The sequence below is a fragment of the Phascolarctos cinereus genome, unplaced genomic scaffold (assembly GCF_003287225.1).
Source record: "Phascolarctos cinereus isolate Bilbo 61053 unplaced genomic scaffold, phaCin_HiC Scaffold_2;HRSCAF=192, whole genome shotgun sequence".
Classification (NCBI taxonomy): Eukaryota; Metazoa; Chordata; class Mammalia; order Diprotodontia; family Phascolarctidae; genus Phascolarctos; species Phascolarctos cinereus.
This window is the reverse complement of record NW_027555625.1, coordinates 114189771-114478128: the sequence shown is the minus strand read 5'-3', so window position 1 is coordinate 114478128 and position 288358 is coordinate 114189771. Positions and strand designations below refer to the sequence as shown.

General features: G+C 38.7%; 1 protein-coding gene across 4 annotated transcripts; it reads left to right on the top strand.

Moving 5' to 3' along the window:
• Nucleotides 1-78550: 78550 nt before the first annotated feature.
• SERTAD2 (SERTA domain containing 2) lies at nt 78551-224001 on the top strand. Of its 4 annotated transcripts, XM_078149547.1 has the most exons (3): nt 147707-147831; nt 164806-164972; nt 218547-224001. In XM_078149547.1, the coding sequence occupies exon 3, from the start codon at nt 218551-218553 to the stop codon at nt 219496-219498; it is 948 nt and encodes a 315-aa protein (XP_078005673.1). In that variant the 5' UTR covers nt 147707-147831; nt 164806-164972; nt 218547-218550; the 3' UTR covers nt 219499-224001. The 4 variants fall into 4 exon arrangements, with proteins under 4 accessions (XP_020841098.1, XP_078005673.1, XP_078005674.1 ...); XM_020985439.2 differs by lacking the exons at nt 147707-147831; nt 164806-164972 and adding an exon at nt 78551-79249; XM_078149548.1 differs by lacking the exon at nt 147707-147831 and having other exon boundaries at nt 164792-164972.
• Nucleotides 224002-288358: the final 64357 nt, after the last annotated feature.

Sequence of the window (288358 nt, the reverse complement as noted above, 5' to 3'; positions counted from 1 at the left end):
ATCCTGAAGGGAAGGAAGGAAAAGTGATTTCAGAGAGAAAGTAAATTTAAAATTCAAATTTATTTCTTATATGAATGGGATAGTTCTCATACTGACTTACTTCTTACTACAAGTAATGAGGTTTAAGCTTCATTTCCCCTCTTTCCATGCCCAGAAATGAAATTCTATCTCTGAACTAACATTGGGCTAACTAAAGAAATTGTCAGAGCTCCAGGTATGATTGCTGGACCAGGAACTAAAAAAAACAGTTGTGGTATAGACAGAGCCATCTTTGACTCTTTCTTCTCCTTCGTCCCCCACATCTAATCCATCAATAAACTCTGTCATGTTTTCCTCTGAAACATTTCTCAAATCCATTCCTTCCCCCCCTCCCCCATTCTCACTGCCACCACTCTTGTCTCAGGCCCTCATCCTCTCAGCCTGCTCATATTGAACTAGGATTTCCCAGGCTTGAATGAGGTAAGTTTTCATATTTATCTCAGCTGTCTAGGACAGGAAGGATGATGAGTTTGGTAGGCCTATCCAGGGTGGGGATGGTTATATGGAAACATGCTCCTGGATACAGCTAGCATGCAGGTATTACAGATCGTTCATTATCGTGAAGCTTTGGGAGATGCTTAGTTAGGTGAGCTAGAAGTCAATACCTAGAGATCTGAACTCAGGGCAGGGCTAGATCTGGTCAAAAGTTGGCAAGAAGTGAGACAGGGACAGAAACTCAGCATTAATACAGATGACAAGGATGGACAGAGATTTGGATGAATGACAGGAGTAACAGACAGACATGGTTAATAGGCTGGGTCAGAACAAGCCAAGCCAAAGCTGTATTGAGGCAAGAGCTCAGTTGGAATAGAGAAATGGGTACTATATCCTCAGGATGGGTAATGAGGACCTAGACTAGGACCAGGATGAGGATTCCTTCCTAAGTCTCAAGACCCTCAGATTCATCTTCTGGGGTTAAAGGCAGAGGGCCTTTGACAGACTATTGGTCTAGAAACCTGACAACTATTGAAAAGATGTTATGAACCCCCTCCTTAGTCTCACTAGATCAGCCAGGAGGCTGATCATAGGATTCGAGAATAGCTATAAGCAAGTATCTCATTCACCAATCTGTAGTATTAACTTCATCATGAGCTGCCTGTGATCTCTCCACCAAATCTTCCTCACCTCACTCACCTGCAATCCCCAGAGAGACACATAACAGGAGATCCAAAAGGGGCACTGATGTCACAACTTCAGTACCTAACTGAAGCAAGGGCTTTTACCTCTGTAGTTAGGCCATGTTTAGTTTAGTTTAGGTGGGGGATGGAAGGAGAGAGGAGATGGCTAGCTGGGCTGTTATACATATCAGGGTTCCTGATTTGATTCACAATGTATTCTTTATTGTTACCCCTCTCTCCTGCCTCTACCTTGAAATTTTTTTTTTTACATGGTAAGGCATAAGACCTTGCATGTATTTGTCTATAGTTGATTGGGCAGATAAGCCCCTGCTCCTGCCACCTAAGGCTGACACCCATTATCATCTCAAAGAGGATGAGATGGGCACCCAATTAGAATCCGAATACAGAGAAGGGTGGCAAAGGGGAAAAGCAAGAGGGAGTAAAACGGTATTACCTCTCCCTGCCTTCCAAACCCAAGTTGACAGATCACTCAGCCTAAAGATACCTAGTAAGCAAGAATAATTATTTAAAATAGGAAGCTGTTGGTCTATACTTCTTCTCCCTTTCACAGCCCAGTTTCCTAAAAAGGGCTTCTTATTCTCTTTGCCTCTGCTTCCTCTTCTCTCATTTCTTAACCCTTTGCAATTTGGCTTTGGACTTCACCACTTAATTAGAACTGCTCTCTTCAAGAATCTCTTAATTGATAAATCTGATAGCCTTTTCCCAGTCTTCCCTCTTCTTGACCTCTCTGCATCTTTGGACCTTGTTGGCCATCCCCTCCTCTTGGTCTTCTCCTTCCCTAGTTTTCTTACACTGTCTCTCCTACTTCTTTTTCTGTATTAACACTCCTTCTTGGTCTGCTTCGTTGGGTCATCATCCATGTATTATCCCCTAACCATGAGAGTCCCTCAAGGCTCTGTCCTGGGCCCTCTTTCCCTCTCTACAAACCCTCCACACTCCTGATGATCTCAACAAATCCTGTTGATGAATTCAACAAATTCAATTATCATCTCTTCTAAGATGAGCCCAAATCTCTCTCCTCTCTCTCTGTCTCTGTCTCTCTCTCTCTCTCCCCCCTTTCTCCTGAGCTCCAGTTCTCCTCTCCAGTACTGCATCACCATTTCCAGCTGGATGTCTTGAAAGCATCTCAAACTTAATATGTCTAACATAAATTCATCTTTCTTCTCCATCTTCTTCCCGCCCTCACCCTGACAGCTCACCCTATTTCTGTGGAGTCATCTTTCCATTCAGCTGAGGTTTAGGAACTCAGCACCATCCTTGAGTTCTCCTCCTTCACTTGGCATATCGAGTCTCATAAATCTGGCCCTTTCTCCCCACTCGCATGACTACCATCTTCATCACTTCTCTTCTGGACTATTGAAGTAGTTTTCTATTGAATTTCAGACTATTAGCCTTTCTTTTCTCCAGAAATCTGCTAAGATAATTTTCCTAAAGTATAAGTCTGACCATGTTACTTCCCTACTCAAGAACCTTCACCTTTTGCCTCTAGGATAAAATAAAATCTCCTCTCCTTGGTATTTAAAGTCTTTCATGGTCTGGCTTCAGTCTATCTTCCATCATTTCTGCCTCTTAGAATTGTAGCTTCCTTCAAGTTTCAGCTCATGTACTACCTCCTATAGAAAGTCTTTTGTGATCCTCTATTTGTAAATACTTCTTTCCTCCTCAAATTATATTTTATTTAGTCATTTGTTTAAATGAATACTCCAAGAGAATGTAAGTTCCTTGAGGGCAGGAACTTTTTCATTTTGTTTTTGCATTTCCCCTTGCACATAGTAGGCACTTAATATGTGATAATAAATGCTTTTTGAATTGGAAAAGAAGCTGCTAGGTCAAGGGTGGGGAACCTGTGGCCTCAAGACCACGTATGGCCCTCTAGGTCCTCAAGTACAGCCCTTTAACTGAATCCAAACTTTACAAAACACATCCTTTTGTTGTCAAAGCGCTGCACTTGAGGACCTAGAGGGTCACTTTGTTCTGTGAAATTTGGATTCAGTCAAAGGGCCACACTTGAGGACATAGAGGGCCACATATGGCCTCAAGGCCTCAGGTTTCCCACCTGCTGATCTTTAGGGGAGAGGTCCTCCCCTCACCTCATAAGCCCCTTAAATCAATTTCCTAGACTATCTAGCACCCACATCCACTCAGCTAAGAACATTTTCCTGCCTCTCATCTTAAGTACAAAATTTCTAGCAGCAAGAATGTCAGATTCAGCTAGGCAATGTAAACTCATTTGAGCAAGGACCTTGTCTTATAACCTAGACGTTGTGAAGTTCAAATGAGATAATGGATATGAAGCACTTCGCAAATCTTAAAGTGCTCCTTTGATGCCAGTTATCATCATTGTCATCATTGTGGTCATCATCATCATCATCATCATCATCATCATCATCATCATCATCCTCATCCTCATCGTCAGCTGCAATCTCGAGACCTCCAGTCTGAATGAAGTGATGTCATTCCCTAAGCCTTCCCTGCACTCCTGCTGAGCTCCAGCAGTGTTTATAGAGCAATACAAGGTGAGCCGGTAAACGTTTAACAACCTGGAAAAAATTGTAATCGCACACACTTTTAAGTTTAATCTGTATTATTAACACTTTCTTAAGTCGGGACAATTAATTTTTAAAAAATCAAATCCTGATTTATAGTGATTGCTGATTTCTGAGGTGTAAATGCTCACACTGAAAATTTAACAATCAACTCTTACAAGTAAGTTATAGTAGGCTCTAGAGAACCCTTGCTTATAACTCTGCATCCTCTTCAGCAATGATGAACACTAGTGGATCAGCAAATATCTCTTGAGTGATATTGAGACTAGAAAGAGCCAGCTTGCACAAGTCCTTGAATGCCAGACAAAGGAATATGCATCTAATTATATAGACAATGGGAAGCCATTAAAGATCTGAAGACCCATTAAAGTAACTCCTCCATCAGATTTCTCTGCTTTGCATTTAGTATATAATGGTTACATATTCTTATACAATGGTTATTTCTGTATGTTTCTTTCTATTTCCAAATCACACCCCCTCCCATTAAACCATAAGGAGTCTTGATAGAAATTTTGATTTGATTCATAATTATCTCTATACCCCAAGAGTCAAGTACACAGTATCTTGCACACTATTAGTGTTTATTGAATTGAATTGGATCAGTTTGAATCTGTGGATTCAATTTTCTGTGCTAACATGATCACCTGTTCTCATGGCTTGGTGGTAAAAATATAACCAGCACCAAAATGTTTCTCACCTTGCCACATACTTCTTTACATAACTCAAAGCAGTCCCCTGATATTTATGAGTCAGTTCTTCTTTGTGAATTAACAGAAAACTGTTCATGAGTCCATTGCCCTAATGTAGCTGCTTGGGTGCCATAGGAAGGTAGGCTATAGTTATAGATAAATAAAGAATATTGTAGTTTTGTGGTTGCCAAGGTAACTAGCTCTCAGTGTGTTTTCTAGTAAAATCTCAGTATGTACATGTATACCTTCACCATACGGTTGCTACCATGGAAAAAACCTGTCTTTAATTTTAGATGTTATCTTAAATATTAGTTTTTAATATGGATCACCCATGAAAAGATGCTTAATGAGTCTGACAAAAAAGTAATAATTTATAATATTTTGTCTTTTATTAAAAATCAGTAAAATCATCATTCTTTTCTCCTCTAGGGCAGATGGGGCTAGTGGCCATTAGTAAGACTACCCTTGGTCTTCTCTGGCCCATATCTATGCCAATCATTTATATTCTTAATTTAGATTGGGGAGAACACTGAAATATAGAATAGAAAAGAGAACCCTGGAAGCAAATAGTCTGGGCTTAATTTTACACTTTCATCATCTTTTTTTTTCAAATTAAGGTGATAAACAAAACCCTTTTTCTTGGTGATAGGGCATAAGACATAATCCTTGGTTGTGTTTATGAAAATGATTGGTCATAGGACCATTGAAAATTAGAGCAGGAAGGGACCTGAAAGATATCTAATGAAACCTTCTCAATGGTTGATTCAATCAATAAAGTAAAAAAAAAAATCTGTCAAGTAAGACTTGTCAGGCATCATTCAGACAATATAATCGGGAGAATGCTTTATTTTTCATAGTTGTTTCAGCCCTTGGTAGACAGTAGGGTACATAAAACACGTTGTTGTTTTTTAAATGAGTGAGTGAATATATGAATGCCTGAGTAGATATTGTGGATTATTTTGGTCTTTCCAAAGCAGAAGCGTTCTTATTCTGTAAGCAAGTGTAAACCAAATGATCAGTCCTATTTGCAACTGACAGAAGATTCAAGGGCTTGTAATTTTAAAAAATGGACATTTAGGAGTCATCACAGGGCAGGCACGGGTATGAAGCTAGAAATGAAACATCTGAGACAGGTCATCAGATTATTCAAGACTTATTAAAAGGAGATTCATTAAAGATGGGTGGGCTGTGAAATGCTCCAGTGGGAGGAGTAAACTCATTGATAAAATAATAAATCCATCAAAGTATAAAAGTTTGCTCCAGTATTTGGGGTTCAAAAAGTGACAAAGCAATAGACTACTTACTGTACAGTAGTTACTGGATCTCCTGATCTATAATAACAGCGAAAATAAACACCTTATACCAGTACATTGCCAGCAGTGTCTTCTAAATTAAAGAACAGAAGACATGATTTCATTAATTGATGCTCTGATTGCTAACTAAATATTTATAAACCTTACACACACTGTAGTCAAAATTTACAGTAGCAGAGCAGCCTAAAGCAACCAAAATATTGATTGGGTCATAAAAACTCAAGGTTATTAACCCAAATATGTTACTATTTTGTATAAAACTAATTGCTAGACCAGGCAATGCAATTTCTGAAACAATTACCAGGAATGAAGGCTGTAATGACTTTGTCTTATTGTTTTGCATAAATAAATGGCACCCACCTCACCCAGTAAACTGGTCAGGTTTCTTTTCTGTGCCTCAGAGTTAATCAAAATGCTTTTTTTTTTCTTACCATGGGCACTGGTGATCCTTCACCTGAAGTTAAACCTGTGAAGCATCCCAAATTCCAGATATGTGTTCCCAAAGCCTTGCGTATCCCTGGGCAACTGTCAGCACCTAATGACACATTATCAGCTATAACATTGTGTGAAGGAAAACAAATACATAAATGTGAACCATTCAGCAATGAGATGACTTTCCATTACCCAAGGCCCAGCTGCAGTCATTTACTACAAGCTCCACCTCAAGAGCAAAAATGATGGCAGACTTCCCATGTTAGCTAGGAAGAGGATGTGGGATGACACTTATTCCTTCTGTGATGGCTTTCCTAGCATGGGGATGAAATGGGGAAGATATTTAGTCTTCTTGGAAGCCAAAGATGTCACTAGAAATTATGGTACTTGAGACAAATTCAGTTAAATTGGGGGTGGGAGAGACCCCCAAGGCTGCTGCTGGGGAGGCTTAGTGCATACTATTGTCACAGCTGATCTCATGTGATGCAGGTTCTCCAGGTCTAGTGGTGGTACAGAGCCAGCGGAAGAATATGAAGTGTGAGGGATGAAATATGCCCCCAACCTATATGTTGATACTATGGAGCAAAGCCCTAGTCACCTCATGCTAGTTATGACTCTGTTAGACTCCAAGAAATTATTTAATGTGTGTGTATGCTTATTATATATGGATGTAAAAACCAAACCTGCCCCAATCTCACAAGGTCTAACCAAAACTAAACCAGTTTCAACACATACAAAGCTGAGTATCCATTTAACTTATTGTATATTGAACTCACCAAATGCATCCACCTAGCTTTGTTCCTTTGGGTCCAAACAATACTGAATTGAGTCTAGAATGTGAAAGGACTTACAGGACACCCTGTGGATTAAAGGAAATCCAGAAATCCATCATGACATAGATCAGAGTTTCCCGAACTTATTTTTTCAAAAAAAAAATTACTCAGTGTTCCTCCCTGGAAATCTACTTTCTTTAACCCTTTAATGGCTTTTAAAAATTTTTTGAATCATTCCAAAAAAATATAAATTTTTTTAAAATGATGCATCTTAAATTTAATAATTTATTGTAAATTTGTGGGGACTTTTCCTGCATTGAAATTTTAATGATGCAATATTGCATCATGTAATCATGTAGTATCATATTGTAAATAAGTCATTACATGCATCTATTCCTCCAATGTATGCTGGACTTTCCAACAATGCACAACACCTTTGGCTGCCAACACTTGCTTTTTAAGACCTGTTGGCAGACTTAACCACTTATTGGTTATAACTTGCATTTTGTGTGTTTATTTGGAAAATACCATAATAACTACAACTTTAACTCTGTTACACAGCAGATGAAACATGTATGAATGGACTTTTCGAAATTTTCTTCTCTTCTCTTCCCTCCCTGTGCTTCTGCAGCCCCATTATTTTTATTCAATGCCCTAGGCTACTACCATTCCCCCCCCCCATAGTTCCAGCACTCCCCAGAAAGTGATATGGCCCATTCTGGGAACCTAAGATTAAATGAAAAAGGGCACAGTAGTATTTTTTTCTTTAAAAAATTCCATTGTCTAACAAGAACCCCCCTTGTCCTTGTAGAACATCAGAGTGTCATCTTCAGTATATAGGTTCCTCAGTAAGGGCTTCCTTGAGTCCTAGACACTGAAAATATGAAGGAAGATTCTCCAGAGAAGATACATGAAACCACCACAAAGTGAAGACTGAGCATAGTAACGCCCCTACTAACAGAGACCTGACTTAGCAGCTGCTATCACCATCCAGAACACAATTCCAACTCAGAAGTAAGGAAAGGACATCTGAGCAACTAAAAGAGCTATAGAAAACTACTGGAATAATGGGATGAGTTTCTTGGGCTTTCACTGGAAATCTTATGAACTCAATTAGGATATAGTTCTTAAGTCTGGAAACTTGGCTTCCTAGCCCAACACAAATGAGAAGCAGAAAACTAGATAAGGAGTGGTGGGTTAGATACAGGAATGGTGACAGCAGAAATGATGCTTGACAGATTAACCCTAAAGAAGGAATCAAAAGCTAAAAAAAATAGACCTAGGATCATAATACCATACAGTGCAGTCATGAATGACATCAAGTCATTTAGGAAAAGTTAAATCATATTTAGGAAGCTTTGTGGAAGGCAGGGAAGTATATCAATTGATTTGAGATTTCCATCAAAAATTACTTTTAAAAATGTTTTCTTGTTTAAAAAAACTTAAACTTCTGCTATCTAGAAAATTTACTTCTAAGGAATAACCCCATTGTTAGGGTAGACATGATAGCCATCTTTAAGTATTTGAAGGCCTATGTTTTCATTTTCTTCTTTGGTGTGGCATAGTGAATAGAATGGTACTTGAAGTCAGGAGACCTGGTTTTGAATCTCTTTAGACACTCACTGTGTGATCCATGGTCAAGTCACTTATTTTCTCAGAGGACCCATTTCCTATAGAACATGAGGATAGTAATATGCACACTGCCTACCTCATAGAGTTGCAGGTATTTATAAGAGCTGTGATACTTGTGCCAGATGTGTTCAAAGAAAAGTGCTACTAGCTCACTCGACATACTTGGAGAGCTTTTTGTTGTTTGTCCTTAGTTTGGAAGAGGACCAATGATATCATGGGGTGGTGATTTGGATTTAAATAAGGCAGAGTTGCACAAAGTCATCAGACTCACTCTGCTTTCAAAGTCATCAAAGTCCAGTGGCAGGACAAAAGTTATGACAACCTGCAATGGCCTGGGATGCAGTGGATGACCTTGGCATCTTCAATATCTGACCAAGCTCTTAGCGTTCCACAGCACCTGCTTCAACTGCCTTCATCGTCTGTTGGAACAAATTGTTCTCATCTGCCCATATGTCCTAGAGAGAAGTCTTCACATGCTTGGGCTAGATATCTCACTAACTCATTAACAGGTTTGAGTCCCCTCTGTTACCCCCAATCTGGGTTAGCCTGTCTGCTGAAATGGTTTACTGGGGTATGGCTGCTGTGCATGCTACAGCTTCTTGGAGCAACAGGTGAGAGTTGGGTGACTGGTTGGACACCAAAAGTGGATGAGCAGCCCTAAAAAGGGGCACCCTCTCATCAGAGGTGCTAGTCTTACCTTAACGCCCCATACATCACACTTGGAGAGTTTAAGTACCAGCAAATCAGTGGAGACTTTTTTTGTTTCATCTCTGAAAGGAGACCAGGAAAATATAAGTAAAACCAAGTGATGTTATTACTAGGCCTATACCCCAAAGAGATCAAAGAAAGAAGAAAAGATTAAAAAAAAGAAGAAAAGACCTAATATGTACAAAAATATTTAGAGCAGCACTCTCTCTTTGCAAAGAACTAGAAACAAATGGGATGCTAATCAATTGATGGATGGCTAAATAAACTATGGTAATATGAATTTAATGAAATACTCTTGGGCCATGAGAAATAAGGAAAAGGGTAGTTTCAGAGAAACATGGGAAGATTTATATGAACTGATGTAGAGTGAAGTAAGCAGAACCAGGAAGACAATTTGTACTATGACAATAACATTGTAAAAATAAACATCTTTGAAAGATTTATTAACTCTGATCAGTGCAGTGACCAATCATAATTCTAGAAGACTGATGATGAAAAATGCTACCTAACTGCTACATGTGAGGCTATAGAGGTGATGGACTCCATATGCAGAAGTGTAGATTGAGACACACATTTTTGGATATGGCCGATGTGGGAATTTATTTTGCTTGACTCTGCATATTTGTTTTTTGTTTTGTTTTACTTTTATTTTTTGAATAACAATTTTTAAAAATTAATTTATCCTACTACTCCTTCAAATAGAGCAAATTTTTAAAAAAGAAACAACCCAAATCCCTCAGGCCAGTGGTGTCAAACACAAATAGGAACCCCACTAGTGACATATTGATTTAGTTTTAAAAAGTAATATTATCCATGTTTTACTATATTTTTATTTATATTGTTAAATATTTTTCTAAATTACATTCTGCCTGTTTGATACCTCTGCCTCGGCCTATGCATATATCTGTTAAAAGGTTTTTTGGTTTGTGTTTCCCCCACCTCACCCTAGGGGATAAAGGGAGGCAAGAGGGATGAAAAATATATGCTTGTTAATTGGGGGAAAAGTTTTAATTAAAAAAAGAAAAGTGTTAACAATATTCTGGTGATGGCAGACCATTTCACACTATATGCACAGACATATACAATCAAACAGAAAACTCCTACAGTTACTAAAATGTTTCTTTGTGTATGGCTTCCTTGCCAGGATCCACTCTGACCAAAGCAGAGACTTTAAAAGCAAACTACTACTTTAGGTGTTGGCCTTGGCAGGAATCAAGAAGTCCTGAACCACACCTTAGCACCCTCAAGGAGACCCACAGCCTGAACATTTCAACCACACCCTGTGGAAAATACCAAGGACCCTGAGGCTTCAGCAGAAAGCTCAGTGGAATCAGTGTGTGGCATTTTCTAGCACTCACATACAATGCGGCCAGGAATACTGAGTGTTGCAGGCTTTGTACCGTACCTGCCGATGTCTGGGCCAGGGCTGTGTTTTTCCCATTGCCATGTGATTTAGTGTCTTCAGGAGCTGGAAAAAAGGTAGAGATCTGCACCCAGTATGTCTCATAGTGGGGAGATGAGCTGAAAGAGACCTACTGTGCCTAGGTATGACTTTAGCTAAGAAGAGCTCTTTTAGAAACAAGGGATATTCTACTGTTTGAGCCCATGGTTAAGATATTAAGGAAGGTGGTAGAATTTTGCTGAGAAATTTAGGTGTACAGAAAACATACAAGATAATGTATAGATGGAAAGCCATCCCATATGAAGCAGTGGCAACTTGCCAGCCTATAATACAACACCAGAGTGTTTGCGCCCTGCCAAGAGAATGTATCACAACTACCTACTTGAAAGTCAGATTCCCTGATGAGCAGGTCAGTTAAGTAAGCAGACTTTGAGAAGAGTCCTTTCTTTACCAGTTGCAAAGAGACTGCCAGAACTAGATAATACCTCAGGGGATGATGATTCAAATGAGGAAGAAACTGAATGTCAGTACCCATAGTATGGTCAGGAAATCTGATCAAGTTTATTCTAGATGAAACCTCTGTTGAGACATCTAGAGAAAGAGAAGCTTAAGCACAACCCCTTTCTACCCCAATACTCCTTTGTGGTGACCCCTAGGAAAGAGAGGGAATCCACAAAGTATAGAGACTGTGACAGTCAACCTGGGCAATCTCCAAACTCAGGACTGGTACCTAAGGCCAGGAGGTCTACAGATGATGTTAATCATCCTGTGCCATCCACTGGTTCAGTGGATCCTGGCGTAAGTAATATTTTGATAGATCCCATATAACTTGCAGAGATGACAAATTTCTCAGGGAAGGGTTGGGGGAGGAGGAAGTAAGACAGCTTAAAGCCTGTCAGGCTTATGCTAGACACTTTTATATAACAAAGGCAGGAATGTGGAACAAGTAAGTGAAAAATAATGGTCGTGCTTCCTTCATATCTGTGTGTGTACGCGTGTACACATACACAATATATATCCCTAGATCTAATTGAGACAAGCCCACACACAAGCCCATATATATATGCATATACATATGTATATATACATGCATGCACACACACACATATGATATCTCCCTGCTTATTGATGTTCCTGTCCGTGGAAATGTATTTTTAGGGATATAGTATTAGTATTATTAATTATTAAATATTATAATTATTAATATTATTAGTATTATTAGTGTTCTATATCCTTACAGGATCAATGTCCGTTTTTCCAATCTTCCTTATGCTTCAGTTATGCTGAAGTAGCAGTGTAAGTGGAGCAAAACCTCTTCCAGAATCCCTACCTGTTGCTGTCATTAATCATACCAGACAGGGATTTGGTGGCTGCCTGATATTCTTTTACAGTTGGACTTAGAACATATATGACAATGAAAGGGAAGAAGAATACTGATTAGATGGGAAAAAGCATAAATGAGTACTAGCCAAGTGGACAGTGGCTGTCTTTTACTCCTCTAACTGAGTAGGAATCAAAATGAGGAGAGTAATGAGTATCCCATAGATTCTGAGTGCCACAGTCCTACCAGACTCCCACAGAAGGGGGAGAGGGAAACTGGTATCTAGAAATGTGCTTCAATCAATCAACTAACATTTATTAAGCACCTGTTATGTACCAGATACTGTGCTAAGCACTGGGGATACAAAGAGAGGCAAAAGATTGTAGTCCTTGCCCTCAAAGAGCTTACAATCTAATGGTGGAGACAACATACAAACAAATAAATATAATGCAAGCTTTTTATAGAATAAAAGGGAAATAATTAATAGAGGGAAGGCACTAGAATTAAGAGAGGTTGGGGAAGGCTTCCAGTAAAAGATGGGATTTTAGTTGAGACTTAAAGCCAGCTGGACTTTCTCCCACATGTTATACAATGGGTGATCTCATCCTTGTCTTCCAGCTTCCACTTCCCAGAATCTTCCACAGCCAAAGAGACATCAACAAACCAGTGAAAACTGGCATTTTGTCTGTTTAAATTTCCCGTCTCCACTGTATTACCACTATGGTGATGTGACATTGTGATCCTGAGTACTTAAGGACAGAACCAAGAGTAGTGGGTAAAAATTGCATAGAGACAGATTTAGGTTTAGCTCCCAAATTGCAGCCGCTGCAGGGTTAGGGGGTTCCCATTTACAGGAGGTCTTCAACCAATACATGAATGACTACTTGTCTAGTATGTCACACATGTAACATATATGTGTTACATGTATAACATATATGCCACATGCATGGCATGTGTGTTATATGTATGAAATTCTAGTTCAGCTCTACATTGAACTCAATGGACCCTGAGGTCCCTTCCAACCTTGAGATTCTGTGATTCTGCAATTCTGCTTAGCACAGCATCCAGCACATAGTAGGCTGTATATAAATGTAAGCCATAACTATTATTATAGCTTATCTATTTCATGTCATCTATTTCACTATTCACTATTCTGTTTAAAAATGCTCACTTTAATTCAACCTTATTTTGATTTAATAAACACCTATGAAACACTTAAGTATAAGGCATTTGCTATAGGTGCTGAAGATATAAAGAAGATGAGTGTCTATCCCTGCCCTCGAGCTGTTTACATTCTATTAAAGAAGACAGATAATAATACTACAAGGTGGAATATTATGGAAAGAGTCACACAAAGTTCATTATGCAAATTTGAAGACAGAAAAGACACTTTCAAACTGGGGAGATTAGGGAAGACTTTATAGAAGAGGTCACACCTGAGGTGACTCTTGAAGAAAGAGAAAGATTTTGACAGGTAGAGATGAGTGGAGACTGAATTTCAGGCTTGGAAGATGTCATGACAACACAGAAGCAGGAAATGGCTTGTTGGCTTTTACTAGAATGTAGGATGTGCAAAGGGGAGTACCATGAAATAAGGTTGAAAAGGTAGATTTGAACCAGATCATGTAAAGTCTTGGATGTCAGGCTAAATAGTTTATATTTTATCCTAGAGACAGTAGGAAGTCACTGAAAATTTTTGAACAGTAGGATAAAGTTGGACTTGTGCCTTAGGAAGATTATTTTGGCAGTAATGTAATGTATAAGAGAGGAAAGATACTGGAGGCAGGGAGACAAGTTAGGAAGTTACTGCAGTAGTCTGGGAAAGAAAAGGTGAGTGTGGACTAGGAAAACAGTTCTCTGAAACTGACTAGAGCAAGGTTATCCAAAGCTTTTTGGTTGTTCATGCCACCAGCAAAAACGTTTTGAGCATGCACATCTAATATATTTATGACAGACAGAGACAGAGACACAGGGAGAGAGACACACTCAGACACAGAGAGAAAGGAGAGAGAGACAGAGACAGAGACAGAAAGACATAGAGAGGAGAGGAGAAAAAGACAGAGACAGGGGAGAGAGGAGAAAAAGAGAGACAGAGAGAGAGACAGAAGGGAAAGAGAGATAGAGAGACACAGAGACAGAGGTTAATCTGTGTTAGGAATATGCAAGACAGCCCCTGCCCTCAAGGAGCCTACATTCTAGTTGAGGAAGATGGTAGAGGGAACCTAGAAAGGAGAGACACACCTCAGCATTATGTTGTAGAGACAGTTAGTAAGTGACTTGGGATCCCAGCAGCAGAATCCAAGGTACCAATGGGAGGGGGATGAGAATGAGGGCCAGGGTTCGGGTAGCACAGTGTGGAAATGAACAGGAAGTATATTTGTTGATTTATAAATCATGTTAATGTACTACTGTACTAATGATTATATACATTATTAAACATATAAATGTAAAAATTTTAAATATTGAGATAAAGATGAAATAATATTTAATCTTTAAGCCACAATAGGGAGCCGCCAGAGTTTATTGAGGAGGAGAGAAATGTGGTCAGACCTGAGCTTTAGGAAAATCACTTTGGCAACTATGAAAAATGAATTGGAGTGGAGAGAAGCTTGAGGCAGGAAAACAAAGAGGATGCTGTTTCAGCAGTCCAGACCAGTGGCATGGTTGCAGGGATGTCTTTAGGGATAGAAGACAAGATCTGGCAGGGGATTGGCTGGTTATATGAGGTGAGAGATAGTGAAGAACTGAAGATGACTCCAACGTTGTGAACTTGGGTGACCTGAACTGACAATATAGGGAAGTTCAGAGGAGGAGTGGGTTTGGAGGGAAAGGTAATGACTGAGATGCAGATTGCAATTCATCTACGCCCACTCATTCTGTGCAGCTCGCTCTGTGCCTCCCAAAATAAAAAGAGGGGAGGACTGGGTACCACTCTTCCTTACCAGTCACAGAGGGGCCCCATAAGGTAACCCAGGGAGCAGGTGGCTGTTATGCTTTAGAGGAGTGGAAATTCCTAATGGCACCTACCCATGTGGTACTATGGGTGCCCAGGTAGTGGTTAAGACAAGTCAAGTCAACAACCTTTACTACTCTATACTAGAGGCAAGCTGGCTGGCTCAGTGGATAAAGTGCTGGGCCTGGAGCCAGATAGACCTGAGTTCAAATCCAGCCTCAGACACTTACTAGCTGTGTGATCCTGGGCAAAGGAAAAGAGAGGGCAATGTGGTTTCTGGAAAGAATGTTGGACTAGGGAATGGAAAACATTGAGTTCTATCCCTGACTTTTCTACTAACTAAGTATGTTACCTTAGGCAAAACATGTGACTTTTTAAAGCCTCAGTTTCCTCATCTGTATAATACGAGGATTGGGCTAGATTATTTCTAAGGTCCATTTAAAGTAAAAAAAAAAAGTTTTGTATTCAATAGTTTTATTTCAAACTCGGAAGGGGTATAAGCCCTCTTCAGGGTGGCAGGTAAAGAGAAAAGTATGTGGGAGAGAGAATGAATAAATTAGGCAGAAAGCGTGAAAAAACTAAGAAACCAAAGAATATGTAGATAGAGAAAAAAAGAAAGAAAAAAGGTTCATAGATTTAAAGACAGAAGGTTTAACCGTGTAAAAGGTATAAAGGTACAAAAAGTATAAAGATTTAAAGATGTAATGACTTACAAATCATCTAATATAACTCTCTCATTTCACAGGTGAGGAAACAGAGGCGCAGAGAAGAAACTAGTCCAAGGCCCTGTTATTGTTTGTCCTTTGTTTTCAGAGGACCAATGACATCACTGGTGATTTTTGACTTGCAAATGAGTTGGATTTAAGTGAAGCAGAGTTGCACAAAGTCATCAGCCTCACTCTGTCTTCCAGAGTCATCAAAATCCAGTGGGCCAGGACAAAGGAAAGGACAATTGGTGATGGCCCCAGGATGCAGTGGATGTGGTGGTGTCTTCCATGTCTGACTAAGGTCTAAGCACTCCACAGCACCTACTTCAGCCACCTTCATGGTTGCTGGAACAAACTGTTCTCATCCGCCCATTACACTTGGGGAAGTCTTCACATGCTTGGAGTAGACATTCCCTAACTCATCAATGGGTTTGAGACCTATCAATTATCTTCAACCTGGTTTAGCCCCTCTACTGAGGTTTGACCTGGAAGCGGCTACTGCACATGCTACATTCTTAAAGCCACAGGCGAGAGTTGGGTGTAGGTGGACAGCAAAGGTGGATGAGCAGCCCTACAGGGGGCTCTGCAAGACCTCACACCAGAGGTGCTGGTGCACTGTTTAATACCCATATAGGTAGTAAATGATAGAGCCACGTCTTGAACGCAAATCCTCTGACTTCAAATCCTTTCCATTAAACTAGGTGGGGAAGAGGACTGCAAAGGAGAAACAGAGAGAGAGAGAGAGAGAGAGAGAGAGAGAGAGAGAGAAGAGAGAGAGAGAGAGAGAGAGAGAGGAGAGAGAGGGAGAGAGAGAGAAAGAGAGGAGAGAGAGAGAGAGAGAGAGAGAGAGAGAGAGAGAGAGAGAGTGAGAGTTTAATTTTAGAGACCAATAATGAAGAAAACACAAGGTTAGGTAGAAGAAGGACAGTCAGGTGGCCCAGTGGAAAGAATGAGAATCGGGAAGACTTGAGCAAGTCACTTAACTGCTGTTTGCCTCAGTTTCCTTGTCTATAAAATGGGGATAATGATAGCATCTCTCTCCCAGAATTGTTGTGAGGATCAAAAGAGACAATAATTTTAAAGTGCCTAGCACATAGCAAACACTATATAAATGTTAGCTATTATTAGTATTACTATATTTCTGAGAAAGAGTAGGCATCATTGAAATATGGAATGTGAATGTTTTGTCCTGCATTTACAATTCACCTGAAATAAAAACAAGGAAAAGAGAAAAACCACATCATTGATGTATAGCGGTCACTCCCCATCAGAGAGGACTTCTCTTCTTATAACCGATGTAACAATGCGCAGCACTATAGCCATTGTCTAAATAGAAGGGAATTCTTTCTATGTTATTTTTGGAGCCTGTTCTAATCAGTCCTCAATTATGACATGGATGCATTCTTTTAGTAACCTATCTAAAGTCATTGTAGCTTCTGGATCACAGAGAAAAGTAAGCCACTTGTAATGCCTGAGTATTTCAGCAGGGACCTTTTGCTTTTGGAAATTATGATACTCTTAAAACCTCTTATGCCAGCAAGCAAAGCCTCCAAGCAGCCTCAGGCTATAATGTTGGCCAAATTTTCTCTTTCACCAATGATATATCCGCCTCCAGACCAGTGGGTCTGACTTGGTCCGATGCCATCTTAGCCCTACAAATACCTTTTAATTCTGCCTTGCCAGTAGCATAACCAACTGTGAGTGGGACCTGTCAGTGGTAACTGTTATGAATTGGAATAGGTAGATAGTGGAGCCAGGGAAACCAGGGATAAGGGTCTAGTCTAGGATAAGAGTGGTAGAAATGAAAAGGAAGGCATGGATGAGAGAAGCATAAGAAAGAATGAATCAGTAGGATTTTGTGACTGATTAACTCATATATAAAGGTAAAGAATTTTTATGAGGAATATTCACATCAATGGGATCACAGATCCCTAAGAAAGTGTTTTTAGCAACTTAACTGAACAATGGACTGAGGGAGAATGTGAAGCTCAAAACAAACCAGTTTTACTACTGCATTTGCTAGCGCTAGGGTTTGGTTGCTAGGAGGTTGAACCAATAATATCTATTAAAACTGATTTCTTCATTATCTGGAGATTTCAATTATTGGTATTCACAATATCCCCATTAGTATAGATGATTAGGAATTAGCATTTATGAAGGGATATTAGGCATGGGAAGTTTTATTAGAATAGGATGTTTCCAAACTTATTTGGTCTACCTCCCCCTTTAAAAAAAAATTACTCAACACCTCCCCCCCAATCTATTTTCTTTAACCCTTTAACATTTTTAAAAAATTTGCATCATTTAAAAAAAATACCTGCGCCCCCATCGTTCCAGTTTCCCTCAGGGGGCATTATCACCCACTTTGGGAACCTATGGTTTCCAAAGTTTTTACTTTTAATTGGCATCATCATTCACATAGCGTTCATCTGGCTACAGATTTGGTGTGAAATTTCTATTTTAAAATCCAAGTGTCCTCAAATCTTGAAGAGTTATGTAATTGCTAGTTATTATTACTATGTATTTCCCATCAGATTCCTGGAATTTTATTTGTGTTGTGGGAAAACATTTTTATCGTATTATTAATTACTGTGTTGTTTGAACCTAGCTTTATGTGGCTAGAAAATTGTCTAACCTAAAGTTTATGGTAGAGGTGGGCTGACCTCAGAGATGCTCTGTGGAAGCTGGAAGGCTGCAGGGAACGCTTAGATTCCACCCGTCTTGTTTTGGGTCTGTTGAACTTGTTTCATGTGTTTTGGGTTCCCCAGGTTTAAAAGTTTATACTTACCTGCTGATATACATCTCAAACTGCCCTTCTCTGGAAACTGCCAACCGCCCATGTGTGGCCAATCAGGCAAACATCTTTACACCTTTGTTTGAACTCTATATAATGTAACCTCACAAAGACTTAAGGAGGAACCATACCTTTTCCCAGCTCTCTCCTTTGCCAAATGACCTAATAAAATTCTTTCAAAAAATTGTTCAGATTTTGGGGTTTGTTCTCAACTAAACAGTATCTATGCCGGTCAAAGTAAAAGGAAGGTTTTGCAATTATCTGATTTTTCTAGGTTATATAGGTGCTTGTGCTCAATAATTCAGAACAACAACAACAGCAACCACAAAAACCCCAACAACCCCAAAAACAAACCCTACAGTCCCCATCAATCAAAGCAGTCACATTTAACACTTTGACCTACTCAAACTTGTAAAAACTGTCTCTGCCATTAGGTTCCACGGCACTGAGCTATCCTGGCTGTCCCCCTACCTTTCTGACCATTGCCTGTTTCCTCTTTCTTCTTCCTCCTTCCCTCCAGATGTAAGCATCCTCTGAAAAAAATTTTTTCCCCTTCAACCTCCTTCTCTTTTTTCTCTGCACTTTCTCCCCTGGTGAGTCCAGTCTCTCCTAGGGTTTCAGCTGTGACTTCTACGTGGACAACTCTAATCAGTCTCTCTAGTGACTCCCTTGGTGACTCTCTCTACCTACAAAGTTCCATAGGTTCCACCTCCCAATGTCCCTCAATCCCTTCTCTTGATTCTACCTCTGCTTTTCCACCATAGTTCAGGCCCTCATTACTTTTTTTGGCCATTCTATTAAAATAATCTTCCTGTTTCTAATCTCTCTTTCTTTTACAAGATACTACACACTGTCACACTGTTAGCACCATCATTTTCTTAATCTGATCAATCACTCCACTGCTCAAATATCTTCACTGTCTCTCTACTGCTTACGGAGTTAACTTCAAATACTTTAGCTCAGTATTCAAAATGTTCTCTAATGTGACCCTAAACTACCTTCCCAGACTTATTTCCTCCTATTTCCTTAAATGTACTCTGTAAATATACTCCAACTAAATTAGACCACTTGCTCTTCCCCAAATATGTATTCTGATTTTGTTTGTGCTAAGCAGGAATGCCCTCTTCCTGAATCTCCACCTGTGAAATGTTATCTATCCTCAAAAGTGCAGCTCAGATGGTACTCTCTCTCTTCCAGTTCTCCTGGGACATCTTTCCCCAAGTGGAAATGCACTCTCCTGCTTCTGAAATAATATTTTATTTTATTTTTTGTATTTTCCTTAAAGTGTTTAGCATTAGTGTATCTTAGTGATAATGACCTTAACTTCTTGCAGTCAGGAAAACCTGTGTTCAAATATAACCTCTGATACAAACTGGCTACATTACCAAGGTGTGTCACTTAACTTCTCACTGCTTCAGCCAACTCAATAAATTATGATATTTTAGATTGCAGAAGAATCATTAATATGCATTGGTAGAAGAACTTTACCCACAAGTTCCCTGCACCAATAAGATCATAGGTTCAAGTTACCCCTTGCCCAGAATGGCACTTATCACATTCAGCCATATGTCATAAATATGCACTTACTTGTCTTCAATCCTAGAGTGCAGGGAACCAACATACGTAGCATCATGTACGTCTCATGTGCACTTAATAGATGGTTGTTAAATTAATATCAAGGGACAGACACACAGCTAAGTAATTGATCCAAAATCTTGTCATCAACTCAAATACCTTGTGGTCATTTTTTTTTAAATGAGGCCCTATTTCTATATAATGGGCCAAAGCACCCATGCTATCTTCCAGTTATTTGTCAAACAAACATATTCGAAGTCCAAGGAGATCTTTGAGTCTATAATATGCTTTCGTTCAATTCACTAATGAAACATACTGAAAAATCATGAAAGGCTCATAGATATAACTCCAAATTTAAATATGATTCATTATGTATCTTTATGTGCTCCCTTCTAGCTGTATTTGTATGAATATGTGTATATATGTGCGTGTATGTAATAGCTCATATTTATGTTATACTTTAAGACAATGGTGTCAAACTGAAATAGAAATAGGGGGCCACTAAAACATGTATAAGGATCCCTGTGGACACATTTTCTTAAAAAATCACATATTAACATTATCTATGTTTTGTTGTATTTTTATTTATTTTGTTAAATATTTCCCAAATACATTTTAATCTGGGTCAGGCTGCACTCTGGGGTCTTGCAGGCAGGCAGTACATTTGACCCCTCTGCTCTAAGAGACACAAAGTGCTTCATATAATCATCTTCTTTGTACAACAGTGTGAAATAGGGAATATATGTGTTATTATCACCATTTTATAGATGAAGAAACTAAGATTCACAGAGGTAACTTGAGAAAGGACACATAGATATTAAGCATTACAGCTGGGATTCAAATATAGGTCTCTGGGCAGCTAGGTGACATAGCGGATAAAACACCAGCCCTGAATTCAGGAGGACCTGAGTTCAAATGCAGCCTCAGACACATAACACTTACTAGCTGTGTGACCATGGGCAAGTTACTTCACCCCATTGCCTAGCCAAAAAAAACCCCCCAAAAAACAAAAAACAAAAAAACAAATATAGGTCACCTTAAGCTAATAAATGTTGAATATATATATATATATATATGTATATACACATACACACATACATACAGGTATGTATACACATATGTACATGCACATCGCAGAATTAATTTCATATTAATGAATGTACATCTATTTACCTTTATGTGCATGTATATATACATGTGTATATACACGTGGATAATTTTATATATGAGTATACATGCGCATATGTATACAGACATGTATACATTGTGCACACATTGAGATTTTTATATATAAGTGCATGTGTTTGTATGAATAATTTTATGTAGGAGGGTGTATATGCATACATGTTTATACACATGTGTATACATACATGCATGCATGTGCACACCAATACTTCTGTGAATGTGTGGGTATATTATGTTGTATGTGTATGTGCACATATATGGCTATTGTATACACATACTCACAAATGTATATACATATACACAAATATATATGTATGAGTATATGCATGTATATATGCATTTCCAAGCTCTGGGCCTACTTTCTATGAGTCTGTAAATGTCTGTGTACATATGTGTATGTTTAGCTATCACTCATGCGAAACACAAAAATAGGCCTTATCTTTCTAAGGTACAGTTTGAGAAGACAATATCTTTAGGTTATCCCCAACTTTAAGCTCCTCCCCTCCCCTAGTTCATGAAAGACATAGTAATTTAGGGAGAGAGGGAGGCAGAAAGGGTAGCTAGGTGTGGGATGGGGATGCAAATAATATGGGGGGAGCCAGCTGCTGCTGGAGGAGAGTTAAGGCCAATCACCTAACCATAACCTCCTATATTCCCCCTGACTGAGGGAAAGGAGAGACTAGGCTTCCCCCTTTCTGTGACTTATTTCTACTTTTGAGGCTCCCTTTAATGTTAATTTTAACTTTATTTCACTTTGTAAAAATGTATAGGAGGGAAGCTGTGGTTTTCCCCTTCCTGTTCTTCCTTAATTATGGCCTTGGGCCCCCGTATGAATGAATGAATGAATGAATGAATGAATGAATGAATGAATGAATGAATGAATGAACATTTATTATAGACTTCTGTGTGACAGGCTAAGTATTGTGATAAGTACTGGAGATGCTAATATAAGCAGGCAAAAGAGTTCCTACCCTCAAGGAACATTTATTCTAATAGAGGAAGGTAACACATATAGAGGAGTAGAGGCCAGAGAAGAGAAGCCAATGGTGTCAAACTCAAATAGAAACAGATTCCTGCCTGCAGCATATTGACTTGTTAAGTTGTGTTTGGCTCTGACTCAGTCATGACTGGACCTCTGTCCCTGGAGTTTTCTTGACAAGGATACTGCAGCAGTTTGTCATTTCCTTCTCTGGTGGATCACGATCCTTAGGCAAACAGAGGTTAAGTAACTTGCCCAAGGTCACACAACTAGGAAGTTTTTGAGGCTGGATTTGAACTGTTGAATATTGATTTAGAGAACCACAAATTAACATTATCTATGTTGCCTTGTGTTTTTATTTATTTTGTTAAATGTTTCCCAGTTATATTTTAATATGATTCCAGTTGCTCTAGAAGTTTCGTGGGCCACAAATTTGATACCTCTGATTTCAACAATGAAGTCACAAGGTAACTATAGAGAAATTGACAGGTCCTTTCCAGAATTGGTAGTCTTGATTTGATCTCTGCTCTCAGACTGAGAATTAGAGAGTAGAATATGAGAAGCTAAGAGAAGAGATAATACGGTATAAAGTTGGGAGGTGGATTTACAGAGTTTGAGTCTGGCCAAGATATACTGAATGCTCCCCATCGAGAAGCTGGGGGTGGGGGGACAGGGTAGAAGCAGAAGCCAGAGGTAGAGACTAGGAGGGCAGGAGCATACAGAGCAACTTGAAAATGAGAGGGGAGGGGCAGCTAGGTGGCACAGTGGATAGAGCACCGGCCCTGGATTCAGGAGGACCTGAGTTCAAATGCGGCCTTAGACACATAATGCTTACTAGCTGTGTGACCCTGGGCAAGTCACTTAACCCCATTGCCTAGCCAAAAAAACCAAACAAACGAAAATGAGAGGGGAGTGAGAACCATTTACCCTTAAGTATGACTTGGCTAAAATATATTGTTTCATCCCCCGCCCCCGCCACTTTCTCCCCACTCTCCAATATTTTAGCCCATACCAGGGCTAGGGAACCTGTAGCCTTGAGGCCACACGTGGCCCTCTAGGTCCAAACTTCACAGAATAGATCCCCTTAGTAAAAGGATTTGTTCTATAAAACTTCGACTCAGTCAAAGGGCCTCACTTGAGAACCTAGAGGACCACATGTGGCCTCAAGGCTGCAGGTTCCCCACCCCTGGCCCATACCATTTTACAAGCCTTTCTCATGCTGCATTTATCGGTGTGGGAATGTATGTAATGTCATTGATTACGAATAAAAGAGCTAAATCACAGTACTGAACTGGAGTTTTTATTTTTACCTCAATTCTTACTATTCTACTGCCTGGTTCTTTCTAGCCATATGTCTAGGACTATTTATACCGACCTGGGTGACTGAATGTTGTACTATATGTGCTTCAGACTAGACACTGTAGAACCAACGAGGACCAGATATGTGACAGGTGTATCACTGATGCTAAAAGTGTGGCAGAGTGTGTATCATAGGTTAATGAAGGATTCTGGTCTCCTGATCCTTCAGCATTGCGTAATCAACCAATCCAAAATTCACTTTAAAAGCAGGAGTGGAAGAGACACCAAGGGGTGGGAAATCTTTCTTTAGAGAAATTCCATAAAACTGATTTTCCCCCTGGTTTTCCTGACCATGTTTTGGTTATATCCTAGCAAAGAAGCAATAGAGATAGAACGAAGGTTTGTTTCTTCAGCTACTATGGTTTCATATGTAGTTATATAATGTAGATATATATGTAGATAGCATGAGTATATGCTACATAGCACCTTCAAGCACGAAATCTTGACAATCTCAGAGCCATGAAAATGATACTATAACAATATTCTCTGTGATAAATCCCATGAAACCCTCTTGGTTTTTCCTACATGCCTCCAAGGGTACAAACCTTAGAACACTAAAAGAAATAACAGGTAGAAGAGATTGCCTTTAAAGAGAGCAACAACAAAGAAATAAAAACTGAAAGAAGATGGTGCGAATAAAACCAGCACAAATACCAGAGAATAAAGGTCAAGGGAATATAGCAGAGATACAAGTTAGAAGAGAGAAGGAAGTCTAAGACCCAAAACATAAACTGTTCAAAAGATAGCTAGGAAAAGAAAAAAACAAATTAAGGATAGCTAGAAAAGTCAGAGCTTGGAAGAATGGAGACAGAAGATTGTGGAGGAGGGGCAGGGTGGAAATCCCAGAAACAATCTGTTTATAAGACAATCCTCTGAAAGTTTCAAATGAAACTTTAGGAATTCAGACTCAGAAAGGACAGAGGGAGAGAGAGAGACACACACACATACAGAGATAGAGACAGAGAGAAGCAGAGTGAGATAAAGACAGAGACACAGAGAGACAGAAACAAAGAGATAGAGGGAGAGAGAGAGAAAGGGATGAAAAGGAAGAGAGAGAGAGAGGGAGGGAGAAAAACCAAGATAGGGAAGGAGGCAGAGAGACAGTAAGAGAGGGAAAGAAGGCGGGAGAGAGATAGAGGGGGGAGGGAGGAAAACAGAGGGAAGGAGAGAGACAGAGAAAATAGAGATAGAGAGAAGATAGAGAGACAGAGGAGGGGAGAGAGACGGATAGAGAGGGAGACAGAGAGATGGAGAGACAGAGATAGAGAGATGGAGAAGGAGACAGGGAGAAGGAGGGAGAGAGGGAAGGAGAGAGAGAAAGAGAGAGAGAGAAAGAGAAAGAGAGAGAGAGAATAGAAAATTTCTTCCTCTGTGTATTATTACCAGGCACTCATTTTTAAAAGAATGGGAAAATTCTCCCGTAGCTCAAATATACACTTCAGACATTAGACTCTTTGGACATTAGTAAATCTAAGGCCCTCTCCAAAATGGTGTCAAATTGTGCTGACTGTGGCCCCACTGAGGCAGGCAGAGGTCACTCCTTGCACCAGCACTGAGCTCCTCCCTCCCCTCCCAGGGAACACTGGGGAACATGTTGTGCAGGGGAGGTCTGCTCCTGACAACTTCCCTCACATTGTTCACGGAGGATGCTTAGCTCCACAGCCAGTGCTCAGAGGTTATTGTTCTCCTTTCTCTATCAGGGAGGGGGGATGGAGTGTCGGTGGGGGTGGGGAGGAGCGGAGGTACCTTGAAATCAATGGGGAAGATGAATGTTTTCCCACTTCAGGGCAAGGGATGGATGCCATAAGAGCAAGAAAGACTTCGTACTTTCTGCTCTGCCTTTTTCCCTCAAGACAACACTCAGAACTGGGTTTAATACAATGAATGTGGCTCACACTATTCTTCATGATTGACTCGAGCAGTCAGTGGGGCCGGGCCAACCAACCTCCCCTGGGGCCTGTTCCCCTCCTCCTCTCCACATTTTCATCCTGATTGCAAGACAGAGTTGGGAACAGGAGGCCCCAGGCCACTGTGCCAACAGTAGCAGCAGCAGTGGCAGTTTGGGTCATGCAGAGCGGAAGAAGGAAGCAGCCTTTATCCTAGGTGCTGCTGTTGCTGCTGCTGCTGCTGCTGCTGCCGTTGCTGCTGTTGCTACCCGCAAGGCTCCTTGTTCCAACTCAGGCTGCTGCTTCTCAGGGAGGGACATTATGACGCACCCTATTGGTATTAGAACACTTCACCTTCTATTTATAGCCATTCCACAGACCGCAGAACTCTCTCCCTCCCTCCCTTCCTCAGTGCAGGAGGGAAAGAAAAATTCTACCCTTGAATGGAAAACCATCCTATGCAAATAACATAACAAAATCTAACTTTATGCTACTTTTAAAAAATTCCATATTATTTCTCCCCCAAATATTAGAGATTCAATGACATATCTTTTGTTTAGGGAATGCTCCAATTTTCTGAAGCTTTTTAACTACATGTTTTTAGATGCCACTTGAAAGCATGTTAGGTAAATTGGAACTGTCTTTAGAATTCAGGAAATATTTGCCAAGGACTTGCTGAAGCAAAGAGTATCTGGCCACCAGATTTGAGGAAGGGACATCAGTTGATGGTTTAGTATAGCTGCTGAAAAATCCATAACTTTAAACCTAAATCTTTTCCTTTTGCTATAGGAAGGCAAGATATTTTAATATTTCAAGCAAAAGCAAGAGTTGTCAATGTCTTTTACAATCATCACTTTGATTTCTTTATATTTTAAAAGTAATAGTGCCCACATCAAAATGACTAAAATGTTTCTCCTCTAGTTGTCATATTAATTTGGGAAGTAGTTAAGACATAAGGAATTTCCAAACTAGCATTTATTTCTCATTCGGTTGTTTGTAGTACAGTCAGCTAAAGAGAAAAACAGATCAGTATTTCTCAGCTTGATTTCCATTCAGTTTCACTTTCTAAACTTCTGTATCCAAAGCAATATTGCTGGTTGGATTTATTGAAAGAAAGGATTGTATTTTTTTTTAATGTACAGGAACATTTTCTTACAAAACATCTTACACATCTGGTTATATTGTAGCTCAAATCATACTCAACATAGGCAATGAGCCTCCAACAAGGAAAGCATAAAGTGAGTGTTTTCCTTATTCCACTATTCTTTCACAGTCTGCCTGGGTGTACTTAATGCATGCTGAAAAACACTGAGAAAAAAACTCTTCATTCCTGTTTAAATCTACCTCCATCTCACAGAATTGTACATTGTTGATACTATAAGGGATTTGTCATCTAATGTCCTCATTTTATAGATGAGGAAGCTGAGGACTTGAGAGGCTAGGTGACTTTATATTCAATCACATTTGCTGGTTTTCCATTCAGCTAGTAATAGTAAACAGCCGACACAGTGCTTTGCATACATAAACATTTACAAGAAGTACAGGGCAGGGGGAGTTGGTCACTTGCCCACATTGACGTATCAGAGGGGGCATTCAAATCCAAGTCTCTCCTCACTCCAAAGACAACAAGAGACATTTTTAAAAGAACTCGCTTTTATAGAACACCTGAAGAGTTATGCAGTACCTTCCTCACAATCCTTAAATGTAGTAGTAGTAGTATGAATATTATTAGTATTCCCATCACTAGCTGACATCCAGACGGCACCTTAGGCTTCCAAAGCGTTTTACATGTTATCTCATTCAATGAAGCAGTGATGTAGATATTACAGGCATGGACTTGTCCGTGGTCACATAACCAGGAAATGATGCAGCTGGCACTGAAATTGTAAGCTGCCTTGACTCCATGTCCATTACTCTTTCCACTATACTTAGCTACTCTTTTAAAAATAATTTTCAATTTACTCTTTTGTCTTTTTAGGAATTGTTTCATTTGAAATAATCTCACTGTTAAACCAAAAGGCTGAACTATTGTCCTTCATTACTCTTAGAATTACCTAATCTTAGTGCTAATTATCAGAGCCGTAGTTTAAACCAATGAGAAAACACTACTAATCTCATTATACATCACCCCTTGATGTACTCTCCCTTCCAGCCAAATTGACCTGCTGGTCTTTCTTGCACATGACATTCTGTCTCTCACTTGTGTGTCTTTGCGTAGGTGTGCTTCTATACCTGTAATTCACTCCTTCCTCATCTCTACTGTTTAGAATCCTTAGCTTCCTTCAAAAAACAGCTCCTGTGGTAAAAACTATGTCATATCTTTCTGATATCCTGGCTCTTAATGCTCTTCCCCTCTTGAAATTATTTTGTATGAATTGTATTTACTTATTTGTATACCTCTTGTATTATTCAGTAGAATGTAATGAGAGAAATAACATTTTAGTTGGGTTTTTTTGTCTTTTGTATCTTTAGCACCCAGCATAGTGCCTTATACATAGTAAGTGCTCAATAAGTAATTATTGAATTATTATTATTATTATTATATTCCCATTTCTATGGTTGTGGCATATAATAAATAGTTGTATGGACTACTGTCAAACTCTCTTGGGTTTCTGCTACAAAATATGTATTTCAAGAGATTTAAAAGGTATCCATTTTATTTTAAGCCAGAATTCTAAGGAAAAAGCAGAATCCAAGTTCTCCCACAATGCCTTTCTGCACTAAGAATCAATTGGCTAATTGATAAAACATTCCCATGAGAAATATGGGGAAAGTACTTCTATGTCCATTTTACAAATGAAGGTTTAGTGATAGAGGGTGAGTGGGTCCCATGTGTGTAGTAAGGCTCCATGTATGGCTGTGGGGGCGGGGTGTGTATCTTTGTGTGTGGCTCAAGGGGAGGTGGAATAAACATCTATAGCCTCATCTCCCTGCATCCTTCTTTGAGGGAGACTTTCATTTCTGCCGGGAGGGGAAGCAGGAGGTTGAGGCCCATGGCCACCTCTCTGATATTCTTGGAGAGAGGGGGTACCAGGCTAGAAGTATATCTATCTGCTCCCTTAAATACTGTTCATCTGAGCGGTATGATCAAATTCCAGCTAACTTTTGATCAATTTGTCTTTTGGAGAGCAAGGGCACCCTAGGCTCTATATCCTAGTCTTGACCCCTTCCCCACCTAATGTCAATTCCTCAATGAATACACATAGAGAATTGCAAAGAAATCCATTTACCCAAATCATAGCAAAATAGAAATCAGAGAAAGTGTACCTAGAAGAAATACCAGACAGTATAGAGTGAAGGAGCTCTCCCATTGGGATCCAGTTAACTCAGCTCAACCAAGAGAGAGGGTCCTAGATCTCACCCAAGGGAAAACTCCCTGAAGTCTCTAGAGTTGCAAGCTGGGCATAGGTGCATGATGATGACAGCCAACTCCTCTCATTCTTCAGCAGCCAGGATTGGGATTGACCTCTTCCACCTTCTCTAGTGAAAGGTCAAAACACTCTCACTTGGAGAGTCCCAATAGAGAAGACTGGCTGAGAACCAAAGATTTCACCTCTCAATAACTCCACCCTGCTCCTTATTCAGGGCAGGCCCTTCATCTCCACCAATGAGGAGAGAGTCTCATGCCAATGAGCTTTGGGACAGAGATGACAAAAAAATAAGTAAAGAAATTGAGGTAGAGAAGTAGATAAGGCACACTTCCTATGAATAAGCTACCAAAAGATAACTAGCCAAACAGGCATAATTAATTTTTCAAATTACTATACATGCATATCTTTTTTAGTGTTTTAGACTATAAGGATGTCCACATGCTCTTCTTTGAGGTACTTAGCACATTTTTGAAGAAGGAGAAGAAGGAGAAGGAGGAGTAAGAAAAGTGAACTCCACAAAATGTAGATTTAGTCATTGTGTTTGGAGGATAGTCACCTAGGTTGGGGGTTGCCTTCCTACTCCAAAGCTGCCCATATGGCACCTTTAGATCCAGGAGGTGTCAGTAACATGTGGAGTTTACAATGCAGATGCTTATTGATGATTACAACAGTGAAATTCTGATGAGGACTTTGTGAGACACTTCCAACATACTTTCACCTTTCAGATCTGGGGTGGCTACTGGGGCAACTGGAACAGCTTGGCATGTCACTGCTGCTGTTGCTAAAAAGCAGACACTTTTATAGGAGAAAGCTATTTCAGGCCTGCACCATATATGATTGTCTGACTCAGTTTAGTTATGTCTACTGGGAAAACATCTGGGAATTGTCTATACCCACTGTATTTCTCATATATATATATATGTGTGTGCGTGTGTGTGTGTGTGTGTGTGTGTATGTCAAAGTTATTTATACATATTCTTATATGTTTGCTTGTTATTGTACTCAGTTCAGTGTTAACACTTTCTGAGTAACTGAGACTAACTGAACTATTTCTAATATTGTTGAGATTTAATTATGTTAGCTGTGAAGGAAGCAGTGCATTTTCCAAGGAGGGTTCCCATCTCTGAAATGCTCTTTCCATCATGGTCTGGCAAAGGTTTAATTTCTAACCTGTTGATGTTGGAGTGGGGGAGGGAACCGTATCCTTTGAAATTGGTACAAATGCCAAAAGGCTATAAAACTGTGCATACTTGATCCAGCAATACCACTGCTAGCTCTACATCACAAAGACATCCGAAAAAAGGCAAAAGGACCTATTTGTACAAAAATATTTATAGTAGCTCTTTTTGTGGTGGCAAAGAATTGGAAATTGAGAGAATGCTCATCAACTGGGGAATGGCTGAACAAGTTGTGGTATATGAATGTGATGGAATATTATTGTCCTATAAGAAATGACAAGCAAGATGATTTCAGAAAAAACCTGGAAAGACTTACATGAACTGATGCAAAATGAAGTGAGCAGAACCAGGAAAATATTGTGCACAGTAACAGTAACATTGTGTGATAAAGAACTGTGATTGACTTGGCTATTCTCAGCAATACAATGATCCAAGACTATCCCAAGGGAGTAATGATGAAGCATACTACCTGACTCTAGAGAAATAACTGATATTGTCTGAATATAGATTGAAGCATGCTATTCATTTTCTTTCTTAAAATTTTTTTTTTACTTTTTGGAAATGTTTTACATAATTGTGCATGTATAACCTATATCTGATTGCTTCTTGTCTCAGGAAAGGGAAGGGGAGGGAGGAAAGGAGGGAAGAAGAAATAGAATTTAGAACTCAAAACTTTAAATTAAAGTGTTAAAAAAAAAAAGAAATTGGCACAAAGGAGAAGGGTGCCTTGGTTATCCTGATTAGAAAGCATGGTTGGTGCAGTGTACTTTCTTGATTTGGATTGCATACTTTTTGAAATAAATTTTTGTGCAAATGTGCAACAAAAGAGGTAAAAAAGGTTCAGATTCCTTAAGAACCTAGCCAAGGGCTCAGATTTTTATAATCTAGACAATAGCTCACAAATGTTCAGATTCCTTAAGAGTCTGGCAGATCTTTAATAAACCTTGTCTTTGGCTGAAAGAAGGCTTGGGTTGAATTTACTCGGACAGGACCCAGGTGTGTGATTTTGGGGTCCCAGCACACTTAAACGTCTAAACCTCAACATTTTGGTGGTACGTACAGGGAAGCTGTCTAACCCCAAGCTCTTCTCCAGCCAAGACTGGAAAGTATGTAATCTCCCCACTTCCTTGCCCTGCAGTTGGGGTGACTCTCCAAGCATCTAGGAAGGTTTGGAGGTGCTTTTCAGGCAGACAGTTATGAAACTGTCTTGTACTCAGCCTGATGCTCTCAGGCTCTTGGTCAACTGCTTTGGTTGGAGGCCATGGACCTGGGTACACCTTCTGCAGCATAGAGGATGAGGACAGATGCCCTATCTGGAAGCATATGTGCAATTTTGTCAATTCTTTTGGCATTGGGAAATTGGGAATTGGGAAAACTTCAGGTGTTTTTTGGTTTCCTGAGGCTTACTTACTCCCTTCTCTCTACACCCCTGGATCCTCCTTCATGGAGGACAGCTAAAAACATCTTAGATTCTGGAGGTTTTGTGATCGATCATTAAGGAGTTTTGAAACACCTCCTTACAACCCTAGTCACTCCCTTCTCCCACTCTCTTCTCTTGAGTCAAGAGGGTATCTTTGCTAACCCCTCACATAGGAGAAGAAAGTTTCACCCTTCCCGCCTCACCTTTGAATTCACCCTCCCCCACCTGGTGAAAGGAAGGAGGGGGGAGGGGCAGCTGCTACAGCATGGGTCCCACTAGCAATGGCCTTGGGCCTTTGGGCAACCTTTGCCTGGAAGCATCACCCAGGTTCAGCACATCCTGCTCAGCATGGGTAAATGTGCTTTTTCAAAATTGTAGTTTTAACTGTTAATGGTGAAATGTTGATTCTCTGTGTAAAGTAATTTGGAAATGAATTTAACAAAACTGAAGTCACCTGATTGGAATTGGGGATGTTTCAAGTTTCAAATTGGTGAACTTTATGTCATTATGTCAAGCAACTTTTCATAATTTGGTTACCACTAAAACAATTTGGCTTTTGTTGGTTATGGTTTTAATGTGTGGACTTGACAAAAAGCTTGTTTGGGTTATGCCTTGCTGAGAATTTGCAAGTATATAGGAATAATCTCTAACGATTGGCTTTTTATACCAGGACAAATTTAAACTTGAGATGTAAATCCTGGAAAAGTTTTTTGTAAGTTGTGATTAATGAAACTTGCTGTTTGAGGTAAAAGCTCATGGGACTGAATTATTTTATTTTGAGTTGTCTGATGGGATTATAATAATCCTTCAATAGTCAATAATCCACCATCTCTGACAGAAATGCCACAAGACATTACCAACTTGGCTATTCCTGAGTCTGGCTATGAGGTGGATTTGATACTGCATGGTTGGAAAACTGTGAATTATCTGAATCCAAACAGAGCTAAGGATATTTTATCCTGTAATATTTGGGCCCTAAATCTTGTCCCTGCATTATCCTTTTATAGCAAATTTCTATAATCAGAGCAAGTGGTCAGTAAAAGATCAATGCAAGTGTGTGAGATCTTGCTGTTTTGACCTGAATGTGTAGTCATTCAATACTCCTAAATAACTGAAATTAAATCAGAAACAGCTTCAGTTTGGTTTGGGGAAGAGAATTTCAGTCATAATTGAAGTGAAAGTCAGTCTCTTGGCTAATTCATTCGTGTAACTATTGAACCCAGGAGTAGAAAACTTCTTCCTGCAAAAGTGTTACTTAAACTTTTGAAAAAGTAACAAGATCAGATAATCCTGTAGGTCAAATGTAAATGATCTTAATGGGGCTCCTACACTTTTACTTCTGGCTATATCTGGGCCCTGCAGTCTTTTCTGTCAGATTTGTGTCTTCCAGATTATAGGCCATTCACCTGTAGTTGGTAGCAAACAGTGAGTACCAGCCAATGTCCCCCCATCATCCCCTGGATGCAGCCTGTGCTCAGTTCCAGTCAACCTCCTCTTTGGGACCCCCTCGAGGCAGGGAGAGCTCTACACCCCATGCCAGCAGGAAGCAGTTTCAGAAGCCAAGACCTTTGCCCCTTAGGCCAAAATAATTTGGTTCCCATTTGTTTGAGGGGGGAATGATGAGGATGAGATCTGAACACCTAAAAGGAAAAGACCATGTCTTTGGGATCTGGGCCCCCAAAAAAGAAATCCTTGGATTTTGCCCAAATCTCTGGCATTTTCCTGAGGCTGTAATCCACTCAACTGGCCTTTCATTGTGGTTACACACAATCTCCCAATTCTGTTCTGTTACCTCCTGATTGCCCCCCCCCCACCCTTAATCCTATCAAGACTTCATTCTCCCTTGGCCACATGGTCCAGGTCCCTGGAATTCTGTACAGCCCAGCCTGCTGGCCACTCCCATCAAGATCCTCCCTAGATCCCTCCCACAGTCTTTCTGTGTATAAGGTCCATCTTGTCTCCATTAAGGTGCTCAGATTCCTTAAGAACCTAGCCAAGGGCCAAGGTTTCAGATTTTTATAATCTAACCAATAGCTCACAAACATTCAGATTGCTTAAGAGTCTGGCCAATATGGTGGATCTTTAATAAACCTTGTCTTTGGCTGAAAAAAAAAGTTTAAAAAAATGTGATGATGCCATTCTATAAGTCAAGAAGAAAAATCTTTGAAAGCTCATGTGCAGAGTCACATCCTAATAGAATGCAGCTGGTGGTGCAGCAGATATTTTGCTAGGCCTAGAGTCGGGAAGACCTGATTTCAAATCTGGCACAAAACTCTCTGTTTGCCTCAGTTTCCTCAACTACAAACTGGGGATAATAATAGCACCTACCTCTCAGGGTTGTTGTGAAGATTAAATGAGGTAACATTTGCAAAATCCGATCCAATAAACATTTATTAAGTGTCTATGAAGGACCAGGCACTGTACTACGCACTGGGGATACAGTTAATATAAAGACAATCCCTACCCTCAACAGACTTATGATCCAAAAGGAGAGATAACACACAAAAGGAGGAGGGGTAGGGGGGGGAGGGGGGGAGAATAACAAGACAACAGAGATACTCAGCTATGGGGATATCTTGTTCCATGGAGTTGAAACCAGGCAAAATGGAGTAGTCTGAGAGTCCAATTTCTGCCCTCTGCAAAGGAAGGCATTGGAAGGAGTTTGATATTATACCCTCCAGCCTTCCAAACAGATGAGGAGTCAATGGAGGCTCTGAGTTAGCCATTTAGGGGTAAGTTTAGAAGTGATGAGCTTATCCTGGGAGGGGCATCTTGTTCTGTGGGGATGAAACCAAGCAGGGCAGCAGATACAAATATAAATAAATAAAAATAAATGATTAATCCTTTTCCAACCAATAGATAAGTTGTCAAGAGATATGAATAGGCAAATTATTTTTTTGTCTTCTTAAAAATGTTTTAATTGATATATTTCGCTCTAATATGCATCATTTTCATTTAAAAATTTATCTCCTCCCCCCCTTTCATCCAGAGAACTATCCTCTATAACAAAGAATTTTTATAATAGAGAGTAAAAAGCAGTTCAGCAAAAATAATGAACTTCAGGGCAGGTAGGTGGCACAGTGGATAGAGCGCCAGCCCAGAAGTCAGGAAGACCTGAGTTCAAATCTAGCCTCAGACCAAACATTTGACATTTACTAGCTGTGTGACCCTGGGCAAGTCACTTAAACCCAATTCCTCAAAAAAAAGAAAGAAAAATAATGAACACAGCAAGTGAGTTTGGTAGTATATGCAATGTTTTGCATTCATAGTCCAATCACTTCTGCAGAGGGAGGAAGGTACATCACATCTTTTCTTGGGACCAAGTTTGGTCATTATAATTATGCATCATTCAATTTTTTTTTCCATTTACATTTTGTAGTCATTGGTATATTTTTTTTCTGGCTTTGCGTACTTTACCTTTCATTAGTTATGTCTTCCCATGCTTCTCCACATTCCTCATATTATAATTTCTTATAGCAAAATAATATTATATTACATTTATGTAACACAGTTTGTTTCTCCAGTCCCCAATCAATAGGCATTTATTTTATTTCCTTTTCTTTGCTAGTACAAAAAGTAATGCTATGAGTATTTTGCTACATATCGGACCTGTTTTTCTATCTTTAACCCTTTTGGAATCTATGCCCAAGAACAGCATCTCTTGGTCAAGGAGTATGGACGCTTTCTTAGCATAAATGCAAATTGCTTTCCAGAAGAGTTGTACCAATGCATAGCTTCAGTAATGAGACAAGGCAACTGAACAGGAATTTAGTAAGCACCCCCTATGTGCCAGGCACTGTGCTAAGAGTGCACAAAGAAAGGCTTTCAGGGAGCTCACGGTCAGAAGAGGCAACAAGCAAACAGCTATGTACAAACAAGATATCTTCAGGACAAATTGGAGATCATCTCAGAGGTCAGCCACTAAAATTTAAAGCCATTTTGAAAGGCTTCTAGCAGAAGAAGAGAATTTACTTGAAACTTGAAGGAAGCCTAGGAAACTGGTTCACAAAAATGAGGAGGGAGAGAGAGCTCCAGGTATGGGGGATAGCCAGTTAAAATGTCTACAGTTGGGAGATGGAATATTGCATGTGAGAAACAGCATAACTGTGTATTTATGTGCCTGAAAGGCAGTTTCCCCACCAAAAAAAAATACAAAAAATAGCAAACATATTGGAGAATACTCCAAATCACATATAATAGGAGAAATGCAAATGAAAACAACTGAGGTTTTTCCTAATACCCATCAAATTGGAAAAGATGACCAAAAAATCACTGGGGATTCCACCTCCCCTTGCCTTTTCCTTCCCACTTTGCCCTTTCCCCAGAGCCCAGCTGCCCTATAGTCCACCCAAGTAGTTTCACTGCCCACATGGCGTAGAGAGATGAGTCACAAGTTTTATCCTTTCCAGTGAAAAGAAAGACTAACAGGCCTTACTGTCAGCCCTGTCTCTACTCTCTTCAGACGCCCAGCACTGCCATTTGACCTCTTGACATAACCTAAGGACTTTTCTCTGCCCCATTGCTGTTTCATTAGTATTTCCAGGCCTTTCTACAAGCACATAAACCTTCTTTTACATGTAATTTACCCTCTTAGAGTATAAACTCATTAAGAGTAAGGACTGTCTAGCTTTTTCTGTTTTATCCCCAAAGTTCATCACAGTTCTTGGTTCATGATAAGAATTTAATGCATACTTTTTTCATTCATTCATTCAAAGATGAAAATAGAAGCATTGTAGGGTCTTACAAGAAGATAGCGATACTAATGTACTGCTGGTGGAATTTTGAAAAGGTCCAACCATTCTGAAAAACAATGTGGAATTATTCTAGAAAAATCACTAAACTGCCACACCCTTTGACCTAGTAATACCACTACAGGATATCTAACCCAAGGAGATCAAGACAGAGGGAAAGGTCCCATATATGCAAAAAATATTTATAGTAGTACATTTATGGTAGCAAAGAACTGATAACAAAGTAAGTGCCATTGATTAGGAAATGGCTGAACAAGCTAATATGTGAATGTAATGTGATATGTGAATAATACAGTGCTTGGCATATAGTAAACACTCAAAGTGCTTTTTCATTCACTTTTCATTCATATACTTGAATATTATTTTACCACAACAGGCAACTAATATGAATTCAGAGAAACTTAAGAAAGCTTGTATAAATCAAAGAAGTAGTCACTAATCTTGACTTGAGAAGAGAGATGGCAAAGTAAATCTTCTACCTGTTGGCAGAGAGGTGAAGGCTTGTTAGTGCAGAATGAGGCATACTTTGTTAAATGTGACCATTGTGTTGGTTAATTTGCTTAACTATACTTTGTTACAAAAGAAGATTTTATGATGGTGGGGGGGGAGCCATTGGGAAATGATAATATATATAAAAAAACAACACTAAGACACATATTATCATAATATTTTTAAAGTACATGTAGCAGACAGGAATAGAGAATCCAGGTCACTTTTAGGGGATTCTACCTGTTTACCTACCTCATATGTGTTAGAAGAAAACCGTACAGTGCTATGAACAAGGGATACTGGAAGAGAAAGAAAGAGAACCACAAGGAAGAAAGAGACTTATTGCCTATAGTAGTTAGAGGAAAAGGAAGCAGAAAAGGTGAAAGCAGCTACTATGGAGCAAATTCTTGACCCTCAATGAATTGGTGGTCCCTTCCAGGGTCCTTTGGAACTGCAAAACGGAGAACTGAGAGAGTTAGGGTACAAATCATGTATGTGGCTGCCAGAACGATGAGGAAGTAGACCATGATCCCAAAGGGAAGCAGGCAAACAGAGAGATGCCAACATTGCTCTGTAATAAGGTTCTCAACTTCATTGTTGCTACTGGAACTTCATCTATCAATCTTCTATATTATTTGGGGCCCAGGAAGTGCTATTGAGTGGAGCTTTGACTGACCCTCTGTGGCAAGGAAGGAAGGAATAGCCCTAGAAGGTGGATTGTAACTAGTCCCTTGCTAACTCAGCTGAGGAAATAGTCCTTTCTATTTACATATATTTTAATAATGCCAAGTCTATATGAATTCCTTCATAGCCCCAGCTGCATACAGGGGAACTGAATGCCCTTCAGAAAGGGCCAAATTCAGATGATCTCAATGTTACACTGGGTAGGTGAAAAATAAGTCCAAGTGTTATTATCAGCAAGTCTTCAACATTAAACCTGGTGTCTATGAGCCCAGGGCTGTAGTAATGGGCCATAGGTAACACATACAAATTCCATGACAGTATATGCCTTATGCACATATAAATAAAAAATAAGTAAATATAAAGACTAATAGAATAAAATATAAGTAAAATAATTCAGTAGTGAATAGTGGGAAAAGACAAATTCAGTAGAGGTAACAACATAAATGCCTGTTCATCGAGTATTTCTGGAGGAAATAGATGCTCATTTATTTTTACCTTCCCTTTACCTGAACCAAGTCACCAATACATAACATAAAAGAAATTTGACCTCAGGTGTACCCCTGAGACTTACTGGAATAAAACTTATAACTAGATTATGGCTCTAGTTATGTGTATCTTATTCAAAAGAAACAGGACAGGTTAAGGGGGAAGGGAGAATAGGTGGGTTGCACTGTATATTAAGCATTTAAATTCTTGAGGAAATCTAGGAACCAGAGTGAGAGAAGTATGACAGAGAATATTGAAGGTTAAAGGATGGAAAAGAAAAGTGGCTTTGAAATTAGAGTATACTAAAGACCACCTGAATGGAAAAGAAAGTAGAGAAAGTTTGGGAAATAGATCACAAGTTTGGCATAAAGGTATGATATGGTAATGACAGGAGACTTCTATTATCTAGACATCTATGGGAGTACTCTGTCTGCTGAAAGCTGATCAGCTAATAAATTGGTGATAATTTTATTCTTCCAAAGGTAGAGGAACCAACATAAGGGAATTCTATTCTGGGTCTCATTCTCACTAACAGGGAGGAACTAATTATTAGTTTTTGTTTTTGTTTTGCTTTGTTTTGGTTTTTTTCGTTTGTTTGTTTTAGGCAATTGGGGTTAAGTGACTTGCCCAGAGTCACACAGCTAGTAAGTGTCAAGTGTTTGGTCTGAGGCCGGATTTGAACTCAGGTCCTCCTGACTTCAGGGCCGGTGCTCTATCCACTGCGCCACCTAGCTGCCCCAGGAACTAATTATTAGGATAAAAATGATAAGAACCTTAGAGGGACATGACCTTCCATCCTATAGTTTCTGATAGAGGAGACAAAATAGTTTGAGCACAGTTTGATATGCAGTCCTGAATTCTGGGAAACATTTTGAAGGTTCAAAGAAAGATAAATGAGGATACCATGGACTGAAATACTTCAGGGGAAGTTAGCCCAGGTGGGATAGGAAACTCTCACCGTCAAAATTCTGAAAACACAAAAAGAAACAATTCTAATAAAAAAGAAAAATGGAACTTATCTAAAGAGATGAGGTGGGAGGTACAGGTTAATTCATCAACAAGCTTAAATTTTAAAAAAGAAATATACAGAAGATGGAAGCAAGTTTAGGTAGCAGAAGATGAATAGGAGCATGGTATGGTCCTGTAAAAATAATGTCAGGAATACTAAAGCTCAGATAAACTAAAATTGATGTGGGAAACTAATGAGAACAAAATTTTGTTTTGTTTTGTTTTAATCTATATCAGTAGGAAAAGGATGACCAAAGGAAGGAGAGGACCTTTGCTTGGAGTGGATGGGATGATGATATCTGATAACAAAGAGAATGCAACACTGCTCAACTCTTATTATGTTTGTTTTCTCTGCAAAGGAGAATAACCTTGACTCTGAAGATGGCAGAACAAAAATTACTAACAAGGAGTTAATCTCTGAAACAAGAAAGGAGATAATAAGAGAGCACCCTGGAAGAATTAATGTTATCTAGTCCAGATAAACTACATCCTTGGTTCCTGAAAAAACTGGCAGGTTTAATGAATGAACCACTCAGTGCTGTTTGTTCTGTTTTTTAATTTTTTTTTAATTTTCAAGCAAAGATCAGCCTTCTCCCCCCCCCACTTCCCACTCCCCCCTCCAGGGAGAAAGTAAGAAAAACAAAACTATTGTTATAGTCAAGCAAAACACAATTTCCTTTTGGCTATTGCCCCCTCCCCCAAATATATCTAAGTCTGCTCTCTGAGTCCATCTCCTCTCTGTCAGGAATTGTGGTAGATCATTGTGTTGATCAAAGTTCCCAAGTTTATGTATGTGTGTGTGAATACATACATACATGCACATATGTAAATATACACACATATCATACATGTAGTTTTAATCAGCCAAGATACAGTTTCTCACCTTCCCACCCCTGTATATGTCCTGTCCCAACATACCCACACACACACATACACACACACACACACACACACACACACACACACACAGAGAAATAAAACCTATTATATACATATATAATCAATCAATACAAATTTCCTCCTATCCTAAAAATATTTAGTTCATTCTGCATTCTGAGTCCTTTACCTCTCTAGCAGGAGGTGAGTAGCATGTAATGACCAGCTAGGATTCCAGAGGAATAATGATGAAACATACTACCCACATAATATACTTGCCTTTCCCTCCCCCACAGTGTATTTTTCTTTTCTCTTTCCGTTCTTTTAAGATAATCAAGACATAACAGAACCACATCCAAATCTTGTCTAACTGAACTCCTCCGTGAACCCTTTATCTGTGTTAATTCATGTTAACCTTTTTAATGTTTCTCTATTCTTATGTTTATACTTCAGAGTTTCTCCACAGCTCTGGTCTTTTCATCAGGAATGCTTGGAAATTCTTTATGTCATTAAGTGTCCATTTCCCCCTCTATAGGGGGAATATGTTCAGTTTTGCTAAGTTATTCCTGGCTGTAAGCCCATATTCTTTGCCTTCTGGAATACTATATTCCAAGTTCTCTTCTTCTTTATAGTGGTGGCTACTAAGTTGTATGTGATCCTGACTGCAGCTCCTCAGTACTTACATTCTTTGTTTCTGGATGCTTAAAATATTTTTTCTTTGACCTGGAAGCTCTGGGTTTTGGCTATGATGTTCCTAGGAGTTTTCATTTTGGGGTTTCTTTCAGGAGGTGACCTGTAGATTTTTCTATTTCCACTTTGCCCTCTAGCTCTAAGAGAATTGGGCAGTTTTAAGATTTCTTGAAATATGATGTTTAGTCTCTTCTTTTGGTTATTGCATTCAGACTGTCTAGTGATTCTCCCAATTTTTTTGTTCTTAGTCTGTTTTCCAAGTCAGTTATTTTTGCTGTGAGTTATATTAAATTTTCTTCTATTTATTTCAGCCTTTTGACTTTGCTTTAATATTTCTTGTCTCATGGAGTCATGAGTTTCTATTTGGTCCATTTGAATTTTCAGAGACTTTGTTGCTTAGGCCGGGTTTTGTATCTCCTGTACCAAGCTATTAATCCCCTTTCCAATTCTTTCTGCTATGGTTCTCACTTCTTTTCCATTTTCCCCCCTCAAATGCTCTCATTCCATTTATTAAAATGTTTTTAAGCTCTTAAAAAAGCCCCAACTCTTGCTTGATCTCTTCTAGGAATGCTAATTGAGTTTGTGCCCAAGCTGTGTTTTTCTCTGAGGCTTTGCTTGTAGATATTTTGGAGTCATTTTCTTCTGCACGTGTGTCTTGAGTATTTCTGCCACCATAATAGCTCATTATAGTGTGGTTCTTTTTTTGTGTATGTCCATTCTTCCAGCCTACTTCCTGATGTCAGATTTTGTATTACAGTTGGACTCTGTAACACTTCTGAGTGTTACAGAGAGGTCTGAGCTGGTGCTATTGATGCTTTCTTGGAGTAGTGAGTGTTTTATTATTGTAGGACCTTGGGGACAGGCTAAGGACCCACAAGATTTCAGTGCTCCCAAATGGTCTGATCTAAGACAAAGTCTATTTGCTGCCTCCTGGTCTGAGTTCTACAAGTTCTTGACCTGGGTTTGGGTCTGAACAAGAGTAGACTCTACTCCTGTCAGCCAACTGAAAAGCTCTGTTGGCTCAGACCCGCAGAACTGTAGGCTCTCTTTTGGTCCGACATTCCCACCCTCATTATTCCTCTGCAGGCATGGCTAGACATTACAAGTGAGACTCTGCTTTGTACCTAAAGTCTGAGCCACACCACTGCTGCTGCTGGCTTCTGAACTTCCTCCTTTCTCTATATACCACCCAGGGCATCCATATAGAATATCACTGCCATGGCCAATTCCCCTTCTCGCTCCACCCTGGATCTGTGACCTGGGACTGGGCAGTCAGCAATAAAGCCGCCAGTTAGCATCTATCCCTACAGTGACCAGTGTGTATCTGGTGGAGTCCTGGTATGGGTTTGAAACTTCCTATTGCTCTGGTGCACAGGGTGCTTTGTGTTCCTTGCTGGATGCTGGAATGTTCCTTGTCTAGTGGGCATTTGACCCAGCCTGTCTCCATTGTCCCCAGATGTCCTGTCTGTCTGTCTCTCTGTCCCAAGTGGGCTGACCAAGAGCTCACTGTGGCTTCTTCTGGATTTCCCCATCAAGATTCCATCTGGTACATTTTTTAGATCTGTTAGGAGTTTATGGCGAGGTGTTCATTGCATTGCTTTCCATCATTCTGCCATCTTGGCTTCACCTCCCATTCAGTGATGTTTGAAAGATCATGGAAAACACATCATTAGAAAACAATGAATGTGCTAATTTCCAAAAAGGGAAGATAACCAAGTCTGCAAATTCTAGGCCAGTTCACTTGACTTCAGTCTGGGAAAATTCCAAAATTGATCCTTAAAGATAAAAACATCTAGAAAAGGAGGTGGTAATTACAAAGAACCAGTGTGGCTTCATCAAGAACAGGTCATGCTAGACTAGCCTCACTTTGTTTTCTGACAAGATTACTAGATTACTAGATGAGGGGATTTCTGTGGATATAGTATGCCTAGATTTTGACAAATGATAAAGTATTTCTTACTGTTCTTGTGGGGAAGATGGAGAGATATGAATTAGTTGATAATATAATCAGAAGGATCCAGAACTCATTAGATGGCCAGACTTAAAAAGAATAATTGTTATTGGTTCAATATCAACATGGCAGGAAGTTTCCAGTACTTTGTTCTAAGCATTTGTGCTTGACCCTAGGCTGTTAAACATTTTTTTTCAATGACTTGGATAAGATATTAAATGCATATCAAATTTGCAGACAACATAAAGCTGGGAGAAATAGTTAACACACTGGATGGCAAAATCAGGATCCAAAAGGATTTTCATAGACTAAGGCATTGGATTGAACCTAAAAAGATGAAATTCAATGATGATAAATGCATAGTCTTTTACTTAGGTACAAAAAAAGTCAACCTTTCAAGTATATAACGAAGGAGGCATAGATAGATAGCAGTTGTTCTGAAAAAGATCTAGGGGGCTTTCTAGTGCTTCTTAAAATGTGGATTGCAACCCCATATGGGGTCACAAAAAATTTGGCAATAGTATAAGGTTTCTGAAAGTGCAACGATCAGAAACTAATTCAAAATCAAATGTGTAATGAATCCAAGGTGTTTCTGGCAGCACTTGCCTATGTTACATCATACAACATCACTGTAGCCTTGGTTCTGAAGACACAGCATGCGAAGTTTTCACTGCGTATACTGTCACGCCACGCACCACCAACAAACACTGCCAAAATGCCAAAAGGGGTCATGAGCGGAAAAAGTTTAAGAAGCCTTGTACAAGACCATAATTTCAATATAAATAAGCAATGTGATATGGCAGCCAGTGCAATCTTGAACTGAATTAAATGGGTCATAGCTTCCAGGGATAGGGAGGTGATACTCCCACTATACTCTGCCATCATCAGATCTCGGCAGCAATAGCGTGTTTAGTGTGGGTACAATGATTTAAGAGGGACATTGATAAGTTTGAATTCATGACGTATGAGGATGAGTTGAAGGAACTGGTCATTTTTACTCTGGAGAAGAGAAGAGTTGAAAGGGACATGATAACTGTCTTCAAATAATGTAGGAACTGTTATGTGGAAGGGGGTTTGATTTGTTCTATTTGGTCCTAAAGAGCAAAACTAGGAACAACCAGCGGAGATTGCAAAGAGGCTATTTCACGCTTGATTTCAGGAAAAGCCTACTAACAACTCTGAGAGCTCTCTGAGAGTGAAATGGCCAAATTGAAGTGGTCGGTTCGGCCTTCTTGGAGGGTTTCAAGTAGAGGCTGGGTGATCACTCATCAAGAATGTGAGGTATGTAATAGTGAGGATTCCTTTTATGAATGAGGTGGACTAGATGGGAACTGAGGTCCTTTCCAAATCTCAAATTCTATCGTTCTGTGAAGTAAAGGCAGAAACCATAAACAGCATTAAAACTACTGCCTTTATTCTACCAGACCAATATCTAGATTTTTTAAAAGCCCTCTTTCCTCCAGTCATATTTTTTTCTTTTCCTTCTTTACTCATCTGATCTTTCTTCTTTTCCCCCTCTTTTTTATATCGTAGAATTCCAGTCAGCTTTCATCCTTCCTCTCACTGTAACTTCCCAGGCTAATTAACACGGCATAGGTCAAGAAAAAAGCCCCAAACCCAGCTGTTAACCAAAGGGGGAAATTCAGTAGATAATACAATGAATATGTTTATCTTACCCTCTTTTGGGCCTAGTAACTGCTTTTTACTAATGTAATGAATGATAAACAGGCAGCTAGGTGGTACAGTGGGTAGAGTACTGAGCCTGGAATCAGGAAGACCTGAGTTCAAATCCAGCCTCAGACACTTACTAGTTGTGTGACTCTGGGCAAGTCATTTAACTCTGTTTGCCTCAGTTTCCTCACCTGTAAAATGGGTTAGAGAAGGAAATGGCAAACCATTCCAGTATCTTTGCTAAGAAAACTCCAAGCAAGGTCATGAAGAGTTGGATATTACTGAAAACAACTCAACAACAAGAAGAAATGAATATAAAAGAGAATATAACTTTCACAGCCCCTTTAAATATCATACTGCAAGTACACTCCTAACACAGTGATAGGGAAAAGCTAGTTAATGGTACAACATGAACAACTTATTTTGTCAGAAATTTCCAGAGGAGAAATTACGCTGTTGAGGTTTATGATGGAATAAAATAGTAAAATATATCTAGTATGTCATTAATATTTGAAAAGATCCATGACTTTATTAGTATGTGTAGTACTCCATCCACTCATGCAGATTGTAACCCTTCCATGCCTTAGTAGATGCTCTTTGTGTGTTGTTGTGGCCAAAATAATTCATTATTTGATGACCAACTATCTGGTGATAAGACTCCTCATGTTTAGCCTAGCCCTTGCAAAAACAGCCCTCGCGTGTATGGGAAGCTTTCCTTGGATTCTGCTAATTTAACCTTCCAAAACTCCGAGGTTTCCTCCACACCACAGTAATGGTCTGATTTAGTTGTCTGTATTTGTGTCTTATTTCCTTAGCAGACTGTAAACTCTATGAGGGCAAGAACACTGTCTTATTTAATTTTGCATGTACACGAGATCACAGTGGGCTCATGTTTGTTAAATGTTTAATGAATGAATGAGGCATCAGAGCAGAATTTTAGTGAAGGATGGTATTGTTCAAGTTTTTTAAAAAAGTATTCCCATTTGGGGGCTGAAATAATATAATATATTGTTTTTTATATACTGTCTTGTTATAACCTCAAGGAACTGTGCAAATATTATAAGATCACCTATACTTTTCAAACTTGGTTGCTACTTTATTTTTCCTATTTTATAAATAGAGCTACTATGGCCCAGAGAGATTAAGGGATATGTATTAAGTCAATTAGCATATCTATAGTAAAGCTGAAAGTATAACCTAGATTATTGTTGCATAAGTCAGTAGGATGACCAGAAGTGATACTACATGCTTTAGAAGCCCTAGCTAAAAGTCAGTCATACAAACCAAGGAGGAAGGCAGAGTTGTCAGGGTTTTTATTTCTTTCCTGGTTGTTACACTAGGGAGTAATGAAAGAAGGTATCTCAAAGCTAATTTGTAAGGAAAAAGCTGACTTGGCTTAGTATATAACCAGGTTTCTTTAGGATAGACTTTACAATTTCTTCCTATTGCCTGTAGATAAAGATTAGCAAGTTGCCATCCAAATGATCCTGGTTCTCTTAGGAAGAAACAGACACAGCACAGGGTGCTGTGAAAGTCTAGGGTGTAGGGGGCATCTAGGTGGCACAGTGGATAGAGCAGTGGCCCTGGAATCAAGAGGACCTGAATTCAAATCCGGCCTCAGACACACAACATTTAATAGCTGTGTGACCCTGGGCAAGTCACTTAACCCTATTACCTAGCCAAAAAAAAAAAGTCTAGGGTGTGGGGTAGGTGGAAAGGCAGCAAATAATGTTGACCTATCTCAGGCATGTGTCTATAACACATACTTTCCATCCCCCTACTTCACATCTGTGCATCTATTATTTTTCTGTCCTAATCTGTTTTCTAACCCACTGTGTTATATATTCTTACATGAGAATGTGCAGCACAGTTGCACTGAGTGCTGCTAAAAAGTTTTCTGTCAAATGCTTATGGCTTTGACTTAAAACACAGAGGCTGACCTTTTGAGACAGGGTAGACTGGAGAACCAATTGTTAAATTTTTGTTGTGAACATTACGCCTTGGAAATCAGCAAATACTACAGATCAGGGCTTGAGTTATTGTTTTGTTGATTGTCTAGACTTAAGAAAGGGGTGGAGAAAAGTGTGTCATGTGTACATTTTTTATTTTTGGAGAGCTGGTTTTTAACCATTGACCATCACACCCTTGCTTAGAGACTCCATACAGTCTCATGAGTTCATAGAACAGAGAGAACAGGGGTCATAGTTTTATATCTGGAAGGGACGTTAGAGATCATCTTGTTCAACCCCCTTGTGTAACAAGTAACGAAACAGGCCCAGAGAAATTAAATGACTTCTACGTGTTCAAACAGGCACTGAGCAGCAGAAGTTGGATTCAGAGCTGTTCCTCTGCCTCTAAATCCAGTGCTCATTCGACCACATACTATGTCACCTTTCTGTAAACTTCCATAGAGAACCTTTCCAGACGACAAGAGTTCTAAGTCTTTTAATAGGCAGATATGTGCCAAGTATGCATCTCTATCTCTGATAGAGATTAGGGTGTAAGATATGTTCAGGAAAGACTAGTACCTCTGGTGTGAGGGCTGCTGAGCCCTTTTCAGATCCCCTTTTCACCTTTAGTGTCCACTTGATCCACTCAACTCTCTCCTATGGTTCCAAGAATCTGTAGCATGTGCGGTGGCCATTCTCTGGTAAACTGTTTTAGCAGATGGGCTAAACCAGGTTGAGGGTACCTGAGGCGTCTCAAACCTATTGGTGAACGAGAGGGGTGTCTACCCCAAGCATGTGAAGATTTCCCCTGGGGGAATGGGGGAATAAGAACAGTTTGTTCCAATGGTCCCAAAGGCAGCTGAAGCAGGTGCTGTGGAGCACTTAGAACTTAGACATTAAAGATGCCAAAGTCATCCACTGCATCTCGAGCCATCACCAGTCACCTTGATTCTGTCCTGCCACTGGACTGTGATGACTCTGGAAGACAGAGTGAGGCTGATGACTTCGTGCAGCTCTGCCTCACTTAAATTCAATTTACACACAAATCAAAAGACATCACCCATACCATTTTACCTTTTTTACCTATCTCAAAGTCCTATGGCAACAGACAAGTGATGAAGCAGCAGGTATGGATACACTGGGAGTTGCAGTCACAACCTTGCCCACAGGCTGCCCAGGTCATATAGTCAGTCATCTTCTCACTGGAAGCAGCAGTGGGATTCAGCAGCCCCCTGGGTGTCTGAGCAGCCTTTTAAGGATCACACTCTGGTATGAGGAAAGGGCTAGAAAACATGCCCTAAAAATTTTCTACTTACCCAACCCTTGTCTTATTACCACAGCAGGTGAGGATCTCACCCTGTAGTCAAAACAAAAAAAATGTACAAAACTTCTGCAAAAATGATTCCACTCACCATCAGTGCATGGAATTAGTGCGCACTTATAGAAAACACAAAATCCAGTAGACCTGAAAGGTGAATAGCTCTTGTTGCAAGAGAACTCAGCAGGTATCACATCCAACTAGCAGCCCTGAGTGAAACAAGGCTGGCAAATGAAGGCCAGCTTATTGAATTTGGAGCTGGATACAAGATTTTCTGGAGTGGCCAGAGTGAAGGAGAATGCTGTGAAGCTGGTATAGTTTTTGTAATCAAAACTAATCTAGTCAATAAGATTGTGTGTCTATCAAAAGGAGTGAACAACAGACTCATGACAATGTGATTGACACTTGCAAGAAAATGCCATGCCACCATCATCAGTGCCTATGCTACCACCATGACAAACTCTGATGAGATCACAGAAAAATTTTGTGAAGACCTGGATACCCTTATCATCAAAGTGCCAAAAAAGGACAAGCTTATACTTCTGGGAGACTTTAATGCTGGAGTAGCGTCAGACTACCAGACATGGCAAGGGGTCCTTGGGAGGAATGGAGTTGGAAACAGCAACAGCAATGGTCATTTACTACTGAAGACTTGTGCATCTCATGACCTCATCACCACACTGTCTTCTGTTTACCAAAACACAATAAAACTTTGCAGATGCACCCTTGCAGCAAACACTGGCATTTAATAAACTGTGTGATTGTAAGGAGAAGAGACAGACAGGATGTGAGAGTAACAAAGGCAATGTGTGATGCAGAATTCTGGACTGATCATAGACTTATCCTCTCCAAGCTAAATATTCACATTCAACAAAAGTGGCATTCCCAAGGCAAAATGACTACCACAAGAATTAATGTCAACAGTTTAGAGTGCTTCTCTGAGCTGGCATAGTTTGTTGCTGAGTTGGAAGGAAAGTTGAGCCAACAGACAGCTGGCAACAGTGGAGCAAAAAAGGAGTGGGCAGCTTTCAGAGATTTGGTGTACAGCATTGCATTTGCTCATCTGGGTCATACCATTTGCAAATATTAAGACTGGTTTGATGAAAAAGATGGGGAAATTCAGAAGCTGCTAAATGAAAAATGAGAACTCCACAGGATTTACCAGCAGGATAGTTCATCCATCTCTAATGCAGCATTTAATTACATCAAAAGTATAAAGTATAGACGAAGCTTACAGAGATGCAGGATTCTTGGCTCAGTAAGAAGGCAGATGAAATTCAGTTTTATGCTGATAGTAACAATCCAAAGTGCTTTTATGATGCCCTGAAAGCCATTTATGGGCCAAAGACTTATGGTGTGTCTCAACTACTCAGTGCTGATGGAGCCACATTGATTAGTGATCAGGACATTATCCTAGGGAGATGGGCTAAACACTTCCAAAGTGTTTTCAACAGATCAGCATTAATCAACGCTGAAGTCATTGACCGTTTACCTCAGGTTGAAGTAAACTGAAGAAAAGGTTTTGAATGCCATCAGGCTCCTTTCATGTGGCAAAGCACACTGATTTTATTCTAACAGATTTACAAGGTGGCCGGGGAGGGGTCCATTGCTCATATAAAAGCTGATTGAAATTTTTTGGGTTATATGGCAAGAGGAGGTTATCCCTCAGGAGTTCAAGGATGCCTCCATTGCCAATCTCTATAAAGGTAAAGGAAATAGATTGTCCTGTGATAATCTTGCTGGCAAGATTCTTACCAGAGTCCTCCTTAGCAGGCTGGTCCTTCACCTGGAAGATGGTCATCTACCTGAGAGCCAGTATGGCTTCAGAAAGAGCTGAGTAACAGTTGATATGGTGTTTGCTGCCCAACAACTCCAGGAGAAATGCCAAGAGCAGAACAAAAGGTCTGTACACAACATCTGTAGATCTGACCAAGGTCTTTGATACAGTCAGTCATGAGGGCTTAAGGAAAATTATGTCAAAATTTGGTTGCCCAGAGAAGCTCATCAGTATTGTATGTCAATTTCATGACAGCATGCTTGAAAGGGCTCTGGATAGTGGATAATGTTCCCGTGCTTTCCCAGTCACCAGTGGAGTGAAACAAAGCTGTGTGCTTGCTCCCACGCTTTTTTAGCATGATGTTTTTGGTCATGTCAAATGCCTTCAATGAGGACAAACATGGCATCAAAGTCAGCTACCGCACTAACGGTAAATTCTTCAACTTCAAAAGTTGACCAAAGTGACCAAAGTGAAGGGAGTGTTGGTGCATAATTTTTTTGTTTGCAGATGATTGTGCATTCAATGCAGCCCCTGAAGCTGAGATACAACAAAGCATGGATCATTTCTTTGCTGCTTGTGCTAATTTTGGCCTAACAATTAACATCAAGAAAACTCAGGTGCTCCATCAGCTGCTGCTACAATATCCATATGTGGAAACATGAATGCTATGGATAAGTTCACCTACCTTGGCAGTATACTTGCCAGGGATGTACACATTGATAGTGAGGTTGATGCACATATTGCCAGAGTGTTAACTGTGGGAGAGAAGAGGTATTAGACTGACTACCAAACTGAAGTTCTACAGAGCTGTTGTGCTGACCTCATTATTGTATGTATGCCTGTGAAACCTGAACAGTATACCAGCACCACACCAGGAAACTCAATCACTTCCATTTGAATTGCTTTAGGGAGATTCTGAAGATCGCCTGGCAGGGTAAGACACCAGCCACTGAGGTCCTTTCTCGAACTAAACAGCCACGCATTCCAACTCTATTGCAGAGAGCACAACTCTGATGGGCTGGCCGTGTTGTTTGAATGCCAAACATATGCTTGCCTAAAAGATTGTTTTGTGGAGAGCTCACATAGGGCAAGTGCTCATATGGTGGTCAGAAGAAGAGAAACAAAGACACTCTCAAGGTCTCTCTTAAGAACTTTGGAATTGATTGTGTGGACATGGGAGACACTGCCACCGGACTGCCCCGTATGGTATGCCCACATCAGAGAAGGTGCTGTGTTTTATGAGCAAAGCAGAATTGAAGTAGCTCAAAAGAAACGTGAGATGCACAGATTTAGAGAATCTACCTCAAATGTTTACATGGACTATTTGTGCCTGACCTGTGGTAGAGCACTCCTGGCTCATATTGGTCTGATCAGCCACAGTCTGATTATAACCTAACTCTAACATAGTGATGTCATTTTGGTCCCCTTAGAGAATGAAGGACAACCACCACCAACTAATCCCTCACCCTTCTCATAAACTCCAGGCCTACATGTCCAACATTTCCTCTTTGGTTTCCTCTCTATCACCTTAAATTCAACACATCTAAAACAAGATGTGTTTTAGAAGAAAGAAAATTGGACTGGTAGTTAGAAGACCTGAATTCTAGTTCTGCCACCTATTTGTGACTATGAAAAAAACATTTCATCTTCCCCCTATGTACTCTGATAAGGAAACTGAGGCAAAGAGGGTTAAATGACTTGCCTAGGGTCACACAGCTAGTGTCTGAGGCTAGATTTGAACTCGCAAAGATGAGTCTTCCTGACTTCAGGCCCAGGACTCTATCCACTGTGCCACCTCTGCCTATTGGCTTCCTTCAATTCACAGCTAAAATCCCATCTATAAGAAGTCTCCCCTGATGGCTAAGAATTGGAAATTGAGGGGATGCTCTTCAATTGGCAAATGGCTGAACAAGTTGTGCTAGGTGATTGTAATGGAATATTGTTGTGCTGTAAGAAATGACAAGCAAGATGATTTCAGAAAAACCTGGAAAGACTTACATGAACTAATGCAGAGTGAACAGAAGCAGAACATTGTACACACAGTAATAGCAATATTGTACCGTGAATAGCTGTGAGTAACTTATCTATTCTCTGCAATAAAATGATCCAAGATAATCCCAAAGGACTCATGATAAAAAAAAATGCTATCTGCCTCCAGCAAAAGAACTGATGTCATCTGAATACAGATAGACCAAAACATACTAATTCTCTCTCTCTGTGTCTCTGTCTCTCTCTTTCTCTGTCTCTCTTTCCTTTTCTCTTTCTTTCCTTTCTTGCTTTGTTTTACTTTCTGTTTCTTTCTTCGAGTTTTCTTGGGCAAAATGACATGCAGAAAGTTTTATATAATTGCACATGTATAAACTGTATCAGATTGCTTACCATCTTGAGGAGGGGCAGGGGAGGGAGGGAGGGAAGGAATTTGAAACTCAAAGCTTAAAAATAACAACAAATGTTTAAAAATATTTTTATACATAATTATGGAAAAAGAAAGTGCTATTTTTTAAAAAGAAAAATGTAAGTCAATAAACATTTATTAAATACTGATTTTAAAAAGTCTTCCCTGATCTCCCTTAACATTAGTACTTTCCTTCTGTTGATTATGGGCAACTATTCTGTACATATTTTGTTTATACATAGTTGTTTTCATGTTGTCTCCATTGAACTATAAGCTCCTCGAGAGTAGGGACTGTCTTTTGCTTTTCTTTGAATCCCTCACCATGCAGTGCTTAGTACAAAATAAGCACTTAATAAATGCTTATTGACTGGCTGACTGATCTGTAAAATGAGAAATTTGGACTAATTTCTAAAGCTCCTTTTAGCTACAAAATTCTATGTTTTATCCACTTTTCCAGAAAATCATCTCCTCTTAACTTTCCTTTTGCCATCAATGATATCATAACTATCCAAGTCACTTGAAATTTCAAGTTCCCTTCTGGTTCCAATGTCATTTTTGATTCCACCCTCTTGTTTATTCTCATATCTTATAAGTCACCAAGTACTGTTGATTTTTAACTTTGAAATGTCATTCAGATCTATGCCTTTCATTTTATGGGGGCAGCTTGGTGTATAGTGGGCAGACTCTGGATTTAGAGTCAGAGTACTTGGGTTCGTGCCTAGTCTTTCCATTTACTTTCTATGCGACTTTGGGCCCCTCTTGTGACTTTAGTTTCCTCATCTGTACAATTAGTGTTGAACCAGATGATCCATAAAGTCCCTCCCAGCTCTAAATCTTTGATCCTGCTCCTATTGCCAACTCCCCAGATCAGTTTATCATTTAAACACACTTGGATTATTCCAAACCTCCTAGCTGGCTCTTTAACCCCCAGCTTCTCTCCATTATGCACCCAGATTAATCTTCTAACATATCTTTCATTAGATAATTCAGACTTTTTAAATAGCTCCTTATTAACTATAAGATTAAGTCAAAACTTCTCAGCAGTCATCCAGTTTCTCACAATATTTCCTGAACCTTTTTCTAAACTCATCTTTCATAAATGTCAAGGGTTTTGCAGATATTTACTAAGCTGTTCAAGGAATGATGAAGCTCCTTTCTTCAAGAAGTGGATAATCTAGTTGTGATGAGCAAGATATCATTGAAACAATGGCAAATGGTGGGGACTTTTGGATAAAATAGCACTGTGAAAGGTTGTAGAGGAGCCCAGTTGTATCACACAACCCCAAGTGAATATCTGAAAAGAATCAGATAGAGGACTGAACAAAAAAATAGAATAAAAACAGAAGTCAGGTCCTCCATTCAGCAGAGAACTGCACAAAAATGGAGCCAGAAAGCCAGTAGAAGCTAGCAGGGAAGCCAATGTAACCTCCATTAAATGGGCATTAGCAATTCTGAACAAGGACACTGTGTGTAAGGGGGGGAAGGGTCCTAAGTTAGTGGGAGCTCCAATAACTGGGGTTTCAACAATGATAATAATAACAGCTACTATTGCTATAACCACTTAAAGTTTACAAGATGCTTTACATATGTTATCTCATTTAATCCTCACAACAACCCTGGGAACGTAGGTGATATTATTATCCCCATTTGACAGATCAGAAGACCAAGGCTGAGTGAGATGATTTGCCCAGGGTCAAATAGGAAGTGTATGGGGCAAGATTTTAGCTAAGGTTTTCCTGACTACAAGCTCAGTACTCATCCTCTTCAATCTAGTTTCCTCAGATGTCAGCTCTGGCTTGTCAAAACAGAAAGAGAGGATAGAACTTGACCCCACATATCACTATGTAGGGAGATGGGTATGCTGCGTGCTTCTCCATACACTGGGAACCGCATCAGGAAATAGGGCCATCTTTGAGATACAGTAGCCTTGCTTATAGCTCATAGATTTTCAATGGAATTTAAACTGGGTGAGTTCCCAGACCATTGAAATATGTTTTTCCACAACTCTTGGATAAATTGCTTATCCTTTCATGATATGTGGCATGATACAAGGCCATATTACAGTATCTCCATTTGGAAATTTCTGTAATCAAACTATAATTTGACTTATCAATATATTTATCAAAGTTCATCATTCACTCAATGAGGACAATACTTCTAAATCCACTAAAAGTAAAAAAATCCATCACCTCCCTCCAATTTGGAGGGTTGATATTTTACTGTCTGATGAAGATGCTCAGATCTAGTAAGCTCACCTGGATTTCTCCTGACAACAGTTTTGATACTGCCTTCAGTGGAAAAAGGAGGTTCAATAATGCCATTAGTAAAAATTACCTTTTCTCAAACAATCTAATCTTTGCATTGATTTGCCTATGACAAATAATTTTTGTAATCCGTTTCATTATTAGTTTGAATGATCTTTGAAACATTTGATTTTCCCACACCAACTACTATATCTACAAGTCTCTGAAACGTGCTTTTTGTAACTTTTAAACATTTTTGAAGTAATAGCCATTTTTAAAAATCATAGAATTTAAAACACAGTAAAAGAAAGCAATAAACTTGTCACTCAACTGACAGAGAACTAATCTTGGGTGAAAGTTCAGTCTGGTTTTATCTAGTGAAGGGTTATACTTTTGTGTTATCTTAGTTTCGATAGAAGCACACACACACATACACACACACACACACACACACACACACACACACACACACACACACACACACATGACCATTGCTATTACAAACTGAAACCATGTCAGAATGCTGGCTTGTCCTAAGTAATTTTCACATACCATAGACAAATACATTTGAGCAGTTATAAGAGGCTAAATAATGATAAAGTGCTTACATTCTAAAGGAATAGAGAAGAGTATGTCCCTTTAGAAATCCACTGCCTTCAAAGTCACAGGTGTTAAAAACACACACAAATATAGAGCCTGGTATTGTTTTGTTTGGTTGATTTTAAGAAAGTAAAGGAAAGGGAATACACTAGTGAAGAAAGAGGAAGAACTTACTAGTTAACATAACTAGGGTATATGAAAAGAAAACATAAACATGGAGAAAGGGGTGAGGAGATTGGCTATCTCATGAACTTTAATCTGAACTGGACAAGGAATTGAATACATCCACATGCAAAATTTGTCATAGAAATATCTTATACTCAACAGGGAAACAGGTGGGGACAGGGAGAGGGAGAGCAGGGTTTAAGATGGAGGGCAGAGGAGGGAACAGTCATTAGTAAAACAAATTTCAACTTTGGAACATGGTTCAGAGGCCTGGATTTGGTGAAGAAAGGAGGGACAATGGAATAGGAACAGATAATTTCAATTATAGATTAGTGGTGATAATCAGATGAAAAAGTACAAGAAAATATGGTGGCTGAAAATACACAACTAACTATCATAACCCTGAATGGTCTGAACTCATCCATAAAATGGAGGACTGTAATGAAGTGGATTTTAAAGCAGGATGAAACAATATATTGTGTACAAGGAACATACTTGAAACATAAAGGTTCACACAAAGTTAAAACAAGTTGAGGCAGAGTTTATAATGTTTCAGGAAAAAAATTAAAAAGCAGGCATCATGACATCAGAAAAAGCAATAATAAAAATTGGCATAGTTAAAAGAGGTAAGCAAAGATACTACATTATGCATTGTACATAATGAAACAATATCAATGCTTACTATATGCGTACTGAATGGCATAGCATCTAAATACTTAGGGGGAAAGTTAATTAAATTCTAGGGAGAAATAAATAACAAAACTACAGTAGTTGTGAACCTCAATGTGCCTCCTTTCACACCTATACAAATCTAAAAAAAAAGATAAATAGGAAAATAAATCTCAATAGAATTTTAGAAAAGATCTCTGGTAATTACTGAATAGAAACAGAAAGAAATTTGCATGTCTCTCAGAATTTACTAGGGTATAAAAACCTTATAAACAAATGAATAAAAGCAGAAATAATATGTTCTTTACTAATCACAACACAATAAATATTATAATTGATAAAAGACCTGTGAAGAAATGATTTAAACTTAAGTGGAGACTAAATAATTGAAGCCTAAGTAATATATGGACCAAAGAACAAATCAGAGAAACAATAGATTACTTCATTGACAAAACTGATGATGTATCAAACCTTTCGGTAAGTAGCCAAAATGGTCCGTAGGGGAAAATTTATATCTCTAAATACTTTCATCAGCAAAAGACAGAGACCAGATTAGTGAATCAGAAATGCAACTTAAAAAATACACTAGAAAATGACAAATTTTAAAAACCAACCAAACACTCAAAAATGAAAATTATGCAAAACAATAAATTTTTTAAAAATGGAAACAAAAACATTGAATTAATAAACATAACTAAACTGTTCTTAAGCTAATAAGATAAACTCTTAGCTAATATGATTTTTTAAATAGAGAAAAACAAATTCCCAAAATCAAAAATGAAAAGCAGAGAATTCACAACAAAAGAGAAGAAATAAAGAAAATTAATAGAAACTATTTTACCCAGTTATATGCAAACACAAGTGAAATAGATAAAAGATTTCAAAAATATAAAGTACCCAGATTAGCAGAACAAGAAATTGAAATTTTAAACAATACAGTTTCAGGAAAAGCAATTAACTAAATATAAAGTATATAAATAAAGTAACTCCCACAGGGAAAAAAAAATCCCAGGGCCATTTGAATTTAAAAGTGAATTCTATCAAACATTCAAAGAAAAATTCATTCTGATATTACATAAATTGTTTGCAAAAATAAGGAAAGAAGAAATTTCTTTGAGATAATTATGATCCTAACACTTAAAAGAAGCAAAAGAGAAAACAGAACAAAAAAACTACAGATAATTATCTGTAATGAATAAAATGCAAACATATTGAATAAAATATTAGTGAAGAGGCTACAAAAATCTATTTAAAAGATTGTATATTGTTAATGGGTTAGGAGTATACTAGAAATGCAGGGATGGTTCAACATTAGGGAAATTACAAATATCATAGGCCATATTAATAGCAAAAACAGTAACAATCACCTGATTATATTAAGACATGATGGAAAAACTTTTGATAAAACATGGCATCTCTTTATGTTAAAAAAAATAAAAAAGAATTGGAGTAAATGGATATTTTCTTTATATGATAAATAGCATCTTTCTAAAACAAAGAACCAGCATTTTCTGTAATGAAAAAAATGGTAAAGGTCTTTCAAATAAAATTTAGTGTAAAGCAAGGATATCCATTGTCACCATTTTTATTTGGTTAAGTTCTAGATATAACAATAAGGAAAACAAATTGACAGAATAAGCCTATGAGAAGATAAAACAAAATTATCACTTTTCTGCAGATGATAGTTGATCTTCTTGGAGTGCACTAGTGGTTAAACTAAAAATTTAATTGAAACAATAACTTCAGCAAAATATCAGGTTAAAAAATAAACCTACAAAAATCATTAGCCTTTCTGAATATGACCAATGAAAATTATCAGGAAGAGACTATGAGAATACGAAGTTTCTCTCAAAATTACTACAGAATATAAAAAATATCTAATAGTCTACCTACATAGACACACACACACACACACACACACACACACACACAGGAATTATGTGAATACAAATACAAAACACTCTACAAAAACAAAAACAGATTTAAATAATTAGATAGTTAATTGCTCATGGTTGGGCCATGCCAAGCTAATAAAAATGTCAATTCCATAGAAATGAACAAATAGATGCAGTGTAGTATCAAGCAAACTATAAAAAGGTACTTTATTGAACTAGAAAACATGATAATGAAAGTTATCTGGAAGAACAAAAGGTCAAGAATCTCAGAGGAAAAAGTGGGGGGGAAAGCTGTGAGGAAGGGGACCTAGCAGTGCTTGATCTCAAACTATAATACAAAGCAATGATCATCAAAACTATTTTGTAATCATTTAAGAAAAAGACAAATTGATCAGTGGAACAGATTAAGTACAGAAGACCCAGAATCAAACATAGTAGCATTGTCTTTGATATTTCCTAGGAATTTCATAAATGTAATAGTCCATTTATTGCTATACTTTTTATGCTGGAGTAAGGAATCACCATCCACAAAAACTGCTAGAAAAATTGGAAAACAGCCCTTCAGAAATTAATTTTAGACCAACGTCTCATACCAAATATCACAATAAGCTCCAAGTGGATACATGACCTAACTATAAAAGGTCATATCATAAGCAAATTAGAGGAGCATAGAGGGACACAATTTTCACAACTATGAGTACTTGTTTAAGCAAAAGATAGGGAGAATCACAGAAAATAAAATGGATAACTTCAATTATACAAAATTGAAAAATGCAGAAACAAAATCAACGCCATTGAAATTAGAAGAAAAGTGATTAACTGAGAAAAAAAATTTGTGATAAATTTCTCTGATCAAAGGTCTTAATATCCATATAAAAACAAAAGCCACTCCTCAATAGCCAAATGGTCAAAGAATATGAACAGAAATTATAAATGGATTAAGCTATCAAGAACCATACGAAAATATGCTCCATATCACTAATAATAAGAGAAACACAAAATAACTCTGAAGTCATGAAAACTAACACACTGCTGGTGGAGCTGTGAATTGATTCAACATTCTGGAAAGGAATTTGGAATGATACCCCAAAAGTCACTAAACTGTGCATACCCTTTTACCAAGCAATATCACTACTAGGCATATAGCCCAAAGAGATCAAAGAAAGAAGATAAAGGACCCATATGTACAAAAACTTTTATACCAGCACCTTTCATTGTAGCAAAGAAATAGAAATAAAAGAAGTGTCCATCAATTGGGGAATGTATAAACCAAATATGCCTTATGGATGTAATGATATATTATTACACTATAAGAAATCATTAAAGGAACAGATTCAGAGAAACCTAGTAGGCCTTGTAAGAACTGGTACAGGGTGGGGCAAGCAGAATTAGTAAAACAATTAATATATATTATAAAATTGTTAAGGAAAACAATTGTGAACTCTACTTTAGAACTCTAATCAATGCAATGAACAGTGATTATTAATCATGCTTCTTACCCTTTGGCAGAAAGGTGATAGATTACAAAAGTGGAGTTAGTTATACATGTACAAATACAGTCAATGTGTGTGGATTTGTTTTCTTTGATTATACTTATTTGTTATAAGGGAAGGCTTTGGGGTTAAGGAAAGAGTTACGGGGGACGATTTGGGGAGGTAGTGGTAGGGATTACCACCTTTCCCCATAAAAATCATGGCAGTAAAATTCTGAAAATGAATTAGAGGAGAAGACAAAGACATTCAGAAGGGGATACAAGCTATCAAGGCAGTGTTGGAAATATCTATATGCTTTTTTAAAGCATTAAACACTTAGTAGCTATGTGACCCTTGACAAATCATTTAACCTCTATGTGCCTTAGGTAACTCGCTAGTATTTACTATTTTATATGTGGTTACAGTTGCAATCTGCATTAGTGGAAGGAGTTCCCCATGCTGCTTAAATTACAGGTCCTTCATTATTTTTTTTTGTGTGTGTGTGTATGGAGATTGAGATTTTTTTCACTGGTACAGTGCTTTTCACAGTACCAAAGCAATCAGGCTTTGTTGCTAAACCAAAATAAAACAGAAATACTGCTAAATGAGTGAAGAACAATCACAGAATTTGAGTTGGAAGGGACCTCAGAGACTTTCTAGTCTAAACCATACATGAAAGAATCTTTACTATAACATAACCAACAAATAGATGAATGGTTTCTGCTTGAAGACCTCCAAAGAAGGGGAGCCCATCATCTCTCCAGATGGGTCATTCCATTTTGGGACAACTGTTATTAAGCCCAAATTGGTCTCTTTGTTTCTGGTTCTGCCCTCTGTGGCCAAACAGAACAAATCTGATTTTCCCTTACGTGACATTAATATATCCAGGGCCATACTCTGACGCAGATTTCATGAATCCAAAGCTGGTCTTGGAGTCTTGTAAATAGCTATTAGTAACTCAGGACCACAGGAAAGAGATGTGAACAAATGGCACCTTAGGTTACATGATAATGTACAAAGCTTTCTTCCTTTGCTTAGGTATGTATACGGACCATACAAATCAAAAAGTCATAAAAATTGTAGCCATTACCAATGGTCAGAATTTAGCCTACTAATAATGAACCATCAAGGAAAATACTTGGGCAGAAAGGTTTTTGAGGAAATATAATCAAAACAGTGGCTCTGTGTGTGTGTGTGTGTATGTGCGCATGTGTGTGTGTGCGTGCACACACATGCGCACCAGTATGTGAATGAAACAATTGTTTTCAACATGCTTACTCCTGTGAGAATCATAAAATGAAAGGGAAAGGAATAATCTAGAGAATCATCCAGTCCATCTCTATTGCCTTTAGGTTAAGATAAACCTGAATCATCCCTAACAGATGCACATATATACTATTGTTCAAGGGATTTTACAGACTTTTGGTAACCCATAACCCAATAATCCAACATTTATTTAAATTTCAAAGTTCTTTTTAGTTATCTTTAGAAAAGCCTTGGTGCCTGGTTCTTACACACATACACACACATACACACACACACACACACACTCATTTTTTTTTTATCATTATTGCATTACCTTCCTTTTTTTGATAGCATGCTAGGCAGTGCATACTTATATCACACAAAGAGATAGAGTTCCAAGTTAGCCATGCAAAAAAAATTTAAAAATAACAAATAGCAGCTCCTTGAGTCTTACCTGAATTGGAAATTAAAGTAGGTGAGAAAGTAAGCAGATTAAATGGTAAAATGGGAGAAAGAAGAGCTGGATCTCCTTACTGAAGGACATATACTGGTCCCCTGACCAACTTGAAGCCAATTGTGACTTGATTTGGAACTGGGAAAATGGAGGAGCTATGTATTGATAGAAGTCACATTGGCACAGAATTCAGGAAGACTCCCTCAGATAGCATACATGATGTTCACACCTGCTACACACATAGCTCTGAGCTAAAACTGAGCTCTAGCTGCAATTTCTTACTTCTTCAGCCCCCTCCTTATAGTGTGTCTACTCAAAAATGACAATGGAATTTTGGGACACAGGAACATGACCTGTTGGGAAGAAGCCCTGAAAACCTGAAGAGGATTTTCTGTAAGTTTTCATTTTCAAGTTTGCTATTTGAAATTCAAGTTCTACTACCTTGGCAAAATTACTTATTCTGTCCAGACCTCAATTTGATCATCTATAAAATGAGGGGATTGGGCTCAATGATCTTCTAGCTATGAAATTCCATTTCTTATATAATTAAACAGCTTTAAATTAAACTTCAGAGTTATAAAATGTGTTTATCTTTCTTTGGGGGTTTCTCCTTCACATGGGTTTGTTATACAAAAAAAGTAACACACCAGAAAATTTTAGAAAGGTCCCAAAGTCTGCGCTTTATATGGACCAAATATTATTATTGTTATCTTATCCAGCTGTCAAGACCCAATAGAAGTTCTAATTCCTCCATGAAGCCTTCCCCATTTAAGCTTAAATTGATTTTTCTTTCCTATGAAAATTCCTGTACTACACTCCATGATTCTGCTACTCATCTTGGCAATTTAATTATAAAATCTTGTACCATTATAAAAATGTTTTGTCTGAGTATGCCTTTTCATCTTAATTAGATTGGACATTCCTTGAGGGAAAGAAATGTATCTTATATAGTACTACTCTTTTATAGTTCCTGTGCCATCTAATTGTGTTATGCTCTATTTCAGTAGGTAGTTAATTATATCCTCAATAAATATCTGTTGAATGAGTGACTAGAAAATGGAAGGCACATAAACTCAATATATTATTTACATCTCAGAAAATGGAAGATGAACAGTAGAATCTGTCACAGAATCTTAAGGTAAAGAGGCACCTTAGGAGTCATCTAGTCCTACCAAATGCAGGAATGTTCTCTATAACATCTCTGACAAATGCTTATTTAACTCAGAGGTTCCAAAACTTATTTGGCCTACTGCCTCCTTTAAAAACAAAAATTACTCAGCACCCCTCCCCAGAAATCCTCTTTCTTTAACCCTTTAATGTTTTTTTAAAATTTGCATCATTTCAAAAAAATAAAATATTTTTAAATGATGCATCTTAAATTTAATAATTTATTGTAAATTTGTGGGTTTTTTCCTGCACTGAAATTTTGATGACACAATCTTGCATTGTGCAACTATACAGTATCATATTGTCAACAAGTCACTACCCACACATATTCCTGCCAATGAATACTGGACTTCCCAACAATGTGCAACATGCTTGCCTGCCAACACTTGCTTGTTAAGACCTGTCTGGGGGCAGCTAGGTGGTACAGTGGATAGAGCACTGGCCCTAGAATTAGGAGGACCTGAGTTCAAATTTGGCCTCAGATACTTAACACTTACTAGCTTTGTGACCCTGGGCAAGTCACTTAACCCCATCGCCTAGGCACCCCCCCCCAAAAAAAAAACCAGACCTGTCTGTAGACTTCACCACAGATGGGTTATAACTTGCATTTTGTGGGTTTATTTGGAAGATAATGTAATCACTATGACTTTAACTCTGCTACACAATAGATGAAACATGTACAAACAGTTTTTTCAAAATTTTCTCTTCTTTTCTTATGCTTCCACTGCCTGTTATTTTTATTCAATGTTCCCCAGTTGTGCCCAAGGCTACTACTGTCCCCCTGGATCATTCCAATGTCCCCCAAGGGGTGGTATCACCCACTTTGGAAACCTATGAATTAACTACTTATTGGATACTTCCAGTGATAGGGAAATCACTACTTTATAAGATACTCCATTCCATTTTTGAACCCCTTGGTCAGGATGTTATTTTTTTATGCTGAGTCTGTTGGTTACAACTAATTCTGCCTCCGGAGCTATACACAATAAGTATAACTCTTTTTCTATATTATTGTCCTTTGTATATAAGAAGACGATTATTCAACTAAAATATGAATCATCTACTGTATTCAGAGCATTGTGCCAGTCTCAGAGAAACATGATGTTTAGATAAGATATGATCTCTGGCCTCATGGAGCTTATAGGCCACTATCACATCTCTCCATCTACTTTTCTTCAGGCTAACCATCTCCATTTCCTTCCATTGTTCCTCACACAGCATAGTTTCCTGCAACATCACATCCTGGTTATTTTCCTCTGTATGTGTTTCAGTTTATCAATGACCCCAAAACTGTACTGCTCACAGATGAACACAACTGAATTGTGGTCTCACTGGTACCTAATACAGTGAGATTTGCCTCCTTTATTCTGAAGATTATATGTTATTTATTAAGATAGGATTAATTTTTTGGCAGCCACCTCAGCACTACTGACTTACATTGGACTTACAGTCAATATAGACTCCTAAGTACTTTTTTTTCACATAAAGTTAATCCATTTCTCCCTATTCAATAAGTATGCATTGACTTTTTGAACCTAATTGCACAAACTCTACATTTATTCCTAATTTCATCTTGTCAAATTTAAGCCATGATTAAAGCCTGTTGAGATTATGTTAGATATTGACTGATTCTGTCATCTAATATAGTAGTTCCAGTCCTATTAGTTTTATTTTATCTATATTATCCACATACCTCTATGTTTCCATCAAAGTCTTTGATAAAAACTTTGAATCTGACAAGTCTGAGGACTGAGCCCTGTAGTACTCACCCAAAACTGACATAAAATACATTGCAAAAACACTCTTTGGATATGGTCATCCAACCAGCCATGATTCTACCTAATTCTATTCATTATATTTACTATATTATCATCTATGTTTCAAAATATTGTCCTTAAGGATATCATGTTTTTGTCAAACACCTAGCTAAAACCTAGACATAATATGTCAACAGCATTTCCCTGATTTACTATCATAATAACTTAAATAAAAAAGAAAATGTAGTTAATTTAGAATGGCTTATTCTTTACGAATCCATGCTGGTTTATAGGGAGTGTCGTTTCTTTTTCTAAATGTTCACAAAGTATTCATTTAATACTACATTTAAAATTTTGCTTGGGGTTGGGGGGTGAATGTCAAGTTCACCAGTCAAAAATTTTCAGAACCTACCTTCCACTTTTATTTGAAAACTAGACAATATTTTGCTGACTCTAATTTTGATACTTCTCCTGGTCTTGATTATTTCTCAAAGATTAGGATCACAGATCTAGAACCGAAAAGGATCTCAGTCCATCTAGTCCAACCTTCTCATTTTACATATGAAGAAACTGAGGCCAGGGAGGTTAAGTTGCCCAAAGTCACACAGGCAGCTTACTAACAACTGTTCAAGAATCTTATTTACAAACAGTTTTATCATTCTCTTTCCACCAAAATGTTATTTTTTTAGTTTCAAGATCACTGGGGAACTCCCTTATAGATAAATATGTCTCCGTTATCATAATTCATGATGTATTGTAGGAATGTATGCTTTCAATACTGAGTGCAGATTAATTTCTCTTCTAGAAAAGAAAGCAAAGGAGCTTGAAGAATGTCTCTCCATACTTCCAGTTATCATGAAGAATGAAGTATTCTTGTTAAAGAATAGTAGAAGGATTTTAAGGAAGCAGGAGGAGGAGGAGGAAAGGAAGAAAAAGAAGAGGAGAAGGAGGAGAAGAGGAAGAGGAAGAAGAAGAAGAAGAAGAGGAAGAAGAAGAAGAAGAAGAAGATGATGATGATGATGATGATGATGATGATGATGATACGGAGAGGATGAGTGATGTCACTTTGGCCCTCATTGGTTGGCCAACAGTAAGTTCCAAGCCAAGCTTCACTTGGTCATTGTTTGGGCCCTGATTGGCTCAGAGTGAATGAAAAAACCAATTGTTTCTATTTTGGTTAGAAACTCTGAGGGTCTTCTCTTCCCAGACTGATTTTTTTAAACCAGGTAATAGAGGCCATTCTCTGCCTCATTTCTTACCTAGCCTTAATCACTGAATGGGCTCAAACTAACACCTGTTAAAGACCTTAGCTTAAAAAGGCCAAGGTCTCCCACTGCAGCCAGTGCCATCACCAGTCCTCCTGATCTATATCTTGCCACTAGACCCAGATGACTCTGAAGAAGAAAGAGGCTGGTGACTTTGTACAGCCCTCCCTCACTTAAATTCAATTCACTTGCATGTCATGGCATCACCTACCTGATGTCATGGTTCTCTTCCAGAATGAAAAACAAACAACAACAATCCCTGACCCATGTTAAGAGATTAAAAAGTAGGAGAATGTGACACAGAGGAAAAAGAGATGAAGGAACACTGAACATTTGGAGTTAAGTAATATATTATGAGGTTCTTACTGGCAAGAGAAAAGTTGAACCCTCTTTGGAAGAAGTGACTGCTTACTGTTAGGCAATGATGACAGATCTACAAGAGCTTTCAGAGAACATCCAAAAAGGACTAGAAGAGAGACTAATTGTAGCAGTTGGTGACTCCTGTTAAGAGTACGAAGGCAGTTATCTGTTGACATGACACTAAGAATAAAGAGGTCTACAGCTTTCATGGAAAATGTATAGAACATAATAGTTGAGAACTTCTCAAGACTTGTTAAACTTCATGACTATTAGGCACTTTTGATGATTTACATGGGCAAAAATTATATTGCCAGAAGAAATCTAGAAGGCAGTGCTAAAGATAACAAAGTCTTGGGCAAAAAACTAAAAGCCTTAGGGACACAAGTGTTTTCATTGTTGCTGGTGACTGAAACTCTTGAAAGCATGAGTTTCAGAGAAGAAAAATTGATTTGGGAAGTGGATAGCCAATTAGGAAAATGGTATTTGAAAATAGGATTTCAATTGCTAAATCATGGTTCAAAATATAAGAATGATGAACTCTTTTGGCCAGGAGTACACATAATGAGTGTTGCTAAAAGTGCCTCATATAGAAAAGTGGCTTTAGAGCTGAGTCTTGAAAGAAACCAGGGGTTTTAAGAAGTGAAGGTGAGCAACTAGTACAAATGGAAAGTCATGGGTAGGGAACAGTAAGAAGACCAGTGTGTGTGTGTGGTGTATAAAGAGCTTGGAGGAGAGTACTGTGTAAAAAGGCAGGGAAGGTAGGATGAGCTCAGGGTGTAAAGGGTTTTAAATGCCAAGAAGAACTTACATGCAAGTTCCTTATATGTAGGAATTGTACATTTACCACAGAGCCTGGCATGTAGCAAGTGTTTAATAAATGATTGTTAATTAATTTGATCCTAGAAGTCTTCTACAAGAAACCTTACCCAGTTCTCCTTAATCTTAATGCCTTCCCTCTGAGATTATCTCCAGTTTAGGCTATGTGTGTCTTGTTTGCACATAGTTAATTGCATGTTGTCCCCGTCATTAGACTGTGAGTTCCTTAAGAGCAGGGACTATCTTTTGTCTTTCTTTGTATCCCAGACACTTGGCACAGTACCTGGTACATAGTAGGTGTTTAATAAATGTTTGTTGATTGATTAAAAGTAATATGGAACTACTGGAGTTTATTGAGTAGGCAAAACATCGTCAAATTTATGCTTTAGGAAAATCACTTTGGCATCTATGTTGAAGATGCAGTGGTAATAATAATTGCAATAGGCCATGCAAGAGGTGATGAGGGCCTGATCTGGGTGGGTGACTGTGTGAATGGAGATAATCAGATACAGATGGGAGCTGTTATGGAAGAAGAAATGTAAAGATTTGGCAATAGACTTAATATATGGGGTGTCTAAAAGTGAATAATTGAGAATGACACCTAAGATGTGAAAAACAAGTGAAAGGATGGTTTTTCTTTGACAGAAATAGGGAAGTTTGGAAGAGGGGTAGATTTGGGGAATAAAGTGGATAAGTTATTTTTTTTTAATTTGAGACACCTAAGGAACATTAAATTCAATATATCCAAAGGCAAGTTGGTGATATGGTTGGTAGTGGAGCTCTGGACTGAAATGAGGGATGGATTTATAGATCTGGGAGTCATCTACATAGAGGTGATAATTCAATCCACGGTAACTGATAGAGTCACTAAGAACTGACAAATTGTTGCTAAAAGAAAAAAAACCACACCCTAATTAAGCCTCAGAAAATACACAAAGACCTTGCAAAGGATGTCAGCTGGCAGTTATGTATTTCTCTACAGGAGGAACACAGAATTCTTAAACTTTGAAGACTAGGTAGAAGAACAGTAAAACAGCTGCTAATTATTGCTCTGAAGGAAAAAATGTTTGTCATGGGTAATACAATATAAAGTTGTTAAATTGTTTCAGTGGTGTCCAACTCTTTGTGACCCCTTTTGGTTTTTTGGGGTTTTCTTTTTTTTTGGCAAAGATACTAGAGTGGTTTGCCATTTCCTTCTTCAGCTCATTTTACAGATGAGGAAATTGAGGCAAACAGGGTTAAATGACTTGCCCAGGGTCACACAGCTAGTAAGTGCCTGAAGTCACATTTGAACTCAAGTCTTCCTTACCCCAGGCCCTGAGATCTATCCACTTGGCCACCTGGCTGCTCAAATATGACTGTCACAGTACAAAGACTGGATTACTAAATTACTAATTGCTGGGTTACTAAAGTTTGGGAAAAGGTCATTTTTAAGGATGAAACTTTCTTTTTCATTCAAAGCTATATCTAAACTATTCTCAGAAGTCTTAGTGAACTTATAACAACAGCTGGGCAGGCTAGCCTCTTGCCTCAAACTCCTGCTTCCCCTCCTGGCAGAAGGTAAAATCTCCCTTGGAGAAGAATGGCGGGGAGAAGATGCTAGAGTTGTCTATTCTTGACTCTCTGTAAGCCATACATTACACCCCTCACTATAAATATTTTGGGGATTTTTTTTTTTACTTTTAGTGGGCTTAGAAGTCTTCCCTATTGATAGAACGATACTATGCACTTTCTAACAGAGAAATAATGGGAGAAAACCAAACAAATTAGATAGATAGATAGATAGATAGATATAGATAGATATGTGTGTGTGTGTATTCACACATATGTGTGTGGTGTATGTGTATGATATAATAAATACATATATAATACACATACACATACATAATATAAATATATATGTATACATTCATATATGCACATATATACACACGTATATATATGTAACAGAGTGTTGAAGCATTCTCAGATCATCTAAGATGGAGTGACCAACTTGTGGGAGAATATATTCTATATAATCCTATCACATAGTGGGGAGTAGCTTCTTTTGATTAGCTGTGTAGCCAGAAAAGACCACGTCATTAAAATTGCCACCCTAGAACAGTATTTTTCTCTTTCCCTTGCCATCTAGAAAGGACAAAGGGTCCAAGTTCACCAAGCTTCTCCAAGAAGCTATGAATTGACTGTGACTCTGAGACAAGTTTGAGAGTAGGCTTTTGTTTTGGTTTGTTCTGTTTGTTCTTTTTAGTTCTAGGTGCAAGTGGTGGAATCCCCTTCTGTATCGTGGAATTCAAGCCATGGCAAGCTTGGAAGCAGGATTCCAGGCTACCCAGCAGGAAAGGTACAAGAAGCCGTGTGTGCGTGTGTATACACACACATATATGTATACATACACACATACACATATATGTGTGCATATACACATACATGTGTATGTACTATAAATGTGTGTGTATTTACATATCCACATGCATATGTATGCATATTTATATACAGCCAATGAGGGAATTTGTTTTACTTGGCTATGCTTATTTGTCACAAGGAATTTGTTGCTCTTTTCTTATTTTTTAACAGAGCAGAAATGGAAAGAAGAGAAAAATATATCCCTATTAATTTTTTTAAAAACAAAAACAAGTTGGTAGGCCTACAGGTATGGAATGTTGCATGCACTTTCAGATGAAATGTTACTTTTGTTTAATCGTTTTTCTTTATTATAAGAGCTTTCACTGGTTAGGAATAATCTGGAAATGTTTGTAATGTAAAAACAAAATTCATCAATAAAACTTTAAAAAGAAAGAAAAAATAGCTCCAGCCACCAAAAAGACTATATTTTCTGGATGGCAGTATTAGATCATGTAAACAAGCAAATATATACCCGAAAATATGAGAAAAAAAGAACATTTAACAAGGGTATAAGGAAAAACTTCCTGTAGGAGATAGCACATGAGCTGAGCCTTAAAGAAAATTAGTTATTGTAAGAGGCAGAGGTAAAGAGGAAGTGGGCTTGAGGGTGGGGGTGAGGGATGAGGGGGTAACTTACACAAAGGCATAGAAGCAGGAAGGAGATGGAAAAACTAAGTTTGAGGATCAGCCAATAGACTGTAGTATGTAGAATACTCAAAGGGGAGTGATATAAAATTACCCTGGAAAGGTAGAGGTGTCAAACTGTGAAGAGTTTTATATGGTAAACAAATTTTGTATTTTATTCTAGAGACAATGGGGAGCGCTGAAAACTCTTGAGTAGAGGATTAAGGTGGTCAGATTTGTGCTTTTGGAAGACCATATAGGTTTGGAGAGGGCAAGAGCTCATTAGTCAGGTATCTAATCAGTAGACTATTGCAATACTTCAAGTGAGAGGTGATGAGGGCCTTAACTAAGGTAGTAGCTACATGAGTGTATAGAAGACGATAAAGGCAAGATACATTGTAGAGGTAGAACTGATAAATATTGGCAACTGATTGGAAATGGGAGGTTAAAGCACCATGGCACAGGGAAAAGAATATTAGATGTAGTCCTGCATGACCTTGGTCAGGTGACAACTTCTCTGGGCCTCAATTTTCTCAACTGTAAAATGAAGGGGTTTGTCCATATCGGTAATTCTTAAAAGGTGATCCAGAGATTCTTGGGGGTTCCTGAGATTCTTTCAGGGGGTCCACAAGGTCAAAACTATTTTTATAATAATACTAAGACATGTTAAATTTTAATATGATAAACAAAGATAGATGTAATCCACACAAAGAAAAGCTGTTTCAGGGGCCTAAATAATTTTTAAGAGTGTAAAAAGGGTCCTGTGACCAAAAAGTTTGAGAACTGCTGATCTAGATGACCTTTAAGGTCTGTTCAAGTTGTAAATTATGATACTATGACAAGTCTGCAAATCTTGGTGAGTGGGATGAAATAGAAAAGTGTAGAAGAGTGGATTTTGGGGAAAAGACAATGAGTTCTTTTTTGACATGTTGAGTTCCTGATCGCAACAGGACATCCAGGTAGAGTTGTCAAATAGGCAATGAGAGATTTGTTTTTTCTTTACGTTCCTCAGTGTTTAGCACAACGGCACATAGTAAGTGCTTAATAAAGGCTTGCTAATTGACTAATTTGGAGGGCAGGAGAAAGATCAAGGCTGGATATAGAGATCTGGAAGACCTCTGCATAGAGATGATAAGATGATAATTAAACCCCAGGGGAGCTTTTGGGGGTGGTTCAGATAGAAGAGAAGATGAACTTAGGTGGCTGAATACAGATGGTGATCCAGTAAAGGAAACTGAGAAGGAGGAGTCAGACAGGTAGACAGAAAACCAGGAAGAAGTAGTATGACAAAAACATGGGAAGAAAATAGTATTTAGGAGGCTGTGATTAACAGTGGCAAGTGCTTTGGAGAGGTTAAAAAGGAAGGAGACTAGTAAAGGCCATGGATTTAGCAAGTAAGAGATTCTTAGCAACTTTGGAGAAAGCAGTTTCGGTTGAATTGTAAGACTGGAAATCATATTGCAAAGGTTAAAAAGTAAATGGGTGGGAAGTCAAAATGACTGGGTAACTGGAGGCAGCACAGTGAGCTCCTCTCACTCTAAACAGACCTAGAAAATGTACCAGACAAAATCTTGATAGAAAAATCCAAGAAAAAGTCACAATGATTTTTTTTTCCAGCCCATGTCAACATAAGGGGACAGAGAGGTCTGCAGATTCTGGAGCAGGAACACTTTGTGTAGACTACTCCAGTGTGTAGGGAGAAGCTGTGCAGTGGGGCAAGAGAAGGTTCCAGACCCATACTAGGGCTTATTGAAGATGCAGATGCCAACTGGAAGCTTTGTTGTCTCCCACCCAATTCCAGGTCATAGATTCAGGGTGGAATGTGGAAACGAACCTGCACTCAGGGGTAGCATTCTGAGAAAAGGAGCTGCCAGAGGTTCTAGGCTAGGAGGAGCAAGGTCAAAAGCAAATAGTAATGGTGAGACTTGTACCCTAGAGGCAGAGAAGGGTTTCAGTTCCAGCTTCTAGCCCAGTCTGAAGGAAGCCTACAGAGCAATTTCTAAGGCAGGAATCCCAGACCAAAGGGAGTCTTGCAGTTCCACCACTCATAACCAGTGGTGCTTCCCAGATAGTTGATAGTAGCTGAGTCTAACAGCATTCTACTCTTACTGAAACCCAAATCTAGATCAGGAACTTGCAGAGATCAGACCAGGGGGGCAGCAATAAGACTTTACCCTGGATAAGACTGTTTTGGGAGCACTAAAAACTTGCTGGTCTCCAGCCTGAGTTGTCTCTGAAATCCTAGGAATGATACATCACTCAGTACCTCAAGAAAGCGGCACCAAGACCAGCCCAGACCTTTCCTCCAGAAATGTGGCAGAGCCTGGCCCTAACATCAAGTCTGAAGTCAGGAAGTAGGCTGGAAGAGTGAACAAACAAACAAACAAATAAAAAAAGAATTCTACCATAAAAAGCTGTTATGGTGACAGATGCTTAAGATACAAACCCAGAAGAGAACATCTCTAAAATATCTATAAGCAAAGCTTTAAAGTAAAACACAGCTTGGACACAAATTCAACTAGAAGTCCTAGGACAGATGAAGAGAGAACTTAAATAAAATAGATAAAAATGTTTTTTAATCAAAGAAATAAGAGTGCTAGAGGAAAAAAAACGGAAAAGAAATGTGAGCTATGGAAGAACTGGAAAGGAAATTAATAGCTTGGCACAAAAGATACAAAACTTGGCCCAAGCAATAAATTCCCTAAAAATTAGAATCGACCAAATAGAAGGCAATGACTCCACGACATGAGAAATATTAAAATGTACTCAAAAGGGTGAAAAAAAAATAGAAGAAAACCTGAAGTAGCTCACAGCAAAAACAACTGACTAGAAAAACAGACCAAGTAGAAAAAAATTGAAGAACCATTAGACTACCTGAATACAATGACAAAAACAAAAAATAACAAAAGAGCCCAAGACATTATTTATCTAGAAATCTTAAAAAATACTACCCAGATTTCTTAGAACTAGAGGTCAAAGTGGAAATAGAAAAAACTCACTGATCATCTCCTGAAAGAAATACCAGAATGAAAATTTCCAGGAATATCACAGCCAACATCCTGAGCTTCCAGGTCAAAGAAAAAATACTGTAAGCAGCCAGAAAGAATTCATGTTCCAAATGGTTAAAGTCAGGATCACACGTGGTTTGGCAGTTAACCACCATTATACAGTAGCAGAGAGTTTAGAACACAGTATTTCAGAAGGGAAAGGATATAAGCTTACACCTTACAATAACTTAACCAGCAAAACTGATTATCACACAGAGGAAAACATGGACCTCTAATGAAATAAGGAATTTCCAAGCATTCCTCATCAAAAGGCCAGAGCTGTGTACAAACATTGAAGTTCAAACACAAAAGTTAAAAAAAATTAAAAAGATTAACAATAATAACAATGATAAAGGACTAGACAAAGACAACATGCTTACATTCTAATATGGGGAGATAATATGTGTCCTTCTGAACCTTATCATCATCAGAAGTCATAGAGTAGATAGAAGACCTTGGAGTGGTTCTGTTATATTTTGATGATATTAAGAGTGGAAAGAGACAAAAAAAATTACATTAAATGAGGAAGGAAAGGAAAGTTAGGGAAATTTATCTCACATAACTCTCGTGGGTAAGTAGACAGCTATGCAAACAACAAGGTAGTGGAGAGTACAGCAGCTGCCATTCGAATATCACTCTCACCTGAACTGGTCAAAGAATAGAAAAATGCTTACGGAATAGGGTTTGGAAATACATTTCACTCAATAAGGAAATGAGGGAAAGGGGAAATGGAGGAAGAAAGAATTAGAGGGAGGATAGGTTAAAGGGGAATTAGTCCTAAGTAAAATAAATTCTAACTAAGGGTGTGTTAAATATAGTTCTTTTTGAGGGGTAAAGAATAGGAGTCTGAGAGGGTGTCCATAAACTGGAGAATGGCTAAACAACTTACAGCATATAAATGTGATGGAATAATATTGTACTGTAAGAAATGATGAAGGGGATGGTTTCAGAGAAACCTGGGAAGACTTGTGTGAACTGATGCAGAGTGGAGTGAAGTGAACAGAATGAGAACAATTAAATAATGACAATAATATAGTGAAGACAAGCAACTTTGAAAGAATTAGGAGCTCTGATCACTGTAATAATCAACCATGATTCCAGAGGACTAATGATAAAGCATGCTACCCATCTCCTAGCACATGAAAGACTCAGAGTATAGAAAGAGACATTTTTTTTGACATGTCCAATGCAGAAATTTGTTTTGCTTGGCCATACATACAGACATACCTTATTTTATTGTGCTTTGATTTATTGTACTTCACAGATACTGTATTTTTTACAAATTGAAGGTTTGTGGCAACCCTACATTGAGCAAATTGATCTATCAGTGCCATTTTTCAACAGCACATGTTCATATCATGAATCTGTGTCACATTTTGATAATTCTCACAATATTTCAAACTTCATTATTATCATATCCATTATGATGATCTGTGCTCAGTGATCTTTGATGTTACTATGGTAATTGTTTTGGGGTGCCAAGAACCACACTCATAATTGATGAATATTGTTTGTGTTCTGACTGCTCCACAGGCCAGCTGCTCCTGTCTCTCTCCCTCTTCTCAGGCCTCCCTATGCACTGAGATGCAACAATATTGAAATTAGTCCAATTAATAACCCTAAAATGGCCTCTAGGTGTTTAAGTGAAAGAAAGAGTCAATCCGAGCAGCAAACTTCACTGTGCTCTTATTTTAAGAAATTGCCACAGCCACTCCAACATTCAGCAATCACCACCCTGATCAGTCAGCAGCCATCAACATCGAGGCAAGACCTTCCACCAGCAAAAAGAATGCAACTTGCTGTAGGCTTATATGATGGTTAGCATTTTTTTTTTGTAGCAATGAAGTATTTTTTAATTAAGGTATATACATTTTTGTAGCCATAATACTATTGCACACACAATAGACTACAGTTTAGTATAAACATAACTTTTATATGCTCTGGGAAACCAAAAAATTCAGGTGACTTGCTTTATTGTGATATTTGCTTTATTGCAGTGGTCTGGAACCGAACCCACAATATCTCTGAGGTATGCCTGTATTTATAAAAGGGGTTTTGTTTTTCTTTTGTCCTCACCTGTTGGTGGGGGAGGTGGTTGGAGTAGGAGGATGAGAAGGCGGATTTTTGTTCATTAAAAAATAAACACAGGGCAGCTAGGGTGGTGCAGTGGATAGAGCTCTGGCCTTGGAGTCAGAAGGATGTGAGTTCAAATCCAGTCTCAGACACATGACACTTACTAGCTGTGTGACCATGGGCAAGTCACTTAACCTCGATTGCCTCACCAAAAAGTAAAAAAATAAAAAATAAATAAACACTTCCACAAATAAATGAATGATTGGTAAGAAAGTGAAGATAAGGAAAATGAAGATAAGGCAGTTTTTGGAGTTTAGCTATGACAAGGAAGAGAGATAATAGCTCAAGGAGATTACAGAGTCAAGTAAGGTTTTTTAAGGATGGGGAAGAACTAGATATCTTTGCAAGCAGCGAAGACAGAACTCTTAACAACAATAATAATAGCTAACATTTATGTAAGGTTTACATATGTGACCTCATTTGAACTTTATAAGATTCTGTGAGGTATTATGGTTCCCATTTTACAGATCAGGAAACAAACTGGTAGAGGTTGTAATTTGCTCTCAGTCACACAGCTGATGAGTGTCTGGGAAGGGATTTGAATAAAGGTATTTCTGACTCCAAGTCTAGCAAGCTATCCACTAGTGAGAGGTTGAAAGTTAGAGAGAAAGAAGGGATAATTTAAGGTATAAGTTACTAGATGATTCAGAAGTGGATAGAATCAAGGTCTCAGAGGCATTGGATTTGGCAAGGAGAAGGCCACTTCATCAAAAACAAACAAGGGAGAATGGAAGATGATGTCAAGAAATTTTGTGGTATAGAATTGACATACCATCTACATCCTACCCCCAAAATCTGATCCCCCCAACAGTACTCCAGGTCTGAGACATATTCTGGGTATAGGCCAATAACCTGTATCCAGTCTACCACTATAGGCCATGAAACCCCATTGATATGTTTCTTCGAGCAGTCAACCAGAGAGCACATGCATTAAATGCAAAAGACATAGAGTCAAATAGCATAGTAAGGTATTAATGAAAACTTGATTCCCTAAATATGGTAGTATCTTCTCTCACAGGTTAAGATACCATAAGTAGAAAGAGAATATATGCAGTAGACACATGTGAAAGGGCACACACAGAGATCCTTTGTGGCCAGGGCCCATGCTTGGTGGAGAAACTCACATTTCTGAAGCTAGAGAGACCCTGATATCCTCTGGTGAAATCATCATGTTAACTGCTTTCTCAGCTAAGCTGGGATTTTCTGTTACTCTGCTTTTTTTCTACTTCAGGGGCATTCCTTTGGACTCTTTCAGTTCAATTTTTATCTGAGTATGGTCATAAAGTTCCTTTTAATTCCTACTATGCAACTGGTCTGAGCAAATTCTTTTCCAGGGATGCACTTAGAAACTGCAAAGGAGCTGAATAAAGTTGTGGTAGAGAGATTGCTTTCAACCCTCCATCATGGCCCCCTCATGTTCCATACAGATTAGAGGAGCTGGGATGGGATTGAGAAGACTGAAAGAGGCTAGCAGCCTTTGCCCCACTCCCCATCCTCCCATTCTCCCAGCAACAGCATCACTGCGTTTGGTTCTGCTTTCCATCCAACACAAAAGTGCTGGCCTCACCACATATGGGAGAAGAGGGAGATCATGACAGATGGCCTCTCAATTTTCTCTTGACTTTAAGACCTCTATTCCTTTTGCATCTCTGACTAATCCCTTTCTGTTCATACCCCTTTCTCTTTGACTCCCTCTCTCACTCTCATCTTTCTTGCCGCCTGAACTGTCCCTCCTCGATTGCTCTCATTTTTTCCCTCAAACTAAAATCATATTTTGACTTCTATTTGTGTCTTACTGTACCTAAATATAGGAGGAAGGAGGATGGGAGAAAAGATATAAAAAAGGGAAGAAAGGGAGGCAACTGGTGTGAGGGGCATAAGACTAAAATGATCTATGCTATGCCATATGTCTCTAGTAAACTAAAATTTTGAGAATAATACTATACATGAAGTATTTTTATATTAAGTTTCATTTTAAAATAGAACTGTGGGAACACATCCAGGAAACAGAAGAAACATTTTGTCAACTTCACCATTTTGTCTAGAATTAACTGGTAGTTAGTTGCCACTGCTAGTCAAGAGGAAAGGAAAAATGGGGGTGGGGAGAGAGGGTAAAGGACAAAGAAAGTTGTTGATGGAAAGATTAAAAAAGAGGGAGGGAATAAGAGAGTAGAATATGAAAAAGATATGCAATGTTGAAGTAGGGAGAGCACTAGAATTGGAGTCAGCATTCAAATCCTGCCTCAGATATTTACTTTGCTATGTGATCTTGGACCTCTCTGGGCCTCAGTTTCTCTGTCTGTAAAATGTAGATAACAATAGCACATCTCTCGAAAGGTTGTGAAGATGAAAAGAGATGCTGTATGTAAAGTGTTTTACAAACCTCAAAGCATTATAGAAATGTTAGCTATTATTATATACTGGGAAATAGTAAGAGTGTCACCAAAAATTTGTCTTGTGGCCAACTGTGGTCACCTAACTCTAACAGAGATCTTTAGATAGAAGGCACTACTGTATATCTAAAGTCTATTTACTATGTATTACATGCACACTATATATTTTATGTACTAATACAACAGATACAATGTAGTATAGTGGATAGAGTGGCAATGTCAAAGACATAGGTTCAAGACTTGCTTTTGACACATAACTGGCTATGTGATCCCTGGCAAGTCACTTCGAAGCCTCTATAATTGTAAACTGCAAACAAACCAACCTGCATTGGAAAACGGAATTTGCTCTCCCAGGAGTTCCTTACTAATGAAATTACAGGACTAATTTCTTTTCTAGCCCCTATTAGTAAAACACTTCTATAGAAAACTTTGATGTCACATTTACCTAAGCTATAAAACAACTTTGGGGGAAGGAAAAAAAAAGGTTTTTGAACTTTAGATTTCTTTTCTCATAGGGCATTTTTTAATATATTCAATAACCATATTAGAAATTGAGTGATTTTTCTATGCACAAAAAATTAAGTTATTGGCCTTAATAACCTGGTTGATCTGTACCTAGAAAACTGATGTGAGGCCTTCTTCTGAAGGGCTCTTTTAAAACAACCCTTCCCTTTTGCAGCAGGTGTGACTTCTGATTTCTTTTTCTTTGCTTTATGAAGAACAAGTTTTAGTTAGCACCCAGCCAGAACCTCACCTGGCAGTTGGGGTGATGGGTGGTTGTAGGTTTATTTGCTTTCTTTTTTTCCCTTGTTGACCTAGAGCGGTTCCTTTCTTCCTCAGTTCAAAGGCATCGAAAGGGTTAAGGCCTGTGAGACGACTGCTGGATAGTAGCCAAGAAATGAAAAAAAAGCCATGGCTCCTGGGAATAGACAGCTAGCTAGCAGAGGATCCAACGGGTGTGCATCCTCTTTGCTGCCAGCATAGAAGGGCAAGGTAGAGAAGACAGAAGGGGAGGGAAGAGAGTAGGGGGTCAAGTGGGACCAGTGGGGAGATGGAGATTTAAAGGGTGGGGGGTAAGGTGAGGATCAGCCCTCACCGCTTTGGTCAATATCGTTAAAAGAGAAGAGATTTTTCAGAAATTAAATCAGGAATAAAGGGTATGTGCGTATATGTCTCTGAGTGTATATATAGACATATATAATGTGGTGCATGTGTATATATGTATATGTGTGTGTATGTTTGGAACTTGCCCTAAACCCGACTCCTAGTTAAAAAAAAAAACAAAAAACAGAGGGCAAAGGTGGCACAGCCCCCACCCCACCCCCTTGTCAAACCACCTCGAAGGTGCCCCGACAGTTGAGCAGGGCCGTCTACACCCTCTCGGGCTCATGTGGCTCGCACAACCCAGATCTGGACCAAAGTTTTGGGATTTTAAAAAATGTTTCTCTTCACATCTCGTAGCCCACAGAGTCCTGGGGCCACCTGAAGGGGTCTGTGGGACTTCTTTCTCCAATCAAGGGGAGGCCGAGGCGGCGGCAGCAGCAGCAGCTCAGCGCGCTGAGTAAGTTGCCTGCCGCCTCCTCTTCCTCCTCCTCCCTGCTCAGAGTCGGCAGCACAGTCAGTCCCTATCTCTGTCACGCAGCCAGCAGCCCCAGCTCTCTTCTTCTACTCCTCCCCGGTAGCCCCAACCCTCACACAGTTATTTGCGTGACCAACCCAAACGGAGAGGGAAAGGTAGGGGGGAGGGGCTTAGACCCGCCTACTCCTTCCTTTCTGGCTCCCAGTCCTACGCCTCCTCCTTTTCATTGGCCGCATCAGTACGCCCATCACCTCCCTGGCAACGCTCCGATTGGTGGAGGCAGCACATGGTCGGGGGGGGAAAGAGAGCCGCCCACTGGCGAGAATGGGGCTTCTTTTCTCTGTCTCTCCTTCACCCCTCCTCAGTCTCAACGTCCACCCACCTCTCCTCCCCCCTACTCTCATACTCTCCCTCCCCACCCCTAAATTCGCGGCAGTGTCCTTAGAAGACTCATTGGACCGGGGGTGACGGCGGCCGCTTAGGGAGCGGCACGCCCATTGGCCGCAGCTCGCGTCCGTCCCCAGGGCGGGCTCGGCCATTGGGCGTCTCCGTCCTGCTCCCCCCCGACCCCGCCCTCCAACGCCTCGCCCCTGGGTCGGGTCGATCGACCTCCTTCCCCTCCTCTCACAGATCTTCCTCAGCCTCTTCCCCCACCTCCTCCTCCTTCTTCTCCTCCTCCCCTCCCCTCCCAGCATCTTCCCTGTCCAGCTGGGCGGGGACTGCTGTACGACTCAGTAAAGTCTGTGAGTCACTGCACAACCCATCAATCCAATTAAATGTCTTGTGCTAGCCGAGCAGGCGGTGCTGCCGCCCGCCGCCGCCGCTGCTGCCGCCGCCAGCGCCGCTCGCTGCTGCTGCTGCTGCTGCCGCCGCCGCTGCTGCCTCGGCTGCCGCCGCTGCCTCGGCCGCCGCCGCTCCCAGCTCCCCTCTGATCCATGGCTGTCTGTCTGTACTTGTTACAGTGTAACCTCCTCCTCCTCATGAGCGGCAGCAACTTCCCCCTCAGCCAGCCTCCTCCTCTGCTCGGGGACTGCAAAGGGATGGGATAGAGCAAAAGCGTCTCCTCACTGCCTCCCTGCCAGCCCGGGCTTTCCATTAAAGTCTGGTCCTTGTTCCTTTCTCAGCCTTTTTTTTTTTTAAGAGAGTCACTGACCAACGCTTTTTCATTCCTTTATTATTTTATTGGCTCTCCCTCTCACCTCCTCCAGGGGTGGTGGCACTTGGTGGGTTTATTTTGGGGAAGGGGTTACTCTTTCCCCTTTTCACGCACCCCACCTTATCATCCCTTCACCTCTCAATCTATTTCTCCCTTAGACTTCATTTTCTTCTCCCTATTTCCTCCCCCCCCGCCTTCTCCACTAAGTACCTTTCCCTTCCCAAACTCCCAATCATCTACTCCACTGACGCACCGACACCCCCCACCGCACACATCCACCCCCTCCAGCCAGCCAGACACCCTCCCTTCCCTCCCTCCCAGTGTTGGAGCTAGACTGTGAGTAGAGTTCTTCAGAGAAGGGTGAGTACCAGACCGTATCTGTCCTCTGGGGTTTTGCAAAATGTAGCTGGTCCACTTTTTTTTTTAGTGGGGGGAGGGGAGAGATCACGTTGTGGGTTTAGAGGTTTCTTGCCCTACATGAATTTGAGGTGGTAACTCCCTCCCTCTTCTGTTTCCTCTCCCCCACCCCGTTCATCATTCTTAATGTATTCCTGGGTATTGCCAGGCGACTTCAGGGTAATAGGATATTTATAATAATCAACCCTAGTGGGATGCTTCATATCTTTAAGATGCCTTCGTGATCTGCGACAGTTAACCTGATGTTATGTGATAGTCCATGTTGATTACAAACAGGATAAAATAGCTAATGAATCTATTTTTCTTGAAATTAAAGTTAAACTTTTATTTAATGCAAGATGGAGCAAAAGAGGTTATTCCCCCCCTCCCCCATTTAAAACGTGGTTTGGCTGAGCGGGGAAAGGCAGGTTACTGCCTAAATGGCATATCTTAGTATCTTGCTATTGTTAACGCTGTTATTACTATTACAATTAGTAAATCATACAGCTGTAAAGAATAGAAAGTCTTTCATCTGAACCTGTTGGAAACGGTAGGGTGAAAAATCTGATTTGGCACTTCATCCTTCACTCACCCCTTTTGTGCCTAGCACATTGCAGAACATTCAGAATTTCAGTTCCTTAATTATTAGATACAGCGGAATGAATTGCATATGCTGAGAATTTTGTGCCTCTGCTATCTTTCCTTTTGTATATTTGATAGCCCGTCACATGAAGTGATGATACACAAGTTTGGTAGGAATTTAATTGGCTTTTTGCTATTAGTGGTCTCAGTGGTATGTGTCTGTAATATACCTTCATATCTAACTTTCAAGTATATCCTTAATACTTTAATGCATGATAAAAGTCACAGTTATTAAAAAAAACTCTGCAACTACTTCTGATGATGCTTTTGAGACTTCTAGCTTTTTTGGTTATTTTATCCTGGGTAGTGCTTTTTAACCAAATTCTGAACTAGCTACCTCTAAGATTCAAATTAGACTAAATAAAAATAGGTTTTGAAATGTTAAAGAACCGAAAAAGCATCCAAAACACCACAGTGGTTCAATTTCTTATTCATTTTCATGCTCGTCAAAATAAGTTTTTAATAAATGTAATTAAAAGAATAGATGGTCCTATATGGAAGTCTGCCAAATTCCATCAGGAGGATCTTTTCAGAAAGTATGCATCACTATGGAATTATACTAGTGTTTTTGATGATTATGTAAATAATATGATGGTGCTGTTTGAAAAGTTTTTAGAAATAAGGTGCTGATTTGTGGAAGTCTTGTAATATTACTGTGACAATTACTGTAAATAAACCATAAAGCCTTAGAACATTTTTTAAGCTTTTTAATGTAAAGAATTTAAAAGTTTGTTTTATTTTAGAATCTTTAATAACTAAAAAGTGTGTTTAGGGTAAACAGGCCAGAAGCTCTTAGATATTTTTTTTGTGGTAACTCCATAGTTTCTACCTGCCAAAAACACTTGATTCCGTAAAAGGATATAGATACCTTAACTAATGTCTTTAATTGGCTCCTGAAAATACAGATATTAGGTGAAACATGTTTTATGGGATGGTTGGTAAATTTTCAAGGGCAATGTCATAAGTGTTCCAACTAGGTGATCAGCTAAAATTATTTATGTTTGGTTTTGTACTGTTAATATGTGTTTTGGTATAATGAATTAAGCATGTTATTGTAAAATAACGTTAAACCTGGCAACCTTATGAATTGTGCCTGTACTGTCTTTTATGATGCTTATATGCCTGAAATAAATAACCATTGTTTTTTCACTGAAGGCTGTTGATAGAAAATTGCATATTTTTACCTTTAAAAATTTTTGCCTTTTAGAAATTTAATTTATGCCAATAAATTGAGCAAATGAGTTTTGTGAGTTTTTTTTTCTGCTTTGAACCTAATGAAAGATGGGTTGTGAGATTCAGTGCTTCTGTTCTCAACTTCTCATATGACCCTCAGAAGTATAGTCATCTAATAAGATGATAGAATAATGCTCTTAGATAGAATAAATCTAACAATTTATTTTCAACTAGCTGAATGAGCTGTAGTTCAAATGTAAGAAGATACTATTATTCAGGTATCTTCAATTTTGTTTTGAACTGCAACTTTTCTATGGAGAATACATTTTAGGGAAATGCTGTTATATAATATGTTGATACATCTGGAAATTGTCAATTACTACAAGAACCTGTACCTGGAAGCTCATCTTTGATATCTGATGTTTTCTATTTTTGGTATGACTTCTAAATTTACTATCACTCACTAAAGCGATATAATTACTTTTAATTGTATAAATTACATAAATAATTTGTAATTATTAAAAACAAATTGCATAAATCTTTTAGTGTCCAAAGTATTGATATCACTTTGCTATTACTACTAAGAGTGATAAAAAGAGCTCACCAGAACTATGTACATAACTTACGTAAGGATTTGTTTGAATGTAAAAACTAGTACTTTACTTACTTTTCCATTCATAAGAGAAACTTATTCATAATGAGCAAGCTAAATAAAATATGAATATATAGTAGACAAAGAAATGAATATAAAACTCAGTTAGTCATACTGCAAACTTCACGACATGCTTAAGAGGATACAGTTCTTTTAAGAGAAATAATTTTTTAGAACAATCAAAATTGAGGGGCACATGACCATATACTAATGAAATCTCAGTTGATTACTATGTATCTACAAATTATACAATTCAAAAAGTATATTTTAAGAAAGAGGAAAGTTATAGTGACAAATGGCTAATGGTAATTTGTATCAGAAGTGTTGGACATTAGAATTTATTGCAATATGCCTCAGATGGTGCATTTTAAACATAGATTTAAACATTTTATTATTTTACGTACGTGGAAAATGTGTTAATCATTTACTCTTTGAATATACACCAATTTGACTGGCTAAACTCTCCATTTAGAAAGATACTCTCTTTAGTAAAGGAGTTTTAAAAATTTCTCAAAATGAAAAGCTGTTAAAAATCACACAGGTAACCACGAAAGCTGTTTCAGTGTTATGTCCTGCAGTTGGATTTCTTGTGGCCCTGCTTATTTGCAGAACACAAAGTGTAGGTCACTTATTTTTCAGATGATAGCTATATCTTCGCATGACATTGTTTCCTATAGCAAAGATCTGTTCTTTCATTTTATCTCCTATGCAATTGTTCAAGTATGTGCTGGCTTCCCACAAACTTAGATCTGATGTGTTCAGATGAAAAATAATGTTTATTATCCCGAAGGATTTGATGGAGAGTTATAAATTATCTTTTTAGAGTTTGTGATTTGTCATTTTATTTTTTGCATATGAGAAATTTTCACTTTCTGATACTCAGTCAATTAGAGATTATAGGGAGGAAAATATACTACAGCAGTATCTGTCTGGATTACTAGTAGCAACTGAAAAGACTGAAAGTCAAGATACTTTGAGTTCTAACTCCATATCTACTTCCAAATGACCTTGAGTATGGCTCTATTCCCATTTGAAAATGGCGGAGGGAATAATGCTTCCCTCAGTGATAAGGAAAGATATGATATACTTACTATTTACTAAATGCATTTGAAAGAGGCACAATGCTAGGTAAACATAATTGGCTTCTAGAAATAGGTTTTTGGTTTTCACATTTATTAGTTTCCATATTATCTATTAGAAATTTTTTTTTTACTGAGTCAAAGAGGGTTTAAATAGTGTCAGAAGCTAGATTTGAACTCAGGGCTTTCTGACTCCAGGTCCAGTGCTGTAGACTAGTGTCCACTGTGCCCCAGCTGCCTGGATTAGTACAGTTTGTGCAAAGTCATGGAGATAGGAAGGAGCTGAAAAGAAATGCAATAAATTAGGAAACTGAGGACCAGAGAGGTTAAGCAATTCAGTCTCATATGATTATTATAAGTGGCAGGCAGAATTTGAACCCTGATCCACTGACTCTAAATTCATCACTCTTTCCCCTACATCACATTATACTAGCAAGCACAGTGAGTTTTGATTATGTAAAGGCTTATAAAGCTTTTGCTTGTATTTACATTGTAAGTATGGAGTGCTCAAATGATCTGACAGTACAGCAATAATTCTAAAGTTCACAAAAGTGAAAAATTAATCATATTCAACTTGAAATGGCCAAATAATACTTACTTGTGTGACTCTCCAATTTACTTAATTTTTCTGGCTCTAAAGTTCTAAGACTTCTTGAATGCAAGAAAAAAAAGTAAGGAAGGAAACAAGCATTTATTAAGAACCCGCTATATGCCAGGTACTGTGTCAAGAGCTTTACAAATATTACCTTATTTGAACCTCACAACAACCCTGGGAGGTAGCTGAAGAAACTAAGGCAGACAGAGTTTAAGTGATTTGCCCAGTGATTTTTGAGGTAGTGAGTGTCTGAAGCATAATGTGAACTTAAGTCTTCCAGACTCCAGGCCTTCCTGACTCCAGAACTCAATCTAGAACACTGTGCCACCTAGAAAACGTTGACAGCTTAGAAAGTATGACTCTAATCACTCTGAAGTTTATGTATTACAACTTTTGTTTTTGCTTTTTTGGTGAGGCAGTCAGGATTAAGTGACTTGCCCAGGGTCACACAGCTACTAAGTCTGAGACTGGATTTGAACTCAGGTCCTCCTGACTCCAAGGCAGGAGCTCTATCCACTACATCACCTAGCTGCCCCTATGTATTACAACTTTTAAGGCTTTAATGTTCTGTCTTATTTTACAAACTACTTTTTGTCTTCTAGTATGCAGTAGGTAGTCAAGGGGCTTTGAAAAGATCAAAAGGGAGGAGATTCTAGTTAAAATATTATTGTGATCCTTCATCTTCTGTCACTATCCTTTGTCACTGTGAAAATGAAAATGTAACTTATAATGGGAACCAGTCAGAAAGAAGAGAAATGAAGAATAGGGACCTAGCTAGAAACTAATACATAAATATTTAATGTATATAATTAATATATATATATGAAGAAAAAATAGTAGTTGCATAAACTCTGCTCTCTGCTTCAGAACCTCATATTTTGAGCTCCAAATATGAGGTTCTGAAGCAGAGAGCAGAGTTGATACAGTTACCATTTTTTCTTAAGCCATTGAACCATCAACAAGCCAAAATTCATTAATTCTGATATCATATTTCTTCCAAATTTCTGAATTTACGTGTTATCCAAATACATATTGATATATAGACTCTTTACATTATTGTAGTATTATGTACAACTTTTATTGTTTCATTTTTCTTTTTAACATGTTTTATATAATTACCTACATATTTGAAAGTGTTTGAAAATCTAATTTGTTCAAATTACTCAGTTCTACTCAGTCCCACCTCCATTTCCAGTTCTCTCTACTTTCTTTGAGTTTATGTTTCTTGTTGCATGTTCTCTGAATCTTTTTTGTGTTTTGGCTTCTGGACCCCCACCTCATCACACCTGTTTTCTAAATGTTTTATGTTTGGTTTTCTCTTATACCCAATATAGTAGTGGCATTTGAGTGTGTTTTGTGTAGTTGATTTGTAGTCCCTCTTCTATGTAAAAAATTTGCTTTGTCACAATTCGAAAGATCAGCTGTACATTGATTTTCCATATAATCTAAAAAGTGATTGGGCAAAAACAAAACAAAACTCATTTAAATTAATAACTATTCACAGTATACAAGTTCATGTTCTCTGTTTCCTATTAATCCAGCTCATTATTGAAAACTTCACTCATTTTTCTGAGTTTTATCTGAGAATGTTCATAATATCCAAGATTGTTTGCCATCACGCACAGTTCCATGAGCCATGTCTAGTGGTAGTCTTTAAAATAGAAAACTGAATCTGACCTCTTACAGGTGACTGTATTGATAATATGTCACTGGTAATAGGAATAAGAAGTAGAGTTGTGAATAGCAATTTTTTAAAGTCCCCTTCAACTAGGCAAAATTTCAGACCATGTCCACTGCGAGGTTTTCCACTATTTGACATTATTGGGATGATTCGTGGTCTTTGGTGGAAGCAAACAAGCAGTTTTATTGTTTTACACTGTTTCAGTTCAAACCCGAGTGAAATATATTGATTTCTTTAATATATTTCTCAAATATATTAATATTTGGGATTTAATACCTGGGATTCCTTTTACCTTCAAAGTGAAAAGAAATGAAATACACATGAATTGAAGCAAATAAGGTTTACATGAAAGTTCTCTGAGTCCTAATAAATATCATCCTGAATTTTACTGAGAAGCAGCATGGTATAGTGGAAAGAGAATCGTCCTCCAAGCCAGTAAGGCCTTGATTCAAGGCCACCCTCTGGCACATTCTGGTTCTGTGACCCCTGAGCAAGTCATTTAACCTCTTAATGCTCCAGGCAACTCTGACTAGAAGTTGAAGAGGGGCAGAGCTTTGAATTTGGAGGATTTATTTAACAAAATATATTTTCTGTTAATTTAGGAAATATACATTCCATGTTACCTGTTAATATAATGTTAGTTAAACTGCCTCTTAGTATCACAAATATCAGGTTTCCTGAGATACAATGCTTCATAAAACCTGACCTAAATGAAGATGTTTCCCCCTTTTTGTACCTCTCTTGCTATCTTCTTGACTTCTGAGAAGTTTAGTGTGTAGAAAGGGTTACTTTGAGGAGAAAAGATCCAGGAAGGACATTATAACTGTCTTTAGGTATTTGAGAGGCTATGATGTGGAAAAAAGAAATAGACTTGTTCTGTTTGGCCTCAGTGGGCATAACTTTGGAGCAATGGGTTTGCAAGGCAGGCAAATTTGGGTTTGATGTCAGGAAAACTTCCTATCAATTAGAGCCATCCAGGACTGGAATGGGCTGGTTGGAAAGTCGTCAGTTCCCCATCATCAGAGATCTTTAAGCAAAGGCTGATTGTGTTACAGTGAGGATCCTTTTTTGGTTATAGATTGTACTAGATAGCTACTGAGGTTACTTCCAGCTCTGAAATTCTGTAATTTTGAGTGGTCACATTTGAGCTTTGCGTTATGAGCTTTATTTATGATGTCTTGAAAAAATTCATATGTATGTACATGTCTATATGTATATATATGTGTGTGTGTGTCACACACACACATATCACATCTTGTGATCAGAGTAAAAGAAGTACCAGCTCTTCAAAGCAAAATGCCATTCAAATTCACAAACATTATTGTGGTTTGGGTTGAAAATCATGGAATACAATAAAACTGCCTATTGTTTCCACCAGAAAGCTTGAATCATCTCACATTCATGAACTCTGGAAAAACCTCATAGTGGACATGGACTGAAGTTTCTTAGTTTTCTTTGTACTTTATTCTTTAAAAGTTGTTTCCTCCTGCTGTTTTGTTTTCCTTGTGACAGGAGCTGAGAAAAGTACCAGTGTGAAAATTGCACAATGGGAATGTAGCCACCTCAGCATTATTGTGCAATTAAAAGAAAATCTAAAATTTGTGTTAGCCAGTATGCACAACAGGCCTAGCCCATGCTTTCAGTGGGTTCTATTATTGGAAATTCTATATACTTCTTTTAAAAAAAAGCTGAACTCATAGTGTTTCCCTTCAAAGTTTATCTTGTCAATGGAAATTGTAGCATTATATCAATTCAGCAAAAATTTGAGTGCCTGCTGTGCTGAAGTGTAAATTGGTCCTCACCCTCAGAATGTATAATCTAGTGGGAAACAAGATACATGTACATGAAAAACTAAAAGCGTAGAGTCTATATATGGGTTAGATTGTCATGCAGTTTTGAGGGGGTGGGTAGAATGAAACTTATGTTCTGACTACCCAGGTCAGCCTAGCTTTTAGGTCAGTCTGGTGAACTATCACCTACTCTTTAGTATTGAACATCTCGGCTATGGCTCTTGACATTTTCATTATTAGAGTTATTTCTTTGGGTTAAGAAACTGTCTCTAGAAGGATATTGCTAAAAAAGTACATCTAACACATTAGTGCCCATTTATAGAACATCGGCATAGGTTAGATATTTTTATTGCTTTAGGCTTTGGAAAGCAAAAAGCAGGACTTTAGGATTCAGAGCAATTATGTTTTGATAGAGGTCAGGAGGAAGGGGAAAAAAAGTAGAGCAGTCTTAGTGGGAAGATAAAATTCCTTAGAGATAAATTTTACCTGCTCAAGTATTAATACATTATATTAATTATATATTATAAATATAATATATTTATGTGTAATTACATATAATATAATTACACATAATTATATTATAAATATAATATATTTATGTGTAATTACATATAATATAATTACACATAATTATATTATATACAATTAATAAATATAATATATTAATAATAAAGTTATTAGTAGTTTTGTTTAGGGCCAGCCCTGATGGGCATCTGTACATAACTCTGTGTATAATCACATTAAATCAGTAAATACTGTATTTATCTTATCTCTAATATATATACATATATATATATATATATATATATACATACATGCATACATATATATAGAAGTTTCTGATTTTTGTTTTTGGAACAGTGAAAGAAGTTTCTGAATCATGTTAAAAATTTTTAGAATATGTGGTGTGACTATGGATTTTGTTCTCAATATCCTTAATCTTAAAAATATTTAGAATTCCTATGTGTCCCAGTAACATATGCTATAGTGGGTATTTAAAATGTTTATTTAAATATACCTAAAGGACCATATAGTTAGATTTAAATAATAGTAAACTTAAATAACAACAAAGACAAAATTTTGGCATTTATTTTCAATGTTTGTCACTCTACATGACAAGGCATCTAGGTAGAAATTTCTTCACTTTATCTGAGTGCAGCAGCCTCTCCTAAATTTTTTTTGAGAGGCATTCTTATGAGAGACAAAAATATATTGGGATTAAATGTCTATTTGGGATTTTATACATTCTATATTAAAGGCAACACTTAATTACAGATATTAAATAAATCTATTAGTATTGTTTCTTCTTGAATTTTCTCCTGTTTCCTCAGTTGTTATTGACCTAAATACCTTACATCAGGAATGTAAGACTTAGGCAGGAAAGAGATACAACATTGGGACATTTGAGAATAGAAATGTAGAGAATTTTTGCCTTATGAAACTTGTTGAAACAGTCCTTAGTGATAGGGCTCAGAACAGAATTTATGGAATTGGAGGTTTAGGTTCTCATTTGAAGACTCTTATGCCCAAGGCTTTCTTCCTTATGACTCTGTTAGCATCATTTTTCAGTAGGATTCCTTTCTTACTCAATAACAATCATCTAGCATAATGAACTTTTAAAGACATTTTTCTTTTTCTTCTTTATTTTGATGTATTGTTTTTATCTTGTGTTCATTTTAGGTATGTATTTTATCTTGATGTGTTGTTTAAAATTTAGTTGAATATTGCTTATTATTATATATTTAAGAATTTTTTTTTACTGTTGGAATCAATATTTGTGAAGTTTAAGATATCAAAAGTAATTCCAAATTTTATGAACCAAAAAATCTTTGGAAGTGTTTCATGATGAACTTTTTCTGAGCTCTCTTTGGTACTTAGACCACAGAGGAAAGGTATTCTGATACGGTGCTGTATGTGATGTGATTTGGGGGTCACTGAAAGTCTTGCCTTAAAACATTCTTGCTGCTCAACATACTATCTGAAATTCCAGATTATAGGATCATTTCCTTCAGTTAAGGTATTATGTCCAGAAAACCTCTGTCGAAATAGATCTCAGGGGAAAAATGCATCAGGACAGACTTGTTTGTCAAATTAGCTACTTGTCAACTATCAGCAAGCAAAGAAAACAAAACAAAAAAAGCTTTTAGAAATAAGTTTTATGGGAATTGGGAATGAGGAAAGTAGAATTGAGGAAAAAAATTCTGATTTATATTCACAAATGTTGCCTGGATCTGGCCCTGGATTCTAAAACTTAGATAGAGGATTTAGACTAAATAATTTCTAAAATTCACTTCTGTCTTATACTTACTATGAAAATATAAAGGACTTTCTGACTTTAGCAAGGCAGCATGGTACGGTGCTGAATTTGGAGTCATAGGTCTTTGGATTAAAATCTTGGCTCTACTGCTTACTATCTGTGTGACCCTGGACAAACCACTTAACCTCCCTGGGTCTCAGTTTCCTCAACTGTAAAATAAGCCAATCAGACTAGATGACCTCAAAGAACTCTTCTCTAAATCTTTGATCCTAAGGGAACAGACAAAATGTTGTTCCTAATCTAGGACTTTTGTTACTTAAATTATGCTTAGAAATAAATGATCATTTAGCAGTTATAATAAAAGTGTTCTCATATGGTTATGGGCATTGCCACGTTCACAGTTTAAAGAATGTAGGTATATTTTCATAGTACTTGATTATAATAATCATTTTATATTAATATTAATAGTATTTAATATACTTTGTACAGGTAAAATGGAAATAATTGACAGGGCAGTATATTTAATGTCAATTTATTGTTTTATTAGCTTAATTATTTAGATTATTTTAAAATATGGAAACCTGTGGCAAGGAAATGTAGAAAATCAACCAGATTGATAACAGCATAATGAAACATGATGTTGTCTTAGACCTATACAATATAGATAGAATTTGATAATAACTAATAAACAGAGATTATTGGAAACATCAAAATGAACAACAATAGCACAACTCAATTTTTTTTTGTTAAATTCTACCTAATAAAATTATGTGAGTTTTATATAATATTGTTTTATAGATGAAGAAACAATAAATGAAAAGTCTTATGGTAGAATATTAAGTCCTTAAAGTTATGAAAATTCTAAAATTAACAGATTTTATATGTGCTAAAAGGCAATGGATTCCTTGAGTTCAGGGACTATTTTGTTTTTGTCTCAAGTAGTACCTATGCCTAATATACTACCTTACACATAGTAGGCACGTATGTAATTGTTGCATTGAATTGTGTTTGTGATTCCAAAGTAAAGAGTTTATATTCCAATTTGTCAGTTTCATTTGGCCAACACTATGCTTTTGTTTTGTTTTGTGGAGTATTATACAAATAATATTGCTTTTCTTGTTTATGTTGAAGTCCTACTTAAAATTTCTGCCATATACTAATGAGAAGGAAATATTTTGCCAGGCTTCTTGGAAATTCTACAGTAAATTATTCCAGGCTTGGGTTAGGTGACAAATGAAATCAAATTACTTCCTTTTGAAATACATACATCTGTTGCTGTGCACATGGTATAGTGGTATGTATAAAGTGTAGCCCAGGGCCTGGACACACAGCACTATATAAATGCTTATTCTTGTCCTTTTTTTATTTCCTCTTCTATTTCTGTGATGTAACATTTTAATTGAGCTTGATTTGGACAAATTTACTTCATTGATCTCTACTGACCTGTTAAGTTATTCTTTCAGCACCATCTACTCTTATTTCAGAAAAATTTGCAGTATATTTTTATTTCTTATCTAGGCCTTGACTAATTGCAAACGTACAGTTTCCTAAAGTGTCTCTTCTATATTACTGTCTACAAACCAGTCAGAGTTACAGTGATTTTGACCATACTATAACCTTATAAATTTAGAGCTGAAAGGTACGCTAGAGGTCACCTAGTCCAATCCCCCATTCAAAATGTTCGTTCAGTTGTTGAGTCTTACTCATCCTACCGTGGTAGATCTCAAATGTACTCTCTTTTGTTCACTTACATGACCACTATGTTCAGGTCATTCTGGCATGGACTAATCTACCAACCTCCTACTTTGCTTCCTGACTTCTAGTTTTTCCCCTGTCATGTAGGTCTGTCTTCTATGCTGCTGCCAAAATAGTCTTCCTCCAGCACAAGCTTCACCATGTGAGTCCCATGCATAAGAACTTTCCATGACTTCCCATTACCCTGAAGATAAAATACAAATTCCCCTTGTCATCATTTAGAATCTTTCATAGTCTGACTCTATTCTCCCTTTCCCAGACTCATTTCAGGTTGTTTCCCCTCCCTACCTCTCCCTGTTCTACTTTCCAAGCAAATTGGCCAAACTTAGCCTTTCATCTCCTTCCTGCTTCTGTGACTTTGCACTGGCCTTTCTCTCCACTCCCCGCCCCCCCCACCTCCCCTTAGCCTCTACATACCTGGAATGAGTGCCTCTTAGACTCCTTGCCTTCCCTCTAGCCTTAGCATAGGTGCCAAGTCCTATGGAAAGGCTCTCTTGCTGCCCCCTCTCTGAGCTGTGTTACTAGCATTCTCTTCATGGATTTATCATGCTATGTTCCCCAGTAAACTATAGTCTCCTTGAGAACAAGCACTGCTTTGCATCTCTGGTGCCTAGCACAGTGCTTAAATGCAACAGACACTTAATGAATGTTTTTTTTCTTTCTTTCTTTCTTTTTTGCTTTAGATTGCTTAAGTGATTTTTCAAGTTTACGCAGGCTGTAAATAGCAAAGCAGAGGTTAGAGTAGAGGAGTGCTTCTCAAACTTGCCCTCAGGACTCCTTTATAGTCTTAGAAATTATTAGGGACTCCAAAGAGTCCCTAATAATTTTGTTATTGTCATTTGTATATATTATTAGGACTCCAAAGAGTCCTAATAATTTTGTTTATGTGGATTATACCTATCAATATTTATCATATTAGAAATTACAATTGATAAATTTAAAACATTTATTCATTTAAAAATAATAATAAACCCATTACATGTCAGCATAAATTATGTATTTTTTAATGAAAAATAACTTTCAAAACAAAAATTAGTAAGAGTGGTATTGTTTCATATATATTTATATATTATATACATATACATATTATATATATGTATATATACATTTTTGGGGGGTTGAGGCAATTGGGGTTAAGTGACTTGCCCAGGGTCGCACAGCTAGTGAGTATCTTGTGTCTGAGGCCAGATTTGAACTGAGGTCCTCCTGACTCCAAGGCCGGTGCTCTATCTACTGAACTACCTAGCTGCCCCTGTTTTATGTATTTTTGCAAATATTTTTAAATATCTAGCTTAATAGCAGACAACTAGATTCTCATATTTGCTTCTGCAGTCTGTTTTGACGTGTTGTTTTGATTGAAGTACATGAAGAAAATCCAGCCTCACACAGATAGGTAGGTGGAAAAGGGAGTGATATTTTAATAAGCAAATAACATAGTTGTTGACCTTGCAGCCCTTATGAAAGAGTCTTGGGGACTCCCAGGGATTCATGGATCACACGCTAAAATAATGGTTCCAACCAAGTCCTTTCAGTCCAGATATAGTACTTTCTTTCTATTGTATTATTGCTTTACAGCATGATGATCAGTGAAGGAGTTAACAAAGCAAAATATTATACTTAAAATTGTAACATTCTATTTAGCCAGGACAAACCAGGGCTTGGAAGCAGTCACCAAATTTTAAACATTTGATGCTTTGGGGAGGATCTAGGCTCACCACAGACAAATTTGATTGCTACAGTTTCAGTAATAGGAATGTTTGAAAATAATTGCTCCTTGTATGCTAGCAACCTTTTCTTGGTCTTGAACCCAGCCACACCTATTCTGAAAGAGTCCATCTTCCCTTGATACAAGTAAGCAGAGAAGGGTCTTTGTTGAGGCATGCCCTTTATAAAGTACTTGCCAGAGGATTGTCATATTTGTTTCCTACAGTATTTAAGTACTCTTGGAACACCTGCATTGCCTTGCAAAATACTCATAACCTGGTCAGAAAGGCAAGATCCACCATGCATTCTTCCAAGTTTGCCTCAGAAGGAGAACAACTACTGTTGAAAGAAAGGCACTTAGCCTCTTTGATCCCATACAATGAGATCTTCCACATTTTGCCAACCTAGACAGCAACAAACTGAAAGGTGTATGGTACCTTGCTGTGAAAGGAAGAAAGGTCAGTAGATAAAATCTCTATTCCCACAGATGACTTGGCAGAGGAGTTTGTTTGGTAGTTAAACCTTACCTTGTCCTTTTAAAAATTATACTTCTTTTTGCTGTCTTTTTTAGATTTAGTAATAATGAGAGCTACATCAGTCTGAATAATTTCTGCTTGAAGGTATTAAGCTCTATGAATATTGAAAGAATATCATACCCTCAGTTTTGAATGGTACCATTCATAATTCAGAGCTTCTGTTGGAATGATTTGTTTCAACTGGAGAACTATTTTTTAAATAGAACTATTTAAGCGTGTGTTGCTGTCTCTTCTCATACATAACAAAATGAAGTTGTATAAATGTTGAGTTATTATGGAGCACTGTTAGAATAGCACTCAGACTTCTGAAATTGCAATTTCATTAAAGAAGCTAGGGAAAGAATGTTTTGGCTACAGTCTTAATTGTAAGAATTGTGTTGTTGTGGAAAAACTTTTAAACTTACATTGAGCTCCCTGGATTTTTTAAAGAAAGGTAAAATATGATTATAAATTGTGAACTTGCTGGGCTTAGGAGAATTTTTGCTTTTAGGTACTTGCAGAGGTATATAACTTACTGGTCCTTGAATAAAAGAAAACGATTCCTTTTTTCCTTCTAGCACATATAATAATAACGTGTTTTTATAGCACCATAAAGTTTGCAAAGCATTTTCCTCCGCAGCAACCCTATGAGGTAGGTAATACAAGCATTAGATCTCTAGTTTACAGATTAGAGATTTTGTGTAGATTTTCTACCTGATGTTTGCTATGGCTGGCTTAGCGGCTGTCAGAAATCAAATGGTTATTGTTTTCCTTTTTATACAACACTTTATTATTTTTACCCTTCTCAGTTTTTTTAAGAAGGCCCAAAAACTCAAATTAAAATTAAATTTCCTAATTAGAATAAATTGTGGTTTTCCTGTAATGGAGAAAAATAATACATAGGAAACTTTTTTCCCTCATAGCTACAGTATGCTAGGTAGACTCAGTGGTCAGAATAGTGAGCTTCCTTTTCTTTGGCCAGTCATCAGGCAGATGAAACCAATGGGAATGAAGCAACTGGGGCTAATTTAATATTTTTTTCCCCTCTCCAGAGAACTTATTTTCCATTCTACCTCCAAGTAGTACTGTAGAAGTGACCTGAGAATATGGAACTGAAACCTAAGTGATAGTGGAATAGAGAGCAAAGAAGATCCACATTGCTTCTCTGCCAACTCTTTCTTGGCCTCTATTAGTAAGGACACTTACACCCCAATAACAGCTTAACAGCCGCAACCTCTTTCATTTGCTGTTCCTTAATGCTGCAGATGAGCGGAAGCCATGTTCCCTATTCTTTCTCTGATGCTCTAAGGAGCTAGTTTGGATTAGCAAACTGCATGTTTCTGTAAACCAGTTGTTTCACTTATGAACAGTTTCTTCTTATTTCTTCAGTTTTATCTATGCTTTGACTTTGGTAATATGTTTTGCTTAGGAAAATTTCCTCTGCTGAAAATTAACAGAAGGATGAATAAAGAACCATTGGCCCCTGGAAGGAAGACTGGCTAAGAAAAACTATTTAACAAGGTTCTAGATCCAGAAGTATAAGGGACCTTTGTTGTTATTATTCAGTTGTTTCTCTGTCACGTCCAACTCTTTGTGACTCCCCCTCCTTAGGATTTTCTTGGCAAAGATACTGGACTGCTTTGCCATTTCCTTCTCCACTCAATGTATAGATGAGGAAACTGAGGCAAACAGGGTTAAGTAACTTTCTCAGGGTCACACAGCTAGTAAGAGTCTGAGGCCAGATTTGAACTCAGGAAGATCAGTCCTGACTCCAGACCCAGTGTTATTATATCCATTGTTACCACATAGCTGCCCCATAAAGGACCTTAGAGGTCACCTAGTCCAGTTTCCCCCAGATGGGGAAATGGAGGCCGAGAGAGGGTAAGTGTCTTTCTCAAGGTGTATAGTAACAAAAAAAAGTTGAAAAATGCAGATTATAGCAGGAAAGAGTAATTTCTATCATTGCTGAAGGAATGCAAAAGTGAATTTAAAAATTTTCAGTCTTGGTCAGTCAGTAAACATTTTTTGAGTGTCTACTATATACCAAACATGGTGCTAATCATTGAAGATACAAATGAAAACAAAAGACATACCCAGCTCTTTCAGGGCACTCAGAGTCTAATGGGGGAGACAACATGCAAACTACTATGTGCAAAGAAGATATATAGGATAAATTGGGAATAAAAGAAGAAAGACACTAACATTAAAGAGATCAAGAAAGGCTACTTGTAGAAGGTAGGATTTTAGCTGGTTCTTTAAGGAAGGCAGAGAAGCCAAGAAGTGGGGATGAGGAAGGAGAGAATTCCAGGCATGGAAGACAGCCAGTGAAAATATCTGGAGTTGGGTGATGGGGTTTCCTATGTGAGGAATAGCAAAGAAGCAGATGTCATTAGAGTGTAGAGTGGGGGCTGAGTACGGTGTAAGAAGCCTGGAAAAGTAAGAGGAGGCCAGTTATAAAGGGCTTTGAATGCCAAATAGAGGGTTTTGTATTAGATTTTGGAAGTGATAGGGGGGCCACTGGAGTTTATCAAATAGGGATGATGGTGTAGTCAGACCTTTGCTTAAGGAAGATCAGTTCGACAGCTAGTGAAGGATAAAGAAATGGGGAGAAACTTGAGGCAGGGAAACCAACCAAAAGGCTATTGCAATAGTACAGATGTAAAGTGATGAAAGCCTACACCAGGGTAGTAGCAGTGTCAGAGGAGAGAAGGGGGCATATAAAAGAGATGAGGAGATGTGACAAAGGTAGTACTTGGCAGGTGGTTGGATATAGAGGATGAGAGACAATAAGAAGTTGAGAATGACACCTAGATTATAAGCCTGGGTGACTGGGAGGATGGTGGCAAAGCAAAGGAGACTGAGAAGGAGCAGTCAGAGAGGTAAGAGGAGAACCAGGATAGAGCCATGTCATGAAAATCTATAGGGAAAAGAGAGTGTCAAAAAGAAGAGGGCATCTGCAATGTTGAAAGCTGCCGAAAGGTCAAGAAGGATAAGGATTGAGGGGAAAAAACATTGGATTTGGTAATTAAGAGTTAATTTGTAACTTTGGAGAGAAGAGTTCTGGTTGAATGATGTGGCTGAAACCCACACTGCAGAGAGTTAAGGAGAGGATGAATGATAAGAAAGGAAGTGGAGGCATTGATTATAAATGGCCTTCTAAGGAGTTTAGCCACAAAAAGAAATAGAGGTATAGGATGATAACTAGGGAGATGGATGGTTTTACAAGCTGTAATTAATCCAGATTCCTTCCTCATGCTCCTGAAAACTTTTCTTCCTGGAAGATCACTTCAAGGGTAGAATTTACACCTAGGAAGTACATTAAATTCCTGTAGCCCCTCTCTGCTTGTTTAAATGGCTCTTCTCATAACTTCCATTTAAGTAGGCCTCCCAGGCCAACCATCTCTTCATTTCTCAACAGGCTACAGTCTAGACTTCTCTACCATACAGTCTTCCCCCCTCCCAACTTCTTTTTATGCATTGTTTTCTCCCATTATAATGTAAGCTTCTTGAGGGCAAGGACTGTCTTTCTTTCTTCTTGTGTTTGTATTCCTGGCTCTTAGCACAAGGCATGTAGTATGTGCTTAATAAATGTTGTTGACTGAGGATTGTTTAAAGATAAGGGAAATCTGAGCATATTTATAGTTATTAGGGAAGCAGCAAGTAGAGAGTGAAGAAATTGAAGATAAGTGAGAGTGGGGATGATAAAGGGGGCAATCTGCTAAAGAAGATGGGATAGAATGGGATTGGTTGTACATGTAGAGGAGTTCATGTATCACTCCCTAGTAAGGAACAATTCTTCAGGTAGATAACGGGGGATGGCATCTAAAAGATATGAGATGAGTTCTTGGTGAATGGCCTCTATTTTTTTAGTGAAATATGAGGCAGGATTCTCAGTTGGAGGGAGAGAGAGCTGTGGGAGATTTAAAGAGGGATGAAAAGATTTGGAAAAGTTGCTGTAGTGAATGGAATAGGAATTGATTAGGTAATGATAAAACAATTGCCTTACTGCAGTTAGGACCTGATCTAGATTACATAATATAAATTTGTTGTGGACCCATTCAGTACAGTTTTGTGTATTTATCTAGCTTCATTCAACATCACAGTAATATTAGTGAGGGCAGTGGGAATGGTGGGAAGACTAATCCAAGGCTGAGGCTTGGCAGGGTAAGATTGATGGTAAAATAAGGAGAAAAGGGAATCAAAAGAAGAGGATAGTGTAAAGTTACACTGGTTCATCAACAGGTCCAAATAAGAAGGGTAGAGAGTGTAACCACTATAATGTGATGGCTCTGAACTTGTTGAGGAAGGAAGGAGAATGTCTTGGAGATCTCTAGACAAGGGCTACCAGAATCTTGACTGACTGATAAGTAGGGATTGAATGAATCTCAAAGTAGAGGATGTTAACTGAGGAATGGTGGTAGAGGGACAGCCTGGAAGTGGCAATAAGGAGTTAGGAAAATTGCATTTCCCCCACCATGAGCGAGGAGTCAGTGGATAAGTGAGAGTGCTACCAGTCACCCAGAGAAAGAAATGTGGAATCTGAATGCAGATGGAAGCATACTATTTTCTCTCCTTTTCCTTTGTTGTTTTGTTTTATTGCTTCATTCTCATGGTTCCTCCCATTAGTTCCCCATTATTCTTTACATCATGACTAATGGGAGAATATGCTTAACGTGAATGTATGTGTAGAACATATATCAGATTTTATGCCATAGGGTGGGAGGGGGAGAAAATTTAAAACTCTAAATCTTATGTAAGTAAATGTTGAAAATTAAAAATAAATAAATTTTAAATTAAAATTTTTTTTTAAAAAAGACTACTACAGGTGCAGGAAAGGGTGTCCAGGGAAGCTTCAGAGGCAGTACTCGAACCCGTGTCTTTCATAGATGAAAGGATCATATATTTAGAGCTAGAAAGGATCTTAGAGGTCATCGGGGCCAACCTATCCATTCTGTAGTTGATGAAATGAAGGTTCATAGAGGTCAGGATACACAATACACACAATAATTTATATACAAATTTACACATACATTTCCTTTGGGAAAAATATTAATTTGTCACTGAATAGTTATAAAATGTGAAGGTGATTCTTTGTTGAATTTCCCAAGTATAGTCTTTACAAAAGAGGCCTTTACCCTTCTACACTTGTATCATGGCTCACATTTAAATAGAACCTTACAATTTGCAAAAAATTTTCCTCACAGCAGCCCTCTAAGTCAGTTAATATGAGAAGAAAATATCCTTGTTTTACAGATAAGAAAACTGAGACCCAGAGGTTTGTCCAAGGTCATACCTGGCAGTCAAGATTAAAACTGATGGCTTACATCCAGTTTTCTTACCACTGTATCATTTACTTTCTAGCTTAAGAGATCTATTTATAGTTTCTCACATATTATGGAAATAAATTTTTTCACTTTCAGATTATTCTCCACTCCGTATTAATGTGTTTCCATTTTAGGTAGACAAAATTTTTTTCCCTCTGGATAATATTTTATTGCTGACATGGAGGTGGCCTAGCTCCTTAAAGACCATACCAGCAGAACTCAATTAGTAGGTTCTACCAAGGCTTTGAGCACAGCTGAATTGACATACTATCTGCTTTCTAGGGACAAGCTTAGCTAGGAAGAGAGACTGTCACCTGTTGGCTTACCATGATGAATTCTGTGATTGTTGAAGTCCTGGAAACAAACAAAAAATACAAAATATCTCTCAGTTCTATGCACTCTCTTTATGCTTATATGATGAGGATTGCAAGATGGTAGAAACTGAGACAGAAGGTACTAAGAATCACACAGTTTTTCTGCTATCTATAAAAAATCAACTCAGCTATTGGTACAGTTTGTCCTCAATTTTTGAAGAGATGATAGTACTTACTGCAACATCAGAAAGTAATGAGAAAAACCAAGCATTGTTTGGATCTAGCCCAGTGAAGTGATGTAAGACCAAGTCTTGAAGTCAACTGGACTTGAGTCTTAATTCTGGCACTTAACTGGTGGTATGATATTGGGCAAGTCTTGACCTTTCTGGGTCTAAATTTCTTCATTTGTAAAAGGAAAGGATTGAGTTAGATCTAGCTTAGATCCCTTTTAGCTATACATTTAGGAAATTATTTCTTACTATAGCAAAGAATGCTTTTTCTGTCAATTACTAAAAATAGAACCAAATCACTATTGTGAATGCCTTTAAGAGTGGGGCAATATTGCTGAAACCTTTCTGGTTGCTTAATAGGGAAGAAATTTTGGAGTCAAGTCTCTAGCATGCAAGTGTATTTTTATTTTTTTTGCCTTTAAATAATGTATTATGTAGGTTCTGGAATGATATTTATGGTGGAAATTTAGGATCTTTCTCAGTGAAGTTAGGATCATAATATCATAGACCTATAGGTGAGGAAACTGAGGCCCAGAGAGTTTAAGTGACTTATTTATGGTCATACATGTATTAAGTGACAGGGCTGGGATTCAGACTTGGGTCCAGTGACTCCAAATTCAATATTCTTTCCATTCTACCACACTGCCTCCATGTTCACTTTACTTTCCAGTTTACATTACATTTCTTGTCTTTGTTTATTGATGTCCATCCATGTGACAAACAGAAAAAAATTGTAGCCATTTAAGTTACATACAGTTTAACCACACTCTCCTGTGTGATCACCTCTTCATTATTACAGAACTGAGTAATCAATTTTTGTATTTTCTAGGTATTTAGTGTCTCTTTTTTGTTACTTGACTCTGAGACATTTTACTGCTTGTTAATATCTACTTACTACTAGAAGATGAGTAGAGGAAAGTTAAAGAAATCAAACTTTTAGCTGCCCGATTTAAAAAAAAAGTTTGGGGAGATTGAAAGAGTGGAAAAAAATTAAGTTTGGGGATTAATATGCATTACTGTACCTTTTCATATTTATGCTTATTGCCATTGGTAATTATCTTGAATAAATGAAAGTTGACTGTATGGCTAATGCATATAATTCTTTGATAAGTGAAGTTGATGACCTTTTCTTTTGGCACAGAAATGAATAGTGTTCTGCCCTAACTATTGCTCAGTTCAGTTAATAGGAATTTCTACTCACTTAAATTACTGGCCTTAAAGCCATGGATTTTTTTAATGTACCTGTTGTGTTTTCTGCTATTAGTGCTAAACATCACTAATTAACTTTCGTATTGATATGTTGTTCATCAGATAAAGCTGATAACAGCTGCTTAGAAATTCAATCTGAATTTCTTCCATATCTTTCTACAAGTTTAGAGCAAACTTTTCCAGTAATTTTCAAATGTCACCATGATGGTTTTATAATATTTTGAAGTGGGGGCATGATGATTTTTGGGGTAGAGAGAAAAGGTATTTGAGAGGCAAACTGGCTTCATATTTTTAAAACTATATTTATTTTCTTTTTTTTTCTTTTTTTTCCTTTTTTTTTTTTAGTGAGGCAGTTGGGGTTAAATGACTTGCCCAGAGTCACACAGCTAGGAAGTATTATGTGTCTGAGGCTGGATTTGAACTCAGGTCCTCCTGAATCCAGGGCCTGTGCTCTATCCACTGTGCCACCTAGCTGCCCAAAACTATATTTATTTTCAAAAATATTTTATTACTAACAGCCCCAAATAAAAGTACAGCCCCCCCCAAAAAAGAACTTTCTTAGTGATATTTCCACGTAAATGAAGTATTGTAACTAATTTCAGTTACTTCCTCTTATTCCTTGTCAGAATTATTTGTCCATTCTTATTTCTCCTCCTCTTCCTCCTTCTCTTCTTCCTCCTCCTCCTCCTCCTCCATGACTTGCCCAGAATCATATAGCTAGTGAGTATTATGTGTCTGAGGTTGAATTTGAACTTGGGTTCTCCTGACTCCAGGGTCAGTGCTGTATCCACTGTGCCACCTAGCTGCTCTTTGTCCATTCTTAATTACTTTTCCTCTTATGATAGTAATTAGCATGTACTCTGTTCTTCAAGTTCTGCCCTATTTCATTTTGTATTATTTCATAAAAGTCTTTGCAGAGTTTTTTTATTTTTAATATTTTTACTTCTTAGTTGTGTTATATTTCATTACATCCATGTACCATAATTTGCTTAGTTGTTCCCAAATGTTTGACATTTGTATTTTCTAATTTTTTTGTGCAGTTACACATAATATTGTTATGAAAATCTTTAAACAGACGACATTTTTTCTCCTGTTTTTGATATTACTTTTAGGGTATATTCCCAATGATGCAATTATTGGGTCAGAGGGTAAGATTATTTTTGTAACCTTTACTTCATTCTTCCAAACTGCATTCCTACATTTACAATTCCATTAACAATGAATTAATATATTTGTTGTCTATAATACTTTATTTTATAATATTTTATATACAATATTTTATATATTTTAATTATTATTGATAATTTGACATATGTATGTGAGGCACTTCCTCAATGATATTTTAATTTGTATCTCATTAATGGTTAGAGAGGTAGTGTTTTTATTTAACAGCAAAATGAGGAAAGTGATACCTTTAGTCAGGTCTACGATCTTGGTGAAGTCATTTAACTGTTTAGGACCTCACTTTCTTTATTAGTAGAATGGGCAAGTGGGATGGCTTAGATGATTCCCTAAGGACCCTTCCAGCTCTGACATTTCATGGCTATTATTTTAACATACCTCCCTTAAAGTTAAAGTTCTTAATTTTCTTAACTTTCTTTTGTCATAGACCCCTTTGGCAGTCTGGTGAAGCCTATGGACTCCTCAGAATAATGTTTTTAAGTGCATAAAATAAAATACATAAAATTATAAAGGAAACCTATTATATTGAAATTCAGTTGTCAAAATATTTTTCAAAACTAGTTTAGAGACCTCACATTAAGAACCCCTGCTAAAAGATCTCAAAGATTTGATGGACACAGGGCCAGATTCTCAGTGCATGTAGTTCATTCATTCTTGTCTAGCCCATGTTAGTACTGTGCTAGCCTAAATATTTTCCTTCCAACCAAATCTGATTTATATAAAATCTATCTTCCTATTATCATTGTTATTTTTTCCCATGTATTACTGTATTTATCTTTTTACTTTTCAAAGAGCTCTCATTTTGGGTGTGTGACCAATAGTGGGAATTAAGAAAGTATATCTAATTTAAACATGTGGAAAATAAGATACAGTAAAGTGACCACTCTGCAGTCACCCAACTAGAACAGTGGCCCAGTGGAAACAGCACCAACTTGCTGATCAGAAGACCTGGGTTGAAATCCCACCTCTGATACCACCGCTGGTGCCTTGCACAAGTCATTTAATCTTCTTGGGCCTCATATCTAGAATGAGAGAATTGGATGAGATGGCCTGGGAAATCCCTTCCAGCGCTAGATCTGTGATCCTACATGAGTTCTGGCTTTCACTACTACTATGCCAAGGTTCTTCCCGTTGTTTCAGCCAGATTCATGACAGAATTAGAGAAATAATATTTTCACATAACAAAAATGATCTCTCAAGCCACATTTTCTTTTTGTTTACATAATTTATGTTAGTTTGTTGTCTTCAGTAAAATTTCAGTTCCAGTGAAAAACATGATCCATAACCATATTATTACTGCTTTAAATTCCATCATGGTAAACATCAGATAGTTGAAGAAAGCTTTTTTTCTTTCTAAATTTGATGTTTCCCAGAAAATTTCATAAATGAGTAAAAGTTAATAAAATATTTTTTTCTTTAGCAGTAATAGATTAGACAAAATATCCCCCATGGTAGATTTAGTTTGAGTATGTTAATCCTACAGTACTTCCTGTATGTATAAGAATAAGGAACTCCAACTGATATGAAAATTTAAGTAGGTCCTATAAAACCTGATTACTGTGTACAAACTTCTGACAGCTGGCATTTTATACACTGAAACTTATCTTTATAGTTTTTGGCTAATGACTATTCACAGACTTTTTGAAAAAAGGTTATTAAGATGATTAAAAAATAGACCAGACGACAGATTCCATTCTCAATGTGATATTTTTGTTACTATGAAAGAAAAAAAATGAAAATTGATTAAAAAAAACAGTTTTGTTTTCTGGTCTGTCCTAAAATTTTAAGACCTAAAGCATGTGCTATTCCCATGCCCAAATATAACTTTCTTAAACATTTTTATTTTTCCTTTCTCACATACAGATGTTAGCATACACATTTGCACATAAAGAGTTTATTCTAGATTGTGCACAACCCTAAGTTGCAGGACACTGCTGTCTTTAACTCCATGGAAATTGGCAGCATTTCATCTCCTGTAAACAACAGTCTGACGTCAGCTCATGCAATGGTGATCAGTAGCCCAACTCTAGAAATTTTCAATTGGCCAAGTTGTTGAAAATTTATCATAATGCTTGATAATCTTTGACTATACTTTATATGATTAAAAAAAGAACAAGTTAATGACAAAATAATAGAAAATTCTTAACTTCAGACAAAGTAGATAAAGGTTTTAAATGTAAAAGGTAATAAATTTGTGTTCTAATCTTCATATAGTAAGTCTATCTAATAAATTTTTTTTTGGTATCCATATTCAGATTTGGAGCTCAATTGAAATGCAAGGGAGTCTGGCATTTGATTTCATAATATAGTTGATCTTTTTTATATTTATGTACATTTGGTATGGTTTTAGTGATTGTTTTATCTTTGTGTTCCCAGAACAATGCCTTACACATAGTAGGCTTTTAATAAGTACTTGTTAGATTTGACCAGATTGTTAGTTTTTTGTATTTAACTCAAATAAAGTAAATTGAGCCTGAAGTTAGGACGCTTTTGTCTTATCTGTCTTTATTTTTGTCCCTAAAGAATATAGATGTCTTTTCATTTTAAGCATGGCATTATTATAATGATTTAATATTTGTTTCTAATCAAAACATGGATGTGAATAATCTTACGAATCTTATTTGTCTCTTATTGTATTAAATAGATGAGGAAGTTTCTGACAGTTATAGATAACATTTGAATTTTGTTTAAGGAATCATTCCTGCACTATGTGGTATTTATTTCCTAAAAAAACCACTTTTTCCTTAAGCCTTAAGAACAGCAACCATAGCATAAGTGTTATATTGAAATGAAGTTATCGCTGAAATACCTATTCTGATTCAAAGACAAAATCATTTTATTACATTTATTAACAATGTATTCCCATAATTATCCTGTAAAAGACTGTATTCTATTGTTCATTTTGCCACTGAAAGTGTATATAAACCCTGGAGAATTCTTTGCCAAAATCAATACTTAAAATTGAATGGTTTAATTCTATTATGTTGGTAATAGCGAGGAGGGCAAAACAAACATGAAAAGCCCCAGATTCCTAGGCTAAAATCTGAATATTAACCAGGAAAAAGTTGTATGGATTTTCACCATTAAAAAGTGCTCTTTTAATGTCTTTCTATAATACGTTAAAAGATTTCTTTCCTATTTTTAAAGAAAATTCTATTTTCAATTTATGTTTGAAATTATAATGACAATTAAAAGTGTAATTTTCACATGAGTGTGTAATGATAAATTAGTAGAGCTTGGGAACAACCCCTGATGAGGGAATAATCAAAACTTGCATTGTGCTTTAGGATTCATATTTTTCAAAGTTATATTTGTATGTACTTAAAGAATGCACATAGCATCATCTACCAATAAGTTGGTCCCTATCTTTGTTGTCACTAGAGATCTATTCTGAATTCCCTCTTCTCACTCTTGGTCTCTGAGTCTTTGACCTGCCACTCTCCCTTGCTTAGCCTGCACTCTCTTCTCATCTCCTCCTCCATAGAATCTCTTTCTTTGTTTTTGATGCAGCTCAAGAACCACCTTCTACCTAAATCCTTTCCTGATCCCCCCAGCTGGTGGTGACCTCCCTTCCAGGAACCTTATGTTAACTATTTTATATTTATTTGTGTTTTATCCTCATTATATTTACTCTGTATTTACTTAAATATGTACTTATTAGTTGAGATTGTTTGATTCATTATATTTGTGTCACCAAAACATGTATTTGCTATTCCCATGTATAGATAATTATGAATAATAAATAATTTACTACATTAGCATTTTCTATAGTGTAATACTTCCTATGTTAACACGTATGCAATATTTGATCAAAGTATCTTAACAAAACCAAAGGTAAGTTTGTAGTGAAAAACCATGTATTTTTGTGAAATAACTGAAAAATGAATAAGAAATTTGCTATGCTTTTTTTGGTTTCATTAAGAGCAGAAATTTTAAATTGACCAGGCTTTTCAAAATATGATATTTTTTTAAAAGCAAGCAATATGAAGGAAGAATAAGGGATGAGGTACACATATTCAGCCTCAACAAAGAAATCAAGTTGCTGTAATCTCAACATTTTTCTCCCCTTTCTCTGAGTGACAGAAAATAAGTAGCAGTAACAGCTGCTGGCCAAAGCCTTTCACTTCCTTTCTGCAGTAGGAATCTGAAAGATAGGAGTCCTGCTGAGGGAGCGTCAGACATGCAGTGTGCCAAGAAAAGGGGTGTGGCCTTACCACCAAAAACTCACGTAGAAGGAAAAGTGGGCACACCAGCATAATGTGCTGTTAGATTGTTTATTTTGTTGTCTGGACAGCAGACCTGCTGAATATCTTCTGGACCTAGTAATCATTTCTAACTTACAACAGTGTGCCTGTGTTTGTGTTTGTCAGCTTAAAGTGCTACAGCTTTTCATCACTGAATTGAGTTATCCCAACTGCAAACACATTAAGAGTAAGGAAAGAGGACCCATGTGGTAGCATACCTTCCCTTTGGCTTCAGATGATCTAATTCAGTTCACTGAGGCTAATTTGAAAAGCCAAGTGGAACTTCAGTTTGAATTCCCAAAGAAGCAAGTTACCTTGCTTTTCTACAGTTCATCATTGTCATGTGAACGTATTGCAAAATAGAATTTTGGCTCTTCCTGGAAGTATGTATAGCTTTTTGTTCTAACACTACTATTCTACTAGGAATATTCCATAAGAGTCACTTTTGTTGTTTAGCAAAGAGCAACCAGGTTTTCTTTGCCACACTATAGCCATTTAACCTTTTTCTCCCAAATACATTTGACTAGTGTATCCATATGAAACAATTCTTTTCTACATGGCTCATACTAGGAACAAAGTAATATAAATGTTTCATGAGTTGAGTAGATTTAGTTTCACTTAAGGCAAGATTCGGGGGAGAAAAGATCTGTTTTACTTCATTGTATTTTGAGGAACCTGATCCTGTGTTCTACTTTATAACTCAGATTTGGTGTTTTCCAATGGGTATGTGATGAACCTGTTAAGTGTCAAAAAAAAAAAGTTAGTTTCTTGATTGACTTAAATCTGATGCTAGAGGGAAAGTACAGCAATGTTGACTTTTTCATAGAAATGATATGCTGACTTCAAGAGCTGTTGTATGAGATATATACCTTGGCCACTGGAACTAATTGGACTTTAGAGCTAGACATTGGGAATATCCTGGTGAGTCTGTGGATAGCACAAATTAAATTTCAATACACAGAAAATGTTTATGAAGGAGTCCTTTCTTATGTGACTTCGTATTTGAGATGAATGCCAAACATGGTCACTTTGGAATTTTGAAAAATCACCCCAAACTTCTCCCAGAAACTGAAGTATAAAAATTAAAAATGAAGCATATTAATAATTATAGCATTAAGTTTCACCTTAGGCATCACAGTTAGAATTTTTAACAACTTTCTTACTGAGAAAATCTCATACAACTACTGCCTTTTGACTGTATAACCTTAATAATCATTTTGACTCCTTACAGTAGATTTTTCAACAGAACAGCATAGAGGACTATTCAGATGATTTCAGGTCTTCAATAGGAGTGGTACAGCTAAACTCTAAAAATCTTTAAGAATTTGTCCTTAATGATTTGTGCAGACTCCAAATTAAGTTGAATTAATAGGGAATGAAGAAATAATCTGAAATAATCCCAAATTCCATTTTGCAAAAGAGATCATTTTACCAACAGACACAAACAGAATGCTTTTATATCCCTGATTTTCGGAAAAATAAAAGTTTTCATTCCCAGGAACTGCTGCTGAAGCCAGTTGAGCTGTATTGTGTGCCTAACAGCCTTACGTGCATGAAATGTTCCTTCTTCAAGCTCATGTAAACAGGAGTAGAGTTGTGCTGTAAGTTTCAAGGGGGAAACGTAGCCTTTAGTAGAGCAGGTAGAGCCAGAAGCTGAGTGATTTTCCCAGAAGGAGAGATTTTTCTTTTTTCTCATCAATTTAGAATATGCATTCAAATCATTAGTCCTTAGATACTTGCACACACTTGTCCTGGTTCTTGCCTGACTCAGTACAGGTCCTGTTTAGCCCTCTAGCCCACCTTTTTCATCCTCCTACACTTTTGCTTCCAACCTCTTGAACTATTGAGCTGTATTTGGTTATAATTAGGTGACCTTGTCCCCAAACCAACTCCAGAGAGAGATATGTGTTGCAGCTTTGCGGAACCAGCAATGAATTGGGTCAGCTTTAAAAGAAAACAAATAGTTCATTGAGAAAGGTCTATACATTTCTCCCATCACAAAGTCTCATTGCCCCAAATCAGGCCAGAAATAGTGGTAAGTTGGAAATGATTCATGGGGACTTTATAGGAAAAGACGCTAAAGGGGCCTTCCCCTTCAACTAGCTATTTATTCTCCTATATGTTTACCATTACATGCTTTTTATTTTTATATCCAAAGCATGGAATACCAAAGTTAAATTTATGTCATTGTACTATTATAACCACTTTTATTTAATTTAATTTATACATTTCTAGATAGTGGCCAAATTCACTTTTTAAGAAGTAGGTGAGGGGTGAGTAGGAAATTTCATAGATTTCCATAGGCTCAGAACTGACCTCATATCCAACCCAATTACAATTTCCTACTTGTTAACCTCAGTCCGAAGACATAAAATAAAAAATGGACCATTGCATGCCATACATTTAAAATGTCAGGCAGATAATTTACTGTGTTAGTTGAAACTTGTTTTGGCATATACTCAGCATTGATGTATTTATCTTGATAATGTTAATACTGCATTAGCCATAGCTAAAATAATGAATTTGCTTTCTAGAAAAGTCCTAGGTGATAAGTTCTAGAAGACAGAAGCCTACTATTGATCTTTTGTTTTGTTTTTGGAAACTAGGTCTCTTGAACTTACCCAGGCTAGAAGTACAGTGTCCATTCATGGGCCTCATCCTAATGTGGATTGGTATGGAAGCGTTACCCTGCTCAATTTTTCCAGTCTGGGCCAATTTATCCCTCCTTAGGTAGTTTGATGTCCCTTTGCTCCTGAAAGCTCACCATGTTAGTGCCATACTTAGTGGAGATATCTGATCAGCTTTAGCCCTTTTGTAACTCAGAACTCCTAAACTCAAGTAATACACAAGCCTCTACCTCCCCCTGTAGCAGGGATTATGGTCATGGGCCATCACACCCAGCCTGTGAAGTCTACTTCATTTTGTACAAGATTCCTTTTTACTGAGAAATTTTGGAGTTTGGTGGATATAGAAAATTTCCTAAGCTGCTTTCAGTTCTTTATTAAAACAAAATACTAGCACACTATTTATGAAAGTTTTCATTAGATGTTCTTTAGCAACCTGAAGAGTCTGATTCACCATTCCTGATCATCTTACTGTTTACCATGTGAAGGAATATGTTAGGAAATTAAATTATCTTAGCCTTAGGTAAACATGATAGCTCACTGCAATGTATAAGTCAGGGAAAGACTAAGGTCTTTTTTTTTAATCTTACTAGTTAGCTGTCAACAGTCAAAGGAATGATTCCTGTTGAAACACTTGAATCTCCTGCCCCTATCTCAAATTACATTGAGAGATGACAGATGGATGCATAACAGCAGTGGCACAGAATGGCTGCTGAATGGGACATGAACAAAGCAGAGCCAAAAGTCTACTGAGACAGAGGAGTATATGTAATGACTCTGCAAACATTATTAGTATTGTCAGCCATGTTAAAATGTATTTAGAAGGGAAAAGCAATCCCCTGCTCAAGGCCTTAATTTCTCAACTTCAGAATGAGGGAGCTAGACTAGATGATCTCTAAAGTACCTTCCAGTTCTAAAGACTGTACATCTCCCCTCTGTTTTGTACATGTGTCTCATTCTTTGAGTATTCTCCATTTTTCGTGTACTAGGTCAGAAAGACAAATGCATTTCTGTATTAGCAACATCCAGTATGGTGACAGGATGATAATTATCCTAAAATTTTTAGACTTTGGAGCAAAATAATTGAAAAAGGACAAAATTGTACACATGTGGAACATTAAAATAACCTGACTGTACTTATAATTAATGACTCTTCTAGTCATCTGTGGTAGTAACTGAGCACACAGAGGTGTGTATCCTGTGCTACTAATTATGTCCTTCAGCATGTACTTAGGAACCACCTGAGAGGGCAGAATACATTTCTTCACCTTTTATCAGCTGATATAAATGACCAAAGGTGGTGAAGTTGGAATGCAGATAAAGCACATTACCTCTTAGCTGTACCTGATCTTTAAAACTAAGGAAACAGTGTGACTTCTGTAATTCCCTTGCCCCAGAGCCGCACAAAAAGATACCTGTGTTAGTATATACACTAAAAGAAAAGATATTCCAATATAGTTGCAATGTATTTAAATTATTATTACATAGTTCATGAAAATCTATATAATGACATGCTATTAAATACTTTTGAGTCAAATGGATGTACATTCTTGATAGCTAAAGAATGGTGGCATCTTAATGTCTGGCTACAGAAAAATACAGTTGTCAGATTCATTAAGAAGGATAATTTTTACACTTCCGTAAGGCTTCATCATTTGTTTTAAGTAAGATGTGTCTTGGTTGAAGATATTATTGTCCTATAGTAAATGAAACTATAAAATTGTACAACCTTTTTATTTTACAATAAGAATTCAGGTTCACTCAGTTCTTCTATGTACTGATACATTCTTAAACCAGAAAACAAAAGAAGCATTCAAATAGTCCATAAACTTTCCCTGGAAGGCAATTATATTTTAGGACTGCTAAACAAATCCTTCCTATCAGACCAGTAAGTACTATACAGATCATTCACTTTAAAGGAAGGGAGTAACAAGGGCCAGGTCTCCTGCTTCTCTAATTCACATGTCTTCTTCACTGCTCTTCCACCCATGTGGGCCTTATATGTAATCTTTCTCCAGGAAGGACACTGTTCAGGAAATCTTTTTTTTCTCTGGATATCAGGCCAAAGAAGTCTTGAAGTAAAGGTGATTCATGAGGCATCCCATCTACCCTGCCTCAAGGTATCATGATGCCTAGGAACTTTAAAATCTCCTCTTCTCTCTGGCTGAGTTGGCAAATATATGTATGCTTCTTCAGGAACTCTTATCAGTGCCTTGGCTGCTGCCATCTCATGGTCCAGGGATGCAAACTTTCAGGAATTCTCCTAGGTCACATGAGAAGCAAACCATGGGGACATCACATATTTATGCTGCCCCAAGGCAGCCAGTGTAGTTCTTAAGGGGTAGAGAAAATATATTTGCATAGAGCTCAGACTCCATTCCATCCTCCCCTAAGAAAATAGGTCTTCTGTGTCGCTTCTTTAGGAAGGGAAAGGCACCTAAAAATGACTGCAACCTGCCTGGTCTTATTGTCTATAGCAAAGTGGTAAATCCCTCTCAGAATCTTGTGGGGAGCCTCAGTCACTGGAAACAGATAACAATCACAGCATTGTAGATCTAGAACTGGAGGGAAACTCAGCTCAGATACTGTCTAATTCTATTCCCTGATTTTATAGATGAGGTCCAGGAAAGCCTTTACAACCTACAAAAACCACACAGTAAGCATCAGAAGCTGGGTCTGAAGCCAGGTCCTCTTGACTTGAGAATTAGTGCACTTTTCCTCATACCATACTGCATGTCAGAGATGTGGGGAACTGTGAGAGTATACAGAGGTGTTCTCTTGGTTACTTTTCTGTGTGTTTGTGTGTGTGTGTGTGTGTGTGTGTGTGTGTGTGTGTGTGTGTGTGTTTTAATAAGTGAGGATTGAATTGGGAGGTTATGTTGGGGGAGTAACTGTGGCATAAAAAATAAAAGGCATAAAAAATAAAATTATTTGTAAAAAATCCTTAGTCTGGCCCTATACCTATTAAAGAGGAAAGAAACCCTTTCAAGCCCTTCATAACAGGGCCTCTTCCTACCTTTTCAGTATTCTTAAGCTTAGTCCCCTCCGTGTACTCTACATTCCAGTGACACTGGCCTCCTTGCTGTTCTTCAAACAAGACATTCCATTTCCCACCTCCAGACATTTTCGCTGACTGTTCTTCATGCCTGGAATTCTCTCCTTCATTTCTACCTCTTGATTTGGCTGGCTTCCTTTAAGTCTTAATTCAAGTCCCACCTTCCGCAAAAACCCTTTTCTAGTCCTTACTCTCCGTGTCTTCCCTAACATGATCTCTAATTTATAATATATGTATATGTTTTATGTGTATGTAGTTGTCTGCTACTGTCTCTCCCATTAAACTGTGAGTGTTTTTTGCCTTTCTTTTATCACCAACACTTTGCACAGTGCCTGGCACATAATAGGTACTTTAAATTCTTGTTGACTGACTTTTTCTTGATCTCCTCTTAACTTCCTATACTTTGTCCTCCTGCTTACAGGAAAGTAGTTTTTTTTTAATTTCCAAATTTATTTATTTTAGGATATAATATCATAGAACCTCAGAGTTGCAACAGATCTCAGAAACCATCTGGTTCAACTTGTACCTGAACAAAAATCCCTTTTATATTATACCCAACAAATGACCATCTGTCCTTTCCTTGAAGGCCTCAAGTGAGGAGGAAACCAATTGCCTTCCAAGGTAGTTTGTTACACTTCTAGATAAGTGTAAGTGTTCCTTACATAAAACTTGAAATTGCTTCTCTGTAGCTTCCACCCATTGCTCCTAATTCTGCCTGGTGGGACCAAGTAGGATAAATCTAATCCATTTTCCATGTGACAACCCTTCAAATACTTGAAGACAGCTTTCATTCCTCCTCATCCCTTTTTCTTTTTTGTTCATGATACCACAGATCTTTCTTACATACATATATTTACATACATACATTCATTTTATATACATTTCATTTTTAAAAGATTATAATAAATCCAACATGTTATTTAATCACCATCCTCCTTATCTTTCTAAACTTGCCATTCTTTTCCATGCATTTTTAAATCCTCTTTTTTTCCTTTCCTTTTCTATCAAAAATCTCCCTCGTCTTCCCTTCTTGCCAAATACCACTCTCCCCCTCCAGTTTAAAAATGGAAACCTTTCACCGAAACAAACAGTCAAGAAAATCATCCACATATTGGCCATGTCCAGACTATTTATCTAAATTTGCCCCTTGAGTTCCCACCTCCCATTGTCTTCTCATGTCCAGTCTAAATATCCTCAGTGCTTTCAACACAAGTATAGGGCATGAGCTCAAGACCTTGAAATGAAACATCCTGGTTGTTTTCCTGTGGATATTCTCCAGCTTATCTATGTTATTTCTCATATGTAGACCCCAAACTTGAGTACAACAATCCAAATGTGGTCTGACCCAGGCAGAGTACAGTAGGACTATTACTTACTAGTCCTGAAGAATATGTTTATCTTAATATAGCCTAAGACTACAGTAGCTCTTTTCGTTACCAGTTCGCATTGTTTACTCATAGTGAGCTTGCAATTCACTTAAAAACTGCAGATCTTTTCCAGAAAAAGTGCTGTCTGGTCTTGCTTCCTTTGTACTTGTGAAGATTTTTTTAAGCCCAAGTGTCACGTTTTTCATTTGCCTCTATTACATTTCAAATTTCATTTTATTCTCTTTACCCCAATGTTCTGATAGCCTATCAGGGTCTTTTTTGAATCCTTACTGTCATCCATATGTTAACTCTCCCTCCTAGCTTTGTATCATCTGCAGATTTGATAAGCATTCTACTTCTCCCTTTAAGCCCTTGATAAAAAAATGTTAAAAAGCACAGAGTCACCCACTTACTCCTGGGCTATTCTGCTGAAGATCTCCTTTTAAGGTGACATCAGTTTGTTAATTAACTATTCTTTGAGTCTGGCCATTCCAACAATTCTGAAATCCCCCTAAATATACTATTCTTTTCTACTCCAATAATATGAAAGATTATCAAATACTTTTCTAAAATTCAAAGTAAACTATATCTAAAGAATTCCCTTGAGCTACCAGTTTATTAAACTTGTCAAAAAGGGAAATTAGGTTAGCCTGGCATTATTTGTTTTGATTATACCATGTTGGTCCTTTGTGATCACTACTTCTCCTTTCTGGATGTTTACTATCCCTTTAATTCTAATATATTGCCCAGAATCTAAGACAGCTCCCTTACTCCCTCAATTTACTTATTCATAAGTTGAGGATGATTACTTTATGCAAAGGATCCATAGATACATGTATGTGTTTGTTTCTTACCAACTGAAAAGAGAGAACAACATAACATCTAAATTGGGAGGCAACAGAGTATCGTGGGAAAAGTGCTGGAAAGGGTATAAGAAGACCTGATCTTGAGACTTTACCCTGCCTCTTCCTAACTTTTGCCAACTACTTAATTTCAGTGAGGCTATTTCCTCATTTTAGAAATGAAGACAATTATATTTATATTATCTGCCTCATATAGTTGTTGCTATAAGTTAAAAAGCTATCATTTTCACAGATATCTTCCCATATGAAAACAATCATAAATTCTTAGTAACCGAATTGGAAGATACTGCAGAAACCATTAACTGGAATCTTCTCTTCAGTATACCTGACAAGTAGTCATCTAACCTAGATACATTTCATCATCTTGTATTCTGCCAGTCTTCTATCCTGTTGAGATCTTTAGGTATCCTGCCTCTGTCATTTAATCCAGGAGTTGGCAAACTATGGGGCTTTAGGGCCAAAGCTAAGAATGGTTTTCACATTTTTAAATAAAAAAACTCTAAAAATGTAAAAATCATTCTGAGCTTACCAACCAGTAATAAAAGGGGTGGAGAGAATAGTTTACAAACTTTTGAAATGTGTTAGTAATTCTACCTTTCATCTGTAGATTTGATGACCATGTTATCATTAACTTCACCTAATATGATGATAAATGCCAGATAGAACAGAAGCAAGAAGAAATCTGAGGGATACCAAACTAAAGATATTCCTTGAGGTTGCCATTATTTTACTACTTTTTGTCTGGCCATTCAGTCAATTCCAAATCCACTTCACAGTACTGTCATCTGATTTGCACCTCACCATCTTATAAAGGTTTTATGAGAAATTTTGTCAAAAGCTTTACTTAAAGTCAGATTTGCAATGTCTATAATGTTCTTCTGATTTACCAGTTTAGTAACTATCAAATAAGAAATCTCATGACCTATTCTTGATGAACACATGCCAACCCTTAGTGATATCTGCTTCCGTTTATAAGTGCTCATAAGTCGTCCCTTCAATATTACGTTCTTGAATCGCGTTGAAGTGAGGTTAACTAGCCTGTAATTTTGAAAAAAATCACTGTCTTCCCCTTATAAAAAAAAACTGAACCAATATTTGCTGTTTATTTCTAGAGCACCTCTTCCACATAGAGGCAGCTAGGTGGCACAGTGGACCTGGGTTCAGGAAGACCTAACTTCAGATCTGGCCTCAGACACTTGCTAGCCATGTGACCCTGGGTAAATCATTTAACCTCTATTTACCTCAGTTTTCTCATCTGTAAAATGGAGATAATAGCACCTACCTCACTGTATTGTTTTAAGGATCAAATGAGATAATATTTGTAAAGTGCTTAGCATAGTACCTGGCACCAGCACACAGTAGGCATTTGATACATGCTTATTCCTTTCCTTCTTTCCCATTCTCTGTGATTTAAAAAAATGACCAACAGAGGCTAAGCAGTCACATCTGCCCATTCTTTCAGCGCCTTGAGATTCTATTCAATTCAAAAAGTGTTAATTAAGTTCCTTCTATGTGCTGGGCATTGTGCTAAGGGCTGGGAACAAAGACAAAAACAAAATAATCCCTGTGCTCAAGGAGTTTAAATTAGACAGGGGAGAAGATAGCAGGTTCACAGATTAAATAAATACAAAGTTTATGCAAAATAAATGCAGAGTAATTTTTTTTTAGGGGAAAGGGAGGGTGGAGAGAACTAACAATCAGAAGGATCAGGAAAAATCTCTCAGAGGGATTCCAAGAGATGGGAGAGAGGAAAGAAGATATCCCAGGCATAGGACAGAGGCACTGAATTGAGATATGGATTGCCATGTTTGGGGAACAGCAAGTAGGCAAGAGTAATAGGAATGCTTCTGGAATGGTAGTCCAGAGCCAACTTCCTAGAAGTAGGGAACCACTTGAACAGAGAAATGACATGGTCAGACTTATGCTTTAAGAAACTACTTTGGGGGCAGCTAGGTGGCACAGTGGATAGAGCACCGGCCCTGGAGTCAGGAGGACCTGAGTTCAAATCCAGCTTCAGACACTTGACACTTAACTAGCTTTGTGACCCTGGGCAAGTCACTTAACCCCATTGCCTAGGTAAAAAAAAACATATTTTGGAAGTTGAGTGAAAGTTAGATTGGAAAAGGGTAGAACTAAAGACAGGAACACCAAATAGGCCATTGTAGTGGTCCAAGTAAGAGGTGCTGAGGGGCCTGAACTGGAGTGTATAGAAGGGGATAAATGAAAAAGCTGCTATGTAGTTAACATTTATAAGACCTGGCAAATAATTGGATACAGAGGTTGAAGAAGAGGAAAGAGTCAAAGATATTTCTCCTATCCCTCCCCTTCCCATCCCAAGGTTGTGAACATGGGTCTTCTAGAAGGATGGTGGTGCTTTCAGCAAAATAGAGATGTTTGAAAAAGTGATGAGTTTGGGGAAAATAATAATAAAGTCTATTTTGAACATGTTGAGTTTGAGATACTGCTGGATTGGAGTTCAGGATATGAGGTCTGGATAGGTAGATTTGGGAGTCACCATTGTAATTGAATTCATGAGAGTTCATGACGTCACCAAAAGAGAGGCTGAAGCAAGGGAAGAGGAGATGACTTAGGACAGAGCCTTGGGAGCCAGCTACTCTACAGTTAGTGAGTGGGATCTGTATGGTGATCCTTCAAAGAAGACTAAGAAGAGTAGTCAGACCAGGTGGGAAAACCAGTAGAGAGCAGTATAACAACCCAGAGAGCAGAGAATGTCCAGGAAGAGGGGGTCAGTAGTATGAAGGGCAGCAGAGAGGTCAAGAGAGTTGAGGGCTAGGAAAAATCCACTGGATTTAGCAATCCGTACATTATCAATTACCTTGAAGTAAGCAGTTTCAGTTGAGTGATGAGGTTGGAAGCCAGAGTGCAGACTGAGAAGTGAGTGGGAGGAGAGAAGTATGGAGGAAAGGAGTATAAGCAACTTTCTAGGTAACTGGCCTGTGAAAGAGAAGCAAGATTATAGGGAAAGCAGTTGTTTCAGGGGATGGTGGGATAAAATAAAGTTCTTTTTTGTTAAAGGATTGAGGAGACCTTTGCATGTTTTTAGGTAATAGAGGGGGAGAAAACAGTGGATAAGTAGAGATTGAATATTAGAGAGAGGATTGTTGAAGAAGAATGCTCCAAGAGGAGACTAGAGGGGTTGAGATCAGGGTTACAAGTGGAGGCACTGAACATGATAAGAAGGAATACCTTTTCATCAGAGGCTGGAACAAAGGAGGAAAGAATAGATGATGTTGAGGGGCATTGAGGTGTAGAATAGAACAGAACAAGGATTTGATAATAAATTACCTTTATTTTCTCAGTAAATTAGGAAGCTTAATCCTCTGCCTAAGAGAGAAGGGGGGAAAGGAGTAGTATAGGTCTTAAAAGGAACAACTCATTTACCTTTGGACTCAAAGATAGAGGATAGTAAAATACCTCAATTTAATTCAATAAGCACATATTGCTAGATGCATTAATTTTATCTTCAGGCTGGCCACCTACCAGTCACTTTTTACTTCCCTTTACCATATGCAAATATGGTAAGACTGGCACATGGTTCTTTGTACTCAGTCATAAACATTTATTAAGTGTCTACTATGTGCCGAGTGCTGGGGATACAAATACAAAATAATAAAACAGTCCTTGCCTTCAAGGAGCTTACTGTGTAATGGGAAAGACAACACACAGAAAGAAGCTGAAAAGGGAAAGGGGCAGAGGTATCCTGGTCCAGAGCATAATAGGGAAATCCAAAGGGGTGTAGATGAGTGGGCAATAAAGAAGGTGGCTTGCCTGAGCTACTTAACATAATGGACTTGGATACTGTTTTCTTTCTTGAATCATATGAAACTACTGTTGTCCTTTCCAACTCCTAGAGAGTTTAGCTTTCTCCCTGTCTCAAATTGGGGTAATATAAACTGCTTATTTAACCTTTAACTTTGAAATCTTGTAGAACTTTTTCCCTTTGAGTTTGAAAAAGTTTTGCTTTGGTAATGAGAGGTTAAGTGCTTCATAGTCATGGTACTTTCTAGGGACTTTCTTTCACTCTAGTCTTCCAAGAGATAATTTGACCCCAATATGACTAAAGGTGAAATTCCAGACTAGGTAGTAGTTTTCATAGGGAAGGGTTTTCCAAAACCAAATCAACTTTTGTCTTTAATGCCATAGAAAAAAGATATCTTCAGTACCTGTGCATAAGTCAGTCTTCTGCATACAATTAGCTTCGAGGAGATTGTATTTATTTTCTCAATATTCAGAAATAACATATTATTTTAAAGGGGAGGTTCTGGGATAATTTCCCCTTGCTCACTTCTGACAAACCTGTATTTAATGCTCAAGGATTTAATATTCATTCCCTGTACATCCTTTTATCTCTGCTTCCCCAAATAAAGGATGTTGACTACATATTTTGTTTTTGTCAAACTCTAGACATATTGATATACTAAACAGAATTCCAAGCCTCTCCCAGAAATCTACAAGCATTTTGATCTACAGAATCGTTAGATCATAAAAACAAGGATATAGGGCTGGAAGGGACCTCATAGATCATCTAAGTTCAACGCTTCTATTTTAGAGATAAGGAAACTGAGGGCCAGGGAAGTAAAATAATCTGCCCAAGGTCACACAGGTAGTATCTGAGTAGACATATGAACCCAGGTCCTCTGACTCTAGAGCCAGTGTTCTTTCCATTGAAATTTGACCAAATTTTTCTTATTTACTTTGATTACCAGTTTTCTTAATATATTTAATTGAGTTTTTTAAAAAGGGAAATGAATGAAAATACTAGTGTATCTGATCATTCATTTCATGGATATGTAACTGAAGCAATTCTTGGGCTCTGGTTAGCCTTTTGTACCATGATTCTTATTAGAATCTTTCTCAAGATTATGAATAACTGTACAAAACAGCCTGACAACAGGTAGTGAGGTGATGCTTTCAAGTTGTTGGCCCTAACCCTGACATTTGAGTCTTTCTAGTGGAAATAAAGCTAGCTCTAGAAGGGACTGTGCCTTAACTATATATGGTGTACTTGATTCTCTATACCTCAGTTTTCCATGTTGTTGTTCCCCACCCCCCTCCACCCCTCCTAATTTACAGTAGCATTGTACCGGGCAACTCCTACTGATATAGCCCACTCTTCATAATTTCTTGACAGTAGTAAATCCTAGTTATTGGGTATGCAAATATAATATTATCTATCAAGATTGTAAATCTAGGTGATGAGAAAAATAATAGTGTCCTTAACAGAATTGAAAGGAGTTTAAAAGAAAAGTATCACTCTTCCAAAGGGTGGGAAATGTTAATAAGTTCCATTTTTAAAATCTAACTTTGAGATGCCTATAGGACTTTTAAGTGGAGATCCCCAATAGCCAGGCAGTGTAGTTTAGGAGAGAAATTAGGGCTAGATGTGTAGATTTAGGAATCAGCTGCGTAGAGATGATAATTAAATCTGTGGAATCTGATGTGATCACCAAAGGGAAGAGAATAGAGAAGAATTAGTTATTAGGCCAGAGGGGATGCTCCCACTTAATGGGAGAAGGATGGTGATCTAGCAGAGGAGACCAGGAAAGAGTGGTTGGACAAGTAGAAGGGGAACCAAGAGAAAGCAATATCATGGAAGTCAAAGGAGTATCCAATAGGAGGCTGTGGTTGACATTGATAAAAGTTCTTGCGACCAGCTTGGCAAACTACAGACTGAGGGCCAAATCTATTCTGCCACTTTTTTTTTAATATGGCCCTATGAGCTAAGAATTGTTTTTATATTTTTAAAATACAATAAAACTTTTTTTAATAAGTTTGTAAAGATTGTTCATAATCTTTGAGGTAGCAATTTTAGCTGAATGGTGAGATCAGAAGCCAGAGTGCACAGGATTGAGAAAACAGTGGGAGATGGGGAAATAGAAGTGATAATTAGAGGAAATCTTTTCTAGAAGTTTGACTTTGAAAGAGAGAAAAGATAGTGTAAAGGAATGGAAAGATTAGGGAAGGTATTTTAAGGATAACAGAAGATGGGGCATGTTTATATGCAAGAGGCAAGGAACCAGTGTATAAGGAGAGACTGAAATGAGGCAATGATATTAGAGACAAGCCCTTACAAGAGTTAAGATTGAGAGTACAGATGGAGGGTTTAGCCTTGATCTTGACAGCCTAGAATGATGAGCCATACAATAAGAAGACATTTAATAAGAAGTCAGTACAAAGTTCTACAGTTGAGTTCAAAAAAATTAACCTGACAAGTATAAAATATGGGGAACACATAGATAAACAATAGTTGGTGTCAAAAACTAAGATGGTAACCCTGTAAATAGAAGAAAATAGATGTGGGAGATTTTTATGGATTTAGGATAAGCAACTGGTTGAATATGGAAGTTGAGGAAGAGGTCAGGGTCAAGGACAACTCCAGCCTGTTTAACTGGAAGGATAGTGATAACCTCAACAACAATGGGTAAGTTTGAGTAAGAAAAAGGTTTTGGGGAAAATATGTTCCATTTTTGACATGTTTAGTTAGTATCCATTCTGAATACTTTCTCTTCCCTCATCTTTCATGACACTGTTCTCTCCTGGTTCTTTTCATTCTCAGTCTTGATTGACAGATCGTGATATAGGTCATGACACTGATAAAAGTTCTTGAGAACAGCTTGGCAAACTACAGACTGAGGGCCAAATCCATCCCACCACCTGTTTTTGTATGGCCCCATGAGCTAAAGTGGATGGCCTCCAAAACTCTAGAGACAAGAGGAAGAACAAAAGTGCTTTACAAATAGCAACTCATTAAATAACAACACCCCTGTTTTATTATTCATATTTCATAAGGGTTAGGGAGTTAAAGTGACTTGCTCATGGCGACTCATCTAGTCAGTAATAGAACTAGAATTTTGACCCAGGGCTTCCACTCCCAATTCAGTGATCCTGCCTCTATACCACAATTATCTCCTAAACACTTCTGGCTTTAGGTGCTTTATCTAATGAAATTATAATATTAACCTAAATAAGCCCATACTTATTATTTTCTTATTATAAAAAAGCATTTGATTTGGTAAAGCAAAATGCCTACTTAAAGCCTGTTTTCCAACAAGATGTCTCCCATATACAACAAAAGGATTCAAAATGCCTTGAAAGGTATAAGATTGTCATGGAAGTCAATGAACTTCCAACCATTAATAAGAGGCAAAGCACAAAACATATGCATACCAAAGGTGTTCACTGTTGATATTAGGAGATACAGTACAGCGTTCAAGTTGAGGAGACATACCCTATTAATGAGAAAGTCCTCAAGATGCTACACTTTTGGGGTAAAATATTGTGCTTGTTGTATCAAGCTATCAAGTTCTGCAGAACCTTCTGGGGGGAAAAAAAACTGTCCACATAGGAAACAATAAGCAGATGAGGAGGAACTGTTGTCCAGATCTGTACAGCTTATCCATCAAAATGGACAGACAATTCAAATGGGCAATGATTTGAGCTCAAAATTAAACATGTAATAAAGAGCAAGCTAATGCGCTGGATGATTTCAGAAAAACCTGGATTTACATGAACTGATGTAGAGTGAAGTGAGCAGATCAGAACATTGTACACAGTAACAGCCATATTGTATGATGAACAACTGTGAATGACTTAGCTTTTCTCAGCAATACACGACAATTCCAAAGGGCTCATAATGGAAAATGCTCTCTGTCTGCAGAGAAAGAATTGATGGCATCTGAATACAGATCAAAGCTTTTTTTCTCCTTTCTCTTTCTTTCATTTTTTCTTTTCTTTTCTTTTCTTTCTTTCTTTCTTCCTTTTTCTTTCTTCCTTCCTTCCTTCCTTCCTTCTTTCTTTCTCCTCCTCCTCCTTCTTCTCTCTCTTCTCCTCTCCCTTTCTTTTTTTCTTTGTATTTTCTTCTACAAAATGACTAATATGGAAATGTTTTACATGATTGCACATGTATAACCTATATCAGATTGTTTATCATTTCAGGGAGAGGGGAATGGAGGGGAGGAAAAGATAGAAATTAGAACCCAGAACTTTAAAAAATGTTTAAAATTGTTTTTATATGTAATTGAGGGAAAAATATTATTTGAGAGAGCGAGAGAGCACACATAGGCTGAATTGCTGATAGGAAATTGCAGGACTTCTTTAATGATCTCCAATTGCTTCTAGAAGCATAGGATGATTTTTTTTTCAATACCAGTATTCTTCTTCTTATATTGTATGGCTACAAGTCATAGAATGCTAGTTTCCAAAGAATTAATAAATGTCACTCAGAGGGAAATCAGGAAATGTGAGCTACATATTACAAATAAGGAACCATAAAGAATAATTCTATATAGTAAAAGAAGTCATCAAAATATTACCGAAAAAGAAAATAAGCTAGTTTTGTGGCCAGAGGGAGGGATAACCTAGTGGATAGCTTGTGTGCTTCACTGGTATACTTGCACATCAGGAGAAGGTAAGAAAGACCCCTAACTTGTTGGATTGACCTCCTGCAGCAAATATATGGGAGAATATGGACAAGATTTTGCACAAGAAGGATAGGCATGGGTGGGTTGTGATCTGCATTATTGGAGGGAACATATGCATCAATGAGATCACAGATTCATTTGAGTATTTTCCTAATAGCAAGGATCTAGACCGAATGACCCCTTGACATCTCTTCTCTTTTTAGTGCCTTGTGATTATATAATTCTCTGGCCCTTTGATCTATTCTTTATTTATCTTCTGTGTACTGATTTATTTATATATTGTCTCTCCCATTAGAATATAAGTTCCTAGAGGGAAACTGTTTTTTCTTTGCAACTGTTGCAACTTTCAAAAGTTGCTTCTTTACAACTTTCTTTGCCAGTATTGTATCTGTAATACTTTTGTCTTTGTCAGTTGTGCCTGACTCTTTGTGACTCTGTTGGGGGTTTTCTTGGCAAAGGTACTTGCCCAGTATTACACAAGCTAGTGTCTGAGGCCATTTTTGAACTCAGGTCTTGCTGACTCCAAGCCCTGCACTCTATCTACTGTACCACATAGCTGCCCCTGAAATGGTTAGAAAAAGCTTAATAAATGTTTGTTAATTGATTGCTTTGGTCTGACTAATGCAGGGATGAACAGTAATCCTGACAAAGTATAATATGTTAGCTATGATTTATTTTCTTTACATGTCCAAAATTAGATCCAATTTTTTAAAGAATATAAACCTATGCACCTGTGCCAATTTCTGAATATGAATTTCCTATTAGAATGCATCTTGAATTTTATTTTTGAACATTCAAGGAATAGAAAGATATAGCCTTTTCTAAAGCCCTTATAGCTTAGCCTTTTTATAATGTTTAAGTATGGAAACAGTTGAATATATGTAGGCCTTCCCTAGCCATGCTTCACTTTGTTCCCTGACCAGAGTCACCTACACTAGAAACCATGTTCATCCCAGATGACTTTATTCTTTCAACTCCAGAATGCCCACCCCAAGGACTCCATTGCCCTGATTGGTAAGTATCTCACATGGCCCATTATATACAGGTTGGCTCCTGCCATGGTTCACTTTACTTCCAACATATCTCTGTACTTTTCCTTTCCTCTTTCCTGTTCTAGAACCAAAATCAAAGCATTACTTATATCACTACAGGAAATAATGTGTCAATCTACTCTCCTATAGCTGTACTCACCAGCCCTGAATTTTTTCTGCCAAAGATACTACCTCCCTGGCCACCACTCCCTTGCATATGTTTTTTCCTTCTATTAGAATCAAACTTCTTGAAGGCAGGTCTGTCTTTGCTTTATATTTGTATCTGTAATTCAGGACACAATACTTGTGCCTAACCAGTGCTTTTGAATTCATTCATTCATTCACATTAGAGCCTGGTAGATCATCTATAGGCAATTATTTTATATTGTTAGCAAGAACAAGTTCTTTTGTTGTTTTTTTTAATTGACCTGCTTGAAAGGAGATATTCATAATAACCAAATTATGGTACTCATAAAAACTATAAGGCAGGTAACTGATTTTAAAATGTAGTTGAGTTCTAATGGATATAAATTTCATTTAGAACAAGGGCATTTCTTGCTTCCATTGAAGCTGGTAGTGATACATTTTATTTACAGGGTTGTTGTAGTTGCAGGCATATGATAAGAAGACCAGCTGGATTTGTTGATAATTGGCAACGGTGTGTTAAAGGGAATTTTAAGACAGAAACTATGCACACTGTGAGGAGTAGAATGGCATCTAAGGTGTTCATGAGGTATGAGAAGTGGATAAGAATGGAGTGGTCAGAAACTAAGGAAGCACAAGGAAAGAAGCTTAGTCTGTGTGTCAGTTTGGTATGGTGGAAAGAACACAAAGTGGAACTAGATAGCAGCATACCACTTCAACTCTTAGGATATTTGGTTTCTTCATCTTTAAAATGAGGGGGATGAGGTATATGGTTATTAAAGGTATTTTCTAATATTTTATGATCTTTGGAAACAGAATCTCATTAAAGTAGTAGGGAGATAGTACCATGCTACATATCCTTAGGCAGCAGCAAATTCTTCCTTTTTCTCCAGTTGTCTTTTTTATTTTTTTGTGAATTCTCATTCCTTCAATGATTAATAGTTATTAGAAACACATTGACTTTGTACAGCAACATATCATCCAATAAGCCACTAAAGTTTTATTTTAAAAAAAATGCTCTTTGCTTTTGATTTAAAACCATTATAAATTACTATTTTAAGCTTCAAAATGGCATTGATTAATACCTTAAGCACTTTGGAGGGCTAGTACTTTAAAAAGTAAACTTTATAAAGTATAATTAACATATGGTTAGATAAGTTTTCCATTCTACTTTTAAAAAATGAAATTCATTATTATTAGTATTTTAGTGTAGAGCTATGACTTCATTGAAACATGGCACTCCTCATGTGGGAATTCCATCTAACAATGCAGAGAGGTAACAATTAATTTAGAGCAGGTGTTGGCAAGCTTTTTTTCTGTAAAGGGCCAGATGGTAAATATTTTAGGTATGTGGGCCAAAAGGCAAAATTGGCTATATTATGTAGGATAGATTGCTGGGCTTGGAGTCATGAAGACCTGGGTTCAGATCTAGCCTCAGACACTAGCTTGTGTGACCCTGGACAAGTCACTTAACCATGTTTGTTGCAGTTTCCTCATCCATAAAATGAGCTGGAGGAGGAAATGACAAATCGCTGTAGTATCTTTGACAAGAAAACCCCAAATGGGGTCATGAAGAGTCAGATATTACTGAAAACAACTGAGTAACAAATGTATATAACAAGAGAGAAAACTAATTTCCATACATTTTTAACTGATAAAATTCAAAATATAATAATAATTGAATATAATTTTTTATGATACAGGTCTACTGAGAAGAATGAAATTTGGTTTTGGGGAATAATATTTTATTCAATTGGGGTTCAAAATTACTTTTCCCTATCATCAAAATTAATTGCAAATGTTTATTTGTTAATGCTCATCTGTAATGAGACTTTATACATTTTATCTTTGAAAAAGTATTTTCACACAGATAGGTATTGCTAAATACTGATATTAGTCCTTGAGCATATGATTTTAATTGAGCATATTCATCTCTTAGAAGGCATTTATGAAATTCTGTTGGATTTTTCTCTTTATATTTGCCTGTTTGTAGTTATTACATTGCAGATTAACCATTTCCAATTGAAGGTTGGGTGGAAGATCCTCAATTGCACAGATAAATGAATTTTGAAAAACTGAAAATTTCTTTTGCACTTGCAATGAGATTTGAAAAATACTTCTAGATCTGTAGTTTGAGTTTGGTAAATATATCTGCTGCAAATTTGTGGGGACAGAGATCCTGCTTCTTGTTTTAACTTTTGACAGCACAGCACAGGAAGTGTATAAAGCAGCTTGACAATATTTGTGACTCAAACAGCATTAGTTATCATCCAATTGACCTTACTCAAGTATGTATAAGCTTCCCATGCAAATGCTATTTTGCCTTGTAATTTTAGGTTGAATTCATTAAGAGACATCAATTCTATGGCAAAACAAACAAACAAAAAACTAAACTAAACTAATTTCCAAAGCTATTCAGTATAATAGTGGTTAAGGGCACTTATTTAGTGCCCTTTCTCATTCAGGAAATTTTCAGCCTTGGCCCTGAGCTCAAAAAATTGTAATAAAAATTTTTTCTCTCCTTGTTTTGACATGATGGGTATGCATTGATAAATTTTTTTAATGTTACAGCATGGAGATGTGAGTGGCACTCAACTACTGTCGAGTTATAACTGAGTCACTACAATTTGTGGTGAGTGCACTGAGTAGCAGTGTGAAGTGATGAGAGAATCACATAGTCTCTGTCACAACTATTCCACTCTGTTCTACAATGAAAGGAGCCATAGACAATATATAAATGAATGAGTGTGGCTGTGTTCTAGTAAAATTTTATTTATGGACAATGAAATTCAAATTTATATAATTTTCACATCACAAAACATTCTTTTTATTTTTTCAACCATTTAAAAATGTAAAAGCAATTCTTGCTCACAGGCTGTACAAAAACAGTTGACAGGACAGATTTTAAAGTCTTAAGAGTTGCTTGGAATACTGAGAAGACTTGCCCATGGTCATACAGCTAGTTTGCATGAGAAGTGTACTTGAACTGAGATCTTTCTCATTTTAAGACAAATTTTCTATCTTATGCATACTCACTGAAAAAATTGAAATATACTACTAATATTTTAACCTAATCCATAATGTATTGAATGGCAAATTCAAATAAGTTAAATTAGTTTTTTTATAGTAATAGGGAAAGAAATACAATGGTTTCTAAAGAATTAATGTTATATAGAGGACAGTGGAGAGGTCATTGTGTGTGAGCAGGTCCAAATAATCAGTGAAGAATTACGAAGAATAACAGGCAAGGAGAACCCAGAAAAGCAGGAACCTAGTGAACCTGAGGGTCAACCATTCCACCCAAAAGCATGGAGCCTGGTCCTGAAACAAAGCTCCAATTTGTGAACTAAAGCTGTAGAGACGTGGAAACCAAAGAAGACACTGACTAGTTTAAAATTTTTTTTTACATGTCTACAAATCCCTAAAAAGGAGAGCATAACCACATAACAACTGCAAGTAAAGACTCACAGGAAAAAAATGGATTTTCTTGAAGGACTACATAAATTGCTAGAAGAAATGAAGTAAGATATAAAGCAAAATATTAAGAATGAATTAAAAGCTCAAGAAGAAAAACTTGGAAAGAGAATAAATAGCTTAGAACAGAAAAAGGTCAAACTTACCCAAGTAATGGACTCCCCAAAAACTCAAGCCAAACAGAAAATAGTGATCCCATGAGAGGAAGAAATATTAGAATAAAATCAAAGATTGAATAATAGAAGAATATGTAAGATATTTGATATCAGAAACAACTAGTTGACTTGGAAAATAGGGCAAGAAGAGATAATTTCAGAATCATTGGACTTTCTGAAAACCATGATTTCTTTAAAAACTTGGAAATCATATTTTAAGAAATTGTAAATAAAAACTGCCAAGGTCTTTTAGAACTAGAGGGCAAAGTCTTCCCTTTGGCATCTTTAAGGAGGATGAATCCTCACTTAGAAAGAATATGCTGATCACTTCTTGGGGGAAAAAAACAAAGGAAAAAGTCCCAGCAGTATCATAGCCACAATAAAGAGGTACAACATTAAAGAAAGGGCACTTGGTGGAAGATGGAGTGTCACAAGTAAGGAACAGCAAGAAAACTAGTTTGGCTAGATCGTAGAGTGTAGGAAGGGAAGTATTGTCTCAGAAGGCTGGAAAGATAGATTGGGGCCTGTTTTTATGGGCTTTGAAAACCCAACTGAGTTTATGTCTTATCTCAGAGGCAAGAATGAGGGAGAAAATCATTTTGGTATCTGTGTGGAGGATGGATTGGAATGGAGGGAGAAGAGGCAAGGAAAATAATTAGGAACCTATTGTTATAGTCTAAATGGGAGGTGATGAGGCTTGAGCCCTATAAGGGTTAGCAGTTGTAGGAGTTGTAAGAAGGAAAGAATTTGGCAACCAATTGGGTGTATGGTCTGAGGAAAGGAGAGGAATTGAGGATAATACCTGTGGAAAGATGGTGGTGCCTTAAAAAAGATTGGGGAAGTTTGGAAGAGCAGTGGGCTTGGGGAGAAATATTAATTTTATTTTGTCTAAGTTGAGTTTGATATTTTATATGGAACATCCAGTTTGAAATGTTCATCAGGTAGTTTGTGATATGAGACAGGAGCTCAGAAAAGAGACTGTCTGGATATATATAAACCTGGAAGTCATCTGCAAGCCTGGATGTATAGATCTGAAAGTCATGATCATTTAACCTGTGGAAGCTGATGAAATTACCAAGTGAGAGAATGTAGATAGAGGAGGACCCAGGACAGAATTTGGGGGTACATCTTTAGTTGGGGGTATGATATAGGTCAGTAGCAGACACTGAATAGGAACAATCAGAGAGGTAGATGAAGAACCAGAAGAAAGTGGTGTTGCAAAAACCTAGAGAAGAGAGAGTAGCCAGAAGGAAAGGGTTAGCAATGTGAAATGTGACAGAGGGGTTGAGAAAGATAAGGATTGAAGAAAAAGGTTTTGGATATAGTAAATAGTTAAATATCAGTAACCTTGAAGAGAGCAACTTTAGTTGAGTGCTGAGGTTAAAAGCCAGATTGGAAAGGGTTGAGGAATGAGGGGAGGAATAGTGGCCATGATTGTAGACAGCTTTTTCTAGTATTTGTTTTTAAAAGGGAGGAGAATATAGAAGGATATGCTAGAGGGATTTTTTTTAAAAGAATGGGAGAGACTTGGACATATCTTCTTGCAAAAAGAACTTGTGTTTTTTGAGCTAATTATAACATACTGTCAAAGACTTTATTTTCAAGAAAAAAACTTTGCATATTTAAATAGTTTCTAAAATGTTTACCTTAATATACATGTATCAAATATGTTTGTACACAGTTTATTGGCAAGTGCAGGAACAGTTGTGCTAAACTATCAGGCTACATACTAGCTCTTCCTGATGTCAATCTTTGCCACATATTACATGCCCCTAATGAGTTTTTCTTTTTGTTAATTGGATATCCAGATGTCTAATAAATAGTGGACACATGTTTGAATTTGCAATGAATCAAGTAAGTAATCATTTTGCAAGTAGTAGGCACAAAAATTTTATTATATTTTTGTGATATTTTCAAATGTACCATCACTTTAATTTCTCAGAGTTGGAATCATGCCTCAACAGCCTCAGCTGCCTTTATTCCTTCCCTCATTTTTTTTTAAATGCAGAAAGGCACCATTTCAGTCTAATAAAGTAAAGCAGATCTTTTAACATCATTGATGTTTCAACCTAGGGAGTATCCTTGTTGAGAAGATTGTTCAACTCTTGGTCCTTTCTTTGGTTCCCTGATTTCTTTCAGGGTGAAAATTACACTTTATTTCTCTACCTGAGTAGTATTAGGTAGCTTTTAGGTTCACATAGCCCCAACAAATCATATTTTTCTCTGATTTGATATGCTTCCTTTGTGATTTAAGTAGTTTTGAAAACTATATTTGCCCATAGAATGTCATTTAGTAAATTATTGCTTCTGTAAATTTAATGGGAACTGGTTGTTGATTTAATTTCTTCTTTACTGTGAACCACTCTTGAGATCTCAAAAAAGGTCCCTAAGAGAGAGAAGAGGTTTCTTCTTTCCCTCATTGCATGTCAGTTTCTTTTTTCTTAGACATTAAATATTTAATGTTAAGTGAAAGCTCTATAAGGGGTAAAAAGTTGCTTCTCTTTCATTGCATATACAGAAACTAGTAACCTGCATTACTGTGCAAGATTTATATTCCTCGTAGAGGTGTACCTTGATTGAAAGCCTCTTAATTATCTTATTAAATCTCAATAAATATTATAAGTATCTTTAAAGGCTTACATTCTAGGAAATTTAAAAAAATAAAATTATAAGAACAATCACTTGGCATTAAAAAACATTTTTATATGTTACATAATTCAAAAAGCCTGAAAGTCATACAGTATTCAGCAAGATCATTTCCCAGTTACATGTGCATGTATAATATGCATTCTCCCACTGTTATCATATAGATCCTTGGAGCCAAGTAGAGAGATATTACACTTAGCAGTGAATTACTTGCTGCTGCTGTGGTTGTGATGGTGATGGTGGTGGTGGTTGTTTGTCTTAGATTTTCAAAGAGGACTAATGTATGTGTGAATTGGATTTAAGTGAGGCAGAATTGCACAAAGTCATCAGCCTCACATTCTCTTCCAGAGTCATCCAAGTCCAGTGACAGGACAAAATCCAAGATGACTGACTTTGGCCCAGGGTACAGTGGATGACCTTGGTGTCTTTGATGTCTGACCACACTTCAAGCATACCACAGAGCCTGCTTCAGGCACTGTCATGGCCTATTCCACCTGGGGGAAGTCTTCACATGCTTGGGGTAGATATCCCTCTAACTCACAGACAGATTTGAGGGCTGTTGGTTGCCCTCAACCTGGTTTACCCTGTCTGCTGAGACAGTTTACAGGGGATGGCTGCTGCACATGTTACAGCTTCTTGGAGCCACAGCTGAGAGTTGAGCGCCAGGTGGACACTAAAAGTAGATGAGCAACCCTGAAAAGGGCTGGGCAAGCCCTCCCACCAGAAGTGTTAGTCCTCCTTGGACAGCCCATACACTCCTTGCTTTTGGTGGTGATTGGAGAGGTCATTCTCTAGGAAATTAAGAGTAAACCCAATTTTAGTTTTCATTGAATTCATGCTGAGTCAAATGTGCAAAAGGAAGAAGCTTTGCTGTACTTGTAAATATATACCAAAGTTTTCTTTGATAGATGAAAGGAGTTTATTAAAATGAGAATAATTCAAATTTGAATTTAAACTACTTGAACTGGGATGGCCATGTTATGGGAGATGTTGTTAAAAAACTATACCAAGTGTTCATGTACCTGAGTATGTAAATAACTAACCTCCCTCCTCCCCACCCAAAAAAAAAATATTAAAGCAAATACTACAGAAGTTAGAAGCCCAGGGGTCCTTTCATTTCCCAAAACATTTCCTGTGAAAATGGAGATAGCCCAATACTACCTAGAAGCTTTTGAGCACTGGTATAGGATTTGAATTTAAGTAATGCTTTCACCTATTAGTGAGATTTGTTGTAGCTATTTGAAATTGAACAGTTTATAAAAGTTTTTTTCTGATGGACGTAACATTCATGTGGTATCTGGTTATAATTTTTGTCTCCAAGTAGCACTCATGGCAGAGGCAGCTGGGTGGTTCAGTGGATAGAGGGCTGGGCCTAGAGTCAGGAAGACCTGAGTTCAAATGAGGCCTCAGACACTTACTAGCTGTGTGACCCTGGACAAGTTATTTAACCTCAGTTTGCCTAAATCCACTGGAGAAGGGAATGGCAAACCACTCTAATATCTTTGCCAAGAAAACCCCGTGGACAGTATTGGTGTACTGTGGTCTATGGAGTCTTGAAGAGTTAGACAAGACTGAACAACTGAACGACAACAGCAACAACAGCACCCCTGGCACAAGTTATTTAGGGAATTTAGGAAAAAATCTAGTGGAATGTTTTTAGCCACACATCTTGGTTTTTAGTCACCCATTCTTTATGTAATCATCATTAGCAAATATCTCTAAAATCTTTTTTCTGTAGTGTTTAACAGTGTGTACTTCTTTATTTGCTGTTTTGAGCTTTGTATCTGTAACTATTGTGGAAGCATATTTAATACCTTTTAGTAAAACTGAAAGTATTTAGGAATAATATTTTCCTCTAAAACCCTTTCCAGATTCCTGGGGAAAGCCCTTCAGAAAAGGCAGTGATAAGTAAAGGACAAAAAGACTTCTTTTTAAGGAAATAGATTAAGGATAGTATATTAAGAATGAGTAGCTGTAGTCTGGTTCACATCTTTTGTCTTTCCATCCACCTAGTGCCATAATTAGCACTAGGATCCACCCTTTTCCATTGAGAAAGGATTAAGATATCTATGAAAAGAAAGAGATCCATTTATTTAACTCTAAGATCAAAGGGAATATTTCTGGAGAAATGAATTGTCACTAGGTTGATTGTTCAATTTCTAGAAAGTTAACCCAGAACTATGTTGTTACATATTGTGATGTTCTTGTTCAAGATTCTTATGAATGTTACCTATAATCTTCTTGAGACAGAGTCATGTTGGAGGGCATAGGGGATTATGCCAGCTTGGACATCTCTCTTTCCAAGCTAGAAATGGCTTAGATATAGATTAATCATGAATTAAATAGTTTCTGGGAGACCTAAAAGTACAGAGTGGATTAGTTTTAACATATTTTTTCTTGGATACTATGCAACACTCACCATATTTATAAAAGCATAAACTAAATGTTTAGAATGCTTTCCATATGCTTCATAATTATTGTCATGTAAATTTTAATCATTTACAAACTGAAATATTTTATAGACTTTTTGCTTATGTATAGCTTTCATTTTGGTGTTTCATCTTCATTGTACCCAAATAGTTATTAGTTTAGCTGATTTTCTCATTCCTTTTATGTACTTAAGTGTCATTATTTTCATTGAGAACTGCGAAACCAAAGAAGCAAATTGACAGGATTTTGATTAGCAGTTGTGCTTTAGTGCAAAGAAAAGCAGAATTTTTCAGATGCATTGCAATCTCTAGCATCTTTCAAACTAGTAGTTAGCCCCTGGTATTGCATAATTGTGTTATAACTTCTTAACTTCCTGGTAGATTCGGTTGTATGGTACTTTGGTAAGAAAAACATTTTATTCCCTTCACTCTTTTAAAATTTTTGGAGTACATAGAAAGGTAGTTGGACTTTTCCAAAAACCCATCCATGTTGGCAAATGTGTTCTGATCAGGATAGGACGAATTAAGTCCCTATGAAACATCCCATAGCAACCACTACTTATAATTTTAGATTTTTTAAAATTTTGAATAATTTGATTCCAACTTCTCCTTTTCACATATACCCAATTATCAGATTTCCCTCATTCCCAACACAGTATATAGCCTAACACACACTTATACATGTGTTCTTATGCACATATTCCATAGTGTTTCTCTCTCTTACATGCACAAAAGATTGGACACTTGTATGAAGAAAAAGAAAGTTAAAAAGACACAAGAAAAATAAGTTAAAGAATGTATGGGTTGATGAGTATTGTGGTGGATAGGTTGGGAGACAGTGGGAAAGCAGTTAGAAGAAAATCAGAATAAAAAAATAGCTGAGAGACAGTGATAGAGTGGTAAAGAGTGGCTAGATGGGGGAAAAACTGAGTAGTCAACATCCAAGACCATAGTTTGTTAGTATTTTATAGTTACATAAAGTTCTCTGATCCCTGAAGTTGTCTGCTGCTTAATTATAATAAAAGTTAACTTCATAGCTTGTTCCCTCAGTTTACACTCCAAATAAATGTATTCAGTCCAATGTGCATAAATATAAGACAGTACTAAACTGACTTTTTAAAACCAAAAGGCAGAGCAGAGCCTTTAACTCCCATTTGAAAGCTGAAATAAGTTTAACCTAAACAAGAGCCAGAAAGAAAATTTATTCTGTTCTAACTGTAGTTGGCTGAAAATTTCAGAAAGACTTGTTTGAAGGGAAAAGTCATTTAAAAAAATTTAGATTCATCTGGGGGGGTGGAGTGTTCATAAAAACTAATATTAAAAAACTATCTGTAATATTGGGGAAATGTCATTCTTTTAACTTCAGTTTTGAACAAAAAAAGTTATATAAGGCTGTCAGTGAAAGATTTGTGCTAGTGAAAAATGCAGTTAAAGATGCTGAAGAAGCCTCTGTATAACATGCAGGAAAGTCTGCACAAAAGAGTCAAGGTCTGAACAAAATCCTTATATGAAGCTGACTGTGAATGGTGTGGACTTTGAGCAGCAATTTTTCCTGCCAGTGAAAATCCATCCAAAGATGCTGAAAAATCCTTGTTATATGTTTACATATTTTATTTGCTAAAAATCTCATTTTGTAATTAACATCATTTATAACAAGATTTCATTCAGAGAAAGTGACTAATAAGCAAATACTTGCTTGAGTTTTACCTCTACAGAGAATACCTAAATACTGAATAATGATTTGAGACTACAGCAATGATCTTTTCTGTGAATAAGCCAATTTATAAATAAAGTCTAAGACAAGAGAGTCAGCATGGTGTAATGTACGGAGCTTGCTGGCTGGATCTGATGTTGGTAAGACCTGGGTTCAAATTCTGCTTCAGAATCTTACTAGTTGTATGACCCTAAGCAAAGCACACAACCTTTCTGGGTTTCTTCCTCAACTACAAAATAAGAGGATTGGTCTTATTGACCTTTCAGCTCTAAATCTATGACTTATGGACATATGATTTATGAATATTTGGCAATATTATTCAGAATAATGTCTTGAAATAGATGCTAGGTGGCATAAATGTGTTGGATGGTCTTTATAAAGGTGATATAAAATACCAGATTTTTAATATTTTGATGGATAAAAACTTATTCAGCCAACACTTAGTATAAACTGGAGAAAAAGTGAAACTCTACTATCTTTTAGAAATTTAGTACATTTGTTCCTTTTATTGATTGTTTAATACCTAAATAATAAGTTCATGGATTATACTGATTTTTACTACCTTTGTTCTAGTATTTCAGACCTTGTAGATAACTTTAGAGATCAGCTAGTCCAGCTGCCTCATTCTGCTTCTTTATGGTTCTTATCTTTGGGGCATTTCAGTATTCTCAGTTTGTAAGTTTGTAAGACAGACAGAAGAAATAAAAATCAGTTGGTTAGTTCTGCTACTTTTCAATAGCTCTGGTAAATGTGTCTTGGTGTGAAAGTAGGAAAAAAGCTAATTGCTAAAGTTAGGATTGGGGATGTATATGGATTTTCATCCCTATCTTCCACAGATAATTTAATATTTGCTATGTTGCTCACCTTTGCTATTTTTGTATAAGTAGTCTTGACTTCATATGTAGAGGTATGATGAAAGAAGTTCCCTGATACATTTTTGTGAACTACAAGCCGATTATCATTTGTTTGGCACTTTGAGAGCATCTTCTTATTAAGAGTGTGGGTATACCTACTGGAAAATCATTGAGAAAACTAAGGACATCTCTTGGGGATTGATCTGGATTCTTCCCAGGTCAATTTGATGAGTAGACAAAGTGGTGATCCTTTGCTTTGGACTTTTGATTATATTCTTCCTATGGAGTGCATGCTCCTTGATGTGTGCTCTTACCAAGATGAAAAGTTCTTAGACCTGAAGTTCCTCACCCCAGCCCCAAAGAGGCAGAGGTATAAACTCATGGAGAAAGGAACCATATCAACAGTTCTAGAACCCCAGCTTTCTGGTGGATTGTCCGGGATTCCTGGACCCCTGCCTTTTGTATTTCCTGGGCAGCACCAGCCTTTGGGATTATTTCACTAACCACTTAAAGCTCCAAGTTCTGGAATCCAGCCTTTCAGTGAGAGAAGGGAGATTTCCTCGATAGTGCCTGCATTGAGGATTGCCTCTATAGCAATCCCAAGTTCAAGATTCCTGGAATCCAGCCCTCTACAGACAGAAGAGGGATTTCCTTGTTAGTACCAGCTTTTTAAAGTTGGCAAGAGGATCATATATGTGTTGTCCCCCGCCCTCCCAAAAAGCTAGAAAATGATAGGAGAATTTCTAGACGGGACCAATATTCTAGAGAGAGAAGAGGATTGCATATACTGTATGGTCTTGTAGCCACAGGAGCTTTGGGAAAGGTTTAAACCATAATATGCATTATGTACAGTACACAGATAGGGCTGATTGTACACTAATAAGACTTAAACTCAACAATGGATGCAAGCAAACTTTTACTGACTAATAATAATACAAACATCAAACCTTTTAGGAGCAAACCACCAACCTAAAGGTCTGAGTAAGCATGTTTCATACTGGTGCTCGTGACAGGTTTCCTGTTCTACCCAGTTGGAGGCCATGTGTCTCCCTTTCAGGTGGCATTTTGGCAAGTCTCAATCAATCGGCACTGCTGTCATTGAACACAGGATCCTCACATTTTCAAGTGCCTGGAATGCAGGAATCTATCCTAGTTGTGATCTGAGAGCAGCCTCATGGCTGAGGCTTCTAGTGGGTTTTTTTGTGGTTCTAGAATACTAGATAAAGGTACAATTAAGTACCCTGTACAGGAGTTTTTATTGGTGACTGATTACCCAAGATTATTATTATGAAAGAAAACTTGTTTAATGACAGCAGTGCTGATTGATTGAGACCCATAAGAGAAGGAAACCTATCATGAAATCCGTGAATTTTTTTTCAGTAAAATTGTATTATTGTGTTATTACTGATTCTCAAATCCAATTTTTTTTCCTGAAGAAAGTTCATTTAAAAAATTCTTTACAACTGGACATTTACCAGGGAAATTCACAGCCTTGAATCTTCCCATCCTATTTACCTTTTCACATAAGTTTACCTTCTTTTCTCCTAGGTAAGAAAGGCCTGTCTATACCCTTCATTCTGTTTATGCATTGTATTCTTAGGCTGCCCCATGGTGTTCTCTTCTGGTGAATTCAGAAAGTCCAAATTCTATCCTGATATCACTACTCTTCCTCCGTCATCTCCAGAAGGTTCCTTAGAGTTTATGCTCATTGGTTTCACTAAAGAATTGTGAAATGGCAGCGTGTAATGAGTCCCCAGAAGGGGAGCTATTAATCCCAAGGGGACTAGAGATAAGGACCTTGTGATTCCAATGATTTTGCAATCATGTAGGGTACCAGAAAAGTGAGATCCTGTTTGGGGTTACTAGGTCACATTGCACAAGAGAAAAAGTGTAAGCTTTATCCTTACCATCCTGAGAAAATTATTTCTGAGTGGACTGAAATTTCAACTCTTTTCCTTTCTTCCCTTTGTAACAGGGCTTTCTTTTTATACAGGCACAGATCAGCTAGCATGGAGGCCCCCACATAGGAGAGGCCAAGGACCAACTTATGGGAGAAACCATTCTGCATTCCCTTACCATGTATCTTTTGACTGATTGCATAGCCAGACCAGGCTGGGTCTTTAATAAAAACTATGAGATTATTGTTCTCTTTCCAGCTGTGTCCAAAGGGTAAAGGTCCTGTTCACCCACAGCTTGGGTACCATGAATCCATGGATGAGAAGAACTACCTTCCCATTTCCCCTTCCCTATTAGACCCTGTGGCCCCAAGGAATGGGCTTGGAGTTTTGTTCTAGTCTGTTTCATTTGTTCTTTTTGGTTCTAGGCAGAGTGAAATTATTCTCAGGGCTTTCTTGGGGCTGGCAGCAATATCCAGCCTGGAATCCTAACTCCAAAGTCACCATAGCTGTAAAATCAAGGTCTGGTAGAGATTCTACTGCCTGAATCTAGAACTGAAAACCTCAAGCCCATTTCTCAGGGCCATAGGGCCCAAAAGTAGGGGAAGGAGGAGAAAATCCTTCCCTTCACCAGCTTAGTTCATGGTGTCCATGCTATAGTAAATAGGGCCTTCACCCCACTGAACACCACAGAAAAGTCTGAGATTGTCCCAGTCTCAGTAATTTTATTTTATTTTATTTTATTTTTTTATTTTGGGGGGGGGACAATCTCAGTAATTTTAAAGATGAAATTTGTTCAGGTTACCCAGCCAGTGGAAAGAAGTTGCTATTCCCACCCACATGTTAGGGGAATGCAGAATTTCTCCCAGAAGCTGTTTCCTGGCATCTCCCACGTGTGGTTGAACAGGACCTTCACCCTCAACCCCTCACCCCTCCCCCTTGGATGTCACAGGAAAGAGCATGAGACTATCTGAGTCTTGCAGTTTTAAAGACACAGCCTATTCTAGCTATGCAGCCAACAAAAAAGGATGCTCCCACCCACATGGTAAGGGAATTTGGAGTATCTTCTAGAAGCAGGTGCTTTCATCTTAGGTGATTTAGGTATGCATAAAGTCCAGTTATACCTTTCTCCCTTGTTTTTCAAAACAAGATTAAAGAGTCACTATGTATTTTTTCATTGGTTCTCTAGACCTGAATGGTACAGCTGGGGAGAAAGAATAAAGGCCACCTATCAGGAGAAAGATGTGACAAGAGAAAAGGATAAATTCTAGAATAGAAATGGAAGGAGCATCTGCCCTAGTTAGAGAGCTGTGGGTTTCTGACCATTTTGGAGCATCTTCATCTGAGACCTCAAGTCTTCCTGCTTTGCAGGTAGAGGTTTCTGTAGGCTTTACCCTAAAGCATCTCTGGACTGTGCTGGCAAGACTGGGGGTTGTTTACCTGTGTTTGCACTGGCCTTTCTGGTGGAACCCCTTTCCTGGGCTTTTGTGAAGTTCTGGACTGAATGAAGGTACTTACTATAGTTTTTCTTTTAATTTCTTGATCATCATTATTTAGTCTGGTGCCTTTTTTAGATCATTGCTGAATGACATTTGTAGAGCGGGGCTTCTCAGCATCCATTCATACAGCTATCTTAACCAGAAATTAAGATGATACTTTATAGGAGTTCGGCAGTAAAAGACAAGAGAGATAGTGAATGATTGATTGAGGGGATGGCAGGGTCAAGTGAAGGTTTTTACTTGAACTTGGTTGTAGATCATAGGGAAGGTGCCAGTAGATAAGAGGTTGGCACAATCAGAAACCCACAGTTTTAGAGTTGGTGAGGACTTTGGTCCACCTAGTCCAACCCATACCCCAAAACAAATCCCCACTGCAGCATATCTGATAAATGGACTATCCTGAAGACCTTCAAGGAAGGACAGCACACTATCTCCTGAGGCAGCCATTCCACTTAGGAATAGCTCCATTTTTTTTTTTTGCCAATTTCAGAAGTGATGAACCAAAATAGGACATACATTTTTAGACAGAGAAAAAAATGTGTGCATTTGTTTTGTGTAACTGTATACAAATGAGGAATAGCTTTTATTTTTGATGAAGTTTGTGATAGTGATGCTAAAAAAAAGAAAGTAGCACTAATGATTTATTAAAATAAACAGGAGAGCAGAAGGAAGTTCTAAAGTAGACAGAGACCAGCAAGGCAGTGTTAGAATTGCCATGTTAAATTTGAATTATTGGGGAAAAAAAACCCACCACCACCAACCAACTGTATTTAATGGGGAAAAAACGCATAACAGAAGTTCTTTTCTTGTGGTTTTTTTTAAATATTTAAATGTTCATGTGTATTGACATTTATTAAGTTCATAACATAAAAGAAAATTTGAAAGATTGATAGCCAGTTTATCCTGACCTTCAGCCTAAATTTGCGACTCATAACCATTGTTCCTAGTTTTGTTCTCTGAGGCTAAAGAAAACAAGTCAAATCCCTCTTTCACAAAAGAGTTATCCTGCCCCTCCTGAATCTCTCTTCTCTATGATAAAGACCCTCATTTCCTTCAAACATTCCTTACATAGCATGGATGTAAGTCCTTCACCAATGTATCCTTCCTCTAGACAACCATGATGGCAAAGAGATGAGAGATTAGAAAGAATGAGAGAATGATCAATGGCGGCAAACTCCTGAAAGAGAGAAGATATCAAGGTCACAAGTAGAGAGATTAACCTTACCAAGGAGGGAAAAGATACCTTTTACTCAGAGACTGGAGAAAAGGAGAAAGTAGGAAGATAGTTTTTGTAAATAGAGGTGAGGATCTCATGACAGTGCCTTGAATTTCTCAGGAGTAGTAAAGATCATCTGCAATGAGAATGGCAAGGTCGATAGTGACATTGAGTTTGGAACATCCACTTCAGGGAGTATGCTTTAAAGTCAGTCAGAGAAGAATAAAAACATTTTGGAGGAGAGAGAGAGCAAGAGAGAAAAAGAGACAGAGAAAGAGAGAACACGCGCACACACGTGTGTTTACTATATGCTGGACTTTGTGCTAAATTTGGAGGATACCCATACAAGCAAAAAAGCACTCCCTACTCTCAAGGAGCTTATATTATAATGAGGGAGGACCATATGTAAAGGAGAGCTTAAAATCTGAGGGGAAGTGGTGGTGTAATTGAAGATGCTATTGAAAAGTTGAACAAGTCTGGAGAGTGAGTGGAGCCAGGATTGAAGTGGGCATGGCCTGGGTGCCTCATGAAATGGTAGTCTGGACCAGGGACTCATCAGTCAAGAGAAAGGGCCACAGGGCGGCTGCATCTGCAGGTTGAAAAGGCTGCTGGGGAGGAGGTGTATAATAGACAGTAAGTAGGGGAGCCACAAATGAAGTGAGGGAGAGATGAGAAATCTGCAGACTGTCATAAAGAGGATTTCAAAAGATCAAGATTTGACAGTAAAAGTTTTGGGGAGTGATGAGATTTAAGGTGTCACCACCCTAGAGAGTGGCTAAATTAAAGTGGATATAAAGGTCATGGGAATCAAGATGATCAATTAACTGGGAGACCAGAGTTTTTGAAGGACATTGAGGATAATAAGAGTTGGGCAGGAAGGGAAGACTGTAAACCAAGTGTTTAACTGCTTGGGAAGGGGGGGGACAGGGAATGAACTTGAGGCCACTGGATAACTGCACTACATCTCTCAACTGAGTGACATAGACAGATGGGATTAATTTCAAAGGGGCAGAGATGCCTGAATGATGGCAGTGGAGAATATGCCAGCTCCTCTTGTCTGGTGTGTCATAAGCTTGCGAAGGGTTGGCCAGAGTGGGAGAGTGGCAAAGAATGAGGTATCTTCTAGAGAAAGTTGGTTTCTTTTAGTTCCAGAAGATGGAAAGATTTTGAATGGAAGAGATCTAAGGAGAGTTTGACATCTAAGGAGAGAGAGTGAGGATTCCAGAGGAGACTGTGGAAAAAGAGTGAACTGAATAGGGATAAAATTATAGAGAGTTGTAGAAAGGGAAGAGGTTTTTTGATTCTATAAACTCCAAACCACAGGGGAATGAGAGATAGGAGTTTGTTAGCCATAGGGGCTAAGTGCCAGCGGATATGAATGTGGGATGAGAGGCTCAATGGCTGTGGTTGTCAGGTAGATATTATATCTACCTTACTATGCCCACTATCTTTGACATACTTTAATTTTGTTGAACTAAGGGTGAAGAACAAAAATAGACTTTGGATTTAGATACAAGGAGGTCACTTAGGGATTTTGAAGAAAGCCAGATTGAAAGGGATTTCAGAGTGAGTTGGTAAGGAAGTGGAAGTAGTTAATGTAGTCCACTTGTGAGAAGTTTAGGAGTGAAAAGGAAGCTATAACTTGATAGGTAGGGCCATCAATGGGAGTTGGCTTTTTTTGTTGTGTTTTTTTTTTTTAAGATAGGGGAAACCCAAGCTTTTTTGTAGACTGAGGGAAAGGATTCATGGGAAAGGGGATGGTGACTGATGGGGAAATATGGAGATATGAAGAAATGGAATTAAGGACATAGGTGGATGGGTTTGCTTTAGCAAGGAAAAGTAACACCTTTTCTTCTGAGTCTGGTAGGAAAAGTAAGAGGATAGATACAAATAGGGTTAGAGGAGCTAGAGGGGGTGAACTGGATGAGATTCATTAGATGACCTTGAACTTCTCAGTCAAGTTAGGAGGTAAGGTCATCTGTTGAAATTGAGGCAAGAGGAGATGGGGGGGGCAGGACTTGGAGAGAGAAGATTTGGAATAGTCTTGTAACTCACAAAATATTAGACTAAGAAGGGCCTTTCTAGGGGTCATCTGGTCCAGCACCATCATTTTACAGATGAGGAAACCCAAGAACACTGGACTGCCAATATGAAATGGAAAAAAAAAGAATTGCTATTTAGTTGTGAGGGCCCAGCTAAGATTTAATAGCATAAATATGTAGTCAGCATAAAGATGCAGTCAGCACAGTTGATGACCCTAGTAATCAAGAAAAGGTTAAATTTAAGTCCATCATACCCTGTTAAAGAAAACATGGAAGTTGGTTGTTCATTTTTAAAATCCCAATGGTTAATTCGACAAACATTAGCAAGTGCAAGGTGTACTCTTTTAGAAACTGAGAATGCAGAAATAACACAATCCCTCTTATGAGCCCATCTCAATACTGATAGACAGGGAAGCTTTAACTTGCTCTTTTTTTTTCCCCAACCTTGGCTGGTTCTCCTCTTCTTAAGTAACCTGGTAGCTCTCCCCTCCCAGGGGTTTCACCATATTTGTGCTTGATTTAGTGTAGGCACCTAATTGACTTTAGCCTTGCTATAGCTCAGAACTCCCACGTCAGTGGTGCAGCGGATGGTTGCTGGGCCTAGGGTAAGGAAGACCTGATTTCAAGTTCTGCCTCAGATTCTTACTTGCTGTGTGATCCTGGGCAAATCACTTAACCTCTTTTTGCTTCAGTTTCCTCAGTTGTAAAATGGAGATAATAACAGCACATACCTTGCAAGATTGTTACGAGAATCAATGAAATAATATTTGTTAAGGGCCTAGCATAGTGCCTGGAATGTAGTAGGTTTACAAATGCTTATTTCCTTTCCTTCCCTTCCTCTCCCTTCCACCCCAATGATCCTTAACATCTAGAACTACAGGCTTGTGCCATCATGCCCACCTGAAAAACATTTATATAATTCCAATTCTCAGTGATTTTACATAAAATATCAAACTGTTAATATTACTATACACAGTATAACTAGCCTCCATTTATATTATGGGCAAAATATATTCTGAGTTCTAACCCCAGAAACCAAGATCACCTGCTTCACGCTCTAGTAGGGGTAACAGGGACTGTTGTAGTTCTCCAGAAGGGAGATGTACTAGGGCATTTACATTTACATTTGTATAAAAGAAGGTGCCTTTGTGTTTGATTTGAGAAGGTGAGTCTATTACTCCTTATGTCAGTCACTTCCTAAGAATTCTGATTTGGAGTCAATTGTATGGGGTTTGGGGTGAAATTAAGAGTAGGGAAGAGGGTGCATCTAAGCTAATTGTGGGTCTGCTAAGTTGGGGGTGTCTGTACTCCATTTTTCTCTTTTAAGTAGAAAAAGCAGTGTAACTGGAATTTAAAATCCAGTAAATAGACTCTGAACCTTATAGGGTTGCCTCAGACAAGAGAAGGTAAACCCAGATTATACTTGAACGCTGAACACATATCACAAAAATGGACATTCAGTCAACCTGCATTTATTAAGCCCTCACTATCTAAGTGTGGTGCTAAGTGCTAGAGATACAAATAAAGACAAGAACAGTCTCTATCCTCAAAGAGTTCACATTCTAAAGGGAGAGACAAACACGAAGACAACTGGGTACATACCAAATATATAGAGAAGTGATGGAAGGCAATCTCAGAGGAGAAGCCTCAGTCAGCTTGTAGAGCTGGGAAAGGCTTCCTGGGTTAGGTGGAATTCAGGCTGATGCCAGGGCAACTCTGCAAGTGAAGGGGTTGTTGTGCTAACATAAGTAGGGTTTTACTAATTCCACATATTAATAAACAAAGTACTTTGGCCTTTAGGCCAGTTGATGTGCCTCTTAGTTGACTTTTAAAGACAAAGAGAAGTAAGTAGCAATGCTATTTTTGTGGCATTTTCTATCCTTAGCACCCAGTTTGTCAGCACTCCCAGTGACCATGCTTTTCTACTAAGGCTCTTAGTATGATTAACAGTCTATTCATAATGGCCCTCAAGTACAGGGAAAGAAAAGTATATACTCTTTAAAGAAGGTACATTTTCAGCACCATGGGGACAGATCTGAAAAATGACAACTTCTGATAAATAACAAATTTTCCTAATTATACTCTAAGGCAAACTAAAGGGAGAATTAATCCATACCTTTCCCTGAGATCATATTCTATAGAATATTTTTGAATGTGAAAACAAAACAAAATAAAGCCTTCTTTTTTTAACTCATTCAGATTTGTGATTTTATCCACTTAGAGATCTTCTGTGGTGGAAACATTTCTACTGATGTCTGTAATTTTTAGTGTTGGAGAACTGCTTAAGGGCACTGAGAGATTGGTAGATAGCCATCATGGATCTGAGAGAGCACTTGAGCTCAGATCTTCTGACTGCAAGGCCATTCTTCCTTCTGCTATATTATACTTCCTCTTGGTGTGGATTGGTTTTGAATAGTTTTTCTGAACTGTTATACAGAAAACCTTTACTCCTGGTGAGTATTTATACTACAGCACATTTAATAGTCAATAATGACAGCTTAAGAAACATACAGAGATGTAGGCACCAGTGTTTTTCTATTGGCACACCCTTATACATGACATTTTAGCCAAAATTATTCAATGATAGTCTACCAAATTTTAATGGGACATTCTCTCTCTCTCTCTCTCTCTCTCTCTCTCTCTCTCCTCTCTCTCTCTCTCTCTCTCTCTCTCTCTCTTTCCCTTCCTCCTTCTCTTCCTCCCTTCTTTCTTCCCCTTTCCTTTGAAAAGCTGCCACTATAAAATATAAGGCAAATTTAAAATAAATTGTTTTAAATTACTTAATAGACTTGATGAGACAAAGACCGTTGTGTTGGACTGGCTGCAGGGAAATCTATGGCTGCTTCTCTATGATTTCAGAAGTGAATTTAGATGGCTGAAAGATAGATGGGTGCCAGATGCAGTTTGACATAGATTCAGGCAGCTGCTCCTGTGCTAGGTTTCATTAGCTGGTAAGCTAGCCAGCAGAGGAACCAGAGCAAGGCTTCAAATGCTGAAATGACAGTGAAAATAGTGGAACAATACAATATTCACTAAGTGATTTTAATCTAGGAGATTAAATGACACCCAATCAGTTTCTAGGCTTTAAAAACCAATGTGCTTAAAGCCATTAGGGAGCTAAAAATACTGGGGTCCTTGTCATTTATGCTCATACTTGTAAATATTTTTCTCTTAGCATAAAAATCAACAACACTTTAAAATAAATCCCTTCTCCCCAAAACAAACCCCTCCTATTCCAGTGGTGTACAATTAAATTTTATTAATTTTTCTCAAAAAGCATAAAGTATCATTGCAACTGGACATGCATCCACACATTTTTGTAAGCTTTCAGAGGTACTAAATAACACTTAGAAGGGCATATTAATCACAAAAAATGTTTCTGAATGAATTAAGTTGGTTGAATTACCTATCTTCCATTGTAATAGTGTGTAGTTCATACCCTTTGCTATGAATACTGCTGATCCCTAGTACAAATGTGACTTCAGTTGCCTTTTTAACAATAGATTTAAGTGCAATGTGCCTGAAGAATAAGAAAGTGAGAATAAGTGGGAAATAAATTTTCTTAAGCATCTCCCCACTAAAATAAAAGACATAGCTAGAGTTTACATCTGTTTAAATTATATATAACACCTTATCTATTTTGAGTCCTTATGGTAAATAGTTAAAAAATAAAAAGAACCCAATTTTATGTGTACCAATAAAGTATTTTTGCTGTAACTATGATGTGGGTAATCATGAAATTTATTTCAAAATTTGACCATGCTTATTTCAGCTAAGGTGTTGTTTGTACTGAGAAAAGGCACCTTTATTTAGCATGTTTAAAGATGTCTTAGAGGGGCAGCTAGGTGGCACAGTGGATAGAGCACCAGCCCTGAATTAGGGAGAACCTGAGTTCAAATCTGGCCTCAGACACATAACACTTATTAGCTGTGTGACCCTAGGCAAGTCACTTAACCCCATTGCCTAGCCAAAGGAAAAAAAGATGTCTTAGAGGCAGGGTGGTATAGTGGATAAGAGAGGTGGTTTTGAAACCAGGAAGACTTACTGACTTTGTGACCCCTGGACAAGTCACTTAACCTCTTTTTTTTTTTAAGGCAATTGGGGTTAAGTGACTTGCCCAGGGTCACACAGCTAGTAAGTGTCAAGTGTTTGGTCTGAGGCTGGATTTGAACTCAGATCCTCCTGACTTCAGGGCTGGTGTTCTATCCACTGTGCCACCTAGCTGCCCCTAAGTCACTTAACCTCTTAGTTCTCTAGGTAACTCTCTAAGACCTTGGATTGTAGAAGAGTTGCTAACCTTCATTGGCAGAAATCTGTACAAATGGAATCACAGGTTCCATTCCCTATCCTAAAGCTATCATGCTTACATTACTTTTTTTAAATAACATTTTATTTTTCCCAATAGTATATAAGAACAATTTTTAACATTCATTTTTACAATTTTTGAGTTCCAAATTATCTCCCTCCCTCCCTTCTTTCCTGAGACTCCCTGAGACGGCAAGCAATTTGATACAGGTTATAAATGTGTAGTGATGCAAAGCATATTTCCATATTAGTCATGTTGTGAAAGAAAACACAGACTCCCCCCAAAAAAAACCATGAAAAAAAAATAAAGTGAAAAATAGTATGCTTTGATCTGCATTCAGATTCCATAAGTTCTTTCTCTGAAGGTAGATGGCATTTTTCATTCTTGAGTCCTTAGGAATTGTGTTGGATCATTGTATTGCTGAGAATACCAAAGTCATTTACAGTTGATCATCATACAATATTGCTGCTACTATGTACAATATTCTGGTTCTCACTTCACTCTGTATCGGTTCATGTAGGTCTTTCCAGGTTTTTCTGAAATCAGTCTGCTCATTATTTCTTTTGCATAATAGTATTCCATTACAATCACATGCTACAACTTGTTCAGCGATTCCCCAAGTAATGGACATTCCCCAATTTCCAGTTCTTTGCCACCACTAAAAGAGCTGCTATAAATGTGTTTGTACAGATAGATCCTTTCCCCTTTATAAAAAAATCTGTATGGAATTCAGACCTGTTAGTGGTATTACTGGGTCAAAGGGTACGCACAGTTATAGCCCTGTGGGCATAGTTCCAAATTGGTCTCCAGAGTAGTTGGACTAGTTCACAACTCCACCAGCAGTGCATTAATGTTCCATTTTTCCCACATTCACTCCAACATTTTTCATTTTCTTTTTCTGTCTTATTAGCCAATCTAATAGGTTTGAGGTGGTACCTCAGAGTTGTTTTATTTTGCATTTCTCTAATCAGTAGTAATTTAGAGCATTTTTCATGTGACCATAGATAGCTTTGATTTCTTTGTCTGAAAACTGCAAGTTCATACCTTTGACCATTTATCAATAGGGAACTGACTTTACTTTTCTCACAAAAGTCTTGTGATCTGATCCATAGGTGATGCAAACCATTTAGAATAATTTTGAAAAAGAATTACCTCAAAATAAATAATTGATGGCCACATATAGTATCTTTTCTAAAACTATAAATCATAACTAGTCAATGGGCATTTCTTAATGCATTTAGGGATATGAATATACCAATTAAAACAATTCTGTGACATTACAGATGATCCTTTTTCAGGGCATGTGTGTTTAGCTCAATGGAAATTGTGTATGTTCAAAAGAAAGGAATATATTCCATTGAGTTTCTGAATTTTTAGTATTTTGCTTAATAATAATGTTGGGATACTTCTTAAAGTTCTGGAAATAAAGCTCTGAAAAAGTTTGAGTCTTTCTTTAAAGATCTGTTGTTATGTTATTATTTGTTAGAGCTGTGGTCTCCAAAGAGGTGGCCCTGGCTTGACTCTAAGGCATAAGTGGTCCAGAAGAGAGTGGGAAGATGAGTCACATCCTCCCCTCCCCTCCATAGCTAATTGCAGTCTTGTCTCCAACACTACTATGCCACCCCCTTTTACATTCTCCCATTCTGCTCCTTCCCACAGTTGGCCTTCTGTGGCAGCACAGAGCATGAGTCCTATAAGGTAGGAAGGAGGTGATCTAATCTAACCCTGGCATTAGAAGCTGTCAAATTTCCATTCCTTCCCCTAATCCAGTGTCCCCATCCTCTATTCCTTGGATGTCTGTGCCACAGTGCAATGACCAGTAAAACCACACTCTTTCTCCCTACCCCCAAGACATAGACACAATTTTCATTTTTCAGTGGGGAAAAAAAGTGAATAGCATAGGATGAACAGGCATGGATGAGTTGTAATTACATTATCTTTTTCCTCCCAGACTCACTTTTCTTCTGAACTTCCCTATTTCCATGAACATCATATCTCTTCAGACTTCCAGGCCCTAAACCTCCTTCTCATCTTTGACTTCTCAATCAATTACAACTGCTCTCTTCAAAATTATCAATGATATAGATGGCACAGTGAATAGAGCATCAGTCCTGAAGTCAGAAGGACCTGAGTTCAAATCCAGCCTCAGACCAAGCACTTGACATTTACTAGCTGTGTGACCCTGGGCAAGTCACTTAACCCCAATTGCCTAAAAATTAAAAAATAAAAATAAAACAAAATTACCAATGATAGCTTAATTGCCAAGTGTAATTCTCTCTTCTCAGTCTTCATTCTTCTTGACTTCTCTGCAGCACTTGACACTGATGACTACCCTCTCTTCTTGGATACTTATGCTAAGTTGTCGGACACTACTCTCTTTTGAGTCTTCTCCTGCCTGTCAGACCTCTTCTTTGCTGGATCATCATCTATATCACACCCCCAATTGTAAGTGTATTCAAGGCTCTGTCCTGAGCCTTCTCTTCTTACCGTTCACTTTTTCATTTAGTTATTTCATCAGCTACTAGAGGTTCAATTAGCATCTCTATGCAGATGGATGACTTTCAGACCAATATAGTTAGCTCTAATTTCTTTCCTGACCTCATCCCACATCACAAACTTCATATTGGACTTTTGAAACTAGAAGAGGTGTAAGTATCACAAACTCAAATGTCCATGTGTAAGCCAAACTAACCCTTCTTCTGAACTGTCTTATTTCTGTTGAATTATCCTTTTCATCATCCAGGTTTGCAACCTTAATGTTATCCTTGACTCTTCACTCTTCCTCATCCCACCTATCCAGAAAGTTGCCAAATCTTGTCATTTCTACTTCCTCAGCATCTCTCTTTACTCTCACTTAGGAACTCATCACCTCTCACCTGGACTATTACAATACTTGTTCTGACTGACTTAAGTTCCTCCAAATCCATCTTCCACATAGTTGTCAAATTTATTTTCTTAAGGTGTAGATTTCAGCATGTGACCCCTTTACTTAGTAAACTTTGTATTGACTAGGATCAAAATTGTTTCATCTTTACCTCATTCTTTTAAAATTTCTATTTTTAAGTTATATAATGTCCATCCATGGGCATAGGAGTAGCCCATGTATATAATGTGTAAATAAGTACACATATTGGGGAATCATATTTAAAAATATTTTACTGATCAAAAATGTTTGGAGACCATTGGGTCACAGGATAGCTTTATAGGGTGCTAAGTATACAAGTATATGTGTATGTACTTATGTATGTATTTATGTATGGCATGTCCTTTATGAATTGGTTTATTTGGTATGAATTGTGAATTTACCACTTTTTGAATGTGGGTTTAAATTAAATGGGAACAGAATAATTGACTGGGAAGATATGTGGATCTAGGCAAACTAAATCCTCAGGGAGTTGTTTTTATGATAACACACAAATATTTTTCCCCTTCTGCTTAGGCATTTATTTTGGCTTCAAACTGATAATTTAGCCACATTTACCTAAGTACTGAGAGATTTCTTTCCATTTCCATCAGTATACAAGGATTGAGCCGTGACCTTTTGAACCTCTTTATAAGGAACAAATGTAGGTCTAATGAACTGAATCCATTTAGTTCCCTTAATCTAAAAATATTTAACCAAACTTCATTCATATTTTATTAGTATTAAAGCCTGTAAATTTCTAACCTTTGTTAGTGTATAGGAAAAGAATCAATTAATTAGTAAGCATTATTATGTGCATGCTAGATGCCAGACACTGAGTATACAAAGACAACAATTAAATTTTCCCTACAGTTTAAGAGTTTACATTCTATTGGGAGAGATAATATATACATAATTTAAATGCATACCAGATAAATACAGTGTAATTTTCTTTGTGGGGAGGGAGACACTAGCTATTGAGGAAATCAAGAGTCCTCCTAGAGAAGACGATACTTGAGCTGAGCTTTTGAAAGAAACTAGGGATTCTGGGAAGGGAAGTAAAGAAGGAGAGCATTCCAGGCATGGCAGACAGCCTCTGAAAGGCATGAAGATGGCAATTGGAGTGTTGTGTGTGAAGAACAAGAAAGCCAATTTGGCAGGACTGTGGAGTGTGTGAAAAGTAGTAACGTGTGGTGTGCCTGGAAAGGTAGGCTGGAGCCAGATTATAAAGGGCTTTGGGTGCCAAATGGAGTTTACGTTTTATCCTGGAAGCAATCAAGAGCCACTAGAGTTTACTGAGTGGGAAGGTAACATGGTTTAGACCTGTGCTTTAGGAAAGTCACTTGCGCAGCTGTGTGGAGGATGGCTTAGAGAGGGGGAATCTTGGGACAAGGAGACAAGTTGGGAAGCTATAGTAATCTAGGCCAAAGCATCTGAATTGTAGTGGTAGCCCTGTGAATTTAAAAAGGTGGGGAGGGGAAGGGGAATGGATAAATTGATATATTAGCATGTTGATCCTATGGATTAACATAATTTCTCTGTTCTGTTCAACTAATAATTCCTGATTGGATGTGTGGGTAAAGAAGAGTGAGGAGTTGAGAACTCCAAGGTTACAAACCTGGAAGACTGGAAAAATGGTGATGCCTTCAATAGAAATAGAGAAATCTGGGATGGGAATGGGTTTTGGAGGAAAGATAATGAGTTCTGTTTTGGACATGTTGAATTTGAGATATCTCTGGTCATCTAGTTTGCAATAAACAAATTTGTGAAGTGGGATTTTATGTCATTTAATGCTCACAAAAACCCTGAGAAGTATGATGTGATGCATAAAAACATTTAGAGTTCCTCAGGTTTAAGTCTAGGTAGCATTGTTATTACCATTAGTTGCTATAACTATATTCCTTAGATAAACAACAACCAATACAGTACTTAAGGATGACTAATTTTATGTTTTTAAAATAAGTTTCTTTTTCTACAACATAAATGTAAGCTCCTCAGGTGGAAATTCAGAAGCTTCCTAAAACATAATAACCTGCATGGTAGAATTATGGTCCAGAAGTTGTTCATCTGGATCCATGGTTAGAATAGCTGTCTTATTTTACTTTTAGAGCATAACCAGGCTTTTCATGCATAACAGGTATAGCTTTAAAGTTCTTTGAGGAACAAGAGAAAGATAGTCAGATATAAACAGGCTTTTGCTATTTATATATGAAAGAGAGAGATTGGTGGGTCTGATCCCATTACAGCTTAAATCTTACTGCTCATGTACTACCTACCTCTTTTACTTGAATTTCCTTGCCACAGATCTCTTGGCTGTATTTTTTTATGAGAAAATATACATAATTCTGGTCTTTCTAGCAAAGAAAGTAGGAAAGACCTAGGAAGAAGTTATTATTGCTTTTTCTTCCCAAGACATTGAAGAAAATGATCAATGTCTTCTTACCTTTATTTTGTATTTTATTATTTTCACAGGGTTTGGAAGGGAACATTATTGGCATCTCTTTTTCAGAATCTGCTTTTATAATTAGGACAGAAAAGAAATGTTATGAATAATTAAAATGTGATAGTATGCCATACATCATTTATATGCCTGAACATTTCTTATGTCATTTTAGACATATGTTGAATTTCTGAGACAGTGGTATATTTTTAAAATGCTAGCTGGATAATGAAATTTTTACTTTAATACTTTGGTTCTGAGATTTTATTAGTGTAGGTATTTTCTCCAATGGTACAGATTACAATTCATTCATACTTTCTTATCTTGTGTGATTTGTGTCTATATTCTCCCTAAAATCCTCCATAAGGAGTCAATATGAAGTACTGGCATAGCCTTCTTTCAAGTCCTTTCATATTTTGTGGATGGACACTAGTAGAGCTGTCTCACTCTCTTGTTAAATGATTAGCCCACCTTCTTTTCCGGTTACACTTCTCTCTGATATCCTTCATGGTGCTTCTTCTGTACAGTTCTTGGTTGACAGTGCACTACAGCCTACTCATGCCCTTCCAGAGCCCTTTGGTTGACTCTCACCTTTTATCTTTTGGAATTGAGATGCTCTATGTCTAGCAGCTGCCATCACCACAAGAATATTCATGGGCCTTTGTTTCTGGGAAATTTCTAAATTTAAAAGCTTTTCTTTCAGTTTTACCATTCACTCTCTAGTAGGCTATAATTTATATAACAAAACAACTACATGTAGCTTTTAATGATGGGTAGCAGTTGGTTAAATCTCTTAGTAAGCTAACATAGAGATATTCCTTCTAACTGTTTTACCCGTCATACTACATAGTAAAGCTGGAGTTGGTTAGAACTAATTAAGCAGAATTTAACACAACAGATAATTATATGACAAGGGAAAAAAACCTGTATGTATGTAGATATGGATATATAGTTTTTTTTTAAGGTGGTATAGTGGATAGAGCATTGGGCCTAAAATCAGGAAGACCTGAGTTCAAAGTCTGAGACACTTATTAGCTGCATGACTCAGGGCAAGTCATTGAATCTCCATTTGCCTCAGCTTCCTCAAATGTAAAATTGGGATGATAATAGCAAGGACGATTGTGAGGATCAAATTAGATAATATTTGTAAAGAGTTTAGCACAGTATCTGGCACATAGTAAGGCAGTTAATAAATGCTTCCTTCCGTTCCTAGTAGTAGCACTTTGTAATCATGAAATGTGAAACTGTTATCCCTGTTTCTCTTACCAAAACAAAACAAAAACAGCTAAAGTGTCAAAATAGACTATATAGGGGAGATTTTCTTTATCATTAATATAGAAAAAGCAATTTCTTATTGTGCATCTTTTGTGTAAAGCTATCTTTTATTCAGTGTCATTGCAAACACCTCTTCAGATAGATGGGAACATAGATTAAAGGGATAACAATGTTTAGGTAGAATTAAGTTAATGCATCTTGGGGACAGGATCCAAATTACAAAGATATTGAAGCCACATATATGCTACATGTTACTTCAGTGCATGACCAGAGTTTTGGGTGAATCACAGGCATTTTAGAATATTTGTCATCAGTACACCTGTGCTAAAATCACTGAAGCATGGAGTAAAATGTTTTTTTTAAAGTCCATGAAATTACTGCAATATTTCTTATAGCAACCAACTGCTAGTAAATTTCCTACATTTGCTTTTTGATAAGTTTCTTTTCTTTAGAAGGAGTATTAGCTACTAATGCTTTTGTTCATTAGCTGAATACATCTTAGCATTTCCTTCACAGAGCTCTTTTTTTTTCCTTAGGCATTTCATATTCAGCCATAAAGTTTCACTCTGAGCTAAAGCTATATTTACAGAAACTCAGACTTATGTTTACAGTCCTAAAAAATGCATATGTTAAGGTGATTTTCTGATCGATATAAAACCTCTTTTAGTATATAATACTTCATTTTCAACTGCACTTCCTTTTGCACTTCAATGTATTGAATCCCCTTTTATTCTGGGCTTTAAATAATTCTTGAAATATTTTACTTTCCTGTGCCAATAGTGACATCAGTAACTAACAGTCATTGAAGTGTGCTCTTTGAGAACTACACCTTTTGTTTGTTTCCCTGAAATAATAGCCTTTCTTAAAAACTAAAGAATTAAAAACACAGCAAAAGGACAATGAAGTGTGTGTATGCCACAAGATCTACCACTTGGCTGGGGGGAAAAAACTAATTAAAGATGAAGAAACCAGCTCAATCCAGTTTCTGAGTTAGCTTAGTGTCAGTAGTGATACACATATACATGACCATTGTTGTCACTAATTATTTCTATCCCAAGTAATCCATAAGCTTCTATGTGTGGTTTGTGTGTGAAGTGCAATAATTCCTCTTTTCTTTAAGTTCTTATCCTGACTACTTACAGAGAACATATCAAGGTTTAGCACTTAATTGTTTTTAACAGTTTGTTAGTTTCCATTCTAGTTTGTGATATGAGACTCCTTGACTCAAGGACCATGTTTTATGTTTCTTTTATATCTCTCATGGTTCTACAGTGTGCCATAAATACTAATTAATTGGTAGACTCCTAAAAGGTATTTATTCCCATAGTCTAATGCAGTATTTATCAATTTTTTTTCAATGAAAGGAAACTTTCTCTCCCCTAAACTTCAGCAGGACCTTTGTAATAAACTTTTAAAAACTATTTTAAAATTTACTCTGCTGATGGTACCAAATAACAGGATGATTTTTTAAAATTTAATTTAACTCCAAATCTAAAAGATTATAAATAACTTAGCAAAACACGACTGTTTATTTTCGATATTTTATAACTAGAAACAATATTGAATATGATGTTCCATTAAAATCCTCCTTTAGTGCCTCATTATGACATGAAGGTAATCCTATATTCTTTTTTTTTTCTTGGTAAGGCACTTGGGGTTAAGTGACTTGCCCAGCGTCACACAGCTAGTAAGTGCAAGTGTCTGAAGGCAGATTTGAACTCAGGTCCTGCGGACAAGAACTCGGTATTCTATCCACTGCGCCACTTACCTGCCCCAGTGATCCTATGTTTTTGAAAGCTCTGGCAATAGACCACAAGCTCAGGAAGGTCCTACCAAAGGAGAAAGGTTTCAGATATGAACCCAGAAACAGTATGTTGTCCAATGACTAGCTGAAGTCAGAAGGCTAGCCACCAGAAGATGAATGATTTAGCCACTCTACTGTCAACTGGCAACTCTACTGTCTACTAAGAACTGGAAGGGTTGTAATGTGCTTTGGTGGAAAGTGTACCCACATTGATGAAATCATAAATCTTTTGATATATGGAAGTTTTTGAGTCAACTCACTAAATTGGATGTTTCATAACAACTTTCATTTTCTCACTTATGTTTTTTTTTGAGGGGGGTATTTCAGTTGAACACATTTTACTTTTTAAAATTCAGGTTTTTTTAAAAAATGTTCTGTTTTATTTATAAACACCTGTGTAATTTTGTTGGAACCATGGAGCTATTTTTAAAATGAGTTTACTTATAGATCTGTGCTTCAGGATCACTGGAAATAAACCCAAATTAGAGCTATTATTGTATTTCTTTTATATTTGGAATTTAGTACTCAAACTAGTTTTGTGTATATTTCATTGACAAATGAATCCTGATTATTGACATTTTTGATTTCTTGGCTCTTCAGATTTGCCAGTTTTACATATAATGGATATGAGTATCAAAAATATATTTTAGTGCTTCTGTGGATCTATGATTTCATTAATATGGATATTTCCTTCAATGGTGCTGTTCACAACTTATCCATGCCTTCTTGTCCATGTACCCCCACAGCTCCTCCATAGAAGATTTACCATATGCACTGGAAGCCTTCCAACATTTCATGAATATGATCTCAGGCTGTCCATATGTTATCTTAAAGTTGGACTTTAAATCCAAATGATCTAAAGTAAGGCCCCTTGCACACTGGATTGACCCCTCATAGAGGATTTGTGGGAGGACATGGACAAGAGGCAATCTATTGGCTTCTCATGTTTCCCTCTGCCTTCCTTTATATAACCCTGCTCTTTATCTGCATCATGTCTTCTAGTTCCTTGACCCCTCAGTTCTCTCCTAGATCATCTCCCCTGCACTAGCCATTCTCTCATCTTCTCCCTATCTTGACTCCTTGGTGAACCAATTCTACTCTATACTATTCTCCTGTCTTGAATCCCTAACCCCCTTATCATATCACCAGTTATGTCCAACCAAGCTTTAGCCTTGAATCACTCCTAGCGTTTGTCACTTTTGGCCCTATACACATGCTGGTGAACAAAGGTGGAGAAAATCATGCAACTGTTCTGACTGGGTCCACTACAAATTTATATTACATAGCCTCAACTGGGGCCCTCATTGCTGCTAGGCAAATCAGTTCACTATCTCTCTACTATCAGTTCACCACTCTCTACAATGGCTCTTTCAGATTTTTTCATCCTCCCTCAGACTTTCCAAAACTCCTCCTCCCCTTCTGACCTTTTCTGTTATTGTAGAGGTCAACACCATCTTCCCAGCCCCTCAGGCTCTGGATTAAGACAACTTTCTTATGTGAGACAGGGGTGAACCATATTGCAATAACCTGCAGGTGGGTCTGCCTACCTCAAGTCTCTCTTCATTCTAGTCCATCCTTCATTCAGCTTCTGAGTCATTTTCCTAAAGTACAGTTCCAGTCATGTCACACACCCTCTTCCCTCCCACTGCCACTCAATAAACTCTAGTAGCTTCCTATTGCCACTAAACAATGAATTTAGTTGTTTATACTTATCTAATTACATTATTTTTGTACATCAAATATTTTGTACATCAGATACCTTGAATTGCTTAGTAGAATGAGCAGTGGCTTGAAGTGAAGGGTCATAGGCTGTAAAGCTGGAAAGGATTTTGGAGGTCATCGAATTCAAGTTCCCCATATCACAGATGAAGAAACTGGGACCCAGAGAGATTAAGGGACTTGCCCTTAATCATGATGGGAAGTGATAAAGCTGTTAAAACTCATCCATGTAATAAGCAGAAAATAGTCATGTTGTCTACTCCCTCATTAAAATAAAAGTAAAGTTGTGGGAAGCTGGCAGTACTAAAACAACCATGATGTAGTTTCACTTAAGTCTAAAGCTCTAGTATCTCAGATGATGGCAGTCCAGAGACTGTTCAGGGCTCCCCCAGCAGAGCTCCCAGTTCTAAGAGAACACTACCCTTTAAATCCCCTCAGTGATGCTAAGAAGAAAAGGTAGGTGAAGGAAACCGATGCCTACCTTTACCATCCGAGTGTAGCTTTTGGTAGCATTTTGCACTCAACCAGGAAAGATTTTCCTTTTGTTTAGATGGGAAGACATTTGATTTCTGATTTCATACTAAGGCACAACATTCTTGTCTGATCTGACTTAAGTAGTGCCTGACCTTGTGAGATACATAAATGGAAAATACCCAACTAAAAGGTTTACTGTATACCCGAATTAAATTTTTGACTAGGGAACAAATTTTGAACTAATGTTGCAAACAATACTGTAGCTAGCTGTAGAATTTGTAACTTACAAACAGTGGCTGGTCAATGCTATGTGAAGTAGTGTGAACTAACTTTTAAATTTCTGTTTTCTTAGTTTTTCTGTTTTTTAATGTATTTGTGCTCTTGTTTAAATTTAAAAAAACTTTTCAGGAAACATATGGTATATTGTATGTATATATATGTTATATATATATATATATATATAAATATGTGATTTTTTATGTGTAATATATTTTTAATCTACAGACATCTTGCATCTGCTGATACCATGAGACCTTGGACAAGTCTTTTAATAACCTTTCAATTTTTTTTCTTTAAAAGACTGCTAATGCTTAAGCTACCTACATTGAATATGTAGTCAGATTACATCTATCTATCTATCTATGAGAAAGTACAGTGCAAAGAAGTCTGGATTTGGACTTAGAAGATCAGAGTTCTAGTCCTGGCTTTTCTACTAAATTAGCTGTGTAACTTCAGACGTGTCATTTAAATTCTCTGAACCACAATTTTCCTCCTCTCTGAAACAGAGCATATTTACATTGCTATCTTACAGGTTTACTGTGAGGACAGATTTGAACATGTATGTAAGATTGCTTTGTGACTATAAATTGGTTTTATACATATAAACTGATACTGTTGTCATCACCATCGTCATCAATATGTCTATAACAATTAGTGCTAAGGCCTTTTGAGAGCTGAGAGGCTTGTTTGCAAAAACCTGTTTATATCAGTCTTCTCATCTGAAAATGAAGGAATCGGATTAGATCATTTTTAAGGGCTCTTTCTGCTTTTAACTGATAATCTTATGATCTAATCTGTGGACTAGAGTTTGTCTGAGTGCAACAACAACAAAGCACCTTTTGGGGGCAAACATTTAAAAAATTGTTGTGGATGATGATCATGAAATACATCCAGATTGTCTCTGGAATAAAATGTCAACTGGCATTCAAGGCTTTCCACGATCTGGCCTAAAGCTTACCTTTCTGGTAAGCTCATTGAGTTAGTCCATCAATATTTTCTGGCTTTATTTCTTGTCACTTCCCTACATTAAGCCTTCTGGTCTAGATAAACCAATTCTATTTGTTATATAGCCAACAGTTTTAGAATTTCTCGCCTCCCTTTCCCATTACTATACCTATCAAAATTTTACTTATCCTTAATAGAACACCTTGCACAAATCCTACTTCTTCCATGAACTTGTACTCAGCCACCCCGGCCAGAAGTGATCTCCACTAATAGACTGCCTTTCATGTAAATGTTAAGATCATACAAGATTTGTTGGTAGGAGCAACCATAGGGAGAACTTTGTTTAGTGATCTTCTGATTATCAATATCAAGTAAGGGATAAAACACAAAATATGCTCACCAAAATTGTTTGCTGTTATTATGAGAGAGTGATGTCATTTGGACTCCAAATCCAAATGGAAGTGGAATTTTCTATAGATGGCAGAATTCTTCAAATGTCCATATATGTTAATGACATTGTGCTGATTGCATCAAGCCCCAGAATATTAGGGCCTCTTCAATAAATAGTCACCCAGAAGACATTGGTTTCCATATAGGAAAAACCAGCTATGACATATGGTTGGATAGATAGTCTATTGAAGTAGACTATCAGTACATGTATCTTTAGACAGGCATTTCATGTCAACGGTAAAGTAGGAGGAAGAGGAGGAGCTCACATTTATATAATGCCTTAAAGTTTGTAAAATTTTTTGCAAATATTATCGCATTTGATCCTCACAATATCCTGGGAGGTTGGTACTGTTATAATCTACATTTTACAGATGAGGAAACTGAGGCAAACAAAGGTTAAGTGACTTACCCAGGGTCATAAAGCTAGTAAATGTGAGTAAGCATTTGAACTCATCTTTGCATTTCCAGTCTCATGTTCTTTTCACGCGCCACCTAGTGTCTAGACCTAATAGGAAGGAGAAAGTAGGCGGATTGCTTTTGGAAAGCTATTTAGCATTTTCAACATTCTCATAGTACTCCTGACATTAAAAACCCTTCTTTTAACATTGATATTCTCTCAGTGATGCAATATGAAGATTATAGGAGAATATGGTCAAGAACTACACAGTATACATAGGCTGCCCTATGTACTATTGAAGAGAACACCCACATCAGCAAGATCACTGCACTTAGGCTACAAACTTACCCATGTCTTCCCATGTACAAAATCCCTTTCTTGATCCATCCATTCCTGCTGGCTTTCATCCTATACCTTTCCTCCCTTTCAGGCTAAAATCTTTGAGAAGGCCATTTACAGTTAGTACCTCCACTTCCATTCCTCTCACTGTCTTCTTAATTCTCTTCAAGTCTGGCTTCACAAAACAGCATTCAAGTGAAACCTCTCTCCAAAGTTACCAATGATCTCTCTCTCTCCATATCTAATGACCTTTTCTTGATTTCCATCCTGCTGAACTTCTCTGCAGCCAGTGTCATTGTCAATCACTCTCTTTCCTCGGTACTCTTTTCTTTCTGGGTTATTGCAATAGCACTCTCTCCTGCTTCTCCTTCTACCTCTCTGACTGTTCCTTCTCAGTTTCCTTGGCTTGATGCTTATCAAGGTTATGACCCTTAATCATGGGGTATCACTCAAGGCTCTGTTCTCACCCCTCTTCCCCTCTCTATTATTTCGCTTGATCTCATTAATTCCCATAGAAGCAATTATCTCTTTGAAGATGATTCTTAGATCTATTTATCTAGCTCTAACCCCTCTCAAGATTGGAGGTCAGGAGAGGCTAGAAACTTAACATCTGCTCTGCTGCTGTCTGATCCTCCCCTTTCCACCTCCCCACCTTCCCAGCCTCACACACATTTAACAATCTATTCTAGGAATGACAATCACATCAACAGTTGCTAAAGTCATGTTATCTCCAATTGACTATTGGACATCTCAAATTGGATGCCCCATAAACATGTTAATGCTTTTTTAGTAGCCTAAATTTATTCTTTACCAATTTTTAAAAATATTTTTATTTGAAATTTTGAGTTCCAAATTCTATCCCTCTCTATCCTCTCCCTTCCCTGAGACAGTAAGCAATCAGATACAGGTTATACATGTGCAATTATGTAAAACATTTCCGTATGAGTCATTTTGTACAAGACAACTTGGATAAAAGAAAAAAATGAAAGAAAGTGAAAAATAGCATGCTTCAGTCTGTATTCAATCAAAATCAGTTCTTTCTCTGGAGGCAGATAGTATCTTTTATCATTAGTCCTTTGGGATTGTCTTGGATCACTGTATTGCTGAGAATAGCTAAGTCATTCATCAAACAATATTACTGTTACTGTGTACCTTTTCCTGGTTCTACTTCACTTTACTTTGCATCAGTTCATGTAAGTCTTTCCAGGTTTTTCTGAAATCATCCTGCTTGTCGTTTCTTATAGCACAATAATATTCCATTACAATCATGTACCACAGCTTGTTTAGCCATTCTCCAATTGGCAGGCATCTCCTCAATTTCCAATTCTTAGCCATCACAAAAAAACTGCTATAAATATTTTTGTACAAATAGGTCCTTTCCTCCTTTTTTATGTCTTTGGGATATAGACCTAGCAGTGGTATTGCTGGATCAAAGGGTTTCTAGCCCTTTGGGCATTGTTCCAAATTGCTCTCCAGAATGGTTGGATTAGTTCACAACTCCCCCGGCAGTGCATTAGTGTCCCAGTTATCCCACATCCCCTCCAACATTTAACATTTTCCTTTTTTGTCATATTAGCCACTCTGAAAGGTGTGAAGAGGTACTGCAAAGCTGTTTTAATTTGCATTTCCCTAATCAATAGTGATTTAGAGCATTTTTTATATGACTATAGATAGCTTTAATTCTTTCATCTGAAAACTGCCTGTTCATATCCTTTGACAATATTTATCAATTGGGGAATGACTTGTATTCTTATAAATTTGAGAAATGAGGCCTTTATCAGAGATACATGTTGCAAAGAAATTCTTTCTCCAGTTTTCTACTTTCCTTATAATTTTGGTTGCATTGGTTTTGTTTGGCAAAAACTTTTTATATAATCAAAAGGATTTGTTTTACGTTTTGTAATTCTCTCTATGTCTTCTTTGGTCCTAAATTCTTCCCTTATCCATAAATCTGATAGATAAACTATTCCATGCTCTCTTAATTTGGTTATGGTATCACCCTTTATGTGTAGATCATGTACCCATTTTGATCTTATCTTGGTATATAGTGTGAGATGTTGGTCTACACCTAGTTTCTGCCACATTGTTTTCTAGTTTTCCCAGTTTTTGTCAAACAATGAGTTTTTGTTCCAAAAGCTTGGGTCTTTGAGTTTATCTTATACTAGATTACTGTGGTCATTTACTATATATAATGTAATTTGTACCTAATCTATTCCACAGATCCACTACTCTATTTCTAAGCCAGTACCAGATTGTTTTGATAATTACTGCTTTATAATACAGTTTGAGATCAGGTACAGTTAGGCCACCTTCCCTCACATTTTTTTTCATTGATTCCCTTAATATTCTTGACCTTTTGTTCTTCCAGATGAAATTTGTTATTATTTTTTCTAGCTCTACAAAATAATTTTTTGGTAGTTTGATTGGATTAAGTTAGGTAGAATTGTCATTTTTATTATATTGGTTTGGCCTGCCCATGAGCAATAAATATTTTTCCAGTTGCTTAGATCTGTCTTATTTGTGTGAAAAGTATTTTATAATTGTGTTCATATAGTTCCTGGGTTTGTCTTGTCAGGTAGACTCTCAAGTATTTTATATTGTCTCCAGTTATTTTAAATGGAATTTCTCTTTCTACCTCTTGCTGCTGGACTTTGTTGGTAATATATAGAAATGCTGATGATTTATGTGGGTTTATTTTGTATCCTACAACTTTGCTAAAGTTGTTAATTATTTTAAGAAGTATTTTAAGTAGTTTTTTATTTGATTCTCCAAGACACATTAAGTATACCATCACATCATCTGCAAAGAGTGATAGTTTTGTTTCTTCATTGCCTATTCTAATTAATTTCTTTTTTTCTCTTATTGCTATAGCTAACATTTCTTGTACAATATTAAATAATAGAGGTGATAATGGGTATCCTTGCTTCACTCCTGATTGTATTTGGAAGGCTTCTAGTTTATCTCCATTACAGATAATGCTTGCTGATGGTTTTATATAAATGTTACTTATCATTTTAAGGTAAGCTCCATTTATTCCTGTGTTCCCTAGTGTTTTTAATAGGAATGGGTGCTGTATTTGTCAAAGGCTTTTTCTGCATCTATTGAGATAATCATATGATTTCTGTTGGTTTTGTTATTGATATGATCAGTTCTAATATTGAACTACCCCTGCATTCCTGGCATAAATCCTACCTGGTCATAGTGTATGGTCCTTGTGATATATTGCTGTAATCTCTTTGCTAGTATTTTATTTAAAATTTTTACGTCGATATTCACTAGGGAAATTGGTTTATGATTTTCTTTCTCTGTTTTGGCTCTTCCTGGTTCAGGTATCAACACCATATTTATGTTATAAAAAGAATTGGGTAGGATTCCACTTATTTTTTCAAATAGTTTAAATAGTATTGGGATTAATTGTTCTTTAAAAAAACATTTTAATCTTAATATGTCCACAATTGAATTCATCATCATTTCCCCTCTAACTCCTTCCCTCTTCCTAATTTCCCTATAGTAATTACTATACAGGATACTACTACCATCCTCCTAATTCCCCGAGTTTACAACCTAGGTATTATCATTAACTCCTTACTGTTACGCCCCCCCCATCCAACCAGTTGCCTTGTCCTATAGTTTCTCTACTCACAACATCTCTCTTATATACCCCTTCTTTCTTCTTACATTGCCACCTTCCTGCTATAGGCCTTCACCACTTCACTCCTGGACTATTGCAGTAGCCTTCTGGTTGATCTCTCTGCCTCAAGTCTTCCCATTCCAGTCCATCCCCCACTTAGCTGTCAAAGTGATCTTCCTAAATCACAAGTCTGACCATGTCACCCCCATTATTCAATAAATTCCAGTGACTCCCCATTACTATCAGGATCAAATAAAAAAATTCTTTTTGGCTTTCAAAGCCCTTTATAACCTGGCTTCTCCTAATTTTCTGGTCTTCTTATTCCTTACTCCCCTCCGTATATTCTGTGACCCATTGACATTGGTGGCCTGGTTGTTCCTTGCCCAGTATATCTTCTGACTCCGTGAATTTTCACTGGCTGTCTCCTATGCCTGGAATTTTCTTCTTCCCTTTCTCTGCCTCCTAGCTTCGCTTGTTTCCTTCAAACCTCAGCTGAAATCTCATCTTCTTCCCAAAGCCTTTCCAAAATCTCCCTTAATACAAATGCCTTTCCTCTGAGATTGGCTCCAGTTTACCTTGTTTATACTTTGTTTGCATATAGTTTTTTTGCGCATTGTGTCCTCCATTTGACTATAAGCTCCATGACAGCAAGGACCATTTTTACCTTTCTTTGCATCCCTAGCACTTACCTAACACATAGTAGGAACATAATAATGCCAGATGACTTACTGACTCATAAATCTAGCCAGGCCCCAAGATTCAGGTACATCTACCACCAATCAGTCACTGCCATGACTAGAAACAACTTCTTCCCTGATGCTGTGTGATCATTCCCCTTCTCATCTCCCCAGCCTCACACATGTATAACCATACTGTTCAGGGAACAATAATCATATCAACACTTGCTAAAGTAACGTTATCTTTTATCTTATTCCTCTACTCAGAATTACTGTGATTCTTCGTCATAAGCCACCTAGTCAGAAGCTCCCTTTCCTAGCTTCCATATCCTTCCCTCATCTATGTCAGTCCCACTTTTACTGTGTATCTATCCCACTCTACCTTCCATAGTGCCCTGGAGATCTCTCTTTCTCTTGGTGGTAAACTACCCTTCATGTTATACCTGTTCCTTTTATGTTCCTTCCATCTCCTTCAAGTCACAGAAACCTCATTCCCCATAAGAATAAACTATTGTCCATGGTCACCCATTCCATCACTTGATACATCTTCACTCATGCTCCCTAACAAATTGGGCCAGGAGGAAGGCTAGGCATACTTCATGCTTCAAGACTTATCTTCCTGGGGCAACTAGGTGGTGCAGTGGATACAGCGCGGGCCCTGGATTCAAAAGGACCTGAGTTCAAATTCGGTCTAGGATACATAACAGTTACTAGCTGTGTGACCCTGGGCAAGTCACTTACCCCCCATTGCCCAACCAAAAAAAAAAAAAAAGACTTAGCTTCCTGAATTCAAATCTGGCTGCAGACACTTACTAGCTGTGCAACCCTGGGTGAGTCACTTAACCCTGTTTACCTCAGTTTCTTCATCTATAAAATGATCTGGAGAAGGAAATGGCAAACCTCTCTAGTATCTCTGCCAAGAAACCCCAAATAGGGTCATAAAAAGTCAGACATGATTAAAAATTATTGAACAACCTAGCTCACAGTCTTTGCATCTTCCCCAACCTGTCTTTATACCTGCGGATTTCAATTTACATGGAGGAAGAAAGGAAAGTTTTCATTGAGTGTCTACTGACAGTGCTAATCTCATTTGATCTTGACAACAACCCTAGAAGGTAGATGCTATTATTTTCCTCATTTTACAGTTAAGGAAACTGAGGAAGACAGAGGTTAAGTGCCATGTTCAGGGTCACACAGCCAGTAAGTGTCTGAGGCCAGATTTAAAATGAGGTCTTCTTAACTGCAGGCCCAGTGCTTTATCCACTATGCCATGTAGATTCCTTTTGAATACCCTTATTTCCCAGTTTGTCACCTTTCCCAATTTTCCCATGATCTGCACCTTTAATCCATGGCAGACACATGCAGGGATGGTCTTGTTCTTGATTTTCCCAGTCACTCACAAGACTTTCACCTCTACTATGCATAACTATGAAATTCTGCTTTCTGACCATCAGCTCTTATCCTTCCATTTTTCTCTGTGCCTCATCCCTCCTAAATTCATTCATCACAGTATAAGGTCACTCCACCCTATCTGCTTTCCCAGGCATTCTCCCTTGCTCTGGACTCACTTTCCTCAGATTTAAGATTAATTTAGCCTAGCCAAGAATACAAGCACCAATATATTCTGTAACTCCAGTGATTTGGTCCAATTGAAATTTCTTTGTTCAATGCACAAGTCTTCCAGTTTGGTTGGTATGTATGATTTGGAATTTTTTACCCTATGCATTTTTCTAGAGTTATATAAGTAACTTTTGAATGGAAGGCAAGTGTTTTGTCATGATGAATGTCTATCAGTAATACTAATAAATACACATATGTATATATAGAAACACACCAATGCCAAAAAAAGTATAAGTATATATCAGGGCTAAAGAAAGATTATCTCCTCATTTTTTATTTATTATAAAAACAACTTGCAGGTAGAATATTTTCCTTTATTTTGTTCTTTAAGTTGCGTTTTCTTTAATCTGTGGGTCAATATACAATTACAACATTTCACTAGGATTGATTTTATTTTCTTTAAAGGGTTCTATTTCTTCTTAAATCTGAATATGTATCGAGGTGTCTAATCCCATCCCTTGTATTAGTTTTAAGGCGTACTTCTTTGGAGGCAAGAGCAAGAAGACCATCCTGCAGTAAAGGAAAGAGAAAGATTTAATTGCCCAGCAAAGGCAGAAACATGCTCTGAAAAGTAAAGATTTCAGCCTTAATGTGCGTGGAACAAAAGGCCGTTGTGAGCTGTGTACAAGAGTTGGTGAGAGTTTGTATTCTGCCCCTTTTTTCTGTGGGAGTTATTTCCTGTTGTTGACTAGAGTTCTTTATTTAGAACCACCTAGCTACAGAGTACTTGCTAGCTAGCAAAAAAAAAAGTGTGCTTAAAGCATAAGCTTATTTCAAGAAAAAACATATTTAAGTCATAGTACACATGCTGTGAGACAATGCAATAATTCAAAAAGTATGGTTTCTTCTTATTCTTTCACCCTCACTGAAAGAAATATCTAAGAGGAAAGAAGTAAAATGCGTTTGGTTTAGTAAGTCCACAGTCACATGGACACCATGTTATGGAGAGTTCACAAAGAAAATGTGTCTTTCTTATTTATTTTGTTTTTTAAACAAAGGTGTCTCAGTTATAAATAAATCCCCTGTTACACTAAGGAGCCATCAGAAGGGCCTCCCTTATTTGTGAGGCAGGTTTTTTGTTTTGTTTTTTCTTTTTTGTCGGTAGGATTGCCAGCTTAGGTTATTAACACAACAATAATAGGTGCTTTCTTGATTTTAGCCTAGCAAGTAAGAAGACCACCTATAACATAGGCTTTAAATAGCCAGCTAACTATTTGCCTTATCAGCTAAGATTGCTAATGAGAAATTTAGGTTATATCTAAATCTAATAATTGGGTTTTGCATTCTGCTATATAAAATAGTGAACTGGCTAATGCATAGCATAATTGATTGGGTGTTTAATTTGAAACCAAAAGACGTAAGTTTCAGTCACACCTTGGATATCTGCCAGCTGGGTGATAATGGACAATTCATTTAACCTTTCAGAGCCTCAATTTCCATATCTGCGAAATGGACATGGTAATCCTTGCCCTACCTACTTCACCGAGTTGTTTTGAAGTAAATGCTTTACAAACTTTAAAACATATAACATTGGGGTTGTTTGTTGTTGTTTATTTCAATGTATAGCAAACACAAAGGGAATAAAACTTGCATCCATTATTGAAATGGGATGAACATGAATATTTGCAGTAAACACAGTATGCTGATGTTTGTTGAAACACATTAGAAATTATCAGAAAGAAAATTACTTAGGAAATTAGTTTTTAAGGAAAATATGTTAAGTATGATCCTGGGTAAATTATTTCACCTCTCAGTTCTCTGGGTAAGCAACTCTCTTAAGACTAAAGGCTGCAGAGGAAGTGCCAGCCCTCCTTGATAAATGGAGTTCCCTTAGTTTGAAGTTCATATTCATACCAGTGAAATCCTAAGTCCTGTACCTATTTCTAGCCTTCTAATTTAAACAAAACAGAAAGATTCATAATGTGTTTTTTCATCTGTTTAACTTTTTGAGGAGGTTTTATTTTCTATCTTTTTGCTCTCAAAGCAGAAATATATCTGGAATACTTTTTAAAAATTTCTACTTCTAATATGGGAACAGTATTATATACAGAAAATATAAAAGCTTTAAAGAAAATTTTATCACTAAATGGAAGGCCCTAAAGATCAAATAAGATATTATTTGTAAAGTACTTAGCACAGTGCCTACCACATAATAGGCATCATATAAAATGCTTTTCCCCTTTCCCCACCCTACCCACAGAATAGAGAATCAGAACTGGTTGAAAATGAAGATCTGGTGAATTTTAAAATAAGAATTGCCGGTTTTTTTCTTCTGTATTTAGTCAAATCAGAGTTAAAAAGACAATTCTAGGTGGTGTTAAAATTACCAATGTTGCTCTTTGCTTCTGTAGATAATGCTGAATTTTGTAAACATTTCATATAAACACTGCTAAGGGTTATGATACCAAGTGAATAATTTCTGAAGTCATACAGAAGATAATCTGACATTGTTTCAGGTTTTTTATTTGATTCAACTTTTCAGATATATTTTGTTTTATTTTTAAAAAGGATGAAGATGAAACAACTCTAAGGATAATTAAATCTATGCATTGTTTCAACAGATTTATGCATAATAAGGTGAATGACAATAGGCATTTACAATACAGCTGATATAATCATGGTATTTACTTGATGCCATCGACAGTTGTTTTTTTTTTCTCTAAATTGGCACTGTATGTTGAACTTTTTTTTTAAAGAGACGTGATTGGTCTACAATCACCCTGTGTTGTTTTGTCATTAAAACTAGCCTCAAAGATAACTGTCCATTTAAAAAGTTTGGTAAAACTTCCCAAATTCTTCTCCTTCAAAAATGAGTCTTTATTGGGCATGTATGCCAAAGAAGTAACAGATAAAGGGGAAAAATTCGAATATGTATCACTATTCAAAGCAGCACTCTTTGAAGGAGCAAAGAACTACAAACAAAATTGGTCTATCAATTGGGGAATGACTATAGAAAAAACTATGGTATGTAAATGTAATGGAATATTATTGTATAGTAAGAAATTAGGAGTTTTAAGAATTGGGAGAAACATGAGAATATTTTTATACAGAGCAAAATGAGAACCCAGAGAATAATAGAATGACCTCAACAATGCAAATGAAAAGATCAATAAAAAAAATCAGAATTTGAGTGATTGAAAAAAAATCAAGATTCCAGAGAACTGATAATGAAATATACCTTCCCCATCATGGGAGATAAGTAGGACATTTTTAGAACAGAATATTGTATATATGTTCAAATGAAGTCAATGTATCAGATATTTTTTCTTTTTTTTATCGCAAATCTGGAGTTCAATCTGGAAAGAGTAAATTGAAATTACTTTGTTAACCAAAATAAGCATTATTAAAACTTTTTAAAAATTAATCTTTTTAAAACTAGAAGTATTAATTTTAAGTTAAGAAGATTAAATTCCATATCCAGATTATGTCTTAAAAAACACTTTATAGAAACCTAATGTGCTGTAGATAATTTTACCCTAGATGTTAGCTCTCATTCCATTCTTCTTGGCCTCACTAAGTATGTATTTTAAAAATTGTTTTGCATGTAAATGCAGTGAAGGTGATACTGATAGTGGGTTTGAACACCAGCTTACCATTAGAGCTGGATTTTAAGAATACCTCAAAGGACCAAAATTGTGTTAATTAATGCATTGCTATTTTTTATCCATAAGGCAAAGAGAATGAAATTTTTATTTCAAATAAAATTACAATAGAAATTTTAGATCAGTTGATATGTCTAGTCCAGGCCTTCTAACTGAGTCCAAGCTTTACAGAACAAATCCTTTTATTAAGGGGATTTGTTCTGTGAAATTTAGATTCAATCAAAGGGCTGAACTTGAAAACCAGAGCCACCTGTGGGCTGGACGCTGCAGGTTCCCCACCCTGGTCTAGTCCTTCTACGGTTACCTAAGGATGAGTATGCTTGTTGCAAAGTAGATTGTCCACTAAGTGATAAATTCATGTCAACCTGTGAAACAAAAGCAAAAATTCAAAATAGCTCTGCCCTCCTGTGCAATGATAGTGGCAGAGTAGTGGAAAAGGAGAGAGAGAATGTTGAGGATCATACAGTATTTAGATAGTCTGCAAGCATTAGTTTAATAACTGTTGGTACTACAACTGAACCAAATAAATATTAACTTTTTTGTTATCAATTAACCCAGAAAACATATAGCAGTTCTGTTACCAGTTGTAGCTAAATGGAAATATAGTTCATAAGCTTTTCTTGAAGAGTTAAATAAAAGTAGAGTTGGTTTGATTGTGCACTAGTGCTTATGAGCATAAGCTAAAGAAAAAAGATCACTGGGAAGAGTTATAGTTTTATGTACCACCTTTTCTTTCAATGGATGATGAGCTAGACAAATTCTACCATAAACTTTTAAAACAAGTCATCCATGCTTATTGATATTTATTTCAGTGAAAAGGTAGGCATAGGGGAAGACAAGTGTGCTGGAAAATATGGTTCTGGATAAGAAAAAAAATAGAAATAGGCTGGTAGACTCTTCACACAATTCTCACAACTAAATATCACATGAATAATTTCAAAAATAAAGTTCTTGGACATAGCAAATACCTAACGACATAATGACAATTAAATTAGCTATATCATAACAGGAAATGGCTGATTGCAGATATGAGAGTCAGAACATCCACTGGTAGTATCAAAATCAATGTTAAATTAGGGAGGAGGGGGGAGAGATGAAAAAATAACACTAAATGTAATTAAGATAGCTCCAACCTGATTTATTTAATCATCCTATTAATACTGAAAAATAGGAAATGGCTAAATGGAAAGATACTAATGTAAACTATCACTCTTTTTCCTCAACTGTAAAATGAGGATAATAATAGCACTTACCTCACAGGGTTGTTGTGAGGATCAAATAAGATAATGTGCTTAGCACAATGCCAGGCACGTAGTAGGCGCTACATAAAAGCTCATTCCCTTCCTCCCCTTCTCTAGAAAAGTTTAACCAATGTAATGCAATCACTTTAATAAGGACACAAAAGAGGTCAGGAGCCACCTTAGCCAACAAACCTTTGATCTTTCCTTGCAAAATGGAAAAACATGGCAGTCTATCGCAACAAAACTCATTTGCAAAACATTACAGAGGAAGTGAAAATGACACTAAAGAAGATGAAGTTGGGAAAAGCATCTGGACCTGATCAAGTACATAGAAAGAAATCCATGCTGAAGGCAACAATTTTTAAAAAAGCATTTAGGGATCAATTTTCAAGATACTCAAGAGAGTAGAATATTGAACAATTGGAAAAAAATCACAGACAGTAGTGTTGGTTTTTTTTTAAAGTGACCTAGAGGACAGCAATAGCTACCAGCCCATATGCCTATTTTGTGAGTGCTAGAAAATCCTTATGAGAATGATGTACACATATACTGAGAGAAGATACCAAAAGTGTGGAGAAAATTTCAGATTTTATCACTACCAAAAAAAAAAGGTGACCAGGAGAACATCAATAACTATTGATCCATAGGCCTACTTTCCCTTGTACATAAAATTTTTATGAGAGCAGTCTATATATGCATCAAGAGCATCCTTGATGAGGTTAATTACAAAGGAACAAGCTGGCTTTTGTAAGCAGTATTCCACTGTAAACCAAGTCTTTACCATACACATAATTGACTGGAAGATGTAAGGAATATAAGATCCCACTGTGCTTATTGTTTGTCAGTTTTTAAAAAGCATTTGAGAAAGGTACCATTCCATAGTAGATAAAGAGTAAGCCTCAGTTGATCTGCATTGGTGGGAGGAATTTTCCTCATTGGGAGATTCCTCCACCAGTGAAATCACAGGTTTGGACCAAAAAAATTAAAAATTAAAACCATTTGATTCAGTAGTGCAAAAACCCTCCTAAATGTCTCTCCTGCAGTAAAGGTCATGTCTCCCCCTGAACTTATCCTAGATAAAAATGGAAGAAGGAAAGAAGCAGGCTTTCAGAAACAGTTTTGTAAGAATCAGCCTGGCACTACAAAAAGAGAAGACTTAGCCAGGAGACTTGGTTACAGATCCCATTGCATACAGTTAGAGGTGCACTTAGATACTGCTCAGAGTCTCAGTTTCTTCATGGGATGATAGTACTTATACTTCCTCCTTCATATGGTTGTGGAGAGAGCTTTGCAAACTGGAAATATATCAACACTTTCATAAATCTATGATCTTATTGATGTGGATACTTCTACCAGTCATTCAGATCACAGCCTATCCATGCCATCTCATCCTGGAATGCTCTTGTCCGTGTGCTCTCATAAATCCTTCCCAGGGATTTACCCAACATGAGTTATTGTTGCAGTTTCCTGTGGAATAACAATATCTTCAGAGCCATGTCATTAATTGACTGAAAGGCATAGATAATACAAAATGCCATTATTCATTGATTATAAAAACCATTTAAATTGATAGACTGCAAAACAACCTCAAAGCTTTTCTTCCCACAAAATAGCCACTCTGCATATGTTAAGCTCAAACAGTATTACTTGATATTTGAAAACATAGAGATAATTTTATTTAGTGATCTTTGAGTATCAAGATCAAATGAGGAATAAAACATTGCCAAAGTGTTCACCACTGTCATGATGCATGTCCTACACAGAGTACAAATGGAAGGGAGATTCCCTACAGATGGTAAGTTTCTCCAAGTGTTCCTGATTGTGGGTGAAATTGTGCTGATTGTATCACAAATAGAAATTGTTCATATGAGAAGGGGAAACTGGACTTGTCTGAAGGGAGCAAGGTGGATACATAGGGAATTTATCATCCACATTAGATCTTAAATGACAGAGGACCAGTCAATCAAAAAGAGTATTGTGTCTACTATGTGCCAAGAACTGTGCAAGGCACTAGAGATACAAAGATAGAAGTGAAGCAGTTTCTGTCCTCAAGGATTTTATGTTCTATTGGGGTGAGAACACATAGACACACAGGTTTATGCAAAAAAAATACACAGTGATTTTTGGTAAGGAAGGCACCAGCATTGAAGGAACTCAAGCAAAGCTTCGTGTAAGTAAGTCTTGAGCTGAGTCTTGTAAAGCTACTAGGGATTTGGAGGTGAGGAAGGAGTACATTCTAGCAATACAAGACAGCCAGTTCAAAGTAATGAGCACAGGAAATGTAGTGCTGTGAATGGGGGACAATACAAGGGCCAGTTTGACTGGACCATAGTTAGTTGAAAGGAGCAAAACTGGGAAGGCTAGGTTAAGGAGGGGAGGCCACATGTGGCTGTGTATGTCTTCAGCTACAGCCCTTTGACTGAATCCAAACTTCACAGAACACATGTGGCCTTGAGGCCACAGGTTCTCCACCCTTGCACCAAAGGATACTGAGAGAGAGTGGTCAGATAGGTAGGAGGGGAACCAAAAGATAAATGCTGCAAAATCCCAGATAGGAGAGAATATATATACTACAGGAGAAGAAGGTGGTCAAGAGTCAAATGCTGAATAGGTCATTAAGGATGAGAACTGAAAGAAGGCCACACATGTTGACAAGAGGCAATTAGTAACTTTGGAGAGAGTGGTTCCAGTTGAGTGATCAGAATGGAAGTCAGATTGCAAAGATTTGAAAAGTGAGGGGTGATGAAGTGGAAGTAACAAATATAGATAGCTCTTTTTTTCATAAAAAATATTTTATGTTAACATGTCATGGGTTTATTGCTATTTACAAATGAATTAATACACATTTTAAAACTATATCCATTTTTATCTCTAATATGGTAAATATTGATAGATATAACCCACATAGACAAAAGCCCTTTGGTATCCTCAGTAATTTTTAAGAGTAAAAAGGGGTCTACAGAGTGAGAAGTTTGAGAACTGCTGAGTTGGCATAACCCTCATTTTTATAGATGAGAAAATTGAGATCAGGGAGTTTAAATAACTCTTCTAAGATCCCACAAGGAATAAGCAGACCTAGAATTCTTCTGATGCCAAATTCAGTATTTTTTCTTTTAAAAAATATTTTCCCCAATTATATGGAAAAACAATTTTTTAAATTCATGGTTTTTTTTAAGTTTTGAGTTCTAGACTCTATCCGTCCTTTCCTGACCCCTCCCTGAGATAGTATGTAATAGGAGATAACTTATACATGTGCAATCACACAAAACATATTAGTCATTTTGTGGAAGACAACTTGAACCGAGGGGGGCAGGAGGGGAGAGAGAGAGAGAGAGAGAGAGAGAGAGAGAGAGAGAGAGAGAGAGAGAGAGAGAGAGAGAGAGAGAAATGGCATGCTTCAGTCTGTATTTAGATGCCATCAGTTCTTTCTCTAGAGGCAGATAGCATTTTCCATCATGAGCCCTTTGGAATTGTCTTAGATCATTGTATTGCTGAGAATTGCTAAGTCTCTCGCAGTTGTTCATCATATAATATTGCTGTTACTGTGTACAGTGTTCTGGTTCTGCTCACTTCACTCTGCATCAGTTCATGTAAGTCTTTCCCTGTTTATCTGAGATCATCCTGCTCATCATTTTTATAGCACAATAATGTTTCATTACAATCATATACCACAATTCATTCCACCATTCTCCAACTGGTGAGCATACCCTCAATTTATAATTTTTAGCCACCACAAAAAAAGCTGCTGTAAATATTTTTGTACAAATATGTCTTCCTCCCTCCCCCCCCTTTTAAAATCTCTTTGGGATACAGACCTAGTAGTGGTATTGCTAGATCAAAGGGTATGCACAGTTTTATAACCCTTTGAACATAGTTCCACATTACTTTCCAGAATGGTTGGATAAGTCCACAATTCCCTCAACAATGCATTAATGTTCCAGTTTTCCCACCCCAGAGTATTTTTTCTTATGATTATGGATAGCTTGATTTATTTGTCTGAAAACTGCCTGTTCATATCCTTTGACCTTTTACCAGTTGAGGAATGACTCGTATTCTTATAAATTTGATTCAGTTCTTTATATATTTAAGAAATGAGACCTTTATTAGAGATACCTGCTCAAAAAAACTTTCCCAAGTTTTCTACTTTCCTTCTAATTTTGGTTGCATTGGTTTTGTTTGTGTAAAACCTTTTAAATTTAATATAATAAAAATCATCCATTTTATATTTCATAATGTTCTCTGTCTCTTGTTTGGTCCTAAATTCTTCCCTTATCCATAGAGCTGGCAGGTAAACTATGCCATGCTCTTCTAAATTCCTTATAGTATCACCTTTTATGTCTAAATCATGTACCCTTTTGACCTTATCTTGGTATGCAGTATGAGATGTTAGTCTGTACCTAGTTTCTGCCACACTGTTTTCCCGTTTTTCTGGCAGTTTTATCAAATAGTGAGTTTTTGTCCCAAAAGCTTAGATCTTTAAGTTTATCAAACACTAAATTGCTATGGTCACTTACTACAATGTATTGTGTACCTAATCTATTCCTATTAAAGTCAAAGGCTTTTTCTGCATCTATTGAGATAATCATATGATTTCTGTTGGGTTTTTTATTGATATGGTCAATTATGCAGATAGTTTTCCTATTATTGAACCAATTCTACATTCCTAGTATAACTCACCTAGTCATAGTGTATGATCTTTGTGATATATTGTTATAATCTCCTTGCTACTATTTTATTTAAATAAAATTTGGCTATAATATTCCTGGGAGTTTTCATTTTGGGATTTCTTGCAGAGGGTGATCAGTGAATTCTTTCAATTTCTATTTTATTCTGTGCTTCTAGGATGTCAGGGCAGTTTTCCTTGATAATTTCTTGAAATATGATGTCCAGATTCATTTTTTTGATCATGGCTTTCAGGTAGTCCAATAATTCTTAAATTATCTCTCTTCAATCTATTTTCCAGGTCATTTGTTTTTCCAATGAGAAATTTCACATTTTCTTCTATTTTTTTATTCCTTCATTTTATTTTTTCTTGATGTCTCATGGAATCATTACCTTCCACTTGCCCAATTCTAATTTTTAAGGAATTCTTTTCTTCAGTGAACTTTTGTACTTCCTTTTTCATTTGACCAGTTCTATTTTTATATCTAAATCATGAACCCATTTTGACTTTATTTTGGCATATGGTGTGAGATTTTGGTCTATGCCTAGTTTCTGCCATACTCTTTTCCGGTTTTCCCAGCAGTTTTTGTCAAATAGTGAGTTCTTATCCTTGAAGCTGGGGTCTTTGGGTTTACCAAATTGTAGTAGTATATAGTCATATATAGTCATTGACTACTGTGTCTTGCATACCTAACCTATTCCACTGATCTACCACTCTATTTCTTAGCCAGTACCAAGTAGTTTTGATATTACTGCTTTATAATGCAATTTAAGATCTGGATCTAGGCCACCTTCTCCTGCATTTCTTTTCATTAGTTCCCTTGATATTCTGGACCTTTTGTTATTCCAAATGAATCTTTTTATTATTTTCTAGCTCTATAAAATAATTTTTTGGTCCAGTTCTACTTTTTAAGGAGATTTTTCTTCAGTGAATTTTTGTACCTCCTTTTCCATTTGGCTAAGGATTTGTTTTCTATAATGAATTTTTGTACATCTTTTTCCTTTTTTTTGTACTTCCTTTACCAAACTGCTGACTTGTTTTTCATAATTCTCTTGCATTACTCTCATTTCTTTTCCCAATTTTCCTTCTGCCTCTCTTATTTGATTTTTTAAATCCTTTTTGAACTCTTTCAAGAGTTCTTTGTGGGTCTGAAACTAATTCACATTGTTTTTGAGACTTTGCACATAGCCATTTTGACATTGTTGTTCTCTTCTAAGTTTGTTCCTTGATCTTGCCTGTCACCACAGTAACTTTCTGTGATCAGGTTCTTTTTTTATTGTGTTTTTGCTCATTCTTCTGCCTATTTTGTGACTTTTTACTTTATGTAAAAATTAGGTTCTACTCCTGAAGTGAAAAGGGCAGTGTCCCAAGCTTCTTGTGCTGGGGCTCAGGGCCTTGCTACAGTCTTGCACTGGAGGGAGAGCATTGCTGCTGTCTTGTATTAGGGTCAGGGCCTCATTGCTGGCCTGTTCCAGGGATGAAGTCTAGCTGTTGGCCTGCCCTAGGGGTAAGGCCTCACTACTGGCCTTTCCAGGGGCAAGGCCTCACTGAGGGCTAACTGGGGCTGCTGGCTTGCCTCAGGGCTCAGGGTCTGGTTGCTGGTTTACACTGAGGAAGGAGCCTTGCTAGGAGTTTGCCCCAGGGCTTAGAGTTTCACTGCTAACCCCTTGGGTCATGGCCTGCCACTGCCTTGCCCCAACTATGTTCCCCTCTGACCTTATTGAGATGGACTTTTCTTGCTGACCCTCCAAGCTGTCCTGGGCTAAAAAATTGCTTCATAGCTCCAAAATTGATCCTGAAGCATTATTGCAAGGTTATTTGGAGGGAAATTTTGGAGGGCTCAGGTGAGTTGCTGCTTTACTCAGCCATCTTGGCTCCAATTCATGTGTAGATAACTTTTAACAGATTTTTTTCTGATAATGGGAAGAAAGATGTGGAAGGGTAGCTTAAGGGAATGATAAGGCTAGTGAATATTTTTTAAGGATAGGAGAAATTTGTGCATATGTATATATGCAAGAGAGTAGAAACCAATAGATAGGGAGAGATTGGAGACTGGGATAGAGAGATAATTTTGAGAGCAGTCTGGTTGAGAAAAGGGAATTAGAGATCAAGAGCACAAATAGAATGGCTGGTTTTAGTGAGAAAAAAGTTCACTTCATTATCAGAGAATAAATTAAAGGAAGAAAGAATGGGGGGAGAATGATGTGAATGGGGATATGAGATAGAAAAAGGGAGAAGAGAAAGCTTACTGCAAATAATCCCTATTTTCCTTGTAAAGTATGAGGAAAGGTCCTCAGGTGAGAGAATGAATACAAAAAACTTGGCATAGTACTATAAGAAAATTGTGTCAGGAATAGTAAAGCTTTGAATAAGCTGAGGCTGGTGAGGAAAGCAGACTACAAAAAGAAGGTTGTGGAGATGGGGTGGGGGAGGGGTTTGAGCTATATTGGGAGAAAGAGTAAGATCAAAGAAGGGATAGGATCACCACTCTAGGTAGATGGGATTGTGATACAGACTGCAGAGAGAAGGGAAAATTGCTTAATTCTTATTTTTTTGTTTTCTGTGCTAAAGAGAATGACCTTTGGACTGGAAAGGAGAGAACAAAAAGGACTAATAGGGAGTTGATACCCAAGATAAGAGAGGACCTAATAAGAGAGTACCTAGCTACCCTTCATGAAGTCAAGTCACCCAGACAAGATAAAGTTCATCCTTGTGTTTTGAAAGAAGTAGCAGGTGTTATTGCTGAGCCACTGTCAGTAATATTTGAAAGATTGTGTAAAACAGAAAAAAGTATTACAAGATTGGAAAAAGTCAAATGTTCTTTTAAGTTAAAATTATAGTATCTACAAATATAAATCAATAAATTTGATTTTGACTCCTAGAAAAATTCTAAAACATTTTTTAAAAAAGATGTTGAGTAAACATCTAAAAAGGGAAATGTTGATTACAAAAAGCCATAATGGCTTCATCAAGAGCAGTTCATTCCAGATTAAGCTTTTTTTTTAAATCAGTGTCACTAAACTATTAGAGCAAGGAAATACTATAGATATAGTTTGCCTAGATTTTAGCAAGTGTTTGACAAAGAATTTCATGCTATATTTCTGAAAAGATACATATATGGACTAAATAATGATATGGTTAGGTGAATTAGGAAATGATTAATCTGGACTCAAAAGGTAGTTATTAGTAGTTTCCTGTCAGTTTGGTAGGTATTCAGTGGAATGCTTCAGTGATTTGTATTTGCTCTTATGCTGCTTAACATTTCTATCAATGACTTGAATATAGGCAGAGATGGCATGCATATCAAATTTACAGATAGCACAAAGCTGGGAAGAATATTGGATGATAGATTCAGGATCCAAAAACATATTGACCAGATAGCATATTGGTTCAAATCTAATGAGATGAAATTTAACAAGTATAAACTGTAAAATCTTACAGTTGTACTCAAAAAAAAATATTTCATCAGTATAAAAATACAGTCTTGGGTTGCAGTAAGAAAAGAATCTAGATTCCAGGAATACAAATATGATACCTGATCAGACCATATCTGGAGTATTGTGTCCAATGCTAGGCATCAAAATTTAGGGCCAACATTGGTCAATAGGAAAATGTCCAGAGTAGAAAACTGGAATAATGAAGGGGCTCAAGTCCATATAATAGATAGAGGGACAGAGACTTCACAGAGCATACTGATCCTCCCTCAAACACCCTGACTTCCAAGTTTCTTAACTTATTCATTTCTCATGACTGGCTCTTCCTTCCCACCTCAACTATGCACACACAGATCATATTTATTTATGTCAAATCCTTGATTTTACCGTCAACTACAAATATTATACTTCCATGTTGATGACTTCAGAAATTGCTTTATCTGATCATAATATTTTATTATTCCATCTTTTCTTTCATCTTAAAACTCCTAAACCTGTTCTTTGTTCTTACTGAGACCTCCAGTTGCTTCACTCCTCATATCTTTCCTTGGCTATCACTCCTGCACTGACTATACCTTCCTTTCTTCCCTTCCTCATCTTGACCTTTTGCTGGACTGGTACAACTCTACGCTATCTGCTTCTCAATAGTCCCTTGCCCCTTCATGCTATCACCAATCTTGCCCCACTACCTTGGATTACTCCCAATGTCTGCTGCCTTTGCTTCTATTCACTCTCTGTTGAACAAAGCTGGAGAAAGTCATGAAACTGTGTAGACTGAGTCCACTGAAATTTTATATTATATAATCTCAACTGGGCAATCATTGTGCCAAGGCAATTCTTTTACACCTCCCTAATCAGTTCACTCTCCAACTCACAATAATAGCTTTTCTTAACCCTTTCATCCATCCTCAAACCTCTCATGGCTCACCCACCACTCACTCTCTCTGCTAAGAACCTTGCCTCCTATTTCACCAAAAAAAACCCTGAGGCCATTCATAAAGAACTTCCTCTTCTCCCCTTTTCCCACATCACTCAGATACCCTCACTTACTATGTCTTACTTCACCTCTATCTTACATGAAGAGGTGGTCCAGCTAGGGCCAAACCTTAAAGTAAACCTCTCTCTATTTGCACAGGTGATCCCATTCTATTCTGTCTTCTTCAGCAGCTTGCCCCTTCTATAATTCCTATTCTGTCACTTATCTTCACACTTTCCTGTCTACTAATTACTTTCCTGCTGCCTAAAAACATGCCCATGTCTCCTCATCTGAAAAAAAAAACCCAACCCCAACATGATTAGCCATTCCTACTAACTGACCTTCTATACCTCTCCTACTTTTCATGGATAAAATTCTTGAAGAGGCCATCGAGAATCAGTGCCTCCTCTTCCTCTCCTCTCACTGTCTTCCTGATTCTCTCCAAGTCTGGCTTCAGATCACAGCATTCAGCTGAAACCTCTCTCCAAAGTTACCAATGATCTCTTAATCCCCATATCTAATAGCCTTTTCTCAATTCTCATATTGCTTGACCTCTCTGCAGCCATTGACACTGTCAACCACTCCCTATTCCTTGATACATTCTTCTCTCAAGGTTATTGCAACAGTGCTTTCTCTTCCTTCCTGTCTGACTACTCCTTCTCAGTCTCCTTGGCTGGATGCTTATCTAGGTTGTGACCACTAATCATGGGTGTTGCCCAAGGCTCTGTTCTCATCCTTCTCTTCTTCCTTTATACTATTTCACTTGATCTCATTGGCTCCCATGGAATCAATAATCATCTCTATAAAGATGATTCTGAGATCTGTTTATCCAGCCCTAACCTTTCTCATGACCTCCAGTCTCTAATTTCCAACTGATTATTGGACATTTCATACTGTATGCCCCATTGACAACTTAATTTTAATATGTTCAAAACTGAACTCATCATCTTTCCCCCAAAACCTTTCCTTCTCTTTAGCTTCCCTGTAGTAATTACTGTCCAGTGGCCTACCACCCTTCTAGTTACCCAGGCTTGCAACTTAGGTATCATCTTCAGGTGAGCCAGAAAGGAAATGAGCAACATGGCTAGGACTTCTGATGATAATAGCAGTTCCCCCAAGCACTCCCAAACCAAGACTCTGGGTGTAGTCATTCTTATGGGGGTATGGAGGTGGAAAAGGCCACAGAGTGAGCTAGGAAAAAAGTAAGCAGTACAACTGGGACTTCTGATGATATGAAGGTTCCAAGCAAGGACTCACCAATCATCAAATTGGCTTTGAGTTGGTATGTAATGGTTCATTTGAAGAAATTAGGGATGTTTAGCATGGAGTGAAAAAGATAATGAAGATATGACATCTATCTTCAAGTAAAGTTCTCATCTGGAAGAGAGAAAAGACTCAGTTTCTGCCAAGGACAGGGCCAGAAGCAATGGGTAGAAGTTGAAAAGAAGAAAATTTAGGTTTGATGTTAAGAAAAAATTCCTAATAATTACAGCTCTACAAAAGTGGAATGAACTACCTTAGAAAACAGGAAGTTCTCCCTCACTGATAGGCTTCAAGAAAAATCTGAATGACTGCTTGTTGGATATGTTATAATAAGAATTCTTTTTTAGATATGGGTTGTCCTAAATGCCTACTGAGGTCTCTTCTAATTCTGAAATGTGGTGATGGTGATTTATCAAGCTCCACAATACTACAGAGCCTCTTTAATGAGAACCATGATCACTCAAAAAATATCAGCCATTTTCCACAAGGACAAACTAAATAAAGAATGTATTTTGTCCACATTATACTGTGTAACTTGATTGGCCACTTATTGAAATGGTCCATCAAAACATATGCCTTGAACAGGCACTGCATATAACACTAGTCCTATTAGGTGAAAGTTTGGATTGAATTTGGAAAATTATTCAGCACTGTCAATGACTTCAAGCAATTCCCTAAAACAAGAATTAAGTTTTAAAATCAGCATTTTTCTATTGTTTCTGAAAAACTGTGACTCATTCGCAGCAAGTGGCCAAAAGATCAGTATTGCAGGTGACCTGTGGAACAATGAGGAGAACCATGATGAGTACAAGTAGGTTATAACACATCAGCAGTAGTGCTTTGTTCACAAGAACTGTCACAAAAGTTATTGTGCCAAATATATATGATTTGAAACAGACATGGGGCAGGCATATAGCACAAGCCTGGAATAACAGACAGCCTAAGTGTTGCATTGTAAATTCCTTCTCCCCCAACCCTATGTTAAGAAATGTAGAAGTTCTTCAGCCCTTTGAGTAGATACTGTGTGGAGAAATTATGGGAGAACGTGGACAACAATAGTATAGGATGAAAAGTCGTGTATGGTTTATACCACTGGAGGTCTTATACCTGGTTGATATAACACATCCACTGATGTGTACTGAAAAAAATTATTAAATTAAGGTGTTTAGTAGTTGGTCAGTTTTAACAGAATGATGTTATTGTTAGGGCACCAAAACTTTTTAAAAAGGCATTTCTGTATCTGTGACAAAGAAAGGAAATTGAAGTAATCCAATAGTATTTAACCTAAGTGGTACAACTTAAGTACCTCCTAAGACTACAAGTTGCAAAAGACTTACTGATCTTTAATGACAGGAGATATCTTACCCAGCATTCTCTATAGCAATAAAGTCACAAGTCCAAAACAAAACAATAAAACAAGATCACATTTATATCTATATGTGTATAACAAACCAATGAAAGTTCAAAGAGTAACGAATAGTGTAAGACCCAAACTGAATCTTCTCTCCAAAATTCATTTTTATTTTCTAATGATTCCTCATGATATTTCCTGGCCACTTACACACTGGTGTCCTCCTAAATACTGGTAAGTTTTTGTTATTGTCATTGTTGTTTTAATACCCAAAAGTATGGATTTTTACAGCTGGAAATTTTTTCTAACTGTAATTATGTTATTTGGGTTATTACATCAATCTCCCTACTTCTCAAAATCCTTTTTTGTTGACAAGTGATATAACAGTACATCATTCTCAGTAGTTTGAAGGAAGGGAATTGGAAAAGAAGGAAAGGTATAAACAGTGGAGAAATTATATTGGTCTCAATTGGTCAAAGTAAGAGGAACAGGAAGGTAATTTAAGGAAGTTTTAAGGAAATCATTATAATGCTAGAAGTGAGAAATGATTTAAAGAAAATCCAGGCTTTTTTTTTCACAGTTTGATAATGTCAATTTGATATAATTTCTTTGGGTCTTTCAAGGGGGAAAGTGCCCAGTAGAAACAAAAAAGAAACAAATGTCTAAGGTATAAATAATACAAGCTATTTTTATGTTTGATTGAATTTAATACATGGATTCATATACTGATTTAAGAATGATTGTACTTATCTTCTTCATCCTTAAAACAGAATACATTATCAAATTGCTTGCCTTCTCAGTGAGGTGGGTGGGAGAGAATTTGAAACTCAGAATTGTTGAACAGTAAAGGTTAAAAATTGTTTTTACATGTAATTGAAAAAAATAAAATTCAAAAATTTAAAAAATACATGAGATGATTTGGATTAATGAACATTATAACCAAAAGTACTAGAAAAAGAAAATGGAGTAAAAGTATTTTATTTAAAACATAGATACAAGGGGGCAGCTAGATGGCACAGTAGATAAAGCTCCGGCCTTGGAGTCAGGAGGACCTGAGTTCAAATGCGGCCTCAGACACTTGACACTGTGCAAGTCACATGACCCCAACTGCCTCACCAAAAAAACAAACAAACAAGAAAACATAGATGCCCTTTCAAAAAGGGCTTGTTATACTTTTAGGGTTTTGCCATTTCAGGAAGAGGCATGCCTGAGAAGAGTTAAAAGCTTCTCTATAGGGGCAGCTAGGTAGCATAGTGGATAGAGCACCAGCCCTGGAGTCAGGAGGACCTGAGTTCAGATCCAGCCTCAGACACATAACACTTAACTAGCTGTGTGACCTTGGGCAAGTCACTTAACCCCATTGCCTAGCCAAAATAAATAAGAAGAAAAAAGGGGGGAAAAAAAGCTTCTCTGTGACTTAACAGAGAGAATAGCCTCAGTGCAAAGTGGGACAGTAGAAAATATGAAGCATTCTAAGAGAAATTACATCATTTGGAGCAAAGAGTGTAGACAGATATGAGATAGCTATCACTACATATGCTATTCAATTCACACATACAGATTATCTAACAGGAGGAAGCAAGAATTTTGGAGTAATAAAGAAAGGGAGAACAAAGGAGGAGCTGGCAATGTGGGGCAGTTAATGTGAACCTCAAAAAAAAAGGAATGAAAATTTCAAACAGAAAAATTGCCTCTGGCCCCCAGAGTCTCCTAAGTCTGAGCATTCAGTCATTCTCTGAGCATCTTTGTTGCTTTTATTTTGTTTTCTAATCATTATGCCCTATATCATTTCCACCTGATAATCTTTTAAATGGTTGCCTACCAGTACACCAATCTTGTAATTTTATTCTAGCTTTTTAAATGATGAAGACTTCTTTATATGTAGTACACTTAATGGAATGCTTTAGGGCTTACCCAGTTATTAGTCTGACTGTCCTTGCTGCCGAGGTTTACATCAGTAGACACAAGTATTTCAAGTGATAAACTTACAGCATAACTGAAATAGTTAAGAAGCCAGAGAAGAGCCTGGTATTTAGCTGAAAAAGTAGCTGACCTTGATGTTGGAAGACCTGCGTTCAAAACCTTACTCATTTTGTGTCTGTGGGTATTACTTAAGCTAAATCTTCGTTTATAAAATATGGATGACAATACTTATATTACTTATTCCACAGGCTTGTTGTAAGGAAGATGCTTTTATGAGCTATATGAGATGCTGTATATACATTTTGATATATTTTATTTTTAAATCTTGATTTAAAATACTCATCACTCAGTAGTACATATTTTTCTTGAAGAAGACTGTGCAAGACAAATACATAGCTGCTGTGCTTATATTACTATGGTACATAAAACATGAGGGACAAAACATAGCAGAAAGAGTCAAAATCCATTCCAGTGATAACCTCTGTTACTGCCTTTCCTTGTGTCCCCTATTTCATTTCATTACACTGTATTTATTTTCTTTTGGGAAAGGAAATTAAGGACCAAACAGCTTTCAAGATGCACTTTCAAAAGGAGTACAGTTCAGTGTAAACTGGTACCTAGGATTACCTAGCAAGGGTTCACATTTAAAAGAAGAGTCAAGACATCTCTCTGTATTCGATACTAGTACTGAGTATTCTTTCTAATGATCACCTTATATATTATAACTACATTATTTTTTCCTTTCTTTTTAAACTTTTATTAAGCATCTACTTTGTGTCCTGTGCCAGATGCTAGGAACACAAATACAAAGACAAAAAAAAAAAAAGAAAGAAAAGAAACTCTCTGCCCTCAATGAGCTTAACGTTCTACTGGGAGCATGTACATAGATGAGTAAATATGAGATGATATGAGGAGGGAGAGACACTAACAACTTGAGGGGGAGGGGGAGTAAGGAAAGGTTTTGAGTAGGAAGTGTCACCTGAATCACACCAGGAAAGAAGCTAAGAATTCGAAACCAAGGTGAGAAGAATCCAATCCAGGCAGGCACAAAGAGACTCAAATGCCTAATTTAAGGGATACCCTTAATAGGCCGTTTTGACTAAAATAAAGTTACGTGTGGATGTCTGCTCATTTTTATAGTTTCTTATTCCAGCCAACTTCTAATAATTTTTTTTAAATTTTGAAATGAAGAAAGACTTGTATTCTGAATGAGATTATAACTTTACTAAAGTTACATTCTTGCTTACCTTTTGTTCTTTTAAAGCCAATGGAAATGAAAACCAAACTTTGTAGAAATTCCAAAATCACTCTAGCAATTAATAATGATAATCCATGCAGAAGGCATTGTAATAGAAGCAGGTATCAGCAGCACATCAGTCTTTCTGTCCTTGTGGATCTGGATTCCAAAAGGAAGAGCTCAGGGTTGCTATATTGTCCTGTAGATGTCAGTTTCTCTAGGGAAGGCCTTAACCACCTGGTGTTGGAGGGTGGGTTATTAACAGCTGCTGAGGCATTAGGCACATGGTTTGACTACTTGGACAAAGATACCAGAACCCCTAAAAAGAGAAAAAAATATTGTACTTAATATCTGTACTTGTGAAATTATCCAGATACTTCAGCCTTAAAAATTGAAAGAAAAAAAGTGAAAAGCATTTCACAGTTAAAAACCAAAGCTCAGCATGTTTTTCTAAGCATTCTTAGAAGTACTAAGAATCTTTACTATGTATATGTGTTCATGAAAAAAATAAAAATAATTTTAGATTTCTAAATGCCTTTTGGAGGTGGCATAGTAGATAGAGAGCCAGTCCTGAATCAGGAAGACCTGAGTTCAAATTTGGCCTCAAATACTTACTGTGTGACTCTGGCAAGTCACTTAACCCTGTTTGCCTCAGTTTCCTCATCTGCAAAATGAGTTGGAGAAGGAAACAGTAAACCACTCTAGTATCTTTGCCAAGAGAACCCCAAATGGAGTCACAGAGAGTTAGACATGACTGAACGACAACAAAGATGTCTTTCATACAATAGGAAGGTCTCTCATTTGATAAATTATATGCTAAAAAAAAATGTTAATGATAGAAATATGACTTTTTTTTGCTAACTTCAGCTGAATTCATGAGCCACTTATTGAGATTCAATATAGTTCATGACTGGTCCATTGATATAAAATACAAGAGACTGTCTTGATTATGGATTCATTTTAATGGCTTCACCCTAAAATGAAAATCTGAATGTGTGGAAGAGAGATTGTTAATATTATAGTTTTCAAAATGTCCAATTCTGATAGAAAGGAAAACAGAAATAGTATCAGAGTAGAAGTTTTAAAATATAGCAGGCCACTACAAAGGCATGAATTGAGCACAGTCTGAAAAGGCCAATAATGTCTGTAACAGCAAATTTGAATTTTAGTACCACTGTATTGAAATTTTAAAGAACTCATTTTATTTAAAATATGAAATCAGTGTTCATATGTGTCATATGTACACATTTTGTCTTTGATATTGTTATTATTAAAATAGAAAACTTTACAGAAGGTTCTATACCATGGTCTAGCCTCTTGAAAGAGAGAGAGAGAGAAGAGAGAGAGAGAGAGAGAGATATGTTGGAAAAACTACTAATCTCCTCTAATATTGTGGTCTAACCTGTAGTTGAATCTCAGTGTATCTAGGGCCTGTGATTTGAAGTGTGTGAAAACTTAAGACCTGTAGTCTTAGAGTTGCTTGAAGCCTAGAGAGGTTAAATGCCCTACCTGGTATCATGCTGCTAGTGCCAGAGGTTGAATTTGAAGTCTAGTTTTTCTGACTCTTAAATCTAATAGGTTATGCTGTCTCTTATGTTTTCTCCCAGTTGGTATGTCAATTTAATCCCAAATCATTACAGTACAGTTCAAGCATAAGATAAGGCATACTTATCTTGCTAGTAACTTTTGTGTTAGGTACTAAAAGTTTTATATTCCTAACTAGTTTAGTAGATCATTTAAAAAAGACAAAATGATGTCACATAGAAAGATGATGTGTGTCAACCAAAATTAGGGTACCTGAATTGCTTTTATGATACCAACAAAATGCATTCTATTTTAATATTCCTTTAACTTTAAAGAATAGTCATGTTATATTCCCAACAGAATTTGATTTAAAGCTACATCTTCTTTTGTCAGTCTCACCCCCTCTTCAATTCCCTCTTTTCATGGCTATAGGATTTAAACCCTTTCAGTGAACCCAATATTTTCCTGAAGTTTAAAAAATTCAAAGCATATGAAACTTAAGGGTTTGGGGAGCAAGAAATATCAGAAGTTTCTCTTTTGGAACACTACCTTCTTCTAGACCCAGGCTTTCCTAGCTGCTTATTGCTGGCGCATACAACCCATTATGTATACAATGAAACCTTTCCAGTTCAGGAAAAGAATTCTTTCTTGCATAGTGATCCAGTGCCAGAATCCTCTGTGATTTAACAGAGAAGAACATGGGGCTTTTGCAGTCCTCCCTAACAGGTCCTACTCTACCATTGTGTTGTGTTCCCGGGGTAACTTATTTATTCACTTACCGCGGGGAATTAAGGACGATATCTGTCCACTGCAATTGCTCTCATGGTTTGGACATATTAACCGGGTAAAACAGTTGAGTGACAGAACTCTTATTTTCTGTCTGCCCTGTCTCCCCACCCACTTTACCACCACCCCTACCTTCCTTCTTATTAATGGGACACCATTGCCGAATAGCCAAAGGCTCAGGGTAAGGTTCAGCAGCTAGTCTTCAGCCACCCCAGAGCCATCCCACTGACCCTGACTTTGCCAACCCCAACCCCAGCTGTTGTTGGTTTTCGCGGAGTGTAAATGCCCTGTGCAGGACTTGCTGTGCTCCAGTCTGACTTGTTGACCAGTCTCAAGTTGTTGAATAGCTCGAATACTTGTCATATTTGTGGTTGCGCTACTCAGCAGGCTTTTCTGCGCTGTGCATTAGCAACTGCCTTTTGTCACCCGCCGCTTTTTGCGGAGGGGGTGGGAGGGGGAGAAGAGGGGGGAAGCAGGGAGATTATCAATGAGAGTTACAGTTCCTTTGGCTGCGCTACCATCTCCTTGTGAAACTTTTTTCTTTGCGTCTTTGATTGCCACTACCAGAGGAAATAAAAGTAGCGACAGAGAGGGAGATGCTGTTCAGTGCTGCCACACAGCATCTCCTGTACTTCCTCCTCTTCCTCCTCCTTCTCCTCCTTCTCCTCCTCCTACCGCGGCAGCTACAGCCCTAGCTTGGTATTAGCATATCTGATCTCCCGGGACAAAGGCAAATGTAAGTGATAGCCCAGAGCAGGGCTCCTCCTCTTCATTGGCTCAGCCTCGGAGGGGCCTGTGCGCGGAGCCTCCAGCAGGAGTCGAGCTGGGTGCTTGGGGGGTGGGGTGGGGGGGGGGTTAGGGTGAGTGGAAGAGGAAGAGGAGGAGGAGGAAGAGAAGAGGAGGAGGAAAGAGGGAGGAGGAGGAGGGCGGAACGGAGAGCAGAACTGGGCGGAGCGTTTACGTGAGCCAGAGGGCAAGGAGCTTGCGAGAGGCTTCACGTCACTCTTGCATGGCAAGTGGTGGGAGCACGGGCTGCGCTTCAGTCCGGGCTTCCCCCCCCCCAACCCCCGCCCCTGCCCTTCTCTCCTTCCTTCTCCGACACGGCTTCATCACACCCCCCCCACCTCCACTGTAGAATGCTTCTGGCTCACTGGCAGAGGACCGCAGAGCCTTAGCTCTCCGTCTCCCCCCTCCTTTCCTGACGCCACCCTTGGGTCCCCGGAGCGGAGGGGCGCTGTATGGAGGTGGTGTAGCCTTAGGAGTGGGCGGAACCCCCGCGTCCTCCCCCACCTTGCCCTGATGCTGTAGTCCTCAGGTGGGGCTGCATGTGGTAAGTTCAGCTGGACCTGTGGTCCGTGTCTCTGTGAATGCGTGTGGTGCAGGGAGCAAGCGATCCAGTGCGGACTACCCAGCCACGGAAGCTGTAGGCACTGGGACCTGGAGGGAGCGAGGAGCCGGAGTGTGCGCGGGGAGGGAGGAGGAGGGGTGGGGGCGCTGGCCAGAGAAGAGAAGGGGGGGGCTATTTGTACGAGAAAAGCCCGAGTCCAGAGCAGGTAGGAGGAAGACCTCGCCTAGCCTTTTTCACTCCCTGTCGCCTTAGGCTTCGGCGCCCAGAGGGCCAGCGGACGGACCTAGGAGCCGGGGAGGTTGGGGGGGGGCGGGGAGGGTAATGGACGGACAGACTTGGACTGGGGTCAGGAAGGGGGTCGAAGCCCCAGCTCGGAGCTGTGGGGCAAAGAGCGTGGAACTGACCTCCTTCAAAGCGAAGATGTGCGGGGGTTGTGTTATGAATATGTGGTACTTTTTTTTGGAGGACTGTTCCCCAGCTTCAGGGAGGCTGCACATTTGCGAGTTTCCATAGTCTAGTTTGCATACAAGTTCTGTGTTGTTGGACTGCGAGGTGCAGTTGAACCTTTCTTTGCTTTTCTCTTGTCACTATATATATATTTATATCTCAAGCCCTAAGTTCCAAGGATATTGGTGATGTAATGTTAGGTGAATTAAATTTGTCTTTTCAAAAAATGTGTTCACCTGTTGTTTTAAACATCACTCTGTGGTTGAATATTAGGAATCTAGACTTCATCACCATGTTGACTACCATGTCTAAATAGGAATAAAGATTTGCTGGTACTGATCTTTGTATCGTTAGGATGGAAGGTAAAATTAGAGAGCCATTACATGAAGCAATTACTTATCCAGAAAAAAAATACTTGATGAGTTTTTGTTTGTTCTTTCTTCATTTTAACCTTGGATATAATACCCTTAAAAAAGGTATCTACAGACTAAGAAATGAGCAGTTTTATGACTTTAAATAAAAGCAGTTTCATAAATAGCAAGCTTGGTTTTATGTTATTTTTTTTTCTTGATTCAGGGTGGTTTGGGGAGCTGTTCTAACTGATGTTACAAGATCTGTAAAAGTGAGTTCCTGTATTGAGTTGGGAAGTGGGCAGTCAGCAGCTTGAGACATCCTGAGATTCTTCCAGTTCTCAGTAAAGTTGTTTGTCTGGAGGAATATGCTTATTTGCTTTTTCAAATAGTGTTCTTAAGGTTTTCTTTCTTTCTTTCTAAATATTGCAGTATGTTATGAAATGCTCAGGCAGTACTTTAAAAACTTAGAGAAGTTTTAATACAGAGGTTTGCTTAATAAGCAGCCATTAAGTATATAAAAGTAGCTATTTGGGGAGTAGTCACTAATATAAGTAAGCATGAGAGTCTCTGCAGTCTGAGAAAATGACAAGATCCACTTGACAGTACCAACAGTACCTCCCACCATACATGCCCATGTACTTTTGGTACACTTAATTTAGATTAGTGACCAGAAGGCAGCTGCTTGTTAGCCAGGAGTCCACATTTCTCTTTACCATTCCTTTACTACCATTCTTTTCTTGGTTTACAAATGTTTGTGTTCTTTTGATTATACAAGAGTTAGCCTGTGTAAACGTAAGTGCTGCTGCTATGCAGGTGAAAATGCACACCTTTAAAAGAAAGACCTCAACTCCTAGCTCAAATGAGAAAAATGTACAGACTTGGTTTTGGATTTCTGTGTTATCACTTCCTTCACACAGAAAGCTAACAACAAATTTAGTAAGATTTATCTTCCACTTTACTGTTTGGGGTTTCTTGTGCTTAAATTCGTGTTGCTCATCATTGCAAACTGTTGAAACTAATTTTTACCCTCTTTTTAAACCCCTCTCCTTAACAGAAATATACATGCTGCATTGTATTATAAGCTTTTAAATTTTCTTTTCTATTATATTTAAACCATTTGAAGATAGCTTGGGTTTGTTTTTTGTTTTTGTGGTGGTACAGACAGAACAACTCTATCCCTTAGTTTATTAGCATGGGTAAGGGGATTAGCAGTTTCTGTGACAGCCAGGTATACAGTAGGTATCCTAGGGAACAATTTATACTTACCTTATACTCTTGGTAAAAGCTGCTTTGGATGACTTCCTTTAAAGAATTAAGAGAAATATCGTTCTTTAGATTTAATGAACCTTTTGACTTTCATTGACTAATTTTGCTCATTAACGTTTATTTAACTTGAAAGACAAAACATGTTATTCAGTAATCTTGTGTTGAATCAGAAACTAGTGAGACTATATTTTGATATCCTAGAATTTAGGGGCAAGGGAAAGAAAGAATGGTAATTTATGCACCTGCTCTTTTAACAGTAATTATTGCTTTAAGAACAGGAAAATGAATTTAGGGATAAGAAAAAAGTGATTAGGGAGATTGGACAACTAAAAATTCAGAGCACTGAAACATTCAGTTAATGTCTAAAATATTTTTAACAATAAATGTCCATATAAATTAGAATAAAATTAAAAATTTCAAACCAGTTCAGATTTACCATTCATCTAAATGCTTTATGTTTTATTAAGTATGGTGTCAGCTCAACAGACTTTAATAACTTTTGTTTCTTTTTTGTAGTTTGCTGTGATTTTCCAGAAACACTTCTAAAAATATCAAAACTGTCTTCACTTTCATTTGCACAAAAAATGTCAAGGTCATTTAAAATACATTATGCTCATAAAAATATGTGCATCTACTTGGTAGTATACATTACCTTTTAATTCACTTTTAGAATTTATTTAAAGTCCTTTTGCTGAAGAAATTTTACATACGGGGATTCATGCTTGTGGCCATGGTACAGAAGGAGACAGCTCCAATTGCAATAGTTTCTTGGCAAAAAAAATAAAAGCAGTGTCTGATTACTGAGTCCAAAGATCATGAAGTATACTGAAAGCAAAAGAGGGCAAGGTCCAGTTTAAATGGAGACAGCATAGCAGTAGGGGCAGAATCCAGCATAGCAGGTCCTCCTACTAATTAACACTAACCATAGGAAGTAGAAGCTGAACATTTAAAATAAGTCAGTAAGGCAGTGACATATATACCAGTCACATGTGCTCTATCCCCAGTTATTCCCTTTAAAATAATTGGGTCTCTCTGAAATCATAACTACTACTGCTGATAAATGAAATTGACTTCTGAAAGGATTTCACTCTTGTAGATATTTTAGTTTGAAAACTAAGGAGACAGACTGCCAACTGAAGTTGCTTTCTTGCTTTCTTCCATCTAATCTGTAAGATGGGGGGAAAAAAACTAGTCAATGCCGTTTGGTGTAAAAAGCCAGATTCTTTCTTCAGATGCAGACGATGAGAACTCCTTATGTATCTGAAGGCAGAGTTGGGCCCTGTAGCATCACATCATCCATTGTGTAGAGCAGTGTCTTTCTCCATTAGCGCTGCTTTGCAGTTCATTCTTTGTATGATTCTGTGAATGGCATATGTCAGGCCAATAAGACTACATTCATATTCTGAATAATAAATAGATGCCTTGTTTCCCCTTAAAGATCATGAGATGAACAAAACATGCTTACTTCTATAAAATAAATATTGGAATAGAAGCAGATTATTTTTAAAAATTTAAATTATCAAACCTAAATAGAGAATTTTTATTCAATATAATGGGAAAAGTAACTTAAATGTACATAAAGTTTCTGTTATTTTGCTGTTGGTAATTTCATTTTATTTACAGTTTTTGTGATCAGAAATTGAAAGGGACCTTAGATTAACTAGTCCAATTAGTCTTATACCCTCCTGTGCCTAAGATAAATGGAACTTAAGTACAAGTAAAGAATTTAATTTTCTCAATTATCTTACCTGTCAGGATTATCTGTAGCAAATGCAGTGTTTTATTTTAATATACTTTAAAAATCTAGCACAGAATACATTGTATTGTGCATTCAAACTGCTAGGGATCTTCAGTCAAAAATGTGACAAAAAACTATTGTTTTTTTAAGCTCTCAAATTTTCCACTGTTAGTCTGCTTAAAACTCTTATTTCACTGGAAGAAGAGATAACAAAATTTGTTGACCGAACTGGGCTAAAGAAACCCCCAGAATTGGAGGTAAACTATGAGGATACATTGGAGTAGGAGTTGGAAGGAGTGAGGAGGGCATATTTAAAGTCGACATACAACTGCTACAGCAGGTCTGACCAGTTTTAAGTGCCCAAAGGCAGCTTTGTAGTTACTAACTGTAGGTAGCAGCGAACTGAAATTCTTAAACTTAATTCATGTGTATGTTATTTTCTTCTTCTTTCTCCATAAATTCATGGAGTTAACATTTCTAAGATATTTCTTTCATTTTCCTAAAAAAACATCTTTGAAGTTATATTGGAAAATAATCCTAGTGTTGTTCTGCTTTAGTTTTAGAAGGAAAGGATTCTGATTCTTGTAGAAGAGCAAAGAAATTGAAGGTTTGGACTTCAGTATGTTGAGCAAGAGTAAAATGTACTACCTGACTATTGTATAGTTAAAAATGCCTACTAGTAAGTAACATAATGTCACTTGCTGCAGATCAACCTTTAGCCTCATGCCTTCCTCCTCTCTCAGGCCAGCTGCTTATCATTCCAGTCCATGCAGCAGTTACTAGGGCTTTGAACAGTCTTACTTCAGTACCCCACCCATGTATTTGAAAGTATTGCTTGAGTTAACTCTTTTGGGGGAATCTAAAAATCTCAAAAATCATCTCTGTACCAAGCAAGTTTGCATAATGAATAAATTAACTAGATGCTAATCCTATGTTGAACTAGCTTAGCTAATCTTTAGTTGAATTTTTCCCCTTGTTTTATGAGACATGACAGAATTTGTTGTTTGTCAGATGGGGATGGCAGTAAAGGAGAAATTTCAGTAAATATTCACATGAAATGGATATGACATAGGAATTAGTTGAGCAGAATATGACTTGAAGCCAAAGATGAAACAAATTTCTTTTTACATTTCTTGATTTTAGTTCCATTTGGCCATTGTCTCTTCCATACTGTCTTAAAAAAGAGACTATGATTTCTCCTTTTATCATCTCTAGCAAAAGTCATTTCACATAGTGATAGTTCAGACTAACCATCTAGATTATGGTTGGTTATTAAATGTAAAATTATGTACCGTATGGAATAGTTTATTTTAGAAGCGAACTTCTACCTAGAGATGACATGGCAAGACTGAAGTATCACAAGATGTGGTAAGTTGAAACTGGATAGGTTGAAGGCAGCTTTTTCATGCGGCTAATAGGGCTTGAATTATTATTTAAGTAGTAGTCACTTTCCTTTAGTGTACAATTCTTTTTCTTTAGCTGTTAGGGTTGTACTTGACTCAATTATTTTACTTCTGAGTTGTAGTATAGCCCTACTGGTGTTAAACATTCAGAACACCACAGGTACTATTATCAATACTCAGAAGGCTACTTCAGGGAGAAAGATATCATGTCTCCAGATGGGCAGTAAAATTACTGAAAAACGGGTGTTTGCTCTGTATAATGCCATGCATTACCCCAAATTTTCAGATTAGATCCTTGATTCATTTATACAGTTTGTGAACTACTTATGTTTCTAATATAAAGTTGAAAATCTACTTAGCAAAATGTTGTCATCTTCCCATCTTCTAGGAACAATTAAATAAGCTAAGCATTTATTTTTATTTGGCTGGAATAAACTTTATTTCCACTGGACAAGTGGACAAGTGATTATAAGTTCACAATAGTACTTTTTCCTCTTTTGAGTGTCTTTCAGTAAATTTCTTGATACTCGTAAATTATATTATTCAGATTATATGTTATAGAAATACTTTTTCTCTTTGGCATTCCAGAATCAGAATATGTATGGTTCTACTTACTAAATAATTCACATTTGTCTGTCTTTTACCTTTTCACTTGTGAAGATAAAAAATGAAGTACAGCATGTGTCTATGAGAATTATTTTGTATCATATCTCTGTACAGCAACATGGTATTCAGAATTTGAAAGCAGGGACTCTTCAAAACTAACCAGAAGCACCTAAAACAATTTTAAAATACTTTCATGGATATACTTCGTGGTGTAGCTTGCTTATTTTCATTACTTTTAGTGGCAAACAGTTGGATAGTAAATAGAATTTAGAGGATAAATTAGGTTCCTTTGTTCTAAGGTGTCATTTTCGTATATATGTGTATACATGTGTGTGTATATATATTTACGTATATGTAATTTTAAAAAGATTCCATTTGACTCTTGTTTATTGTACAGTCCCCCTTTTTTAAAAAATCCATTACATTTTTTTCAAAGTTTTTGGTTCCTTCCCTAAGAAGTTTTTTTTTTCCTACAGGCAGTGTTTGTCAAGGGTCTATAATGTGAGGGGAAAAACAAGGGATCTTTGGGGAAAAGATACTATAGAAGGGTTGAAACAAAGATCCCATCCAAGTAATTATTACTACAGCAGAAAAAAATTTTCCATTATACTCAGAGGCATCTAAGCTTCTTTGATGTACACATATAACTTTTGGGGGACTACACAGGGTAAAAGAAAATAGAAGCTAAAGATGTTTTAACTTTTAAGTCTATTTACTAGATTTCCTCTGCAAAGCAGTGAAAATAGATTCTTTAATTATCTAAAGCTGTCTTATTTTTTAATAGAGTAAACACCTTTCGGATGAAAAGTGACTGATTAATATATTTTCCACAACTTTGTTATTACATATAAAGTATCATATACCTCAGTTTATAATTTTACTACATTAGTGTTACGTTATATATGCTGCATATATCGCTGTCATTTTAATAGGTTAACTACATTGTAGTTTACAATTAAACTACCCCTTCCTATCATCCTTCCTTCTAGAGTTTATCATGGCAGCAGTGTCTGAAGAAAGCAATATTTGTTCAGCGTGGTGGTAGTTTACTGCAATGAAAAGATTATTTAAGGCTACCAGAGTGGTACAAATTTAGAGTTAAACTTAGAGAAAATGTTTTGTGACTGGAAGTTGACTTCAGGATTGTTTCTTGTTGAAGTCCACATGGCTTGTCAGGGCACTGACATTTGTCACTACAGGTCTGGTTGTCTTTTGAGAAATGTTTCTGGGATTTAAAGTTGAGTTTGAAACATCGATAGTATTGTTAACTGACAGCACATTTTCCTGTTTGAAAAGATACATACATAGCATAATCGATCATTTCTGCTTGAAAATGCCCTCCACCCCTTACCTCTGTTTGCTCAGCTCTGCCACAATAGAGTTTGGGAATGGTCTTGAAATGAGAGTTCTTTTTTTGTTTTTGTTTTTTGAAATGAGAATTCTTTGGGATGTCTATATCTAGAGCTCTTGTGAAGCATCATCACCCTTCTTAAGAGAAGGGAAATCTGCATTGTTCTCCCGTCTTCTCTCATGGCTGGCTGTCAAGTGCACTCTGGCAGATTACAGAGAGGCAGCCCAAACTTGCTCAGCATAAGGGCAGCATATGCTTGTTTACATAGAGCAGTGCTTTTCAGGGTTGTTGGGTTTTTTTTTCCTTTAATTTGTATCTGGCTCCTAACACAATGCCTTGTACGTCAGTGCCCAAGAAATGGTTAAATGAATGTCTCGAGAGAAGACCCTACCAAGAAGTGGCTTCAGTTTTAAGTGGTCTAAAGAGTACCATTTAGTTTTTAATATGCAGTATTTCGTCTGTAGGTTTTGGTATTGGGGTGAGTTGATACAAATTCAGAAGCAATAATCCTACTCATCCATCGACTTAAATGAAGGTGTATGTGCTGCAACCTTTAGCCAAAACTTTTAATACAGGTAAAGGACAGGGCAGAGATGAGGAACCTGGGGCCTCTAGGCCACATTTGGCCCTGTAGGCCCTTGAGTGTGGCCCTCTGACTTCAGTCAGAGCCCCAGGTTCCCCACCCCTGGGATAGGGTCTGGACCTATGACTTCACTGGTATAGGGAACTCCTAGGTGAGGATACTCCAGTCTACCAAAGCAAGTTGGTATCTTCTTTGCAGTTTATAATCCTAGAGCGTAATAACTTAGATCACCAAGAGGTTAAGTGACTTGTCCAAGGTCCCACAGCCAGTGTATTTCAGAGGTGGGACTTGAACCCATATCATCTTAGCTTCAAGATCAGCTTTCTATATGCTACATCATATGCCCTTTCTTTAAGTAAGTACATGAATTCTTAATGTTCCCATCACTTTCAAGGATAGATCAGTGACAGATGTTCCCATTTTGGGGATGGCAAAACTGAGTAACAACCAAAAGGAGTCTTTGAGATCGTCTAATCCAGCACACTCATTCTGCAGATGAAGAAATGGAGGAAGGAAGTGTGAAGCGCTTTGCCCCATGGTCATAGAATAGTCTGGGAGCAGAGTTGGAATGAATCCTGATTTCTAAGGTTTTGTTCTTTTCACTAGACCACACAACTTCCCAAAGAACTTGATTTAGCCAAGACTTCATAAGAATCAAAATTGGAACCTGAAATGCCTCTAATTTCTAGATTTGTTCCCAAAGACCAAAACTCATCTTAACAGAGGAATAAATAACATTTCTAATATAAATAGTTACTTAGTGATATAACGTAAAATCTTTTTTCCTCTTAATTATTTAATCAGGTAATAATTTATTCTAAACGTTTATTACAACACCTTCTGACACTAACAGACATTGGCTTACTAAATGTAGTTATTTCAAAAACTTTTTCCAAAGAAGAGGTCATGCTTGACAAACTTAACAATACGTTAGTTGCTGTTTTTAATTTAATAGAAGCATGTGCTTCCTCTAAAGACGGCAACCAGGAAGAGATTTTAAGTGTGGACTTGAAGAAACAAAACAGCAAAACTTCCAAATGTCGAAAACCATAGTGTCTTGCTTTTAGTTTGTTTAAAAACTGATTGCCTGACATGTTTTCAGGTATTTGCAGGTTTAAGAAATTGTAAAGAAAATGGTATGGGTTGTTCTTATGGATCTCAGTTGAAATATGGTGTCTGATCATTAATAAACAGCTTGCTTTGCCCTCCGGGCCTCAAATAGTACAGTATGCAACAAGGGAGTGCAGGCAAGGCACGAAGATGGAAACAGTAGTATCGGATTACAGTTTCAAAATATCACTGGAACACGTTAGCTGGCTTTACTCTATTGACTGGCTTTATAATTACATTGCTGATTTGTTAGGGACGGCTCTGCCTTACTTTCCAATTAACATGGCTGTTACTGCAGGGACCTCAGAAATACTGGATGCATTTTCATTACAAAGAAGAAAAAAAGTGCTACACTGATCTCTGGTGGAATTAGGTGTTCTATTAACAAAGATTCTGAATCTCTCCTCTGGCTGTTCCGAGGATCTTTACCAGATCCTTACAGTAAACCTTTTTAATAATGGAGGGGAAAGGATCCCTATCCAGTGAGATTGACCCGTGTTTTTAGCATTTACTTCATGCCAAAGGCAAGGATGTTTGAGCTATCACGACTTTAAGCTATACAAATACCCCTTTTCACCTTAGCCTGCTCTGGAGTCTCACTAAATATCCTCACCCAGGAACTTTGCAAAAACAGTCACAGCTTTTGAGCCAACTGCAGCACACCCTATCTGTTTGTGCATGACTGTGCTAAAAGCCATATGTACTTTTATTAGCTTCTCTCTGTGACCCTGCCATCTTTACCCACTACAACCTTTCTAGGGCATTGTTTTTAATTCTATGCTGTGCTTCTTAAAAAGAACACACTATTTGTTTCTTTGGCTAATTAGACTTTAAAAGGCTTCTTTTAACTGTGTAGAATGAGTTTGCCCAAACCCAAATTTCCCCTAGCCGAAATGGGATAATTCTTTTCCCTTCATGAAGCAGTTGTGACAGCAGACTTGAGAGAAGACCCAGGGTTTTCACCTAGAGAGCAGTTATTTCTTCTGGTGCTTCCTTCCCTTTCTTTAGGAGGAGTGGCAGGTGGAAAAGTGTCTTTTTGTCAAAGGCAGAGGCTCTCTAGCCGAACCACCTCATGAGCCATGACCAGTTGTTTTTGTTTTTTTATAAGTGCCAGTCAGTCAGTTGAGGTGGAAACAGAAAAATGAGAATCACCTTCTGTGTTTCAGAAGCAGTGCCAACACAATTCCTGGCTTAACTCTCTCAGGTTTGAGCCAGCCTTCTTTTGTTGGGGAAGTTTACCACTGTTAGCCCTTCATTAAAAAAGTTTGGTGGTAGTGGTGGTGGTGGTGGTGGTGGTGGTGGTTGGTTGGTTTTTTTAGGAGGGTTACAAAATTACTTTTTTCACTCAGAGGCATTCGGTCCAATATATACCCTCTCCCCTCAAAAAAAAAAAAAAGAAAGTGAAAGAATGCATGTTTCTTTATTCCGTGGGTTGAAATCTGTGTATAAATATATGTTCTGTGGTTTTAGCTGCACAGGATGTCAGTGAGGAAGTAGCCACTGCCAACCTTGCTTGAAGACACACTTCACACAATGGCTAGACCCTCCTACTTTTTCTTTCCTTTCAAACTCTGAATCCCACTGGATAAATCGCTGCATATGAATTGTTGAAGTTCATATAACTTACTTTTAATTGATCTTCTTTCCCTACCCTTTTTTTTCAGATTGCAAGATTTCTCATAGTACTCTTAGAAGAACCTAAGTGCTCTTAGAAGAACATAAATATTGATTTTATGTGTGGAGCTTATGCTCTTTTGGGCATAGAACTTTATACCATAACTGAAGAGTCTGGGGCTATGGTTTCTTTTAAAAAAAATTTATTGATATTCTATGTTACATAACTTTTAATTTCCAAATATATCCTTCCTCTCTACTTCTCAGAGAGCCTTCCTTTTTAACAAACGAGGAAGAAGAAAGCAGTTCAGTAACATTAATAAACATATCAGCCAAATCTGACAGTATATGCAGTGTTATACAGTCATAGTCCCCCACCTCTGGAAAGAAGAAATGTTCATTTTTCTTACCTCTTAGGAGCCAAGTTGGTCGTTATAATAACACAGGGTATAGTTTTGTTGTTGTTGTTTCTTCTATTTATACTGTTGTCATTCTGTATAATGTTTCCCTAGTTGTGTTTACTTCACTTTGTAACAACTCATATAGGTCTTCCTCTTTTCTGAATTCTTCAGATATATCATTTCTTGTGGCGCAGTAATATTGCATTATGGTAGCTAGCTGGTACAGTGGATAGAGCACCAGGCCTGGAGTCAGGAAGACTTGAATTCAAATGTGGCCTCAGACACTTATTAGCTATGTGACCCTGGGCAAGTCACTTAACCCTGATTGCCTCTGTTTCCTCATTTCCACAAATGAACTGGAGAAAGAAATGGCAAATCACCCCAGTATCTTTGCCAAGAAACCCCCAAATGGGGTACTAAAGAGTGAGATACAGCCGAAACAACTGAGCAACAACGAAGTGTCGCATTACTTTTATGTACTGTAATTTGTTTAGCCATTCCCCAAACAATGTTCCTAGGTCTTTGGTACTACAAGAAGTGCTACTATAAATGATATATGATAAATCCATGAGAAGTACAAACCAATTATGTATATTTTACATATATACGTATTTCATATAGAATTTTTTTTGACATAAAATGAGATCTTTCTATCTTTGACTTCCGTAGGTTAATTTCCTAGAAATTTGATTTCTGAATCAGGGTGTAAGACATCTTGTTCAATTTCTTAGAATAATTCTGCTTTCCAGAATGATTGAGTCAGTTCACGGCTCTACCAACATGCCTGACTTTCCCTTGGCCTGTAGTTTCTTGAAGTCCCCTTTTAAATGCTAGACATTTTTCTTCAGTGCTATTGACTTAATTTTTTTTCTTTAATTTTTAGTCTTCACTTTGTAGATACTGGGAACTCCTGGAGTGGAAAGCCCCATACTACTGATGCAAATTAGTACCTTATCTGAAATATGTAAAACTAGAGTATTCCCTAGGGCACTGATTGGTTACTTTTTTAATAGCATATTTATTTGCAAAATCTTCCATACCTCTGTGTAAGCTGTCATGGGAAACAGAGTCAGCTTCCTCTCTGTCTCCTCTTCCTGATCTTAAATGTTGGTGTTCCTGTGGTTCTGGCCTCAGCCATTTTCTTTATTGCTTGGTAAACTAATTTATTCCTTTAGTTTCAATTACTGTCTTTACATAGATGATTTACAAATCTGTATCTCCTGCCCTGACCTTTCTCTCTAGCTTCAGACCTGTATTTCCCACCTATAGAGAGGATATTTCTACCTGAATTATAGAATCTCATATTTAGAGCTGTAAGTGATCCCAGAGGCCATGTAGTTCAACTCTTCACTTTATAGATGAGGAAACTAATGCTCAAGTTAAGTGACTTGCTCATGATAACATAGCTAGTGTCAGGTAGGATTTGAAACCAAGCCTTCTATATTCCAAGTTCAGCATTTGAACCATTTTACCTCTGCCTCTCCTTGGAAGTGTACTGCCAGGACTTCAAATTCATCATGTCCAAAGCCAAATTTACTTATACTACTTCTAAAGCTGTTCCATTTTCTGACTTTACTGTCTTTGCTAGTGGTACCACCAGTAATTCAATCATTTGTGCTTGATATCTTCTTTTTAACCTCACATATCTAATCATTTGGTAAATCCTATCAGTTCTGCCTCTGGTATATCTGTTTCTGACTTATCCCTGCCTCACAAGGCCTACTGCCACAAGCCAAGCACAGGCCTCCCTGGGTTAGGCTTGACTTCTTCCCTCTCTTTCCTTTCTAATACATCCTTCCCATTGCTATATAAATCTTCCTTATGTCCGGTTCTGATTATGCCATTTCTCTGCTCAGGACAAGTAATAACTCCCTGTTGTCTACTGAATAAAGTTCAGACTCCTTAGTCTGGTATTTAAGACCCTCCACAACCTATTATCCCTCCCACAAATGTTATTCTCCTACTAAACTGGACTGCTCAATCTCGGAGGCATCCTGGTACTTGGAAAATGTGCTGAACGTGGAGTCATGAGACTTAAGTCTGCGTTTCTGGAGCTGCCACTTAATTGCCTGTGTTACCTTAAGCAAACCACTTAAAGTCTCTGAGCCTCAGTTTCCTTATCTGCAAAATCAGAGGGTTGGGCCAACAATCAACAAGCGTTTATTAAGCACTCATGAGGTGCCTGGTGCTGTGCCAAATGCTGGCAATACAAAGAAAAGCAAAACTACAGAAAGAGCTTCCACTTTAATTTGCCTGCATACCAATGGGAGAGGAGAGAGAAAGCCTCAAGTGGCTAAATCTGTGTAATTTTGGATGTTTCATCTGGCTCTAAATCTGTGATCTTAGGACCCATCTGCGTACCTCCACTTATCCTGTGTCCTATGCCTAGAGTGCCCTTCTCTTCCCATTTCTCATCTTTGCCTGCTGAAATCCTTCCCATCCTTTAAGACCTAGATCAAATTCCCTCTGAGGGCCTTGTGGCCCTCCAGCAAGTTAATTATCTTCACAACTACCAACACAACCTCCACCTCTACCTTTACACACCCACGGACCCTGCAAGGCACTTGGTTTGTACTTCCCCTGAATTTATCGTATATCATTTTGTATTATAATTGTGTATATTGTGTTTTCCCCTAATAGATTGTGACCTCCATGGAGGCAGGGACCTTTTCTTTTTCTTTTTTTTTTCTTTTTAATATTTATATGTTTTCTACTGCCTAGCAGTCTTCTCCCCATAGTAAGTACTTAATGAATATTGAAGTCGGTGCTTTCACTTCTTCAGTTACCTAAAGCAAGATTAGATGAAACCCTTGAAAATTCAGGAAGCAAACCAAACTTCATTCTTAAGGCACTGAGAAGGTTATTTAATGAGTCTCTCCTGACCTTCATTTCTGTGATAACAAAAATGGTGCCTCTTCCCTCAGTTAAAAATGTTTTCACTTAGATTCATATATAAGGATTCCCAAAATTCCTATTAGGTTATGTTCCAAAGTATTATGAGACAATTGCTTGGAATCCAAATGGTATTTCTCTGTAGTAACAATGTCATAAATCAGGGGTCAACAAATCTGACCCACTACCTCTTTTTGTACATCGAGCTAAGAATGATTTTAACAATAAAACTTTATTTAAAGATGTAAAAATCGTTCTTAACTTACCAGCTGCCTGTGGGATTTGGCCCTTGGTTATAGTCTGCTCGCACCTGTTTAAATAGTATGTTCCTAGGCCAACTTATCGATGCCTGTTTAGCACATAATTTACCTGAAGTATAGTAAAATAACAGTAATACATTTAACTATCTCTTAAAATTTTTCAGAGTACTTTATTGACCTTATATTGTGAGGTTAGTAATGAAGATATTAATATCTCCATTTTACACGTGGAGAAACTGAAGCTCAGAGAAGTCTAATGACTTTCCCATAATCACGCAGTTAGTAAACTGGTATCACTGAACTGTTTGTACAGTCTAAATCCAGCACTATGGTTGCCATAGCAAGGGAAGGAGTAAAAAGGCTCTCTCCTATGCCCACACTTGTTATTTTCAACTTAAAAACCATGTTGGGAAGTACAGAGTCATACATAGATGCTAATGGTGAGTATTGAATAAGTTAGGATAAAGCATCTACTAATGAAATGTTTCATCCATTTTCAGAGGAAACCCAGACTCAGGCTATCCTAGACAATTTAACACCAAAGTTTTGGGGTTTTGGTGGGGAGAAGTATCTTCCTTTCCTTCCTTCTCTATTTCTTACCATCCCAGACCACCAGAGATAAGCAAGATGGTGAAGTGAAACTAGGCATCAGCATATGCTTCTGGGGGAGGAGGGAAAAGAGGGAAATCTCAATTGCAGCAACAGGACAGGAGGAGAAGGTTCTATAGCCATCAAGTGCTTTGTAGGGAAGTATAGTGGAAAGAATACTAAGTTAACTCTGAGTCAGGAGACATGCATTCTTGTATTGGCTCTGTCACTGCTTGTGTAAACTGGTGTGAACTTGGACACATTCTTAACTTCTCTTAGCCTCAGTTACTTCATTTTTAAGAAGGGAGTTGTGTGGGAGTAGCTGAAACCATCAAGTGGAGGAAGGAGGTATATAGCACCACAGCTGAGACCACGTTATTGGGAAGTGAATGAGTACGAAATGTAGACACCATGCTGCTCTAAAGGCTTTACAGAGAGAAGTAAAACTATCTGTTGGCAACTGGGAAACTGGTCTTGGTAAAGAAGAGTTCGAGTCTGTAGTTATGGCCCCTTGCAAATCATATGGGGCAAAAAATTTGTATTGCAAGAAATCCTCTAGGATTTGCACTTTTTTTTTTAAAGTTTGAAAATGCAAGAGGTACAGAAGATTCAATTTGAGGATTAGATGGAAAGGTGATTTGTGGCTGCTGTGTAAAAGTGGGATTGTCAACAGGAATGTTTCAAAACTTGTGATATGATGCACCACCTTTTTTCCATCCATTTGATCCTCCTCCTGACAAGTATTATGAGCGAAGCAATGAAGGTTATTTTGCTTTTGATTGTCATCATTGTAGCTATTGGAGGAGAAGCTGGTCAAGATAAAGATAGCTCCTTCAAGGTCCAGAAGGAGATACTCTTGCTTGAAGAGTAGGGGCTATGGTAGGATAAAGTCCATGCCCCTCCAAGGCCAAGATCCCCATCTCTAAATAGATTTAGACCTGCTATTATATCTCAGTTCATTTGTTTAAAAAATTGGATGTATTTCTAATCTTCTTGCTCGAAATTCAGATTCCGGTTCTCTTTCAGGTCCAAGAAGCAGCTAACCATAGGCCGTATCACCATCTATAAAGAGAAGCCACTTGGCTTCTAGAAGGTCTCGTAGGAGTGATGTCTTAAAAGAATGCACCGAAATTAAAACTTAACCTTTTAGGAAGAAAATTATTTCATTTACATTATTATAAGGTATTTTATGATGTCTCTTCAGTATAAATTTAATCTGGAAGAGATGTGTCAAACAGGCCCACAACACTGCAGGAACCATAATAAAATAAATATAAGTGGGAAATAGTTAACAAATAGATAACAATACAGTAGAACATAGATAATGTTAATATGTGGTTTTCTAAGTCAATATGCTGCAGCAGAGAGCTTTATGAATATTTAGTGGCCCTTTTTTCTATTTAAATGTTTGATACCATTGGGTCAGAACAGTTTTGATCCATCTGATAATCAGAATACATCTGAATTGTTTAAGAGCTCTATGAATTCGTATCTGTAGAGTAGCATCAATTTTTTGGTTCTATGTATTTTAATATCTTGAGATCTGAAAGTGTAGAACAATTTTTATTGGCATATTTAAGAATAAAAATGTATTTGGTTTTTTTTTAAGTGGGAGAGGGCATTAGACTGGATAATTTCTGTGGTGCCTTCTAGCTTTAAAAGCCCATGAATCAAAATTTCCTATGCCTTCAGCTATTCAGTCTCTTTATATAGCTTAACATTCATCTGAGATGATCTAAATCAGAAATTGCCATGAAGGCTCCTTAACTGTGCCTGTAACCAGGCCTGTGTGAAAGCAATGGCATTGTGAAAGCTTCTCCCTCTTACTGTTAGCCCTGTAGTAACTCCTTACTGTTGACCCCTCTTTTAATAAATCGGGACTAAGTTATTATCCATTTCATCTCTAATAACCCCTCTGTCAAACAGGTGTTTACTTGGTCCATGATAGAGTGCCTATATTTATGTCCTTAGTAAGTTTTTTAATGAGTTGCATTTAAAACCTTTAAACTAAAAGGTTTACCTTTTACTAGGATTAACATGGGTTTCCAAACTCAAATTGCAACCCAAATTAAGTTCACCAAAGGTGACCAAAGGGAAAAAGAAAATAAGTCTTCTCCATGCCTGACTTCTTGGCCAAGGACAAAGGACAAGTGACATGAGGGTTTCTTTTTGTTGTTGGTGGTGGTGGTGGTGGTCAGGGAAGAGCAAAGAAAAGCTAGGCTCTTCCCTCCACCACTGAGCCCTCTTGATGGTTGTAGTCCTTTCTTCTGTCAACAGTTACACCCTAGAAATACTACTGCACCATAAGAAATAATGCATCATAGAGAATACAGAGGACAGGGGAAGGCGTATGTGAGCTGATGTAAAGTGAAATAGAAAGAACCAGGAAAACAGTATATGTGATGGTTACAACAATATAAATAGCATAACACTAAGGAGAAAAAAGAAACTGAATGATATGTGATTATAATGATTAAATTATCAAACAAAGAAGACAAAAAGCACCTCCCTCCCTTCTTTAAAAAGATGAGGGACCATGAGAATGTAACATTATGATACCAATAAGAATTTTATGAAAACTAAAAAAATTAAATAAACACCTTAGAATGCACCTATTGTTATCACCATGTAGACTGCAGCTGCTGTCTTTGGGGAGAAGAACTGGTACAACCTAGATTACAGTACTGTTTTTGTATTGATTCATAGTTTCAGAGTTGAAAGGGACTTGAGTGGCCATCTAAATCAGCCCATGTTTGAATGACACAAAGGCTTCAAGTTGCAAAAGTTTAAATGGGCGAATGTTGAGGATGGACTATATTTTGTTATTCTTTGCACTTAATGTCTTCAAAATAATAGTTGTAGCTGAGTTTAATCTTTAAACTTCACATACTCGATGTGTGGCGATCCAGCTTTTGCATGAAAGCATCCATTGAGGGTGAATCTTCTGCCTCCCAGAGCATGAGTTTCTGCATCTGAATAGTTCTAATTATCAGAAAGTTTTTCCTTATATTGAGCAGAAATTTACCTGTCTGCAATTTGCACTCACTGTTTCTAGTTCTTTTTCATTGGACCAACCAGAACAAATCTAAATCCCTTATTTTTATATGATAGTCCTTTAAAAACTTGAAGATAGCAATCATGTCCCCACTAAGCTAAGTGTAATCCGTAGTTCTTTCGGGTTATGGTGTTGTCGTCTTAAATCATTCGCCTTTCCTCCTCCTGACATGCTTTAGCTTGTCAATGTTTCTTTCTAAAATCCAGAGTGAAACACAACTGTACTTCACTTGTAGTTGTAGAGTCAATCTTCAATTTTCACAGGTGTGTGTCATTCCTAAAAAACAGTACAAAAGTAAAAAATATGAATGTTGATATATTGCACATATGGGAAATAAGGGGCTAGATTCCTGAGACCACCAAAAACTATAATCCCTAGAGATTGCTGAAAATGTACTTTCTGCATATAATTCTTTGTAACAAAACATTAATTCTGATAATATGCATTTTTCCTAACATAGTAATCATGAAATAACCCATAAAATGCAGTACATAAAATAAGATTGGTAACACACAAAACATTTTTTCTCACTAGTTATTCTCTAGAATTCTGTGACCTTCTGTGCTAACATCACAATAAAAAAAATTGACTTCAGACAATATTCACTTTTCATAACACATGAAATCTGCAGTACTATAAATACCATACAGCAAATGAAATTCCTAAAACTAAACATCTTTTAACCTGAATCTTACCTGACACTGTGTCAGATGACAGTGTGAAGGCACTGTACTGTATGCTCTACTGCTGTAAATCTCTCTACCTTGGCTGCCCTATGAAAACCAAGGGAGAAGTTGCTGGGACTTTAGTTTTTGCTGTCAGAAGACTCCGAGACTGGTAAGGTTTCCCTATTACCTTAGAGCCCAAAGGACTTTGGGACTTTGCACTATGATTTGGGGGCATAATTGCAACACAGAACTTGAGTTTTAAAGGCAGATAATGAAAACATGCAACGAATGCACAGAGAGCTCTTCACTGTATATTGGTAGGGTGAACAAGACCAGTGACGGACCCAGTAGGATACCAGCCTTTCCACAAACTTCTGTGTATCATGCCTCCCATTTTTGTCTTTATTGCCCATAGCTGCAAATGTGCAAGTTCTTAATAAAATGACACAAAGGCTTGAAGTTGCAAAAGTTTAAATGGGCGAATGTTGAGGATTGACTACATTTTGTTATTCTTTGCACTTAATGACTTCAAAATAATAGTTGTAGCTGAGTTTAATCTTTAAAGTAAATGTGATCTATTTGACTTACGTTGGAAAGTCATCCTCATTTGGTATCCATTTTAAGGTAGCATCTAGAAAATTATTTGGAGTCTTGTATATTTAGTTTATGGTGTGTACAAATCTATAAAACTGAGTTTTCTACCCTGAAATTGAGAGAGAGAGAGAACATTTAATCAGACCAGTGATTTCATGTTCCTGGTAAGGAACTTCCTCTACCAATGCAGATTGACACCTCTTCAACTTGAAGTCTAGGAGAGTTGACTGGGACCTTGAGAGGTCAGTGGAGAAACTTTAACCTTGGTCTTCTGGATTTCTAAACTAGCTTTCTATTCACCGTCTTATGCTGCCTCTACTTTGAGAGTAGGGTATATCAATGATAACCAAATATGTTCTGTTTATTATTTTTACTTGCATTTACTTGGGGAAAATCTTGAAGAAATAGGCACTGGTAAAGGGAAATGGTTTTGCTAGCATTTGACAAGGATAGATCCAGACTTTAATATCGGGTTACTGCAGGATGAAAGAAAGGCAGGAGACCTTTAGCTAGGCTGCTCAACAAAAACTACCGAAGGGCTTTTGAGTGGTGGTTTTCCATGCCAAATTTCCACTGCTCTTATAGACAGATTGCCATTTATTTGTACTTGTCTCGCCCAATAAAAATCTCTGACTCTGAAGGCTTGTGGCCACCTTCTGTATGCCTATTAAATCCTTGCTTAACCATCGTAGCTCATGACCATTTACAAATATTTAGAGAGCTTTACTAAGATAGTGGATGGTGATGTTGGGGACACAATGATGAATAAGACATGGCCCCATGGAAGTTAGTCTCTCCCTTCTCTAAACTTTCCTTACTGCTTCTTATCTGTAGTGATTTGGGAGCTAACAGGGACTTTAGAAATCACATAATCAAATCTTGCCGGAAGGCAATTAGACACTTATATCTTTCTTCTTATTGTTTCATTGTCTTCATGTATATCTTGTCTCCTCAGCTAGTTTGCACAACTCTTTAAGAGCAGATACCTAAATCTGTGCTTTTCTGACACCCAAAACTCATAGCACTGTGCTTTTACACATAGTGCTAAATAAATATTTATTGAACTGAATAGTTATGCAGTAAATATTGATTGAGGGAGAAAATGAAATGAAATCCTACCTTCCAACTCTAATCTCTATTTTGGTATTTGTAGTAAAGTTAGCATTCTTAATTTAAAAAAAAAAAAGCTAAGTTGGAAAGCATGTTGTTGCCTGTAGAATTTTAACATTAGGTTTCTCATTCTTTTCACAGTGCCTGGAAAACTACTTTACAGAAGTCCACAATTTCCTAATACTATTTGCTTTTTGGGAGAAAGAGATGAAAAATATATTGAAATGTTTTGTGTTTCTTGATGGTTAAATTTATAATTAAAGGGTAGGGGAATTATGTAGAAAAGTTATTTTTTATTCCTAATTAAACCATTTTCCTTGCCTTTAAAAGCACAGTTTGGTGATTATAAATCATGAGTAATCTTTTGTAAAGTTTGTGTAAAGAAAAAAATATTTTAATGGATTATTGTGCCTTGGCTTCAAGTATACAGCACACATGTACAAAAACTTAGGCATTTGAACACTAGACAATTCATATGGTCCTTTCCAATCCCAGCCCCCAGCCCACTTCCAACTTAGCCCTAAAGTCACCAAGGAGAAAAAATTTGTAATATCAAAGGCTGGAGGAGGGGTTCTTAACCTGCGGTCCATGAACTTGTTTTTAAAAATATTTTCATGACTGTATTTCAGTATAATCAGTTTTCTTTGTAATCCTGCATATTTTATTTTATGCATTTGAAAACATTTTTCTGGGAAAGGGTCCACAGAGTTCACCAGACTGCCAGAGGGGTCCATCATACACAAAAGAAACCCTAAGCTAGAGAATTAGATACGGAACTATGGGAGTTGCAGGATTATCAGGCTTGAGGTTCTTAGATGACAGAGAGTGGGAGGGGGGGAGGTAGGGCAAGATGCTGCAGAAATTTGGGAATCAAGAAATCTGGTAAAGTTTGCCCTTCCGATCTTGTTAATACTTCATATGTGTTTCAGTTGCCAGGCCTTCAAAATCAGAGAGCTTGTAGAAGAGGAAAGAGTCTCTCTCTCCGTTCTCTGTCCTCCCTCCCCCTTCACTTCCTCCCTCCTTCCTCTTCTAGTAGAAAGTTCTTCAAAAACTTTGGCTCTGGCTCCTGCTTGATTTTTATCCTGTCAGCATTTCTGTTCTCATCTCAGATGAAAGGGCACGCGCCACTACAAAATATTTATTAAAAAGCAACAAATATTGCATTTTGTCGAGGGGGCTGAGGAAGGAGAGGAAAAACAGGCTTCTGTGGAGTAGTGTTAAACCTCTTCAGAGCATTAGTTACCCCCAACTCCAGGCCCAGAAACTCTTGGAAACTGGCCAGAATGTTTGGATTCATGCCCACAGGTTCTTCAGTTGTATGGCTTTCCTTTTTTTCTTTTTTAAATTGTATACTGCTTAAGGAGGAGATCATAAATGCAAAACCCTATGGGGAAATTTATCCTTTCTTAACTTGTTTTAGGTTAAACTTAGGTGCTTGCATCTTCCTTTCACCTCCTAAAATTTTCCCATATATTATGAAGGGTTTTTTGGAAGAAGGTATCAGTTGTTAAACTTTATTTTTATTTTTGCTTTAGAAAGAGTTTTTAAAGCAGGCTTTTAGGGGATGCTTAAATTGCTATGTCAGTTTTTAAGTAAAAAATAGCTGGGGAGAGACTGACCCTTCACTTATTCTCTTCTATGAATATTTTGCTAAACTTGGAATTAAAATCACCCATTTGTAGTATTTCTAAGTTTGCTAGAGCTGATTTCTGTCTTCTTACATTACATGCTATACAAGTGGAGGAGCTCTGAAGATTCATTTGTCAGAGGTTCTTATTTACACATTTGATAAATCCCACCAGATTTGATTGGCCTGTCAATTGCTGTTGGCAGCCTTGGCCTCCAGTGGGCACAGAAGTTAGTTGTCTAAAACTCTAAAGGACACTGTCTTCCCCCTACCCTTCATTCAGCTTGATCGTTCTTATTAGGTCTCTTAAATCCAAACTGTTTCTTACCTGCAGTAATTAGAATAAATAAACCTTTATGAAATGTTGGATAGCTGTAATTTATGGAATGGCGGTATCTTTGCTATTTTAATTGCAAATTAAGATCTGCTTTTTTTTTTTTTGGTGAGGCAGTGGAGGCTCAGTGACTTGCCCAGGGTCACACAGCTAATAAGTGTCAAGTGTCTGAGGCCACATTTGAACTCAGGTCCTCCTGACTCCACGGCTGGAGCTCTATCTACTGTGCCACCTACCTGTCCCCAAGGACTGCTTTGTTCAAGTGTGTTTTCCAGCTATGGAATTGAGATAAATTCTGGAATAATTGCATGGCAATGAGCAACTTAAACATTCAAATCCCATGGAGTCAATGAGAATTCCAAGTGAGATGAAAATTAACCAAGTTGTATGTCTTTTCAAATACATTAAATTTGTAAGAGGCGGCATGATATAGTGGATAGTGCACCTGCCTTAAAGCCAAGAAGACATGGGTTCAAATCACCCCTCTCACACATTCTGGCTTCGTCACCCAAGGCAAGTCACTCAGCCTCCCAGTGCCCGAGGAGACTCTTCAGATTGTGAATTGTGGGAAAAATGGCCAGCCTGCTTTGGCAAAGGGAGTTTCCTCACCCAGTATTTGCCTATAACAGTTAAATCACAGGACCAGTTTTACCATCCCTATACTATTAAATGAGTATACAGAATCCTATAGATTAAATATCTTTCATACTAAGTTGCAGGGATTACATAGGAGAATTATACAGTTAGGGTACACACCGATAAAAGTAGAACACTTCCCAGAGTAAATGTTACGATTCTTAAAGTATATTATTACAAGTTGGAATAAAAAACTTGTCCAGTACATAGCTCAAAACTGATAATGGAATCAGTGGAACCATATAATTAGGTATACAAATATTTACTTCGAACAGTTGTTCAGTAATAGATCTAATTTATGTGGGTTATAGTGTTTCATAATGTGGAACACACTCACCTCCTTCCTAATTAATACATAAATCATGTAAATATACTTCAGATGGGAGAAGCCCTATGCAAGTATGTATATAAATGGCATTTTCAACAGCTAACCAATAGTAAATATTTCTGCCACATAGTGGATAAGAATAAGTAAAATCATTCCCTTTACATGCCCTGATGATACCTTAGCAAAAAATTTCTAACAGGGATTGAAATTTGAATCAAGAGGTCATCCATTCATTATCTTTGTTAAAGTTTATGTTGACTTGAGGTGCAAATAGATTACAAATTTACATAGTACTTTCTCATCTGAGAAGTAGTTCAGCATTCTTTACAGGATTCATGACATACTTTTGATAGGTACAGCTGGTTTTATTCAGTTTTTTAGGGAAGGAGCTATAACTGTACCAAAGGTACGCTGAGAAAGTAAGCACTATAGGTAGCAACACTTCATAGGGGCATCCCTAATTCAAATAAATGACAGTTTTCAGTTGATAGAATTTTTCAGATTTCTGAGTTAGAAGGGAAAAAATTAAAGCAACCTTCATTTTCCTTACCAAACTCTTGAAAGTTAATGTATAAATTTACAATAAATTCATCTTTACACCTCTTTAAACACAACACCAAAGTAGCAAAAAAAAGAGGCTTGATAGTCACCTTTCTGATGCTTTCCTGCCTCAAGCTGCCAAGACAGCCAATATGTTTGCAGACTGGTATCACTGAAAAAGCACTTTTCTTTCAAAAGGCCCTCTCTGTAAATTTATTTGATACTTAAAATAATCTTTGGGGCCACAGTTGTGTAAAGGGAGGAAAAAATTGAATTCACACTACAAATATATTTGTTTTTGAAATATTTTAGGAATATGATATCTTCCACAATTTTTTTTTAAATTTCCATGAGACCATCTGAAGAACAATGTGTCAGTGCTCTTATCTAGGTTATACTGGAATGGACTGATTTGTGAGACTGAGGATTTCCTTTCATTAGAGTTCTTCAAGCAGAGGTTGCATGACTGTTTGGAAGGGTTTTGAGGGGAGAGGATTCTTGGTCAGGTATGAGTTGAGCCCAATGGCCACTGGGGTCTCTGCCATGTATCTTTTCAGTACCCTTTTAATTTTTATGATTTTAATTCTGAAGTTGTAGTGTTCTAGAATTTGGAGCTTTAAAATATTGATTCAAGAATATCAGTGTTAAAGAGATTGGACATTTGCATTGGTGAGCATTTCTTTCAATCCAAGGATTATTATTAAATGACCACAACATTTCCCAAATATAATCCAGCCTGATTGCTTTCTCTTTAACCTTGAGCCCTAGTAATTACCTATTTATAACATTTGTCCAAGATAAATTTTCTTTTTTATTTATTTTTTTCTATTTTTTTTCCTATTTAAAAAAAATTTTATTATTAATTTATTTTGATTTATCAACAATCACTTCCATAAGCTCTTGAGTTTTAAATTTTTCTCCTTTCCCTCCCCACCTCTCTCCTCCAGCTGGCGTGCAATCTGATACAGGCTATGCATATACATTCCTATTAAACATATTTTCACGTTAGTCATGTTGTAAGGAAGAATTAGAACCAATAGAAGGAATCGCAAGAAAGAGGAAACAAAACAAAACAGAAGAAAAAAATAAGAACAAATAGTATTCTTCGATCTGCATTCAAACTCCGTAGTTCTTTCTTTGGATATGGATAGCATTTTCCATCCTGAGACTTTTAGAGATGTCTTAGATCCTTGCATTGCTGAGAAGGGCTAAGTCTATCAATATTAACCATCATACAACATGGCTGTCACTGTGTACAACATTCTCCTGGTTCTTCTCACTTCACTCAGCATCAGTCCATACAAGTCTTTCCAGGTTTTTCTGAAGTCTGCCTGTTCATCATTTCTTATAGCACAATAGTATTCCATTACATTCATAAACCACAGCTTGCTTAGCCATTCCCCAATTAATGAGCATCCCCTCAATTTCCAATTCTTTGCCACCACAAAAAGAGCTGCTATAAATATTGTTGTACATGTGGATCAAAACTTTTATTTTAAAATGTAAAAACCAGCTGGATTTTTGTCCTCTGACTTGTAGTTTGCCAATCCCTGGTTTAGACCAGTATCTTTTCTGTGACTATGGATTCCATTAAGGGTGCTATCTACAGTATATTCCTATATTCTGCCTGGGATTGATATGATTAGTACAATGTCATCTTTAAATAAGAGCATTTGGAATGTTACCATCAAGGAATTCTTTCTTTTGTTTGGATCTGACATAGGACATCTTCCATGACACTGGTAGACACCTTTACAAATGTATATGTAATAACCCTGTTTAACACCTTGATTTATTAGTACTCAATATCATTGAACAATGCCACATTTCTAGTTATAACTTATGAAATTTTGTATAATTCTGATGTAAGATTGTAGCTGTGCAGTTGGAAGAGACCTCAAAAGTTACCTGGTTCATCCTCTTGGAAGAAAGCCTTACATGTACATTTCAGACTAATTAAGTCACATGCTTTCTGAAAACTATCCATGTGAACGTGTTCTTTATAATTGTCAGTCAACTGCATGATGGTTTGAAAAGATGTCAAATGGAAGTAGGCTTAGACTTTGTACTAGTTGGCTCCAAAGGGAAAAGCTCAGAGTAGTGGTATAGAAATTGTAAAGAGCCAAATTTAATCTTCATTTTTCTTCTTAAACTTGAGGAAAAGACACATTTCCTAATTTTTAAAGTTGTCCAAAAGTGAAATGTGCTGCCTTAGAAGGTGGTAGATTCTCTGTCACTACAGGTCTTCAATAAAAAGTTGGATATATAGAGTAGTTGGGATAAAGCAAGGGTTCATAACCAGTGTTTGGTGGACTATATATATAGATAAATGTATTTTCAGTATAATTGGCGTCCTTGGTAGGAAACCTATGCATTTTAATATATGCATCATTCTAAAAAGGAGTCCAAGGGGAAGTTGAGCGGTGCAGTAGATAGAGCACTGGTCCTGGAGTCAGGAGGACACGAGTTCAAATCCAGCTTCAGACACAAAGCACTCACTAGCTGTGTGACCCTGGACAAGTCACTTAACCCCATTGCCTAGCCAAAAAAAAAAGAGTCCATAGGCTTCACCAGGTTGTCAGAAGAGGTCCATGACAAAAAAATGTTTAAGAATTTTTCTATAGAAATTTGTTCTTCAGCTATGGGTTGTATAAGTTGACCTCTGAGATTTCTTCCAACTCCTAGATTCACGATGGAATATTAAGATATCTATTTTAGAAAGCTGTCTTTACCAGTTTGCCTGTTGCTATCTCCTGTTTTCAGATGCTCTCTGTGTATTTTCCAAAAAGATGTTATGGTTATGAAAAAGGTACGTGCTGTTTGTTGTGAATGTATTTTGATCACTTTATTCCCCACTGAAAACACCATTTATGATTCCCCCCCCCCATTCTGTCAGAGTATTCCTCTCCTTGGAAAGATCCTGAAGGTTGATCCCTGAGTGGTTTTAAAAATGTGTTGCCTGCAGCATAGATTTCTTCTCTTTGTGCTTTGGTCTGGCTGCTTTTTTCTAACTCACTTTTAAAATGCTGTTATCACTTCTGCGTGCAGCATATTAGGTGCTGAGGTGGTAAGTTCCAGAGCTGATGATTCCCTAATTGTTGTTGATGAGAATAAAGTGCCACAAAAAAAGCTCACAGCTGTTTTTAGAGCCTGTCGCCCTCTGGTTTTATCAGCACACATTTTCCTTCCCTGTAGTACCACTCACCATCCCTGTAACTCTCAGGACCAAAATGCCCTGGCCTAGCCACTGCTTCCCTATGTGTGTTGTTTCCTCCAACTAGATGGTAAGCTGCTTGAGGACAAGGGCTCTTTGCCATTTTTTTTTCCCCTTCAGCACTTAAGACAGTGCTTGGCACATGGTGCTTAATATTTTGTTGCTGTTTATTTGTTGTCAGGATAATCTGATTTAGCTGGATACCACACCAAACTCAATGAAAGTTTATTTTCTCAGCTGTTTTTCATTATTTTGTGTGGTGCTACTGCTTATTGTCTTCCATCATCATCCTCTGTAATGCTTTGTAAGTGATCTTGTTCTCTAAACAGTGCTGCTCTTGGCTACATCTCTCCATTTGGCCAGGAGATTATTTGCCCGCCAAAGTAGTTTTTGGGCTCTTTTGACCTCATTGTTGTGCTCCTGTCTTTTCATTTGTAACTTCTCTAGAAAATGGTGATAGAGGAAAAGTCTTTGCTTTTATTCATTTCCCATTTTTTGTAGTTGAGAGCTTGTCTAAACAGGTTAGGCTGGAGCTATGGTAACCACATGCAGTACTACCATTTCATTTTTATGCCTTCTAATTGAGTGTTTACTTTGACCTTTAGCCTAACCAGCTGATGATCTGACAACACACAGACAACTGAATCAGAAATGATGGCTATCTGTAACTAATCACTTCCCAGTTTTGTTGAAACACACACACACACACACACTCCAATTTTTTTTTGTTTGTTTTTAATGAAATCGTTAGGTTCTTATAATGTCCAGTACCATCTGACTCTTCTTTTTTTTTTAAAGTACCTATAATATTCAGGTCTGAAGCAAGCTCAAACATGTAAAACCTTTGGTTCCTTCCTTCCTTGGCAGTCATAGTTTTCAACATAGCTTTTGCAGGAGTCTCCTATGGCTAACTTTTTATTGAAGTCAGATCATAGATTTAGAGTTGGAAGTAGCCTTTAGCTTGAGATGTCTTCTGGTTGAGCCCCTTCATTCCTTTACAGATGAAGCAACTGAACCAAGGCCTGGATCCCATGGGATCATAGCAGGCAGAAGTGCTAAATGGTGATTGAATTTAGATCTTTTCATATCTGTCATAGAACTTTTTCTTTATCTGCAGTGGGTATTGGCGTGTACATTTCAGTCATCTTTGTGGTTATGTTTACTTACATTTTTGTTAGTGCTGCAAAGCAAAGTGATCAACTGTCCCATGAAATGATGTTTCTTCTTTCCCTTGGAAATGGGAGGAAACTAACTCTCTAAAGGGATGTACATGGGAATTTGTTTTGGAGACTCAGTAGACGTACGTTGAGGGATTTGGTTTTGGGCTTTATTTGTTTTTTAATTTGTTTTAAGGGAGGAGTGGAGCAGGAGGGACAGATTGATTTTTTTAAAACTTGAATAAGACAAATAAAATGAAAACAAGCAGAAAAAAAAGAAACTGCCAATTCCTTTATTTGCTCAAGGAGTACCTGTGAGCCCTCCTTCCACTTATCTTGAACTCTCTCTCTTCTGGATTAATTTATAACAAATGGCTATATGAATATTGTTAGAACAGATAACATTGAGACTCCCAACAGATAAATTAATTTTAATTGCCAGTTTATGAAATGTGAGATTCCTAGCACCCTCTGCTTCCTTCTTCCCTTCCTTGCCGCTGTTACTGCAGAAGCAGAAAAGGGTACAGAACTGAGGGCTATTTTGTCTTTTTAACCATTTCATGAGTTGCTGTAACCAAAAATAAATCCATCACCTGGGTCAGCCTTCCATTGACACTCCTCCATATTTTCCAAGGCTGATGCTCAGAGTACAGATAATGTTATCAGGCTGGTACTTGAAGCCTTTTCAGTTCTGTAAGACATAGCAAAGCTTGTGTTTCATTGATATTGTCTTTGAGAGGAGATATCAGAAAAGGACTTCAGGAGAGGACATATACTCTCTGAGTATAACATAGGGAGTCCTTACCTTTCATACTTCATTGAGAACCAAATAAATAATTATTTAGTGACCAAATAAATAATTGCTAGCAAAGTAGCAAAGATTTTTAAAAATCTCTTCAAAACATTTCTCCTGGGGTTAGTAGAACAGGCTTTTTTTCCTTCTGTGTCAGCTATTTACCATTCAGAGATAAAAGTGAGAATTAATTTATGGCTTAATTAGGCAACTTTCTTTGAAGCTGAAAAGGGAGAGAGACTCTCCCTATATTATTCAAAGCTCAATTGTGAGCTCATTATTGTTTAACATTTTCTTCAGTGACCTGGAAGACATAAAATAAAGAAAGAACTGTGTTCACACAATTTCCAGGTGAAATCAGTCTGGAAGTAGGGAGTATGTAGCACTTTAATAATAATAATAACTAGCATTTATGTAGTGTTTTAAGGTTTGCAAAGCATTTTACAACTATTGTCTAATCCTCATTACACTTTTAGGTAGGTGCTATTATCATCCCCATTTTACAGATGATTTGCCAGGGCCACATAACTAGTAAAGTATCTTTCTGAGGCAGGATTTGAACTCAGGTTTTCCTGACTTCCAAATCCAGCACTCAGTCCGCTTCACCACCTAGCTGTCTCCTGGAAGAGATTTATAATTTAAAATAACTAGGATGTGTTGGAAAAAATATCAGAAACTATAATTGTGATAATCATCAGTAAAGAGAAATGTCACACAGAAGAACAACTACGAGTTTAAAAAGGAGAATCATTTGCTATATATGAAGATTTTAGAAAAGTAGAGCTGAGTCAGCTAATAATGTTCTTAAGGCAACAAATGTGGGTACTGGGCATAAAAGAAAGCGTAGCAATTTTTCCATATTTTATCTAACATATATTACTTCATACGAGAGTCTTATATCCAGGTTTAGACTCTTTACCTTTAGTGGTAAGTTGAGAACTTGGAGTGGATTTAGTGACTAGGAACAAAATGATTAAAGGATTATAAAGTAAGACCTTTGAGTAAAGGCCCCAGGATTATTTAATTTAGAGAATAGAAGGGTAGATGACAACATCCTTGGAGAGTAGGAAGGGTTATTTTCTACAGAGTGGCCAAGTTGCCCTCTGACAAATAAGAAATTTGTAGAGTGATTTAGAGTGGATGTAAGGGGAAAAGTCTGGTCAGGTTTCCTTAAAAAATCAGAATACATTACCATGGGAGACTGTGGCATTTACTACTCTTTCTTTATGTATCTCCCCCCAAGAAAACACAAAGTAGATAGATGTACATTTCTCTGGAATGGTTAGATGAGCTCTTAGGGATAAACTACATATGTCTGTTCAACTGGAAGCAAAGGGACTTCCCTAACAGCATGGACAGCAGTGCAGCTAACAAGAGAAAATGGCTTGGAAATTAATTCAGCTCTATTCAGACCCTATATGTATAAGATGAAACTGAGCCAAAGGAAGACTTAGGCTGAATACCACAGATTCCTACATTGGATTCTGGAAGGGCCTTCCAAGGAAAGCTCTGTATCACTATTGTCATTTACTGTTAACCCCAAGCACCTCACTGTACTTTAACAAGTATGTATAACTTGCCCAGATATAATTTAGTCACATATAGTAGCCCCAAAATTGTACATTTTTCTCCTCCAGTGACAGTGACCTTTCGATCAATTGCATTTGCAATATTACAAAGTATATACATGAGTGTATTCACAGTGCTGTGAATCTATTGTTGAAGGCTATATATATGTATATTTATATTGCTTTCAATCCATAGTACTGAGATGTTTCTCTTTTCATATATATAAATTTACTTGGAGGAGGGGAGAGAGGGACAGAAGACTCATAATGTTTGGTTTGAGAATTACGAGAGCATGAAATGGGAAGTTCAAAGTTGTGGTCTCCATAGCAACTCAGCTGTGTTGTACACATTTCTCAAGATGTACATTTAACAGACCAACAAGTGATAAAAAAAAATTAATATATGCACACAGAGGAAGCAGCTTACCCCAATTTTAAGCATGTAAATGTTTCTCCTTAACCTTACCTTATTGAAACATCTACACTTGGTTAAATGCTAAGGTCTTTGCTGTTAGCAATGTGTATGGTGGCAGGGTCCGATCTCCTAATTGCCTGGTTACATTCTGATTGATTTTGATTACAAATCACCAATTTTATTTTTCTCCCAATTCCTCTTATTTGCAGATATATGTTGGGTAAAGGAGGAAAACGGAAGTTTGATGAGCATGAAGATGGGCTGGAAGGCAAAGTTGTGTCTCCTACTGATGGTCCATCTAAGGTGTCCTACACCTTACAGCGCCAGACTATCTTCAACATTTCCCTTATGAAACTCTATAACCACAGGCCGCTGACAGAGCCAAGCCTGCAGAAGACAGTTTTAATTAACAACATGTTGAGGCGGATTCAGGAGGAACTCAAACAGGAAGGCAGCTTGAGACCTGTGTTCATCACCACTTCTCAGCCAGCTGACACGCTGGGGGACGATTACCGGGAGGCCCAGCCTGCGTTTAGCCATCTCGCCTCCTCCCCAGCCCACCCCGCTGACTTAGTAAACACTACGTCCTTAGAGTCTTGCCTCACCCCAGCCTCTCTGCTGGAGGACGATACTTTTTGCACTTCTCAGGCCGTCCAACCCAACGGTCCTACGAAACTACCACCTCCAACCGTCCAACCAGAAAAGGACAGCTTCTCCTCAGCCTTGGACGAAATTGAGGAGCTCTGTCCAACACCTACCTCCACTGAGGCAGTAGCAACAGCAGTAGCAGCAATTGACAGCTCTAAAGAAGGCTCCAGTGAATCTAACATTCAAAAACCTGAGGGACCCCAAGAGAGCCGAACAACCGACTCAAAACTTATGGACTCGCTACCTGGAAACTTTGAGATAACAACTTCCACGGGTTTTCTGACAGACTTGACCTTGGATGACATTCTGTTTGCTGATATAGACACATCAATGTATGACTTTGACCCCTGCACTTCTGCTACAGGGGCAGCCTCCAAAATGGCTCCTGTCTCTGCAGACGACCTCCTGAAGACTTTAGCTCCCTATAGTAGTCAACCAGTTGCCCCAAATCAGCCTTTCAAAATGGACCTTACAGAACTGGATCACATAATGGAGGTGCTTGTGGGATCGTAAAACCTATAAAAACCTAGAGACTTTTTTCTGTACCAGTATATACACACTTGGTAGTATTTTCACAACCCTACAGATTCACAGCACTGTGCATGCATCGTCCTTGCTTGCCTTTTCCAGAAAAAAAAAAAAAAGGATCACACTAGTACTTTTTGCCTCAAGCAGAGTTGGAGTGCCTTCATCCATGTATGACCACTTTTAATGTGTTTTTAAGTGGTTCCTCAAAGAAGACCTAATATCCTGGTATAGGAAAGAATACATATTGAAGACAATATTACTACATTGTTACTACAAAAAAAAAGTGAAGCACAAGGATTAAGTTGGGGAAAGCTGTAAATTGCATGTGCATATTTGTCTATTTTTTCTATAAGTTTTATTGCAAGAGGTAAAAAATTTATTATTTAGATAATCTCAGTATCTTTTTTGGCATTTTAGCCCTGTGTAGGTTGACTTAGCAATTCAGCCTTTTGGAGGCATTAACTACTCCTCTTAAGTGTTGCATTTACATGGCTGTTTAGAAACTGCTGCCCAAATTTATTTTATATTTTTGTACAGATTCTGCAGTTTATTATATTGTTTTTCTAAAAACAAATGCTGTTTATACACACAAAATAGCTATTTTGATAGGATTTGCTCACATAGTTCCTGCATACTTCAAATGTACAAGATGCGCTTGTACTTTTATACAGAGTTGTAATGTTTTATATGTGTATGGTGCAAAGAGAAAATCAGATCAAATTAATCTGCAGTTGATATCCCTAAATGCAAACACACAGTGCTTTAAGAAAGGGCCAGGAGATATTTCACCCAAGTTTCACAAGTACCAACTCCCTGGTATAAAAACACCTGTGTACTACTGTGATTTCCCCAATCTAGAGCCATGTCTACTCATAAAACTTGTATTAAGCAGTTGGCAGGAAATAGCTGTGAAACTTGGGTTCTAAGTGATGGTTCTTTGTAGCTTTCTCTTTTGAGAGGAAGGCTACTGAAAACTTAGCCTTCAAGTATGTATGCCAAGTTACTGTTTTTAATTGTTTAAAAATTGAACCCAAATGTTTCATTTTAACATAATTTTCTCTGTGACTTGAACTTAATTAGCTTTCTAGAAAATCATCACATCTGAACTAAATTTTACTAAAATCAATCATTTTATGGAATGGAAATACCTATTAAGAGTAAGTTTATTTTGTTTTTGAATTGCATTTTAAAAAGGCATACATCATTTATTTGAATCATCTTATACCATTCTTCTTCCTCCCTTCTCCCCCCTTCCTTGGAGCATTTGTTCACTATGTTGATAAGTGCTGAAAATGGCATCTTCAGTATTACTGCAGTGAAGCTCATCTCTTATCTGCACTGGATGGACTCTAACTTTAATATCCATTGCTGTGGAAACTGGAGTTAGTCACATTACATCACTTGGCATCTCCAGCGTGGTTGGTTTCTTTTATCAACTGCGTTAACTGCTTTATACTTTATAGGCCTGTTGTACCAGAATATACAAACACAGCTTTCTATGCATGTTTCTTCTCTCCCTCCCATAACACCTGAGAAGTCTTCGTTACTGCACCAATAGCATTTTTATTCATTGTGGTGTACATTTAATTTAAAAATGTTTGCAATGTATCATGCCTGTTGCTGAAATAGTTTATGGCATTTTAGGGCTCCCGCCTTCCCTTCCCTCTGCCATGGTACTTTAGCTGTTGCGTGCAGGTTGCAACCTATATTGTTGAAATGCATATGGCTTCTTTAGGAATAACTTTTATATTTATTTAAGAAATTTTAAATTATGGGGTTTTTTGTTTTGTTTGTCATTTGACAATATTCAGTCATCAGTTCTGCTCGCTTCTTGCCATGGATGAAATTGGGTATTTTCTGTCTATTAAAAAGATAACTTTATAAAATGGCACTTTAAACAGGCCATAGATAGTCTACATAATAATATAATGCACATGACAAAGCAGATAAATTACTCACAGAAGTAAAAGGTTCATGTGTAAAATCCTTCTGGACCCTAGTTTACTTTTGTACTCCTTGAGTTTTGTTTTAAAAGACTTATCAACTCAGTGAAGCAGCAAGAAACTAATAGAATTGTAATTCCCCTACAAGCAACCTTAACACCCATAACTTTTTTGATACTGCAGACAGATTAGGCATTATCTCTTGGTAGGATTAGGGACCATATTCAGTTGAGGAAATGGGAATGGGGATTATGTTATTTTGCATCCTGTGTAGTTGTGATTGCTCCATTTTGGCTCTTCTCTTCCTTGTCAAAAAACAATCCTGCCCTCAGATTCCAAGATTTGTATAATTGGAGAACCCAGGAAGGTAGCTACACACACACACACACACACACACACACACACACACACACATATATATATATATATATATGTATATGTATATGTATATGTATATGTATATGTATATGTATATGTATATGTATATGCATGTGTACAATAGTGCTGATTGTTTAGAACAATAATATGGTAAGCAATTGATTTACCATTGTTGAAAACTGATTTACAGTAACTTAGAACAACCACACTTTCGTTGAATTAGTAAATTGTGTATTTAAACAAAGACGGTATGTTAGGCAGTTGTTCAGAAGAGCACCATTTCCAAAGCAATGAAGTGTTGCCTAAAACTTATTCTTTGAAAATCCCTTATTTATAAGGTAGAGTTAAAACAGAGAATGAATATAATATGTGTGTGTATGTGTAAACACATGCCTATACATATATATGCCTATATATAATATATGTGTACATATGTGTATAGGTATGTGAGTGTGTGTATATATGTGTGTATATGTATAAAACATGCATATAGACAGACACTTAAATAAGGAAGATAAGGGAAATTGGTGGTCCATTTAAAAAGGGCAGAACCATCAGGTTTTGAATTTTTTTTTAAATTTTTTACAAAATGATGTACCAGAAAGGCAGAACAATCTTTATTGTGGTCTCTAAGCCCCAGCTCTACAGGGACATACTTGCAGAAGATTCCATTCTTTAACAGTAACATTTCCTTTTATAATCTGGGCATCATGAGCAGTTCAGAGTCAAACAGGCAGTTTGAGGAGCTTTATAAAAGACACATGCCAGACTTGGGTGGGTGTGGGGGTGGGGGTGGGGGGTGGCAGTTTTATTGACAATGATGTGCAATGAAGTGACAAGATGAGAGCAGAATGAAAAAGCTTTGAATTTGAAGTGATTTTTTCATAAGTTATTTATTCCTTTTTCTTTGTAAATATATTTATTTTATTGTGAAGCTAACAACATCTGGATTGTAACATGTACAGAATGTATGGTAGGAATGTATTCTCTTGTAGGAATGTAAATCTGTATTAAAAAGGGGATCAGAGCCAGACTCAGAAAATGAACTGGGTTCTTTTCATGGTATGCACGGTTCACATTTATTTTTACTCTTTTCTAATGTGGGTCTATTTGAAATATGCAAAAGGTATGGATGAAGATTGTTTTAATCCCCAAATTTTTAGGAAAATCAAGCATTAAAGGGTCGATTTTTAAAAGATTTTTAATAGCACTCCTTTCCCTTTATCAAGGAAGGAGCAACCAAATTGTCATGCTTGTTCATGGCAAGGGGTCCGAAACAAGCCTCAGATACACACCTGAGTGTCTTTCTCATTCATTATCAGTTGATGCATTTAAATACTGCTTTCCCTTAGGGTACCTTCACTTCCCTGAGGTAGAGAAAGGAACATTTTTTGAAGTAAATGAACTCTGAAGAGCAGTAATATGTAGTGTTACAGATCATTTTTAAAACTTAAATTTAGGAGTCACCTCCCTGAGGTAAGCAATGAATTAGGAATACCCCAGGGCACCCTTCTTAAATGACTAGTGAAAAATGCCGACCAAACCCCTCCCCCCACTTTGTGCAGGAGTTGGGGGGTTCTGCTGTCTGATCATGTCCTGGATTGTTTCAAAATGATTGTTGCAAATCTAACTGCCTGCCAAAATTCAAATCATCACATTCAACATGTTTTGGATGAGAAACAGTTAATTTCCTGCCACACTCGGGTACATTGATCCTGGAGAGGTTTGTGTAATCTACATGCTTTCAAAAGGCTTTTGGTGCTTCTTAAAATTGAAGCTGACTGATTCTTGAAAATGAGCCAATTTAAAATTTTGCTGAAAACAATAAAGTTTAATAAAGATTCTGCACTTTTGGGAAGAAAAACTATTGGAGATAAATGTAATCCACATGTAAACAGCAAAGATTCTGGAAAAGGTGTAAATAGTGTGAAATGTTTGGTGTATGACTGTTGAGAAGGGCGTGTTGTTAAAAAGGAGGCTGTAATTTCCCCCACAGACCTTAGAGCTGTGCCTTTTCTATGCAATATTACAGACATATACATCTGAACCCAGATTACTGTATTCACATGTAGGTATGGGCTGTAATCTAAACAATTGGATAAATGTACATGGAAATAAGCAGTCTTACTTTTGTAGTTTTATATTATACAATAAACAGTTAAAAGGATGGAGTTGTATTAGTGTTTTTTTTGGCTTTTCCATCTACATGAGTTGTTGAATACCTTATTACAATTTACGGTGTTGAAAAGGTAATGGCTTTTTTCTCTAATTATGAGTAATTAAAATTTAGTAAATCAACCAAATGTGTATTGAACATTGTTCAAAGAGCCTGTAGTCTTATTGAGAGGAGACAAAATATACACGATTTGTATATTTTGAAATGACTGCTTGGAGTTTGCAGAGGGGATTCCTTTTCCAGTATGGGTTGGAACAGACGACCTCTGGGGACCTCGTTCTGTGATAAAAGTCAGCATAGGTAGTAAACGTTGCTGAAAGGCAGTGACAGCAAGAAACCCGGTGTTCAAGTCTCCATTCTGATGCCAGCTGTGTGACCATGGACAAGTAATTTAACCTCTTTCAGCCTGAGTTTTCTTATCTAGAACAGGGAAGGTGTGGAATAATATTCTGAGGTGCCTTCCAACTCTGAAATTATATGGTCTGTGACGTGTATGATACCTATCTCACAGGGTGGTTATGAAAGACTACTTAGTAACCCTACTACTAGACAGAGATAGATGTGTGTGTGCCAACTACGTCGAGGTGAGCTAATATCTCTTGGCAAATGCATGATTTAGACAAAAGCTGTCCAAGTCGAAGGTATATTTTAGGACCTAGTTAGTAATAAAAGCTATAGAATTTTCATAAACACTTAAAAACTGTATAAGCTGATTTAAACTTCAGCTCTGTTTTCATTCTGGCATCAGTTTTAAGCTTTATCTCCCACCCCAGTCTTTCCCCTGTTCTCACATTCCAGTTTTTTGGGGTTTTTTTTACAGTTGAAAGTAGTTTGAGGAGCTATTGGGAAATAGAAAGGATCTCTCAGCTCCCTGGCTTGTGAAGAGGTTGTCATCAAACAAATATTCACTGAAGGCCTTACATGATATTAAATGCACAGTCTTACCAATTGTGTGGTTTTCAGAATCCATACTGCCATTTTGATTTCAGTGTGTGATGCTACTCATCATTGTAATTTGAATCAGAAGTTACCACCTCTCACTGACCTTTTGTGGTGTTAGAATCCAGGTCAGATCTGGATACAGGAATTTTATATTGCTTTTTTATGGGGGACCCCAAAATGTAAACAACTGGAGAGGGTAGGGCCAATGCCAGCATTGGCTCATTGCTTTGGTATCCCAGATCCAGAACAGCTTTCTGTCTCTTCTGCGACCAGCAAAGGCCTCCTCCCCTGTTTAGGAGCCTTGCAGCAAGTAATGCCTTACACTCAATGGAAAGACGTGGTTGCTGGAACTCAGAGCCTAAGAAATCTGGAGACAGTGAGTGGGAGGATCAGGGAGAAGCCCATGATAGTATTTCTGGAAAGTTTGTTTCCAAACTGAATTCTTGCTGACTTAAATATTTCTGTCCTCTAACTTCTCCCTTTGGGATTTGCCCTACGTGGTTGTGGGAAGTTGGAGTACAACCCCCCCACACACACACACACACACACACACACACACACACACACACACACACGTTCTCTTGGCCTTTCCACACCTTCTTTGTGGCCCTAAACCAGTGGGTCTGTCTCTGCTAGGGTATCCTGAAAATATCTGCATTTCCCCCCATTATTTGAAAGGGTGATTGTTGGCCCTGCCTGTCATTGTTTTTGGTTTTTAATGTATGGAGTTAAGGTGCCTCTGAAAAGCAATTTACAGTCTCCTACTCCGATGGCTTCCTGAAAACAATGGCAAAGTGCTGTCTAAATTATGTGATTCCATTGTTAGATTATATCCACCTCCCTATCTTCAGAGGAGGAGGTTGAAGGCCCCAGATCTTCTGCTATGCTCACTGTCTCAGCTTTAGGAGAGAGACTCAGCTAGAGTTAAGGGTGGTTTGGGAGACTCTCCCTACTCCAACCCCTCTTCCCCCCACCATTATCATTTGATCTCCCCTTGCTACTTTTTGACAGCAAGCTTCACTGATCTCTTAGAGTTGGGAAAGTCTATAGATTAGGGAATACTGGAAGACCTGGGTTTGAAACCTGCCTCAGACACTTAGTAGCTATATGGAGCTGGGCAAATATCTTAATCCAGAGTGAGATGGGGATGATAATAACACCTACCTCATAGGGTGGTTGTGAGAATGAAATGAGTGTGTTAAATGCTTTGAAAACCTCAGAGTGCTATATAAATACTTATTGGGACATTGGTTGAGAAAGACTTTTAACCCTTGCATTCCTAGTCCAGAGCACTTCAAAGCCATTTGGAGAGGACTGTATTAAAAGACTGTAACAAGGCTGACCTCACCTAGATGATGTAATAATAGTGATAGCTGGCAGTGTAACAACTGTGCATAAAGGCCATATCTTGGGGTCAGAAAGACCTGGATTCAAAGTTCTGATTGACACCTACTAGCTTATATGACCATGGGCAAGTTGCTTAACCCTTCAGGGTCCTCAGGCAAATAGCTTATCTATAAATTACAGATCAGTTGATTAGGATCAGTAAAAGATAAAAATAAGCAAAATTAGCCAAATTAAGCAAGATCAAAATGAATAAAAAGCAAGAATGAGGAAAAGATATGGCATACAATTGAAACAACCCAATTCTGAACTATTTTAACAAGTAATCAGGAATGAAAAATGGGAAAGTGAGATCAGAAATAGCAATGACATCCATTACAATAATTCTATACAGAAATTTAACTGCTATAACTCTATTGACACAACTGTATTGGCCTTCAGAAAGGAGCTTGACAGTTACCAAGCAGAGAAGGATGGCAGCCAAATGTAACACCGGTTTAGAATGTAAACTTATTCATAAAGTTATATGAAGAAGGATGATGGATGATCATAAGTAGTATCATCTTTTAAAGCAGAGAGAAGCAGTGGAGGGTACCGTTTAAAGAAAACTTAGCAAGATTACTGCTAAGCAAAGTCATCCCAGAAGCAATTAAAGACAAAAATGGAAGGACCACAAATAAGAAAAATGGGAAAGATCTGTCAAGACTAGTATTACCAACTATTCTTGCCATTAAGGAGAGTGGGACCCTACACTCAGACCCTAACATCACAGTACCAGGTGTTCTTATAGAAGAGGTAGAAATGGTGCTAAAGAGACACAAGATGGGAAATGGAAGAGTTTATAGAGGAGGTCTATGCTGAAGGAGTCATGATCACAAGCGGGCTAAGGAATGCAAGGTATTAGAGGGTGCCAAAGACATGGAAAGCAATTTCTGCCCTTGGTAAGGGCAGAGGGGGAGGGAGAAGAGAGAGAGAGAGAAAAAGAATCTATATTAAAAATTGAGGGCATCCTCAATGGGAGTTTCAGTGGGGAACAAGTAGGCTTCCACAATTGCTATTCAACAATAGATGTTGTCTTTATCATGTTACAATTCCCTGGTAGAATGTCAGATTCCACTGGGCTTGTTACTTGTTGAATATGTAAAAACATTTGGTTCAATAGTGCAAAACACCCCTTAAAGGCCCTTTTTCCAACAGTTTCTCCCATCCATACATAAAAACCATCTGAGATTCCTTTAAAAACATGATCACAAAAATAACCTTGTTCAACAATCATCATAAACTCAGGCAAAGTACAAAACAGTATGCTCATCAACTGTGGTAGCTACTGTGATCGAGTAGATCCATTGCAGAGTCTGAGTTGAAGAGGGCTTCTCTGTGGATGGTGAGTCTGTTGAGATGCTTGTGTTTTGGAATGACATTGTGCTGATTTTACTAAGCCCCATGACACCGTGGAGCCTCCTGGAAGAGATCTCTAACTATGAGAAAATCAGCTCTGGCCATCCACATGGGAGAAACCAACTAAATGAAAAGAATGTCAATTTCCCAGATTATCAAACGCATCTGTGTGGAAAGCCTATAGAAGCTGTCCATCTGTATGTATATCTTGGGACAGACAGTACCGGTGGACAGCGAGTTGGGCCCATAGTTGAACAGGTGGAAGAGCATAATCGAATTGCCTTTGGGAAAATACAAAACACTTTTAATGACCCCAAATTTCCCATGGAAATAAAACCCCATCTTTGTAATGCCTGTATTCTTTTTCTAGTGTTGTCGTGTGGCAGTGAGACTCGGAATACAACAATCTCTAAAGAATTAATAACATGTAATGGAGAATGCATGGAGGGTGGGCTGTGTGAGCAAGCTGCAGCATATAACCAATGGGTACCTTCAAAGAAGAAAAAGATACCATCAAGGAAATGGATGCTGAGAAGATGGGCTGGTTATCTGGCAAAGGTAAGAGATGACAGGTGTTCCACTGGAACCTCAAAATGTCAATACTTTGGGTAAACCTCCTATGGTGAATTGGTGAGAAGATTTGGACAAGGGTCACAGGGAATAGACAGACATAGCTATTGGTCGCAGTCTACATTGTTGGAGGAAATTCCCAAATCAATGACATCTTGGGTCCATGTATTGATCTGTGTTGGTAAATGGAGTTTATATATCTGGAGTTCCCCATGATGATGAAATCATGGAGGGAAGGGAGAGGAATAACTGTCACTTAGCGCTTTAAAATTTTCAAAATGGGGGCAGCTAGGTGGCACAGTGGATAGAGCGCCAGCCCTGGATTCAGGAGGACCTGAGTTCAAATCCAACCTCAGACACATAATGCTTACTAGCTGTGTGACCCCAGGCAAGTCACTTAACTCCATTGCCTGGCAAATTAAAAAAATAAAATAAATAAATAAAATAAAATTTTCACAGTGCTTCATCACAACCATGTGAGGTGGATATTATTAGGTAGTATTTATTCCTATTTTACACATGAGAAAAGTAAGGACTCCAAGTTTCTAACTTCACTCTATGCCTTGTATTGTCATGCCTCTCTATGATTCAAGGAGGGTCAGACCCTGACAATTCCCCACTCCCCAACCCCATCCACTCTACCTGTCAAATACCTTTAAATTCCCCATTACACAGTTATTCTCTCTTCAGGCTGCCTCTTTTAAAGTCCAAGTGCTCCAAGGTGGGTAATGTTAAGTTGTCCTTAATTTTTAACACCTTAATGTGAATCATTTGGTCGTATCCTAGCTCTTTGGTAGCTGGCTGAAGTGACAGCGTGAAGGAAGGAGAGTTTGGTTGGGAGAGAGGAAGAAGGAATAAAATTGGAGCATTGGGCACACTACTGAGAGAGGAAAGACCTGGAAGGTGGAGTGCCATGTGGAGAACTCTAAGTGTCCAGAGGAAAATATAAGGGCCTTAGGAACCTGAAAGGGAGAACATAAGGAATAGAAAAGGTGTAAGAGACAAGTTTTACCTACTTCATAATTTTGCTTAGAATTAATCCTAGTTTAGGGGCAGCTAGGTGGAGCAGTGAATAGAGCTCTGGCCTTGGAGTCAGGAGGACCAGAGTTCAAATCCAGCCTCAGACACCTGATACTTACTAGCTGTGTGACCCTGGGTAAGTCACTTAACCGTGATTGTCTCATCAAAAAAAAAGAAAGAATTAATCCTAGTTTGTAAAGTCATCTTTAAAAAGATTCTGTCCTAACACTGCAGATAGAGTGGAGACTCTGGTGTCTTTTCCCTCTTAATGTTCATTCAAATGTATCCTGCTTTTCATTCCATTCTAGAGTTTCTATAGATTAGAGGTTTCGTTTTAGGCAAGGCACTGTGCTAAGTACTGGGGATATGTACAAGAAAAGTCTGTCTAATGGGGAAGACAACATGCAAACAACTGTACAAACAGTAATATAGATAGAATAAATCAGAGATAATCTACAGAGGGAAGGCACTAGAAGTGAGGGAGATAGAGTCTAGTAAGATAATTTGTGGATTGTCAGGGTGAAAACCAGAGAGTGACAGCTATGGCTTCCCTCTGGAATTCAGGATGAGTAACCTGAACACAGCTGGTCAGAAACAATCCACAGCAAATATTTGGTTAGAATTGTATTTACCCTTCCATCCCCCCAATATTTTCCATGGCCCCCATGGAAGGAAAGGAGTGTGACAATGCACTTGACTAAACACAGAAGTAGAACTCATGAGAATTCAGGGACTCCAGTCCCCTTAAAGTCCTTCTCTTGCCTCACTCAACAAGAGATCTGAGTCACCAGTCACTGCGGCATTAGCCAAATCCTGAGAATTATCATAGAATCAATGAATGTGGCGAGTGCCTTATGCCTTATAGGCATAAGGCTTATATAGCATAGGGCTGGCCTTATGCCTAGTGAGCATAGATAATTGCCTGTGTGTTGTAATTTGAGTGATGCTGGGAAAATTTGGCTTCCCCAAAGTCTCTACACCCCACTATTCTTTATGTCTGAAAGTCTACCTATAAATTTTGTTCATTTGAGTTAAACGTTAGCCACCTCTCTGTGACTCTTCTTTCAAAAATAAATGGAAGCATCTCTAAGAGGAGTAGCATTGAGTCACTAATACTTTAGTGTGAATTAGTTTATCAGATTGCTTACTGTGCTGGGAGCTGGGCACCTGAATGATGGTGGGGGTGGGAAGGTAGTGAAGGGTGAGGAGCAGAGGAACCACAGTGAAAATAGTGGAAGGGGTACATTAAGAGGAAAGATGACTGGTGCTGACAGAAACCTTGGCTGACTTAACAATTTTATCTGGGACAGGCCCCAGAGTCTGTGGATGGGTTAGGAAATGTCACCCCAAACTTTGGCAGGTTACCCCTCTACACTGGGTTGGTATCTCCTAAAGTGGCACAATGTAAATGCATTCAGATAACCCAAACTCAGCACATCTCCAAAGAATGTGATTTACCTTTGTCATGCTCTCACTCACTCTGGGGTGCCCAATGACCCCAGAATCCTTGATGAAATGAATTCTGATCTGGGGAAATGTAATGGATCTCTGAATTCTCTTTGGGAGCCAACATGAGTGGCTTCAGGCTGAACCTCTCCACCATCTGATCCTCTACCCATTTCAACGCATGGGAATATATTCCACCCTTTTATTGGCCTTTCACTTTTTGAGGGATAGGCTTCCTGCATCTAGGGAGCAGGAATTTAGGGGAAAGGCCTATATGTCTCCTTGTACCTCAAGTTTGAGGAAATACCTCCAAGAGCTGGGATGGAGTGCTAGAGTTGAGACAGGGCATATAGGGATTGTTAGTGGTGAGACTTTTATGACAACATTCAAGACCCATCCTGGGCCTCTCAAATGAGGGACTAGTAGAAGTGATGGAGTTAGTGCTTTCCCCAACTGTGCTTTGGAGAGGCCACTGTTTCCTGTCTAGGGCTCTCCGTCCTCCAATATACCAGGCAGGAAGGGGGGGGGGGAAATCACTAATATGAGTCTGGGATGGGGATTATGGAGTCTAAACACAGGCTTATGGAATCTATGTGTATAGAACAAATTACTCCTTTATCTCTGCCTTCATACTGAAAAAATTATGAGGCTCAGCAGAGATGGCAAGAGCCACTTTGACCAGGCAGCAGACAGGGCCCTGACCGACAGACCTCTCCTCTCAGGCGTGGCGGGTGCGGGGGTGGAGGTGGAATGAGAGATGGGCTGGGGGTGGAAGGCTCTGTGATCTAATAGGGCATGTCCCGCTCTTCAATCTAGGTGTCCATGAGCCTGTCAAAGTGAAGGAAAGCAGAATCTGATGGCGGTGGTGGTGAGGAGGAAAACCAGATTTCCATGATCTGTTTCAGTCCTGGAAGGATGAATACAGGGCTTGTAGTTGGCTGGTGGAGTTGTCCTTGACCTTGTAGCTGGGGTGGGAGGCGAGGAGGGGTGGAGGTTGGCCTTATTAGTCCTGAAGCCAAGAAGCTGAGTGGGTCATATTACTACCCATGGCTCAGATGGGAGGTAGGGTGGCAGGGGTGGTTTGGGGGTTGATGGAGGAGGGCAGCAGGAGGAAACAGAAAGGTTCAATGGACCAAAAGCTACCAGCCATGGGGGTGGGGAAGATGCCCTAATTAGCAGTCATCAAAACTGCCGGGAGAACAAAGAGGTGACAGTTTAGGAAGACGAAGACTGGATTTGGGGTAAGGAAGAAAGAGAAACTGACTGGCCTCCAACCCCTTGTTTTCTAGATCCCTGGCCTTCACAATCTCAATTCCCTCCAGGTAAAGAATGGAGGGAGGAGACAAAAAATGAAAGGAACATGAAAAACCCAGCAACTCAAACACAGAGGAACACCCATGCATATGCTTGCCCCCCCCATACCCTAAAATGTCCATTGATTATAATACAAAAGGTCTTGGAGCAGAGGTCCTTAAACCTTCTTGTGCCATTAATGAATCCCTTGGGCAGTCTAGTGAAACCTGTGGACCCGACCCCATCTCAGAATTGTGTTTTTAAATGCATAAAATAAATACATAGGATTACAAAAGAAACCAATTATATTGAAATGCGATTATCAGAATATCTCTTAAATATCTCAGAATCTTCCCGAATTCCTGATCAAATGAGTATAACGGTTGTAATAATACAACCAGGAAATGTCTGCCTCCACAGAAAGCTACTAAAATGCATTTGGCTGATGCCCAGGCTTTCGTGTGTTACAGCCAGATTAATTAAGAAGAATAATAGTAATAGGAGTGATTAAAAGGAATATTCCAAATTCATAATACTTCCTTTGAGGATCACAGGGTGGCTTGCCCAAGTGATTTAATTTATTTTCAGAGCCTTGGATAGGAAGGCAAGGTCTAGCCTTATTATTCCCATTTTACAGATAGAGAAACTGAGACCTTGAGAAGGGAGAGTCAGCCTGTGACGGAGCTAGTTGTAGCTAGGGCCTACCAGCGGTGGCTCTTCTGTCTTTGGGCCAGGATTGTACCATGTAATTTCTCATTCTTCTCCACCCCGGATCCTGAGTTGTCACCTATGTGTTCTCCTGGCAGTTTTAATGATTGCTAATGAGGGCATTTTCCCCACCCCAACACCCCCTACAATTCCACACCCCCATGACCGGTATCTTCTGTCCATTGAAACTTTTTGTTTCTTCCTGCTGCCCTCCTCCATCCATTCCCAAAACCACCCCCTACACCGGACACCAATGAAGACAAGAAACACAATCCACATTCACTCGACTCTGGCCTTGGTTTAACAGGCTAAACAGAAGCCCAGAGAAGCTCATTATTATTTTTTTTTTCAATCAGCCACCATGGCATTGTCATTAGGTTTCTATGGGCACTGTGCAGATAAAATAATAAAATAATACTTGACTTTTACATCAACCTTTGAACTTTTTCTTAGTGCTTTATATCTAACAATAATAATAGCTAGCTTGAAGGTACACAAAAGTTCTTTACATATGTTATCTTATTTGATTCTCCCAACAACCCTGGAAGGTAGGTACTACTATCATCCCCATTTTACAGATGAAGAAACTGAGGCAGAGAGCAGCTAAGTGACCAGTCCAAGGTCACACGGCTAGTAAGTGCTGGAGGCAGACTTTGAACTCAGATCTTCCTGATTCCCAGTCCCACACTCTATCCAGAGCCCCCACCTACCTGCCAGTAGTGACCTCAGCCCCGAAAAGTGGCATGGCAGATATCATCCTTGTTTTACAAACAGGAAAACTGAAGACTAGAGATGTCAAATTATATACTCAAGACCACACATCCAGTTTATGGGGCTGGGTCTGGAACCTAGCTCTGGAATATAAGTCCAGCTCTCTTCTCACTGGCCTACAAGAGTTGCATAGTTGAGGGGATGGGACTCCAGTGTGGAAGCTAATGCTGGAAACACAGAATATTCAAAGGTGGAAGGACTGCACGGATGAAGGCCACAAATCAGGTTGATAGATAATGATAATATTAATAACTCCCATTTCCATATTGTTTTGAGGTCTACAAAGGACTTTTCTCATAATAATCCTATCAGGTAAATAATTATTACCCTGTCACTGAAGCTTACGAAGGTTAAGTGACTTGCCCAGCTGGTAAATGTTGGAGCGTACATTCATGGGCACACACCAGTGGTGGTGTGCCTGATCATCCTCTTTTGACACCGAGCTGGCCGCTTAGGGAAGCAGACAAAGTAGGACCCACCAAAAACACCGAGGACAGAAGGACCCAAATACTGACACTAGAACCAGCTCAACCAGATGCCAGCAAATTGTGGGTGCCCAGGAAAGTCAGGCTCTCCTCCCTCAGAGGTCTGCCTGCTCCAGGATGACACCCCCAACCCCAGTCCCATACACAGAGTAAGCACAGAACTGAGGTATTCCTGGGAAGCAGGCTGCTCTGGGCATTGCTGTCACCAACAGGTGGTTGTCATGGCTTTACCTAGACGTGAGCCAGCATTTCTTCAGGTCCCAGGGGTCGAATGTCTTCTGCAATGGGAGGCTCAGTTTCTTGTAGGAAGAGGTCTTCTGTAAGCATAGCTTTCAGGAGGAAATCAGAACTAGAAAAGAATGGAAGGAAAGCAATCACATACATTGCTGATCATGTTTCCCTCAATCAGTCAATCAATAAACATTTATTAAGCATCTACCATGTACCCGGCACTGGGCTAAGTGCTAAGGATACAAAAAAAAGGCAAAAGACATTCCCTGCCCTCAAGGAGCTTACAGTCTAATGGAGGGGACAACATGCAGACAAACTCATGCAAAGCAAGCTGTAAGCAGAATAAATAGGAAATAATTAAGAGGGAAGGCGCTGGAATTGAGAGGGGTTGGGAAAGGCTTCCTGTAGGAGGCGGTATTTTACTTGGTACTTCAAGGAAGCCATCGAGGTCAGGAGTTGGAGGGGAAGAGGGAGTGCATTCCAGGCATGGTGGCCAGCCATGTTTGACATTCCAACCAATTCACGTGTTCATATTTCATATGTGTTCACCCGAAGTTCAGTGTGCTTGGTTTGTATTTCAGTTCTGTGTCCTCAGATCATTTCATATGCGCTTAAGTGGTCAACTCACAGGTGATTATCCCCAAGTTTTGTTTATACCTAGGCCTGGAGTCAGGAAGATCCCAGTTCAAGTCCAGCCGCAGATATTTACTAGCTATATGACCTTGGGCATGTCACTTAAACTCAGCCTTCCTCAGTTTTCTCATCTATAAAGTGAGGATGGTAAAAGGACCTATCTCAAAGATCGTTATGAGGATATTTGGTAACGCTCTTAGCACAGTGCCTGGCATGTAGTATGCTTCTCGTGCTTGTTTCCTTCTTTCCTTCCTACTCCATTCACGTGTGACTGACTCTCATAACTCAGCAGGCTGAGCTTACATCTGATTTTCCCACCGGTTAGCATGCTCAGCTCATGTGTGATGGGCACAGCTTAGCATGCTCATCTCCTCTTATGTGATTAGCCCCCAGCTCAGTGAGCTTGGTTCATATGCCGCTGTCCCGGGGCTTAGCATGGGAGGTTTACATATCACTAGCTCTCAGCTTAGCACACTTGGATTACATGTCACTAGCCTACATTTAGTATGTTTGGCTTACATGTGAATATCCCACAGCTCAGTGTGCTCAGGCCAACTGTTTAGGAGGGAACCTCCCAGTACAGAAGGAAAATATTAACTCTGCATTCTGGCTTGTCTCCCTGTCCTCTCCCCCACCTCGTTTTTTTTTTTCAGTCAAGCTGTAAACCCCTCTGGCTCCTTCGCCCCTCCTCTCTTGTTCCAGGCGTTGTTGGTTCTACATAGTAATGCCTGTCTTGGAGTTTAGGTTCCGGAGGAGCAGGGGGTAACACTGGGGTAATCCAGGTAAAGTGGAAAACAAAGGCACATGCCCTCTGAGTCTTTTTAGGGACGATTGGGAAGGACTTCAGATGCCCCCAAATCGCATTTGTAGCTTTTCTTCTCTCTGAGAACTCTAGAGATCAACAGACACTGCCCTTCGGTGATTTCCTATCTCACCACTGAACCTTTTCATTGGCCCCAGGCTTGGAATGTTCTCCCACCTCACCTCCAACCTCCTGGCTTTCCCTGACGTCTCCAAGAGTCAGCTCAACTCCCGCCTGCCGCAGGATGCCTCCTCCAGCCCCAACCCCTCCACCAAATTACCATGGACATATATATATACATATACATATATATATACATACAGACATATATATATATATAATATATGTGTGTTTATACATCTTATGTGTACCTAATTATTTGTATGTGTGACCCCCATAAGAAGGTGAACTCCTTTGTGGGCTGGGACTTCATATCCCCAGCACAAAGCACAGTGCCTGGCACACAGTAATCACTGAATAAATGCTTATTTACTGACTGATTAAGAAGATGACCATCTGAGACACGAGACAGGACGTTGCCCTGTGTGTTGATGAGTTAATAAATGAATCCAACCCTGGCTCAGGAGGAGTGGGTGGCCATCTCTAATGGAAAGCCGCACCACTCCTCTCCCTCTTACTTTCTGCCTCTGTTTTCTTTTCTTTCTCCTCTTCTTCTTCCTCTTTCCCCACCTAGTCTACTTCCCCCCCCCCCCCGTGCTTCTTTCTCTTCATCCTCCCTCACTTTCCTCCTCTTTTTCCATGTCCTTTTTGGCTTTCTTCTCTTTCACTCCCCCTGCTTTTTCTCCTCCTCCCTTCCTTTTCTCCTCTTCTTTCTTCTCCTCCGTTCCCCTGCCTGGGGCGACTTGAGCTTGGAGTCAGCACAGTTAACACAAGTAGCAGGAAAAACTCGCCCCATTCTCCAAGCTGCGGAACATCTGTGCCCAGACAAAGCCAGCTATTAATTCTGGGCTTTGTGTGACTGTTTGGGTGTTGAATTCCACTCGGCTCTGCTGGCGATTTTAAGGGGAGGTTGGAGGGGATTTAGCAACAACAAAAGGAACCTACTGAGGGGAGCTGGGGGCAGGGAGGGGGAGGGTATGCAAACTTAAACCACAGTCACTCTGAGCCTTGACGAAGGGACATTTGGGAAACTGGTTTGCTGGAGCGTCCTGGGGTGGATCCTTTAATCTGCCCAGCATCAGCAAAGCTTAAGTACAGTAAGCAGCGGGAACAGCCCATGTCTCCTCTGTTTTTTTGCTAGGTCCTCAATCCCTTCCTCCACTCATCAAGAAAGAAATAGCCTTTGCCCAGGCTCTGAGCCTAGAGTCTCCTCCCCTGGCAGGCAGGGCCAAGTGTGGGGAAGCCCTCCTTGCCAGACATTCTCGACAGAAGGCCTTCTGGGAAGCAGCCCCACTCCTGCCTCCACCCCAGGGGAGGAGGTCCGAATGCTGAGCCCCAGAGGAGGAGGCAGAAGGAGCCGTTCTGTGTCGGAGGCAGAGAGAGAGCGTCCAGAGACAGACAGTTGTGTAGACAGCCATGGTTACAAGAAGAGCCACACAGAGAGGGAAGGACACAGACAGTCACAGAGACCATAGTCACACAGACATGGAGCTGGAGAGACAGGTGCACAGAGACAGAGGCAGAGAAACACAGATGGGATTATAGAAACAGATCACAGCCTAGGACCCTGTCCAGTGGTTGGGGAGATACCTCAGTGGGCTCACGCATCACTGTTTGTCATTACGGTAGACCAGCTAGGTGACAAAATGGATGGAGCATTGGGCCTGAGTCAGAAAGACCTGAGTTCAAAACCTGCCTAAGACACCTTACTAGCTATGTGGCCCTAGCCGTCGCTTAAACCCTATCTGCCTTGGTTTTCTCATCTGTAAAATGGGGAGAATGATAACACCAACCACCCAGGTTGTTGTGAGGATAAAATAAGATGATATTTGTAAAGTACTTTGCTGACCTTAAAGTACTCTATGTTGTTGTTGTTCAGGTGTTTTCAAGTGTCTGACTCTTCATGACCCCATTTGGGGTTTTCTTGGCAAAGATACTGAAGTGGTTTGTCATTTCCTTCTTCAGCTCATTTTATAGATGAGGAAATGAGGCAAACAGGTGAAGTGACTTGCCCAGGGTCACAGAGCTAATAAGTATCTGAGGCTGGATTTGAACTCACGTCTTCCCGGCTCCAGGCTAAGTGCTCTATCTACTTAGTCACCTGGCTGCCCTGTTTATATGAGGACATGCTGGATAAATCTTTAGTAACTGGCTCTCTGAAAAAAATGTACACACAACACACTTTTAAGTTTAACATACGTTATTAACATTTTCACTCTCTGACCAACAAAACAATCAATCGAGCCCTTCTTTTCAGTGTTTGCTGATTTCCCAGGTGTAAATGCTGCCATGGAGAGTTTAACAACCAGCTCTGCGGACAACTGGCCCCAGTATACCCTGGTGACTACACCTTTGTTCAAGTCATCGACTCTGCAGCTCTGCTGGGTTTCAGACCCACAGAGCAAGGTGCCCCTCCCAGGATAAGCTGATGGCTTCTGATCTCGTCACCATCCTGCTAACTCAGCCTTCGATCCTCAAAACCCCCTCCTCTTCCTTAGCCTCCGTTCTCTGTGATGGGAGGGCTGGCGGGTAGACCATACTGTCCATGGGGTTTTCTTGGCAAAGACCCTGCAGTGGTTTGCGACTTCCTTCTCCAGCAGACTAGGCAAACAGAAAGGAAGTGACTTGCTCAGGGTCACACGGCTAGTATCTGAGACCGCGTTTGAACTTGGGTCTTCCTGACTCCAGGCGCAGTGCTCCATCCACTGTGCCACCCAGCTGCCCCTCAAATTCTTTGCTAAAAATCTGAGCAAACTGTTATCTCTAGCACTCCCCTGGTCTACCAGCTTAGTAACCCTGTTCCCCCCAAAAAAATAATAATAAGTTTCATTGAGTATGACATATTCTTGACGAAGCCACCATGCTGGCTCCTCTTAATCATAGCTTCCTAGGGCATCTAAGTAGCATAGTGGGTAGAGCGCTGGACCTGGAGGAAGAGCTGAGCTGAAAGCTACCTTCAGACTCTTACTAGCTGTGTGACCCTTGGGTAAATTGCCTAACTTCTGTTTGCCTCAGCTTCCTCATCTGTAAAATGGGAATAATAATATCACCTACTTCCCAGGGTTATTATGAAGATCAAACAAGATACTATTTATAAAGGGTTTGGCACAGTACATCACATATAGTAAGTTCAACAAAAACGTTATCATCATCATCCTTCTATGTGTTCACCAACCATCTCTTAATAGTGTGTTCTTGAACTTTCAAGACATTTTAGTCAAGCTCACTGTCCTAGACTTTGCGGACTCTGTTTTCTTGCCTTGTTTTTTTTTTCTTTCCAGAATGGCTCATTTGACATTTGACAATCATGCATTATCTCTCCTGTTCTCCATTGCTTTTCAAATATCATTGAATAGGCTCAATAATCACATCTGCTGATTCTTTTAGGGCCCAAGGATGTAGCTTATCCCAGTGACTTGAATTCATTGTGAGAAGCCAAATGCTCTTTTATCATCTATCACCTGACTTATCTTGGGTATTGTGGAATCCATTTGAAAAACCTCTTTTTTAAGTTTGTCTAGAAATATTAAATAATATTTCTCTGCTCTAAAAATTCCTTTCCAAAATCCTTGGAAAAGCCCCATGGAAAAATGGGTGATAGGTCAAGGATAAAAAGGCTTTTCTTAGGAAAATGGATTGAGGGTAATAAGGAAACTTAACTCTTTATCCACCCCACCCATCTGAAGTGATTAGTGCTAGGACCCACCCTTCTCCACTGAAAAAGAATTGAGGTATCAAAGTAAAGGAAAAGGTCCCTTGGCTGAACTCTCAGAGTGAGGGGAATGGTCCTAGAGGGAATGGGATAGAGACTTGGTTTCTCAATAATTCTGGAATATTCCCCAAGCTGTATTTTTACACACTCTGATCTTTTCCATGTTCAAGGTTCCTATAAATGCTACCTGACTTTGCCTTTTGGCAAGAAGTCATGTTGGAGGAGTATGCTAGTCTGGACATTTCTGTCTCCAAAGCTAGATTAATGTTAAATTAAACTTAAAATTTTTTTTTCTGGCAGGCTTGAGCCTAAATTGCAGAGTACAGTATTAGTATTAATATTATTTTTTCTCCAACGCGTATCAATTCACTTTTGGCCATTTTTGTTCTGTCATTTCCAATTCAAATTCATTCTCCTTCTGCCTTTAGTTCTGCTTTCTCTGCATTGCAGATTAGTATAGTCGTTCCCACCTACTCAAACTCTGGTCTTATTCCTTCTTTGATCCTCCTTTTCTTTCAATATTACTAAAAAACAAAACAAACTCAACCCCTTTTTACTGTCCTTAATGCTCTGAGTGATATTTTAAAAGGATAGGACCACGCTCTAATCATCATTTTCTATTACTTGTCTTTGCTTCTGTTCCCCCTCTCTCTGTCTCTCTCTCTCTCTGTCTCTCTGTCCTTCTGTCTCTCTCTCTCTCTCTCTCTCTCTCTCTCTCTCTCTATATATATATATATATATATATATATATGTGTGTGTGTGTGTGTGTGTGTGTGTGTGTACATATAAACATATATACAGTGTATATATGTATATATAATATATTTTGATGACTAATATGGAAATGTTTTGCATGATTACACATTATAACCTACATCAAATTGCTTACCATTGAGGGAGGGAGGGGTAAAAAGGGAGGGAGAAAATTTTGGAATTCAAAATTTTTTTTAAATGAAGTTAAAAATTATTTTTACATGTAATTGGGAAAAAATATTATTAAGAAAAAAATAAAAATCTATGTTGATTGGTGAGTTCTCTGGGCGTCCACATGAGTCTCTTTAGACAGTCTCTTTCCTCACTGTAGTCCATTCGCTCTAAGTCTTCAGAATTTTATCCTCGAGGGTTTCCTATACTTCCTAGACTGACTTTCATTATAGAGTTTTAGTTCATGATACCCAACCTGTCCTACTCTAGCCTTTTGAAATGTGCTTCCCCAGAAGTGCACTCTTTCTGCATTCAGGACTGTACCTGGCTTTCCTCTCTTCTACCATCAATTCTAGAAGAGAGCAGTTACTCTCTACTGGCATTCCCATTATTTCCACTGTAGCAATTTTGGAGAGGTGATGCAGTGGATAGAGCACCAGCCCTGGAGTCAGGAGGACCTAAGCTCAGATGTGGCCTTATAGACTTACTGGATGTGTGACCCTGTTTTTCTAAGTCCCTCATTTGTAAAATGAGCTGGAGAAGGAAATGGCAAACCACTCCAGTGTCTTTGCCAAGAAAACCACAAATGGGGTCAGAAGGAGTCAGACATAACTATAACAACTAAACAACAACAAAAAAACAACAACAAAAATACTCTAATTACTGATTTTCAGCTTAACTCTTATTTTGGCTTCTGATATAAAAAATGAGCTTCTTATCCCACATGTATTTATTAGGAAATGTTTTTAAATGTGTGTATGTGTATATGTACACATGTATGTACATATATGTGTGTAGATATATGCATACATATTGCTTATGTGTTAAAATCTCTCATGTGGTATTGGAAAATTATGAATACAATAAGGATCTTGTTCAGATGATGTTGCGAAATGAGGTTTTCTCATGTCTATTTGATGATTTCATGCCAATTAGCCACTGCTAGCTGAAAATCTTCAACTGTGCTATTGAGTTTTTATGGTTCTGGAGGGCATGACAGCCTCTGATTGGTACTTTCAAACATTGTGATTTCCCCATTTGTTAACACCAGTCATGCTATGCTTATCTTGGTTAGGGTAATACTATCAAGCCTATTTGTGGGGGAGGCAGGAGGGTATTCCCCCTTGATCAAGTTGAATATTCGATTGTTACTAGTACAGCAAAAACAGAATGTATGTGCTAAGTGTTGAAGACTCATTGAGTTTTTACCAAATCCAGCTACCTGAAACTACTTAGGAACAGAGAAATATAGACCCTAAATCTACTACAATCCATCTCTTTTAATTTTCTTTTAGCAAGATCCTAAATCTCTGGGTATACAGCTTAAGAGCTTAATCGCATCCTCTGGTCATACCAAAGAAGGGTCAGGTGTGTGTGTGTGTGTGTGTGTGTGTGTATAAATATATGGTGTACACACATTGGGCTAAAGTTAACTAACCTGTTTATGAGGGCAGAGGTTATGTCTAATCTAAACTTCATATCTCTTCTGGCACCTAGGCCAGTGCTCTACACACAGTAGGTGCTTAATAATATGTCATATATGTGTACACACCGATATATGTATGTATGTATGTATGTATGCTGAGAAGAAACTGGGTAAAGGAAGAATCTTAGTGGGGCTGCCCAAGGAAGGTTTCCTAGTGGTGATGTTTAGATCCAAGTTTAAACAGCCCTGAATGACATGGTTAATTAGAAAAGGTAGCCCCAAGTTTTTCCTTGCTGTCTTCTAGGTGGTGTGGCTGAACCATTCAGCTGCTCTTTGCATCACAGCAAGATCTCAACACAGCAAGACTGAGAAGTTCCCGTGAAGTCGGGTCACTCCTGCTACCCCCCTCCCATTCCTGTCCTCACTATGGATGAGCACAAAGTGACATGCTCAGCAGCTTGTCAGCTTAGTGAATAGAGTGTTGGGCCTGGAGAACTGAATTCAAATCCACCCTCAGACATTTACTAGTTGGATGACTCTGGACAAGTCATTTAATCTCTGTTTGCATCAATTTGCTTCCTCATCTATAAAATGGAGATAGTAACAGCACCTACTTTGAGAGTTTTTGTGAAGATCAAATGAGATGATATTTCAAAGTGCTTCTTAGCACAGTGTGTGACACACAGTAGGCACTTAATAAATGCTTGTTTTAAACACAAAGTCAGATCTAAATAATTGGAAAAACATCAGTTGTTCATGTTTAGACCAAGCTAATATAATAAAAATCACAATTCTACCTAAGCTAATTTAATTTTGATTGCATTAAATTGAAAAGTTCTTGCATAAACAAAGCCAATGCATCCAAGATTAGGAGGGAAGCAGAAAACTGGGAAGAAATTCTTATAACCAGTATCTCTTATAAAGGCCTCATTTCAAAAATATATAGAGAACTGAGTCAAATTTATAAGAATGTAGGTCATTCCCCAATTGACAAGTGGTCAAGGATATGAACAGGCAATTTTCAGAGGAAGAAATTAAAGCCATCTATAGTCATATGAAAAAATGTTCTGAATCACTATTGATTGGAGAAATGCAAATCAAGACGACTCTGAGGTACCACATCACACCTATCAGATTGGCCAACATGACAAAACAGGACAATAATATATGTTGGAGAGAATGTGGGGAAAATTGGAACACTAAGGCATTGTTGGTGGAGTTGTGAAGTGATCCAACCACTTTGGAGAGCAATTTGGAACTATGCCCAAAGGGCTATAAAATTGTGCATACTCTTTGACCCAGCAATATCACTTCTAGGTCTGTATCCCAAAGAGATCATAAAAATTGGAAAAGGATCCACATGTACAAAAACATTTATAGCAGCTCTTTTTGTGGTAGTGAAGAATTAGAACTTGAGGGGATGCCCAAAATTGGGAATGGCTGAACAAGTTGTGGCATATGAATGTAATGGAATACTATTGTGCTAAAAGAAATGATGAACAGGTGGACTTCAGAAAGACCTGGAAAGAGTTATATGGACTGATGCTAAGTAAAATGAGCAGAACCAGGAGAACATTGTACATAGTAACAGCCACACTTTTTGATGGCTGACTTTAATAGACTTAGCTCTTCTCAGCAATGCAAGGATCTAAGACAACTCCAAAAAATTCATGGTGGAAAATGCTTTCCATATCCAGAGAAAGAATATGGAGTCTGAATACAGATGGAAGCATACTATTTGCTCTCCTTTTCCTTTGTTGTTTTGTTTTATTGCTTCATTTTCATGGTTCCTTCCATTAGTTCTAATTGTTCTTTACATCTCGACTAATGGGAAAATATGCTTAATAGAAATGTCTATGTAGAGCCTATATCAGATTGCCCACCATCTTGGGGAGGGAAAAGGGAGAAAATTTAAAACTCAAAAGCTTATGGAAGTGATTGTTGAAAACTAAAAATAAATAAATTAATTTTTTTAAAAAAGCCATACATAGATGACAGACCTCAGTTCTCCTGATTCCTAGAAGAGTGTTTGTGCCATTGAACCACCTACCCAGCCTTATTAAAATATCCATACTATACACCATGCTGGTCAGAGCTGTATCTAGGAATTGGGTTTTTGGGGATTTTTTTGTTGCTCTCGGTTTCTTTTGTTTTAAAGTTAATTATTTGTTTATTTTTAGTTTTCAACATTCACTTTTATAAGATTCTGAGTTCTAAATTTTTTCTCTCTCCATCCCCCCCCCAAGACAGCATGTAATCTGATATAGGCTCTACGTGTATAATCATATTAAACATATTTCCACATTAGTCATGTTGTGAAAGAAGAATCAGAACAAAAGGGGAAAACCACAAGAAAGAAAAAAAGGAGAGAGAGAGAGAAAATAGTATGCTTCAATCTGCATTCAGACTTCATAGTTCTTTCTCTGGATGTGGATAGCGTTTTCCATCATGAATCTTTTCAAATTCTTTAAAAATTTTTTTCCAATTACATGTAAAAACTATTTTTAACATTCTTTTTTTTTTTAATTTTGAGTTCCAAATTCTCTCCCCCTTCCTCTCCCCACTCATTGAGAAGGCAAGTAATCTGATATAGGTTATACATGTGCAGTCATATAAAACATATTTCTTTATTTATCTAGGAATTTTTGCATCAGGAACAAAATTGAAGAAAAGTACCCTCGGTTGAGGGATAATAGAGGACAGAGACATAGGCATAGCAGCTCAAGGGGAAGGTCGAACTCCTGCAGGTCTCCAATCCAGTCTAACAAGTATTGATTAATGAATTTCCTGCTTTGTTCAGCATACCATGCTAGACACTGGGGAATTTCAAGACAGAATGAAAAATAGTGCCTGCCCTCAAGGAGTTTACATTCTATGGGGGAGGCAACAGGTACCCAGATAAGTATGTACATGATTGTTTGGGAAGGGAGAGAACACTACTAGCTAGGGCCATCAGGAAAAGCTTTCTGTAGGAGGTGGCACACAAGCTGAGCCTCCAAAGGAGCCAGGGATTCTAAGAGGTGAGGAAGAGGAAGGAGTGCAATCTGGGTATGGGATAACAAAGTCATGGAGATGGGAGATGGCATTTGTGGATAAAGAACAACAAGTAGGTAGTTTGGCTAGAATGTTCATGAATAGGAGTAAGCTGTGAAATTGATTATTGATTGATTAGTAGTTAAGAGTTCTATTAAACACAGCAATAACTGGAAAGGTGGGCTACAAGGGATGGTCAAGGGCTTCCAATGGCAGGCTGAGGAATTTGCATCTTCTTCTAGAGATCTTGGTGGGGCTATAAAAGAAAGGTCTTTGGTCAGAGGAGTGACATGGCCAGACTGAGTCTTTAGGAAGATTACTTTGGGTGGAAGATGTGTTGCCAAAGTAAGAGATGAGGAGCTGGAAGACCAATTAGGATGTAATAACCAAGCGAGAAGTGGTGATGGAGAAAAGGGGACAGATGCCAGATGTGTTCTATAGGTAGAATCAATAAGATTTGGTAACTGGTTAGTTATAGAGGGTGAGGGTGAGTAAAGGATGACTCCAAGTTTTTGAAACTGAGAGCCTTTGGAAGGATGGTGATGCCCCCAACAGAAACAGGGAATTTTGGAGGAGTGGTGGGTTTGGGAGAAGGATACTGAACCTGGTTTTGAACCATAGTGAGTTTAGAATGCCTTTCTATGGGATATCCAGTTAGAATGCCCAATATATGATCCATGATTGAATCTTAGAAGAAAAACTAGGACTAAAGATGTAGATCTGGGAGTCACCTGCAAAAAGATGGCAGTTGAAACCATACTAGTGGACACCAGTGAGAAAGGGCATAGGGAGAGGAGACCTAGGATAAAACCTTGAGATCTATTTAGCCAAGCTTAGGGGGCAGGACATGGTTAATGATCCAGCAAAGAAGACCCAGGAGGATAGGTCTGTCAGGTAATTCAGTCAGTTAATAAGCAACTATATGCCAGGCAATGGGCTGAGTGCTGGGGACACAAAAAGAGGCAAAAGATAGTCCCTGCCCTCAAGGAGCTCATGGTATAATGAAAAGGTAGGAAGTGGACCAGGAGAGATTAGTATCTTGAAAGCCAAGGAGGGAGAAAGCATCCAGGAAGGAATTGTCTCAAGTATCTTGCAAAGAGATGGAGAAAGATAATGATTAAGAAATGACCATTTGGTGTAATAATTAAGAGATCTTGGGCAACTTTGAAAATAGCAGTTTCATTGGAGTGATGGGGGTAGAAGCCAGATTTTAAGGGAAGGGGAGTGAGAGGTACAGATAATTTTTTTTTCTTTTAAAGGAATTTGGCTATGAAGGGGAGGAAGGACATAGAAAGACAGATTCCTATTTTAACCAATTATTCTTACTAATTAGGTTATTCCAGACTGGCCCAGGGTCTGGGATGTTGGAGTGGATTTATCTGTCACTCTCCTCTTCTCATCCCTCTCACCTCCATCATCACCCTCTCCCAGGTACCTGCCAATAGTAAGTGAGTCTCCCCTAGGCAGGGAATTTTGAAGGTCTGGAAACTCCCAACAAGATGCTTAGGTAGTGAAAAGGGTTGACTATTTATAGAAGGGAGCTTTTGGAACTCACTGATCATACCGATGGGATACTTCCTCATGACTCTCCACTCCACAGCACTGCCTGGTCTAGACCTCACTATGTGTGGGAGGAAAACCTCCTCCCAGCCCCCTAAGGGGAAGGTCCCTGTTTCTGGAGTATGTAAGTTGGAGGTAGGAGAATGCTACTCTCTCTCCCCTGGTTCCTGTGCCCAGCTTGGGAAGAGTAGGTGTCTGGCTCCATCTCCCTCATAAAACTGCGAAATGGGCAGTGTTTCTCAGACAGGCTCCAATTTGCCTATCTGCAGAAGAAGTCAGTGTGGGATGGAGGGGTATGAGTGGGGGTGGGGGGTTGTAAGGCCAGCCTCCATAAAGACCCATGACTGCTGGCTGAAAGATGTAATGAGTGTCCTTCAGACCCGAGTCCTTACATTCATTTCCAAAATAGTCTAAATAAAAATCTCCTGACCCTAACTTGATCTCGTAAAGTAGTGATTTTAAAATAGTCTTAAATGTGTAGAAACTGAGATGCAAAAATGGACTTCAGCTTCTTAATCAATTTTAATGCATTTAAACTCTATAATATATACAGAATTCAATAGAATAACTTTGCTATGTAATATTAGGAGTCCAGAAAAAATAACATTATTACCTGTTTGGAGAGTTGTATTTAAGCTAGTAAGTGTTGAGGCAGAGTTAGAACTCAGGCCTTTCTAAATCCCACGCCCAGAACTCTACTTGCCTCTATTTTTGGGTCCCATTTCTGCAGTATTCCTAAACTTCTCCCGCAATATGTTCAAAAGGGGAAAGGCAGGAGAAATCTTAGATCTGATCTGGGCAAATTGATGGAGTCAGAGAAGTTGGTCTCTGAATCCTATTTGCTCCCCTTTGCCCATTCTGTCCCATGCCCCAGGTATCTGAGAACTCATTCACTCACACAGCTGTCTCCTGGTTCTCCTCCTCTGTGTCTCACTGCTCCTTCCTTGTCTCCTTTACTATATCTTCATCCAGGAGGTCATCATGGGTGTTCCCTAAAGTTCTGTCCTGATTCTTCTCTTCTCCCTCTATACTATTTCGCTTAGTGATTTCATCAGCTTCCTTGGAGTCAGCTATCATTTCTATAAGGATGATTCTCCAGTCCATTTGTTTAGCCTTAACTTCTCTCCTGACCTCCAATCTCACAACTCCAACTGCCTATCGACATCTAGAGTTGGATGTCCCATAAACATTTTAAACTCAACATGTCCAAAACTGAACTCAATATCTTATCCCCACATCCTAACTTCTGTCAAGAGTACCAACATCCTCCCAGTCACCCATATCTAGGCAACATCCTTGAATTCTCACTCTATCATCTTCCCTCAAGTCCCATCATTTCTACCATCTCAACATCTCTCATATACACCTCCTTCTCTGACACTGTGACTACCTGAATTGACTCCCTGACTCCAGTCTTTCCCCACTCCGAAACTTTCTCCACTCAGCTGTCAAATTGATTTTCTTTTCTTTTTTCTTTTGTTTTAATTTTTAGACAATTGGGGTTAAATGACTTGCCCAGGGTCACCCAGCTAGTAAGTGTCAAGTGTTTGGTCTGAGGCTGGATTTGAACTCAGGTCCTCCTGACTTCAGGGCCAATGCTCTATCCACTGCGCCACCTAGCTGCCCCCTCAAATTGATTTTCTTAAAGTCCAAGTCTGACCAAAGAGCCTCTTCCAGGAACAATTATAAAACATTCTGTAGCACTTTTATTACCATAACCTAGCCTCTTTCTACCTTCCTGGTCTTCCAGTGACACTGGTGTCCTAGCTGTTCCTCACACAGTCTCCAGACTCTAAGTGTTTTTATCAGCTGCCCCCCATACCAGGAACTCTCTCCTTTCTCATCTCCACCTCCTGGCTTCCTATGAGTTTCAGTTAAAGTTCCACCTTCTGAAAGAATCTTTTCCTAGCCCTCCTTAACTTTAGTCCCTTCCCTCTGCTGATTATCTCCAGTTTACCCAGTATATGTCTTGTTTGGACATACTTGTTTGCATATTGTCTCCCCTGTTAGATTATGAACTTTTCCAGGCAGGAGCTGTCTTTTGACTTTCTTTGTATCCCCTACACTGAGCACAGTGCCTGACACTTAGTAGGTACTTAATAGATCCTTGTTGACTGATTCCCAAGAAAAACTTGTTCCCAGGAAAGGATCTGGTACCAGTTGTTTTGTTGATTCATTCACAAGAAAGACCGCTAAATTAAGAATCAGGCCACCTAATTTTTTGGCATTTATTTATTTATATGTTGATTTATTGTTTCATTTATTGCGTTTATATCTTCAGCATCTAGAACAATGCCTGTCACATATTCAATGCTTGGTAAATGCTTGTTGATTGATTAGCCGGGATATGGTTCTGGCTCTGCCTTTATTACCTCTGAACATTGCTGGCCTCCGTTATCCCATGAGGCCATTTTCTCTCAAGCAGATCCCTCTGTTTCCTTTCTTTAATAAGTTATCTTCTCTCTGTTGCTTGTGTCTCCACTGGTTGCTAGTGCTCTTATACACCTCAGGCTGTCTTTCATTTACATGTGGGGTCCCTTGAATAATCCTGGAGACCCTTGGGGGTTTTGTTCTGGTGCTTGGCACAATGCTTTGCAAAACACTTAAGATATGTTTGCTGAATTGACTTGAATTGTAAAATGAGGGGTTGGAGGAGCCGGTTTCTTTCCTCTACAAAGTTCTTTTCTAATGTCTCATGGTGCCATGGAGGTGATCCCATGTTCTTAGAAGTCATGGGAGTAAAAGCCAGCCTCTTGGCCATTTCTACCATGCTGTGGATTTGGGTATGGATTTGACCGTAGATGATCTCTGCTTTCCAGGGACCCTTCTACTTAGGCAAGGAGGGGAGCATAACCAGTAAGCGGGACTCAAGGGAAGGTAGAGTGCCACAGTACACAGAGTGTCAGGCTTGCAGTCAAGAGAACTCATCTTCCTAAGTTCAAATCTGGCCTCAGACTCTTACCAGTTGTGTGACCCTGGGCAAGTCGCTTTACCTTGTTTGTTTCCATGTCCTCATCTGTAAAATGAGCTGGAGAAGGAAATGGTAAACCACTCCAGTATCTTTGCCAAGAAAACCGCAAATGGAGTCATGAAGAGTTGAACATGACTGAACAATAATAATAGTTAGTATTTATATAACACCTACTATGTGCCAGTCATTGTGATGGGGTGATGGGACCTCAGCCGCTAAAAGGAAAAGACCATGTCTTTGAAAGCAACCCAATCCCTGAATTTTCACACACATTTCAGATCACTGGCATCTTGCCTAAGGCATGTTGCCCATCTCATCCCACCAGTTCTTTCACAGTTGCTCTAGACCCATCCCAGACCGCTTAATACTTTCACTATTGCACCTGGCCCACCCCAGGCTGATCCCATCTAGATCTGCTCATTGTCCTTCACAAGTATCAGTCTTACCCCCATTAAGTTGCAGATTCACTAGGAATCTAGCCACTTATATTGGATACAACAAACCTTGCCACTTTGACTGGAAGAAGGTTTTAGTGCACGAATTTTTTTCCAGACAGACGCTGCCCTGTACCTTGACATTTCAGAGTTCCCAGCAACCCCAAACTGCATCAACTATGCTCTGTGCTTTATAGATATTATCTCATTTGATCCTCACAACCACCCTGGGAGGTAGATGCTATTATTATAATACCTATTTTACAGATGTGAAAACTGAGGCAAACAGATTTAAGTGATTTGCCCAAGGTCACACAGCTAGTAAGTGTCTGATGAAAGATTCAAACTCAGGTCTCCCTGATTCCAGGGCAGCTAGGTGGCTCAGTGGGTAGAGTGCTGGGCCTGAAGTCAAGAAGACTCATCTTCCTAAGTTCAAATCTGGCCTCAGACACTTACCAGTTGTGTGACCCTGGGCAAGTCGCTTTACCTCGTTTGTTTCCATGTCCTCATCTGTAAAATGAGCTGGAGAAGGAAATGGTAAACCACTCCAGTATCTTTGCCAAGAAAACCCTGAGTGGGGTCTTGAAGAATCAGACACAACTGAAAAAACAAATCAACAGCCACCTTCTTGATTCCAAGGACCTGTGATTTTATTTAGGCATAGTGAACTCCCAGATAAGGAAACTTTCTCCACTAGTACAGGTTGGCAGCACTTTCTCTGTAACCTATAGTTTAAAGTTGCCTAGAAGACTGAGAAATTGATTGACACAGCCACTAAGTCGGAGTCAGAATTTGAACTCCAGTCCTCCTAGTTTTGAAGCCAGCAATCTATCCACCTCTACTCTTAAAAAAAAATCAATTAGTTAATTAAAAGTGTTACAGCAATACTTAAACTTTCCCTAAAGGACTAAGTTTGTCTATGTGGGAAGGTGGGTGGGAGGAGAAAAGCCATAGGCGGGACTTTAGAGGACTTCTGGTTTCTGTTTGATCTACCTTCTGCTATGTAGTACCCTTGGTCTAATCCAGGGCCGTAAAGGTGAGGGAGAGAGATAAAACCGGGGACCTTAATTTAGGCTTTTTACTAGGCTTTCAGAAGTTGTCGGGAAGATAAAGGGCGATTAAATCAGAGACCTCTTGTCTCCTGAAATCCCCTCAGGCTTGGAGGGCAGAGAGGGTGGAGTAGGGCCCACCCTTCTCCCCCAGGCTCCCCCACAAGAAAAAAGGCCCTTGGGCCTTGTGGTCCAGAGCAACGTCATTGAATGTGGGCAAATCCCAGCCAGAAGGAGCCTGACCATAAATTCTGTTTGTATGAGGGAGCCCCAAAGGCTCCTATATATTGACTGGCTCTCAAGTTCTGGTAAGAGTCACTGATTTCACTCTTTCAACCCAAATCACCCCGGACAAAGCCAAGGCTGGAAGATGGGGCACAGGACATGTGGTAGGTGATTAGCAAAGGTCCCCAGTGAGGCAGGTAAGGCAAAATACTGACCCTGGATAGCCAGGGGCCAGCTCGATGTGAGAAAGGAGGGCCGGTGTCCAGGGAGTGAAAGGACACCGAAGTATCTCAGTTTTGCCGGGGGCCAGCTCTCACCCCCACCCCAGGCTTCAAGTTTGGGCTACAATCCACACTTCTCTGATGGGTAGTGGGGGGGGGGGAAGGAAGGGCGAAAGCTTATGCCCAGAAACTCTTAGAAATTAGACTAAGGAAGGGACCTCAGAGGCCATGGAATTACAAGTGACTAGATTGAGGAGGAGGGAGATTAAGTGCCGGGTCCAACTCCTGGGGCTAGGTGGAAAGATTAAATTCTTCCTCTGTAAAAGATACCTGGTGTCTGATCAGGCAATCAGCAAACACTGATTACGCCTGCTCTATGTGCTGGACATTCTGCTGAGCACCAAGGATAGATACAGTGTAAAGCAGAGATAAGTAGGCCTTTACTGCTAGAGTATTTTGTTGTTACTCAGTTGTCAGTTAGACTCTTCAAGACCCCGTTTGGGCTTTTCTTGGTAAAGATACTGGAGATGTTTGCCATTTCCTTCTCGAGCTCATTTTACAGATGAGGAAACCGAGGCAAACAAGATGAAGTGACTTGCTCAGGGGTCACACTGCTAGTGTCTGAGGCCAGATTTGAAGTTAGGAAGAGGAGTGCTTCCGACGCCAGGCTCATCCACTGTGCCACCTAGCTACCCCCAAATACAAAATATATATGAGATAAATACCTTGGTAGAAGTGGGCCTGGGGGTGGGAGGAGAGAGGGAGAGAAAATAGATTTAAAAATTTTTTTTTAAAAGTGCTAGATTTAACCTATGAATATGATAAATGTATGAAACTTTAGAGAACCTCTAAGTCTAGTTTTAAAAGACTCTTGATCGCTATCCAGGTAACAATGACCCCCTAAATAAAAATTCCATTAAACTCAATGCTCATTACTGTGAGCTTGGCCCGGGAGAAAGGCTTATCCTACTCGATACTCCCTCCCTCTGAGATCTTATCAGCTCCCTAGGGTTCAATTACTGTCTCTACACAGATAACTCCCAACTCTCTATCCCCAGCCTTAATCTCTTCCCGAAACTCAGGTCCCTCATTCCTAGCTTCCTGGTAGACATCTCCACCCAATCTGGGTGCCCTATCTGCCCCTCAGACTCACTGGGTCCAAAAAAGAAGTCACGGTCTTCTCCCTAAAAGCTGCCTCTCCTCCCAACATCCCCATTCCTGTTGACAGCCTCAACACCCTCCCAGACCTCTAGGTTTGTATATTTAGAATAACCTTCCCTATCTCTTACTCCCACATTCAAATAGTTCCCAAGGCACCTCTGATTCTACTTTCACAACATAATAATAAAGATAATTGCTAGCTTTTACTCGGCTTTTTAAAGTTTGTAAAGCGCTTTACAAATATTATCTCATTTAATCTTCACAACAACCCTGGGAAGTGGGTGCTATTATTATTTTACATTTTACAGATGAGGAAACTGAGGCACACAGCAGTTAACTGATGTGCACAAGGTCGAATAGCTAGTAAGTAACTAGATGAGATTTGAACTCAGGTCTTCCTGACTCCAGATACAATGCTGTATTCATTAGGAAACCTAGCTGCCTACATCTCTTCTGTTCTCTCCACTTATATAGTCATGTTTTGAAAACAGTATTCAGGATGTGGCCTGACCAGGGTAGAGCAGCTCTAGTGAGATAATGCATGTAAAGTTCTTTGCTCAACTCTACCCCTGCCCCCCAAAAGAAAACTGTAAGGCCCGTGGGGGACTGGGACAGTTGTCTTGGCATCCGAAGCACCTAGAACAGTGCCTAACACATCTTGACACCTCCAACACCTCAGTCCTGCTACCACTGCTTCACTCCCATCCTTCCCAGTACTTTCTGCACTTTCTGTAATAGTCGTGGTGGGGGAGTCTGAATACTCCTTCTTGCTCATTGTCATGTCCAGACTTTCCCTCCCATGATCACTCAGCAAGCTACCCTACTTTGAGGTTCATGCTATCCACATTTATCACCCGGTCCAGGTCCCTGTGGCTATTATCTATTGATCCCCGCAACACATTTTTCTTCCTTCCTCAGTGAGTCTAGTGCCTCGCTTCCATTCTTTCTCTACACCCCAGCTCCTGCTCATACAAATATCCCAATGTCCCCAGTCCTCAGTCCACTCAGCTCCCATGACTTACTCCAATACTCCTCTTCAGCTTATTCCCAGAGATGGTCATTCCTATGATCTTGGCCATCATCCACAAAGCTCCTACTTCCATGTTCGTGAATTCTAAAATTTCTTTTATCTACTCATAATCATTTATCTCTCTATTTTTCCTTATACCCTACAGTCCCTAATTCTATTCTTCATACTCACTGTGACCACCATTTCCTTCACCCCTTCATTCTTCATCATCCCTATGCTGGCTACATTCTCTTCCCTTCCCTATCTTGACCTCTTGGTAAATCAGTTTAAACTATATTATCCTCTCCTGAATCCATTGTCTCCTTGTTCTACCACCAACCATGGTTTGCCAAATCCTAACTTTGGATTACTCTACCATCCATCTTTTCCCCTCCTATTTCTGGAGGAAATTTCCTGGAGGAATTTTTTTTTTAATGCCGATTGGGTTCACTACAAATTTATCATATCTAATCTCAACTGGACCCTTAATGCTGCAATGCAATCATTCTACTACCTAATTGATTCAACATCCCACTCTTCACTTGTCTTTCCTCAAGCTTCCCTCAAGTGACATCCCAGCTCCCATGCTTTTGGCTTAGGATCTCAACTCATCCATTGCTAAAAATATTGGGGCCATTTGCTGAAAGTTTCCTTTTGTTTCCTCTCCCCCTGCTCTCATATGGCCCTTTCATCTTCCCCCACTATCGCCTCATTTGCCCCTGTCTTTAAAGAACAGGGGGCCCTTCTCCTTTTCAAGGCAAACCTTTCTCCTTGAACCCTGGATGCCCTCACTATCATACTCACTCTCTCTAGTTTTCACTCTCTCCCTGTTTATTGATGCCTTCCCAGCTGTCCACAAATACCCCCATGTTTCTCTTGTCCTTTAGAAATCCCTCAGTTGAGCCGACAGTCTTCATTAACTATCCTTCCATATCTTTCCTCTTCTTCTTGGCAAAATTCCTTGATAAACTCATCTATTCTAGCTGTCTTTACATCTTCCCCTTTCACTCTCTTCTTAACCCTGTGCAATCTGACTTCTGATCTCATCATTCAACTGAAACTACCCTTTCCAAAGTTCTCTCTTACTCTCCCGATGGCCAGATCAAATGGTCTTTTCTCAGTACTCATCCATCTCTCGGAAGCATTTGACACTGGGCATTACCTTCTCCTCCTGGGTCTCTCCCCTTTCTAGGTTTTTTCAATATGTTTCTCTGTTGGTTTCCCTCTTAACTGACTATTCCAATTCCTATTCCTTCTCAGTCTTCTTTGCTGGATCTTCATCCTCGGCATTTCTGCTAATCGTGGGCCTTTTTTTTGTTTTCCTGAGTGTGCTAACTCACTTGGTAACTTCATCAGCTCCCCTGGGTTCAATTATCTCAATACAGATGATTCCCAGATCTGAATATCAGTCTCTCCAGTGAACTCCAGCCCCATATCACCAACTGCCTTTTGGACATCTTGAATGGGATTTCTCTTAGACATCTCAAACTCGATATGTCTAATACAGGATGGATTATTTCCCCCCGACTCTCCTCTCCTCTGAATTTCCCTATTGTCGTCATGTGTACCACCATCCTCTCAGTAACTCAGGCTCCCATCCTTGGTGTTACCCTAGCCTCCTCATGCCCACCTATACCATGTATCCAACTCATTGCTAAACCTTGTCATTTCTTTGGTGTGGGTCCTCTTCTCTGCACTCACCCAGCTACTGCTGTAGTTCGGGCCCTCATCACCTCTTGTCTTAACTATGTAGTAGCCTTCTAATTGGTTTCTCTCCTTCATGTCTCTTCGCACTCCAATCCTTCTTCCACACAGTTGTCAAAGTGATTCTCCTAAAGCACAGGCCTGACCATGTGTCCACTATTCAGTAAACTCCAATGTTTCCTCATTACCTTCAGGATTGAATGTGCTCTGCTTAGCATGTAAAGCTTGTCACAACCTAGGGCCAGAGGCATGTAGGCAGTGAGGTGGAAAGAACACTGGGCCTGGAGTCAGGAAGACCTGTTTTCAAATCCAGCCTCAGACACTTACTACTCGTGTGTTCCTGAGCAAGCCCCAACATCTGCCTGCCTCAGTTTCCCCAGCTGTAAAAGGGGGATAATAATAGCACCTCCCTGCCATGGTTGTTGTGAGGGTAAAATGAGATAACATTTACAAAGGGTTTAACATAGGCCTGGCACATAGTAGGTACTATAAATACATCATCATCATCATTATCCCCATTTTACTGTTTGTTGTTTCTAACTCTTCCTGACCCCATCTGGGGTTTTCTTGGCAGAGATATTGGAATGGTTTGCCATTTCCTTCTCTAGCTTATTTTATAGGTGAGGAACTGAGGCAAACAGGGTAAAGTGACTTGCCCAGGGTCACACAGCCAGTAAATGTCTGAAGCCAGATTCGAACTCCAGAATACTAGTCTTCCTGATTCCAGGCCCAGCACTCTGTCCACTGCTCCTTGTGGTTGTCCCAGGACTCCTTCAAGAACCATCTCAAATCCTGCTATCTGCAGGCCTTCTTTCCTGGACCCCACCAGCTGCTCCTGCTTTCTCTTTAGTTTTCTTCCCATCTACCCTGCATGAATCCCATCATCTATCTGGGTGTCTACATGTCACCTCTTCCAAGGAGAGCTCCAAGGTGGGGACTGTTTTGACCTCTCTTTGCATTCCCAGTGACTATGATAGAGTAAGTACTTAATACGTGCAGACTGAGGGATGGACTGATGAGGTCAGGTGCTCAGCACTCTCACGTGGACTACTGCAATGGTCTGGATCTCCCTGCCCATCTTCCTTCTCCAGTCCACTGTCCACATACTTGGCTGGCTATCTTCCTACTGCGCTGGCCTGACCACGTCACTCCCCTCCTTTGCTTCTTGGCAGAGGTATGCTACAGCCAGCTCAGATTGGCTTGTGGGAGCCCATTGTTAAATCTTCAGCTTTGGAACAAATCAGAGATTGCTTTCTTGTTTTGTTAACTGGCTGGACTTTAAGTCTAAAAAATTTTCATGTGTCCTATTAAAGGGGCAGGTCAGGGTGGCTCAGTGGATGGAGTGCCAAGTCTGGAGTCAGGGAGACTCCTCTTCCTGAGTCCAAATCTAGCCTCGGACACTTACCAGTTGTGTGACTCTGGGCAGGTTACTTCACCCTGTTTGCCTCAGTTTCCTCATCTGTAAAAAGAGCAGGAGAAGGAAACGGCAAACCACTCCAGTATCTTTGCCAAGAAAACCCAAATAGGGTCGTGGAGAGTCAGTCTTAAGATTTAAGAAAAGTGATGGAGAAAATGTTAAAATGCAGATTTAGTGTGTCAGGTATACATTACGCCTCCCCCTCCCCCACTGGAGAGTTGGTAAACATTTACCAGCTCATCTCTCCTTCTAGGATAAAATACAAAGTCCTTGGACTGCCTTTTAAGGATCCATGTAGTCTAGTTCTAATCTACACTCCCAGATTTATTTCTCTAGTCTTCCCTTCATGCACTTTTATGTTCCAGGTATTTGCACAATGTATGTACCAAGCATTTGCACAAACCCTCCCCCAGGCCCAGCATGCCCTTCTTTGTTATCACTGCCTCTCAGAATCCATATCTTGCTAGAAGGCTCACATTAGAGTCCACCTTCACTGTGAAGCATTCAAAGAGACCCTCAGTTGTTACAACTTCCCCTTTCTCACAGTTTCTTCCATTACTTGGAGTGATCCTTCCCTTGCCATCTTCTTTTCCTAATATTCTCTTATCTGTTTACAGGTTGTATAGTTCCAGTAGAAAATTATCTCCTTGAGGGCATGGACTATTTTGTTTTTGTCTCTATTATCTTTAGTGCCTGGGCAGGTAGGTGGCACAGTGGATAGAGTGCCTGGCCTGGAGTTGGGAAGATGAATCTTCCCAAGTTCAAATCTAGCCTCAGGTACTTACTGGCTGTGTGACCCTGGGCAAGTCATTTAACCCCTATGTCACTTAAAGGAAATGGCAAACCACTCCGGTATCTTTGCCAAGAAGACTCCAAATGAGGTCACAAAGAGTTGGACACAACTGAACTACAACATTCTTTAGTCAGCTATGTGGTGCAGTGGATAGAACACCCGCCCTGGATTCAGGAGGACCTAAGTTCAAATCCAGCCTCAGACACATAACACTTACTAGCTGTGTGACCCTAGGCAAGTCACTAGGCATTGCCTAGCCAAAAAATATAATAAAAAAAAAACAGATTAACAATCTTTAGTGCCTAGCCCCCCCCCAAAAAAAAGTGTGTTGAATTGAATCAATCAACTGACAGATATTAAATCATAGAAGACTAAAGCTGAAATGGACTTAGAAACCAGCAAGTCCAGCCTCCCTATTTTACATTTGAAGAAACTGAGGTCCTTAAAGGCACATAGCAAGTCACAGAGAGTAGAAGCTCCCTCTCAGTCAGTGCTTTTTCCCACCTGGTGGCAAGGCCCGTTTACCTGAAAACCTACAAATCTGCAGGGCATTGTGCTGATTGAGAAGGACAGCAAAAGGGATTGGCGAAGGCCCCTGCCTTGGAGGATGTCATGGTCTAGCTGGGGAGAGGAGCAATACGCACATGAAATGATGAGGAGCTTGACCAGGATTCTAACCCCCATCTTCTGCCCCCACATTCCAGCGCTTGGCACAGTGCCTGGCACATGATAGGTACTTATTGTTTAGTTGTGTCTGACTTTTTGTGACCGCATTTTAGGTTTTCTTGGCAAGGATACTGGAGTGGTTTGCCATTTCCTTCTCCAACTTATTTTACAGATGAGGAAACCGAGGCAAACAGAGTTAAGTGACTCACCCAGGGTCACACAGCTAGTAAGAGCCTGAGGCCAGATTTGAACCCAGGAGGATAAGTCTTCCTGACTCCAGGCCCAGCGCTCTAGCCACTGTACCACCTAGCTGCCCCACAGGGGCTTAATGAATATTTACTGACTGACTAGCTCAGACTGGTGCCTTCGGAGAGGCATTAGACTAGAACCTGAAGTAGAGGTCTAGTTCTGAATCTGTGACCTCCGGACTCTGGGACCATGGTCAGGTAGGTTCTTGCCGCTTTGGGCCTTGCTGCTCATAGGCCATGTTCTCTGACCCTGCCCAGGTTATGCCATCTGCAGGTGGCCTTTCCTCCAGCTGCCAATGCCTTCCCCTCTCAGATTGCCTTCCCAACTACTCTATGTCTTGTATCTGTCCTCCTCCTGGGGAAAGGTGCCAGGGATGAGGAGAGCGGACTTGTATGTTGGAAGAGGACGGGAAAAGTTCACATAATGGCCTCTCCCCAGACCAGATTCTGCTCCAGGGGAGGAGAAGATCCACAACAACAGCGCTGGGTTCAGGGTGGCCTACAGCACCCCAGTGACCAGAGCAGCCCGGAATCAAGTTACTCCCGCCCAGCTCCCTGAGCCTGTTTGATTGTTCTGTCCCTGACAGCTCTTGGGCTGCCCCTCCCAGCCTGCCTGAGAGCTAATGGACTTCCTGGCTCCCTTCTGGGGAAGGGTGGGGGCGGGGAAGGAGCGGCACCAGCTCTGCCGGGCTCTAAGGCCAGCTGGGCACCGAGGCCCAGGCACCAGCCGCAGATGGTTCTGGGATCTAGGGCGGGTGCACCTCACCTTCCTCAGCTGCAAAATGAGGCCTTGGAGCTCCCAAGCCCTGGCTGCTGTGTTCTTCCCAGCCGCAGGTGCTGTAAGGAACCGGAGAGAGCTTGTAGAGGTGTGGCAGGGACCAGGGCTGGAGGGCTTGGGGCTTGGCGGTGTCACCGAAGGAGCTGGAAGAGACCTTAGAGCTTGTTAGGTCCGGCTCTCTGATTTTGTAAGTGAGGAAACTGAAGCCCAAGGCCTCCAGGTGGCACAGTGGCCCCAGTGCTGGACCTGGAGCCAGGAAGAACTGACCGCAAATCCTGTCTTTGTGACCCTGGGCAAGTCACTTCATGGCTTTCAGCCTCTGTAAAAGGGAGATAATAACCGCCTCTACTTCACTTAATCTATCTCAGCCTCAGTTTCCTCATCTGTAAAATGGAGACACTAATAGCATCTCCGTTACAGGGTTGTTGTGAGGATCAACTTAGGTCATTGTAAAGCACTTTGCAAAAGTTAAAGTGCCATATAAATGCTAGCTATTATTATTACTAATTCAATTTAATTCAATAAACATTTATGAAGTACCTGCTATGCGCCAGGGACTATGCTAAAGCACTGGGGATACAAAAAGAGGAAAACACAGTCCCGGTTCTCAGGGAGCTTACAATCTAATGAGGGGGACAACACACAAATACATACATACAAAACAAACTGTGTAGGGGATATCATCATCATCATCATCATCCAAGGTCACACAGGATAGTCGGTGCTAGAGCTAAGATCTGAGGCCAGGTTCTCTGGTTCTGGATCCAAGCTCTTTCCTAAGCCTTTCTTTTAGAGCAGACTTTACTAGAATGAAGAAAGACAGGGAGCCCCTGAAGTTTGGGATGTGGAAGAAACAGACTGATTTGGGGGATAGACTGATTTGGGGGCAGACTGATTTGGGGGATAGACTGATTTTGAGGGGGCAGACTGATTTAGGGGGCAGGCTGATTCTGGGGGCAGACTGATTTTGGAGGCAGACTGATTTAGGTGGGACAGACTGATTTGGGGGATAGACTGATTTGGGGGCAGACTGATTTTGGAGGCAGACTGATTTAGGCAAGACAGACTGACTTGGGGGGCAGACTGATTTTGGAGGCAGACTGATTTTGAGGGGGCAGACTGATTGGGGCAGACTGATTTTGGAGCAGACTGATTTAGGCAGGACAGACTGATTTGGGGGACAGATGGATTTTGAGGGGGCAGGCTGATTTTGGGGGGCAGACTGATTTTGGAGGCAGACTGATTTAGGTGGGACAGACTGGGGCAGACTGATTCGGGGGCAGGCTGATTTTGGGGGGCAGACTGATTTTTGGGAGCAGAATGATTTTGGAACAGACTGACTCGGGAGGCACGGTGTAAACCGAATGTTGACTGATTTCCACTTTTGCCTGCTGTTGGCCCTGCCTTGGCCAATGAAGGTCGAGGCCGGGGGAGTCCTTCCCTTTTCTCTGCACCAATAAAAGGAAGCTCTCAGTCGGCTGAGCAAATCTTGGGAATCCCCTAACACCTCCTGTGTAGGTGTGCTGACATTGCGTGCTAAGGATCCAGGGAGGAAGCAGGAATGAACACGCATGGGAAAGACCGGAAAATCCAGCCTGGCTAGAAGAGGACCTCAGGTTCTCATTAAGACTCTCAGCCCAAGCGGAGGGAGTTTACCTCCTGGGCCCGGGGGCCCATCTCTGGGGCTTTGCTCACTGAGGCATAGTGGGTTAGAGAGGTTCTGCCAGGGCCCTGAGGGTCTTGCTAGGTCCCAGTGAAATCAGAGACTTTCCTGAAGCACAGGAGGTAGCTTTGGAGCAGAAGGGACCCCAGAAGGAGACTAGGCTTTTGTGTCATAGACTCCCTGCTCCCCCAAAGTTGTGGGTATATGCAATTTTGAAAAAAGTGAAGCATTTGTTTCTTACATGACAGGTTCAGAGATTTGTTGTTGTTCAGTAACGTACCATTATTTGTGATATTATTTGTTTGTTTTTGTTTTTGTTGTTTGACAAAGATACTGGAGTGGTTTGCCATTTCTTTTTCCAGCTCACTTAACAGATGAGGAAACGGAGAAAAACAGGGTGAAGTGACTTGCCCAAGGTCACACAGTTAGAAAGTGTCTGAGGCCAGATTTGAAGTCAGGTCTTCCTGATTCCAGGACTAGTGCTGTATCCACTGAGCCACCTAGCTTCCATTCCAGCTGTCATTCCAGAGGCAAGGGTTCCTGGCACTACAGTTAGGAGGAAAGTAGAGTCAGAGAGTCAGAGGACCTGTATTCAAATCCTAGCTCTGCTATTTACTTCCAGTGTGACATGAGTAAGACACTTTGCTGTTCTGGGCCCCAGTTTCTTTATCTGCAAAGAGGCAGCTAGATGGTACAGTGGATAGAGCTGGACCAGGAGTCCGGAAGACCTGAGTTCAAATCTGGCTTCAGAAGCTTACCTGCTGTGTAACCCTGGCCAAATAAACTTGTCTGCCTCAGTTTCCTCAACTGTAAAATGGAAATAATAACAAGTACCTGCCTCTCAGGATTGTCACGAGAGTCTAATGAGATATTCTGTGAAATGTTTAGCATAGCGCTCAGCACATAGTAGGTGCTTAATAAATACTTGTTTCCTTCCCATAAAAAATGGGGATCATCATATTCTCTCTACTTCATGGGGTTATTGTGAGGAAAAAAATTGTAATTAGTTATAAAACATTACATAAGTTTAAGTTACTCTTTTCTGTAAGTGAACATGATAAATAAAGCAGTCATTTAAGACCGTCATATAGGATCATAGAGTCAGAGTTGCAAGTGACCTTAAGGATCACCTAGTAATAATTATAATTGTCATTTTTAGTCATGCCTGACTCTTCATGACCCCATTTGGGGTTTTCTTGGCAAAGATTTTGGAGTGGTTTACCATTTCTTTCTCCAGGTCATTTTATAGATGAGGAAACTGAGTCAGACAGAGGTTAAGTGACTTGCCCAGGGTCACATAACTAATAAGTGTCTGAGGCCAGATTTGAAGCTATGAAGAGGAGTCTTCCAGACTCCAAGCCCAGCACTCTATCCACTGCACCACTTAGCTGCCCTAATGATAATAATAGCTAGCACTTACATAGCACTTTTAGGTTTGCAAAGCACTTTACAAATATTATCTCATTTGATCCTCACAGCAACCTTGGGAGATAGGTGCTATTATTATCCCCATTTTACAGATGAGGAAACTGAAGCAAGACAGAGGTTAAGTGAGTAGCCTAGGGTCACACGAGCTAATAAATTTCTGAGCCAGATTTGAGCTTCTACTCCAGGTCCAGAGTTCTGTTTGCTGTGCCACTTAAGTTAAAATTCTGATAAATATGAAAGCTAAGCACAAGAAAGTTTTAAAACCCCTCATTTTACAATAAAGAAATTGAGACCCAGAGAATTGTGGCCCAAGGTCACACAGGTGACCTGTCAGCAAGCTGAGCTAAGTGATGAATTTTGGTCGTTTGAGGGCAAATCCAGGGTGATTTCCATAGTACAGGCTTTCCCAACCCTCTCTTTTGAGAGGTAGTCTGTAATGGAAAGAACATTACTTAAATCTGGGAGACCTTTATTTGAGTTCTGACCTTGATGCTTAATAGCTGTATGTATGATCTTAGGTAAGTCATTTCTCTCTGGCCCTTTGTATCATTTCACACACTTAACTCACAGAGAGGTAGGGAAAGTAAAGTGTTCACTGAAAAATACCACATATATATATATATATATATATATATATATATATATATATATATATATATATATATACATAGCTACTATTACCCCTTTTTGTAAAGGAAAGAGTATTTGTTTAATGCCACGAATCACCTCAAGCCTTCAGAGGGACAGACTAGACCAGAGTCCTACACACCTCTTTCTAAATGACAAGATTTGAAGGGAGCAAAGGAAACCCGTGGATTGCAGTGAATTACTGGTTGTCCTTAAAAGGAGAGACATTGGGATTTCTCCTTGGGCACCGCTTTAGAGCGGTGCTTGTAGGAACATCACCTGCCCTGGAGCTAGTCCAAATTCTCCCTGCTGTCAGTATTTATCAAGCACTTGCTGTGTGCTAGACACTGCACTGAGCACTGGGCATATAAAGAAAGGCCAAAGACAGTCCCTGCTCTCAAGGAGTTCCTATCTAATGGAGGAGAAAATGTGATACAAACAAGATATATAAGAGATAAGTAGGGCATGATCGACAGAGGGGAAGCGCCAGGGAAAATCTTGTAGAAAGCGTGATTTTAGCTGAGACTTGAAGGAAGCCAGGGAAGCCCATAGGACTTCCAGTCTCCCTCACCTCTCTCCCCTCCCTTCTTCTCTCCTCTGTGGAACAAGAAAGTTTCCTCAATTCTTGGGGAGAAGAGAAAGAGAAAGCTCAGCGGGTGAAAGAAAGGCCCACTTAAGTGGAGGGGTGGGTGGGTCTTAATGGATCTTGATTATGTCAATGTCCTCATCAGCAAAGGCAGCCTTGCTTTTCCTCATCTGTCAAATGAGGGGCTTTGAGTTGTTGGTGGACCAAGGACCCTTCCTAGAGGCAGCTAGGGGGTGCCACAGGTAGGGCACTGGGCCTGCAGTCAAGAAGATCTGAGTTCAAATCCAACCTCAGACACTTATTAGCTGTGTCACCCTGGGCCAGCACCTATTTGCCTCAGTTTCTCATCTGTAAAATGGAGACACACTGGAGAAGGAAATGGCAAACCCCACTCTGGTATCTTTGCCAAGAAAACCCCATGGACTTTGTCACATAGAGTCAGACGTGACGGAACAACAACAAGGTTTCTTCCTACTCTAAAATAAATGACTAAAAAGGCAAGGGTGCCAGGGACTGTAGGATTGTAGATTTAGAGCCTGAAAGGGCTTCAGAGGGGCCTAGGCACAATTAACATGACATTCAGGAACAAGATTAAAATGTAATTGGGAAATATTTAACCAAATAAATAAAAATACAGTAAAATATAATGTTAATCTGTGGTTTTCTAAGTCAATATACATGTTAATATGTGATGTTCTAGCTTTCTAAGGCACGGTGGACAGAGCATCTGATCTAGAGTCAGGAAGACTTATCTTTCTGAGTTCAAATCCCACCTCAGACACTTAATGGCTATATGACCCTGAATAAATCATTTCACCCTGTTTGCCTCGGTTTCCTCATCTGTAAAATGAGCTTTGGAAGGAAATGGCAAACCGCTCCAGTGTCTCTTCCAAGAAAACCCCAAATATGGTACAAAGAGTCAGACAAGAACTGAAAAGGACTGAACAAAAACAAGTCAATATGTCTAAGCCAGGTATCCTTATATACGATTTAGTGACCTCATTTCTTTCTGAGTTTCACACTACCGGTCTAGGCTGCCTCCTTTGATTTACAGATAAGGTGTCAGGTCCCTAACCCCTAGAAAAGTGGCTTGCACAGCTCACTCTGGGAGTGTGGGTGGTGAGCTTGGATTCAAATTTTGTAGCTTCCGCATTCAAACCCTCCTGTCTCCCACAGCGCCACCCTGCCTCCCATCTCTTGCTTTTAAGCCAATAGTCAGGTCTTCTGGACCTGTTACAGGATGGTGCACCAGAAGAGAGGTGGGCAAGGCCTCTAGGGAAGAACTTTTCTAATGGTGGGGGTAAGGAGGAAAGAAAAAAAAACAAAATAACAAAAACTGCTAACAAAATTGCACACTCTGGAGTTGGGAGACCCATGTTCAAATTCTACCTCTGTTGGGTACTACCAGTGTGAGCTTGGATACATCCCTTAAACTCCCTGAGACTTAGTTTCCCCATCTGTAAAACCAGGGAGGTTTGACTATGTGGCCCTTTCAGCTCTAGATCAAGGACAGGCCAAAGGACAAGGTGGGGCCTGGCCATTCATGGAAAGGGTGCAGTGACTGACTCTGTTGTGTACACAGTTCCCTGGCCTGTTCTGTGTAGACCATCCTCTAAAGTCGCCCTGGTGGCCTACCATAAAGGTAGTTGGGAGGGGATGGGAAAACCAAGTTTGCCTGTTTGTATTTCCTTGATTAGGAAGTCCCCCCTTTTCCCCCTTGGTTGGGGGAGGGGCTTACTTAGAAGGTTAATTAGTAGCAATGTGTGGTTGGAGCCCCCCAAGAGAGATCGGGAGGTTTCCTGATTGGCTGAGAGTGAGCCTGACTCTTTAGGACAGATAAATGAGTTCAGATTGGAACAATTGGCTGTGTGGATCCCAAATGGGCAGGGGGAGGGAGTGGAGCGTTCTGGGAAGAAAGAGGGAATTCTCATTTGGGATCATGAGGGAATAGGATGCCATAGAGCCTGGGGAATGATTACAGGCCTGGAGAATGTTAGCTAGCTAGAATAATTAGTGTACTTAGGCACCACCCAGTATTCTGTTACATTATTTTAAAACAATTTCTTTTTAAAAAAAATTCTACCGATTTTTTGGTTTGTTTTCACATTACCTTTATCTATATCATAAACAGGGTGTCCCAAGTGCAGTTTTAAACTATTAAGACTTAAAACTGCACCAAGATTTTTGGGACACCTTGTTTATGGACACCCTTCCCCAGAGGGCTGTGCCTTGTAACAAAGAATAAAAAAATAACTGCCCCCCCCAAAAGACAATTTAGCAAAACTAATCAACACACCATCCAGGTCTGACAGTACATGGAATAAATAGACCACCCCCACCTCTGCAAAGAAGGGAGGGAAGCTGCACTTTCTCCTCACTTCTTGAGGCCCCAACCTGGTCATTATAATCAGGTTTTTTGTTTTCAGTTTTTCGTTGCTGTTCTCGCCCTTTTCATTGCAGTAGGCATTCTTCCCCCTCAGCTTTTGAGTATTCTGTTTCTGCTCAGGTTACGTTACATTAGTTATATATGTCCTTGTTGTCTTTCCCATTAGAATTCGAGCTCTTTTGGAGGACAGATTATTTCCTCCATCATTTACATCCCCAGCTCCTAGTTCAGTACCTACTGGCACATTAGTCAATGCTTGTGGATTCATTGATGGGCCCATGTAAGACTTATTACCCTTTTCTGTATATTCATCATTTTTTTGTGCTTCGATGCTGTTTGGTTATATTCATGGACCACAATTTGTTTATACATTCCTCAATTAATGACCATCTGATCCGGGGCCTCAAGGCCTCACGTGGCCCTCTAGGTCCTCAAGTGCAGCCCTTTGACCGATTTGATTGGCCAATAGTCAGGACTTCTGGATCTATCGAAGGATGGTACTCCAGAAGAGAGGGGGGCAAGGCCTCTAGAGAAGAATTTTTCGAATGGTGGGGGGAAGGAAGAAAGAAAAGGAAACAAAATAGCAAAAACTGCTAACAAAATTGCTGATTGGATTCAGTCAAAGGGCAGAACTTAAGGACCTAGAGGCTACATATGGCCTCAAGGCCACAGGTTCCCCACCCCTGATCTAGTCTATTTCTAGTTTTGTGCTTCTACAAAAAGTGCAGCCGGGGCAGTGAGGTGGTCCAGTAGATAGAGCTCTGGCCTTGGAGTCAGGAGGACCTGAGCTCAAATTCGGGCTCAGACACATGACACTTATTAGCTGTGTGACCCTGGGCAAGTCACTTAACCCTGATTGCCTTGCAAAAAAAAAAAGTGCGGCCATGAATATTTTGGCATATGTGGGGTTTTTCTTTATGTCTTTGACCTCCTTTGGGATATACACCTAAGCAGTGGGATTTCTGGGACACATACCATGGGTATTTTAGTCACTTTCTTATTTTAAGTCCAGAATGGCTGGAAATTACTGATTCATAGCTTCACCAACAATGTATCTGTTCCTAACTCTGCATGGCCTCTGCGATAGTTGACTATTTCCATTGCTCGTCACCTTGTAATATGATTTTACATATGCTTTTGATTAATTTGTGCATTATTTTTGAATGTATATCTTCTTTTCCTTTGCAAACCAACTCTAGAAAAAATTCATGTTGCCTCAATGGCATTTTGGCAGGTCCCTGGTCCTAGGGAGCCAAACTGGCTTAGGAGCCAGGCACATAGGACAATGAACCAGAGATGCCAGGGGTTTGAACTCATCGAGGTGAGGTTATAGTAAGAGGAAGTCCTGGGCCAAGATCAGGCTTCCCTCGTTTTAGTTCCTAGAGATTAAAAGGAGTTGGCTACAGGAGCTAGGGACCTTGAACCTTGGTTTAGGGTAATCTCTTATGCTGGCTACCCTTAAAACCCAAGAGGTCATGGAAATACTATGGGTATCGTTTGAAGAGGAGGCACTCCCAAAGTTAGTGAAATCAGTCAATTTTTAAATATTCATAGCATCTGTTATATATAGGGACCATAATAGTAAGGACAAGAATAAAGAGAAGAACCCCTGCGTGAATCAAAAGACCTAGGTTCTAGCAGTGAGACCTTGGACAAGTCACTCTGAACCTGTCTTCCTCATGTATAATTTAAAAGGGGTAGGGCTAGGTGACCTCTAAGGGTGGCCCCTTTGCAAACAGACCCCCTAGATCAGATCAACTGCCTGTGGATTCCCCATTTGTGATTTTGGATACTCAGATCTAGGTGTTGTGGCAGCCAAGGCTGTCTTCCCCTGCCCTATCCCCATAATCCTCCTCCGATCATGTCCTGAAGGGGCCCTTTGAGTGCCTCTGATTTCACTAGAGAAAGAGCAGTCTGTGGAGTAGGTGCTAATTTCAGTTCAAGTGACATCAGGGAGAAATCCTCTACTAGGTGCTAATCCCTTCGCTTAACACCTTGTGCCTGGCTCCCTAATTGAGGGTGTTTCTTCACTTAGCACAGGTAAAGCATGGTATTTGTAGGTAACCCTAGAATGTGTTCTCCAATCTCCAGGGTCTCTGGACGGGCTTTTTTTATTGACATGTATAATGATGTCTTGGTAATGGGAAAAGGACAGCAACAAGTTACTCAAAGACTTTCTCTCTCTCTCTCTCTCTCTCTCTCTCTCTCTCTCTCTCTCTCTCTCTCTCTCTTTCTCTCTCTCTCTCTCTCTCCCTTTCCCTCCCTCCCTCTCTGACTCTGTCTTTCTCCTCTTTCTGCCTCTGTCTGTCTCTCTGTCTCTGTCCTTCTTTTTCTGCCTCTGTCTCTGTTTCTCTCTGTCTCTTTGTCTCTCCTCTTTCTGTCCCTGCCTCTCCTCTCTGTCTCTGTCTCTTTGTTTCTCTCTCTTTTGGTCTCTGTCTCTTTGTCTCTGTCTCTCCTCTCTCTGTCTGTGTCTGCATTTCTTTCTTTCTGTCTCTCCTCTGTCTGTGTCTATGTCTCTGTCTTTCTGCCTCTGTCTCTCTGTCTCCCTCAGCAGCTTATAGATCCAGAGTTCAGGACATACCCTTTTCCTCTTATAACTTTTTGACGAGGAGTGCTGAGGAGTTTTTTGTGTAATTGACCCCTCTGGCAGTCTGTTGAAGTGATTTTCAGAATAATGTTTCTAAAGTATATAAAATAGATTACAAAGGAAACTAGTTATATTGAAATACAGTTTTCAAAATGTAAAAAACCCAAAGAAGCCAAGTTCAGGGGTTGAAGTCTAAGAACTTTGTATCAGACCTATGCTCTCTCTTACTCCAGAGCACCATGTTCCATGTTGCCTGCTCCCAGGGCCCAAGATACAATTTATCCAGGCATGGAGGGGCTCCAGGTACAAAATGAGGAGTCAAAGTAAACTGAATGAACTAGAGCTCCGGGATTGCTGGGTTATCCTCAAGCTCCAAGGGCTAGCCCCCAACCCACTTGCTCAGTGAAGCATGGTGGTCTCTCCTTCCCTTCAACTTTATAGCACCTGTTAAATGTGCCCCTCACCGACCTGTAGCGTCGGCTGCTTTGTATTATGAGTTCTTTTTCATGTGTGTCTGTCTTAGCTGCCCAATTAGAGAATGAGTTTCAGCATTTATTTATAGAGCAAAGTGCTTTCTGTGCATGGAGTTTCTCATCTGATCCTCATAATCATCCTGGTAGGTAGGTACTGTTATTATCCCCCTTTTACAGATGAGGAAACTGAGGCTGAGAGGGGTGCAGAGTAGAGGGAGAAACAAGAAGGGACCAGAGAACAAATCCTGGGCTGGAGGGGGAGCGCAAAGAAGGATCTGGTTCCTTTAGCTTTCCTGGAAACAGCCTCCTATGATGTCAGAGCCCCAGTCAGAAACCTAGACAAGCTTGTCCTGGGGAGGGAAACTTTGCCCTACTGGCATCAAGGATTTAGCTGAATGAGGTGTGATAAGAACGGAGGTGTTTAACAACCAGATGGGGCAGGGGTGGAGAAGGGAAATGAATGCATAAATAACATACTTAAATTGAAACTGAATTAGTAACACTTTCTTCTTGCTCAGAGTCACAGTGTGTGAGACGGGATTTGAACTCAGGTCTTCTTGACTGAAAGTCCAGCAAGCCTCCTGCTTTGCCACCTGGTGCCTCCAGGTCTTATCTTTTACTAAGGCTAGATGCAGAGCTGGAAGGGATCTTAGAGAAAACATCTAATCCTACCCTCTTATTTTACAGATGAGGAAAACTGAGGCCCAGAGGGGGAGAGTCCAAGGTCACCCAGCCAGGAGTAGAACCAGGTCTTCTGATTCCTTGCCTGTTGTTTTTTCCATAACACTTGTCCTTACAATGGTCCCTCAGCCCAGTGCCTGGCACACAGTAGGCACTTAATAAATGCTTATTGACTGACTGACTATACATAGGAGATGCTTGGTGAATATTTGTAAATTGGTTTACCACTGCTCTTCCTGGGCATCCCCTTTCCTCATGAGCATCTTAAAAAGCATAGACATCCATTTGCTGCTAACCATTGCTGTCAAACAATTCCCCAAAGGGCCCCACTTCTCCCCTGACATCAGCAGGGCCAGGTCTGACCCTTATTTCAAGCAGAAAAGTCTTTGGCTGAGGAAGTCGTTGATGATTGGCTCTCTTCCACCCGAGATTGCCTACTTCACATCACAACCCAATCTGCTGAAGACCTCCAACCGCCCCGGGAGTTGAATGCAGCAACTCTTCAAGGTCTGATGGCTTAAAAAAAAAAATTAAAGCTCTCTCCTAAAAAAAAGTTCTCTCCCCAAGTTAGGGACCATGGTTCGCACCACGGTTATTTACTCGATGGGCCTAACCTGTATTTGTGTCCAAGAGCCTCTGGACTCTCACAAAGGCTAAGCAAGTGATAGACAGTGACCTAAGTACCAGGCACTGGCTTCTATCCCAGCAGCAGGGGAGAAGACTCAAGCACTGTTGGGCATGAGTTTGCAGATGCCGTTTTCTTTGATGACTATTTTCTTTTTCTGATACAGGAAACATGACACCAGTGGATAGAGAGCTAGTCTTGGTGTTGAAAGTCCTGCCTCTGATACCTGTTGGGCTGTTTGACCCTGCACAAGTCATTTTATTTCTCTGTGTTCCCAGACAGCTCTCAGAAACTTCAAGTAGTGAAGCTGGTGCCAACCAGCAATGGGAGAGGGTGTTTTCCCACCAGGAATTTCCAGAACTGATGAAATCATAGATGTGGGTTAAACAAGCAAACAAAATAAACAAATAAAAGCCAGGTTCACTTTCAGGAGCATAGTTAGGATTTTTTTTTTGGCTAGGCAATTGGGTTAAGTGACTCGCCCAGCGTCACATAGCTAGGAAGTGTCACATGTCTGAGGCTGGATTTGAACTTAGGTCCTCCTGACTCTAGGGCTGGTGCTGTATCCACTGTGCCACCTAGCTTCCCCCCAAAGTTAGATTTTAAGCACCCATGGGGTGACTATCCCAATCAATAAGAGTTTCCTAAGCACCTACTATGTGCAAAGGTACTACGTGAACACCTACTGTGAGCATAGAACTCCCTCTGCAGTGTGTAAGGCAGACTGGAAGTGTTAAAGATATAGCAGATAGTAAGGTCCCAGACTCCCAAGAAGTTTACAACTTTGCTTGGCAGGTAAGACCTATGTAGGGAGCAGCGGTAGGGAGAGCTAAACCAGTAGGACCATGAAAGGCTTTCCAAGCCAGGCAGAAGAATTTGGATTTGATATAGAAGGAGACAAAGGCAGCTGCTGAAGGCCCCTGGAAGGATAGCATGATGAAAACTGTGTTTTAGGAAGCTCTGTGTGGCCGCTGTGTACAGGGCCCAGGATGTTGGACTGTAAGGGTTCTGGCTTATTTATTTAATTATTTTACCTCCTCCTCCACCGACACTGCCTTACCTTTTTTTAGTTTGTCCCCCCCCCATTGTTGTTCATTCCCCAAGTCCCTCTGGATCATCTGCGGAACGATTTTAGGATACACTGGACAGGTAGCTGTAAAGCCAGGTACTTAACTCTCTCCTTCTCAGCTGGGGTTGGGGTGACACAGATAACCCCTGTTCACTCCCTTTCTCTCCTCTGTCTCTTCTTTAAACTGTTTACACGAGGACTCCTTCACTCTGATCCAGGACTTCGCTGGAGAGCCCATGTTTTCTTTGGGAACAATTTCTGCTCAGAAATCGGCAAATGCTACAAACGAAGCTTGGTTTATGTTGATGACAGTGTAGGCCAGGAGTGGGAAACCCGCGGCCTCAAGGCCACCTGTGGTTCTCTGTGTCCCCAAGTGCAGCCCTTTGACTGAATCCAAACTTCATAGAACAATCCGATACAGTACAATATACATAATGTCAGTTTGTGTTTTTCTAGGTCAATATGCAGCCCACTGGGATGTTTCTATTTAAATTAGGCACCGTTGACAGACTTAAGAAAGCAAGGAGAAAATGTTACTAATGCAGTTTACATTTAAGTATGTTATGCATGCATTCATTTCCCCTCTCCCCACCCCCAATCTGGTTGTTAAACACCTCAGTTCTTATCACACCTCATTCAGCTAAATCCTTGATGCCAGTAGGGCAAAGTTTCCCTCCCCAGGACAAGCTTGCCTAGTTTCCAGGAAAGCTAAAGGAACCAAATCGTTCTTTGCCCCTGCCAGCCCAGGATTTGTTCTCTGGTCCCTTCTTGTTTCTCCTTCTCCTCTGCACCCCTCCTTTTTCCTCCTCCTACCCTCTGGGCTTAAAATAAATTAATAAACCAACCAACCAACAAATAAATAAAAGCATCCTAGACCCTTAGAAGTGAAGGGGAGCTTAAAAATAATTTTACAGATGAGGAAACTGAGGCTCATAGAAATGACCAAGTTTACCCAGCTAGTGAATAGAAGACCCAGGTTTATTGGTTCCCAGGTCAGCATTCTTTCTGCAAGACCCTTTTGCCTCTCCTTTCAGAGTTTTTCAATGAAAAGTGGCGGCGCCTTTTAAAATGAAATTCTGGAGGAATTTGAAAGCGGAGGGTTGCAACTGCCCCACAATTTGTAGGATTGAACTGAATGATCTCTGATGTCCCTTTTTAGCTCTGAGCTTACCTGAAAATCCAGGTGTCTATAGCTCTGTGCTCAAACTCTTTTTCTTGTTGGAGGTCCCTACTCAAGGGCCTTTTCTGACACTTTTGGTAAAGCGGACAGTTTATCCCAATTCGCCTGTTACATTTTGTGTGTGTGTGTTTTTAAATTTTATTTTCAGTTCACAGAACCACAGTGCCTGGTGCATGAGAAGCATGAGAAAACACTTGTTTGTTTGATTGATGTCCCATCAGGCATCTCAAACTCAGCATGTCTAAAAGGAAACTCATTACCTTTTCCTCTAAACTCATGTCTCTGTTTTCCGATTTTCCTGTTAATGACATCATTGTCCTCTTTAGTGACCTGTGTTCACAGGCTGAGTCATCTTTGCCCCTCGCCTCCTACATCCAGTCAGTTACTGAATTTCCCTTAATCAGCCACCGTGTCCCTTGCATCCCCTTTCATCCACTCCCATGGCCACCACCTTCATTTAGACCCTCATTCCTTCACCTGTACTATTACAATAATCTCCTTAATTGGGGCTCTGTCTATTCTCTCCCCTCAATCAGTCAATCAATCAGTAAGCACTTATTTGCTCTTTTTCTTTTGGTGAGGCAATTGAGGTTAAGTGACTTATCCAGGGTCACACAGCTAGTAAGTGTCATGTGGTCTGAGACCCGAATTTGAACTCAGGTCCTCCTGACTCCAAGGCCAGAGCTCTATCCACTGTGCCACCTAGCTGCCCCTCAGTAAGCACTTATTAAGTGCCTACTAAAGGTTAGGCACTGTGCTAGGCCCTGGGGATAGACTGATGAAAACGAAACAGTCCTTATCCTCAAGCAGCTTACATTCTAATGGCGGAACCACATGCACATATATAGACACACATAAATATATACAAACCACGTCATAGAATGGATATACGAGAGTGTGCTGGAGTGGGCTAGGGGTGGGAGAGCCACTAGCAGCTGGGGGTACCTGGAAAGTCCTCATGCAGAAGGTGGAGCTTGACATGAGTCTTGAATGAAATCAGGGCTTCCAATCAATCAATAAGCATAAACTAAGGGCCTCTTATGTCCAGTTGCTAGGTATACAAAGGTAAAAAAAAGAAAGAAAAAGAAAGAATCTGTCCTCTCAGAGCATTATATTCTTACATTCTTTTAGGGAAGACAGCATATACATCTTTACTTTTTTGGGCAGATCATCACCTTTTTTGTAATTTAGAGAATTGTCTGGGGGTACTAAGAGGTTAAATGACTTGCCTAGGGTCACATAGCCACAGTGGGCATATAAATGTTTATCAAATAAATAAAGTATAAATACAAGACAATTAGAAGAGATTAACGTGAAGGAGTACATTCGAGGCATGGGGGGAAAGGGAGAGGAAGAAGGGATAGGGGAGAGGGGGAGAAAGGGAGAGAGAGACAGAGAGAGAGAGAAAGAGAGAAAGAGAGAAGCAACCACTGAACTTTAAGAAAATCACTTTGGTGGTGTTATGGAGGATGATTTACAGCAGGGGTGGGGAATCTGCAGGCTCGAAGCCACATGTGGTCCTCTAGCGTGGCCCTTTGACTGAACCCAAACTTCACAGAACAAATCCACACTTGAGGATCTAGAGGGCCACATGTGGCCTCGAGCCTGCAGATTCCCCACCCCTGGTCTAGAGAGTTTGGAGTGGGGAGGGGCTTGAGGTCTTGAGATCAATGAGGAGGCCCTTGTAATAGTCCATCCTCCATGTAGTTGCCAAATTAACATTCCTAAATGACAACATCTGACCATGTTACTTCCTCGCTCAAGAAACTTCCGAGGATCCCCCATTGCTTCTAATTTAGAAATGTCTGCTTGGCATTTAACCCTTTCCCAATCTAGTTCCAACCTATATATCCAGACTGCTTTCCCTTTATTCCCTTTGACTCACTTTGATCCAGACAGATGACATCCCACCCACCATCTCTATCCCACTTGCCTGGCATGCTCTTCCTCCTCTGCCCAGCCTCTAGGAGTCCCTAATACCCTCCAAGGCTTAGGTCACATAACCTGTGTCCTCTATCTCCTGAAATTGGCTTACACATTTTTATAAGTCTCTATATTTATGACATTTTCCTCCAGTACCTAGCACGCAGTAAGTGCTTGAAAAATGCACGTTGAAGTGAATTTGGATCATGACTCTGCCACGTCCTCCTGCCTGCGTGATCTTGGGCCAGTCTCTGGTCCTGAGTTTTCTCATTCCTACAATGAGAGAGTTAGACTTAGTCTCCTAAGTCTCTTCCAAATCTAAAGCAAATAATTCTATGATCCAAATCCTCCCAATCTCAGAATCAGACAAATCATAGGATTTAGACTTAGAAGAGGCTTCAGAGATCATCTAATGAAATTTCACAGATGCTTTCTATTAGAGGGCTCTGTTGACCTTTTATATTGTATAGATTTTGTACATAGTTGTTTTCAGATGGTCTCTCCCATTAGTCTGTGAGGTTTTTGAGAGCAGGGACTGTTTTTGTTTTGTTTTTTCCTTTGTATCCCCAGAGCTTATCACAATGCCTGGTTTCTAGAAGGTACTTACTAAATTCGTGTTGACTGATTAATATAAAGATAAGATCTTTAGATAAACTATGATGTTTAATTAGACAACTGAAGAATCTGAGTGCTAGAGATTTTATAGGTTTAGAAAACTGACCCCTCACCAAGTGAGGTATGGGATGTGCACATCCAGCCAATTGGTATCAAAGTCATAGTTAATGGTCAGCCACTGGCTGAATTAGGAGTACTATCTGTTCACTGCATAGGGTCGAGTGGTGTGGTGCTAGAAACAGGACAGGAGATAAATAAAATGATGGCCAAAGGGCAAGAAAAAGGTGGAAATTTGAGCCTCAAAGAGGGACACTTGTCCCACCAGCACCTCAGGATGAGAAGTTTGTGAGTTTAGACTGGATTGATTACTGAATTGAACAGGAACTCTTCCTTTCTTCTTTTCTCTCTTTCTTCCTTTCATCCATCCATCCTTTCTTCCTTCCACTCATCCATCCATCTATCCTTCCTCTTTCTCTTTCTTTCTTTTTCTTTCTTTTCCCTTCCTTCCTCTCTCTCTCTCTCTCTCTCTGTCTCTCTCTCTCTCTCTCTCTGTCTCTCTGTCTCTGTCTCTCTCTCTCTCTCTCTCTCTCTCTCTCTCTCTCTCTCTCTTCTCTCTCTCTCTCTCCCCCTTCTTTGTATCCCTAGCACTTAGTACAGTGCTTGGCACATAGCAGGCTCTTAAGAAATGCTTGTTGATTTTTTTTTTCAACTGCAAAGGACCAAGGTGTGGGGGAGGGGGAGAGGGGGGAGAAGGGAGTGGCTCAGAGTACTGCTTATTGGGAATTAATTGAGGTGTCAAAACTAAATGTGTCAGCATAAAATTAATTTTCTTTCCTCCCTCTGTCCTGCCTTCCTTCCCTGATCATAATAGTGGTTCCTATTTATACAGTGCCTTAAAGTGTTGACTCCAGGCAACATTGATCTTTTCCTTTCCTATTTCTCCCTTCCCCTAGAACTTGTTTCACACACACACACACACACACACACACACACACACACACACACACACACACACACAGAGGTATCATACAGTATTCTGTTTGGCTCTTTCTTACCCTCAGGAGGCCAGTCCAAAAATAACTGATCATATTGTTGCCTTACATTATTTTCTTTTTAAATTTTTTTCTAATTATGAACTTTAGCAATCATAACAAAAATACAAATATTTTGATATTCAAAGAGTAAAAAAGAGGGTTATATGTGAAACCATGGACTTATGTTACATAGTTTATTTTTAAAGGCATGCATTACATTTAACAAGGCAGTAACACTTCCCTGTTTGCATTCTCATTTGAACTTAAAAATATTTTTAAAAGAATTTTTATTGGTATCTTGTTTTTGTATCACTTAGGCTTCCCCTATATCCTTCCCTCTACCCCCTCCCAGAGATAGCCATCCCTTATAACAAATATTTTTTTTAAATAAAGAGATAGAAAAAATTTTAAAATAAAACCAATCAATATATAAAAAAACCCCCTCATATTATATACCATGTTATACCCTTGTGGATTCCCCCTCCCCCCAACTCTCCCAATGGGTGGGGGGGTAGTTTTCTTCTCATATATCTTTATATTGTATTGTTTTCTAATTGTTTCATATAAACATGTATTATCTCCCCAAATAATTTCCAAGTTCACTAAAGTTCATATCTTACATTTTTAAATACTTCATGGATACTACTACAACACTCAGGCCATCCATTGTCTATCTCTTGCTAACGCTGTGTGACCATCCTTCCTCCTTTTCTCACCAAATTGTGCCTTTGATGATGACTTCTGAAGGTAACTTAAAAAAAATGCTGGTGGTGCCATAGATAGAACACTGGACTAGGTGTCAGGTAAATCTGACCCCCAAACACTTCCTAGCTATGTGGCACCAGGCAAGTCATCTCACCTCTCTCAGTTTCTGTAAAATAGGGATAATTCTAGCATCTACTTCACAGGGTTGTTGTGAGGATCAAATAAATTCACATTTGCAAGTGCCATATAAATGGCACTATTATTATCATAACATCACATTTGAGTGTGACACAAGCCATCAGTTGGTAACTTGCTGCTGCCTGCTTCTATCCACCAAAGGGTCACCTGCATCTTCCATTCTTCTGAGATCAATGTGTTCCATGACTCACAGCTATACATGGATTACTGGCATTAAAAAGATGGAGTTATTGGATGGGATTCTAGGACACTTGCGTTGGGCACAGAGCTTTGTACTTTTCTTCATGTAGCATTATGCACTTTGGATTGTTGAGATGCCCCACGGTTCCTTTTGTCTGAAATCTGTCCTCCAGTGTTGAAAATCACAGCTCAACCTGGGTGCTGCTGGGCATCCACCTTATGAACCCAACAAGCTGCCAAGTGCCATCGAGGGCTTATTTGCAGGAGAAATAGAAGCAAGGGACTTCTTTCATTCTTTGGCTTGACACCAGGTCCCATGTTGAAATGATTATCTGAAATAACCAGCTCTTGACTACTCTTTCACAATCTTTCAAAAGCAAATCACATGACAATTAAAACCATGGGCAGATGAAGGGACCTGTTTATGGAAAAGCTCAGAATAAGGATTTCTCACAGGATTTCCTCAAAACACTGAAGCCCCAAACCCATTCCTTCAACAGCCTTCTATTCCAGCCCACCCTTTCTTCCACTCTCAAACCATAAGTGAAAGGCATTTCCATAGTTTACTGTAGTGTTCACAATTAAAAAAAAACAACTTAAAAAAAATTCTGAACTTAATAAACACCAAATGAGCATTTCCATATACAAAACAGAAAATCAAGATTGAACACACAGCCAGTAATCTGCACTGGGTATAGTGTACTTTTCCCTCCAAGCATACAACAAACGCAACATGTTAGTTTCAAAGCTGTCCAGTTTGTCTGTGTTTCTTACTGACTTTCCTGTTCTCTTCTAGGCATTTAAACAAAATGCTTCTGCTATTTTTAAACTTTTTTTGGGGGGTAGGGGGTAACCCCTTATATTGCTAGCCTTCCTCTCTCCTCAGCCTCATTGAGATAAAGAAAAATGAAACCCTGGTAATGAAGTACTAATAGTCAAGCAAATCTGATCCCCACATAGGCTGTGTCTGAAAATATCTACTTCTTCCACACACTATGAGCTCACTGTTAGGAACAGGGTAACTGCCACTGGTCCTCTAGCATCATAGCGGATTATTGCATTGATCAGAGTTCTTAAGTCTTTTAAAACAGCTTTGTTTTAAAATGTGGTTGCTATTGAATAAATTGTTCTTCAGGTTCTACTCACTTTGCTTTGCATCAGTTCACATAAATCTTCCTAGATCTGACTGAAACTGTCCTATTTGTCATTGCTTATGGAGGAATAATGATCTATTACATTCCTATACCATAATTTGGGGCCCTTTCTTCACTGACAAGCATCCCCTTATTTTCTAGCTTTGTCCCTACAAAATACTGATGTAAATATTTTTGTATATAAGAAACCTTTTCTTTTTTCTTTGTTCTCTTTGGGAGTATAACAGGGGTATGTTAGAGCCAGCTCATACCTACTTACACGTCCATAATCAGAAAATACTACAAATAGGTAGAAATGGATTTTTTCCTTAAATTGATAAAAAGCATTTATCTAAAACCATCAGCAGGCATTATTTGTAATGGTGATAAAAGCTAGAAGCCTTCCCAGTAAGATTAGGTGTGAAACAAGGATACCCATTGTTAACAATAAGAACATGTTAATAATAATCAAACTTTAAAAAGTGTGTATTTTTTTCTTCTGGAGAGTCTATTGTTAAACATTTAACTAGCATACCCCTGGGCAAAGGCCCAATAGTGGAACTTATGGTTCAATTCATTGACTTTTTGGGTACAGTTCCAAATTGCTTTCCAGAGTGGCTAGGCCAATTCATAGCTCCAACAATAGGATATCAAGTGTGTCTGCTTTTGGGGCACTCAGGTGGGTCAAGATATCTTGACCTGTATCAGAAAGATCTGAGTTCAAATCTGATCTCTGAAACTTATTAGCTGTATGACTCTGGGTAAGTCACTTAACCTCTGCATACCTCAGTTCTCTCATCTATAAACTGGGGATAATAATAGCACCTATGTCTCAGGGTTGTTGTGAAGATCAAATGAGATGGTATTTGTAAAAGTGCTTACTTAGTGCCTGCCACATAGTAGGTGCTATATAAATGTTTATGATGATGATGATGATGATGATGATGATGATACAGCCTCTCTAAGCAATGTCATTTTTGCCCATCTGATGAGTGAGGTAGAACCTCAGATTTGTTAGAATTTTCATTTCTCTAATTATTAGGAATTTGGAGCATTTGTTCATATAGTTGCTGATAGCTTGAATTTCTTCCTTTTTGAGAACTGTCTGTTTGTACCCTTTGATCATTTATCTGCTGGGGAATAACTCATGTTCTTATGCATGGGAACAAGTTCCCTACATGTCATGGATATCAGACCTTCATCAGAGAAACTCATTGCAAGGATTCACATGTGTGATCATTTTCTTCTCTTTCCTGTATGTTCTAAGATGGGGCCAGTCTGCTGAGCTTTCTTTATCTGACAAACCAGAACTTGCCACAGGTGGAATTGCAAGGATTTTGTCCTTTTAAAAGGTGTTTGGGTGAAGCAAGGATTTTGTCTTTTTAAAAGGTGTTTGGGTGAAGCAAGATTCACTTGATTAAGACTTGCTTAAAAAAACAAAATGTAGCTCGGTTTAAATGGACAGAAAGAACATAGGCTGGGAAGATATTTTGGTTTCACTGAAAACGGAGCTTTCTGGATCATCTGACTGAAGATTTTTCTTTCCAAACATCTGAAACAGCAAACAGATAATAAAATAAAGAGGGCTCAGCAAGATAGTGGCTTAAAGGAAACAGCCACTCCCATATTCCTGGGGCTGAGGCAACTGCAGCTTTCTAAGTTTCCCTAAAGGCCCTTTTACGACATTTCTCAAAGAAGCCTGAAGGCCCTGTGGAATGATGCTGGAAGGGCCTTAGAAAAATGATCTATCCTAGAACCCTCTCAATTTACACGCGTGGGAAAAGGAATCTCTGATGGTGAACTGACTTGTCCAAGGTCACAGTGGTAGTAAAAGACAGCTGGGATTCAAACCAAGTCTTTCTCTCACACTGAGACCAAAAAATGTGATTAAATATTGTGGGTGATGAAGCGAACAAGGGAAAGGGAGGGCTCCTTTTGCCAATCTTAGGTTGATGGGGAAATGTTTTAGGTGTGTGTGTTTTTTGAAAAGATTTTCTTTTGAAAAGATACTAAACACTGGTCTTCGATGTTCTTTTGAGCAAATTAACAATTCCCACCCAGATCAATGTTCCAGTTGCTAGGGAAACTCAGGAAAATTGCAACGAAACAAATCATAATGGTTCAAATGGGTGGTTTCTGTGACGGAATGCTTAACCAGGGGGTGAGATGGCTCTCCTTCCTCCTCTCAGCTAAGCAAAAATATCCATTACAGCAAAAGCTGACTGGCTGGGGAGCTGGATTCTGTTGTTGCTTAAATTTTTCAGTAAATAACTAGCAGGCAGTGCCTTTTCAGGCTTTGGGCAGCATACTTGCTCAGTAAATGGACCAGATTTATGGTCCTGGGCCCAGGAAGGGGACTTTGGCCACAGACATAAAAAATTTCGCCAAGATTTCAGTGCTTGGAGAAACATTACCCCAACACAGACTGAGAAGAATTAAGAAATACACATCTTTTGACATGCAAAAAAGGGTAAAAGCAAAGAAATGCTGCTCTAAAAAAGGCAAGTGAGTGGCCAGGATGAAAGCTGATCCCTAGCTGGGAGCTTTCCCTTTAGAATACACCCTCCAGTCACCTTCCTTCATATCACCTGCAACTGGGGACTGTCAATCTGACAACACCTTTTGGGGGGCATCAGTAAGGCAGCTTTACTGCATCTGTGGCCATTCCACAGAACATGTGGTCACTCAACCCCTTCTAATCTATTTAAATGATACATGACAACACTGTATACTTGGAGCTCACAGGGCCTCTGCAGCTACAGTCTTAACATTCTTTGGCTATACGATGGCTGTCCGAGCCACTCTGGAAGAAGCTGAGGGCTCCAGAACCTGCAAACCGATAAAACCAAGAAGCATCTGAGGAGTTGGGGGTGGCAGCAGGGAACACATCCTAGACTTGTGGGCCTAATACAAAAGGGGATCATTCTCAACAGTGTCTCAGGGGAAAGCCACATGTGGTGGCCTATACCTGTAACCTATCATCTCTCCTGCTGGAATGGATGAGGGTGACAGATCAATTGAGTTCTGAAGTTCTGAGCCACAGTACAGCTAAAGCCAATTGAGTAATATCTGTACTAAATCAGGACCCAATACGATGAACCTCCAGAAGCAGAGGGCCACCAGATCCCTTAGAAGGGACAAACAGGCCCTGGTTGGCAAAACAGAGCACGTTAAATCATCCATGCCAGTCAGTGGCTGCTGCACTTCCAGTCTGGGTTAAATAGAGAGACAGAGTCTTCCCCCTTCCTCCCTCCTCCCACCCCAAATGGTAATCTTAGCTCTCTGATACCACACTACTTTAGAACTCAACAGAGAGCTCTCCTGTGACAAACTGTTTTGGAAAAGAGTTATTTTTCATGAGAACACGTCATGTTATGGAGTTATTTTAAAAGAAATTGACAAATATTTCCAGTAGGGACTGGGAAAATCAACAGTTAACACCTTGAGAAATATGTTTCTGTGAAAGAGAAACCAGTATAGAGTATAGTGTTTTAGGATTTCTTTAGAGGGATAACTGAATCTGTCGCGGTCAATGATTGGATGGGAAATCTCAGCGGTAAAAATGAGAATGAGATGATCCATAGCTTTCCTTAAGCTCCTTGAGGGTCTGCAACTGGATGAGACCTCAGGATGAGATCATTTAGTCCAGTGGTTCTCAAAGGGTGGTCCTTCAGGACCCCCAAGAGTCCCCAAGGACCCCTGCAGGGGATCTGTGAGGTCAAAATTATTTTCTTAATGATACTTATTTGCCTATTAAGATATGACTCCCTTTTTCAACTACATATCTAGGTATGGCTGGATTTTCTCCATACACTTCGACTGAAACAATGTATCACAACAGATGAAATGCAGAAGCAGATATGAGAATCCAGTTGTCTTCTAGTAAGCCAGATATCAAAGAGATTTGTGAAAATATTTTTTAAAATGCCATTCTCACTAATAGGTGGCCCCTGAGCCTTAATTTAAAAATGCTAAATTAAGGATAAAAGAAAGTAAAGTTTTATATATAGGTAAGTAAGCTTATGGAATTCATTATCCTTACTGGTAGTACTTATTATTTACAGATTCCAAAAAAATTTAGATAAATTTGTGGAAGATAAACTGATTCATTTGGGTAATTTCTGGTTTGAGAAAGAAAGGCATATACCCTTTTAACTGAATTTTTTCTAGGTTCTACCACCAGAGAATATCAATTAATCAACCAGTATTTATTAAGTAGCTCCTATGCGCCAAGGTTTATGCCAGGCATTGTGGATAAAAGTACCAGGATGAAAGAGTCTCTTACATGGAAGGAGCTCATATTCTAATAAAGGAGACAAGTATGTGTAAGAATATATACAGCACAAATACAAAATGACTAAATATGAACACATACAACAATTAAATATAAGATAGCTTGGGAGGGATCAGGAAGGGCTTCATGAATAAGATGATGTTTGAGCTGCATCTTAATGGAAGAGAGGGAGAGACAGATGGAGAGAAGAGGGAGAAAGACAGATAGAGAGGATAGAGACAGAGGGGGAGAGAGAGAAAGAGAGAGAGAGAGAGAGAGAGAGAGAGAGAGAAACAGAGAGACACACACACACACACACAGAAATAGGCAGAGAGAGAACAGAAAGAGATAGAGACTGAGGTGGTGGAGAGAAGAGTGCATTCCAGGTATTTGCAAAAGCAAGGGAATCAGAGATGGAGTGTTGTATGTGAGGAACACAGGGAAAGGCCAGTTTGGCTGGAGCACAGAGTGTCAGAAGGGGAAAAATACAGCATGGGCACAAATTCAACTAGAATTCCTAGAAGAAATGAAACAAGAGTTAAAGAAAAGAATTAAAAAATGTTTTTGTAAATAAAATAAGGGCATTTGAAAAATCTGAAAAGAAATAGAGTTATGGAAGAAAGATTGGAAAGGGAATTAACACAAGCGGTACAAAACCTTGCCCAAGCAATATACTCCCTGAAAATTAGAATGGATCAAATAAACAGAAGCCAGTGAATCCATGAGGCAACAAGAAATATTAAAACAAAGTCAAAAGACTGAAAAAAAATAGAAGAAAAGGTAAGCCCTCTCAAAGGAAAAACAACTGACCTGGAAAACAGATCAAGGAAAAAAAAATTAAGAATTATTGGACCACCTGAACGCTATGACCAACAAGAGGGCCTAGCGTCATGTTTCAAGAAATGCTAAAAGAAAACTGCCCAGATCTCAGAGAACCAGAGAGCAAAGTGGAAATAGACAGAATCCATTGGTTACTTCCTGAAAGAAACCTCAAAACAAAAACTCCTAGGAACATCATAGCCAAAACCCAGAGCTTCCAGGTCAAAGAAAAAAAATACTGTAAGCAGCCAGAAAGAATGAATCCAGGTTCTGAGGAGCTACAGCTAGAATCACACATGATTTAGTAGCCTCCACTCTGAAGGAGTGAAGATCTTGGAATATACTATTCCAGAAGGCAAAAGCTATGGGCTTACAGCTAAGAATAACTTACCCAGAAAAACCGAGTATAATGCCACAGGGGGAAAAATAAACATTTAATGAAATAGAGGATTTCCAAGTATTCTGGATGAAAACACTAGAGCTGCATAGAAATGTTAAAGTACAAACACAGAAGTTAAAAGAAATATAAAAAGGTAAACATGAATGAGCAATCATAAGTGACTAAATAAGGATTCTACCATCATCAGAGGTCAGGGAGGGAGTTTAATTGGACGAGTAGTTGTATTATATGGTTCTATTATGTCTTGATGATCTTAAGAGAATGGAAAGAAAGACGAATATACTACCAGGGTGGGAGGAAAGGAAGGTTAGGGAAAAATTTCTCAAAGAATTAGGGTGGCGAGTAGACATCTACATAAACAAGGAGCAGGGGCTGGGAAGGGAGTGGCTGACATTTTTACCTCACTCTCATCTGAACTGGTCAGAGAAGGAATAATATACACAAATACACAGTTTGGTATAGAAATCCATTTCATTTAACAGGGAAGTAAGAGGAAAAGGGAAGAAGGAGGAAGTGGGGAATTAGAGGGAAGGAAGATTAAGGGAGGGATTGGTCTAAGCAAAACAAATTCTCAGAACATACAAAAATATTTATAAGTCTTTGTGAGGTGGCAAAGAATGGGAACCTGAGGGGGTGCTCACAAATTGGGGAATGGTTGACCAAGTTATTGCACATAAATGTGATGGAAAACTATTGTGCTGTAAGAAATGAAGGGATGGTTTGGAGAAACCTGCCAAGTCCTCTATGAACTGATGCTGAGTGAAGTGAATAGAACCATGAGGACAATTCATACATGACAACAATATGGTAAAGATAAACAACTTCAGTGTAATCACCAATCACAGTTCAGTGGAATAATGATGAAACATTAGCCACCTTCAGATATAGAGAGATGAAGGATTCAAACTGCAAAAGGAGACGTAACTTTTTGGACACAGCCAATGCAGAAATGTTTGGCTAGACTACACATAGTTGTAACAGGGGTTTTGGTTTTCTTTTGTTCTAAATTGGGGGATGGTGGTGGTGGAGGGGTTGGGTAGGAGGTTGAGTAGGTTTTTTGCTGATCAAAAACAATATACATGTATATATTTGCTGATTGATATATGTGTGTGTGCATGTATATAAAATTTTAAAAAATAATGTTAAATGTTTTTCTTTAAAAATAAGACTCCTGCACATCCAGTTTGAAATGCCCAATGAGAGATCAGCAATGTGATATTAAAATTCCAGGGGAGAAATGGGCTGTATATAAAGATATGGGAGTAAGTCTATGGCATCTGATGAGGCTACCGAGAGTATTGAGGGAAAAGAGGGTCCAAGACAGAACTTTGGTGGATAACCACAGTTATGGGGAGTGATGTGGATGCACCAGCAAAGGAGACTGAGGAGCAGCCAGACAGGTAGGAATGAACAAGGAGAGAGTAGTATCACAAAAGTTCAATGTCCAGGAGAGGGTAGGCAATAGTGGCAAATGCAGGAGAAAGGTCATGATGGATTAAGACTGAGAGAAGATCATCAGATTTGGCAATTAGAAGATCAATGATAACTTTGGAGAGAGCAGTTTCAGCTGAGTGATGAGGCTGGAAGACAAATTGCAAAGGGTTGAGTAGTGAGGAGAAGAAATAGAAGCAACATTTTTCAAGGAATCTGGCTGAGAAAGGGAAGGGAGACACAGGAGAAAGCTTGAGAGGGAATGGTAGTTTTTTTTTCCCCAAGGAAGGGGAAGACTTGGGCATGCTTTATATCATTAGAGATGGAACCAGTGAAGAGGTTGAAGATGCAAACTACTTGTTGAAGGCTAGTTGAGGATGCAATGTATTAGAGAAGATGGGAGGGGATGTAATTGAGCACATATGGCAAGAAGAGCCATTTCTTTGTCAAAAGACTGGGGGAGAGGAGGAAAGTGAGCAAATAATGTCAAGGGATTTTCAGATGAAGAAAATGGGAAGCGGGAGCTCATGTTGAATGGCCTCAATTTTTTTCAAGAAGTAAGACTATCTTCTGTTGAGAAATAGGATGTATGTTCATGTGTGTGGGAGGGTTAAGTAGAGAAAAGATTTGAAATAGCTTCTATAGCAGTAAGATAGGGAATCAATAAGGGAAGAATAAAAGAACTTTGCTGCATTGAGGGTCCATGGATTTGTAGCATAACATGAATTTGTAATATACCCAGTCAGCACGATTCTGAGATTTCCCTCAGGAGCTTGTAAGCAAGAGCAATAGAACAGGCAAATGAATAATAAGTCAGGAACAATACGGTAATTTTATGTTCTTCTTTTAGTAAATATTTTTCCTCAAAGTATGCTTGGGTACTGGATCACTGTCTTGTTAGAACTAGAAGTTCTAATCTAAGAGTTTATCTAGAAAGATCATCTATGGGACACCAGACACATATTGTATCTTCATTGTAACAAATTAGTTAAATCTTTTGTGATATCCTTGTGGATAAAGTGGAGAAATGTAGAAAAATTAAAACATGTGAGCTTGCACCCCAGTTGAATCCTTACCAAAGAGTGTTAATCAAAAGACCCATGGCCAACCTGGAATGTCTTTACTGGTGGTGTCATACTCATCAAATAGGAATGACAAATCTAGGAGGGACATATAAAAAACTAAAAATATTTTGCTGGCTAAACAGTGGGATTAAACTAAAAACATGAAATTTAATTGAGATAAATGTCAAGACCTTTAGAGTAAAAAACAAAAACAAAAAACTGTACAAGGTGCAGGTAGGTGGCGCAGTGGATAGAGCACAGGCCCTGGAGTCAGGAGAACCTAGTTCAAATCCGGCCTCAGACACTTGACACTTACTAGCTGTGTGACCCTGGGCAAGTCACTTAACCCCACTGTCTAGTCAAAAAAAAAAAGAAAAAGAAAAAAAGAAAAAACTGCACAGGGTAAGATATGGAAGGCGGGGGTAGGGGAAGATGTGACTTAGCAGTTAAATGTGTAAAAGATTCAGGGGTTCAACCTGATAGCAAGCTTAATGAATAAACAGTGTGGCGTGGCTGTCGAAGAAGCAAATGATATATTAGGCTACATTAATATACCTCCAGAGTCCAGAATGAGGAAAGCAATATTCCCATCATACCCCACAATCATTGAAAAGACTGTGCTACAGTATGCCTGAATCTGGGTTTGAATACCCAGCTTAACAGCTATGTGACCACCAGCAGATCACAACCTCGCAGGGGTTTAAAATGAGCAGTTTGGTCTAGATGGCTAAATCTATAATCCTATTAATATAAAGGCTAGACTTGGAATACTGTGCTCAGCTTTTTAAAAGATATGTTGAGGGATACTGACTGAAGGTAAAGGACAGACAGTGACTGGCCTGGAAACCACATATATGTGAGGATATATATGTGGTGATATTTAGTCAGGAAGGGAGAGGATTTCTGTCTTCAAATAGTTAAAGGGCAGTACTACCATCAAATAAGGATAAGATTAGATTTATCCTGTTTGGATACAGAAAAGGATGAGGACCAGTGGTTAGAAGTCAGGGATGCAGACTCTGCTTTTCCATGTAGGAACTGTCTAAAAATTAGAGCTGCTTAAAAATGAAATAGGTTGCCTTATTGGGTACTGAGTTCTGTACTACTTGGCATGCATTGAAATAGTGGCTTGATGTTCAGATGCTAGGTAGAAAAAGTTTCTATACTGGGTAGAACTCTGGACTAGGTAATGACTAAGGTTCCTTCCAAAGCTGACATTCTGTGTTTCTATTCAGTCTAAACTCTCAATGGAAAAGGAAACTTTTTGTGTTTACTATGTGCCCTAAGTGCTTTACAAACATCATCTCATCTGATCTTCACAACAATCTTGGGAGGTAAGTACAATTATTAACCCATTTTATAGTTGAGGAAACTGAGGTAGAGATTATGTGACTTGCCCAGAGTCACACAGCTAGTAAACATCTGAAAGCAGATTTGAATTCAGGTCTTCCTGACTCTTAGGCCCAGGGTTCAATCCACTGTCCTACCTACATCCCTCAATTTTATACATAAATGGCGGAAGCCCAGGAAAGTGGAAGTGGGTTAACCCATGTTGGTGGCAGCACCTTACTTGAAATGCAATGAATACCTGTTCCACTACACTGTGTATACCACCCTATCATCAACTTTTCTAATGGTCTTTCTCTAAGTGTTGCTTCAATCAACATTTATTAAGCATCTCCTAAGATGGAGCATCTAAGTGGATAAAGCATCAGGCCTGGAGTCAGGAAGACTCACCTTAATGAGTTCAAATCTGGCCTCAGACACTTAGTAGCTGTGTGACCCCGAGCAAGTCACTTCACCCTGTTTACCTCAGTTTCCTCATTTTGTAAAATGAGCTGGAGAAGGAAATGGCCAACCACTCCAGTATCTCTGCCAAGAAAAACCACAATAGGGTTAAGAGTCAGACATGACTGAAAAACAACTGAACAACACCAGTATGTATTAAGTGCTAGAGATATAAGTAAAAAGAATGAAATGAACCCTTCTTGCTTACATTCTAATGGGACGGACAAGTATATATATACACACACACAGTAGTTAAATAAAAGGTATTTTGGCACTTGAGATTAGGAAAAACTTCATGCCCAAGATGGCGCCTGAACTGCATCTCAGGAGGAAAAGAAGAGCAGGTGGAGGTGCACTCCACGAATGTGGGATGGCTAGTACAAAGG

Coding starts and splice junctions, on each gene's coding strand:
- SERTAD2 (XM_020985439.2), top strand. CDS start 218,551: ATGTTGGGTAAAGGAGGAAAACGGAAGTTTGATGAGCATGAAGATGGG.